The sequence below is a fragment of the Podarcis cretensis genome (assembly GCF_951804945.1).
Source record: "Podarcis cretensis genome assembly, chromosome: 2".
NCBI lineage: Eukaryota > Metazoa > Chordata > Lepidosauria > Squamata > Lacertidae > Podarcis > Podarcis cretensis.
In genome coordinates this window covers 109,139,465-109,348,730 of record NC_137171.1, presented here as the reverse complement: position 1 = coordinate 109,348,730, position 209,266 = coordinate 109,139,465, and the positions used below count along the sequence as shown (strand labels likewise).

Below are 209,266 nucleotides of genomic sequence, written 5' to 3'. Positions count from 1 at the left end.
GGCCACGATTGGACCTCATGGTCAGGGGTCCCTTTACCTTTACCTATGTTATTGTGAGCAGCTAACGAAGGAGAGAAAAGAAACACCAGGAATGGGGGGGGGGGGGGAGCCAACATTTGAATTTGTTTTAAATTTGAATTAATTTGCTGTTAATTTGTTGTTTTTATAAAAATCAACAAAAATTAACTGACAAATTTTAAAAAAGGAAAAGCTCGTTCATACATTCTTCTTTTGAAGATATAAAGCTAGGCTTGCTGTCCTAACACTTAACGTTAAATTCAATCAAGCTTACTTCTGGGTAGACATGTTAGTAACTAGCTGCTATTTTAGAGAGAAAAAGATCCTGGACTTCTGCAAACAGTAGTCTTGTATTCCCTTGGCATCACATAATTTCTTCTCCTGCACAAGGTGAATGGCAGAAGGAAAACATCTGTAATTGCCTAATAAATGTGAATGTTCGCAAAACAAAGGTATAAACACAGCATTTGAGCTATAATCCCATGTACATTTACCTGGGAGTAGGGATAGAGGAGGAATTAGATTTTGTTTGCATTTTAAACTACCTAATGCAGACTTTCTGAAACAATATGTGAACCAAAGCACACCTATCTGTCAAAATTTACGTTTTTGAATTTTGCAGTGCACCCCCCCCAAACACCTGAATCACATCTCAAATGGCATATTTTAAAGGAAATTGCCTTGAAATGCATATTGGTTTAAATAGTATAGAAAAAGCATTATATTAGGGGAAATTGTTTGCATAAATGCGTGTATTAGTCAAAACCAGTGCTTTTTTCTGGGGGTACGCATACCCGTAAACATTTTGTGAATTTAAGTTTGGCCTCATTGAGGGACAGTATTTCAATAGGAGTAGGAAAATGAGAGTACCCCTAAACCTTTTTTGGGGGGTGCAAAAATCTGGATAAATTTGTGCTAAAATGCTGATGAATTTTCAGGAGGAGGTATTGTAACAGATTGCTACATAAATGTGGAGAACTGAATTTAAAACTGGGAAAACGAGAAACTTTGAGATCCAAAAGCAACAGATTTGCCCTTTCCTACCTGGGAGTAAGCTCCATTGAACCTAGTGGGGCCCACCTCTGAGTAAACATGTCTAGGACTTCACTGTCATCACTACCCAACTCATTCTTGCTTCCAGGTTCTCAAAACGCTGATGCATGAATGAAAGGGTTTACATCAAGTAAATAAGATTCTGATATGCATTGGAATGTCCCAATAATTGTCAATGAATTGAAATAATACACCGAATGTTGCATTTGTAACATCACAAAAGGTTTATTATCCCAATAATGTTGACAGAATAAATGCAAGTTGAAAATAATTCCAAGGAAGGTTTAGGGAGGAAACGCATTTAGAGGAAACAGAAGTAAAACACTTGTCTAAGTCAGGGGTCAGCAAACTTTTTCAGCAGGGGGCTGGTCCACTGACCGTCAGACCTTGTGGGGGGGCCGGACTATATTTTGAAGAGGAAAAAAATGAACAAATTCCTATGTCCCACAAATAACCCAGAGATGCATTTTAAATAAAAGGACATGTTCTACTCATGTAAAAAGACGCTGATTCCCGGACTGTCCGCAGGTTGGATTTAGAAGGCGATTGGGACAGATCCGGCCCCCGGGCCTTAGTTTGCCTACCCGTGGTCTAAGTGATCTTTTTTGCTGCTGTGTTCTGGAGTGTTGGATCAAATATTTACCCGTATCACTGTGAATCCTGAGTATTGCACTGAGATGACCCAGTATCACCACAGCTCCACAAAAAGTGGTCTCTGATCTTTGCATCGGTGTAACTTCAAAACGATCTACAGCCCTGCTCTGGTAAGATGGTCAAACTCTTCTATTCATTGCTTTGCTGTGAGGGGCACTTTAAGCTGGTTTAAAAAGTGAAACTCTGCCTGCATCACCCAAGGGAAGACTGTCCCAAGACTTTAATTAATGTGGATTACACACAAGCAAAATGTACTTGAATAATTTTTCATTATTAGGTGCTTGGCAACTTAGTGCTTCTCTGCTTTTGCATATGGATATCACTTGCTGTGGGTGGCGCTGTGGTCTAAACCACTGAGCCTCTTGGGCTTGCCGGTCAGAAGGTCGGCGGTTTGAATCCCCGCGATGAGGCGAGCTCCATTTGCTCTGTCCTAGCTCCTGCCAACCTAGCAGTTCAAAAGCATGCCAGTGCAAGTAGAAAAACAGCTACCACTGCAAGGAAAGGTAAACGGTGTTTCTGTGCGCTCTGGTTTCCGTCACGGTGTTCCAATGCACCAAAAGTGGTTTAGTGCTGCTGGCCACGTGACCTGGAAAGCTGCCTGTGGACAAACGCCGGCTTCCTCAGCCTGAAAGCTGAGATGAAAACTCGAAACCCGTAGTCGCCTTTGACTGGACTTAATCGTCCAGGGGTCCTTTAAGGTAAACGTAAAGGACCCCTGACCATTAGGTCCAGTCATGACCGACTCTGGGGTTGCGGCGCTCATCTTGCTTTATTGGCCAAGGGAGCCGGCATACAGCTTCCGGGTCATGTGGCCAGCATGACTAAGCCACTTCTGGTGAACCAGAACAGCGCGCGGAAACGCCGTTTACCTTCCAGCCGGAGCGGTACCTATTTATCTACTTGCACTTTGACGTGCTTTCGAACTGCTAGGTTGGCAGGAGCAGGGACTGAGCAACAGGAGCTCACCCCGTTGTGGGGATTCAAACTGCCTACCTTCTGATCAGCAAGTCCTAGGCTCTGTGGTTTAACCCACAGCGCCACCTGCGTCCCTCAGGGGTCCTTTACCTTTTACCTAAAGGACACAGGATGCAGGCCTAAGAGACAAAATTGTGTAAAGGTATAGTATACTTCCAGGCATATTAAGATGTTGGAGGCTGAGCTTTCCCTGGAACTGATGGTAGGAAAAAATCTAAAGTCTATTTGCTACTAAATTCCAATGGAGACCCCACGATTTCAGGGATCTCCATCACAGAATTCAGTTTTCGTCAATAACAACTTTGTATTGATTCTATCACTTCTGTATCCAGGGCATTGCTATTACTAAGAGAAACGTTTCTGAGGTCTTAATTACAAATATCTCTCGCTAGGCAGAAATGGATAAATAATACTCAGGATACTTTACGTCCAATTAGTAAGACTTACACATCTGTGAAAGAACATGGCCCAAACTCAAGTCAGTAAACAAATCTAATTGCATCACTTGTTGAGTTTGTTCCGACTTTAATTCTCTGCGGTGTGAACTTAAGTAATTCTCCAAGGCTGTAAGTTGAAAAAGTAAATAAAAAGTTAACCCTTAATTGCTGAACCTTTCAATAATGATATATCCATGATATGTTTTAGACATAACGTAGAAATTTGTAATTAAGTGTAGAAGTTTTGGATATACTCAGTCCTCCCTACATTAGAAAATGAGTTTTACGTATGAATACAGGAAACTGTCATAAAGTGAACCCCAAACAAGGAGCTTTCCCCTCACACTTGCCCATTTCTATATTATTATAATAATTTAATATTTGTACCCTGCCCATCTGACTGAGTTGCCCCAGCCACTCTGGGTGGCATTTCTGAACTTCTGTCATTAACATATGCACTTACTTTTCTTTCTCACCCACCTAGAATCACAGAATTGTAGAGTTGGAAAGTACCCCTAGGATCATTGAGTCCAACCCCTGCAATGCAGAAGTCACAGTTAAGAATTCCTGGCAGATGGCCATCCAACCTCTGCTTAAAAACCTCCAGTGAAGGAGGCTCCACTACCTTCTAATGTAGTCCATTCCACTGTTAAACAGCTCTTACTGTCAGAAAGTTCTCCTTTCTTGTAATTCAAATCCATTGGTTTGGGTCCTGCCCTCTGGAGCAGCAGAAAACAAGCTTGCTCCATCTTCCATGTGACAGATACCACCTCTCAATCTCTCTGCTCCAGGCTAAACATACCCAACTCCCTCAACCATTCATCATAAGGCTTAGTTTCCAGACCCTTTGATCATCTTGGTCGGACTCCTCTGAACACTTTCCACATTGTTGAAATCCTTCTTAAACTGTGGTGGTCAGAAAAGGACACAGGACTCCAGGTGTGGTCTGACCAAGGCAGAATAGAGTGGGACTTTTACTTTCCTCAATCTGGACACTATACTTCTTTTTTCCCAGACATCTTTATTGAAAAGTACATAATTATATGTGCACTAAACGTGGTGAGTTGTAAATAAAAGAGAGAGAAAGAAAAAAAGAAACAGCACCCATGTAGAAGGGAAAGTAAAGAGGGGGAGAACCCCAAAACTGTATACAGTGGTACCTCGGGTTAAGTACTTAATTCGTTCCGGAGGTCCGTACTTAACCTGAAACTGTTCTTAACCTGAAGCACCACTTTAGCTAATGGGCCTCCTGCTGCTGCCGCGCCGCCGGAGCCCAATTTCTGTTCTCATCCTGAAGCAAAGTTCTTAACCTGAAGCACTATTTCTGGGTTAGCGGAGTCTGTAACCTGAAGTGTATGTAACCCGAGGTAGCACTGTACTTTACAAAGTTGTTATTGTATTTCACCAGATCTTAACCTATTAATGTATTTGTAAGAATGGATTCCAAATATCATTGAATTTGTCCATGGCAAGTCTGCATTTATATGCAAGTTGCTCATATGTTGCGAGTTTGTATAAGTCTTCAATCCAATCGAAGAAGGGAGCCACATTTTTGTTTTTTCGAAATCATCAGTATGTCTTTGTGCCATAGTAAGGGCATGGAGAGTCCACTCGTATTTCCTTTTCGAAGGTTCCATGTGCTGGGCATATGTCAAAAGGATATTTTGCTCTGTAAATGTAAGGTTGTTCTGTACAGTTCTATTGATAGTTTCGGTTACCTTCTGCCAAAAATCTTTCAATATAGGACAATGAAAAAACGTGTTTTAGAGAAGCATTATCCCTATTGTATCTTCAACAGTTAGATACCTTAGACAGCCCTTTTTTAAACAAACATAATGGGGTCCAGTATATTCTAAATATTATTTTTTGTTGTATGAGCCTCAATTTAAGGTCCAGAGATGCCCCTGTTACAGTATTTAAAACAGTTTCCCACTGTGTGGTTGAAATTCAGATCAACCCCAGAGTCATCCGCGACTGGACTTAATGGTCAGGGGTCCCGTTACCTTTATGCAAATATGAAATTGGTATTGTTTAAACGGTTAAACCAACAAGTTATTTCCTATTAAAATCAACTCCAATTTGGACGAGCGCGGGTGGCACTGTGGGTTAAACCACAGAGCCTAGGACTTGCCAATCAGCCTAGGACTTGCCGATCAGAAAACACAGAGTTACTTAGAGGCTTATCTTTACTGGCTTGTGGTAAGAATGCCCAAAAACAGGGCAGATTGCTGTTAGGCTATGGTTTATCGGGACACCTCAGCAAGCTTGGGCAGGGCATATCTCATGCATGCCTAAGGGGTAGTTAGAGGGTGGCTTTATCGCTTGAGTAGATGTGTGAAAACACCCCGCATTATTTGAGTAAAAGTAATTAGGAGTGATAAGGGACGCACTGTGGTCTAAACCACAGAGCCTAGGACTTGCCGATCAGAAGGTCGGTGGTTCGAATCCCCGTGACGGGGTGAGCTCCCATTGCTCGGTCCCTGCTCCTGCCCACCTAGCAGTTTGAAAGGATTTCAAAGTGCAAGAGGATAAATAGGTACCGCTCCAGCAGGAAGGTAAACGGCATTTCTGTACGCTGCTCTGGTTCGCCAGAAGCGGCTTAGTCATGCCGGCCACATGACCCGGAAGCTTTACGCCGGCTCCCTCGGCCAATAAAGCGAGATGAGCACCGCAACCCCAGAGTCGGCCACAACTGGACCTAAAGGTCAGGGGTCCCTTTACCTTTACCTTTATAGTATATACAGTGATACTGCCAAAAACATCTGTATATTGCATTAACATTGGAACAGTACTGTGAGGTTTTGCAATAAACAGAAGAATATCATCTGGAAACATTACCAATTTGTAGTCAAGTGAGTTATGAATTACCCCAAAGATTTCCTTATGCTGTCTAATAGTGTGGGGTCTCAGAAACGTTTCTTTATTCTGTTTGTATATGGCATAACTAACGCCATCTTGCTTCTGTACCAATTGCTTGCTGAATTAATCCTGTGTGCTTTAAAAAGAATGCTGGTAAAGGAATTTAGTGTGAAGTCTTAGACCTCCTTTGAAGTTTCTCTATGTTTTTGTATCAACCATAGTACACACCAGGGGTTTCAAACAGATATTAAAAAGCTGAAAGTGGGCATTATACTTACGATGATGGAACCTAGAATTACAATAGCATTTTTTGCTCCTGTACCACACTGTTTACTTGTGTTAAGCGGAGACCCATAGATCCTTTTCAGATGTCCCCCATCCTATATTTGTGCATCTGATTATTCCTGCCTAAGTGCAGAACCATACATTTGTCGCTGGTGAAATTCATTTTGTTAGTTTTGGTCCAGTTCTCTAGCCTGTTAAAGTCATCTTGAATTCTATTTTCTGCCACATTAGCTACACCTCACCACCAGGTGATATGGAGAGGAATGGACAGAAATTAGGATTCAGCTAGGGAGAGCATAAGTGTCACTGTCAGCATGGCCGAGTGGTCTAAGGCGTCAGACTCAAGGTTGATTCCTTCCCATCGCTTGGGTGTTATGTACTGAGTTTCCATTCCTCGCACTATGAGCTGAATAAAGAGCATGAAATCCACACTCGACTCCGAGTATATTTCAACAAAATGGCTCAAAATTTAAATAAACATAGAAAGGTAGGATATTTCTCATTACAAGTCTTCACACAACCTTGCTAGTGAGGTTAATTGCTTACAATAAACTTTCAGATATCGTATAAATTTACTCCAGTCCTTTTGGAATACTTGATCATGCTGATTTCAGATTTTTCCAGTCAGCTTCGTCAGTTCTGCAAAGTCCATCATCTTCATCTGCCACTCTTCTTTCATTGGTACTTCTTGTTTCCATTTTTGGGCTAAAAGAATTCTTGTCGCAGTTGTTGCATACATGAACAGTACTTTATCTCCCGTTGGTGTCTCTTCACCAACTATCCCCAATAGAAAGGCTTCTGGTTTTTTAACAAAAGTATTTTTAAACATTTTCTTTAACTCATTATATACCATTTCCCAGAAAGCCTTTACCTCTTTAAAAGTCCACCACATGTAAAAGATACCTCCCTTCACAATTTTCTTTCCTCGCTGCCATCCACCAACAGGGCATGGCAGCAGTTCTAAGATTCTCCAAGCTTGCGGGATCTGTTGCTCTTTTTATTACTTATCAGTGATCCACCAGCTGGAGCCAGGTGTGCAAGAAAGAAGCTTATAGTTGAATATTTTTGAGCCCAGGTATTTGTTCTGAGTGCCAGAATTGAAGCAAGCTCCCAATCCTTTTATGCAAAATCCACACACACACCCTCCTTTCTTTATGTCAGCAGTATAGTGGGAGCCAGGACTCTGGGAGAACCACGTTGTTGTTGTTATAATCCTTGCCAATCTACTAAAATTACCCAGAGATCTGTCATGAGATCCTGATTTACCTTTTGTCCATCCCATTTAGTAGATGTAGCTGTGACTCAGGTTCAGCTCCTGAATATGCCTATTTCTTTCTCTCTCTTTTTTAAGGCATAAAGAGAGGAGGTGAGTGTGAGGAATCTCAGTGTCTGTTACATATGTGACAGTGATGGCTGTAGCTCTGCTCAAAAGCAACTCCACCCTTCCGAAATTATTCCGGGGGTCTCTGGTCACCCTGGACACCTCCAGACTGTCAGTGTTTTATGAGAGGGATTCAAGTAAAAACAGACATTTGCAGGGAAACCAAAATGCGTTAACAAAGCTATTGTACTACCAGCTTTACTCCTTTACCCTCCTCCTCCCAACTTTACCCTCCTCCTTTCTTTATGTCAGCAGTATTATGGCCTCCGGGAGAACCACGTTATTGTTGTTCTTGTTCTAATCCTTGCCAATCTACTAAAATTACCCAGAGATCTGTCATGAGATCACACAGTACCCATCCCATCTAGCACATGTAGCTGTGACTCAAGTTCAGCTCCTGAATATGCCTGTTTCTTTTTTTTTAAAGGCATAAAGAGAGGAGGTGTGAGGAATCTCAGTGTATGATACATATGTGAGAGTGATGGCTGTAGCTCTGCTCAAAAGCAACTCCACCCTTCAGAAATTATTCCGAGGGGCTCTGGACACCCTGGATGCCTCCAGACTGTCAGTGTTTTATGAGAGGGATTCAAGTAAAAACAGAATAATTTTGGCCTTATGTGCTTAAAATGGGTTAAAGTGTCAATCACATCTCCTACTTGGGCAATTATCTTTCCACAAGGGCCAACATTTGATGCCGAAACCCAGCATCGCCTGAGCGCTACAAGTGCAGCTTTCTCCCAATTGAAGTGCAGAGTGTTTGAGGACTGGGACATTTGCAGGGAAACCAAAATGCGTTAACAAAGCTATTGTACTACCAACTTTACTGTATACTTGTGAAACACAGACCACTTATAAATGCCATCTCCAACTCCTCAAAATATTCCATCAGTGGTGTCTCCCAAAATTTTTACACATCACTTGGGAAGACGGGAACTAATGGCAGTGTACTGGAAGAAGCAAAGATCACCAGTGTCAAAGCAATGATTCTTCAACATCAACTTCACTGGACTGGTCATGTTGTGCAGATGCCTGATTATCATCTTCCAAAGCAACTGCTCTATTCCAAACTTAAAATTGGAAGGCATAATGCTGGTAGTCAACAAAAGAGATTTAAAGACTTTCTCAAGGGAAATCTAAAAAAAAAATGTAGTATAAACACTGACAACTGGGAAACACTGGCTTTTGAGAGCTCCATTTGGAGGACAGCCTTTACCAAAGATGTCATGGACTTTGAAGATGCTCAGACTCAGGACGCAAGGGAGAAATGTGCTAAGAGGAAGACATGCTTGGCAAACCCTCACCGTGATCAGCTCCCACCTGGAAACCTATGTCCCCACTGTGGAAGGACATGTGGATCCAGAACTGGCCTCCAGAGTCACTTACGGACTCACAGTTAAGACGGTGTTCATGTAAGACAATCTTATTCGGCTACGAGTGAACGCCAAATAGAAGATTGTTAGGTTTTGTGGTTGTGTTTGGTTCGCGTTTCAAAGCTCCCTGTCCAAGTGTTCTTTGTCTTGCTCCGGAGCTTTCTCCATGAAAACTCACTCTTTAAAGCACAGTTGGAGCAAACAGCAATCTGCAGAAAACCTGTTTAATCTGAAAGGTAGGTATGGATAAGCCCTTTGTCTCCATGTTGCCCATGTTGGACCCATCAGGGCAGAGGAGGAGGACAAAAGGAGAATGAGTTAATTCTTAGTATCATTGCCTCTGGCTCCCCCTACTGTTGGCCTCCCAGTTTTCTCCCTACCAACCCCTATGGCATCAGTCATCACGGGGGAGACAGGGGGTGTTACCTTCAAGAATTGCTTGTGGGGCTTCCTAGAGACATAAGTGCAAACCATAGATCCAGTTATCGAGAGAATTCCAGTTCTTTGATAACTGCTTGATGCATAATTAGAGTGGGAGGAGGAAGAGAAAGTAGGGGAGGAGCCTGCCAAATGCTTAAATCATTCTTCACTCACTTTCCTGTTCTGTTCGCGTATGAGTGTTTATTTGAAAAAGTATTTGGAGCGCCTCACTTAGCAAAAAAAATGGCCCCAACAAGTTTTGCCATTCAGGTTCCCAAGGCAAAAGGTATGAGCATCTTCTGTAAGTATAATCCTGGGTAAGATCACATTGCTGAGGTAAATGTCTGATTTTAATCTTATTAATGACATTTCTGATGCCAGATTTCACTATGCTCAACTTTCAGAATTTGATGCTATTTAGAAAATACATGGGAGGTTTTCTTATTATTATTATTAGAGGAGCAGGGAGCACAGAATAACAAGCGACAGAGAAAATACTGTTTGATATTATACATTTCCAACGAGAGAAACATATGTTAGATAAAAATGTCTTTTTATCTAACAGATGACTGATCAACTATATGGTGGATTTGACTAATTCAGTATTTGTTCACCAGCATACCTAGTTGTTGATGTTACTGGATTTAGAGAAGGGGAGATGTAAAAATCTTCTGCAAGTTGCTATTAAACAAAAATGCTTTACATTTATTATTATTGTTGTTCTAATTTGTAAAAGTACATAAAGGAGACTGGGTACTGTACAAAAGCCCAGCCCATAAGCAAACAGTTTAAAAAAACAAAACCTCTCTGCATATTTTTTTTTAAAAAAATATTTTATTAGTTGAATACAGTTTTCCCCTATCCCCCCCCCAAAAAAAAACCAGCCCCAACTATGTCCAGGTAATTACATTAGTAATATAATCAAATAAAAAAATATTTCTACAGTTGCTGTTTAAAAAATATCATTCCACATGCTCCCATGGTTCAAACGCATGTTCTTTCTTGGATGCATATGTAATAAAGGAGGACCATATTATGTAAAAGATATGTAGTTTCTCATGTTGTTTTCTTTCACATACCCTTTCTGTTAACTTTTCCATCAAAATTAATTCCCAGACATAAGCATACCAAACTTCATATAGGTTCACGTTTAATGTCCTCCAGTATCTAGCAACAGCAAGACGTGCTGCAGTTATAAGATGCACAATTAAGTCTTTGTTTCTAAGATTTTGTGCTTCATCTGCAAATATAGAAAGCAATGCTATTTTGGGATCTAAATTGATTGAGATGTAATTTGTTCCATTTCCTGAAATATTTTTAACCAAAATTTTTTCATCAATGGTCATTTCCACCACATGTGTATAAATGTTCCTTCATTTCCACAATTTCGCCAACATTGTGGAGAAATATTTTTGTCTATTTTGCTTAGCAATGTGGGGTGCAAGTACCTTCTGTGGGTTAGCTTTAAGGTGTTTTCTCTTATTTGGGCAGAAATAGCCCGAAAGGGGGCTTTTTGCCACATTCCTTCCCACAAACCATCATCAATCCCTTCTCCAAGTCTCATTCCCATCTAGTCTTCAACATACAGGGCTTTGAGGTTGAGAAATTTACAATCTCTTTATAAATTAAAGCAATTAGACCTTTAACTCTAGGGTCTGCGGTATAAAGTTTTCAAATGCAGTTAGTGACTTCGTCCCTTGATTGCAGATTTCTGTGCTACTTATAAAATGGATGACTTGATGGATTACCATCCAATTGTGGGAAAAGTTTTGAACCATTTCTTGTAGTATTAATCCAGACAAAGGGGTGTTTTCTTTGTAAAAGTCTTTAAGCCAAAACAGGCCCACATATTCCCCATTTTTCAAAGGAGAATGTTCTGTCTCTTTTATAGAAAGTAGGGTGAAATGCCAATGGTATTACAGGAGAAGGCTGAGAGACCAACTGTGGGAACCATTTCTTCCAAACTTTTAAATTACCGTATTTTTCACACTATAGGACGCACTTTTTCCCTTCTAAAAAGTAAGGGAAAATGTGTGTGTGTCTTATGGAGCGAATGCAGGCTGTGCGGCTAAGCACAGTGCTCCATCTCACTGTTCTAGCTTGGGAGTGGCTGCACAAAGCCTCCGCAGGGCAGGGGGGTGAAGGCACCCCGCTGCCCTGCAGAGGCTTCAAAGGCTGTCCCCGAAGCCAGAACAGCAAGAGGCTATCCCAGAAGCCAGATCCCTCTTGCTGTTCTGGCTTCTGGGGTTCAGAATTTTTTTCTTCTTGTTTCCTCCCCCTCAGACTAGGTGCGTCTTATCATCCGGTGCATCCTATAGAGCGAAAAATACGGTAGATAATAAAAAGGGGTTTTCTATCTCCATAATTTTTTTTATTGATTTTCCCAAATGGGACCCCTCTTATTGAATTCTGTTCATTCGGGTTTTCCATATTTATTTCTTGAGATCCTTGAATTACCAGAAAAAAGCTACGTAGATGGGCTGCTGAATAGTACCACATGATATTAGGTACTGCCATGCCACCTCCTTTGGCTGGTTTATATAATGCTTTATATGGTAACATTGGCCTTTTATTCTGGTGTATAAATTTTAGAAGCATGTTCTGCCAATTTTGTGGTTTTTTTTGTCTTCTGTGGGAATTGGTAAGACTCTAAAGAGATAGAGGAGGCACGGCAGCACCATCATTTTTATAGTGGCAAATCGGCCCAACCATGACAGCGAACCCTTGCTCCAAGTTTTCAATTTTTGTCTAATCTCTCGGATGATTGAACCAAAATTAAGCTTCTCCAAAGTTTGAAGGTTCCTCCTAAATATTTAAAATATTTCTGACAAAGTTTTATTCCAGTGGAGCGCTGAAGTTGTAGTTCTACTTCAGGTGGCATATGAATGTATAGCAGGTCTGATTTGCTATAGTTAACACAAAAACAAGAGACCTTTCTGTAAGCATCAAGAATTTTCATTACTTTTTTTTTTTTTATAAATATTTATTAAGATTTTTTAAAATACAAAATGCAAAAATAATAAACAATATAACATGAATCATAACACATTTTCCAGAACTTCTTTGGACTCCCTCACGTCTCCCACTCCCACTTACATCGTTATAAATTTTTCCCAGCAATTTATCATCTTGATTATAATCTTAGATTTTGTTCAATTAATTTGATCTATTCTCCACAAATTTTATATTTCCCTCAATCTCACTTATCGTCAATTTCAAATCTAATTAAATGGTAGGCAATTATTTATGATCTAGCATCCTTCTTAGCCTTCAACCAAATTACAATACTTTTGTAGATAAATCTTGAATTTCTTCCAGTCTTCTTCAACCCTCTCTTCTCCCAGGTCTCGGATTCTGCCAGTCATCTCGGCCAGTTGCATATAGTCCATCAGTTGCATCTGCCACTCTTCCAGTGTGGGTAGATCTTGAGTTTTCCAGCTCTTGGCGATAAGTATCCTTGCTGCCGTTGTTGCATACATAAAAAATGTTCGGTCCTTCTTTAACACCTTCTGGCCGACAATGCCCAGAAGGAAGGCCTCTGGTTTCTTAGTAAAGGTATACTTAAATACCTTTTTCAACTCATTATATATCATTTCCCAAAAGGCCTTCACTCTAGGGCAAGTCCACCAGAGGTGAAAGAATGTTCCTTCATGTTCTTTACATTTCCAACATTTATTATCAGACAAATGGTATATTTTGGCAAGTTTAACTGGGGTCATGTACCATCTATATATCATTTTCATTACATTTTCCTTCAGAGCATTACATGCAGTGAAGTTCAGCCCAGTGGTCCACAACCTTTCCCAGTCCTCAAACATGATATTATGCCCAATATCCTGAGCCCACTTTATCATAACCGATTTAACCATTTCGTCTTGTGTATTCCATTTCAGCAGCAAGTTATACATTCTTGATAATACCTTAGTCTTAGGCTCTAACAGTTCTGTTTCCAACTTCGATTTCTCCACCTGGAACCCTAGCTTTTTGTCATTTTTAAAAACTTCTTTAATCTGAGCGTAGTGTAACCAGTCTCGCACTTTATCCTTCATTTTCTCCAAACTCTGCAATTTCCAATTGTCTCCATCTTTTTCTAATATTTCCCAATATTTTGGCCATTTGGCCTCCATATTGGGTCTTTTTCGGGCCTTAGCTTCCAGAGGTGAAAGCCACCTCGGAGTTTTGTTTTCCAGTAAGTCTTTGTATTTTGTCCAGACATTAAAAACTGCTTTCCTGACAATATGGTTCTTGAAGACCTTATTGATCTTAACCTTATCGTACCATAGATATGCATGCCAACCAAAAGCATTGTTAAACCCTTCCAGATCCAATACGTCAGTGTCTTCGAGAAGTAGCCAGTCTTTTAGCCAGCAAAAGGCTGCGGCTTCATAATACAACTTTAAGTCCGGCAGGGCAAAGCCCCCTCTTTCTTTCGCATCAGTTAGTATCTTAAACTTAATTCTGGGCTTTTTGCCCTGCCAGACAAATCTAGATATATCTCTCTGCCACTTCCGGAAACACTCTGTCTTGTCCACAATCTGCAATGTTTGAAACAAAAACAACATCTTTGGCAATACATTCATCTTAACAGCAGCAATTCGGCCTAACAGAGAAAGCTTCAATTTTGTCCAACTATCCAAATCTCTCTTAATTTCAGACCAACATTTTTCGTAATTATCCTTAAATAGACTCAGATTTTTTGCTGTTATGTTTACCCCTAGGTACTTTACTTTTTTAACCACAGTTAGTTCCGTTTCTCTCTGAAACTGTTCCGACTCTACATCTGTCAGATTTTTCCCCAACACCTTAGTTTTCTGTTTATTTAGTTTAAATCCTGCCACCCGACCAAAATCTTGGATCAGTTGTAATACTCTTTTTGTACTAGATTCTGGCTCCTGCAGGGTCAAAACTAGGTCATCTGCAAAAGCTTTAAGTTTATATTGTTTCGCTCCGACCTGAATCCCTTCCACCAACCGGTCCCCTCTAATCATATTCAAGAGCACCTCCAGAACTGATATAAATAACAAAGGGGAAATCGGGCAGCCTTGTCGTGTTCCTTTTTCAATTTTAAACTCTTCAGTAACCACATTATTTACTATCAATTTAGCCTTTTGTTCTGAATATATTGCATCAATCCCATTCTCAAAACCCCTACCCACTCCCATTTCTTTTAAATTTCCCTTCATAAATTTCCAAGAGATATTATCAAAGGCCTTCTCCGCATCTATAAAGATTAACACTGCTTTTGTATTTATATCAGTTTGCAACAGTTCCAAAATGTCAATAATGTTCCTTGTATTAGCGAACATGTGTCTACCTGGGAGAAAGCCTGCCTGGTCTTTATGAATTACTTCATTTAAAACTTTTTTAAATCTACTTGCCAAAACATCTGCAAAAATTTTGTAATCCACATTTAAAAGGGAGATGGGACGGTAGTTCTTAAGTTGCGTCTTTTCAGCTTCCGATTTTGGTATCAATGTGATGAAAGCTTCCTTCCACGATTCCGGCGCCCTCCTCCCCTCCATAATTTCATTGCTGACCTCCATCAGTGGTTGAATCAAATGGTCTTTTAATATCTTATAATACTTGGAGGTCAGCCCGTCTGGCCCTGGAGATTTGCCCGGTTTCATGTTTTGAATGGCTTGTTCAATTTCTTGACATGTTATTTTACTGTTCAGGAGAGATCTATTTTCTTGTGACAGCCTTTTAAGTCCATTTTTTCCCAAAAATTGTTTTATCTCGTCCTCATTCTGCGGCCCTTGAGTATATAATTTTTTGAAGTATTTCTGGAAACACTTTCTAATCTCCGTGGGGTTCTGAATGTTTCTTCCTTCAATTTCCAAATTTGTAACTGTATTCAATTTTTGTCTCTTCTTCAACTGCCAAGCTAGCAGTTTCCCACATTTGTTTGCCGATTCAAAAGTTTTTTGTTTCATTAATTTAATCTTCCACTCTATTTCCTGATTTATCAGTTTAGAATACTGTGCTTGATAGAGTTTGATTTCTCTCAAGATCGGCAGAGACTTCGGGTTTGATCTTAACTTCTTCTCCAATTCTTTTATTTTCTCCAAAATCTTATTTTTTCTGTCATTTTGTATCCTCTTCCTTGCCGCATTCTGTTGTATCAAGAACCCCCTCATCACAGCTTTACTTGCATCCCAAATAATTCTTTTTTCCACCGCAGTGTTCATATTTATCTCAAAGTAATCCTTCAATGCTTTCTGGGCCTTCTTAGTAATCTCCTGATCTCTAAACAGATTGTCATTCATCTTCCATCTAAAGGAACCAGTTGGTAATAGTATCATATCCATTTTCAGTGCATTATGGTCGGAGCAGGTTTTTGGGCAGATTTCCACCTTTCTGACCTTCGGTGCCAGACCTCTAGTTATCCATATTTGGTCGATTCTTGTCCAAGTCAGCTGAGCTTCAGAGAAGAATGTTCCTTCTTTTCCCAAGGGGTTCTTCGTTCTCCAAATGTCAATCCAGTCCATATTGTCAGTCAGTTCAAAAAAGGTCTTTGGTAGTCTGCCATCTTTAGTGACATTCTGGCTTTGTGACTTATCCATGTTAGTTGATACGATCCCGTTCATGTCTCCCATCATGATGATGTTGTCATGATCCAGATATTCCAGCATGGTCTCATGCAACTTCTTGAAAAATTCCGACTTCCCTTCATTTGGTGCATAAATTCCTAATATCAGAATCTTTTCTCCTTGATGTTGTATTTCAATTGCCAAAATTCTTCCATATTCATCTTTAAATAAGAATTTAGGTGACAGGCTCTCTTTTGCATATATCACCACGCCTCTCTTCTTTACTTTGTCTGAAGATATAAATTCCTGACCAAGTCTTTTATTTATTAGTACTTTCCGGTGGAGCCTAGTCACATGTGTTTCTTGTAAGCAAATAATGTCCAATTGTTCCTTTTTCAATATATGAAAAATTTTCCTTCTTTTTTCCGGAATGTTACAGCCATTTATATTCCAGCTCAAAAGTTGCAGAGACATCCTGGATAAGTCTGGTTATTTTTCTAGGGGTAGTACCTTGTTCGCTAGGTCTTCAGAATCCGAGGGTGCAGGCACCTCTGGTACTACAGGCCCCGAGGGTAGTTCCAGTCCTTTTTGAAGGTCCTCTCCGTGTGCAGTCAGAAATTTGTCTCTATCTTCCAGTGATCTGATTTTAATCTTCTTCCCTCTAAAAGTAAAGGATAATCCTTGAGGAAAATCCCACCTGAAGATAATCGTGTTGCTCCTTAACAATCTTGTTAGTTCCAAATAATCAGATCTAAGGTCCAACAGTTGTTTAGGAATATCCTTAAAAATTTCGATTCTTCTGTCCAAAATGTCCAGTGACTTTCCGTAATGTAAACCCAAAATCTTGTCCCTTTCCTCCTTTGATCTCAGTATTATTAAACAATCTCTGGGCTTCTCTCTCTTTATAAGTCTTCCAAGTCTGAAGGCTGATGTAATTTTAAAGTCTTTTTCCTCTAGGTTCCAAAACTTGGAAAATTCTTTAGTCAAGAACTCAGCTAAGTTGCCTTCTTCCACCTCTGGTATCGACCTTATCCTTAAATTAGTCTGTCTATTCTGTAGTTCTATCATAGAAAGATAGGTCTGATGTTCACCTACTTGTTTGCTGAGTGGTCTTACCTCTTTCTCTAAATTTCCCAATCTTTGGCTGGTATCTTCAGCCAATTTCCGATTTTCACCTGCAGTCTCCTTCAGTTCTCCAATTGCTTGCACATTTTGTGCAACTTGTCCAGTTAGTCTATTTAAACATTCAGTATTTTGTTCAATTTTAGCTGTTTGCTGATCAGCTTTTTTATCCAAAGATTCCACTTTTTTATCCAAAGATTCCAGTTTTTCAAGAATTTTCTCTAAAGTAGAACTGATTTCTCCTGAGGCCATCTCTTCCAATTGAAATTCCTCAGTTTCTGCCCGTGGCAGAGAAGCAGCTTCTTTCTCAGAAGTCAGAGTAGGCAAAGTAAGCACAGTAGGCACAGATGATCTGCGTGCCTGGGAGACTGCGGTTAAAGTTGTTTGTCTGGTTCTCAGTCCCTTTCTTCTTGCGCCACTCATTCCAGAGTTATCTAAAATTCAAGGTCAAGCTGAGTTGTTCCCATGAGAAAAGCAACGGCCCAGATGGTAATAGTCAAACAGGAGGCCGGGAAAGGGAAAGTAAAACAATGTCACTGCTATTAATCCCAAATCCTCTAGGGGGAACTTAAAATGTCTTTAGGAAAGAAGACAATTTCAATAAAAATATTGTAATCCCATTTAATGTCCGAGAGCCTTCAATAAGATAATTTTTAGCAGAGTTAGTGTTTAAAAAGTCACAGTGTTTCAGACAGTGCTTGCTGGTGTTCCAAAAGATGCTTCAAAGTAACCAGTTCAAACTCCCTCAGATTGTTTCAAAGTTTAAGTTCAAAAGTATCCAGCCCTGCAAACTGGCTACTCAATTACTCAGGCAGTTCCAGCACCTGGGATTCTTGCTTTAATTATAATCCAAAACAGAAGAAAGGTATCAAAGTCCACATAAAAATCATATAATCAATTACTTAAAGTCCTTATTCAGCTTAAAAAATAATTTCCACGGATGTCCAGATCAGTTAGATTAAAAGTTCACTCTTTGCCTCCACTCCTCCGGCTCTTTGCTTAATGATTCAATGACAGCGGAAGACGGACTTCCTATTTTTCGTCACTCCGCTTTCAGCCAAATTAAATACTTAAAGTCCCGTAACTTTTTTAAAGTCCGTTTACTCACGGGTTGTTGTTTTCCGAATCTATAGTTTAGGAAGAAAGGACAGCGCTCACCGGCAGCAGCAACGCGGCTTCACTCCGCCGATTGCGGAACGATCCTCAGCGCCGCAACCCCCTCCGCGATCCGGAGCCCCTTACGGGGTTCCTTCAACGTTTTGGGGGCTGCTCCTGGCGCCCGCCGGACCCCAAGACCACAGGCTTCTGCTGCCTGTGGTTTTCCAAAGGGGGTCCCCGCTTCGCCGCAGCGGGAGACCCTTTTTCGGCGGAGCTTCCCTTCCCCGACTAGGAAAGGGCAGCCATTGCCGTTCGCGCCGCCTCCGGAAGTCCAAGAATTTTCATTACTGTGGGGAAACTTGTTTCAGCGCGAGACAGCATCAAGGCTACAACATCTGCGAACATGTTCACCATATGACTCTGCCTATTAATTTGTATTCCAGACACCTCAGGGTCTCCCCTAAGTGCTAGAGCCAAGGGTTCCATGGCCAGGGCAAAAAGCAGGGGCGACAAAGGGCAGCCCTGCTTCACGCCACGGCCCATTGATATAGGCTCTGAGTGTATACCATTTATCAAATTATTTGTGGTGCAATCCTGATAATAAGGTAGTCAGTAGTGCAGTGAATGGGGTTCCCATGCCAAAACCTCACAAGGTTTCAAAAAGAAAATTCCATTCAAGACAGTCAAATGCCTTCATTGCATCCAATGTAAGGATGGCTGTTGGTGTTGGTTGGTTTGATCCCCAGTGCATTGAGGATCCTCCTAAATGGGGTAGTTATTGACCTTTGCCTAATAAAACCTGTCTGATCCGAATGTATATAATTTGGTAGAATCGTCGCTAACCTGTGTGTAATAATGTTTGTAAGTAATTTTCAATCAACATTTATTAATGAAATAGGCCGATAGGACTCAACCGACTCCAAGTCTTTATTTGGTTTTGGTAGCACTACGATGTGTGCATTTTTCCAAGTTCCAGGTACCAGGTATCCTTTATATCTGTAAATAATTTCAGCAAGAATGTGGCCACAAGTTCAGAAAAGGTTTTATAAAAATAGCCAGTAAACCCGTCTGGTCCAGGTGCCTTAAATGGTTTTGTCTTTTTTATACTAGCTAATATTTCCTCAAGTGAGAAGGGATGATTTAAGTAAGCTGCATGCTCTTCTGTTAATTTTGGAATGTTAACTGTGGCCAGAAATTCCTGAATGGCATTTAGCGATGGTATAAGGTCTTATAGAATGTATGAAAGGCTTGGTTAATTTTAAGTTTATCACGTGTTATTTCGCCTTTGCCTGTTTTTATTGAGTGGGTTGTTCTGTTTAATTTACGTTTCTTTAGTTGTTTTGCCAAGATTGTTGAGTTTTTATTATTAAATTCATATTATTGTTGATTTAAATATTGAAGAGATGTTATTATTTTTGGTATTTCTAACATGTCTATTTCTTCCCTTTTTCAAATTAATTTGTGATACACTCTGTTACTACATGTTATGTTTTTATTCTAATTCCTTTATTTCTTTTTCTAATTGGAGATGAATATTTTATTTCCTTTTTTTTATTCTACTCTTCTCACTGATTAGTGTTCCTCTAATTATTGCTTTGAAGGTATCTCAAATTAAAGCTGGGTTATATAATCCTGTATCATTGATCTTAAAAAATTGTGGTATCTCTTTTAAAACAAAACCTCAAAAGTATTTCCAGTGCAAGATTTTAAAATAATATTCTGCCAAGTTGAATTTCAGAAAGCAAAAGGTGTGGGAGGACAGGGAGGGGGAGCTTGAACTGGTTGTGGAAAGCTCTATTTTGACTCTTAAGTGTTACCTGTGGGATTTTGCTCTTTTGCAAACTCCCACTCATTTCAGTGGAACCGATGCAGAAAAGCCTTGCACCCAACTAATAGTGCATGTCTACAATGTGAATAGGTGTGTGTCAATCTGAACTTTTGCTATGGTTTACTACTGTACTACTGTAAGAATAAGAATAATAAATTTTTATTTATACCCTGCCCTTCCCAGTTCAGAAAACCAGGCTCAGAGTGGCTAACAACAAATTTAAAACTTAATTGATGCAACAAAAAACAGCATAAAATACAGTATAAAACGTGAATAACAATAAATTCAGAATTCAAAAATCAATTTAGGGGGGAAATCCATCCAATAAACATTAGATGATCACCAGGGCTAGCTGGCTAAATTAGTCCCATTTGGGACAGCGAGGAGACCAGGGGAGAATTAGCTGTGGGATCCCAGAGCGGTTAATCTTCATAAAAAGGGGAAGGGGGAGGGAAGGAAGGAATGGGAATAAAAGATCAGGCTAAGTTCAAATTGAAAGCCAGGCGGAATAGCTCTGTCTTACAGGCCCTGCGAAGGAAAGTTAAATCCTGCAGGGCCCTGGTCTCATGGGACAGAGCATTCCACCAGGTCGGAGCCATCACTGAGAAGGCCCTGGCCCTGGTGGAGGATAATCTGACTTCCTTAGGGCCCGGGACTTCTAAACTATGATTATTCATGGACCTTAAGGACCTCTGCGGGGCGTATCAGAAGAGGCGGTCCCATAAATACGAGGGTCCTTGCATGAGTAAAAAGATTGGCATAACTTAATGTGACACGAGATCTTATCTCAAATATGTCCTAATACATTGAATAAAGATCTGCACATGTCATCCAGTTACCGGTAAAAGCTAATTGACACCTGCTGCACAGACAAAATGGTAAGATAACTTTAAGAGACAAAGCAGACAAGGAGAATCAGTTTAGTCTTTGCTCACTACGCTAATATTCTTTCAACTTCTACTTAAGCAGACTAAGCAAAATGGGAAATAGGCAGGGAATTCCGTAAAGGAACAACACAACAATAGAGCTGTTGGAATTACAGGAACTGCTCATCTCAAAATTCCTTCTCCATTAGAATGCATTGGCTAAAATTAGTATAGAAACCCTAGGTTAGCTAGCTCTCTCTAAGCTCCAACAAGGAACTTACTCAGCACTCTCAAGGAACCAACACATGCCTCTCCTTAAGGACACGTATTCCCTTCCCCCTCCATCACTTGCCTTGTCATAAGTTTAGGTTCTGTGGCAAAATTGTCACACTCACTTTCTGTAGGTATTTGAGAATAGTACTGTAGTGAATTACTTCACTCTTTAGACCAATGTGTGTATATACTGTAGGATTTGCTGCCTGCTTAAATTGTAATTTTGCTGTCCAAAGCAACGTTTATATATTCTTTCCCGTTCTTTTCACACAATAAACCGGGTGTGCCAACTCTAGAGGGCTGAGGTGTCATCAGCCCCATCAATATTCCTTAGCAGGGGACTCAGCCCCCCCCCCCCCCAATATTGAAGACAGCATCAAAGGCAGGCTCCTTCTGAGCGTGAGAGAGGAAGAGATGTGGCCATTGAAGCTGTGCCACACTGAGCAAGGCCTCCTCTCAACAATGTGCCTCCTCCCAACGACACGCGCATGACATCACAGACGTGTGTGAGCAACATCATGCATGTACCATGCCACTGGGCCACCCAGTCTTTGCCCGAGGTGGCGCCTCTGCATTAAGTCAAGCTTTGCTTATTTCTTTTGCGTAAGAACTTCTTATAGGCGTAAGGTTATGGGTAAAACACATATTCATAGCAGACACACTCCTAACTCTAGCAGAAGATCCCAAACCTCTCAGTGGTGTGTGTATGAATACACGTGAGTGCTGGACACTCGCCCGGTTCACGTTGTGTCAGGGTATACTAACCATGTTGAAGCTCACAAGGGCAAAAACTCAAATCCATGGGTCAGGATTACACCGGGTGTGTGCTAGTGTTCTACCAAGCTGTACATTCCACACCAGCTTTTCCCAACCTGGCACCCTCCCAATGTTTTACACTACAACTCCCCTCAACCCAGGCCAGTACAGTGGTACCTTGGGTTACATACGCTTCAGGTTACAGACTCCGCTAACCCAGAAATAGTGCTTCAGGTTAAGAACTTTGCTTCAGGATGAGAACAGAAATTGTGCTCCAGCGGCGCGGCAGCAGCAGCAGGAGGCCCCATTAGCTAAAGTGGTGCTTCAGGTTAAGAACAGTTTCAGGTTAAGAATGGACCTCCAGAATAAATTAAGTACTTAACCCGAGGTACCACTGTACAGTCAATGGTCAGGGATGATGGGAGTTGTAAGCCAGCCACATTTGGAGACCATCAGATTGGGGAAAACGGATCTACTGTGGCAAGTTGCATACCAGTAGTGTAGATTTTATTTTGTTTAATTATTTGTTGGTTTTTGGCTTCGTAGGCCCACCTGACCTTGCCCACTTGGCACTACTTCCCAGTGGTGTAGTGTGGGCAGTAGCCCTGGGTGCAAAATTGTTAGGGGCGCAAAATTTCAACACCCAGTGCTGCCACCATACGGCTGCATACTTCCATTGCTGGGCTCCATTGAAAATGGCTTCTGCCTGCAAACCAGGAAGTGACCTCACCACCAGACAACAGAACAACTCTTATCTCTGCAGCTGCAATCTCTTGGGTAACATGGACGCCGTTAGGCAATTGAATGTGCATGCATACTCCGTCTGTTTACCTCCCACCTGAAGTATATGTAGGTTCAAGCAAGTCCAACAGACGGGGGCAAAACAACTGCATATGCGCATTTCTGAAGGCCTGGGCCACCCTCAACATGATCGGCTGTCTAAACCTCCAAGCTATGAATTGTAACTCGGAGCTTAAGAGCCAATGCCAGTAGCCCAAAATCTGATAACGCTACGTGATTGGATATCAGGTATCAAATCAGAACACAGGAGCTCAGAATCCTTAGTCCAACTTCCGGGTTAGCGCGATCGGTTAATGGCGGATTCCCTCCGAGCTCCAGAGGGAATCGGCTCTGCTGAAGACGGGTCCTACCGCGCTGGCGACGCGGGGACCCTTAGAAACCGCAGGCGCGGAAGCCTGCGGACTTGGTGACTCGGTGGGCACCTTAAGCGCCCTCCCCGACCCACGAAGAGCCTTTTTAAAGGCTACGGAGAGGGTACAGAGAGTGGCGTGGTGCTGGGAGTAGACTGCTACTTCAGTGGAGCGAAGCCGCGAGCCATGGCCGGAGAGCGCTGACTTTTTCCCCAAAATTTGGACTGGAAAACAAACAACCCGTGAGTAGAATGGAATTTGGACTTTAAAATTTCTACCTTTGAATTCGGCACGATCAGGGGATGTGCTAAAGGGAAGTCCGCACCCCCCCTACCTACAAATGATCTAAAGCAAGAATCGGAGAACTAAGGTGGAGAGGTTACTGTCTTTTTGGTGTTAGATAAAGGATTTTTCCATGAAGTTGACAGAAGAAGTCTTTGCGCTGGAGAGAAAGGGAGGAATTTTGGAACTTTTTGTGTAACCCCCCCGAACCCGGGAGCGTCCTGTGCCTGTGCCGGAGGAAAAAGAATAAGGAGTTTGACAGCTGTCAAAGGAGCTGTCAAACGGGCAGTTAAAGTTAAGAACTTTGCTATTTAATAACTCTCTGAGCTAAAGGTGATACATTTGAATTGAGGTGGTTGGAAACAAAGTAGTGATAAATAACAAAGTAACGGATTGTTGGAAAAGGACTATTAAGCAATTGGAATCCCCCTAGGGGGAACTAGAGACACTACAATGGCTGCAGAGGGAAAATTACTGGCAGAGATAGAAAAAATGTTTTTTCTCGTGGGAATCTTGCAAGAGCAGAGTACGGCTATGAACAAAGAACTTATGACCTTGAATTCTAAAACAAACAACTCTGCTGAATGCATAAAGGATTCGACTGATAAAAAATCTGCAGCTGAACCAGAAGAGATTTTTTTGGAATTGACGGAGAGGAAAGAAGGAGAGGAGATAGTGGCGGAAAATACCAACCAGAAGCCTACATTGTCAGAAAATAAAGAAGAAGACCCTTGGATTACAAATCTGCGAAAGATGAGAAAGATGAAGAAGGAAGTCCCTGGAGTACCTGGAATATTGGAATTTAAAAGAATAAAGAAACATGATCGGGACTTCCTTTTTGAGTATGGGAGAGCAGATGACCTTTTGCAGCAATTGCTTTTAAATATTTTGGATGGAAGAAAATTTGATGTGACTGTGAAAGAACTCCTTCGAGACCTGAGGACCAGTAAAAAGGATTACCAACAAAATTGGCAGAGAGAGACTGACAGAGAATTGAAGGCCTCGGATGTGAGGAATCCGGGCTAGGAACTGTTTTTGTGGACATCTGCTTGGGAAGGGATGGAAACCGGGGTAGGGAGGGAGGGGAGAATAGAATTTCAAAATTTTATGATTTTTGTATTTGGCCATTGTGACCTATAAATAATATAATAAAGGGAGAAATTCGTGGAAGGGAAGTTAGGTCGACCTTAGAAAAAGGATTTAATGTTTATAAGAGAATTGGGTAAGTTAAATGTGGACAAGTAAAAAGAGCTAAGTTTTAAAAATAATAATAATAATATGTTTAAGATGTTAGACAAGAACTTGCTGAACTAATTATTGGAATTGGGATGTACGAAGAGGGGGTGGGGGGAAGTCAGGGAAAGAGGGTAAAGAAAGTAAGGGTATGAAATTGTATATGTGTTGTCTTTGTCTTTTTGTGTGTGTGTGTCTTTATAAAATGTAAAAACCCAATAAAAATTTTATTAAAAAAAAAAAAAAAACAGAATCCTTAGTCCAGACCTTAATCCAGTTTGCTCAGACAAACACAGACCACTGAATACATGACACTGCCCACCCCTCCACGCAGCTCTGGGCTCTGGCAACCCACAGTACACCACTGCTACTTCCTCCAGATTTTGCCTACGACGAAGTGACACTCTGAAATCCCTCAAGGCATTTCTTTTGCCACCTGCACCCCGTTTGTATATGCTTAGAGTTAAAAGAGCTCAAGGAAGTTTTGACATCTTTCCGCAGGGCCTGCAAGACAGAGCTGTTCCACCAGGCCTTTGGCCAGGGCACAGCCTGACCCCCTCCTTTGGTCACCCTCACAGCACTCTAGCCCAATGGCTGCATAAATTTGATTTGAACTGATTTATAATGAATTGATTTTAGAATACTGTATTATTTTGCTGTTGTTAGCCGCTCTGAGCCCGGCTTTGGCTGGGGAGGGCGGGATATAAATAAAAAAATTATGATTTCTTCTTATTATTATTCCCTCCTCATAATAGCAGATCTTGGGACAATTCAATGAAGCGGAACATTGGAAGTTTCAGGAAAGAGAAATAAAAACACTTCTTTGCATAGAACCTGATTCAGCAGCTAGGCTGGGGTAAAGATAGCTAATAAGTTTCACACCAGGGTGGAAAGTCCAGACAGTTTATTCAGCTATAGCAGGAGGCACAGAATAGGATAACACCCAAAACATTTGCGCAACTCCTCGGATGGGGTCAATACTTATAAGGCCCCAAAACATCATTACATGTGACAAACGCTTGATCATGTTAACTGTTGGCTACATACGCACATGATCATAGAAATACTGAAATGATTGGCTGATTTGCATGTAGTAGTAATTAATAATAATAATACTCCACCCATCTGGGCAGCTTCCAACACATATAAACACCCTGACAGGGGTGGCATGAGATGGGGGGTGAGGATGGCAGTGAGGACGCAATGTTGCAGGACCACTAACAGAACCATTCTGGTGCTTCCATTGTGCAACACCTTATTGCTTAATAGCATCAAGCTCAGTCATGGGTAGCAAAGGGGAAAGTTTTGCAATCACTCTTCAGTTAGAGCTTTAGTTCCTTAAAAAGCAGGTTCTAATAGGGTTTGTGGTCAAACTCATCTTCTGCCTCCCCTCCCTCCAGAACAACGTCTTTAGACAATGACAGGAATCTCCCAACCACAAAGTCTGTTGAAAGGGGACACTTGGAGGATGGATGGTTGTTAATGGATTGAGATTGAATCCTGACAAAACAGAAGTACTGTTTCTGGATGGCAGGGGGGACAGTGTGGAGGACTCCCTGGTCCTGAATGGGGTAACTGTGCCCCTGAAGGATCAGGCACGCAGCCTGGGGGCCATTTTGGACTCACAGTAGTCCATGGAGGCACAGGTCAATTCTGTGTCCAGGGCAGTTGTCTACCAGCTCCCTCTGGTATGCCGGCTGAGACCCTACCTACCTGTGTACTGTCTCACCAGAATGGTACATGCCCTGGTTATCTTCCACGTGGACTACTGCATGGGGCTACGTTTGAAGGCAACTCAGAAACTACAACTAATCCCAAATGTAGCAGCTACACAGGTGACTGGGAGCAGCCACCTGGACCATATAACACTGGTCCTAAAGGATCTACATTGGCTCCCAGTGTTGTCCAAGCACAATTCTGTGCGGACCTTTAAAGCCCTAAATGGCCTCGGCCCAGTATACCTGAGGGAATGTCTCCACCCGCATCACTCAGCCCAGACACTGAGGTCCAGCTCCGAGGGCCTTCTGGTGGTTCCCTCGCTGCGAGAAGTGAGGTTACAGGGAACCAGTCAGAGGGCCTTCCTGGTAGTGGCGCCTGCCTTGTGGAACACTCCCCCATCAGATGTCAAGGTGATGAAGGACTAAACAACTTTGAGAAGACATCTGAAGACAGCCCTGTATGGAGAATTTTTTAACATTTGTGTTTGTTATGTTGTTTTATCTCTTGGAAGCCACCCAGATATTATTTATTATTATTATTATTATCATCATCATCATCATCATCATCATCATCATCATCATCAACACCACCACCACAGTTTGGCTTTTGTTTTAACAAACATCAGGTGTGAGCTAAATAGGTAGTGCTAAATATGTCATGTCATTTAAAGCAGAATCTTAACTGGGGAGAAACAACTAGTTGGGGAAAAGCAATCAGGATTCAAGCACTGCCCCTGTCAGAATTTTGAGGCCACTCCAATTTTGTTTTGAAACCTGCTCCCATGCCATTGCTAAATCTTAGCTGACAGCACCAATTCATTTTTCCTGCTGTAATATATAACTGGTAGGCAGTTTGCAGCTAACGCACCCAAGGTTCAACCACTTGACCGTTGAATGTGTTTCTTCTGCTATGTACACTTCACACTTGGCCATTCTTGGGAGAGGCTTGTAAACAGCTAAGAACATCAGAAGAGCTTGCTGGATCAGGCCAATGCCCCATCTAGCCCAGCCAGTGTGGTGTCTCCGCTCCTCCACATGCAGCTGCTGGGTGACCTTGGGCCAGTCACACTTCTCTGAAGTCTCTCAGCCCCACTCACCTCCCAGAGTGTTTGTTGTGGGGGAGGAAGGGAAAGGATATTGTTAGCCGCTTGGAGACTCCTTCGGGTAGTGACAAAGCGGGATATCAAATCCAAACTCTTCTTCCCCCCAGCAGCCACCCAGGTGCAAGTATCAGAGCACTCTTCCCTCCTGCCATTTCTACAAACTGCTTTCCAAGAGCACTTGTGCCTCTAACCAAAGGGACATGGATTGAGCGTGGGTGGCAGAATGTGGACAAACAGGAACATGCAGACAAATATATTTATTGTATCCATTTGTGTATTTTGCATTCCAGTTCTTTCGGCATTGCTATTCTTTTCCGCCCTGCGAAGCTGCTACACAGATGATTCTAGTTTGCTGAAAAGGTGCTTCCAGGATGCCGAGTATGAGAATTATCTAGACATAGCCAAGTACGGGCTGGGCAAAGCATTGCACCCAAGACATGTGCTGATCGTGGGAGCAGGCATGGCAGGCCTCAGCGCAGCCTACGTTCTCACAGAAGCTGGACACCAGGTAAGGGGTCCTTTAATCCTCACTGGTTCTCTGCTTCCGAGGTTGCCCCCTAGGCAGCTGTGTATTGATTTGTTTGCACAAATTCTGTGCAAAGGTTAAACCACTGTGGCTCTTTGCTGAGTATTCATTTTTTACTTTGCAGGGAGGTTAGGTGTTGCATCAAAGGAAGTGTTATTCCACACTTCACACAGCATTCCCCTTTTCTTCTCACAAAGAGTCTAATCGGGGAGGTGGGGGTTAACGTTTGGTATTTTGGCCGCAGCAGATCTCACAAGGGCAGCCATTTAGCATGGCGCAGACCTCATCTGGTAGTTGGGGAAACTAGGCCAAAATAAGTGGGGAGGCGTAAGGAGCTGTTGTAGTTGTGTGCTGCCAACCACAGCAGAGCTCAGTGGAAGGAGAAGCCAGCCAACCAGTCGAGTCTCAGGGGGGATACTTGCCTGGAGGCAGAGGCTGTATGCAAGGTTCAGGCCAGTCAGGAGTATCTCGGTTCACGTAGTCAAATGATCCAGGGGTCAAGAAAGGAGAAGGTCCAAGGTCACGAGAAGCAGCAAGGTCTGGCCAGGAAGGACAAATGTTGTTTCCAGCAACTGACTGAGGCTGGAAACCCTGCTTAAAAAAGCTGGAGCCATCTGGTTCTCCTCAGGAGCAAGAAGGCTGATCAGCAGCAGGTGGAGTCACTCTGCCTTCTGCTCCTTCAGGCTGCTGCTCAGCAGGTGAAGCCGACTCCTGGCCCATGACAGGAGCAACAGGTGAAATCAGAATCATAGTTGGAAGGGACCCTGTGGGTCTTCAAGTCCAGCCCCCTGCAATGCAAGAATCTCAGCCAAAACTTCCATGACAGAGAGCCATCCCATCTCTGCTTAAAAACCTCCAAGGAAGGTGAATCCACAACCACCAGAGGGTTGAAATTGAACATCAGTCCCTTGTAAATTAGCCCCGAGAAATGGAGAAACCCATGTGGCCATGCTGATTTATCAGCTGGATGCTGGGTAAGTCTCTCAACTGCCCTCAAGAATTGGAAATTGAGGCAGGCTATTGTAGCATGAAGCAGTAGCTGGAGTGATACAGCAGTAGCTGTCCTGTTTGCCTTCAGGTGACAGTTCTTGAAGCCAGCGACCGCGTGGGGGGACGAGTGCAGACGTATCGGAATGAGCAAGAAGGCTGGTATGCAGATCTGGGGCCCATGCGTTTGCCTCAGGTACACAGGTGAGACGGGAGGTTACCACATGCCTTTCACTTCATCTGCTGAGCATGCATAAATCCCGCCTTGCTCATCCGTGATGGCTCTTTCCACGGACATGTGTCCCGGTGCGCTTGGCTGTGTGGGAGACAAAAGAGCTGTTGGCCTGTTGCCACGAGGAAGGAAGTGTATGCGGAGTTGAAGACAATGTATGACTTCTTAGATGTTTGTTTTCTGTGTTTTCTGTGTTTTCTGTGAACGGGACAGAGCTGATGGGAGGAGGAGACGGCAGGACCTCTTCTGGCAACACTCATTATTCCTCCCTTCCCCAGGGTGGCAAACATAGTTCACCTCCCTTTTGCCCCACGATGCACATGTGAAGAAGATTAAGTTGAGAGATAGTGACTATTTGTAAGCGCTGGGCAATGGGAAGCTTCTGGGGCAACCCAGTCAGATGGGTGTGGTACTATAATAATAATAATAATAATAATTACTACTACTACTACTACAACAACAACAACTAGGTGTTTAGGAAGTGCTGTGCACATGGCTTACAAAACCTTTTTTGCTATCTGTCCCACCCCCAGTCTGTTTATATATTCATTATATACAGTGCTTTTTTCTGGGGGGATGCAGGGGGACACATAGCCCTAATCATTTTGTGAATCTAAGTTTGGCCTCACTGAGAGGCAGTATTTCAATACGAGTAGGAAAATGAGAGTACCCCTAAACATTTTTTTATATGTGATCATATATATATATATATATATATATATATATATATATATATGGTGGTGGGTGGGTGATTAATATTCTGCAGCCTTTGAAATGTGCTTGTGTGCTCCTGTTTTGAATAATTATATGTGCTTTTATCTTGTGAACCGCCCTGAGATGAAGAGCGGTACAGTCATTCCTTGGATTTCGAACGCCTTGGCTCCCAAACGATCGAAACCCAGAAGTGAGTGTTCTGGTTTTCGAACGATTTTCGGAAGCCTAACGTCTGGCTTGGCTTCCGATTGGCTGCAGGAGCTTACTGCATCCAATCAGAAGCCGCACTTAGGTTTCCGAACATTTTGGAAGTCAAACAGACATCCAGAATGGATTCCGTTCGACTTCCAAGGTACGGCTGTATATTAACCTAGTAAATAATGATAACATAATAATCATATCTGCGTCTGACCGTGGAAGCACAGCATATCCATCATGGCCAGTAGCAATTGCTAGCCTTGTCCTCCATGTGTTGATCTAACACTCTTTTAAAGGCATCCAAGTGGGTGGGCAAAACTGCCTCTCGGAAGAGCAAATTCCACTCTTTTGACTATGCACTGTCCCCTTCTCATGCCCCAGGATCGTCCGTGAATATGTCAGAAAGTTTGGCCTGAGTCTGACGGAATTCTTTCCAGAGGATGAGAATGCCTGGTATTTGATTGACAACATCAGGAGGCGAGTCGGGGAGGTCAAAAGGAACCCCAGCCTCTTGAATTACACTGTGTATCCCTCGGAAGAAGGCAAAACCGCTGGTCAGCTGTATGCGGAGTCCCTCCGTCAGGTTGGGATGCTTTTTCTGCTTCTTTTAATTGGGAAAACCTTCTGTGTCCTGTTCCAAATATTAACACCGTAAGGTGGAAAGAACCAAAAGCCAGTCTAGCCGACACACCCTCCTAAAATATATTGTAGAGTTGGGAAAGGTAAAACAACCAAGCGACTGGAGCAACTCCTCTATGAGGGAAGGTTACTATATTGGGGGATACATATTTTTACAAAGTGGAGGCATAAGGATATTTAAGATTAAAAGGTAAAGGGACCCCTGCCCATTAGGTCCAGTCGTGGCCGACTCTGGGGTTGCGGCGCTCATCTCGCTTTATTGGCCGAGGGAGCCAGCGTACAGCTTCTGGGTCATGTGGCCAGCATGAATAAGCCGCTTCTGGCGAACCAGAGCAGCGCACGGAAACGCCGTTTACCTTCTCGCTGGAAGGTATTTATCTCCTATTTATCTACTTGCACTTGGACGTGCTTTCGAACTGATAGGTTGGCAGGAGCAGGACCGAGCAATGGGAGCTCACCCCGTCGTGGGGATTCAAACAACTGACCTTCTGATCGTCAAGTCCTAGGATCTGTGGTTTAACCCACAGCGCCACCCGCGTCCCATTTAAGATTATGTGATGCTAAATATTATGCATGGTATACAGAAAGTGGATGGGGTTTTTTCATAGGTAAACTATGAAATGCATTCTGACTTTTTCTTTATGGTCATCCCAGGTTGAAGAAGAGTTGAAGAGGACAAACTGTAGCTACGTGCTAGATAAATATGACACCTTCTCAACCAAGGTAAAAAAGAATGATCTTCCTCTTTTCTTTTCTTTTCTTTTCTTTTCTTTTCTTTTCTTTTCTTTTCTTTTCTTTTCTTTTCGTTCTTTGGGTGTTACCATGGCCTTTGGCTAGCACAATAAAACCCAATAAGTTAACAAAACTAGCTAAAGCAATGCCCCAAACTTGCGAAGTGCAAAGTTTCAGTAAAAAGTTAATTGGCGCACTTCTGTTATATTATTAGAATATTACACAAGCCTATAGTAGTTACCCAGCTTCCTAGGTATCCCACCTAGATATCCTGGGGAGCGGGGGCACATGAAGAAGGGCCTCAGGTGATCATTGCAGGGTCCAGGTTGGTTCATATGGGGAGAGGCAGCCCTTGACCCTTTGCAGTCCTGAGCCATTTAAGGTTTTATAGGTCAGAGCCAGCCCTTTGAACTGGACCCAGAAACTAATGGGCAGACAGTGCAGCCAGGCCAGGATAAAGTACACTATGCTCAAACTGTCTTGCCCTGGTTACAGATAGGTAGCCGTGTTGGTCTGCCATAGTCAAAACAAAAAAAAATCCTTCCAGTAGCACCTTAAAGACCAACTAAGTTAGTTCTTGGTATGAGCTTTCGTGTGCATGCACACTTCTTCAGATACACTGAAACAGAAGTCACCAGACCCTTCTATATAGTGAGAAGGTGGGGAGGGGTATTACTCAGAAGGGTGGTGGGAATGGGTGATTGGCAGATAGCTGTGATGAGCCTGTTGACGACTCTTAACGACTGCAATAGGTCTTACAGGAAAAAGCAAGGGGTGAGAAGGTGAAAAATGGCTTTGTCATGTATAATGAGATAAGAATCCAAGGTCTTTGTTCAGACCAGGTCTCTCCATGGTTTTAAGTTTGGTGATAAGTTGCAATTCAGCAGCTTCTCTTTCCAGTCTATTTCTGAAATTCCTTTGTAGTAAAACAGCTACTTTGAGATCTTGTATAGAATGTCCTGGGAGATTGAAGTGTTCTCCTACTGGTTTCTCTGTCTTGTGATTCCTGATGTCCGATTTATGTCCGTTTATTCTTTGGCGTAAGGTCTGGCCTGTTTGTCCAATATAGAGAGCTGAAGGGCACTGTTGGCATTTGATGGCATACACAATGTTAGATGATGAGCAATTAAATAGTCCCGAGATGGTATGTGTGATGTTGTTGGGGCCAGTAATGGTGTTGTCACCCAATCTTAAACAACTCCTAACCCACAATAATACTACAACCGGACCCAACACGGACACTGGCACCAGAGCCTGCAATAAACCCAGATGCCAACTTTGCTGCCACATACACCCAGACAACAACATTAATGGCCCCAACAACATCACACATACCATCTCGGGACTATTTAATTGCTCATCGTCTAACATTGTGTATGCCATCAAATGCCAACAGTGTCCTTCAGCTCTCTATATTGGACAAACAGGCCAAACCTTACGCCAAAGAATAAACGGACATAAATCGGACATCAGGAATCACAAGACAGAGAAACCAGTAGGAGAACACTTCAATCTCCCAGGACATTCTATACAAGATCTCAAAGTAGCTGTTTTACTACAAAGGAATTTCAGAAATAGACTGGAAAGAGAAGCTGCTGAATTGCAACTTATCACCAAACTTAAAACCATGGAGAGACCTGGTCTGAACAAAGACCTTGGATTCTTATCTCATTATACATGACAAAGCCATTTTTCACCTTCTCACCCCTTGCTTTTTCCTGTAAGACCTATTGCAGTCGTTAAGAGTCGTCAACAGGCTCATCACAGCTATCTGCCAATCACCCAATCCCACCACCCTTCTGAGTAATACCCCTCCCCACCTTCTCACTATATAGAAGGGTCTGGTGACTTCTGTTTCAGTGTATCTGAAGAAGTGTGCATGCACACGAAAGCTCATACCAAGAACTAACTTAGTTGGTCTTTAAGGCGCTACTGGAAGGAATTTTTTTTGTTTTGTCTTGCCCTGGTGAGCAACCTGGCTGTCAAGTTCTGCACCAGCAAAATTTTCTAAACTGTCTTCAGAGGCAGCTCCATGAACAACTTGTTGCAGTAATCTAACCTCGAGGTTACCAGAGTATAGATAGCAGAAGTTAGTCTATCCCTGTCCTGGATGGAGGCCAGTGTTGCCCGTGGCACACTGGCTGAAAACCACTGTGCTAAAGAATAGGTTTCCCCCGGGGAAAGAAGCAGACCTCTCAGAACTGTGCCTAGAAATTTCAGGACAAACAGAAGGGTGGTTCAGCCCTAAGGCAGGCATAGGCAAACTCGCCCCTCCAGATGTTTTGAGACTACAATTCCCATCATTCCTGAACACTGGTCCTGTTAGCTAGGGATGATGTGAGTTGTAGTCCCAAAACATCTGGAGGGGCGAGTTTGCCTATGGCTGCCCTAAGGCTATGTTTACTTACCTGGGACTGAAAGTAAGCCTCATTGAACTCAGTGAGATAGATATATAGAGGACTGCACTGCTACTTTTTGCAGGATCCAATTCCTTGCTTGCCAGAAGAGTCAAATCCCAAAGCCTGAGAACCTCAGGATGTCTCGTGTACTAGATTCCAAATTCAGTTGTGGCTTGGTGGTGTGTTTGCTTAAGTGTCTTTGTTGAGTGCCGTCCTTAAAGGTGGTTATTCCCCCCTCCCCTTCCCATAATAGGAATATTTAACTGAAATAGCAAATCTGAGTCATGGAGCTGTCGAAATGATTGGGGACTTGCTCAGTGAAGATGCTGGCTATTTCGAGTCATTCATTGAAAGTATGAGAGGTGAAATGATCTTCTCTTCTGGAAGGAGGTAAGCGGAAATACACATTGCAAGGAAATAGGGAGGATTCATTCTTGCTGAAAGGGACATGGGTGGTGCTGTGGGTTAAACCACAGAGACTAGGACTTGCCGATCAGAAGGTCGGCAGTTCGAATCCCCGCGACGGGGTGAGCTCCGGTTGCTCGCTCCCTGCTCCTGCCAACCTAGCAGTTTGAAAGCATGCAGTGCAAGTAGATAAATAGGTACCACTCTGGCGGGAAGGTAAACGGCGTTTCCGTGCGCTGCTCTGGTTCGCCAGAAGCGGCTTAGTCATGTTAGCCACATGACCCGGAAGCTGTACGCCGGCTCCCTCAGCCAATAAAGCAAGATGAGCGCTGCAACCCCAGAGTCAGTCACGACTGGACCTAATGGTCAGGGGTCCCTTTACCCTTTACCTATTCTTGCTGAAGTAAATACAGTGGTACCTCGGGTTAAGTACTTAATTCGTTCTGGAGGTCTGTTCCTAACCTGAAACTGTTCTTAACCTGAAGCACCACTTTAGCTAATGGGGCCTCCTGCTGCCACTGCACCGCCGGAGCATGATTTCTGTTCTCATCCTGAAGCAAAGTTCTTAACCTGAAGCACTATTTCTGGGTTAGTGGAGTCTGTAACCTGAAGCGTATGTAACCCGAGGTACCACTGTAATCTGCTCTTCTTCAGACTAGGTAGCCTTTTGGTTCATTTCTAAAACTAGGACTGTAGGAACGTCTCGGGACCTCAATACCTTAGGAATGCCTCTCCCCATACGAACTGACCCCAGACCCTGAGCTTGTAATCTGAGACCTTTCTCTATGTCCCCCGTCCCCCCAAGAGGTTCGGAGGATGGCAACACAAGAACAGGCTTTTCTGTGGTGGCTCCCCGTCTGAGGAATGCTCTCCTGGTGCCATTATCATGGGTGTAGCTAAAGGGGGCAGCACCCCCACATAAATAAAAATCTATAAAAATGTATAGCAAGCTGAGGTTCTGCCTCCCCAACAAAAGGCCTCGCCAACAAAAGCCCTGCCCCACCCCCAACAAAACTCCTGGCTACGCCCGTGGCCATTATTACATATCTTTAGGCACCAAGCAAAAACATTCCTCTTTATTCAGGCCTTCAGCCATTAAATTGATGACCTGTTAAAGGGGTGGGCAGACTGTTATTATGATTATTTTATCATGCAGTCCCGTATTATGCTCTGCATTTTATTATTTTGTTCTTAATGTTGTACACCACCCTGGGATCTTTGAATAATGGTTGGTATATAAATCAAATGGATGATGATAGATAGATGATAGATAGATAGATAGATAGATAGATAGATAGATAGATAGATAGATGGATGATAGATAAAATATGTTCCCTCTCCCTACAACAAAATCAACATAAAGATGTAAGAGTCCAGCTGGCTCTTGCGAAAGTTCCATCTAGACCAGATGCCTATGGGAAGCCTGCAAGCCGGACCTAAGCTCAATAGCCACTCTCCCCATTTGAGATACCCAGCATGCATAGAATCATAGATTGCAGAGTTGGAAGGGACCCTGAGGAACATCTAGTCCAATCCCCTGCAATCCAGGAATATGCAGCCATCCCTTAAGGGGATTGAACCTGCAACCTTAGAATTATCAGCACCTCACACTAACCAGCTGAGCTATCCCCTTGGATAATATGCAGTGGTACCTTGGTTCTCAAACGCCTTAGTACTCAAACAACTTGGAACCGAAGCACTGCAAACCTGGAAGTAAGTGTTCCCGTTTGCGAACTTTTTTCAGAAACCAAATGTGCTCCGTTTTGAATGTTACGCTTCTGTTTTGAGTGCCATGCTGAGGTCTGTATGTTTTTACTATTTATTTTGCGTTTTTTCTGGTTCTTTTTTTGTTTTTGTGACTGTGTGGAACCCAGTTCAATGCTGATTCATTAATTGATTGTGTAACGGCAGTACATTGATTATTGTTTCATTTTATGGATCAGTGGTCTCATGGATCATGTCGAATTGCTCTTTTAGGGGTTGTTTTTAAAAGTCTGGAATGGATTAATCCATTTTTCATTACTTTCTCTGGCAAAGTGTGCCCTGGTTTTGGAACGTTTTGGTTTTGGAACGGACTTCCAGAATGGATTAAGTCTGAGAACTAAGGTACCATTGTTTCCACAATTAATAAAAGCCATTGAATACCTTCCATAAACTTATCTAATCCTCTTTCAAAGTCATCTGACTTGGTGGCCATCTCCACATTAACTCTGTGCTGTGTTCAGAAATGCTTTCTTTTGTTTGTGTTGAACTGAGCAATAACTGAGCAATGCACAACAGCAGTTCCCAGTGCAGCTGAAGAGGGCTCTTCCATCTCCTATCCCAGGCTTCCTCAAACTCGGCCCTCCAGAAGTTTTGAGACTATAATTCCCATCATCCCTGACCATTGGGTCCTGCTAGCTAGGGATCATGGGAGTTGTAGGCCTAAAACACCCGGAGGGCCGAGTTTGAGGAAGCTTGTCCTATCCATTCATCTGCATTCGGTTTTGTTTTGTTTTGTTTTGTTTTTTGCAGGTTTGATCAAATCATAGGAGGCTTTGATCAGCTGCCAACAGCCATTTACAGAAGCATTTCAGAAAGGGTGCATTTCGGTACTAGGGTGGTCAGAATGGAGCAGGCAGGCGAGAGCGTCACCGCGGTTTATCAAACCGCCAACAAAGCACTGTTCAGCGTGACGGCCGATTACGCCGTGGTCACCTCCACTGCCAAGGCCACGAGGCGCATCCATTTTGAGCCGCCCCTGTCGCGTAACAAAAGCCATGCCTTGCGGTCCATCCACTACAGGAGCGCCACCAAAGTCTTCCTCGTTTGCACCGAGAAGTTCTGGGAAGCTGACGGGATCCGCGGTGGGAAGTCCACAACTGATCGCCCGGCCCGATTCATCTACTACGTCAGTCAAAACTTTTCCGGCGACGTTGGGGTTGTCTTGGCTAGCTACGTCTACAGTGACGACTCCAGTTTCTTCCATGCCCTCAGCCATGATGACATCATTAGCATCATCCTGGATGACCTTTCCGCCATCCACCGGCTGCCCAAGGATTACATCCAGGCTGCGTGCCAGTCATGCGTAATAAAGAGGTGGAGCTTGGATAAATATTCCATGGCTGGCTTTGCTGCCTTCACCCCCTACCAGTTTGTCGATTACAGCGAACCTCTCAAGGCGCCAGAAGGCAGGATCCATTTTGCTGGGGAACACACTACCCAAGTCCACGGCTGGCTGGACTCTGCAATCATGTCAGGGTTGAGGGCAGCAAGAAAAATCAACCTCGCATTTGAGAAGCAGCATTTTTTGAATCGGGACAAGTCAAAATATTGCTATGAGTTTGGGGAGAAGGAAGTAGGCTGTATGCGAGATCCTTCTAACCGCTGGATCCAGGAAGTTGATGGATTATGCAGAACTGACTAATCTGACAAACAAGCTACAGGACAAGGATAACTGTGACTTTAAAGATGAATGGGAACCCTTTACAAAGTATTTGAAGACACAACAAAGCAAACTGGGCTCCTTGGCTGGTTTTGAATAAACATTCACAAACTTTTCTATTGATAATAATCAGCTAAATAGTTTGAGGATCTATATAACCTTGTAACATGCAGAAAACAGCATTTCTAGAGAAATCAAAGACTGGAACTGAGGGAAGTTGAGGGGTGGGGGTGGGTGGGTTCTGTGGGGGGAGGGAGGGGAGGAGGAAAAATGGGGGGGGGAATAAGGATGATATGTTTCTGGATAATATTTTTTGTTTTAATTTTGAATAAAAAGTTATATATATATATATATATATATATATATATATATATATGCATGCCAGGGTAATGGGCCATTAAGAGAACGAAGGAAAAGGAGGCTCTGAGCAAGACAGAAAATGTGTAGAACAATAACCACCACCAAAGCCAGAGTTTTTCAACTAATGTGACCTAGGAGTACGCTGGAGAGAGTCTGAGCAAGGCTTGAAAGCAAGGTTTGATTTCTGTTTGAATCCAAGGCTACGGCTATGAAAGAAACAAGACCCTCTTAGGTGTCAGTGTTGTGAGCCCCTCTGTAGTACGTATAGATCTGCAAATAAACCATAGATTATGAAGACATCACTGTCTCTGCTGTGCCTCATTCCAAAAGGAAACACAAACCCTGGGTAAGCACCTCAAACTCCTGTCATCTCTGGGTTCTTGGGGTGGTGTGCAACAAAATCTAACAGCATTTCTAGATGGCAGACAAAATGCAAAAGAAAATTAAAAATCATGACCCAGTGCCAGTAGTACCATGTTGTTGTTTTTCCATTCTGTACCCTTATCTTTTCCTTCTTTTCCCGGTTATACTGTGGAGGGGAAACCCGATGGACAGCAAGGCTGGAATTTATAATACAGGGATGCAGAGTGGGGAAATTTACATTGCTCCACATAGAAGGAACTGAAATGGGAAGAATATAGAAATTTGAAAAGATTTCTTCATTTATTTTGCCAGCACCATCTTCACTCATTTTTCTTGTGTAGTTACAGTACAATTGGAAGTAATTAATCTTTCAATAAAATAAAAAATAAAAAGCTTTTTTTTCAGACCATAAGCAATTAATGTTATTTCTGGGATATTTCCCCCCATTTCATTTTTATGTTATTTCCTTATTTTTGAAGGAAGATATTTTGATGTCTTAAAAAAAAATCTGGAAAAAAAAGTGAGAGATTTCCAGGGGTCTGGGTAAAAGGTGGATCTACATGGATCCTCATGGATCCTCCACTTTTTTATAAATAACTCCAATAAATGCAGTGTCAAATCACACCTGGAAGGCACGCCTACAAACTGGACTATAAAAAATGTGGATCCAACACTTTGCTGCACTGCAGCACCACTAAAACATGGATCCGAGGCACGGATCCTCATGAATTCATATGATTTTTATATTGAAGCAAAATAAAAACACCATGATACTGTAGACCACATCTTAGTCTGTAGGCAGAACCAAAAAAATCACGCATCCACTGTTTTGTGGTGCCGCAATGGCGTAAAAACATGGTTAAAAACATGGATCCTCATGGATCCTCATGATTTTTGCACTAGATCAGCCCAAACTCACGGTCAAATTACACATCGTGTCCAGGGGCACAGCATCCACCACAAAAATCACGGATCCACTCCTGCCTGGCCATACTGTGGCCCAAAAACGTGGTTCCTAAGCACGGATCCTCATGGATCCTCATGATTTTTGCACTAGATCAGCCCAAAGTCACAATCAGATCAAACGTCATGGCCAGGAGCACAGCATGCAACACAAAAATCATGGATCCACGGCTTCCTGGTGACACCATGGCCCAAAAACGTGTTTTTGAAGCATGGATCCTCATGGATCCTCATGATTTTTGCACTAGATCAGCCCAAAAGTCAACATCAGATCAAACATCATGGCCATGGGCACAGCATGCACCACAAAAATCACAGATTCATGGCTTCCTGGCAACACCGTGGCCCAAAAACGTGGTTTTGAAGAACGGATCCTCATGGATCCGCACACTTTTTGCATTGGGCCACCCCTAAATCACCGTCAAATCACACATCATAGCCAGGGGCACAGCTTCCACCACAAAAAAAACTCGGATCCACGCCTGCCTGGCCATACCGTGGCCAAAAAACGTGGTTTTGAAGCACGGATCCTCATGGATCCTCACGCTTTTTGCATTGGGCCACCCCAAACTCACTGTCAAATCACACATCATGTCCAGTGGCACAGCCTGCACCACAAAAAGCTCGGATCCACGGCTTCCTGGTCATACCGTGGCCCAAAAACGTGGTTTTGAAGCACGGATCCTCATGGATCCTCATGCTTTTTGCACTAGATCAGCCCAAAGTCACCGTCAAATCACACATCATGCCCAGGGGCACAGCTTGCAACACAAAAAATTAGGATCCACGGCTCCCTGGCCATACCGTGGTCCAAAAACGTGGTTTCGAAGCACGGATCCTCATGCTTTTTGCATTGGGCCACCCCTAAATCACCATCAAATCATACATCATAGCCAGGGGCACAGCCTGTAACACAAAAAACTAGGATCCACGGCTTCCTGGCTACTCCATGGCCCAAAAATGTGGTTTCGAAGCTCAGATCTCATGGATCCTCATGGTTTTTGCACTGGGCCACCCCTAAATCGCTGTCAAATCACACGTCAAAGCCAGGGGCACAGCCTGCACCACAAAAATCATGAGTTGCACTACAAAAATCACAAAAATGCCCTTACCTGCACTGCTAATGTCACCACTGGAACATTATTATTAGAGCCGATAGCAGAATATATGACTATATATTGTACCAAGATATGGTTCATCTTCAAGAAGAGATCAAATACATGTCAAAGTATTAAAGAGGAGAAAAAAATATGAAACTGCTTACATACTGTCAACTAATATCCAGATTCAAGAAACACTGTATGGCAAACATTTAAATTGGTGAGAAGACAGAATTTGAGTCCATCATAACAGAGTTCTACCTTCTGGGTAAAATTTATAAACTATTACTCAAATATGACACCGAGCCCGAACAAGCAAAACCTTGTATGACAAAATGGATGCAAAAATTTTAAGAGCGGTTCACAGTGGAACAATGAGAACAATTATGAATAAAGGAATAAAATTTACTGCAAGTTAAGCCCTAAAAGAAAATTGGTACAGTATAACCTCGGGTTGCAGACATAACCCGTAACTGAGGCACATCCGCAACCCACAGCGTTCACATCCTTAAGCGCTACGTCTGCACAGGCGCCAGCGCAATTTGGCACTTCTGCGCATGGGCGAGCGGCGAAACCCAGAAGTCACCCGTTCCGGTACTTCCAGGTTTCCCGCGGTCCGCAACCCAAAAACACGTAACCTGAAGCGGCTGTAACATGAGGTATGACTGTACAAAAATGTTCTTTCAATGGTATATAACTTTGAAAAATATACAGAAGATGAATAATGCAATGAATGGACATTGCTGGAAATGTGATAGACCTTAAGGAATCTTCTTCCATTTATGGTGGACCTGTGAAAAGACCAAAAAGTTTGGGAGGAAAGTTCATTTCGAAATGAAAAAATGTAAAAAAAACACCCTAAATTTGCATTGGACCCCAAAACTATGCTATTGGGAATGACTCCTTCAGCTACTGTATTGTGAAATCATCAGTGGAACTATTTAGTTATATGACCACAGCAGTCAGAGTGGTGTTGGCCAACATATGGAAATCTGACATATGTCCTGAAATAGATGCATGGAAAGAGAAACTATCAGAATATGCAGTAATGGCAAAACTCGCCAATTTAGTAAATAATTGACTCATCTTTATAATTTGTATACAACTTAACAGAACTGTAACAAAATGAACATCTGTATGGATTTGTATAATAGACCTTAGTTACAAAAATATTTCCCATTTAAAAATAGAAGCTTTGTGTGTATATGATAAAGAAAAAAATATATAGTAGAAGAAATCTTGTCTGTCTGATCTAGAAATGAAATCATATTTTAAAATAATTCTTGCTTTAGATTTTTATAATCATATATGGTATTTCTCCAATAGCAAACTACCTAGAATTGGAAATAATATTTAGTACACTAACCTTTGTTTAGCTCTTGATAAATGTCAGCTTGCTGAGTTATTTTGTACCATTGTGATTCAATGTTATATTTGCACTCAACAAGGGAAACCCACATGACCTGAAGGTGTTGCTGTGAAGGTGTTGCAATGCTGGGTCAAGACCACTGCCATCCATGACTTGATCGTGGATGGAGGATTTGACCTGGCATGTGTAACAGAGACTTGGTTGGATGAAGCAGATGGTCCTGTCCTAGCTGCTGCTTGTCCACCAGGTTTCTCTTACACACAGCAACCCAGGTCATGTGGGTGGGGAGGGGTTGCAGTGATTTTTAGAAAGTCACTAGCTTGCATCAGGTGTCCTACTGGGAAGACCTAGTTCTCTGAGTGCATGTTCTGGAAGTTGGGCAATAGGGGCAGTACAGGATTCCTTTTGGTGTACTGACCTCCCCACTGCACCAAGGATTCCCTGCCCAAGCTGCTTCAGGTCATGGCAGATGTTCTCCTTAAGATACCTACTTTGGTTGTCCTTGAAGAGATTTCACCCCTCCCATATCCAAGAATCTGCTGATGTTCTCTGCTGATTCTCCAGAGAGGAGGGGGCGGTTTCTGCTCTCTACTTATTCCGCTCCAGCCTCACATCAAAGAGAGAGAGAGAGAGAGAGAGAGACTGAGTGTTAGAGAGAGATTGTGTGTATAGATAAGGTTGCTGCTAAGAGCAGCTGCAGACACTCAGTGCAGTTCAGCATTTTTGTTTAGACCTCATTTAGCTCTGTACATAGTTGTGTATTATAGTTGTAGATAGAATAAAAGAAGATATTCTACAGAGCTGATCTCCGAGTCGTTTATGCTCTGCTATACTCTGCTGTCTTCTTGTGGGAGTGAATCCGGTGCTCACAACTCTAAGCTGTGAGTCCACAGCACTTTGACCTGTTCCTGTGTAGAAGGTGGTCTCTGGAAGTGCTACCCCAGCTCGCCTAGCCCAGTTGGGGCTGAAGTGGATGAGTCCAGTCTGTGGCACAGGCTCAAGGGCAATGCTGACACATACCCCCCCCCCAAAAAAAAGCACTGGATGGACACATCAGCTGATGTTTAGGTCTGAAGAGACAATAGGAATGAAACAATTTCCTGGGGTATATTCCTGGTTTCCTGAAATGCACTGGGTTAGCATGTTCAAGAGCAATGATAACATACAGATAGCTAATGTATCAAAATCCAGAAAATACTTTCTCCATCATGGACCCCATTTTCAATACAGGAGAGATCATACTAACCTTCTTAGGCAGCTGTATTTGTTATTGAGATCATCTATATTAATTGTTCTGAGCCATAGAAAGTGCTATATAAAACCTAGCTGTTGTCTAATAAAATATAATTCTAGAACAATATTTTGGGAGACAGTTATTGAAATGTATTTTACAATCTCCAGGGTTGGGTTGGCAAATTCTATTTTTTGTGGAAATGGGGGGCAGGGTTTGGATTTTTATTTATTTTTCATATATGTATGAAATAAAATAGCGAGTCTTAATCTGTTTTGAGCCTATTGTTTTCAAATGTCTTACATTTTTGCTAAGTTTTCCTAAGGATATTATTATTATTATTATTATTATTATTATTATTATTATTATTATTATTTAAATGATATTTATTAAAGTTTTACAAATAGGAAAAAGTTACAGAATAAAAAAAGGAGAAAATAAAAATAAAAAAGATGCAAAAATACATAGGAAAAATACAAAATACAAGAAAAATAAAAAACAATTAAAAACAGATCAATCTTTTCATATCTTATATTTCATTTACTTATTTCCCTGACCTCCTCACACCTCCCTTTTTTGTATTCCAGTTCACGTGGTTAATTCAGCAAATCCTTTCCCTCTTTGTTTTTATCTTAATTCTATGTCTTAACATGTTATAGCTTTATATTTTCATCTGATTATCAATCCATTTTTACATATTCTTTTTAACCTTATTGCTAAAGCCACTTCATTTCATTTCATTTCATTTTAACATTCATTAATTTTGCAATGTTTCTGCAAATAGTCTTTAAATTTCTTCCAATCTTCTTCCACCAACTCTTCTCTCTGGTCTCGGATTCTGCCAGTCATTTCCGCCATTCCATATAGTCTATCACTTTCATCTGCCATTCTTCCAAGGTGGGTAGATCTTGTGTCTTCCAATACTTTGCGATGAGTATTCTTGCTGCTGTTGTGGCGTACATGAAGAAAGTTCTATCCTTCTTTAACACCAATTGGCTGACCATGCCCAGGAGAAAGGCCTCTGGTTTCTTTAAGAAGGTATATTTAAATACCTTTTTCATTTCATTATAGATCATCTCCCAGAAAGCCTTAATCCTTGGGCACGTCCACCAAAGGTGAAAGAATGTACCTTCATTTTCTTTACATTTCCAACACTTATTATCGGGCAAATGATATATTTTTGCAAGCTTGCCTGGTGTCATGTACCACCTGTATATCATTTTCATAATATTCTCTCTTAAGGCATTACATGCCGTGAATTTCATACCTGTGGTCCACAACTGTTCCCAGTCAGCAAACATTATATTATGTCCAACATCTTGTGCCCATTTGATCATAGCAGATTTAACCGTTTCATCCTGAGTATTCCATTTCAACAGCAAGTTATACATTATTGATAATATCTTAGTTTTGGGATCTAACAGTTCTGTTTCCAATTTTGATTTTTCCACCTGGAAGCCAATTTTTTTGTCCAAATTATAAGCCTCCCTTATTTGATAATAATGAAGCCAATCTCGCACTTTATCTTTTCTCAAAACTCTGCAATTTCAGTTTGTCACCCTCCTGTTCCAAAATCTCCCAATATTTTGGCCATTTGGCCTCCATATTGAGCTTTTTCTGAGCCTTCGCTTCCATCGGTGATTTTTTTTTTCCACACAATGAGTCAAAGACTTTCTTAGGTTTCAAGGAATGTGATACATTGTGACATAAACAGCTACATAGCTCAACCCTGTATCCAGAAATCATAAATGGAAAGCTCAGCAAAGCTTTGAAGCCAAATCAGGGCAATTGGTAGCCAACCAACTTGTAATGGGCTCCACAGGAGGGACAGCGCTGGGGATTTCCCTTGTGCAGCCAGAACCAGATCACAGTGCTGTTGTCCTCTTCACAGATGCAGCCCACAAGCCTCTTGTCTGTAATTGAAGGGACTATGTTGGGGTCTTCCTTTGTTCCAGCATATCGTTTGGGTGGTAGCATGTTGTAAGGATCCAGCCGCTTCTCATGAGGTGGCCAAAGTACTGGAGCCTCAGCTTCACAATCTGTCCTTCCAGTGAGCACTCAGGGCTGATTTCCTTCAGAATGGAGAGGTTTGATCTTCTTGCAGTCCATGGGACTCTCAAGAGTCTCCTCCAGCACCAGAATTCAAAAGCATCCATTCTTCGGTGATCAGCCTTCTTTATGGTCCAGCTCTCACTTCCATACATCACTACTGGGAAAACCATAGCTTTAACTATACGGAACTTTGTTGGCAAGGTGATGTCTCTGCTTTTTAAGATGCTGTCTAGGTTTGTCATTGCTTTTCTCCCAAGAAGTAAGGTAAAGGTAAAGGTACCCCTGCCCGTACGGGCCAGTCTTGACAGACTCTGGGGTTGTGCGCCCATCTCACTTAAGAGGCCAGGGGCCAGCGCTGTCCAGAGACACTTCTGGGTCACGTGGCCAGCGTGACATCGCTGCTCTGGCGAGCCAGAGCCGCACACGGAAACGCCGTTTACCTTCCCGCTGGTAAGCGGTCCCTATTTATCTACTTGCACTTAGGGGTGCTTTCGAACTGCTAGGTTGGCAGGCGCTGGGACCGAGCAGTGGGAGCGCACCCCGCCGCAGGGATTCGAACCGCCGACCTTTCGATCGGCAAGCCCTAGGCGCTGAGGCTTTAACCCACAGCGCCACCTGCGTCCCATAGAAGTAGGCGTCTTTTAATTTCTTTTAATTTTAATTTTAATTTCAAGAAGTAGGCGTCTTTTAATTTCGTGTCACCATCAGCAGTGATCATGGAGCCCAAGAAAGTAAAATCTCTCACTGCCTCAGTCACAGAAATGACAACTACAGAGGGACCTCGAGTTACAAACGCCTCAGGTTACAAACGCTTCAGGTTACAGACTCCTCTGAGTAGGGCTGCAGTCTCATATGTCAGGAGTGCTCTGATGGTGTTTCCTGCTTGGCAGGGGGTGATTCTATGATTCCTTACACACCAAGATTTTCGAACGCCACCCTGACCGCGGGATGCTCCCCATGAGGCTTCTTCCGCGATTGGCTGAACGCGGGACCAATCGGAAGCTTCCTTTACACTCCAGGGGAGCTACCTGGGTTCGCTCCTTTGCTGGGGCAAGTCCTACGGCGCCTGCGCATTTCGTTCTCGTGGGGCTGATTTCGAGAAGCAAGTGACCACTTGCAAGATGCATCTGCAGGCAGCGCTGGGCTAGACCTGAAGGCTCTGGAGATCCTCTGATCGTGGGATCGCGCTGATTTTTAGCAGTATTATCGTGGGCACGTGTCTGCTTAGAAGATCTGCTAAGCCCCTCGGGTGCAGTAGGACTTGGCTCCCGCCTAGGTCTGCCAGGATTGCAGCCTAAGCTCTGTCGGGGAATCAAAATTAGGAAAATTAGCTGGTGAGCACCATTTCCCCGAGGAGGGTGGAAAAAAAACTTTCTCTCTCCACCCAACCCTATGTAAAAAAAAATAAAGTTCCGGGTTCTTTGCATCCGTCCACAAAGGAGGCATCCCGCAGTGCAGGCGTAAAATTAGATGCTTGCCGAACTTGCACGAGAAGCGCCGACGCTTCGTTATCTTTATTCGAAAGAGTTTTTAAAAACTGCTCAGGGTTTCTGCAGAAGACAATTTCTCTAGGTAGAAGGGAAACTTCAATGGAGAACCATCTGCAGAGCTGTGCGCGCGCGCGATGCTTGCGGTTTTTGACATGCAGATGAATTTATTTGAGAAGGAGGCACGCTATGCACAGAACTGAAGACTTCCTTGTATTACGAACTACAGAAGGAAATAGTAGTGATAATGGCTAGCTTTCTGACAAATCTACCACGGCTTCCCTGGTGGTCTAGTGGTTAGGATTCGGCGCTCTCACCGCCGCGGCCCGGGTTCGATTCCCGGTCAGGGAACATTTCTTTTGAAAAGATTTGCCTTCAAATTCAACTGGATAAACCTTTCGCAAGGTGTGCAATATGCTTGGAAACAGGTTACTTTTCCTTTCAAAAGCTTTGCGTTGGAATGCTCCATTGTAAGTCGTTTAATGAAATAATCCATATTAAATGTGGGGGCGGGGGGAATATATGCAGAAACTTCCTGTGTGATTTGACATAATTTTGATATTAGTTCAGTGCTGGAAATCTGTCTCACTTTTTTTCCAGATTTTTTTTTAAAAAAATATCTTCCTTCAAAAGTAAGGAAATAACATAAAAACGAAATGGGGAGGGGAGATATCCCAGAAATAACATTAATTGCTTATGGTCTGCAAAAAAAGCTTTTTATTTTTTTATTTATTGAAAGATTAATTACTTCCCAATGTACTGTAACTACACAAGAAGAAATGAGTGAAGATGGTGCTGGCAAAATAAATGAACAAATCTTTTCAAAATTCCATATTCCTCCCATTTCAGTTCCTTCTATGTGGAGAAATGTAAATTTCCCCACTCTGCATCCCTGTACTGTATTATAAATTCCAGCCTTGCTGTCCATCAGGTTTCCCCTTCACAGTATAATCGGGAAAGGAAGGAAAAGATATAGGGTACAGAATGGAAAAACAACAACATGGTACTACTGGCATTGGGTCATGATTTTTAATTTTCTTTTGCATTTTTGTCTGCCATCTAGAAATGCTGTTAGATTTTGTTGCACACCACCCCAAGAACCCAGAGATGACAGGAGTTTGAGGTGCTTACCCAGGGTTTGTGTTTCCTTTTGGAATGAGGCACAGCAGAGACGGTGGTGTCTTCATAATCTATGGTTTATTTGCAGATCTATACTACAGAGGGGCTCACAACATTGACACCCTAAGAGGGTCTTGTTTCTTTCATAGCCGTAGCCTTGGATTCAAACAGAAATCAAACCTTGCTTTCAAGCGTTACTTCAGCTTACTTCTAGGTCACATCACTTGAAAAACTCTGGCTTTGGTTGTTGTTGTTCATCTACACATTTTCTGTCTTGCTCAGAGCCCCCCTTGTTCTCCTAATGACCCATTACCCTGGCTTATATTTTAACACTTCCTGGATCCAGCAGTTAGAAGGATCTCGCACACAGCCTACTTCCTTCTCCCCAAACTCATAGCAATATTTTGACTTGTCCCGATTCAAAACTCCTGTATGTCAAGATACAGTGGTACCTCGGGTTAAGTACTGAATTCGTTCTGGAGGTCCGTTCTTAACCTGAAACTGTTCTTAACCTGAAGCACCACTTTAGCTAATGGGGCCTCCTGCTGCCGCCGCACCGCCAGAGCCCGATTTCTGTTCTTATCCTAAAGCAAAGTTCTTAACCTGAAGCACTATTTCTGGGTTAGTGGAGTGCGTAACCTGAAGCGCATGTAACCTGAAGCGCATGTAACCTGAAGCGTATGTAACCCGAGGTACCACTGTATTCCTTCAAATGATCTTTTCTCCTTTTGCAGAGTGCTTCTTTAAAGTTCCTCTTTGTTATTCGGCTTTATCATAGGCAATCGCTTCCCAGGTGCGAGGTTGATTTCTCTTGCTGCCCTCAACCCTGACATGATTGCGGAGTCCAGCCAGCCATGGAGTTTGGTAGTGTGTTCCCCAGCAAAATGGATCCTGCCTTCTGGCTCCTCGAGAGGTTCGCTGTAATCAACAAACTGGTAGGGGGTAAAGGTAGCAAAGCCAGCCATGGAATATTTATCCAAGCTCCATCTCTTTATTACGGATGACTGGCACACAGACTGGATGTACCCCTTGGGCAGCTGGTGGATCGCAGACAGGTCACCCAGGGTGATGCTAATGATGTCATCATGGCTGAGGGCCTGAAAGAAACGGGAGTCGTCACTGTGGACGTAGCAAGCCAAGACAACCCCAATGCTGCTGGAAAAGTTTTGAGTGATGTAGTAGACGAATCGGGCCGGGCGATCAGTTGTGGACTTCCCGCCGTGGATCCCATCAGCTTCCCAGAACTTCTCGGCACAAGCGAGGAAGACTTTAGTGACGCTTCTGTAGTGGATGGACCGCAAGGCGTGGCTTTTGTTACGCGACAGGGGCGGCTCAAAATGGATGCGCCTCGTGGCCTTCGCAGTGGAGGTGACCACGGCGTAATCGGCCGTCACGCTGAACAGTGCTTTGTTGGCGGTTTGATAAACCGCGGTGACGCTCTCGCCTGCCTGCTCCATTCTGACCACCCTGGTTCCGAAATGCACCCTTTCTGAAATGCTTCTGTAAATGGCTATTGGCAGCTGATCAAAGCCACCTGTGATTTGATCAAACCTGCAAAAAAAACCACACAAACAAATGCAGATGAATGGATAGAAGATGGAAGAGCCTACTGTCGTGTGTTGCTCAGTTGCTGCTCAGTTCAGCACACACAAAAGGAAGCATTTCTGAACCCAGAACGTAGTTAACACTCTGGAATTCGCGCCGACAAGGTGTGGAGATGGCCACCAACTCAGATGACTTTGAAAGAGGATTAGACAAGTTCACGGAATATAATCAACGGCTTTTGGTTATTGTGGATATATTATCCAAGGGGATAGCTCACTTGGTTAGTGTGTGGTGCTGATAATTCTAAGGTTACAGGTTTGATCCCCGCATGGGACAGCGGCATGTTTCTGCATTGCAGGGGATTGGACTAGATGTTCCTCAGGGTCCCTTCCAACTCTGCAATCTATGATTCTATGCATGCTGGGTATCACAAGTGGGGAGAGTGGCTATTGAGCTTAGGTCCGGCTTGCAGGCTTCCCATAGGCATCTGGTCTAGATGGAACTTTTGCAAGAGCCAGCTGGACTCTTACATCTTTATGTTGACTTTGTTGTAGGGAGAGGGAGCATATGTTATTTGTTTATTTATCTATCATCAATTTGATTTACAGTGGTACCTCGGGATACATACGCTTCAGGTTACAGACTCCATTAACCCAGAAATAGTACCTCGGGTTAAGAACTTTGCTTCAGGATGAGAACAGAAATCGTGCTCTGGCAGCACAACGGCAGTAGGAGGCCCCATTAGCTAAAGTGGTGCTTCAGGTTAAGAACAGTTTCAGGTTAAGAACGGACCTCTGGAACGAATTAAGTACTTAACCCGAGGTACCACTGTATATACCAACCATTATTCAAAGATCCCGGGGCGGTGTACAACATTAAGAACAACATTTACAACATTAAGAACAAAATAATAAAATGCAGAGCATAATACTGGACTGCATAATAAAATAATCATAATAACAGTCCACCCACCCCTTTAACAAATCATCGATTATTTAATGGGTAAAGGCCTGAATAAAGAGGAATGTTTTTGCTTGGTGCCTAAAGATATGTAATAATGGCCACAGGCATAGCCAGGATTTTTGTTGGGGGTGGGGCAGGGCTTTTGTTGGCATGGGGAGGCAGAACCCCAGCTTGCTATCCATTTTTATAGATTTTTATTTATTGGTGGGTTGCTGCCCCCCCCCCCTTAGCTACACCCATGATAATGGCACCAGGCAAGTCTCTCTGGGGAGAGCATTCCACAGACAGGGAGCCACCATTGAAAAGGCCTGTTCTTGTGTTGCCATCCTCCAAACCTCTTGGGGGGACGGGGGACATAGAGAAAGGTGTCGGATTACAAGCTCAGGGTCCGGAGTCAGTTCGTATGGGGAGAGGCATTCCTAAGGTATTGTGGTCCCAAGATGTTCCTACAGTCCTAGTTTTGGAAATGAACCAAAATGCAGTCTCATATGAAGAAGAGCAGATTATTTACTTCAGCAAGAATAAATCCTCCCTATTTCCTTGCAATGCATATTTCCACTTACCTCTTTCTAGAAGAGAAGACCATTTCACCTCTCATACTTTCAATGAACGACTGGTAATAGCCAGCATCTTCGTTGAGCAAGTCCCCAATCATTTCGACAGCTCCACGACTCAGCTTTGCTACTTTGATTAAATATTGCTGTTATGGGAGGGGTGGGGAATAACCATCTTTAAGGATAGCACTCAACAAAGATGCTTAAGCAAACACACCACCAAGCAACAACTGAATTTGGAATCTAGTACACGAGACATCCTGAGGTTCTCAGGCTTCAGGATTTGCTTATTCTGGAAAGCAAGGAATTGGATTCTGCAAAAAGTTACAGTGCAGTCCTCTATATGTCTATCTCACTGAGTTCGGTGAGGCTTGCTCTCAGTCCCAGGTGAGTAAACATATCTGCATAGTCTTAGGTCAGGCATAGGCAAACTCGCCCCTCCAGATGTTTTGGGACTACAACTCCCATCATCCCTAGCTAACAGGCCCAGTGGTCAGGGATGATGGGAATTGTAGTCTCAAAACATCTGGAGGGGTGAGTTTGCCTATGCCTGCCTTAGGGCTCTTCCACCCTTCTGTTTGGGCTCATCTACCCTTCTGCTTCTCCTTTACATATGCAGGTGAGGCAGTGGATATGCTGGACTGTTGTCTTGCCTCTGTCATGGAACTGGATGAGAGCCAATACACTGAAGCTCAGTCCAGATAGGACTAAGGCACTAGTAGTGGGTGATTCCCTGGACTGGATGGATGGGAGGGAGATGGCCTGCTGTTGATGGGATTATACTTTGGAAGGAGCAGGTATGTAGCTTGGGAGTTCTTCTGGATCCTTTGCTGTCGCTTGAGGCCAGTGCTGGATTTACGTATAAGCTAAACAAGCTATAGCTTATGGCCCCACTCTCTTGGGGGCCCCCAAAAAAATTAAAGGTTAGATTCACTTTAAGTTAGAGCTTAATAATTATTTCACTATTAATATACCGTACTTCTTCTTAATTGTATTTCACTATTAATATACTTCTCAATTGTATTTCAGTTCAACACTTACTTTGATAAAATACATATTTTGTTAAGTGCAAATGGCTTTAGATACCTATTAGGTCCATAAATTACCACATAGTATATATTCAACACAAATTTGTTGTTGACAAAGGGCAGCTGGACACAGTGGCGTAGCGTGGGGGGTGCAGGAGGGGCCGGCCGCACCGGGCGCAACATCTGGGAGTTAGGGGGCGCAAATCCACGGGTTAGGGGGCGCAAATTACTTGCCTTGCTGTAGCACCCTGCTTGTGGTTAACACTTAGCTGGAATGAAATATTCAACGCAGCAATAGAGAAATTAAAATAATAATTTATTTGTCAGACAAATAAATATGAGGCACAGTGGTATATGGTTACCAAGCTCTGGCCTGGCCTCCTGCCATTCTGGCCAGCACTTATATTTCCTTAATCCAGCCCCCTTGCTCCTCCTGTGGCTGCCTCTGTCCAATCAGCCTGGTTGAAATTCCTATTGGCTGTTTGCTAGAACCAATCACAAAAGATACACCCATTTCCTTTTGCCCTTTTATGGGAAATAAAAGCTATATTTATAATTGGCAAACAAGTAGCCATTAACCTCTACAAGGCACCTTAATTACCAAATCACCTTTGCCCCCTTAATTCTAAAATAGAGCAGATGGCTAAAACAGATGGTGGCTAATTCTATTTTAAACAGGTATCAAAGATCTTTTGTACGCATCATCAATGAAAGATCTCCTTCATTGGAGGTTCCTTTAAACAAAAACCTGACAACCATCTGTCTAGAGTGCTCTGATGGTGCTTTCCTGCTTGGCAAGGGGGGGCTAGGCTGGTGGCTGATGGCCCCTGTGATCTCTTCCAACTATATGAAATAAGAATCTAGCATAAGGATTTAACATTTCTTAGCTTCTAATTCCTTTGCATAATTACATTTAAGCCAATATATTTTTAATACATAATATATATAATTTTTTTATAAGCAAAGACGTTTTCAAAGTAAGAAAAAACTTAAAAACGCTTTCTTTCCCTATTTCCATTAGCTCTTGCCCTTAGGAAAATGTGGCTCAAGTCTCTAATGGGAGGCACAATAATTCTTACTATTTACCAACTTAATTGTAGCTTAATTGTACTCTGCAACATGCAAGGTCAGTGACCTCGCTCAGCCTTTTATGACCGCAATAAACCAGAGGGCCTCTCTGGCCAAGAGGATGAACATCTGCCAAAAACATTTGTGAATTTGAACTCATTTTTAAGATACAACCTTGATCAAAAAATATAAGCTTGATAAAAATGCAGGCTTATGATTAGATGCCTCATTGCCTCGGGTGCTGACAACCCATGCTACGCCACTGGCTGGACATATAAAGGGCCCCATTACCTTCAGTAGCTTAGGGCCTCATCAAACGTAAATCCGGCCCTGCTTGAGACTCCATCATTTCTGGCTGGTGGCCCGCTGCTCCCCTAATCAGGACAGGGTTAGACTAACTTCTGCTATCTATACTCTGGTAACCTCAAGGTTAGATTACTGCAACAAGTTGTTCATGGGGCTGCCTCTGAAGACCGTTTGGAAAATTTTGCTGGTGCAAAATTTGACAGCCAGGTTGCCCACCAGGGCGAGACAGTTTGAGCATAGTGTACTTTATCCTGGCCTGACTGCACTGACTGCACATTAGTTTCTGGGTCCAGTTCAAAGTGCTGGCTCTGACCTATAAAACCTTAAGTGGCTCAGGACTGCAAAGGGTCAAGGGCTGCCTCTCCCCATATGAACCAACCTGGACCCTGCAATGATCACCTGAGGCCCTTCTTCATGTGCCCCCACTCCCCAGGATATCTAGGTGGGATACCTAGGAAGCTGGGTAACTACTATAGGCTTGTGTAATATTCTAATAATATAACAGAAGTGCGCCAATTAAGTTTTTACTGAAACTTTGCACTTCGCAAGTTTGGGGCATTGCTTTAGCTACTTTTGTTAACTTATTGGGTTTTATTGCGCCATGGTAACATCCAAAGAACGAAAAGAAAAGAAAAGAAAAGAAAAGAAAAGAAAAGAAAAGAAAAGAAAAGAAAAGAAAAGAAAAGAGGGAGATCATTCTTTTTTACCTTGGTTGAGAAGGTGTCATATTTACCCAGCACGTAGCTACAGTTTGTCCTCTTCACCTCTTCTTCAACCTGGTATGTCCATAAAGAAAAAGTCAGAATGCATTTCATAGTTTACCTACATTGGCTCCCAGTACGTTTCCGAGCACAATTCTAAGTGTTGGTGCTGACCTTTAAAGCCCTAAACGGCCTCGGTCCAGTATACCTGAAGGAGCATCTCCACCCCCATCGTTCAGCCCAGACACTGAGGTCCAGCACCGAGGGCCTTCACTTCGAGAAGCCAAGTTACAGGGAACCAGACAGAGGGCCTTCTCAGTAGTGGCACCCACCCTGTGGAACGCTCTCCCACCAGATGTCAAGGAAATCAACAACTATCTGACTTTTAGAAGACATCTGAAGGCAGCCCCTTTCAGGGAAGTTTTTAATAGCTGATGTTTTATCATGTTTTTCATATTCTGTTGGGAGCCGCCCAGAGTGGCTGGGGAGGCCCGACCAGATGGGCAGGGTATAAGTAATAGATGATGATGATGATGATTACTACAATGTGATATGCTGCCTGAGGAGGTGCTTTCTTTTGTCTGTCCCAAATCCTCTAAGCTTCAGCTTAACTGGATGTCCCCAACTTCTGGTGTTATGAAAAAGGGAGAAAAAACCCCACCCACTTTCTGTATACCATGCATAATATTTAGCATCACATAATCTTAAATATTCTCATGCTTCCACTTAGTAAAAATAAATAAATCCCCCAATATAGTAACCTTCCCTCATAGAGGATCTACAATTTATTTTAGGAGAGTGTGTCGGCTAGACTTGCTTTTGGTTCTTTCCACCTCTACGGTCTTAATATTTGGAACAGGACACAGAAGGTTTCCCAATTAAAAGAAGCACCAAAAGTATCCCAACCCGACGGAGGGACTCCTCATACAGCTGACCAGCGGTTTTGCCTTCTTCCGAGGGATCCACAGTGTAATTCAAGAGGCTGGGGTTCCTCTTGACCTCCCCGACTCGCTTCCTGATGTTGTCAATCAAATACCAGGCATTCTCATCCTCTGGAAAGAATTCCGTCAGACTCAGGCCAAACTTTCTGACATATTCACGGACGATCCTGGGGCATGAGAAGGGGACAGTGCATAGTCAGAAGAGTGGAATTTGCTCTTCCAAGAGGCAGCGTTGCCCACCAACTTGGAGGCCTTTTAGATCAACACATGGAGGACAAGGCTAGCAATTGCTACTGGCTATGATGGATCGCCGAAGAATTGATGCTTTTGAATTCTGATGCTGGAGGAGACTCTTGAGAGTCCCATGGACTGCGAGAAGATCAAACCGATCCATTCTGAAGGAAATCAGCCCTGAGTGCTCACTGGAAGGACAGATCGTGAAGCTGAGGCTCCAATACTTTGGCCACCTCATGAGAAGAGAAGACTCCCTGGAAAAGACCCTGATGTTGGGAAAGATGGAGGGCACAAGGAGAAGGGGACGACAGAGGACGAGATGGTTGGACAGTGTTCTCGAAGCTACCAGCATGAGTTTGACCAAACTGCAGGAGGCAGGAGTGCCTGGCATGCTCTGGTCCAGGGGGTCACGAAGAGTCGGACACGACTAAACAACAACATGATGGATATGCCGTGCTTCCACGGTCAGACGCAGCGATGATTATTATGTTGTTGTTATTTACTAGGTTAATATACAGTCGTACCTTGGAAGTCAAACAGAATCTATTCCGGAAGTCCGTTTGACTTCAAAACGTTCAGAAACCAAAGTGCGGCTTCTGATTGGCTGCAAGAAGCTCCTACAGCCAATCGGAAGCCGAGCCAGACGTTAGGCTTCCGAAAATTGTTCGAAAACCGGAACACTCACTTCCAGGTTTCAATCTTTTGGGAGCCAATTTGTTTTGACTGTACCGCTCTTCATCTCAGGGCAGTTCACAAGATAAAAGCACATATAATTAGTCAAAACAGGAGCACACAAGCACATTTCAAAGGCTGCAGAATATTAATCATCCACCTGCCACCATATATATATTTCTGGGTTAGCGGAGTCTGTAACCTGAAGCATCTGTAACCTGAAGCATATGTAACCCAAGGTACCACTGTATAATGAATATATAAACAGACTGGGGTTGGGGAGAGATTGCAAAAAAGGTTTGGTAAGCCCTGTGCAGAGCACTTCCTAAACACCTAGTTGTAGTAGTAGTAGTAGTAGTAATTATTATTATTATTACTATTATTAATATTATTATTATAGTACCACACCTATCTGACTGGGTTGCCCCAGCCACTCTGGGCAGCTTCCTATTGCCCAGCGTTTACAAATAGTCACTATCTCTCAACTTTATCTTCTTCACAGGTGCATCGTGGGATAAAAGGGAGGTGAGCTATGTTTGCCACCCTGGGGAAGGGAGGAATAATGAGTGTTGCCAGAAGAGGTCCTGCCTCCTCCTCCTCCCATCAGCTCTGTCCCGTTCACATAAAACAAACTGGGCCACATCCAAGAAGTCATACATTGTCTTCAACTCCACATACACTTCCTTCCTTGTGGCAACAGGCCAACAGCTCTTTTGTCTCCCACACAGCCAAGCGCACCAGGACACATGTCCGTGGAAAAAGCCATCACGGATGAGCAAGGCATGCTCAGCAGATGAAGTGAAAGGCGTGTGGTAACCTCCCGTCTCACCTGTGTACCTGAGGCAAACGCATGGGCCCCAGATCTGCATACCAGCCTTCTTGCTCATTTCGATACGTCTCCACTCGTCCCCCCACGCGGCCGCTGGCTTCAAGAACTGTCACCTGAAGGCAAACAGGACAGCTACTGCTGTATCAATCCAGCTACTGCTTCATGCTACACTAGGTAAAGGTAAAGGGACCCCTGACCATTGAGTCTAGTCATAGCTGACTCTGGGGTTACGACGCTCATCTCGCTTTATTGGCCGAGGGAGCCAGCGTACAGCTTCCGGGTCATGTGGCCGGCATGACTAAGCTGCTTCTTGCGAACCAGAGCAGCACATGGAAATGCCATTTACCTTCCTGCCGGAGCAGTACCTTTTTATCTACTTGCACTTTGACGTGCTTTTGAACTGCTAGGTTGGCAGGAGCAGGGACCGAGCAACGGGAGCTCACCCTGTCACGGGGATTCGAACCGCCGACCTTCTGATCGGCAAGTCCTAGGCTCTGTGGTTTAACCCAAAGCGCCACCCACGCTACAATAGCCTGCCTCAATTTCCATGGTCCACATCACAATTCTTGAGGGCAGTTGAGAGACTTACCCAGCATCCTTGTGAGATCTGCTGCGGCCAAAAAGATTCATGGTATTTTTGGGTGGGACTTCATCACATACCACCAAACTCAGATTGCGACGTCAAGTTGCATGATTAAAATTGATTTGGTGCCCTCAAATACCAAACCTTAACCCCCCACCTCCCCAACTGGACTCTGTGTGAGAAGAAAAGGTGAGGTGTGGAATAACACTTCCTTTGATGCAACACCTAACCTCCCCGCAAAGTAAAAAACGAATAAGCAAAGAGCCACAGTGGTTTAACCTCCCTGCAGACTTTGTGCAAACAAATCAATACACAGGTCCCTGGGGGCAACCTCGGAAGCAGAGAACCAGTTGCAACATCTGTGACGACTAAGGGACCCCTTACCTGGTGTCCAGCTTCTGTGAGAGTGTAGGCTGCGCTGAGGCCTGCTATGCCTGCTCCTACGATCAGCACATGTCTTGGGTGTGATGCATTGCCCAGCCCATTCTTGGCTATCTCTAAATAATTCTCATACTCAGCATCTTGGAAGCACTGTTCCAGCGGACTAGGATCTTCTGTGTAGCAGCTTCGCAGGGCAGAAAAGAATAGCAATGCCAAAAGAACTAGAATGCAAAATATACAAATGGATAGAATAAATATATTTGCATGTTCCTGTTTGTCCACATTCTGCCATCCACGCTCAATCCATGTCCCTTTGGTTAGAGGCACAAGTGCTCTTGGAAAGCAGTTTGTAGAAATGGCAGGAGGGAAGAGTGCTCTTATGCTTGCACCTGGGTGGCTGCTGGGGGGAAGAAGAAGGAGAGGAGGAGGAGTTTGGATTTGATATCCCGCTTTATTACTACTCGAAGGAGTCTCCAAGCGGCTAACATTCTCCTTTCCCTTCCTCCCCCACAACAAACACTCTGTGAGGTGAGTGAGGCTGAGAGACTTCAGAGAAGTGTGACTGGCCCAAGGTCACCCAGCAGCTGCATGTGGACGAGCGGGGAAGCAAACCCGGTTCACCAGATTACGAGACTACTGCTGTTAACCACTACACCACACCGGCTGGGCTAGATGGAGCATTGGCTTGATCCAGCAAGCTCTTCTGATGTTCTTAGCTGTTTACAAGCCTCTCCCAAGACTGGCCAAGTGTGAAGTGTATATAGCAGAAGAAACACATTCAACGATCAAGTCTTTGAACCTTGGGCACGTTAGCTGCAAACTGCCTACCAGTTATATATTACAACAGGAGAAATGAATTGGTGCTGTCAGATAAGATTTAGCAATGGCATGGGAGGGGTGTTTAATGACACCATCATTAAAGGTTTCAAAACAAAACTGGGGTGTCCTCAAAATTCTGACGGGGCATTTCTTGAATCCTAAGTATAGTCGTGATAGCTTTTTCCCAACTAGTTGTTTCTCCCCAGTGAAGATTCTGCTTGTAAATGACATGACATATTTACCAATTTAGCTCACACCTGATGTTTGTTAAAACAAAAGCCAAACTGTGGTGGTGGCGATGATGATGATAATATCTGGGTGGCTTCCAACAGATAAAACAACATAACACAACATCGAACATTTAAAAATTCTCCATACAGGGCTGCCTTCAGATGTCTTCTCAAAGTTGTTTAGTTCTTTATCACCTTGACATCTGATGAGAGAGTGTTCCACAGGGCAGGTGCCACTACCTGGAAGGCCCTCTGTCTGGTTCCCTGTAACTTCTCATAGAGAGGGAACTGCCAGAAGGCCCTTGGAGCTGGACCTCAGTATCTGGGCTGAGTGATGCGGGTGGAGACATTCCCTCAGGTATACTGGGCTGAGGCCATTTAGGGATTTAAAGGTCAGCACAGAATTGTGCTTCGACAATACTGGGAGCCAATGTAGATCCTTTAGGACAGGTGTTACATGGTCTAGGTGGCTGCTCCGTCACCTGTGTAGCTGCTACATTTGGGATTAGTTGTAGTTTCTGAGTTACCTTCCAACGTAGCCCCATGTAGAGCGCATTGCAGTAGTCCACGTGGAAGATAACCAGGGCACGTACCATTCTGGTGAGACAATGCACAGGCAGGTAGGGTCTCAGCTAGCGTACCAGATGGAGCTGGTAGACAACCGCCCTGGACACAGAATTGACCTGTGCCTCCATGGACAGCTGTGAGTCCAAAATGGCCCCTAGGCTGTGCAGCTGGTGCTTCAGGGGCACAGTTACCCCATTCAGGACCAGGGAGTCCTCCACACTGTCCCCCCTGCCATCCAGAAACAGTACTTCTGTTTTGTCGGGATTCAACTTCAATCCATTAACAACCATCCATCCTCCAACTGTCCCCTTTCAACAGACTTTGTGGTTGGGAGATTCCTGTCATTGTCTAAAGACGTTGTTCTGGAGGGAGGGGGTCAGAAGCCGAGTTTGACCACAAACCCTGTTAGAACCTGCTTTTTAAGGAACTAAAGTTCTAACTGAAGAGTGATTACAAAACTTTCCCCTTTGCTACCCATGACTGAGCTTGATGCTATTAAGCAATAAGGTGTTGCACAGTGGAAGCACCAGAATGGTTCTGTTAGTGGTCCTGCAACATTGCGTCCTCACTGCCATCCTCACCCCCCATCTCATGCCACCCCTGTCAGGGTGTTTATATGTGTTGGAAGCTGCCCAGAGTGGCTGGGGCAACCCAGCCAGATGGGTGGGGTGGTATTATTATTAATTACTACTACATGCAAATCAGCCAATCATTTCAGTATTTCTATGATCATGTGTGTATGTAAAAAGAAAAAGAAAAAAAGGTCCAGTCGTGGCCGACTCTGGGGCTGCGGCGCTCATCTCGCTTTATTGGCCAAGGGAGCCAACAGAATATTTGGACTATTTGATATGTATTTGTATACAGTGGTACCTCGGGTTAAGTACTTAATTTGTTCTGGAGGTCCGTTCTTAACCTGAAACTGTTCTTAACCTGAAGCACCACTTTAGCTAATGGGGCCTCCTGCTGCTGCCGTGCCGCCAGAGCACTATTTCTGGGTTAGCGGAGTCTGTAACCTGAAGTGTATGTAACCTGAAGCGTATGTAACCTGAGGTACCACTGTAATTTGGAACATTCAATGTGGTTTGATTGGATTGTTAAAATGGGAAACTTAATAAAAATGATTTTTTTAAAAAAAGTGAATTCCACAGTTTAACTATGTTCTATGCAAAGAAGTGTTTTTATTTCTCTTTCCTGAAACTTCCAATATTCAGCTTCATTGGATTGTCCCAAGTTCTGCTGTTATGAGAGAGGGAGGAAAAACTTCCTCAAGCTCTTTTAACTCTAAGCATATACAAACGGGGTGCAGGTGGCAAAAGAAATGCCTTGAGGGATTTCAGAATGTCACTTGGTCATGGGCAAAATCTGTGGGAAGTAGCAGTGGTGTACCATGGGTTGCCAGAGCCCAGAGCTGCGTGTGGGGGGGGGGGTTGTGTCACGTATTCAGTGGTCTGTGTTTGTCTGAGCAAACTGGATTAAGGTCTGGACTAAGGATTCTGAGCTCCTGTGTTCTGATTCAATATCTGATATCCAATCACGTAGCATTATCAGAGTTTAGGCTACTGGCATTGGCTCTTAAGCTCCGGGTTACGATTCACAGCTTCGGGGTTTAGACAGCCGATCATGTTGAGGGTGGCCCAGGCCTTCAGAAATGCACATATGCAGTTATCTGTTGTTCTTGATGATTCAATAAAGCCTTTAAGCTGAATCACTGCCTTGAGTCTTGCTTGAACCCACATATACTTCAGGTGGGAGGTAAACAGGTGGAATATGCATGCACATTCAATTGCCTAACGGCATCCATGTCACCCAAGAGATTGCAGCTGCAGAGATAAGAGTTGTTCTGTTGTCTGGTGGCGAGGTCACTTCCTGGTTTGCATGGAGAAGCCATTTTCAATGGAGCCCAGCAATGGAAGTATGCAGCCGTATGGAGGCAGCACCGGGTGTTGAAATTTTGCACCCCTAACAATTTTGTGCCCAGGGCTACTGCCCACACTACATCACTGGGAAGTATGTAGTGCCAAGTGGGCAAGGTCAGGTGGGGCTACGAAGCCAAAAACCAACAAATAATTAAACAAAATAAAATCTACACTACTGATATGCAACTAGCCACACACAGTAGATCCGTTTTCCCCAAACTGATGGTCTCCAAATGTGGCTGGCTTACAACTCCCATCATCCCTGACCATTGACTGTACAGTGGTACCTCGGTTTAAGTACTTAATTTGTTCTGGAGGTCCATTCTTAACCTGAAACTGTTCTTAACCTGAAACACCACTTTAGCTAATGGGGCCTCCTGCTGCTGCTGCCGCGCCGCTGGAGCACAATTTCTGTTCTCATCCTGAAGCAAAGTTCTTAACCTGAAGCACTATTTCTGGGTTAGCGGAGTCTGTAACCTGAAGCGTATGTAACCCAAGGTACCACTGTACTGGCCTGGGTTGAGGGGAGTTGTAGTGTAAAACACTGGGAGGGTGCCAGGTTGGGAAAAGCTGGTGTGGAATGTACAGCTTGGTAGAACACTAGCACACACACCCAGTGTAATCCTGACGCATGGATTTGAGTTTTTGCCCTTGTGAGCTTCAACATGGTTAGTATACCCTGACACAACGTGAACCGGGCGAGTGTCCAGCACTCACGTGTATTCATGCACACACCACTGAGATGTTTGGGATCTTCTGCTAGAGTTAGGAGTGTGTCTGCTATGAATATGTGTTTTACCCATAACCTTACGCCTATAAGAAGTTCTTACGCAAAAGAAATAAGCAAAGCTTGACTTAATGCAGAGGCGCCACCTCGGGCAAAGACTGGGTGGCCCAGCGGCGTGGTACATGCATGATGTTGCTCACACACGCCTGTGATGTCATGCGCGTGTCGTTGGGAGGAGGCACATTGTTGAGAGGAGGCCTTGCCCAGTGTGGCACAGCTTCAATGGCCACATCTCTTCCTCTCTCACGCTCAGAAGGAGCCTGCCTTTGATGCTGTCTTCAATATTGGGGGGGGGCTGAGTCCCCTGCTAAGGAATATTGATGGGACTGATGACACCTCAGCCCTCTAGAGTTGGCACACCCGGTTTATTGTGTGAAAAGAAAGGGACAGAATATATACCGTAAATGCTGCTTGGGACAGCAAAATTACAATTTAAGCAGGCAGCAAATCCTACAGTATATACACACATTGGTCTAAAGAGTGAAGTAATCCATTACCATTCTCAAATTCCTACAGAAAGTGAATGTGACAATTTTGCCACAGAACCCAAACTTATGACAAGGCAAGCGATGGAAGGGGAAGGGAATACGTGTCATTAAGGAGAGGCTGAGTAAGTTCCTTGTTGGAGCTTGGAGAGAGCTAAGTAACATAGGGTTTCTGCACTAATTTTAGCCAATGCATTCTAATGGAGAAGGGACTTTGAGATGAGCAGTTCCTGTAATTCCAACAGCATAGCTGTCAACTTTCAGATTTGAAAATAAGGGATCAGCAACCTCAGCTGTTCCGGGGACAGTCTACGGGATATCTAACAATCCGGGATAGCAGCGGGAAGCAGCGGAAACGGCGCTGGAATAAGGGAATTCCCCGCAAAAAAGGGGAAGGTTCACAGCTATGTCCAACAGTTCTATTGTTGTGTTGTTCTTTTCTGGAATTCCCTGCCTATTTCCCATTTTGCTTAGTCTGCTTAAGTAAAAGTTGAAAGAATATTAGCCTAGTGAGCAAAGACTAAACTGGTTCTCCTTGTCTGCATTGTTTTTTAAAGTTATCTTACCATTTTGTCTGTGCAGCAGGTGTCGATTAGCTTTTACTGACATGTGTGAATCTGTATTCAATGTATTAGGACACATTTGAGATGAGATCTCGTGCCACATTAAGTTTTACTCATGCAAGGATCTTTTACTCATACAAGGACTACAGTAGTACAGTAGTAAACCATAGCAAAAGTTCAGATTAACACACACCTATTCACACTGCAGACATGCACTATTAATTGGGTGCGAGGCTTTTCTGCATCGGTTCCACTGAAATGAGTGGAAGTTTGCAAAAGAGCAAAATCCCACAGGTAACATTTAAGAGTCAAAATAGAGCTTTCTGCAACAAATTCAAGCTCCCCCTCCCTGTCCTCCCACACCTTTTGCTTTCTGAAATTCAACTTAGAGGAATATTATTATAAAATCTTGCGCTGGAAATACTTTTGGGGTTTTGTTTTTTTTAGACTGTTTGCTTGTGGGCTGGGCTTTTGCACAGTACTGTACCAAGTCTCCTTTATATACTTTTACAAATTAGAATAATAATAAATTTAAAGCATTTTTGTTTAATGGCAACTTGCAAAAGATTTTTACATCTCCCCTTCTCTAAATCCAATAACATCAACAACTAGGTATGCTGGCGAACAAATACTGAATTAGTCAAATCCACCAAATAGTTGATCAGTCATCTGTTAGATAAAAAGACATTTTTTATCTAACATGTGTTTCTTTTGTTGGAAATGTATAAAATCAAACAGTATTTTCTCTGTTGCTTGTTATTCTGTGCTCTCCGCTCCTCTAATTATAATAATAAGAAGAAAATCTCCCACATATTTTCTAAATAGCAACAGTTTCTGAAAGTTGAGCATAGTGAAATCTGGCATCAGAAATGTCATTAATAAGATTAAAATCAGACATTTACCTCAGCGATGTGATCTTACCCAGGATTATACTTACAGAAGATGCTCATACCTTTTGCCTTGGGAACTTGAATGGCAAAACTTGTTGGGGCCATCTCTTTTGCTAAGTGAGGCGCTCCAAATACTGTACTTTTTCAAATAAACACTCATACACGAACAGAACAGGAAAGTGAGTGAAGAATGATTTAAGCATTTGGCAGGCTCCTTCCCTACTTTCTCTTCCTCCTCCCACTCTAATTATGCATCAAGCAATTATCAAAGAACTGGAATTCTCTTGATATCTGGTTCTGTGGTTTGCACTTATGTCTCTAGGAAGCTCCACAAGCAAAACATGTCTCCCCAGTGATGACTGATGCCATAGGGGTTGGTCGGGAGAAAACTGGGAGGCCAACAGTAGGGGGAGCCAGAAGCAATGGCACACAAAATCAACTCGTTCTCCTTTTGTCCTCCTCCTCTACCCTGGTGGGTCCAACATGGGCAACATGGAGACTAAGGGCTTATCCATACCAGATTAAACGGGTTTTCTGCAGACTGCCGTTTTGCTCCGACTATGCTTTAAAGAGTGGGTTTTTGTGGAGAAAGCTCCAGAGCAAGACAAAGAACACTTGGACAAGGAGCTTTGAAACGCGAACCAAATACAACCACAAAACCTAACAATCTTCTTCTTCGGCGATCACTCATAGCCGATTGCCTTCCATGAGCACGGTCTTAACAGTGAGTGACTGTGGAGGCCAATTCTGGATCCACATATCCTTCCACAGTGGGGACATTGGTTTCCGGGTGTGAGTTGATCACGGTGTGGATTTGCCAAGCGTGCCTTCCTCTTAGCACATTTCTCCCTTTCGTCCTGAGTCTGAGCATCTTCAAAGTCCATGACACCTTTGGTAAAGGCTGTCCTCCAACTGGAGCTCTCGCAAGCCAGTGTTTCCCAGTTGTCGGTGTTTATACTACATTTTTTTTAGATTTCCCTTGAGAGAGTCTTTAAATCTCTTTTGTAGAGTAGTTGCTTTGGAATATGATAATCAGGCATCTGCACAACATGGCCAGTCCAACGAAGTTGATGTTGAAGAATCATTGCTTCAACACTGGAGATCTTTGCTTCTCCCAGTACACTGGTATTAGTTCGCCTGTCTTCCCAAGTGATGTGTAAATTTTTTGGGAGACACCATTGATAGAATCTTTCAAGGAGTTGGAGATGGCATTTATAAGTGGTCTGTGTTTCACAAGTATACAGTAAAGTTGGTAGTACAATAGCTTTGTTAACAAGTATTTTGGTTTCCCTGCAAATGTCCCAGTCCTCAAACACTCTGCACTTCAATTGGGAGAAAGCTGCACTCGTAGCGCTCAGGTGATGCTGGGTTTCGGCATCAAATGTTGGCCCTTGTGGAAAGATAATTGCCCAGGTAGGAGATGTGATTGACACTTCAACCCATTTTAAGCACATAAGGCCAAAATTATTCTGTTTTTACTTGAATCCCTCTCATAAAACACTGACAGTCTGGAGGCATCCAGGGTGTCCAGAGCACCTCGGAATAATTTCTGAAGGGTGGAGTTGCTTTTGAGCAGAGCTACAGCCATCACTCTCACATATGTATCATACACTGAGATTCCTCACACTCACCTCCTCTCTTTATGCCTTTAAAGAAAAATGAAACAGGCATATTCAGGAGCTGAACTTGAGTCACAGCTACGTCTGCTAGATGGGATGGGTACTGTGTGATCTCATGACAGATCTCTGGGTAATTTTAGTAGATTGGCAAGGATTAGGACATCAACAACAATAAAGTGGTTCTCCCGGAGGCCTGGCTCCCATAATACTGCTGACATAAAGAAAGGAGGAGGGTGGATTTTGCATAGAAGGATTGGGAGCACGCTTCAAAAATATTCAAACTACATATAAGCTTCTTTCTCATGCACCTGGCTCCAGCTGGTGGATCACTGATAAGTAATAAAAAGAACAACAGATCCCGCAAGCTTGGAGAATCTTAGAACTGCTGCCATGCCCTGTTGGTGGATGGCAGCGAAGAAAGAAAATTGTGAAGGGAAGTATCTTTTACAACTTGTGGTGGACTTTTAAAGCGGTAAAGGCTTTCTGGGAAATGGTATATATGTTGATATTTTCACCCCTCCCATTGCCAGAATCTCCTGATCTGATGTTTTGAGAAAGGAGGGGGCAGAAACTGCTCTTCTATTTTTCTGCCCTTGACTGACTGCCTGACTCTGTATGTGTGGAGAGGCTTATCTATGTAGTGACTAGAGGGCTGAGTGGGAGAGGTAACACTCATGCAAGCCAGTACAGTGGTACCTCGGGTTACATACGCTTCAGGTTACATACGCTTCAGGTTACATACGCTTCAGGTTACAGACTCCGCTAACCCAGAACCAGTGCTTCAGGTTAAGAACTTTGCTTCAGGATAAGAACAGAAACCGTGCTCCGGCGGCGCGGCAGCAGCAGGAGGCCCCCATTAGCTAAAGTGGTGCTTCAGGTTAAGAACAGTTTCAGGTTAAGAACGGACCTCCGGAACGAATTCAGTACTTAACCCGAGGTACCACTGTACCGGAAGACCCGGAAGTGTCTGCGGACAGCGCTGGCTCCCAGCCTATAGAGTGAGATGAGCGCACAACCCTAGAGTCTGGCAAGACTGGCCCGTACGGGCAGGGGTACCTTTACCTTTTACCACTGTACAATCATACCTCGGGTTAAATGTAAATCACGGCTATAGGGCCTTACAGCTGCCACATTTGGGCCAGTCCGACCATATGTCTCTGTTCCTGGTACCAGCATATATCCCACTCAGGAAACGGGCTCCCACAATATCAAGGACTGTTAAAATCTGGCCTGAAGGCGCTATCCACCAGCTGCAGGACTGTTTTGAGAGAACCAATTGGGATATTTTCGATCGTTCAGACCTGGAGGAGCACACGGCGGCAGTTCTGTGCTATATCAATCACTGCACAGACACTGTCACAGTAAATAAATCCATCCGGTTTTATCCCAATCAGAAACCCTGGATGAATAGAGAGGTCCAGTGCCTGTTGCGGGAAAGGAATAGGGCTTTCAGGTCGGGCGAGGTGCAGCTTTACAGTGTGGCAAGAGCAAACTTGAAGAGGGGTATTCGACGGGCAAAACTGGTCTATAGGCAGAGGATTGAGGATAATTTAAGGAGTAACAACACAAGACAGATGTGGCAGGGGATTCAGCATATTACCAACTACAAACCTAACCTTGGTGCTGTCGATGGTGACCCTTTGCTGGCGGAGGAGCTTAACTTTTTCTTTGCTCGCTTCGAGAAGGAGCCACCTGAGACGCCGGTATTACAGCCACCAGCCCATAGGGGCCCCTCATTCACTGTAGAGGAGCATGAGGTGAGACAGGTATTGAGGATGGTGAATCCGAGGAAGGCTGCTGGACCTGATGGCATCACGGGAAAGGTGTTGAAGGGCTGTGCGGATCAGCTGGCGAAGGTCTTTACTAAGATCTTCAACAAGTCCTTACACCAGTCTATTGTCCCACCCTGCCTGAAGTCGTCAACTATTGTTCCTCTGCCTAAAAAATCTACAATCAGTAGTTTGAACGACTACAGACCAGTTGCACTGACTCCAATCATCATGAAGTGTTTTGAGAAACTGGTGCGCCGTCATATAATTTCCTGTCTTCCATCAACTTTTGACAACTACCAGTTTGCATACAGGGCAAATAGATCCACGGAAGACGCTATCACTATCACTCTCCATGCTGCTCTGTCCCATCTGGAGCAGCCGGGGAGTTATGTGAGGCTGCTGTTTGTGGATTTTAGCTCTGCTTTTAACACTATCCTCCCCCATAGACTGGTGTCCAAGCTAGAGGCGATTGGACTCTCCAACTCCACCTGTCTCTGGGTTTTGGATTTTTTGTCAGAACGTTCTCAGAGGGTTAGAGTGGGGTCACATATGTCCACAGCCCTTAGCCTTAACACCGGCTCACCACAGGGTTGTGTGTTGAGTCCCCTGCTCTATACTCTCTATACGTATGATTGTACAGCCATCTATCCCAGCAACAAAATCATCAAGTTTGCTGATGACACTACGGTGGTGGGGCTCATTTCAGGAGGGGATGAGTCCGCCTATCGGGACGAGGTGGAGCGGCTTTGTGTTTGGTGTGGAGAGAACAATCTGGCTCTTAATACGGCTAAGACCAAGGAATTGGTGGTGGATTACAGGAAAAAAAAGGCGGACATTCAGCCCTTGTATATCAAAGGGGAACGGGTGGAGAGGGTGGCGGAATTCAGGTTTTTGGGAGTGACTATCGATCAGGGCATGACTTGGAGCGCAAATACCACTGCTCTGGTGAAGAAGGCCCAGCAGAGAATTTATTTCCTCAGACTTTTAAAGAAGAACAATCTGAGTGAGAGACTGCTGGTGTCCTTCTACCGAGGCTCCATAGAGAGCATTCTCACATACTGTATTTGTGCCTGGTTCTCCAGTTGTACAGCTAGGAAGAGGAAGGTGCTCCAGAAGGTCATAACCACAGCCCAAAGGATTATTGGTCATCCTCTCCCATCTTTGGAAGAACTGTACGGTTCCCGTTGTCTTAGGAAAGCAAACAACATTCTGCAGGATGCATCTCACCCGGGATACAGTCTGTTTGCACTACTGCCTTCTGGCAGGAGATATAGAAACATCAAGTCAAGGACAAATAGACTGAAAAATAGTTTTTATCCAAGAGCTGTGGCCTTTTTAAATGCTGTAACTCGATAGTGTGACCTGGGAGTTTGATGGGTGTGGGTGTGGGTGTGGCTGGAATGTGGTTTGTTTGGTTGTTGTTGTTGTTTTGCTTTTGTTGTTTTTAAGGGATGGCATCCAATTTCGTTGCACTTGTGCAATGTTGCACTTGTGTAATGACAATAAAGAATCTATCTATCTATCTAAATGTGCTTCAGGTTGAGCATTTTCAGGTTACGCTCCGCGGCGACCCAGAAGTAATAGAGCACGTTACTTCTGGGTTTCGCCGCTCACACATGCGCAGACACTCAAAATGATGGGACATGCATGCGCGGAAGTGGCGAATCGCAACTCACGCATGCAGACACGGGTTGCGTTCGCTTCAAGATGCGAACAGGGCTCCGGAATGGATTCCATTCGCATCCAGAGGTACCACTGTAGTTCTTTAGTTTGTAGTAGCTATTAGAAATAAAAGGAATCATTCTTCACAGCTAGCTTCCGCGTGATTTATACTCTGCATGAGTCTGGTGCTCAGTTGTGAGTCCAGTGCACTGGGACCTGTTTTCCAGGATTGGAAGGTCTCTGAAAGTGCTCCAGTCGCCTAGCTGGGTCAGGGCAGAACCAGTTATTGAGCCCAGTCGCTGCACATTGGTTGAAAGGCGTACTAACAATATACTGTAATGAGTTAAAGAAAATGTTTAAAAATAATTTTGTTAAAAAGCCAGAAGCCTTTCTATTGGTGATAGTTGGTGAAGAGACACCAACAGGAGATAAAGTACTGTTTATGTATGCAACAACTGCAGCAAGAATTCTTTTAGGCCAAAAATGGAAACAAGAAGTACCAACGAAGAGTGGCAGATGAAGATGATGGACTTTGCAGAACTGGCGAAGCTGACAGGAAAAATCTGAAACCAGCATGATCAAGCATTCCAAAAGGACTGGAGTAAATTTATACAATATTTGAAATATTATTGTAAGCAATTAACCTCACTAGCAGGGTTGTCTGAAGACTTGTAATGAGAGATATTCTACCTTTCTATATTTTTTTTAGATTTTGAGCCATTTTGTAATAAGTGTAATTAGAACTGGAAAACGTATAAAATGCAGTGATATAAGGGTAAGAAAACTGTGATGGAGACTTTTCTGCAAGCTCAGAAAGGTACAAGAAAACTCATTTCTTAACATCGATCGTCTGTCTGTCTGTCTTTTTGCAAAGCAAGGCAGTTCTTTGCTGCAGGCAACACCCAGGAAAAAGCTTGCATGGCTTTTCCCCGGGGACCTCTGTGTCCGCTTAAAAAAAATGCAACGCATGGACGCGATCGGACCCGCTTCCGCGGGCGAAAGAAAGCGCTGCCGATCTGCCGGCAGTCCCCTCTCTCCCCACCCCACCCCCCACCCCACCTTTGCCCCTAAGCCGCCTCGCCAAAGCGCGAGCCAGCAGGTGACACGAGGACGGAAATGACTCGCAGGCTCGCGCGTGTGAACTCGGAAGTAGTCTGCTCAGTGGGATCGCTATTAAGATCCTGCGCGGAAAAGGACAGGGATCAATGTTTCAGGCTTCACAGAGGATTTTTCCACCATTACGGAGAGAGAGAGGGAAGAGGGGGAACAAAAAAAAAAATATTTTTTTTTTAAAAAAAGGATGTGTCAGAAGTGGGATTTGAACCCACGCCTCCTATTGGAGACCAGAACACCCAGAGCCTGGGAAGGATTATGAGCCTTGAGTCTGGCGCCTTAGACCACTCGGCCATCCTGACACTGACGCTTGTGCTCTCCCTAGCTGAACCCTAATTAGCAGTATGCTAATTCACGGGTCTACGTGCCTCCATCCGCATTTCCTTTGCGTTTTATGCCAATCTTTTGCAGAGGCAGAGAAGCCTCAGCAGCCTTCCTTCTGTCAAAGCGGCGAGGCGCTCGCACACACGCATCGACCTCGCTGTGCCTCGGGGTTGCGCTGCAGCAGCGCCCTGTTCCCCAGATTCAATGCAGAGCTCCGAGAGGAGGGAGATATTCTAAAATCGTTTATTCTTTTAAAGGCAATCTGCTCTTGAAGATACTCCGTGCGAGCTGTTGAGTTGCCGCATGATGCTTGATCAGGTTGGGAAGACCTGCATTTGCAGATTTTAAGTTTCATATTGAGCTGTGCATGTCTACTCGGAAGTAAGTATCATTGAGTTCAATGGCACTCACTCCCCGGGAAAGTTCGCACGGGATTTCACTGTCAGTTCTGTTAGAGTTCTGTCAAGTGCAGGGGGAAAAAATTCCATTTGCAGAGGCATTTGCTGGGAGGAACAAGGAAACAATGGAAGAGTTCCTTTGAAAATAAACTGGAGAAGTACTCTTTTGATTTCTCTGCCCCCCCAACCCCAAATCTATCTTGATTGTCCTGCCTGAGGAAAAGCTTGCACATGGCCCTGTGAATACTTGTTGGTTCCTGTGCCAGAATTATTATTGTGGATCAACACGGTTGGCTGTAATATTTCTTAATATTATGGTTTAGCTTTTGAATGTCCAGAGTCCAGATCAGGGGTCAGCAACCTTTTTCAGCCGTGGGCCGGTCCACTGTCCCTCAGTCCTTGGGGGGGGGGCGGACTATATTTTTTTGGGGGGGGATGAACGAATTCCTATGCCCCACAAATAACCCGGAGATGCATTTTAAATAAAAGGACACATTCTACTCATGTAAAAACACGCTGATTCCTGGACTGTCCGCGGGCCGGATTGAGAAGGCGATTGGGCCAGATCCAGCCCCCGGGCCTTAAGTTGCCTACCCCTGGTCCAGATGTTCATGATGATTTGCACTAATGACGCTGTTGTGGATGATCATACGTGACCCCACTTTCAATTGTTCCTGCAAAAGTTTTCAGGTGCTTACATTTCTTAAGTTCCAATCAGTGCCTATTCTAACTTTGCATGCACTGCAAAAGTTCCCTCCAGACCTGGCATTTTATTGTGGGTGTATCCTGCAACATGTTTTTGTCCCAGTAACGGTACATTAGTGGTGCATGATTTATTCTGCTTTACTTGTTGGGTGATGCTTCTGCAATGCTGCCACACTATTGCTGTCCGGGGGGGTGGGGGGGGCTAGAGCTCAACAAAAGTAGAATCAAAATAAGCTAGAGTGTTTGTAGTAAAAAAAAAGTTACAGAATTTCACCAGGAAGCTACAGGACATGCACTGGCTGACCTGAGACATTTTGGAACCTGAGGTGAATCACAAAATGGCACACGCACCCTGCCAGGGAAGAAGGGGTGCGTGAAGATCTCCATCAGGAACAAGGAGGGGAAAAATAAAGATTTACATTGGGAACACTGGTGGGAGGACACCAGCAGCACTTCCTATTTGCTAAGAGGCCGCTGTAAGGTAAAGGTAAAGGACCCCTGGATGGGTAAGTCCAGTCAAAGGCGACTATGGGGTTGCTGCGCTCATCTCACTTTTCAGGTCTGCAGATAGCCACGTACCTGTCATATGACATGGTAGCCAGGGTGAGGCATTCTGATCCCCCCACAGCCAGTGTGACAAAAATCTGGACGATGCATCCGTAGAGTGAAATGGTGTACCTCTGCGTTACGAAATTCACGGTCATTTTGGGAATGATGGGGAGAACCTGGCAGAGGTCCATGACAGACAACTGGCTGAGGAAGAAGTACATTGGGGTCTGGAGACCAGAGTCCGTCCTGATCAGGAAAAGCAGGAGGCTGTTTCCAATCAGGGCAATGACAAACATGAAGAGAACCAGACCGAGGAAAACTGTGGGTGATTTTTGATGCAGAAGCCCAACGAGAACAAACTCAGTCCATGATGTTGTGTTCTCCTCTCCCATTGCTTTTCCTTTTGCCTGGATTTTATCTAAGACACAAGGAGAGAAGTTGTGGAAGTTTTGCAGTCCTGTGCCATATTACAGATCATCACCATTTTAGCAGTGGAGAAGCAAAACAAAACAAAACCCAGCATTTTAAAACTATTAATGCCCCATGCAACGTGGTGCAAGAGTTCGCACATCATGTCAGCAGAAGGGATCCACTGGTGGATATCGGCTTCCCTGTATCTGATCTGCCATAATGGGGAGGGTGCAGAATAATATGGAGTTGGGAGCAGGAATATGCACTAAAAGCTTGACTGCAGACTTGGCACAGATAGTGAGCTGTTAGCTCTGAAATACAGTACATAATCCCATGCAATACAGTATATCACCAAAAGGCACAACCCACCATTATTTCTTGCTGCTTATTTGCAGCCTCATGTAATGGTGGAAGCGGTTCAGTCATATAAAGACTGAAAATAGTTTTCAACAACCTGTAGTTACAAGTCACAGATCTCTCTCCCCCCTCCCCCAAAAAGCTAGTGCCTCCTTCTTCTAAGGTTGGTATTTGACAGTGTTTGGAATATTTCTGTGATATCCAAACTGACCTATTTTGAATATTAAGTTTCAAAATTCAATACAGTGGTACTTCGGTTGTTGAACGTCTCCGTTGACGAACATTTTGGAACTCAAGCGCCGTAAACCTGGAAGTAAATGCTTCCGTTTTTGAACACGCCTCAGAAGTCAAACGGCTTCTGCTGAGGTACCCCTGTATTTTTCTCAATTTTCTCAGTAAATTTGCATATTGCCCTATGCGCCTCGGTTTTCTAACATTTCGGAAGTCAAACGGTCTTCCAGAATGGATTACGTTCAAAAACCGAGGTGCCACTGTATATTGGTTTTATTTTCAATATTGTGAGTTGCATTGTTTTATGTCTTAAATTTAGAATTCAGTTTAATTTCTGTAAACCTTACCTTCCCCACATTTTTACAATATCACTTGGATATTTTTTTTAATAAGTCATCTGATTGTTATTAAGTATCACACAGTGGATACATTTGTTAATCAGCATTTTATATAACTAAACTTGTAGCCATCACCCGAACCAAAGCTCAGTTCTGGAGAATAGAAGACACAATTACACTTGAAAACCACTAAAATTCTGATTTATTGGAAGAAGTGAATAAACCTAATAAAATCCTGCTTTACTGGAATTGTGGTTTTCTTTCGTGTCTTCTCCATTTGGTGTCCGATGAGATGTCTAAAGTGGTAAATGACAGGATTTCTTGGACTTATGAAGGCAGCAATATATTTTTTTAAGTCTCTTGGGTATTATATGGATCTTCTCAGGGCAACCTTTGCTCCTCTCTTTTCTTGCCGCCGCTGGAGAAGAAGAGGGATGCTTCTCTAAGTTGTGGTGATGGCGGTGGGCTGTTCAGCCATGTGCTTGGTCAACTCCTTCTCCATGGCCTCCTTCAAGGCAGTTTGGACATTGTTGCAGCTGACAAGGGCCTGGGCCTGCTCCGCTTTCTGCCTCAAGGCCTCTACTTGGGTCGCCACATGACTGTATAAGTTTGCCAGCAAGGTCTTCATCAGATTCCTGGCCTTAGCCTCCATGCGCACCTTGGGCATCTGTCGCAGAATTTTGCCGGCAAAGAGCTTTGAGGAACAGATCTTTCGCGGCTGTCCACTACTCCTTGACTTGGCGGCTGAGGTCCTCTTGGCTTGGCGCTTCAAATGAAGCTGCTTCTTCTTATATTTTCGAGCCTGGAGCTTCTTCCAATTCCGTCTCGCTTGTTGGTTCTTCTTGTTGACATTCTTTCTCTTTGGAACCCTGGCTTTCTTTTTGCCTTGCTGTTTGGCTGCCATTGTTCTGTTCTCCTTAAGCTCCGGCCTTCAAATGTCACCATATTTTTGTCAGCATGGGCATTTATAGGCAGTAGCATGGCAATGAAGGTGCCCTTGGCTTCACTGTAGCTGAGGAACCATTGTTACCCTGAACGGGACTATGACCTACCCTTACTATGACCTAGTTGTGAGTTTTGACAGTGGCTTCTGGCAGATATTAACTGCACCTCACACTTCTAATTATACCACAGAAATCAGTTTTCAACTAAAAAAAAATCAGCCACGTTTCATCATCCCATGCATGTTTTGTGGGAATAAACATACAGTGGTACCTCGGGTTAAGTACTTAATTGATTCCGGAGGCCTGTTCTTAACCTGAAACTGTTCTTAACCTGAAGCACCACTTTAGCTAATGGGGCCTCCTGCTGCCGCTGGATTTCTGTTCTCCTCCTGAAGCAAAGTTTTTAACCCGAGGTACTATTTCTGGGTTAGCGGAGTCTGTAACCTGAACTGAAGCATCTGTAACCTGAAGCATATGTAACCCAAGGTACCACTGTATATGCCATTAGCCCTAAAACTGATTTATCATCACAAGCTGAGTTTCTGCACCAAAACGGTGTGTGTGTAATCTGAGTATCTAAAGACTACGGTCCTGGGATAGACCTTATGCTCCCTACTTTGCCACTGTTGGTGGTAATAATAATAATAATAATAATAATAATAATAATAATAATAATAATAATTTATTATTTGTACCCCGCCCATCTGGCTGGGTCTCCCCAGCCACTCTGGGCGGCTTCCATAAAAACCAAAAATACACTAAAATATCACAGATTAAAAACTTCCCTGAACAGGGCTGCCTTAAGATGTCTTCTGAATGTCAGGTAGTTATTTATTGCTTTGACATCTGCTGGAAGGGCATTCCACAGGGCGGGCGCCACTACCGAGAAGGCCCTCTGCCTGGTTCCCTGTAGCTTTGCTTCTCGCAGTGAAGGAACCGCCAGAAGGCCCTCGGCGCTGGACCTCAGCGTCCAGGCAGAACGATGGGGGTGGAGACGCTCCTTCAGGTATACTGGGCCGAGGCCGTTTAGGGCTTTAAAGGTCAACACCAGCACTTTGAATTGTGCTCGGAAACGTACTGGGAGCCAATGTAGGTCTTTCAAGACCGGTGTTATGTGGTCTCGGCGGCCGCCGAGACAGAACAGGCTCTGGACGGAACCAACTTTCCCAATAGCCCCTATTGCAGTGCCTTTAAAATATTATTTGTGTGCATCAATTTGCAAGTGCTTCCTGGTTGCTGGTTGCTAAAGGCCAACTTCACCAACTCTCTCCAGGTAGCCCCAGGTTGGCAAAGTTTGCTGGGTCCAAATCTTCTTAAAGCTGCAGCAGAACCAACTGAAAAGTGGGCAGGAAAGCAACTCTTGTTTTCAAAGGAGCTCAAACTGAACTACCACCAACATGCTGGAAGGAAAGTGTTATGTATTGAAGTTCTCACACTGGCCACCAGGAGTATCGTGTACATAGTTTTCACTCAGGTCCACGTCAGTTACTTTAGGCGGGAAACCCTGGGTTGTTGTTGCTACAGTGTTGACAGCCTATAAAAGCGACCTGCCGAGCTGTTTGCTGTTCAGTTCTGTTCCAGCTTACAAATAAAAAGCTGCTTTGGAGAAATCGCTGCGTCGTCTGCTATGTCTACCCACTATTTAACAGAAAGCTCTTTTGGACAGATCTTCTAGAAATGCCACCCCTTCTTCCATATTCCGTTCCTTTAAAAAAAAAAAAAAGCAAACCAACTATATTATTTCCATTTGTCAAAGTCAGAGCAGCCCTAAGCCATGAGAAACATTTCCAAGAACCAGCATTAGTTCTGAAAAGGTAAAGCATCATGGATTTTGGTTGCTCTGGATTTTATCTTGCAGTCACCCACACTGGCAGCTGATAAAGGCACTTAAGTATGATAAATGTGATTTTTATGTCTAGTTTTCAGTGGAATTAAGCTACACAGGTTTTTAATGACAGAGCTCATTCTGGAACAGGTGCGTAGTCTCAAGACACTTTCAAGACACTTCTACACAGGACTGATTATCTTAAAAGTTGCAAATTCATCAGGGCTTTGGGCTGTGCTTTCCAGTCAAACAAGATGAGCAGGAGCGTTTTAATAATTTGTGTGGGAAAATGAACTCAAGAGTATTCAGTCGGGTCCTTGTGCTGATTGCTTCTAAAACTGTGTGTTTATATTCCAGCATCATCTAGGTTGTAACAGGGGTCTTCTCAGATCTGCAGGTGGACACTGACTGGAACAAAGGCCCAAATGACATCATAAAGATTTGATTATTACACATTCTTCAAAATTCCAAAGATGAGCTTGAGTGACGCAAAGCAGTTAGGAAGTTAAATCTTACCTCCTGAATGTGGCCAGCTTTATAACCATTTTAAAAAACCTTCATTTTGGGGTATATTCTCTGAATAGCCACTTTGCCAATTTTTTTGTTTTGTATAGCACCTCCTACATGACTAGCAGCAATCTGAAAGGCCAGCGGCAGCTAATAGTGGGTGGCATTTAACTAAGTTTTACTCTGACCCACTGCAATTAATGAATCTTAGTCATGGTTCAAGTGGGTCTACTCTGAGTAAAAATTAGTTGAATGCTACCCATTGGCTTTCTCTGAATTCTCCTTAACGTTTTGTGAGGGGATACGGTTGTTAAAGTTTTCACACATCAGATCTGCATAATTTTCAAGGCATTTCTTGAACTTCCATTTATTCCTGCTTCGTATGACGACCCTGACACCTTTGTACATTTCAGTATTTTGTATAACTAGGTTTGCAGTCAGTAACCAGCAAGACACAATGTCCCAGATTAAAAACCACACACACACACTTTAGTGAATAAGGCTGCTAAAAATCCTGATTTATTGGACGAACATTATATGGTGTTTCTTTTCTTTCAGAAACCAGCTCACAAACAATTCTCTCATATATTTTGATTTATGTTCTTCCTCAATGAACTCTGCTGATGGCGATGGAAAAATCTCTTGGGCATGTGTAGTCTGTAGTCCAAATTTAGCTTCCTTGGTCTTTCACGACATCCCCATAAATGGAACAATTGTTACAAGCAATGAAGATTGTTGAGGTGAAGCTGGTATCTTAGATTACAGGATTTCTTAAGACAACATTCAGGCAGCAAAGTCTTTTAAAGGTTTCTCAAGTTTTAAGGATCTTTTTTCAGGGCAGTTTTTGGTCCTCTCCCTTCTTGGCCCTGTTGGAGAAGGGGAGGGGTGTTTCTCTAAGCACATTCGTTCCTGAGGGGCTCGGACGTGTGGTTCACCAACTCCCTTACTACAGCCTCCTTCAAGGCCGTTTGGACATCAGTGCAGCTGATGGTAGCAGACGGGCTCTTCTGGCTCAAGCGGTCTATTTCCGTCGCCACATGGTTGTACACATCTGTTAGCAGGTTTTTAACCATGCCCTTGGCTTTGACCTCAATGTATGCCTTTAGCACCTCTCGCACCATCTTGGAGGTAAACAGCTTAGGGGAACAGATTCTCACCACCTTACTGCTCACAGTATTTCTGGCAAGTGGCTCCTTGACCCCATGCTCAAGGCAGGATGGGAACTTTCTCTGTTTACGGTCCTGGAGTTTGTTTTTCCTGATGTGCTGATATTTCTTCTGGAGCTTTTTTCTCTTCAAAACCCCAGCCTTCCTTTTCGATTGTTGTTTTGCAGCCATTTTTCTGTTCTGTTGACTTCTGTCCTGAAGCTTCGAGCCCCTGCCTTCAAATGCCACCACACCTTTGCCAACGTGGTCAGTTATAGACAACAGTATGCAAATGAAGGAGCTACATGGAGGGTGCTGATTGGCTCTCTCTGCCTGCACAGTAGCCAGGTAACCATTGTTATGCTGAATATGACTATGACCTACTACTGAATATGACTATGACCTGCTGCTATCCAGTTATGAGGTCGGACTCTGCCACTGTTTGTTGACTTTCTGAAGAGCACGATGGCATCTGGCCCTTCAGGTGTTGCTGTTGCAATCAATCCTGGCTAATTTTGAGAAAATAAATATGTGTACTTTCCATCTACCTTAAACCAGGCTTGTTGTTGTTGTTGTTTAGTCGTTTAGTCATGTCCGACTCTTCGTGACCCCATGGACCAGAGAACGCCAGGCACTCCTGTCTTCCACTGCCTCCCGCAGTTTGGTCAGACTCATGCTGGTAGCTTCAAAGACACTATTCAACCATCTAAACCAGGCTACCATGCCCAAAATGTGATTTCTTCTCTACATCAAAACAGGCTTTGAAACCAGGCTTTCTCCCTGTTGAGAATATTTCATAAATTCCTAGCTGATTCTGTCAGCTAGGAATTCCTACCAGTCCAGACTACTGTGCCTCTAACCACTGCTTTAATTTTGGCAGAGGATCACCTTTATCCCATGAAAAGTTTTCCCTGCCAACTACTATCAGAAGAGTGCCTGTAGGCTCATGAACAAGATTCTGGTTGAAAAGTGGGCAGCCCTTATTATTAATCTGAGACATTGGAGCACTTGTAACATAAAGTTTTGAGATGTGGGATCCCATGTGAAATTTGTAAAGTCCCCTGGAAACAGTCGTACAGAAATTCAACAATAAATAGTGCAACAATAATAAAGTTTTTTTTTAAAAAAAAAATAGCAGTAGCAGTAATTTAGACTGCCCTTCACCCCACAGGGCAGTGTACAAATGACAAAAAAACCTAAATACAGTGGTACCTCAATTTTCGAACATAATCCGTTCCGGAAGACCGAGTTCCAAAACGTTCCAAAACCGAGACTCAGCAGCTAACAGCCAGGTCTCTAGATCTTGCACTCAGCAGAAGATGTGTAGCATGTTCGACTTCTGAGGCTTGTTCGAAAACAAAAGCATTTACTTCCGGGTTTTTGGCATTTGAAAACCAAAACATTCAACTTCTGAGACGTTTGAAAACCAAGGTACCACTATATAAACATTAAAATTAAACATTCAAACAGTTTAGCAGCAGCAGCACAGCACAGAAATAAGCACGCCAGACTTCACACTCTTCCCCAGATGCCTGTGGGAAAAGATAATCTGTCACTGAAAGGCCTGGATCTGGGAGGCGGTGGGGACACACGTACACTGGGCAGCAGGATAGGAGGGCAACAAACAAAAAAACTGAGGAAGTGCTATGAAGACTTCTAGTGGATGTGGAGCAAGAGAGCTCAGTATGGCAGGGTTCTGCAGCCACCATGGCTCCACCACTAGGCTATGGAGCTGAGTTTGGTCTGGTTCAATGGCAGCTGCAGAAAACAAGCCAGTGGTTGCTCACCCGTTGCATTCAGCACCTGTGCAGGCACACCTTGGTACAATTAACTGATGCATTAATTCATTCCAGATTTTCAGAATACAGTGGTACCTCGGGTTACAGACGCTTCAGGTTACAGACACTTCAGGTTACAGACTCTGCTAACCCAGAAATATTACCTCGGGTTAAGAATTTTGTTTCAGGGTGAGAACAGAAATCGCGCGGCGGCAGCAGGAGGCCCCATTAGCTAAAGTGTTACCTCAGGTTAAGAACGGTTTCAGGTTAAGAACGGACCTCTGGAACGAATTAAGTACTTAACCCGAGGTACCACTGTATATACCAACCATTATTCAAAGATCCCGGGGCTTGCAAAAATCTATCACTTGCCTGATAATAAATGTTGGAAATGTAAAGAAACTGAAGGTACATTCTTTCACCTTTGGTGGACGTGCCCAAGGATTAAGGCTTTCTGGGAAATGATCTATAATGAAATGAAAAAGGTATTTAAATATACCTTCTTGAAGAAACCAGAGGCCTTTCTCCTGGGCATGGTTGGCCAATTGGTGTTAAAGAAGGACAGAACTTTTTTTATGTATGCTACAACAGCAGCAAGAATACTGATTGCAAAATATTGGAAGACACAAGATTTACCCACTCTGGAAGAATGGCGGATGAAGATGATTGATTATATGGGACTGGCAGAAATGACCGGCAGAATCCGAGACCAGGGAAAAGAGTCGGCGGAAGAAGATTGGAAGAAGTTTAAATCTATTTGCAGAAATATTGTAAAATTAATGAATGTTAGAATGATGTTGGAAAGAAAGTAAATGTTTTCCAGCTGTAATGCTAAGAGATATGGAAAATAAGTTTTCAAAATAAGTAAAAGAACCATTGGTGAGGATTTGCTGAACAAATAATCTGAATTGGAATATAAGAAAGGGAGGTGTGAGGAGGTCAGGAAAATAAGTTAAAAGAAAATAAGTGAATGGAAATTGTACGTGTTTTTAAATTGTTTTTATTTCTGTATTTTTATATTTTTGTTGTTTCTTTTTTCTGTATCATTTTTGAAAACTTTAATAAATATCTTATATATATATAAAAAAAGAACGGTTTCAGGTTAAGAACGGACCTCCGGAACGAATTAAGTTTTTAACCAGAGGTACCACTGTATGTGCAAAAGTGTTGGCATGGTGCTATAGATCCTCTTGCAAACCAGTCATACTTCTAACGCCAAGACCTTAATGATGTTTCTTCAAAAGTTAAGTCCCACTCAATTTGAAAGGCGCCTCCTTCTCCCTTAAACAACATAGAATCATAGAGTTGGAAGAGACCACAAGGGCCATTGAGTCCAACCCCCTGCCAAGCAGGAAACACCATCAGAGCACTCCTGACATATGGTTGTCAAGCCTCTGCTTAAAGACCTCCAAAGAAGGAGACTCCACCACACTCCTTGGCAGCAAATTCCACTGTTGAACAGCTCTTACTGTCAGGAAGTTCTTCCTAATGTTTAGGTGGAATCTTCTTTCTTGTAGTTTGGAGCCATTGCTCCGTGTCCGCTTCTCTGGAGCAGCAGAAAACAACCTTTCTCCCTCCTCTATGTGACATCCTTTTATATATTTGAACATGGCTATCATATCACCCCTTAACCTCCTCTTCTCCAGGCTAAACATGCCCAGCTCCCTTAGCCGTTCCTCATAAGGCATGTACTGCTCTCAAGCCAGGTGTCGCCCATCTTGTATTTGTGCCTCTCATTTTTTTTGCCCAAGTGCAATACTTTACATTTCTCCCTGTTAAAATTCATCTTGTTTGTTTTGGCCCAGTTCTCTAATCTGTCAAGGTCGTTTTGAAGTGTGATCCTGTCCTCTGGGGTGTTAGTCACCCCTCCCAGTTTGGTGTCATCTGCAAATTTGATCAGGATGCCCTTGAGTCCATCATCCAAGTCGTTGATAAAGATGTTGAATAAGACCGGGCCCAAGACAGAACCCTGTGGCACCCCACTAGTCACTCTTCTCCAGGATGAAGAGGAACCATTGATGAGCACCCTTTGGGTTCGGTCAGTCAGCCAGTTACAAATCCACTGAGTGGTAGCATAGTCAAGACCGCATTTTACCAGCTTCTTTACAAGAATATCATGGGGCACCTTGTCAAATGCCTTGCTGAAATCAAGGTAGGCTACATCCACTGTGTTCCCTTCATCTACCAGGCTTGTAATTCTGTCAAAAAACGAGATCAGGTTAGTCTGACATAACTTATTTTTCAGAAATCCATGCTGACTATTGGTGATCACAGTATTCCTTTCTAGGTGCTCACAGACTGTTTGCTTAATGATCTGCTCCAGAATCTTCCCTGGTATTGATGTCAGACTGACTGGGCGGTAATTATTTGGGTCCTCTCTTTTCCCCTTTTTGAAAATAGGGACAACATTTGCCCTCCTCCAGTCTGCCGAGACTTCGCCTGTTCTCCAGGAATTCTCAAAGATGACTGCCAGTGGTTCTGAGATCACATCTGCCAGTTCTTTTAATACTCTTGGATGCAGTTCATCTGGCCCTGGAGACTTGAATACATCTAAACTAGCCAAGTATTCTTGTACTATCTCCTTAGTTATTCTGGGCTGTGTTTCCTCTGCTGAATCATTTGCTCCAAATTCTTCAGGTCGGGCATTGTTTTCTTTATCGGAGAAGACTGAGGCAAAGAAGGCATTGAGGAGTTCAGCCCTTTCTGTGTCCCCTGTTTGCATTTCACCATCTTCTCCTCTGAGTGACCCCACTGTTTCTTTGTTCTTCCTTTTGCTACGAACATACCCATAAAAGCCTTTTTTGTTGCTTTTAACCTCTCTAGCAAGCCTGAGTTCATTCTGTGCTTTAGCTTTTCTGACTTTGTGTCTACACGTGCTGGCTATTTGTTTGAATTCCTCTTTGGTGGTTTCCCCCCTTTTCCATTTTTTGTACACATCCTTTTTTAATCTTAACTCAGTTAAAAGTTCTTTAGCTAGCCACCCTGGCTTCTTTAGGCACCTTCCATGTTTCCGTCTCATTGGTATTGCCTGAAGTTGTACTTTTACTATCTCCCTCTTAACAAACTCCCAGCCATCATGAACTCCCTTTCCTTTTAGTATTACTGTCCATGGGATCTCACCCAGCACTTCCCTAAGTTTTATGAAGTCGGCTTTCTTAAAGTCAAGAAATTGAGTCCTAGTAAGGCTGCTCCTTTCCGCTGTATAGTAAACTTCAGAAGAGCATGATCACTCGCGCCTAATGATCCTTCCACTTCTACCCCACTAACTAGGTCGTCAACATTGGTTAGGACCAGATCTAAAATGGCTGTTCCTCTTGTTGCTTCTCCCACTTTCTGGACAATGAAGTTGTCTGCAAGGCCAGTGAGGAATCTGTTTGACCTTATGCTCTTGGCTGAGTTTGACATCCAGCAAATATCCGGGTAACTGAAGTCCCCCATTACTACTATCTCCCTTCCTTTTGCATGCTTGGCCATCTGTTCCAGGAAGGCATCATCTATGTCCTCCTTTTGGCTTGGGGATCTATAGTAAACTCCCACAATGAGGTCACTGTTATTCTTCTCTCCCTTAATTTTGACCCAAATGCTCTCACTTTGGCTTTGAGGTTCTAAATCTTGCATCTCTTCACAGGTATACAGATCCCTGACATATAACGCCACTCCTCCTCCTTTCTTGTCTGGTCTGTTTCTCTGAAATAGATTGTATCCCTCCATTATTACATTCCAATCGTGGGACTTATCCCACCAGGTTTCAGTGATGCCTATTATGTCATATTTAGTTTGCTGTACCAAGAGCTCAAGCTCAGCTTGTTTATTTCCCATGCTTTGCGCATTAGTGTACAGACATTGAAGTCCATTAATCATTCCCCCGTGTCTCTTATTTAAGGATTTTTTCCTCCCACATGCCTTGGATTAAATAAATAAAAACATTCCTTCCAGTAGCACCTCAGAGAGCAACTAAGTTTGTTATTGGTATGAGCTTTCGTGTGCATGCACACTTCTTCAGATATTGCAACTGTTGGATATTCTCTGTGTGTGTGAGAGAGAGAGAGAAGAATCATTTGTTCCAGAAACAGAGAAGAGCAGAGACGTTTCAAGAAGCAGCAGAAGGCTGAGACTGTTTTATCTATGCAAGGATGTTTTCTGTGGGAACTGTTCTTTGGACATGTGCAGTGTGACAGGAAGTACTGATAACAGTGGTTCTTTGTAACTTGTTGTGAGTCTCTTGCTTGCGTCTTGTGGTGTGAGAAGCTGAACGAGTGTCTTGGACTCTTGTTAGACTCTAAGCATGCTTTGACCATGGCAGTGGTGAATGTCTGTATAAATTTGCTACCAATATGCTTTTATGCCTGTCAAGTAAACCTCTACACTTGATTGAATCTTTATGGCATCCATGAGTGTTTATTGCCTACTGCGTGTATCTTCAACCCCGAAGACACTTCCAAGGAAGAAGCTGTGTTGAGATGTAACTCTGCTGAGTATAGATACTGGCACACAGTATCTTCTAAGTAGTGTTACTAGCTTCCCTGCAAAATAGAAAAAAATCACCTTAAAATGGGTCTAAGTTAAAAACGAGAGGAAAAAAGTGGTTCTAAGTCATTATTGGGTTGCGGGTGGCGCTGTGGTCTAAACCACAGAGCATAGGACTTGCAGATCAGAAGGTCGGCGGTTCAAATCCTTGTGATAGGGTGAGCTCCTGTTGCTCGGTCCCAGCTCCTGCCCACCTAGCAGTTCGAAAGCACGTCAAAGTGCAAGTAGATAAATAGGTACCGCTCCAACGGGAAGGTAAATGGCATTTCTGTGCGCTGCTCTGGTATGCTAGAAGCAGCTTAGTCATGCTGGCCACATGACCCAGAAGCTGTACACCGGCTCCCTCGGCCAATAAAGCGAGATGAGTGCTGAAACCCCAGAGTTGGCCACGACTGGACCTAGTGCTCAGGGGTCCCTTTACCTTAAGTCATTATTGCACAAGCTATTCCTGATATGTACAAGTCCCTTTTTGCCTTTAAAAAAGATGGAGTCCAATGTTTATTTTTAGAACTCATTCTTTTGAAAGCTATTCAGGATCACCCTCTGGAGGATAGTAGGAGCCGCACTCAGAAGTTGTTATCTATAGCACAGCCATTCTTTGAGCACAAACCCATGTTCTATGCCAAGTCACTATAAATGCACTTGGGTTAGCAAACTGTCTGACATAAGGTGAATGTTTGTTGTTGCTGCTGCTGCTGCATTTCATTGAATTTATATCCCAACCTTCAGGATTCAACGCTTCAGGCTTTTGGAGGGATGACTGCTTTCAACCTCTTTTTCAGTTCATTGTGAACCATTTTCCAAAAGCCTTCTGCATTTTTACAAGTCCACCACATATGAAAATATGCCCCTTTGGATTATTTCATTTCTGACATTTACTTGGTGGCTTTTAAAACAAATAATAGTAAGTGATAAGAGAATATCCAGCACTAAAATATGGCAAAAAAAATTCAAGTTCTAACAGGTGCTTCCCCACAACACAGTACCTTAAATTGTAAATATTCAGTAATTTTTTTACTTATTAAACTGCAACAACGCACAGCTGCTCGAAGCAAAGAAAAAGTATATTAAGATTGTTTCATTTCTGTAAATTTTACCTCACCCCCCTTTTTTTCAATATCACTTGGATTATTATTTTTTAATCTTTCATCTGATTGCTGTTTAGTATGACACAGTCGATATTTTCCTAATCAGCATTTTATATAACTAGATTTCTACTCATCACCCAAACCCAAGCTCAGTTCCAGAGAAGCAGAAGAAGACACAATTAGACTGGAATAAAGCTGCAAAAATCCTGATTTATTGGAAGAAGTGAAATAAGCTGCTAAAATCCTGCTTTACTGGAATTGTGGTTCTTTTCTTTTTGAAAGCCACTCCTTTCACGGTTTTCCCCCATAATAGCAGTCCTCTCCATCCGGTGTCCGATGATGTCTAAAGTGGTAAACGACAGGATTTCTTGGACTTATGAAGGCAGCAATATATTTTTAAAGTCTCTTGGGTATTATATGGATCTTCTTAGGCCAACCTTTGGTCCTGTCCCTTCTTGCCACCTCTGGAGAAGGGGAGGGATGGTTCTCTAAGTGCACTCGGTGGGGATGGCAGTGGGCTGTTCAGCCGTGTGCTTGGCCAACTCCCTTTCCATGGCCTCCTTCAAGGCGGCTTGGACTTCGTCCCCGCTGATGGGGCTCTGCTCCTCTTGCTGGCTCATGGCCTGCACCTGGGTCGCCACATGGTTGTACAAGTCCGCCAGCAAGGTCTTCATCAGATTCTTGGCCTTGGCCTCCATGCGCACCTTGGGCAACTGGCGCAAAATTTTGGAGGCAAAGAGCTTTGAGGAACAGATCTTTCGCGGCTGCCCACTGCTCCCTGACTTCGTGCCTGAGGTCTTCTTGACTTGACGCTTCAAGTGAGGCTGCTGCTTCTTTTGTTTTCGAGCCTGGAGCCTCTTCTGATTCTTCTGATTCCTTCTAGGTTGTGGGTGCTTCTTGCGCACGTTGTTCTTCTTCTTTGAAACCCTGGCTTTCTTTTTGACTTGCTGTTTAGCTGCCATTGTTTCTTTGTTTCCTCCTTAAGCTCCTGCCTTCAATTTTTTTGTCAGCATGGGCATTTATAGACAATGGCATGCAAATGAAGGTGTTATGTGGAGAGTGCTGATTGGGCACCTCTGGCTTCAGTGTAGCCAAGGAACCATTGTTACCCTGAATGTGACTATGACCTATTCCTTGCTATCACACATCTAGGCAGAGCTTTTTATCATCATTTTTTTCACCTCTCAGCGGGTGGGCGCCATGCCTTCCTCTCACTGTACTGCTCCTTCTGCCACTGCCAGTTGCCAAAGCGGGAAAGTTTACTGTCTACACCAGGCACCCCCGAACTCGGCCCTCCAGATGTTTTGGGACTACAATTCCCATCATCCCTGACCACTGGTCCTGTTAGCTAGGGATGATGGGAGTTGTGGTCCCAAAGCCACTCCCGACCTAAGGAGGGGGGGTTGCGGGCTCACGCACCGCGGGACTCAGGGATTCCCCATGCCAATTATTCATTATCAACAGCGCCAGCCAATCGGCTGGTGGCAAGGGCAGGGTTAACAAAGGGCATTTAAGGTTGGGGCAGCTGCGGTTTTCCCACCCCCCCGCCCTCGGAGTTGGCATTCGGACTTTGCTATGGGCTTTGGCTGGTCGCCGCAAGGGGCCTGGTAGGAGTTTTTCCATTTGGCTAATTGGCTGTATTTTAAAAGCCACTTGGTTTTTTTGCCAGCCTCGTAGCAAAACGTCACAACTCCCCAGTTTTGGCGGTAGGCATTGGCAGGGTTATTGTTATGCAAATGAAGTGGGGGGGAGGAGCACCATCACCTTCCCCAAATCTTGAAGGGTAGTTCGTTAAAGGACTCCAGGGGGCGTCGCCTCGTCCGAAACCTATGGAGGCTAGGGCCTAAAGCGCGCTCCTGAGCGGTAACACCTCGGGGAGCGCCTAGGGATGTGCATCTCGGGGGCTCCCCCTGCTGGTGCTTAACCCTTCCCGGTTAGACCAGATAGTCTGTTAGGGCCAATGCCTAAAGCCAATACTGCTCTTACCTGTAATCAATAAAGTTGTGACCATTTACGCCCATTAACCTAAATTCTGGTGTCCGGTGTCTTTATTTAATCAATCTGTGGGAGGGGGCGGGAATTGCCACGCAAAACATCTGGAGGGCCGAGTTTGGGGGTGCCTGTTCTACGCAAGGATCCTCAACCTTTTTCTTGGGAACCACACTTTCAGAATAAAAACTTGCGCCACTGAATTTTTTTATCGAATAGAAATACAGTCATACCTCAGGTTGAAGTAGCTTCGGGTTGAGCATTTTCGGGTTACGCTCCGTGGCAACCCGGAAGTAACGGAGTGCGTTACTTCTGGGTTTCACCACTCGTGCATACGCAGAAGCTGTGAATCGCGACCTGCGCATGTGCAGATGCACAGATGCAGGTTGCATTCACTTCAGGATACGAACGGGGCTCCGGAATGGATCCCGTTCGCATCCAGAGGTACCACTGTACATGGGGGAACGAAAACAAACAACTTCTAGCAATGCTCTACCTCTCTTTCAAATCAGAGCCAGTGAAGGCAGTGAAGGTCCTGTGTGAGTGTCTGGAGGCAGTTGGAGGATGGATGGCGGCTAACAGATTGAGGTTGAATCCTGACAAGACAAAAGAACTGTTTTGGGGGGACAGGAGGCGGGCGGGTATGGAGGACTCCCTGGTCCTGAATGAGGTAACTGTGCCCCTGAAGGACCAGGTATGCAGCTTGAAAGTCATTTTGGACTCGCCGCTGTCCATGGAGGCGCAGATCAATTATGTGTCCAGGGCAGGTGTCTACCAGCTCCATCTGGTACACAGGCTGAGACCCTATCTACCCACAGACTGCCTCGCCAGAGTGGTGCATGCTCTAGCTATCTCCCGCTTGGACTACTGCAATGCGCTCTGCATGGGGCTACCTTTGAAGGGGACCAGGACACTACAACTAATTCAGAATGCGGCAGCTAGACTAGTGACTGGGGGGGGGGGCGCCGAGACCACATAACACTGGTCTTGGAAGACCTACATAGGCTCCCAGTTCGTTTCCGAGCACAATTTGAAGTGTTGGTGCTGACCTTTAAAGCCCTAAACAGCCTCAGTCCAGTATAATATCTGAAGGAGCGTGTCCACCCTCATCGTTCTACCCGGACACTGAGGTCCAGCGCCGAGGGCGGTTCCCTCACTGCGAGAAGCCAAGTTACAGGGAACCAGGCAGACAGCCTTCTCGGTAGTTGCACCCACCCTGTGGAACGCCCTCCCATCAGATGTCAAAGAGAAAAACAACTACCAGACTTTTAGAAGACATCTGAAGGCAGCCCTGTTTAGGGAAGCTTTTAATGTTTGATGCATTACTGTATTTTAATATTTTGTTGGAAGCCGCCCAGAGTGGCTGTGGAAGCCCAGCCAGATGGATGGGGTATAAATAAATTATTATTATTATTATTATTATTATTATTATTAGGAACACTACTTTATAATAGCCACGGGAAATCCAGAAAGTATAAAGCAATGCAACTGCATTGTTTCCAAACTATACATGAATCCTTCCCAAAATATAATTACAAGCAAGCCTCTTACATATGTATGCAAACTCAATGAAAGATGTGAGCTTGCTTTTGCCGGGTACCGTAATCTCATTTGTAAATCTAATCTGAGACAAACTATCATTTCCTCATCAACACAAAGAAGCCTTTCTCTTTTCTGATCTTTCGAATTTGTCAGAGTTGAAAATCCCTCTATCACCAGACAAAGGAATTTCCATAATATGTCACTCAGCATCACCATCAAACAAATTGTTCATGGTCAAGCCACTGGTGGGCTTAATCAATATTTCAGCTATTGTATGTGGGGAGTTTTCTGTTGAGCAATCAATTCAGCCACTTGGCAAGATATAAACTGCATCTTTTCTGAGAATTTTACTTGTGTGGGGTTGTTGTTTTTTTAAAAAGTATGATCCTTGTCATTTCTGCTGCTCCAAAAGCCTTTCAAAATATTGAACATTCTTGTTTGCCAAATTTCCATGTTTTGACAACAGATGTATTTTCTTCCCATCGGGGCCCCATTGGAATTGGAAAGCATCTCACTACACATCAAACACAGAGGTTGAGAGACATTTCAATCTCCAGTCCATGTGAAACCAAGATTCAGAGCTATCCACACATTGTCGACAAACTTTCTTTTGCTTGGGCCTGCTGTTGTTGTTGTTGTTTAGTCGTTTAGTCATGTCCGACTCTTTGTGGCACCATGGACCAGAGCACACCAGGCACTCCTGTCTTCCACGGCCTCCCGCAGCTTGGTCAAACTCATGCTGGTAGCTTTGAGAACACTGTCCAACCATCTCGTTCTTTGTCGTCCCCTTCTCCTTGTGCCCTCCATCTTTCCCAACATCAGGGTCTTTTCCAGGAAGTCTTCTCTTCTCATGAGGTGGCCAAAGTATTGGAGCCTCAGCTTCAGGATCTGTCCTTCCAGTGAGCACTCAGGGCTGATTTTCTTCAGAATGGAGAGGTTTGATCTTCTTGCAGTCCATGGGACTCTCAAGAGTCTCCTCCAGCACCAGAATTCAAAAGCATCACTTTTCGGTGATCAGCCTTCTTTATGGTCCAGCTCTTGCTTCCATATATCACTACTGGGAAAACCATAGCTTTAACTATACGGACCTTTGTTGGCATTGGGCCTGCTACTGGTGTCAAATTAAATGGGTCTTTTCTACTCTACTCCACTGAAATGTTTGAATGTTTCTTTAATTGTCCTTGAATCTTCCCACCACATTTGCCACACCCTTTGAGAACCATTGTTCTACACCAGGGGTCCTCAAACCTTTTAAACAGGGGGCCAGTTCACCAACACAGGCATTGAAATGTTGTGGATTTTCAAAGTTATGGTGAAAAATTGAGTATCATGCGTGTGCAATATTTTCTTTCAACACTGGTTCAGAATATATTTCAGGAATCTGTCCATAGGGGAAAAAATACAGATTTCAGAACAGAGATGGGGAACATGTGCGCTTCCTGACGTTGTTGAACCTCCTTTCTTCCTCATCATGCAGGCTGTTTTCAATTATTTTATGCACAAATCACCTTGAGACAGTTCTTAGAAATGTTCTCCTCTCTTGCCCATCCTTGACTCCAATTAATATTATTGTTTGTTTGCTTTTGAATTCTGGTGCTGGAGGAGACTCTTGAGAGTCCCATGGACTGCAAGAAGATCAAACCTATCCATTCTGAAGGAAATCAGCCCTGAATGCTCACTAGAAGGACAGATCCTGAAGCTGAGGCTCCAATACTTTGGCCACCTCATGAGAAGAGAAGACTCCCTGGAAAAGACCCTGATTTTGGGAAAGATGGAGGGCACAAGGAGAAGGGGACGACAGAAGACAAGATAGCTGGATAGTGTTCTTGAAGCTACCAGCATGAGTTTGGCCAAACTGCGGGAGGCAGTGGAAGACAGGAGTGCCTGGTATGCTCTGGTCCATGGGGTCACAAAGAGTCGGACACGACTAAACAACAACAACATGTCAATGAATCCACCTAGTCCTGTAGCTTTGCAGATTATCAAAGATATGAGATTTGCACGTTTTATCTGGTCAGGTACTCCATGTGACCTCGTCATTGAGGTGCAGCTGAGGTGCACATCCCCTGCCCCCGCCCCCCACCGTAAAGCACGATTTTCTCCATCAGTTCACCCCATGTCTGCCAATGGAACTTCCATGTCAAGCTGCAGTGTAGCTGTTGTGCAGTTTTTTCATTCCTCCTTTTGGGAACGAAGCAGAACAACAAACCCACACGCCTGCTCTTTCTCTCGATGTCCAGCAGCACGTGGTTCCAAAGATGGCATATGCTAGGCTGCCACCTGGTGCCAAGTTAGAGTATAAATCTTTATGAAAACACACGAAGGAATCGGCAAGCAATAATAATACAGTGGTACCTCGGGTTACAGACACTTCAGGTTACAGACGCTTCAGGTTGCGGACTCCGCTAACCCAGAAATAGTACCTCTGGTTAAGAACTTTGCTTCAGGATGAGAACAGAAATCGTGCAGCGGTGGCACAGTGGCAGTGGGAGGCCCCATTAGCTAAAGTGGTACCTCAGGTTAAGAAAAGTTTCAGGTTAAGAACGGACCTCCAGAACGAATTAAGTCCTTAACCCAAGGTACCACTGTGCAGCGGACCCGCCGGATATGAACTAATTTGTTCTGGGGGTCCTTACATACCCCAAAAAGTCTGCAACATGAGGCGCCATTTCTGCGCACACGGCAAAACCCATAAGTATACACTTCCGGGTTTGCTGCGTTTGCAACCCAAATGTTACACTACCCGAAGGTAACGTAACTCAAGGGTCCACTGTAATAATAATAATAATAATAATAATAATAATAATAATAATAAATTATTTCCTTGACATCTGATGGGAAGGCGTTCCACGGGGTAGGTGCCACTACCGAGAAGGCCCTCTGCCTGATTCCCTGTAACTTCTCGCAGTGAGGGAACCGCCAGAAGGACCTCAGAGCTGGACCTCAGTGTCCCGGCCGAACGATGGGGGTGGAGACGCTCCTTCATGCAATCGAATGGAATGATTAAGTGCAAGAATCAGCATGAACACCTCCCTTGTTCCCTTATAATGGCAAGGGCGCCCACCTGAGAGGTTCCGGAACTGAGTTCCAGTGAGTTTCAGCTGAGGGGAAAGTCCTGGTCATCAGTATGCTGATGACACCCAGTTTTATTTCTGTCAGAGCTGCCTCCAGGTCCCAGCTCACAGAGGACCAACGCTAGGCTGTAGTTATGTACAAAAGTCTTTATTGAGATTCAGTCTCCATTTCAAAGCCGCAGCGTGCTGCTTTACGTCCCGACCTTAGACCGGCGAAGTCCTGTCTGAGTCTCCTCCCCCTCCACACCAGTTTAAGACTCTCGCTTTGCTCCACCTCTTCCTAAACTCCTTTCTCCTCTGGGCCCTCCTGCCCGCTAGGGTCTCATCCTTCCTGGACTCCTCTGACGCTGACCCTGACGATTCTTGCCCCTCCTTCCGGCGGGCTTTAGGACCTGGTTCCCTATCCGGGCTACCTTCTGTGCCGCTCGCCTGTACCTTTGAACTTGGCGCGCGCGCCCAGCCTGCAACTTTCCTCTTAACCGTTAACTCGCTCTCCGATGGAGGCGTGGTCCACCCTGACTCATCTTCTCTCGCTGGTGGTGCATATGTGGGCTCTGACACCTGGGACTCCTCCCCCCCACTACGCTCTGGTGGGGAAGCTGGTCCTGATTTGCAACTGCTGCTCTGGGAGTCCCCGCTGGCCCCTTGCTTCTGGGGTGTCCCCCTTGGGTCGCCCCTTGCCCTGCCCATCGGCGCCCCCTTCTGTGAATCTTCCGATTCGCTGGAGAGGCTCATGGAATCTATCGGGCTGCTGTCATATTCTCCTACGCTGCCCTCGGATTGCTCCCCCTCGCTTTCCATCTCCTCTCCTCCCTGCGCTCCCGCTGAGTCCCTGACAATTTCCTTATCTTTCATTTTTTGCAGGTGAGGTGGTAGAAAGGGCCGGCGAGCTCTCTTGGCTCACCTGGAGCATCTGTCAGCCGGCTTTGGAGAGCGGGCTCAAAATCCTAGGCACCTAGAAAACTACGCTATGCAAGGCAAGCACTTTAGGGTGGGCGTGCAAAGGAGGAAGCTTTTTTTAAAAAAAATCAGTTTTTATTAGTTTTCATACATATATCATACATTATTCAACTTAACCAAACATTCGTTTTGTAAATTCCCTTCTCCCCCTTGGCTTCCCTCCATTTCCGTTTCTGGTTTGCTTCTGGTTTGTTTCTGGTTTCACTTATGGCTTTCTGCTGCTTATATATAGTAGTATACAGTGGACGCTCTGGTTGCGAACATGATCCGTGCGGGATGCACGTTCGCAACCCGCAGTGCCGCATCTGCGCACGCGCGAGTTGAGATTCGGCACATTTGCACATGTGCAAAGCGTGATTTAGTGCTTCTGCGCATGCTCAAGCGCCAAAACCCAAAAGTAACCCGTTCTGGTACTTCCGAGTTTCGGCGCATCTGTAACCTGAAAAAACGCAACTTGAAGCGTCTGTAACCCGAGGTATGACTGTATTATCACATTGTTATCTTTCTTGTTCTCTCTAATTACCTTCTAATTGAACTTTAATTAACCTTTTTATTTTTCATGGTTGATGACTTCAGAAGTAGCAGGGGAAAGGAGTCCTGTTGAATGTCGAAACCAGACAAGGAACATGTTATGTATTGAAGTTCTCACCCTGGCCAAAAGGAGTGTCATGTATGTAGTTTTCACTCAGGTCCACGTCAGTTACTTTAGGCGGGAAACCCTGGGTTGCTGTTGCTACAATGTTGACAGCCGGCTGCCTATAAAAGCAGGCCGGCTGAGCTGTTTGCTGTTCAGTTCTGTTCCAGCTTACAAATAAAGAGCTGCTTTGGAGAAATCGTTGTGTCGTCTGCTATGTCCATCCACTATTTAACAGAACACTTTGGCCTCAATTGGATGGTCCCAGTTTTTACAGGGCAGGTGACAACCCTGGGCGAACCACAAAATGGTGTTCTCCCCGGACCCTGCTGCCAGGGAGGAAGGGGTGGGTCAAGATCTACATCAGGAACCCGGGGAAAATAAAGATCTACATTGGGTCTCCTGTCTTTGTGTAACCTGCTTGTCTCATGGCTGGACCAGCCCTGGCCACAGAAGTCGTCTCAGAATATTCTGAGGCGGTTGGGGTAACAGCCTCCAGCCTCTAAGATGTGCCTCTTTGCTGCTGCCGCTGCTGCTATTTCCAGACAGTGTTTTTACACACACAGCAAAATTGGAAGCCATTTTGGCTTAGCCTTATAACATGGCTACTACAACACCTACTCCTATGAGACTGCAGAATGCAGGGAACTATAGTCTGTTAAGGCGCTGAGAGTTGTGAGGAGACCCCTTGGCAGAGCTACAATCCACAGCAGACTTCAGTTCCCAGGATTATTTGGGGAAAGAGCAAGGTGCTTTAAAAGTTTGCCCTGTCAATCATAAGTCAAAGAGGACACTAGGATAACCTGGTAGCAATAGTGCCCTGAGGGATAGGTGATCTGCATGGTAGGAGAAATTAAAGAAATAATCAGCATGTTTATATTTTCTTAATTAATATTGAAATGTTTTGATGATGATGATGATGATGATGATTATATTGTGTAATCTTTTCTGGGGAGTCGCCCAGAGCGTCTGGGGAAACCCAGCCAGATGAGCGGGGTAATAATAATAATAATAATAATAATAATAATAATAATAATTTATTATTTATACCCCGCCCATCTGGCTGGGTTTCCCCAGCCACTCTGGGCGGCTTCCATAGAAACCAAAAATACACTAAAATATCACACATTAAAAACTTCCCTGAACAGGGCTGCCTTAAGATGTCTTCTGAATAATAATAAATAACCATAATAAATGGTTGTTGTTGTTGTTCTTGTTAAATTTATACCCTTCCTCCCAAAGATGCTCAGGGAGGCAAACACAAAATGTTATAACAATACAATTAAAAATAAGTGACATGAAACTTTTACAAACATTTTAGAAGGATTTAAAACATCTAAAAACAACCACGTGCCTTCACAGCTAATAATGTCAAACCCAAGCTCAGTTCCATAGAGGAGGAGGAGGAGGAGGAGGAGGAGGAGAAGAAGAAGAAGAAGAAGAAGAAGAAGAAGAAGAAGAAGAAGAAGAAGAAGAAGAAGAAGAAGAAGAAGAAGAAACAAATACACTTGAATAAAGCTGCTAAAATTCTGATTTATTGGAAGAACTGAAAAAAGCTGCTAAAATCCTGCTTTACTGGAATTGTGGTTCTTTTCTTTTTGAAAACCACCTCTTTCATGTCTTTTCCATACAAATTCACTTCATCCGGTGTCGGATAAGATGTCTAAAGTGGTAAACGACAGGATTTCTTGGACTTATGAAGGCAGCAGTATATTTTTAAAGTCTCTTGGGTATTATATGGATCTTCTTAGGGCAACCTTTGGTCCTGTCCCTTCTTGCCACCTCTGGAGAAGGGGAGGGATGGTTCTCTAAGTGCACTCGGTGGGGATGGCAGTGGGCTGTTCGGCCGTGTGCTTGGCCAACTCCCTTTCCATGGCCTCCTTCAAGGCGGCTTGGACTTCGTCCCCGCTGATGGGGGCATGCTCCTCTTTCTGGCTCAAGGCCTCTACTTGGGTTGCCACGTGATTGTATAAGTCCGCCAACAAGGTCTTTATCAAATCTCTGGCCTTGGCCTCCATGCGCACCTTGGGCAACTGGCGCAAAATTTTGGAAGCAAAGAGCTTTGAGGAACAGATCTCTCGCGGCTGCCCACTGCTCCTGGACTTAGCGGCTGAGGTCCTCTTGGCTTGACGCTTCAAATGAGGCTGCTTCTTCTTATATTTTCGAGCCTGGAGCTTCTTCCAATTCCGTCTCGCTTGTTGGTGCTTCTTGTTGACATTCTTTCTCTTTGGAACTCTGGCTTTCTTTTTGCCTTGCTGTTTGGCTGCCATTGTTCTGTTCTCCTTAAGCTCCAGCCTTCAAATGTCGCCATAGTTTTGTCAGCATGGGCATATATAGACAATATAGCATGACAATGATAGCGTCTTTAGCTTCACTGTAGCCAAGGAACCATTGTTACCCTGAACGGGACTATGACCTACCCTTACTATGATCTAGTTGTGAGTTTTGACAGTGGCTTCTGGCAGATATTAACTCATAGCTGTCAACTTTTCCCTTTTCTTGCGAGGAATCCTATCCGGAATAAGGGAATTACCCTTTAAGAAAGGGAAACGTTGACAGCTATGTATTAACTGCACCTTGCCCTTTTAGTTTTACAACAGAAATCATAATTTCAACTAAGAAAAAAAATCAGCCAGGCTTCATCATCCCTAGGCATGTTGGATTGGATTGATCTTTATTACGGCCATTGGCCCGTTACACGACAGTTTCCCATACCAACATATTATACTTAAACCTCCAAATTTAAAATCGCTAAAACTTACAAAAGACAGACAGGAACCGAAGCAAAACAAAAACAAAGACCACCATCATACATTACAATAAATTTGTAACCTATACATCGCCCTCTGCTCATAAATTAATCAAGGATATCAATGGTGATATCACCTAAAACATAGGTCATGGTTTAAAACAATGGTGATATCACCTAAAACATAGATCATGGTTTAAAACAATGGTGATATCACCTAAAACATAGATCATGGTTTAAAGGGATTATCCGAGCCACACAGGAGACCGTTTCTCTTCTTTAGGGATAGGACGCTGATAAAGAATCTGGCAACCATGAGTGATCTTAGGGGGTCATCATCAATGTGTAGATATCTCAGTTTGGCTTCAATCGTATCATTGGCAATTCCCTTAAGATATTGAGCAAGAAACTTGCTCCTGGCCAGTAAGTGAAAAGCACAGTCAAAAATTATGTGATGCAACGATTCCGGTGCCCCACAATTACAATCACATAAGAGCGATATCTGTCCATTGGAGAATCTATTTCTCAGCACGTTCGATGGAAAGGTGTTGAATCTTGCCTTTACAAAGGCATATCTATGAGCTGAGGAAGTTAAGGAATTCAAATAGTTTGGGAGCCTTAAGAGGGGTAATAAACCAAGATTTAGAGGTGAGCAGGTACCATTGCCCAAGACCATTTTCTGCTGCAAGTCCATCTCCTCTAGTTTACAGGTTACTGTTCTTTTAGCTGGGACTATGTCCTGCTCTAGTAATTTGGATGGGGAGATTCCCATTGCCGTAATTTTCAGCTGTAAATTTTTTACCCATGGGCTCTGGAAATCATCTCTCCACATACATTGTATCAAGTACAAATTTGGGAGATTGTGCCATAGAGATAACCAGTGACAAAGTATGTGCTTCCACAGAGCATTTTCCAGGGATACAATATTAAGTTCCATGCGTAACGCTGTATTACTTACACAGTTGGGCAGTTTCAATATCCCTCTTAAAAACTGATTTTGAATGACCTCCAGGTGAGATAGGTTGACAAAAGTCCCCCAAATTGAGATGGCATAAGCAATTGTCGGGATCACCTTGGCCTTGAAGACTTTCAACGCCGATGGGATAGCATCCCTAGGCATGTTTTGTGGGAATAAACATACAGTAGTACCTTGGTTGTCGAACGGAATCCCTTCCAGAAGTCCGTTTGACTTCAGAAAATGTTCAACAACCGAGGCGCTGCTTCCGATTGGCTGCAGGAGTTTCCTGCAGCCATTCGGAAGCTGCGTTGGACGTTCAGCTTCCAAAGAACGTTTTCAAACCGGAACACTCACTTCCGGGTTTGCGGCGTTCAGGAACCAAAACGTTTGAGTCGCAAGGCATTCAAGAACCAAGGTGTACGACTGTAGAGGCCACTCGCCCCAAAGCTGATTTATCATCACAACCTGAGTTTCTGCACCGAAACAGTGTAAATCTGAGTACAGTCATACCTCATGTTACGTCCGCTTCAAGTTACGTTCTTTCAGGTTATGTCCCGCGGCGACTCGGAAGAACCGGAAAGGGTTACTTCCAGGTTTCGCCACTCACACATGCGCAGACACGCAACATGATGTCATGCGCATGCACAGAAGTGGCAAATCGCAACCCGCACGTGCGCAGGCGCGCCACTGTGGGTTGCGTTCTTTTCATGGTGCGAACGGGCCTTCAGAATGGATCCCGTTCGCAACCAGAGGTAATAATAATAATAATAATGATAATAATAATAATTTATTATTTGTACCCCGCCCATCTGGCTGGGTTTCCGCAGCCACTCTGGGCAGCTTCCACAAAGACCAAAAATACACTAAGATGTCACACATTAAAAACCTCCCTGAACAGGGCTGCCTTCAGATGTCTTCTGAATGTCTGGTAGTTGTTTATCTCTTTGACATCTGATGGGAGGGCGTTCCACAGGGCGGGCGCCACTACCGAGAAGGCCCTCTGCCTGGTTCCCTGTAGCTTTGCTTCTCGCAATGAGGGAACCACCAGAAGGCCCTCGGCACTGGACCTCAGCGTCCGGGCAGAACGATGGGGGTGGAGATGCTCCTTCAGGTATACTGGGCCGAGGCCACTTAGGGCGTTAAAGGTCAACACCAACACTTTGAATTGTGCTCGGAAACGTACTGGGAGCCAATGTAGGTCTTTCAAGACCGGTGTTATATGGTCTTGGCGGCCGCCTCCAGTCACCAGTCTAGCTGCTGCAATCTGGATTAGTTGTAGTTTCCAGGTCATCTTCCAAGGTAGCCCCACGTAGAGCGCATTGCAGTAGTCCAAGCAGGAGATTACTAGTCTAGGTACCACTGTATCTAAAGACTACGGTCCTGGGATAGTCCTTCTGGTCCCGACTTTGCCACTGTTGGTGGTATAATAGAGAAGGCAGATCTCTGGACAGAAGCCAACTTCAATGGTGACATTCTCCTCTCTTGCCCCTCCTCGACTCCATCTAGTATTATTGTTTGTAAATGAATCCACCTGGTCCTGTAGCTTTGCAGGTGATAAAAGAGAAGAGATGTGTGTATTGTTTTAGCTGGTCAATTACTCCATATGTGTTGTCGCAGGAGCACCTGGTTTCAAAGATGCCAGGCTGCCACCTGGTGCCAAGTTAGAGTATAAAGCACGAAGGAACGGGCGAGCAATGCAATAAAGGTCCTAATCAGTGCAATACTTTAGGTAACATCAACCCATTTAAAACAAGAGTCCAGCGTTGAAGAAAGCTGCAGTAGTTCAGGGCTGTTTTATTGTTTCGGACAAGGAGTTGTTTTTCTGCAACGATGGGGCGTACAGCCGCTCGAAGCAAAAGAGCGGGTTCCTAAGTGTTCTCAAAATATTTTATTTTGAGTAAATGCTGGTGTTTTGACTAATTGAAACTGTTTGCAAAACACATTCCCTGACCGGGAATCGAACCCGGGCCGCGGCGGTGAGAGCGCCGAATCCTAACCACTAGACCACCAGGGAAGCAGCTGGCAAAGCTCTTCACTAGCTAGTATACAGTCTAGTAAATCAGGATATAGTTTTCCAAGTCTAGGTATGTTTTATCAACATATGGAATCTGGGAAATCTTTAAAAAAATAAGCTCTCTGCACGTTGTGTTACAAACCAGCAGATTGAAGGTTCTTTTTATAGTGCGGCAAGAAGAAAAACTACTATGAGTTGTCTTTCGTTTAAAAGCCAAAATTTCTGGAAAGTTGATGCTTTGCAGTCCTGAGGTTTAAGATTTCTATAGTTCTATAGATATAGAAGCCGTCCTTCCCTTTTCCCCGTTTTTTATTCTCTACTCCACAAAATGCACTCCAAGTAGCAAAAGGAACTTGAAAGCAAAAGCAGGACATGAAAGCCACCTTTGAACATAAACAAGAGAAAATTGTTTTTTTTCTCTCTCTCTCTTCTGGAATTTATTTTTAAGCTCTTTGGCTTTATGTATGCTTTAATGGGAAATAAATGAATAAAATAATTTTTTAAAATTAAAAAAAGGATGTGTCAGAAGTGGGATTTGAACCCACGCCTCCATTCGGAGACCAGAACACCCAGAGCCTGGGAAGGATACGAGCCTTGAGTCTGGCGCCTTAGACCACTCGGCCATCCTGACACTGACGGAAACATGCCGCGAACAAAGCACCCTAATGCTTGGCAGGCTGCTGCTTCTTAAGACAATGCATTCGTTTCATTTGAAAGGGAAGAGGGATAGGTAATGCACAGGAATCGCCCTCCAACTGGGGAGAAAGAGGGGGAAACAACGCGGCGAAGCGCCCCGGATGCTCTCACTCGCACTTAACAGAGTCTGAGCGCTAAATCCCGGGCAGCGTCGAATCGTTCTATGCCCACCGAAAACCACAAAATTAAAACACCGCAGATCCGGCAGCTGATTTTCTGATCCGAATTGCCATTAAAAAAATATTCTAGGTTTATTTTCCTTCCGGCAGAGTCACCTCCCTCGCCGATCTTTCCTGGAGCACCCAGATCCATGCACTTGTTTGCAATGCAACGGCGACTGTGCTCGTTGCAACGGAAGGCGCTTGTTGCGGTGCAATCGCGCCTCTTTAAATGCAAAATCTAAGTGTCAAAGGAAAACCGGGAGTCGGGGGGAAAATGGATCGGCGGCCAAAATCAGTGGCCTCCTTCGAGCGTTTTACTATTATTTTGAGTTTTTACTCTCTTTTTCTTTCCACCAGCCTCCACCAGCTTCACACGATATGGCAGCACCAACAGCGTTTACAATATATACATAGATATCTATGTATACATAAAATACTATGATACATATAGATATATTATATATTTACACAGTACAGTATACTGTACATACTGAACTGTCATGAAATTCTACTCAATATTGATCCAGAACAGAACTCCAATGTATAGTTAGCAGAGTAAAAACTTTAAAAAAAACGTTGCAGGATTCCCAAAAATAGACCAGAGGCAATTAATATTTCATCCAGCAGAGCTTTACTGCTACTGAAGGCAAATGAGCATAATGGTCACAAAATCCAATACATTCAGGATTGGCACTGCCCGTAAGAAATCCAGTTGCAGCAGACTTAACTTAAACTTACAATAACTTAGAAGTCTAAAACCTTAACACTATGTACACATACTATGTACAGAACACCACACCAGAAGGGAGATAGAAAAAGAAACTGAAACCCAGGCTCCTTCTGGCCTTCCTTTTATAGTCAGCATGACCTTGGCAGAAGAGATAACAGAACCAGTTTAAGAGAGCTGTACTCAGCTTCTCTGAAGGAATAACCCAACCCTCCCACATTGAGGGTGCCCGGCATCACGTCGTCATATGCATGACGTCATGCGCTGGGTGGGGGGTGCCAGGCGGGACGTTGTAGAGCAGCCAAAATGGGATTTTACATTATGAGCTTTATAACCCGTTTTCCTGTAACGTTTTTAAATATCTCTAGATCCAGCCTTGGTCTCATTTCCTCATCAGCCCCAGACAACATGGCTCAATGTTCAGGGATAATGGGAGCTGTGATCCAACACCTGGAGGGCCACATCTGTTTGTCCATCCCTGCTTTAGATAAAGATGGTTGCCCCTTAAATGTCTTCTGCAGTAACCCTAATATCTGGCTTTATTGGAGGGAAAGGAAACCACATCCACGCTAAAGATCCTGGTAGAATCCCATTTTATTATATTCCTAAGAATAAGATGTTTCTTCTCCCAAAGGTTTTCCGGAGATGCAAGGATTCTTCTGCAGCTCAGATCCCTTCTTAGTTGATTCAGGATGGAGAGTAGTTGATCCCTGTACTCGCATGAGATGTTTCCTTTAAAGTGAATAATTTCTTGGTCTCTTTAGAGTAGCATCAGGACTTTTCATTAGGTGGGTGGTTCTCTTGTTTCTTGCTTTGTAGGTTTCCTCCGTAGATCTCACTTGCGCCAGCCAAAGGAGACTGGGACAAATGTCCTATCGGCGCCGCGCCACTTTGCGGACAGTTTTCACCAGCTCCATGACTTGTTTCTTACGCAGCACGCGTTTGAGTGCTTTGTGTAGTTCTCTGGAGCCGATGGTGGAGGTCCGCTGGGCTCTCTTGCTGCTCTTAGCGTGGTTAGACACAGTGTTGTAGAACCTCCTTATGAAGGAGATCATCTTCCCTTTGGCCTTGGTCGATATGGGCACCCTGTCGCGGTGCAGCTGACTCAACACTTTAGAGATAAACTCATCGCAGGGATGCCTGACATCTTGCTTTACAGGTGCCATCACCTGGTCTACCACCTTCTGCCGCCCCTGCTTCCCTTGGCTCAGATTTGGCTTTCTCTGCTTTGGCAGGAGCTTCCCATGTGCGGCTTTCCGAGTCGTCTGTTTCGTTCTCTTGGGAAGGCGGGTCCTCCTCCTTGTTGTTCTGCAAGCAGCAGCCATTGTCCTAATCGTCTCCTTTGGTTCTAGCTTCCACCTGACGATGCTACCATTGCTCTGAGCTTGGCTGACATACACTGGCTGGTGCTCAACTGAGGGGCCTGCTCTTATCCTATTGGGTGGACAATGTGCTGCCCAGGCATCCAATCAGACTCTGGCACGTCATAATGTACATCTCTGATCCTCATCTCTCCTGTATGCCAACAGGGGAGATTGTGACTCCCCATTTGCTCACTGCTCAGTGGGTAGGGTTGAAACCAAATTTAAGCAGGAGTTGTTTGGCTCCTAGCATCTCCACTGGGCTGGCTGGCATGGCTGCAATGCTGCACCAGTCATTTGGGCTGTGAGGCAGCAGGGCACCAAAAGAGATGCCACTTTGGCTGCTGGGTGAATCACCTGGTTGGATGGGTAGAACAGTATGAGAAGATCCACATCTTGTCATGTGGCAGTGCCCCACAGATCTCCTGGCAAGCACAGCATCAAAAGAGGCATGTCTTTTGATGCTGCATGAGCCAGGTGATTCCTGGCACCCGGCCAGCTGCTCCATACCTGCTTCCACTGAAGGAAGCCCAGGCCAGCAAGCACACATACCATCTCCCCACTTCTTCCCTGGTGGGAATGGGAGCACCATTTTGTGGTTCACCTCAGGTGCCAAAATGTTTTGGGCCCTGCCTACAAAAGAACCTCTGCTTTCATTTCAGATTAACCAGATTGCTATGAGACCGGACTTATCTTTGCAGAAGCCATGCTGCTTCTAATTCAGCAAAGCTTTTTCTTCTAAATGCTGGGTTATTTTATCCTTAACAATACTTTCGACCAGTTTTCCTCTGAGAGATTTTAAATAGCCTGTAATTTCCAGGATCCCCAGCCCAAATTCCCTTTTTTGAAGTTGGCGTTACATTGCCTACTTCCCAGATAAAGATGGTTACACCTTAAATGTCTTCTGCGGTAACCCTAAACCCCTTGCTTTATTGGAAGGAAAGGAAACCACATCCACGCTAAAGATCCTGGTAGAATCCCATTTTATTATATTCCTAAGAATAAGATGTTTCTTCTCCCAAAGGTTTTCCGGAGATGCAGGGATTCTTCTGCAGCTCAGAACCCTTCTTAGTTTAGTCAGGATGGTGATCAACACAGTGATCCTGTGAGATGATGTTTTCTTTAAAGTGAAGTATTTCTCGGTATCTTTAGGGTAGCATCAGGACTTTTCATCAGGTGGGTTTTTGTCTTGCTTTGTAAGGCTGGCGCATTCGTCTCTTCTCCCCCCCGTGGATCTCACTTGCGCCAGCCAAAGGAGACTGGGACGAACGTTGTCCTATCGGCGCCGTGTCACTTTGCGGACGGATTTCACCAACTCCGCAGCTTGATTCTTGCGCAGCACACCTTTCAGTGCTTTGTGTAGTTCCCGCGAGCCGATGGTGGAGGTCCTCTGGGCTTTCTTGCTGCTCTTGGCGTGGTTAGTCATATTGTTATAGAACCTCCTTATGAAGGTGATCATCTTCCCTTTGGCCCTGGTCGATATGGGCACCCTGTCGCGGTGCAGCTGACTCAGAACTTTAGAGATGAACTCATCGCAGGGATGCTTCACGTCCTGTTTTACAGGTGCCGTTACCTGGTCTACCACCTTCCGCCCCTGCTTCCCTTGGCTCAGATTTGGCTTTCTCTGCTTTGGCAGGAGCTTCTTATGTGCGGCTTTCCGAATCGTCTGTTTCGTTCTCTTGGGAAGGCGGGTCCTCCTCCTTGTTGTTCTGTAAGCAGCAGCCATTGTTCTAATTGTCTCCTTTGGTTCTAGTTTCCACCTCAGGATGCTACCATTGCTCTGAGCTTGGCTGTCATACGCTGGCTGGTGCTCAACTGAGGGGCCTACTCTTATCCTATTGAGTAGACAATGTGCTGCCTGGGCATCCAATCAGACTCTGGCATGTCACAATGTGCATCTCTGATCCTCATCTCTCCTGTCTGCCAGCAGGGGAGATTGTGACTCCCCATGTGCTCACTGCTCAGTGGGTAGGATTGAAACCAAATTTAAGCAGGTGTTGCTGGTCCCCTAACATCTCCATCTGCTGCACCAGTCAGTTGAGCTGTGGGGCAGCAGGGCACCACAAAACACCCCTCTGTGGCTGCTGCACTGCTGTACAAATCACCCGGTTGGTGGGGTAGTGTGGCACCAGAAAACACGTGTCTTTAGGTCACGTTGATCTATTAGAAAGTAATAAAAATCCAGTGGCGCACAGATGCTCCGTTCCTACAGTGACTGAACTGGTTGTGCCCCCCTAGATCTGCCTTTGCTGTAGAGATTGATATGGAAGAGACCCGTTTTGTTGCAGCTGGGGCACATGAAGGCGTCCGGTTGTGCTGCTACAGATGCACATGGCATTTCTCTCTGCACTTCTCCCAGCGGTCATTCTTCCCCTGGCCACTGCTGTGCCTACACAACCTGACTGCTTGTCTGCAGGCACTGCGGTCATGTGCAAGGGATTCCCACACAGCCGGGTTGAAGCTGTCAGCCTTTATGTCACATTGGCAGACATTTTTTTGTAACACGCGTTTAAGCCACAATAAATTACCTTTCTTGGAAATTTGGGAGTTCACAAATTATGTCTATTATTTGTTTCATGAATGGGTGTCACTTTCCAGAAGGCATCCTGAAACAATCTACTATTTGAAAAATAGAGAATTTTGTGTGTTTGTGTACACCATTAAAAAACCAACAATTACAACACATACATAAAATCGATTCAAATCCAATGCCAACGGCAGGGACCGGACTTGGAAGATAAAAACAAAGATTGTGAAGTTAAAACCAGCATCATTTGCCAGGTGGGAAAAGACACTCGGTTGCCCACATTCAACGTCACTCTACCTAAAGCCAAGCGACTAATTGCCGAGTGAACTACAACTCCCATGAACCACCGGGGAGCCAGCGGCGAGGCCACGTGACCAGGCGCGCGAGGGCAAGGGGGCTTCTCGGCCCCGCCCCCTCCCGTCCTCCTCCTCAGCTGCCATATTTCGCCGCTCTTCCTCTCGTGTGTCAGCGAAGAGTGAGGGGCGGAGGAGGAGCATTCGCCGCTCTTAAAGGGGCCACGGTGCCTGGCGGTGGGCCCCCTTCCCCGTCCCCTGTATCCATAGGGAGTCCTCAACTGAACAGCGCTGCCCGCACCAACGCGGGGAGATGGAGTGGACGGCGGCGAGAGAGCTGGCGCTCCGGAGCGAAGCCTGAGCGAGACGGTTGGTGGAGGAAGGAGGGGCGCGCGGGTAACGGAGGGAAAGCGGCGCTCCTCTCCCCCTCCCCCGGCCGCTGCGCGCTGGCCTCTGATTGGCCGCGGCCCGAGAGGGGCTTGGCAGCCGTTGGCTTGAGGGAGAGGGAGGGGCGGGACTGTGGATTCGAGGGGGAGGAGCGGCAGCGTTGGCGGAGCACGAGAATGGCACGAGTTGGGGGGCGCTGGGCAGGTTCCCCCATTCACACACACACACACACACCCGGTCAATGCATCTCTGCGCTGTGCGGTCCAAAAGGACAGACACGTTGTAACACCCAGGAGACTAGAGGGGGAGGACTCTGCAGGGGGCTCGACTAGATGACTCGGGGGGTCCCTTCCAATCTATCACCCTTCGATTCTGATCTTCATTATTCCAAGGGGGAGATAGTCAGTTTCTTTCATCAAGAAAAGTACTCTTCTTTTTTCCTGTAACATTAAACCTCAAAATAATCCATTTGTGCTTTTGCTGTTTTTTGCTTCCTTTTTCTGTTCTGTTCTGTTCTTCTTCTTTTTCCTTAAGACAAGAAAAGGCCATTCATTTCTGTACAGTAAGGATGGGCAGACATCAGGATTTACTTCATTTATTTTTTTTGTACTGGGATCCCAATGGTGCAAAATACTGATCCACAAGGCAGAGCTGTAGCTACCGGTTGGGGGTGGGTGGTCTAGCCAGGTTTTTTGCCCCTGGTGAAGCCTCCAGAGGGGTGACATTGAGGTTCCCAGCCTGTGTGTGTACACAAATATGCATTCCAAACTGGGTCTTTGCCCTGGGTGAAATCAGGCCTAGTTTCACACCTGCCACAAGGACCTGGCACCCAAATGGTGCAAAATATTGGACTGGACGAGGAGCCAGTTGCAAAACGACAGTCCAGAGGAAGAGCCAAGTTACCCGTTGCTCACACACCAAGCCTTAGACTGGGTTGACAAGTATAAAAGTACAAATCTCTTTCTGAGTTGTGGCAGTTCAGAGATTCCGAAGAAACCACCACCATCGTGCAGTTGCCATTGTTAAACAGGTGGAGGAAGTCTTGCAAGTCTTTCACAAAGCACCAAGAGGTCGCCCAGTAGATTCTGACCCACCTGCTCCTTCATAAGATAGAGAAGTGGCATAGTCAAATTCCAGTATGACAGGTAGTGCATCATTCCAGTACTAATAGGGAGAGGGGGGATGTCAGGGAGTTTAGGATGCAATATCTAGTAGCAGACATGTGCATGGCAAAAGGCATGGATAGGCAAACTAAGTTCCGGGGGCCGGATCCAGCCTAGTCGCCTTCTAAATCCAGCCTGTGGACGGTCTGGGAATCAGCATGAGTAGAATGTGTCCTTTTAAAATGCATCTCTGGGTTATTTGTGGGGCATAGGAATTTGTTCATTTTTATTTTTTTCAAAATATAGTCCAGCCCCCGACAAGGTCTGAGGGACAGTGGACCGGCCCCCTTCTGAAAAAGTTTGCTAACCCCTGGTAAAAGGGGCATGGTTTCCTGGGAGTGTACACAAGGGAGCTTGAGTCATATGTAACCTCTGAAAGGTAGAGTTGTGGCACTTTAGAGACTGTCAGTGCAAGGACATGTCTCTGCATCCTGATGAAATCTGAAAGCAGCTTACCCAAAACACCTTTACATTAAAATCACAACGTTGTTATTATTATTATTATTATTATTATTATTATTATTATTATTATTATTTCAAATTTTTATGGGAATTTTATTTACAGCATAACATAAACACCCCACCCCATCCTCCAATGCACAAATCTAAAATCACATTATGAAAGTGTCCAAAAGAGAATGTGGCTTCAGGAACATGCAAGGATATTTCCTGCCTTCTCCCCCAACTGAAAAACCCTTTGGTGTTCCCTTTGGCGACCCCTTTGCAGGCAGCAGTGCCTTCTGAGGAAGACCCTTAGGCGAGGGAGTGGGGTGGACCAGCAGGGTTTGCTCAGCCATTGATGGAGGAAACGTGTGTCCCTCTTGCTTGCGTGGCTCAGTTGGGAGTTCCTCGTGGATCACAACTCCCATTGCCTTTTTCCAGCGAGGCGACTTGGGAGATGATGGACCACGGGCGCCAGGGCCGCCAGCGGGCCTCCGAAACGATTCGCAAGCAGAAGCGCAAGGAGCTGGACGCGCGGCGAAGCAAGTGCCGCATTCGGATCGGCAGCCACCTGGAGCAGTGGTGTCAGCTGAAGGAGCAGCTGGGCTTCTCTTTGCACTCCCAGCTGGCCAAGTACCTGCTGGACAGGTGAGGAAGTTGCTTCAGGGAGAACTGGACTTCCACCCGCCTATTCCTTGGCCTGTTTTGCCTGTGTGTCAAGTGCTAGATTAGCATGCGCTGAAGTAACTGGATATGTGCAGGTGAGAAGTGGCAAGTCTGACAAACAGCCAGGCAGGTTCGTGGGAGATGGAGATGGTTGGTTTTAAGCAAACTGCTGTGTCTCGCTTTTCGCTTGTCTCCCCCACCCTCCCTTGCAATACACAGATAATATGGACCTCCTGTATTTTTCGCTCTATAAGATGCACCAGACCATAAGACGCACCTAGTTTTTGGAGGAGGAAAACAAGAAAAAAATATTCTGAATCCCAGAAGCCAGAACAGCAAGAGGGATCACTGCACAGCAAAAGCAGTGATCCCTCTTTCTGTTCTGGCTTCTGTGATAGCTGTGCAGCCTGCATTCACTCCATAAGACACACACACATTTCCCCTTACTTTTTAGGAGGGAAAAAGAGAGTCTTATAGAGCAAAAAATACGGTAATTTTCCTGTATGTTACAGGGATTACCAAGGCCTTTGATATACAAAAATACTTACCTGTGAAGGGATCCAGACACAATGTTCTGTTCCAGTGGTCTTGCCGGTAGCTATCAGAGTTTGATAGCGCATTAATACAGCGCATGCAACCTCACATAGGGAAGTCAATTTACATATCTGACGTCACATTTAAATTTGGTCTGATATAAAATCCCTGAAGCAGCGATGGTGGCCCAATGACCCTTGGGATGTTGTCAAGAGTCCAGCTCCCATTATTCCTGAACACTGGCCATGTTGACTTATGGGACTCCCAGCAACATCTGGAAGGCCATAGGTTCCTCAGCCCTGCTCTAGCAAATGCTCCTCTTCTTATTTCATCAGTAATACTGAGGAAAGCAGTTGCTGCGAATCAAGTGCAGACCCCTGTATTTTGCCTGCTCACCTTCCTGCCTCTTCTCTTTCTCGTTCAGGTACAGTTCACAAGGCTCAGTTCCAAAAACAGGTAAGAATCCTAGCAGGTTCTCTGTAGAAAAGGCATTTTATTAGTATCAACTAAAGTGATCTCACAGTAGTCTGGCAGATAAGTACAATGTGTTTGGGTGGGGGTTTTAACCGCATAGCCTGTTTGCCCACTTCGACAAATGTTTCACATGGTAATGGGGGGGGGCAGCGGGCTTACCTGAGTCACTGGAGATCGTAGCAGGACAGGCTTTCTCGAAAGCTCCACCAATCTGCGCAAACGTTTACAGTATCCCCGTTAAAAGGGGAAGGAGTCTGATTCCAGCCAGCAAAAGACTCACACTGTAATTTGTCGTGGATATGCAATAGACGCGTATTTCTTTAAAACGTGTGTCAACAGGCTCTTTTAAAAAAAAAGAAAGAGCAAGTTTTAGTTTGGGGGGCCTGTGATACTTCTCTGAAACTAGAGCAAGCCTCAACTTTGGGAGTAGCGGCCCTAAAGTTCCCAACAGATGGTGAAAATCAATTCTATTACTACTGGTTTGGGCCAAGATGGCAGATTTTTTTCTCTTTCTACAGATGTAAAAACTTTTTACAGCCATTTACTATTGTGGTTAATTAATGGTCACTGTGTTATTTTGCCTACCTCTAAGGTTTAATGTACTTGCTTCAGGGCATTTCATGTCCATCCAATCTCAATTGTTTACATTCTTACCCTCTATACCACAAGTATATGTAATACAGGTAACTCAACTGATTATTCCCATCATATATAAAACCCCGCCGTATTTTTTGCTCCATAAGACGCACCTGAGCATAAGATGCACCTAGTTTTTAGAGGGGGGTGCAAGAAAAAAATATATTATTTAAAGAGAGCGCTGAGCAGAGCCTGTATGCACGAGCAGCAAGGAGCATGTGTGTGGCGCTTGCAGGCTTCTCCCTCCTCGGGAGCCACACACACGCTCCACGCGGCTCTTTAAAGGGAGCGCAACTCTTGCGGGCTTTTCAGGGAGGTGGAGGAAGGGACTGAGGGGCTGCCCTCTGGGGTAGCTGCGCGAAGCGTCCTCAGGGCAGCGGGATGAAGGCGCCCTGTGCCCTGACTAGGCTTTGCTCAGTTAAGCCAGAAGCCAGAACAGCAAGAGGGAGCGCTGTGCAGCGATCCCTCTTGCCCTTCTGGCTTAGCTGCGCAGCCTCCATTCGCTCCATAAGACGCACACAAATTTCCCCTTACTTTTTAGGAGGGAAAAAGTGTGTCTTACAGAGCGAAAAATACGGTAACCCATTGGAGAAGGTGGCTAGAGCTTTTTCTGGAGGTGCAGATCAGCCCCGTAATAATTGTTAATAACAATAATTTATTATTTATACCCCACCCATCTGGCTGGGTTTCCCCAACCACTCTGGGCGGCTTCCAACAGAATATTAAATATTATATATTTATTTAAATAATAAATATTAAAATACAGTAATAAAAATGTAGTATAGCATGTAAGATCACTGCAGCGCCATGTCAACCTTTGAGTTCATTAAACAGTTACGTAGATCAGGTTAGTTTCACACAAAATCTGTAAATTAGCAGAGGACTTACTTCTGTTTCCCTTTCGACATGACCTTTGGGTGCTGGATGTGGCTGAACAAAAGACATAACTTGGATTATGAAGTTTGCGTATATTGTTTCAGTTGACCTTTTTTTTTGCAGGATGAGGGAGGAACGAGTAAGCGACCTAGCAGCATCCAATAGGCATGCTTTACTTTTTTTAAGCTCAGCTGTGGTGCACTTCTATCCCTGAAACACCCCAATGTCAAGCATTCTCACCACAGAAGTAAAACCTTGCACTTAGGACTATAATGTAGGGAGGTGGAATCCTTGCATGCATGTGTGTGTAGGGGAGAGTTATAGGTAAAGGTAAAGGGACCCCTGACCATTAGGTCCAGTCGTGGCTGACTGGGGTTCCAGCGCTCATCTCACTTTATTGGCCGAGGGAGCCGGCGTACAGCTTCCGGGTCATGTGGCCAGCATGACTACGCCGCTTCTGGTGAACCAGAGCAGCTCACAGAAACACCGTTTACCTTCCCGCCAGAGTGGTACCTATTTATCTACTTGCACTTTGACGTGCTTTTGAACTGCTAGGTGGGCAGGAGCAGGGACCGAGCCATGGGAGCTCACCCCATCGCGGGGATTCGAACCGCCAACCTTCTGATCGGCAGGTCCTAGGCTCTGTGGTTTAACTCACAGCGCCACCCGCGTACCACGGGGGAGAGTTATACATGGGGATATTGGGTCCCTTGTAGGAAGCCTGTGTCATGCGGGTTTCCCCTTTCTTCTTCCCAGGACAGGATAGCTCCAAAGTTGTTTCCGAGCCTCTTCCTCCTGACGCTCTGCAGCACCTCGTCGTCCTTTCTCACAATCACAGCCAGGAATGTGGCTTCATCCCTAACGTGAAGCCCTCGTTGCTGGAGCCGAAAGAAGTCCCAAGCAGCATGGTTTGGGAGTGCCTGGCCGGTCATACCTTCTCTTGGAGCCCCCTCACCTCGCAGACGTGCCCCCCGTCCCCCTGCAAGGTAGCCTCCAGGTGTCCAGAGGAGAAAGCCGTGCGTTCCAAGCCCAGCCCCCCGCCCTCCCGCATCATCCGGCGCCGGCGTTCCCTCCGCAGGGCGGCAGCGGCCCATGCCTTTTCCTTAGCGCTCGCTTCAAACTCACCAAGCCCAGTGGACGAGGCAGAACCATCTTCCAAAGAGGATGGGGAGGGCGGTGCGGACGGAGAGAGATCGGGGTGCCTCTCTCCTGGCAGCGGAACGGTCCTTGGCGAGGAGGCGGGATTGCTGAGCGACCAGAACCCCGATGAGACAGGTGAGGGGGGTTGGCTGCTTGTAGGATGCTGGAGGGAAGTCCTTGAACTTGAGAGCCAGTGTAGTGTAGTGGTTAAGAGTGGTGGACTCATAATCTGGTGAACCGGGTTCGCTTCCCCGCTCCTCCACATGCAGCTGCTGGGTGACCTTGGGCTAGTCCAGGGGTCAGCATACTTTTTCACCAGGGGGCCGGTCCACTGACCCTCAGACCTTGTGGGGGGCTGGACTATATTTGGGGGGGGGGGAAATGAATGAATTCCTGTGCCCCACAAATAAGCCAGAGATGCATTTGAAATAAAAGCACACATTCTACTCATGTAAAAACACGCTGATTCCCGGACCGTCCGTGGGCCGGATTTAGAAGGCGATTGGGCCGGATCCGGCCCTTGGGCCTTAGTTTGCCTACCCATGGGCTAGTCTCACTTCTCTGAAGTCTCTCAGCCTCACTCACCTCACAGAGTGTTTGTTGCAGGGGAGGAAGGGAAAGGAGATTGTTAGCCGTTTTGAGACTCCTGAAGGGGAGTGAAAGGCGGGATATCAAATCCAAACTCTTCCTCTTCTTGGATGGTTAGGGACCGAAGAGGCCCCGCTTGGGTTAGGGGCTATAGGAAGGCGTTAAGTTGGAGTGTGAGATGCAGTTGTCAAGTGCACCTGAAAGTAAAAGCAGCCTGGAAAGGGCTGGCCCAGTAAGTGAAATACCGTACTTTTCCATGTATAACACGCCCCCGTGTATAAGACGCCCCCTATTTTGGGGGACTCCAATTTAAGAAAATGACCCAGAGTTGTGGAGCTTTTTTGAGGAGGGGATTGACAGAGATTGACAATCGCTCACGTCTGCAACAAGCATCTGCCGGAAACAGCAAGCAAACTTGCCACGGCAGCAGCCAGTCTACAACAGCCATTGACCCAGCAACCAATCACGCACCCATTTAACACAGCAGGAGCCAATACAAAGAACCCCTTGCCGCAGCCACCAATCACACACAAAATCGCCAATGGCAATCTGCAGCTCGTGACTGCAACCAATCACCCGTCACCCCTACCCACTACCTGTGTAGAAGAAGCCCCCAGTTTTTAACCCTTATTTTAGAGTAAAAAAAAAGCTCGTCTTATACACACAAAAGTACGGTGATAAATTCAGCTTGCTTAATAAGCAAGCACCATCACGTTACAAATTGTGGAATATGGTCTGCAAAGCATGCCTTTCAAATCCTTATGGTTACCGAGAAATTGAAGAAATCTCCTCCAATACTGTCAAATAATCAGAAACCACAGAGAATCTGTATGAATTTCTAGCTCATTTTTTTTTGTTCTTCCTTCTCTATGTATTTAGATTATCATCCTGCAGGTAGGATTCTGTCGTTGATAACTTTGTTATATGCCCCTTGGGGGCTATTTGAGGAGGGGGGCATGCTTAAGGAATTATTATCTTTACCAAGCCTGCCACAGGTTTTTAAAGCAAAGCAAAGGGAAATGTAGCATCTCATTTTATTCAAAAGACACGTACCAGAAAGGATCTATTAATTAGCAATGTAGGTTTTGATAACATGTCTATGTAATTTCTGTATATTCTTTTCTAAATGGTAATTGCTTGAATTAATTGTAATTGAGTGGGAATAACAAAGGCGATGATGGTTAGAAAACATCTTGTACCTTATTGACACAAAAAAGCAAATTGCTGGTATTAAAGAGGGGGGTTTCTTTATGGGGAAAACATCTGCCTATGTAATAGCAGAAAGACTCCTCTATTCACAAAGAACATACGGAATCCATTCTGGAAGTCCGTTCAACTTCCAAAACATTCTGAAACCGAGGTGTGGCTTCCGATTGGCTGCAGGAAGCCATGTTGGACATTCGGGTTCCAAAGAACGTTTGCAAACCAGAGCAGTCACTTCCGGATTTGCGGAGTTCAGGAGCCAAAGCATTCAAGTCGCAAGGCATTCGTCAACCAAGGTACGACTGTAATTTCGAACTGTTCCTGGTTTAGACTGTGGTTTCAGTGGGGTCTTTTATATCCTCTTCATTGTTCCTCGCCGACTGGAACCCCCTAATTTCCCAGGTTACAAAGCAAGCAGTTCTGCTGATTTCGCTGCACAAGGACAGATCCACTGCCCCAAACCCTAGACAGCTAGAGGACCTAGATGGGCCATTGGCCGGGCTGAGTATCAGGCAGCTTCCTGTGTTCCTATGTATGCACATTCTGTGGCTGTCTCACCCAGTTCTGACTGTGAATGTTTCCTCTTGCAGCGACTCCCTCCGAAGAGATTCCAGCTGCCACAGAAGTCCCAGAACCTGAAAGGTCAGTTTCCATGCTGCCTGGCTGCCTAGATACAAGAGGCAGTTTACAACTTTAAAATAATAAAGCAAACAAATGGTGCAAAACACAGACCAGCAGAGTTTCTGCAGGCTGGCCGATGGACTTCTCAGGAGCACATGGCATCAGCTCCCTGGCCTGGCTTCTTCACTTCTGCCTTCTCTCAGGGCACCCTTGAGTGAGAATGTCAACGTGGATCTCCACTCGCCCCTTTTCTGGCGGGACAGGCAACTTTCCTCAGATGACTGAGCTCAGGAAGAATTGAGCTTTCCTGTTTCACAGCAGAGGCTGGCTACAAGGGTCAGCTAAATAGTGATTGTGGCGTTCACAAAATTGCTATGCTCCCCAGTCACCCATTGGTGATATGTATACCTGGTGTGTTGATGAACCATATATCTGTTGATACATTTTTTAAAAGCATTTTTTGTCATTTGTTGTTGTTTGCATAGGGTCTGTTGGTTTCTGCTCTAGGTAATGGAGTTTTAAAAGGTAAAGGTAAAGGGACCCTTGACCATTAGGTCCAGTCGGGGCCGACTCTGGGGTTGCGGCGCTCATCTCGCTTTATTGGCCGAGGGAGCCGGCGTACAGCTTCCGGGTCATGTGGCCAGCATGACTAAGCCGCTTCTGGCAAACCAGAACAGCGCATGGAAACGCCGTTTACCTTCCCGTCGGAGCGGTACCTATTTATCTACTTGCACTCTGATGTGCTTTCGAACTGCTAGGTTGGCAGGAGCAGGGACCGAGCAACGGGAGCTCACCCCGTTGCGGGGATTCGAACTGCCGACCTTCTGACTTGTCTCCAAGGCACTTTGAAGTTGCCCACCTCCACAGCAACCTTGATAACACATTCATGGAAAAAGACTGTGCAGGCATCTGTCAGTAAGCTTAGCAGTTACGGGAAACTCTCCTGCCTTTGATGTCAGGAAGGGCTGAGCTGTATGAACCGATGCCCCTTTTTATGTAGAAGGATCTTTGCATCCTGTACCCTCTCACAGTTTTTATTTTAATTATTTTGTATTCTGTGCAGCACTTTGCCTCTGTCAGAGGAGACGCCAGAGTCTGTGCCTGACCAACTAGAGCAGGAAGACGACGAAAGAGAGGAAGACAATCTGGTATATACAGATGACCTGCAAGATGAGAATTATCAGCCTTCCCTGGACAGGTAAATGGGTTTTGCGGGGCATTACCACCAGTTAAGGACTGTGCAAGCATTTCTAGTTTAACATTGCTGTTCTCATTATTATTATGACTTTTCTATCCCATCTTTCCTCCAAGGAGCTCAAAGCAGCTTCCCTGGTCCTCCCCACTCTCCATTTTAAAACTCATAACAACCATGTGAGGTACATTAAGCTGAGAGTCTGTGAAGTGCCCAGTTGAGCTGGGATTTGAACTCTGGTCTGCCAGGTCCTAGTCTAGCACTGTGAAACTGCACAGCTGATAAGCTCTTGTGGGGTGCCACCCATCCTTTAGAGTCCGGTAGCATTGCAGTGGTGTTGCATCCTGTCAAGTTAGTTTGGTTCCTGGGTGGCCAGAGCAGCTGTTCAGGGCTCAAGTACCGTAATTTTTTGCTCTATAGGATGCACTTTTTCCCCTCCAAAAATTAAGGGGACATGTGTGTGCGTCCTATGGAGCGAATGCAGGCTCCTTGGCTTCAGCGATAGCCTCCAAAGCGCAGAGGGAGCGCTCCCGCTGTGATCCGGAGGCTTCGTGTTGCTTTCGCTGAAGCCTGGAGAGCGAGATGGTTCGGTGCGGGAACTCCCGCTGCGCTCCAGAGGCTTCAGGTGAACGCACCTTGAACTCGCAGAACACACCTTGTTTTAGAGGGGGAGAACAAGAAAAAAAATTCTCCCCCTCTCTACGCAACGCCCCTTCAGCGAAGCGGCAGGAGACATGGAAGGGGCTCCGTTTCTCCTGCCACTTTGCTGAAGGGGTGCTGAGCAGAGAGGGGGAGGTTTTTTTTCTTGTTCTCTGCCTCTAAACCAAGGTGCGTCCTATGGTCAGGTGCATCCTATAGAGCGAAAAATACGGTACTTAGCAGACAAGCTTTTGCCCCTACAGGGCTGGATTTAGGTTTGATGAGGCCCTAAGCTACTGAAGGTAATGGGGCCCTTTATATGTCCAGGGGTCCTTTGTAAAATTGTCGCTGTTTTTGTGTGTTGAATATATGCTATAGGGTAATTTATGGAGCTAATAGGTATATAAAGCCATTTGTACATGTTGCCATACAACCAGTCCATGCAGAATGTAGGCACCCTATATATAGAAATGAGCAAACCAGTGATATTTTAGGGAGCAGGCTAGCAGGCGGGGCCCATGACTTACATCCTAGGAGCCTACACAACAACACAAAACCCTGTTGCTGTATGTAGGTTTTATTTTATTTTATATTTTGGAAATGTACATCTAGGTGTTTTTTTTCTTTTAATTTTTTTGGGGCCCCCAAGAGAGTGGGACCCTAAGAAGAAGAAGAGTTTGGATTTGATATCCCGCTTTATCACTACCCTAAGGAGTCTCAAAGCGGCAAACATTCTCCTTTCCCTTCCTCCCCCACAACAAACACTCTGTGAGGTGAGTGAGGCTGAGAGACTTCAGAGAAGTGTGACTGGCCCAAGATCACTCAGCAGCTGAATATGGAGGAGCGGGGAAGTGAACCCGGTTCACCAGATTACGAGTCCACCACTCTTAACCACTACACCACATTGGCTATCGCTTGTTTAGCTTATACGTAAATCTGGATGCGGGTGGCTCTGTGGGTTAAACCACAGAGCCTAGGACTTGCCGATCAGAAGGTTGGCGGTTCGAATCCCCACAACGGGGTGAGCTCCCGTTGTTTGGTCCCAGCTCCTGCCCACCTAGCAGTTCAAAAGCACAAAGTGCAAGTAGATAAATAGGTACCGCTCCAGCAGGAAGGTAAATGGCGTTTCCGTGTGCTGCTCTGGTTCGCCAGAAGCGGCTTAGTCATGCTGGCCACATGACCCGGAATGTACGCCGGCTCCCTCAGCCTATAGAGCGAGATGAGCGCCGCAACCCCAGAGTCGGTCACGACTGGACCTAATGGTCAGGGGTCCCTTTACCCTTTACCTTTACCTAAATCCGGCACTGTGCCTCTTCCATTTCCCCACCACTTTTAAAGACAGCTGCTTCCTTCATCTTTGCCACAGCGGCAGCCTGAACACCCTTCTGTGGAAGGGTCCCTTTTGTTCTTACAGGGAAGACCCTTTTGTTGCTACGCTTACCAAGCTTCTTTCTTCCTGTACAGTTGCAAGAAGCGGGCACAGCCTGGTGATGAGGATGTGGCTCAGATTGGTCCAAAGAGAATCAGGTGGGTGCTGGTCCGTTGGCTTTTTGAGCCCAAAGGGCATGCCTTTAACCTCCCCAGAAGTGGGCCATAGCGTAGGGACCATGGAAGAAGGCCTCTAATTCATGGTTAGCTTAAGGCGGTCATGCTAGACGAATGGACTGATCTATTGAATCCCTATTATTTGCCCATGGTCAAATATTCCATGAATCTAGTGATGCTTGAAGAATTGGCCAGCTGTCAACTTAGCACAAGCACCTTTTAACTACTGCCTTTCATTTTTCAATTAGTGTCAGGGAACCTTCCAGAGTAGAAAGAGAGGCAGGAGCTCTAGAAGGGAGGAAGGAGAATTCCATTGCACCTATTAATCTCACCCACAGTTCTCCTTAAAAAAATCAGCTGCTTAAATATATTTATGCTGTTCTGAGAAAGTTGACGCTTTAAAAATACTTGGCCAAGTACAGTGGTACCTCGGGTTAAGGACTTAATTCATTCTGGAGGTCCATTCTTAACCTGAAACTGTTCTTAACCTGAAGCACCACTTTAGCTAATGGGGCCTCCCGCTGCCGCCATGCCACCGCTGCACAATTTCTGTTCTCATCCTGAAGCAAAGTTCTTAATCCGAGGTACTATTTCTGGGTTAGCGGAGTCTGTAACCTGAAGTGTATGTAATCTGAAACGTCTGTAACCCAAAGTACCACTGTATTTGACATCTGACCATATTGTTTTTGAGTAATCCAATGCTCGACGCTTGGCATAAGCATAGGAAGCTGCATTGTGCCGAATCAGACCATTTGTCCATCTAGCTCATTATTGTCTACACTGACTGGCAGCAGCTCTTCTGGGTTTAAGAACAGGGAACCTGGAGATGCCAGGGATTGAACCTGAGTTTCCTCTTCCTTCCTCTGCCCTTCTTTGCAGGAAGGCAGCCAAGCGAGAAATCCTCCTCTGCGACTATGATGGCTGTGGGAAGATCTTCTCCAACCGCCAATATTTGAATGTAAGTGATGGATCAGTGGCAGGAAGCACTTCCCCACGCACAAGGGCAGAGAGGGGACATGGAGCACTGGGAAATGGTCGAATCCTGAGGAAACGTGAATTGGTCAGCCAGGACTATTTGACTACCACGGGAGGTGATAAGGTCTCCTTTTCAGGAGGCAGTTAAACAAAAAACAAGAGATACATCTGCAGATTCCTGCACAGAGCAAGGTTTTGTATTAGATTACCTCCATGTTCCTTTGCAGCTCTAAAATTCTGTCATTTTAGGAAATCCGGTTTGGTGGGGAACATATCGTATGACCACTCGCATAGCAGCAGCAGAAAAGGCCGCCATATTGATAGCTGATCAGACAGGTTTAGCGCAGCCTACTGGCCCACCAGTTGAGGACCAAAAGTTTAAAAATATATAAAGGACCCTTGGACAGTTAAGTCCCGTCAAAGGTGACTATGGGGTTCAAGTGCTCATCTCGCTTTCAGGCCAAGGGAGCCAGTGTTTGTCCACAGACAGCTTTCTGGGTCATGTGTCCAGCAGGACTAAACCGCTTCTGGTGCAACGGAACACCATGACAGAAACCAGAGCGCACAGAAATGCCATTTACCTTCCTGCCACAGTGGTACCTATTTATCTACTTGCACTGGGGTGCTTTCAAACTGCTAGGTTGGCAGGAGCAGGGACAAAGCAATGGGAGCTCACCCCCATTGGGTGGATTCAAACCACCAACCTTCTGATCAGCAAGCCCAAGAGGCTCAGTGGTTGCTCAGTGGTTTAGACCACAGCGCCACCCTTTAGTTGAGGCCCACACAAACTCTTATGTTCTGAACCACAAACCCAAAGGAGAGCCTGAGCAAGTGGTTTGAGGCAGGGAGGCCAAAGGAGGATGTCAAAAATACCAGAATGACCAGTCTTAGCGTTTTATTAAAGAAAGGTATCAACTTACAACACAGTGTGCAGAACCTCACTGCCTTTACAGTCTTGGGACAGACGCCACCACAGTGAGAGATTGCCAGGGCTTGTCTGCAGAGTGCTAATACGTTAAACGTATGTTGGCTTGGCCAGAACCTCCCATCGATCCACCTGACCCATGAGGGCATATAGGCGGCAACCGTCCGAGGCTTACAGATAGCTCCCCTCTCTAGGCTGAGAGTCTAGCATCCCAGGGCCCGCAGATAAGCATAGCATCAAAGCAAGCGGGGTACCATATCTCAAAACAAGTGAATATCAACATCTAGGTCTCATTCTTGCACCAAATAATTGTAGGGTTATCTTGACGGTCAAGATGGCATTTGCAGAATTTCTGGAACATCTGACTTTTGCTTCAACACACTCTGTCCCTAGTTAAAAGGTAAAGGGACCCCTGACCACTGGGTCCAGTCGTGGCCGACTCTGGGGTTGCGGCGCTCATCTCGCTTTATTGGCCAAGGGAGCCAGCGTACAGCTTCCGGGTCATGTGGCCAGCATGACTAAGCCACTTCTGGCAAACCAGAGCAGTGCACGGAAACGCCGTTTACCTTCCCGCCATAGCGGTACCTATTTATCTACTTGCACTTTGACGTGCTTTCAAACTGCTAGGTTGGCAGGAGCAGGGACCGAGCAGCGGGAGCTCACCCCGTCGTGGGGATTCGAACTGCCGACCTTCTGATCGTCAAGCCCTAGGCTCTGTGCTTTAACCCACAGCGCCACCCACGTCCCCGGTCCCTAGTTAACTGCAGAAAATTTCCATGGGAGCCCCACCCCTTCAAGGATTTCATGCCCCAGCAATATGGGCAGAAAGAACTGTGGAGCATCATTCATTGGGCATGGTCCTTCATGCCCTCCTTGTAGGGACCTTAGATGCTGGAGGTGGTGGGCATGCAAAGCTCCCTGGGGCAGCACGCCTACCACAGCAGAGTCCCACCTTGCCTCATCAAAGCCATGTAAAGAGGCAGCGGACGGGCACATTTCTGAGACTGCAGTTTGTCACGCAATTATGTGATGCATTTTATCTGTTCAGGAAGATTGCTTTGCTCTGTTTTTGTAAAGCAGTTTTGTTGCAGAAGGCAGAGTTTTTGTTCCACTTTGATCTCTTTTTCTGCCCCTTCAGCACCACAAGAAATACCAGCACGTTCACCAAAAAACGTTCACCTGCTCTGACCCCAGCTGCGGCAAGTCCTTCAACTTCAAGAAGCACCTTAAGGAGCACGAGAAACTGCACAGCGGTGAGGATTCTTGTAGGATCCCACCTGGTTAGGATCCCTACTAGCCCAGCTCTTGAAGTGCTTTTAACTTGCCTTCGGCGAACCCTTTCCTGCCCCCTTATTCCATCCGGGAGATGATGTGGAGAGCAGCTAGCCATAGATTGGTCCTGAACGGGTTCAAGTTCCTGCTCCCAGAAGGGAGCAAATTATGTAGAAGCACATACTATGGTGTCTAGAGGTATATATTTGGGCAGGCCCCACAGCTATTATTTGAGGTTAGTTTTCATTTCAGGGTATTGAGTTAGTCTTCAGACTTATCAAGAGGATTTAAGATTGGCAGCGTGAGACTCACAGAAACATGGCAACATGGCATGCAAGATCAGAAAACATTGCCCACTGCGCAATTATTCACTCCAAAGAAAGATAGTGTGAAATTATAGATAGATATAGATATAAATAAGATAGTTTATCCTTCCAGATTTGAACTGTAAGTCCTTTGATAACCATAGAGGTTTGCAAAATCCGCTTTTGTTGTCTTGCTAGATACAGATGTATCTTGAAAGATACTTGAAACATTTTCAGAGGTTTGTTCTCCATTGAACTGCTTTGATTTGGGATTTGGTGTGTGAGAGAGAGCAATTTTGTTATTTGGATCCTAACTCTCCTTCCATTAACCTAACTCTCCTTCCATTAACGGAATTGTTTTCACGTTCATAAAACAATGCTATCCTGCCTTTGTGTTCCTCCTGTGCTCCCCCCCCCCAAAAAAAACCCCAAAATCTGTTCTTGGGGTTTGGGGGACCCTTGGGATTGATGTGGGATATGGTGCCCAACAGATGAAGGGGAAAGTTGGCAGAAATCATCTTCTCCATTACATGAATTGGCGGGGGGGTGGGACTTAGGATGATTGCCAATATGTGTAACAAGGTTTTCTATGTATACACTGTAGTAGTTAAAAGATTAATATTTGGAAAACTATTAGACACTCACTACAATATAAGCTTGTTACCTTGGGCCCAAAATAGCCAGTGACCTACTTTTTTCTTCCCTGCAGATAAAAGGGACTACATCTGTGAGTTCTGCGCCCGCTCCTTCCGAACTAGCAGCAATTTGATCATCCACCGGCGAATCCACACTGGAGAAAAACCCTTACAGTAAGGACTGTTGTATTGTACTACTGATAATAAGAACAATTAATAATGCTTTTTCTTCTTTGGCGATCACTCATAGCCAAGTAAGATTGTCTTCCATAAACACGGTTTTAACGATGAGTCCGTAAGTGGCTGTGGAGGCCAATTCTGGATCCACACGTCCTTCCACAGTGGGGACATTGGTTTCCGGGCGGGAGTTGATCACGGTGTGGATTTGCCAAGCGTGCCTTCCTCTTAGCACATTTCTCCCTTGCGTCCTGAGTTCAAGTGTCTTCAAAGCCCATGACACCTTTGGTAGGCTGTTCTCCAACTGGAGCGCTCGCAGGCCAGTGTTTCCCAGTTGTCGGTGTTTATACTACATTTTTTTAGATTTGCCTTGAGACAATCTTTAAACTTCTTTTGTTGGCCACCAGCATTACACTTTCCATTTTTAAGTTCAGAATAGAGTAGTTGCTTTGGAAGACGATAAATTCACCAGCTGCTCCCAGGGTAGGCTGCAGCAAATTAAAATTCAATATTTAAAACAGTTAAAACAAGACATAGGAATATGGTGGGTCCTAAAAACACATATCCCCTAGCACAGTGTTCCCCAACCTTGGGTCTCCAGCTGTTTTCGGACTGCATTTCCCATCATCCCTGACCACTGGTCTTGTTAGTAAGGGATGATGGGAGTTGTAGTCCAAAAATGTTATGGAGAGATGGCTGGAGACCCAAGGTTGGGGAACACTGCCCTAGCATATGGGGATGGAGCTGTCCAGTCACGAGTTCCCTGAACCCCCTCATGTGGATGAGCATCACCACCCCTTTTCTTGTATATTTGATGCAGGTGTGAGATCTGTGGGTTCACCTGCCGCCAGAAGGCCTCCCTCAACTGGCACATGAAGAAGCACGACGCGGACTCCTTCTACCAGTTCTCCTGCGACCTCTGCGGCAAGAAGTTTGAGAAGAAAGACAACGTCACCGCACACAAGAGCAAGAGTCACCCCGAGGTGGCTGCCGGGCCTCCGCAGGCTGTACAGGAACCCCCAGCTCTGAGCCACCCGCTTGCTCTGGAGCCGTTGGAAAACCCCGTCCAGAGCCAGCCCGGCAACCCACCAAGGAGGGCGGAGGAGTCCGCCCTTATCATCGCAGTCACTATCGAGTAATTGGGCCGGGCCAATCGAGAAGCAAAATGGCGGAGAGGATTCCTGGCAAATCCTGTCGGCGACAGAAATGGACTCCGGCGTTTGGTTCGCAGTCGCAGAAGGATGCAAGATGGAGACCCCAGAAAAGGGTCTGGAAAGCCCCGACCCCAGGAAGCAATGTCTTGCCAGCTGCATCCCTTCAGCGCAGCTGCTTTTGGACTCGGTATCTGCAACACAAATGGCCCAGGGCTCAGCGTTGCCTAGTGGCAGGATGATGATGAGTACAGTATCAGGAAGGCCTTGAAAGTCTTAAGTTTGTGGTGATTCAATCCCAGACCCCAACTATGGGAGGGACTAAGGAGGCCCAGGCAGCTGGTAGAGGAGGCGTAAACATACCTCTTCAACTCTCACCTCACATGGATAACAGCTCTGGATTTAGCTCGTATGGATTAATGACAATGGAAGACGTGCCGTGCCCTGTTGTTGTTCTTAAACCCTTTTCCTTTGGGAAGCTTAAAAGATGCCGCTGTCTCACATGGCTACGGGATCAAGCCAAGGACCTGGAATATGCAAGGCGTAGCCTCCACTACAGAACGGTGATCGGAACTGGAGATACACTCTGGAACCTGTATATGCAAATCTTTGCTTATTTTACATGTTTTGCTGGCCTTGGAGGCGGACTGACATGTTATGGAGAGATGGCAAAGACTTGGGCACTTCACTCCCAACCCCTGGCCACTGGAAATTGTTTACCTTGGCTTTGGAGATTCACCAGGCATTTTCCACATACTCAACCCTTAAAGGGGGCACGGCGGGGGGAGAGAAGCACATTTCTAGTTCTTACGGCTGCATAAAGAGAGGTTTTGGGGTGGGGATCGGGGGGTTTTGAATTCTCAGGAAACTAAATTCTGCATCTAGTCCAACACCCTGCATTTTTTCCTGTGCTTGCACATTGTTATTTAATACATTTCCCGTTCCTGCCTAGATTGCACAGATTTTACGTTGTTATGTGGGCCATTGAGAAACTTAGCTTTCACTCCCTGGCTTCCCACAGCCAGTTAGACTTTTCAGCCATCCAGCTTGAGCCTGCAGTTTTGTACCTTATCATCTCAGTAGGTAGAGCACAAGGCTCAGCATCGTGGGGTAGAGTCTCAAGTTGGGCAAAAGATTCCTGCCTTGCAGGGGGTTGGACTAGATGACCCTTGGGGTCCCTTCCAACGCTACATTTCTATGATTCTATCTGGAGCTGCCTTCCAGTAATGTAGGCAATAGTCAAGGAAAATAAGGAGTTGGCACAAGGCACTCTGCAGATCAAGACTCTTCATTCCTGGTGTACCTAGTTTCTGGTGTACCTGCTTCTTTTGGATATTCCCACCCTGCCGTCTGAGATGAAAGCCAGCAGCAGCAACAAACTGCATACTCCAAACTTTATTATGTGAGCAGGTTCTGATGAGCCATTTCACGAGGCAATGACCCTAAGGCAACTTTGCTCCCACTCTTTTGAAATTTTTGAATTTTTTAAAAGCCTTATAAGGCTCTGAGCATGCCTCATCTGGAGACAAGTAATTCTTCTCCCTGTGAAGCAGCTGTGATAGGGATCTTTTAGCTATACCTGGCACTGTGGGTTAAAGCACAGAGTCTAGGGCTTGCCGATCAGAAGGTTGGCGGTTCGAATCCCCGTGACGGGGTGAGCTCCCGCTGCTCTGTCCCTGCTCCTGCCAACCTAGCAGTTCGAAAGCACGTCAAAGTGCAAGTAGATAAATAGGTACCGCTCCGGCGGGAAGGTAAAACGGCATTCCCGTGCGCTGCTCTGGTTCGCCAGAAGTGGCTTAGTCATGCTGGCCACATGACCTGGAAGCTGTACGCCGGCTCCCTCGGCCAATAAAGCGAGATGAGAGCCGCAACCCCAGAGTCAGCCACGACTGGACCTAACGGTCAGGGGTCCCTTTACCTTTTAGTACATGAAGATGCCAGAATTACCTGTCTTTGCTCAAAGGAGGCTATTGCATCTCCGCACTCAAGTTAGTTCTTTGGGCATCAATTCAGAAAAAAACAAGTATGTCTCAGCTCTCCTATTTTTGGGGAACACTAGTCCAGCCTGCAGAATCTGCAAAGCACATGATCTTTGGGCTTTTCCTCGTCACAGCTTATTGGAGTGTTCTGCAAAGGAGCACAGTAATCCCCATGTTGATGGGGAATGGAGGACTGAAAGAAAATGCCAAGCGCATCTCTGCCGAAGCGAACACAGAGTTTAATCCAAGAGTTTGTCTTCCCTACAGACTTAACCGTTTTAACAGTCGTGCACAGAGTGAACTCTGGAAACTTGTGCAAGTGTCACCCACCCTGGAATGGCATTTGCAATGAAGCGTAAGACATTTTTAAATAACTGAGGGACACGGTCTCCTACAAAGGATTCTCAGCTACCCCACCAATAATATCTCCTTGCACCATCCAATGTCTAAATCCTGGATTAGAATTAGTCCTACTTATGACACTAAAACCTCAGTTTCATGTCCCATATAAATTGCGCAAATGCTTTTATTTTGAAATTTTTATTCTGTTTCTGCTCATCAAGGGAAGCAGAAAGGAACTATATAGAAATGGAAATCCTTTCCTCTGACAGCGGCTCTTTGAGACACAGCAACAGCCCTGAAGTTCAGCCCAGTGTATTTTTCTCACAATGGACAGACACGGTTGTGAAGCCCACTTCACACCGGTGACTTGAGGGCATCCTGCCGTTCTTTGCGGCAACTGGTATTCTCAAGCATGGCACCTCCAGCCCTAGAGGCGAGCATATAACCATCATGACTAGTAGCCCTTGACAGATTCCGTGAGTTTGTCTGTATGAGACTTTTCCAGATATTGCACAGAAACTAGGTATTTCATCCACGAGAAATAGTAAAATTGCATTACCTTTTGATATAAAGTTGAGGTTCTTACCAAGTTGGGTTTCTGTAGTTTTTCAACACTCGTTTAGAATTGCAACATATGAAACAGTCCTGATTCTTATTTCCCCTGAATTCCTCACACTGGGTTTAGATTATTTCTCAACAGTGAGTGTCATTGGGTGGTCCTGAGCCAGTCACTTCCTCCTGAGTTAAAGTGGGGTAACTCCCATATAGGCTTCTTCAAAATCCCTGGATGAAGAATGCAATCAGTAAGTGAATTTGTTTAAAATTTGAAGTCCAGACTCTTGTATTGACCAAATTGAAATCAAACATCAACATCAGCCCTTGACAACAACAACAACAACAACAACAATTATTATTATTATTATTATTATTATTATTATTATTATTATTACTACTACTACTACTACTAATACTATTATACCCCCACCCATCTGGCTGGGTTTCCCCAGCCACTCTGCGCAGCTTCCAGCACATAAAAACATAAGATGTCAAACATTAAAAACTTCCCAATACATGACTGCCTTCAAATGACTTCAGTTAAGCGACGAGGCTTGAGAATCCTTGCTATTAACGCCTCTTAATTAAGAGTGTGATATATTGTCATCCCAGTCATCATAATCCCACAGTTTGAAAAGACAAAATTAGTCATGACTAATACTGAGTTTCAAGTGAATTTTAAGCATGATTGACATGGATCTAAAGAAGGTGAAAGTACCTAGTCCAGGGTTTGGCAAGACTTACCTTGCCTGGGCCGGTTCACTGCCGTGGAGCCCCCTCTGTGGGCTGGATTGCGTCTGCGCAGACACAATTTCTGGCGCCGCGAAGTTAGTCCCCACACCATGCTGCGCCGTTTTAGCACAGTGCACGGGGACTCGCCGAGCAGGCGGCTCGGTTCAGGGGCGACTCGTGGGCCGGTAAAATGACCTCCGTGGGCCACTTGTGGCCCATGGGCCTTAGGTTGCTGACCCCTGATCCAGTCCTTAGAGTTGCAGAGATAACACCTTCAGCCCAGTCTCAGCTTAGACAGCACTAGAGAAGTTCACAGAGGATATGTCTTTAGCTATTAGCCATGAGAGCTAAATAGAACTTCATGTTCAGAGGCAATATACTACCACTACATGCTGGGCACAAAGAAGGAGGAAGGGTGTTGTATTCATCTTTGGTTTGTGGGCTTTCTAGAGCAGGGGTCCCCAAACTAAGGCCCGTGGGCCGGATAACGCCCAAGGGACTCGTTTATCTGTCCCGCGGCGACCCCCGCTGCCGCCACCTGCTCTTACCGGCGCTGCGCTGCATGGCTGCCCACTTCCGGCTTGGAGGAGCACCGGAAATAGTTTGTGTGCACCCGCAAACATTGTGCGCTTGCACAAGCGTTATTTCCAGTACACATCCAGGTCAGAGGAGACCCGTGCACATGCACACAAGCTATTTCCAGTGCTCCTCCAACCCGGAAGTGCGCCGGAAATAGCGTGTGCGCACGCGTATGGGCACACTCTCCTCCGCTCAATCGGCGCTGGAGACGCCGGCTCAAGGCATGGTAAATTTGCTGACCCCTGTTCCAGAGGAAACAAGATTGCACTCGAGGCTAATCCTGTGATCAACAGAAAGCTTAAGAGCTAGTGATGATTGCTTTTACTGAGGAAGCTGCGGCACAGCCTGAAAGCAAAAGGCATTGGGGAGAAGTGTCATTTCTGTAGCAAAAGAGTGTGAGAGGCAGTTGTGGACTCTCTTCATTGGAGCTTTTTAAGAGAGGTTAGATGGCCATTTGTCATGCATGCGTTAGTTGAGATTCCTACACTGCAGGAGGTTGGACTAGATGACCCTAAGGGTCCCTTCCAACTCTGATTCTGCGAAGCTGCATTCCAAAGCTCATCTTCATCACATTAATGAAATGTCTTAACCTACAGCAGTTCTCTGAAGTTTATCGAAGAAGAGTTTCATTCTAAAACAGACATGAGTTGAAAGTTTTAAACTTTTCTCCTTCAAAAACAAAACCGGTTTTATTTTTGGGTAACATTCTATAGTGCCATATAACTAGGTGCTGGTTTGATCTCCTTTCTGTGGCCGGTATGTTGCAAAATGTTTAAATCTTGTGAGAAGGTTGTAAAATGTATTTGGTTTTTTCCTGCCCATGAGAATTGTATAAAAGAAAAAGGGGAAAGGGAAATAATTTTGACAGATATTTGCTAAATAAACTAATGTTGACTCTGTTCTTTTGCATTTCTTTTTTTTGGGGGGTGTACTTTTTAATGACTTGATGTATAATATTTTGTTGGAAGCCGCCCAAACCCAGCCAGATGGGCGGGGTATATTTATACATACATACATACATACATACATACATGACAGGACGCGGGTGGCACTGTGGTCTAAACCACCAAGCCTCTTGGGCTTGCTGATCAGGTCGGCGGTTCAAATCCCCAAGACGGGGTGAGCTCCCATTGCTTAGTCCCTGCTCCTGCCAACCTAGCAGTTCAAAAGCACGTCAAAGTGCAAGTAAATAGGTACCACTCTGGCAGGAATGTAAATGGCGCTTCCATGCACTGCTCTGGTTCGCCAGAAGCGGCTTAATCATGCTGGCCACATGACCCGGAAGCTGTCTGCGGACAAATGCCGGCTCCCTCGGCCTATAGAGCGAGATGAGCACCGCAACCCAGAGTCATCTGCAACTGGACCTAATGGTCAGGGGTACCATTTTTACATACATACATACATACATACCCCGCCCATCTGGCTGGGTTTCCCCAGCCACTCTGGGCGGCTTCCAACAAAATTATTATTATTATTATTATTATTATTATTATTATTAGAAGCGAGTTCTCGATCCTCAGTGGGAAGCGCACAGAGGGCACACATGACCACTAGTGGATCTAGCCCAGATAATTTTGTTGTGAGCGATCACTCCAGCTGAAATCCGCACGTTTGAGGGCTGCCATCCTATAGCCGCCTTTCTCCACTAGGGGCCTCCGAGACGAAAGCAGCTTTCTCTTTGCAAAGCTTTTCCTTCCTGCGCGGTCGAAGCCTTATGTGCCGATCCGACGCTGTCTCCTCCTCCACCTGCTGACGAGCGAAAGCGGGGCGGGGCTTAATCAGCATCCCCGTCCAACCTGAACGCCGCTTTCCTTCTCGTCGCGCGCTCCACCCTCTCCGACCGGAGTGAGAACTTGTCAGCCCGATGGCTCCGGGCTCCTCCTGCCTCCGAGCAACCCGCGCCCCAAGAGCTGCTGCGACTTAACAATTAACGCCGGATACAGGGAAAAGGGGAGGAAAAAGGGCTGGGACATCGGAGCGAGGAAACCTCACATATATCCCTTCCTTGCGCGGCTTTTCCGATCGCGTTGAAGCGGAGGCGGAGGGACGCGCGCGCGCGCGCCACCCGCAGACCCTGAGCCGGACCAGAAGGAGAACCTTGTCGTTTCCCGGCAGCTCTTCGGCCGATCTCCGGCGTCCCTTGGCTTTGTTTCAGGGATTTTCGTTTTCCTCCCTTACTGGTTGTTGTTGTTGTTTGTCCCCCCCCCCTCCACTCTTCCGAAACCATCCATCTCTTTCATTTGATTTATTGATTTTCCTCCTCCTCCTCCCCCCATGAAAATGCCTCTGAAATACGTCAAGAGTCGGAAAGGCAGGGATCAGCTGCTTCACGAAGGGTACCTGTATCGGAAGGAGCGGGAGAGCAAAAGCAAGATAGTCTGGAAATGCGCCAACTACCACAAGTCCCATTGCCCGGGAAGGGCCCACACGCGCCACGGCAAGCTGGTCCACTCCTTGCCACACGATCACCCTCCTCCTGCCAAGACAGCCGGCACGGATGCCGAGATGCGTGGCACGAAGGAAAGGCCCTCCTCTAGCCAAGAGCCCGTCCGCAAAGGGTCCGTGCCGGGCTGCCAGGCGTTGCCAGGGGTGCCTGCTTCCCGCAAGCCACGCACCCAGAATGATCCAAAGCTCACCATCCAGCTCTTGAGAGCACGTCTGAACGCAGCCCGCCAAGTCGTGTCGGACTTGCAGCAGGGATCTTCTTCTGTCGCTGAGACAGTTCCTGTAGATCCATCTTCGCCAGCATCTCTGGACTTGCCTGAGCGCTCAAGTGCATTTGAGAACGCGAGATCCACCCCTGCTCTGGGCAATGGCACAAATGCATCCCGTTTGTTCGCAACCCGGTCCGGTCGGGAAGCTGCCCGCCAGAGGTTCCGCTTGGGCCCTGTCCCGCCTGCAGAAGCCCCCCAGGAGATTCTGTCCTGGCTGAGCGAGGCAGCTGAGCAATGGCTGCGTCCTCAGCAGCACAGCAAGGACCAGATTGTGGACATGGTCGTCCTGGAACAGTTCCTGAATGTGCTTCCGGGGAACTTGCAGGCATGTGTGAGAGCCAGGGAGCCAGGCAGCAGCAAGGAAGCACTTCAGCTGGTCGAGAGCTATTGGAGGGAAGAGGAGCCAGCTAACGCTGTTCAGGTGCTGGCGCTGGGTTGTGTTTTGTTTTCTTTCTTTTATTGATATGTTTACATGTGTTGCCCACTTTTCCTTCAAGGAGCTTGAGGTGGCCTAGGTCAGTGTTCCCCAACCTTGGGCTCCAGCTGTTTTTGGACTACAATTCCCATCATCCTTGTCCACTGGTCTTGCTAGCGAGGGATGATGGGAGTTGTAGTCCAAAAACAGCTGGAGGCCCAAGGTTGGGGAACACTGGCCTAGGTGGTTCTCCACCTCCCAGTGTTATCCTCACAATGACCCCGTGGAGTAGGTTGGGCTGAGAGTGAGTGACTACCCCAAGGTCACACAGTGAGCTCTGTGACTGGGTGGGGATTTGAACCCCTGGACTCCCGGCTCTTAGTCCAACGCTCTAACCACTACGCCACTCTGGGTGGAGCTCACTTAAGAATGGAATGCTGTTGTGCATCCGATTCTAATGCAGACCCAGGAAAAACTGGTACTGGTTGATGTTGCCCTTTGTGCTTCTGATGTTGCAGACCTGCTGTAGCTTAGGGGGGAAATGCAGCCCTCTAGTCCTCTCTTAACTGGCCCTCTGTGCTTTCCCAGACCACAACCCTCACCAGCCCTGCTCCATGTCCCTCAAGTGCTTTTGCCTGGCTGGAATTTGTCCTCGAACTATGATGGCGTTTGACTGTGCTGGGGCTACAGCCATGTCTGTTGCCCCACCCACCCTTGCCTCGCCATTGGCATGTGGCCCCTGGGTGATTGTCTGTGAAGGGATGTGGCCCTTTAGGTTCCCCACCTCTGTGCTATGGAGACCAAGTGAGTTCCGTCTCCCTGGCCAGAAACTGACGTCTGGTGTTAATCCTTTTCGGACGGCTAGAGAATATCTGCTGCAATGCATTCAGCAAAAGGTCAGGGTGGTGGGTCACAGGGTTTGTTGGGGCCTGCACTGTGGGAAAAGGTTTACTTGGAGCCTGCTGGGAAAGGATTCTGGTAACCTGGATATGACACACATATCATTTATAACCAGTGTTTTTGTTTTGTTTTCGCTGGCTTTTCTTCTTTTAAAAGGCGGGCAGGTGTGGAGGACTCTCTGGTCCTGAATGGGGTAACTGTGCCCCTGAAGGACCAGGTGCACAGCCTGGGAGTCATTCTGGACTCACAGCTGTCCATGGAGGCGCAGGACAATTCTGTGTCCAGGGCAGCTGTCTACCAGCTCCATCTGGTATGCATGCTGAGACTCTACCTGCCCACAGACTGTCTCGCCAGAGTGGTGCATGCTCTGGTTATCTCCCGCTTGGACTACTGCAATGCACTCTACGTGGGGCTACCTTTGAAGGTGGCCCAGAAACCACAACTAATCCAGAATGCGGCAGCTAGACTGGTGACTGGGAGCGGCCGCCAAGACCATATAACACTGGTCTTGAAAGACCTACACTGGCTCCCAGTACGTTTCTGAGCACAATTCAAAGTGTTGATGCTGACCTTTAAAGCCCTAAACGGCCTCAGTCCAGTATACCTGAAGGAGCGTCTCCACCTCCATTGTTCTGCCCAGACACTGAGGTCCAGCGCCGAGGGCCTTCTGGCGGTTCCCTCACTGCGAGAAGCCAAATTACAGGGAACCAGGCAGAGGGCCTTCTTGGTAGTGGCACCCGTCCTGTGGAATGCCCTGCCACCAGATGTCAAAGAGAAAACTACCAAACTTTTAGAAGACATCTGAAGCCAGCCCTGTTTAGGGAAGCTTTTAATGTTTAATAGGTTATTGTATTTTAGTGTTTTGTTGGAAGCTGCCCAGAATAATAATATATTATTATTATTATTATTAAAGGCTGTGTGAGGTGCAATTGAAGCTATTCCTGGCTTGCAGATGCCATGATGGAAAAGCTTTCTTCGTGCTTGTCACGCAGCTTTAAACTGCAGGAGAGCATTGCTGGAAGCAAAATGTTTCCTGCTCTCTCTCTCTCTCTCTCTCTCTCTCTCTCTCTCTCTCTCGTTGATACAAGGCGCAGATGGCACATTATTGCTCATAATCTGGTTGAGTAACCAGTCTGATTTGGTCTCTTCTCTGATTATATCTCATTTGTGCCTGTGACAGAGTGTGCCTATTTAATCGCATTGGTGTTAGGTGAGGTTAATCCTGTGTTCCCATGACCAAATAAATGGGAAGCTTCCTGCTGATCTTCCCTTCCCTTCCCTTTCTTTTCTTTTCTTTTTTAAATATTATTTTTATTCAATTTTTCCAATACAAAATTTATACAATTCATACATCTTTTTTTATATCCGTTCTCCTTTTGACTTGGGGGTTGGACTCGATGGCCCTTGTGGTCTCTTCCAATTCTATGATTCTATGACTTCCCTCAACTTGACTGATACTCCTTCCCTTCTTAATTTCTTACACATTTCTAAGACCTTACTTCCATTATTTTTATAGATTAAGTCTTATTTTGCTCACATTCTAACATTTCTTCTTACAGAGCTTCATTAAAGCTTACAAGCGTTATTTGATTATCACTTAATTTATGCATATACTCTGTAAACTTTTCCCAATCTTCTATAAATCTCTGATCTCGTCGATTTCGGATCCTTCCCGTCAATCTATCAAGTTCTGCGTAGTCCGTCATCTTCATTCTCCATTCGTCTAGTGTGGGTAGCTCCTCTTGCTTCCATTTCTGTGCCATCAATATTCTTGCTGCAGTCACTGCATATAAAAATAACTTCCTTTCTTTCTTATTTATCTCGCTCCCTGTAATACCAAGTAAGAAGGCTTCTGGTTTCTTAACAAAAGTGTATTTAAACATTTTCTTCAATTCATTATATATCATTTCCCAAAAGCTTCTTACTTTCTTACATTCCCCCTTCACTTTCATTCTGTACAGTTAAGTGGGAAATGCCAAGATGCTGAGTGCTGTGATATGGAGTAGCATAGAATGGGATAACCAGAAATGGCCTGGGGCTAGACTGAGCAAAAAGGGGTTTGCACAAAAGCATGCTCTGAATGCTATGCTATCAGAGCCAGGGGGAGAAATTGGGTAACCATAGTACTTTTTTAACAAATGATTTTTAATAATAATAATAATAATAATAATAATAATAATAATAATAATAAAAAACCTGGTGTGTGGTGTCTAAATGCAAGTTATTGGACTTAAGAAATTGCCAGGCCTCTGGTCCATCTCCTCTAGTATAGTCATCTCTGACTGGCCCTGAATCTCAAATGTCTTGGATACCAAGACTGGAAAAAAGGCCCTCACCCAAGATCCTTCAGCTGGAGATAGAATCATAGAATCGTAGAGTTGGAAGGGACTATGAGGATCATCTTGTCCAACCCTCTGCAATGCAGGAATATGCAGCTGTCCCATACAGGGATCGAACCTGCAACCTTGGCGTTATCATCAGCACCATGCTCTAACCAGCTGAGCTATGTGTGTGCAATGTATGTGCACTGCCACTTTTGTGCATTCAGATTCTCTGGTCTGCCTCTAAGCTATGTCCCTTTCTCCCAAAACCTTCTAAGGCTTTGCCCAACACAGTCAGCAGAAGTCTGAATACTGTGATGTTAATGGAATATCCCTCTTGTTTGTTTCAGGGCCTGGTAACCTTTGAAGATGTATCTGTGCATTTCACGGAGGAAGAATGGGCTCTGCTGGGCCACAAAGAGAAAACCCTTTACTGGAATGTCATGCAGGAGAATTACGATAACGTGGCCTGGATGAGTAAGTGTTCCTAGAGAATCCAGGTGCAGTTACCAACTCTTTCCACTTTTACATCACTGCAGCATACAGTTTAGGCATGCATCAGTTATACCCAGATTTCTCTTGAAATAATCATCCCCTTGTACATCTTTTATTAACTATTTTATGTGGTCATCTAGCTTCCCATTTTTAGATGCCCTTTGAATACTTTCTTTCATCAACAGTCTTTTTAAGTTGAACTCATGACATTTTCTGCTTCTGTACTTTCCTTGCATTTACTGTTATTTTAACATTTGCTGTACACTGCTTAGATGGCTTCTATACAAGTTAGCAGTATAAGCATATTTTTACAAATAAATAAACCGAACTCACCAAGCCTTCTGCTGATCCAGATAGGCATAGGATTGCACCATGAGCTGAATATTCAGTTTTGTGACTTCTCTTAATTGCAGTAGAGAGGAACTGGTGCGGCCAATGTATTCTTAATGAATTTTTAGGACACGGTGTGATTGCTTTTCCGTGCTTCAGCAGGTGACGGGACCGATAGCAAAAGCAGAGAAGAGGATCCTTGGCTGGAAGTGCGCGAATCGGTGGCAATGGGAAAATCCAAGGAGGCTATTTTGCAGAGTCCTGAACAAGACTTGCTAAGGCAGAGCTGTCTGGAGAGGCAGCAAAAAACCAACTCAGGAAGAGAAAGAGAAAAGGATGTTCTCTGTTGGAAGAGTTTGCAAAAACTAGACAGTGACATGGTTCACCTAGAGATGGAGACATGTGCCGATTGTGAGGATAGGGGCGAATCCTTATCAGCATTTATCAATACTCAGGAAAGTCCCAGCAAGCAAAGTTCTGAGCCTATGACTCAATCTGGGGAGTCACATGAATTATCTGAGAAGAAAATCCTCGAGAATTTTCTTCAGGAAAACTTAATCAAAGAGGACCAAAGCAGTTTGCTGGAGCAACAGGCAAGCCAAGAGAGATCTACTCTTCTTAGAAACAGCTTGAGGGACCCACTTCGTCTCGACTCTAGGCCACGTACTGATTCTGCAGAACTGGAGGAATCACTAAGACTTGGCAGCAATCAGAAAATTCACAGCAGGGAAGATCCTGACTATGTGGCACTGGAAATGTCTGTGGACAAGATTTCTCAGATTTCTGCCAAGCAAGACCTGCAGTCCAAGCCTATGCAGCTTTGCTCAAACCTGATTCTCCCTGAAGTGATCGAGACGGCAGACTTACAGCACAAACTTGCACATGTTTACTCAGAAGTAAGCACCACTGAGGCCACTGGGGCTCACTCCCAGGGAAGTGGGTGTAGGATTTCAGATTCAATCAGCGAGGACCAGAACGTTCTGGAGAGCCATTGCGCCAGCATCTCAGGAAATGATGACGGACAGGAGAAATGCCTTCTCTATGGAAATGGTCTGGGAGATCTGTCCAAAGACATGCTTCAGCTAGATGCTGAACCAGGACCAGAGAACCAGAATAGCCGCACTGGTTGTGGGGGTCAAGATCAGTGCTCAAAGCACATTGTTAGCCAGGAAATGGCTCAGAGGGAAGACCTATATAAAAGTCACAAGTCCAATAGGCGGTTCACCCAAAATTCAGTTCCTGCTGGCCAGGCTAGCTGTTCCGATTCAGGTAAGAAGCCCAAAGACCTCTTGGCTTTAATGAAACACAGGCGGCTTTACAAAAGAGGAAAGTATTTTAATGGGGAAAACATGCATGCCAAGTCTGTTCTTGGAGTGCCTCAAAGAATCCAGCCAGCCAGAAAACTTCAGAAACGTTTGGACTGGAAAGACAAGGGCCTCTACAAACTTAGCCAATGCAGACTTCTTGAACCAGGAAGAAGACCAAGGCAACCCCTCAAAGACCATCTCCAGACTCGCGAAGCATTGCATCAGACTACAGCGACAATCAGAACGGCCTCAGGGACTGGACCTTCGCCTCCAAACCCCAAAAGACTGAAACCCGAGCCAATATCTCCCTCCCCTCCCCCTCTCTACAAAATGGCGGCTGAGCCAACGCTGGCCCAGTTCATGGCTCTGCTAGAGCAAGTTGCTGCCGACGCTGTGGAGATAAAGTCTGCAGTCTCCCGCTTGCACAACTCAGTCACTGCCATCCACAGCGCCCTCGGGAGTCTCTCTGGGTGTTCGGACGAGGCTGAGCTCAGGATTTCCGACTTGGAGGACACCTCCCGAAATACAAAGGCCCAGCTTGTGAAGCAGTGTAACGATATTAAAGCTATCGAGGCCAAAATGATTGGGAAAGCCATCCAGACCAATGTCATGGCAGGGTTGTGGTCGTCGCTGAGGGCTCAGAGAGAGGCAGCCTCCCTTCATCAGCCCCCTAACTAATGTGTAAGGATGTTCTGAAGACTTGGCTCAGAGAGAGAGCAAGCACCAATCATTCCAAAACTAGGCTTGGATGCGATTGGTCCAGACAACCTGTTCAACGCCCACGAATCTACCACTCCTTTCTGCTGCCTTAGAAAAATCTTTGCAAGCTTTTGACCCTCCGCTTCTTTCAATAAGCCTTTGGTGACCACAGTAAAAAAATAAAATAAAATGGTTCTTGTGCCCCTGCTGGTGTTGATTCAAGTCATCTTGGCCTACCTAGGAACAGAGGGCAGGAGAGTAGTCTGGGAGCAAAGGGGATGAGGGCAGCCAGTTTTGCTTGCTACATTCAGGTACCAGAGGTAAAAAGTAGGTTTGCCATATCATAATTTGACATATTTTGCATTCAGTTACCCCTTGTGTACAAAATACAGTGGTGCCTCGCAAGACGAAATTAATCCGTTCCGCGAGTCTCTTCGTCTAGCGGTTTTTTCGTCTTGCGAAGCAAGCCCATTGACGGATTAGCGCTATTAGCGGCTTTTAGCGGATAAGCAGATAAGCGGCTTAGCGGCTTAGAAAAGGGGGGGGGAGGAAAAAAAACCCGCAGGAACTTGCAAGACATTTTCGTCTTGCGAAGCAAGCCCATAGGAAATTCGTTTTGCGAAGCACCTCCAAAACGGAAAACCCTTTCGTCTAGCGGGTTTTCCGTCTTGCGAGGCATTCGTCTTGCGGGGCACCACTGTATATAAGATGTACGCACACATTTAAATCTAACCTTAGAAAGGTGATGGGACAGATCAAACTTACATGATTGGCAGGTGGGCAGCGTTTGCTAGAAGGGGCCCTGTAAGCTATCAAGGGGTGCCAATGTAAATAAAATATTGGGGGGGGGCAGGTAAGCCCCACCTTGCATAATCAATCACAAGATGCAGCATGCACACCATTCGAATGGCAATGCCCATCAATGGGGAGAGCACTGTCTTCCTCAAATATTTTATTTTGGGGGCTGATGGGACCTTGATCCCTAGGAATCGGTTCCCAAGAGGACATCTGGAGGTAAGCAATGCAAATATTGGGAATTAATCACTAACTTAAAGGTAAAGTGACCCCTGACCATTAGGTCCAGTCTCAGATGACTCTGGGGTTGTGGCACTCATCTCACTTTATTGGCCAAGGGAGCCGGCGTACAGCTTCCGGGTCATGTGGCCAGCATGACTAAGCCGCTTCTGGCGAACCAGAGCAGCGCACAGAAATGCCGTTTACCTTCCCGCCGGAGCAGTACCTATTTATCTACTTGCACTTTGATGTGCTTTCGAACTGCTAGGTTGGCAGGAGCAGGGACTGAGCAACAGGAGCTCACCCCGTTGCGGGGATTCAAACTGCCAACCTTCTGATCGGCAAGTCCTAGGCTCTGTGGTTTAACCCACAGCGTCACCCACATCCCTAATCACTAACTTATTGCATGTTAATTCCCACCTTTCCGCTGTGGAACCCCAAAGGCTGTAACTGAGGGTTCCCTGGTAGTTTTTTATCCAGGAACTGACTGAACCAGCTTTCCCCCAAAAGAGGGAGGTCCTCTCCCTCACTTTTATCGCCATGTTGAAAAGCACAGCCTGAAAGTGTCGCCTGTCTCCCAGCGCTCCTTACAGTTAGAAGCTTCTGCCTGGAAGACAGGGGTCACCCTACGACTGGGCACCTATAGGCTGGTGAGGCAGATGAGAGATATTGTTGACTTCCCTGGGATAAAGAGGGTGAACAAACAGCACTATAAATGCAACAGTCAGAGTGAGCGAGCTCCTGACAGCAAGATATGTCCCAGCAGAGGCCGTCCATGTAGTATTGCCAACTTTCCCATCAGCCACTAAAACTGCGCCTCTTAACAACAGCTTGATGTGCAGATATTTATTCATCTCTAAAGCACCTATAATGTTTAGGCACAGTTTGAGGAGAAGAATAACAAGAAGGGGAGGAGGAGAGGGAGCGGCCTACAGACTTGAGTCACGTTCACACCATACATTTGTAGCACTATGATACCACTTGGAACAGCCATTGTTTTCCGCAAAGCATTCTGGGAGCAGGGGTGGACCCATGGTAATCTTTGGTAATATGGCACCAAAATTTGGCATCCCTAAATTATGGAGCTTCTCAATTTTGCGCCCCATCAGCTTGGCACCCTGTGCCAGGGAGAACCACCCTAAACCCAGCGTTGCTGTGAGCTGCAGTTTGCTAAAGGTGCTGGAAGTTGTCGGGAGAGAGAACCCCTCATTCCCCTCACAGAGCTAAATTTCTCAGAGTGGCTTAATGCTCATTGCCTCTTCTGAGAGAACTACCAGAAATCTTGGGGGGGGGGGAGGCACAATTGTTTAAAATGGCATCATAGTGCTTTAAAACAGGCTTCCTCAACCTCGGCCCCCCAGGTGTTTTTGGCCTACAACTCCCATGATCCCTAGCTAGCAGGACCAGTGGTCAGGGATGATGGGAATTGTAGTCCCAAAGCATCTGGAGGGCCAAGTTTGGCCATGCCTGCCTTAAAGCTTTTCTTTTGGGGGGGGGGAGGTGCTGGCACTGCGTTCCCTTGAGCACCCCCAGGAAAACAACAACACTGCCTTAAAGTCCAATTAGAAAGCTTGTGGTGTATATTCATTAGAGGATCCTGCCTGGCGACCTGAGGAGACCTGGATTCAAATGCCTAATTATACCTGGCAGCAAGTACCTAGAGATTTCTGTCTGCATTCCCAAAAAGTACAGTTCCGTAGCACTCCTGGAACATCTAAGCTGAGATCCATCAACATGGGCGGTTGAGCAGGCACAGCTTCCCTTTTGTATTTTGCAAGCTGATTGCAGCATTGGGGCTTGATGAGGAACAGGTGACCCTCCCCTGTTCCAAGCTTACTCCAGCTGAGGAATCACACACTTCCCAGAGTTAACAAGCCCCACCTGGCTAGCTAGGGAGCTGGGCTGTGGGTCCATGCCTGCCTCAGCCTTCTAGAGCACCCACCCACTGCTCCCCTTGGAGCCGGCCAAGTTCGTGGAGACAGGGGCCCCTTTGTCTCTGGTTACGGGTCCTGCTTCTCTGGTTCCTGGGCACTAACTCTCAGCCCATCCTCTGCCGCCCTGTGAGTACATTCCAGCCACCCCACCCACCTCTCCTCCACCTTGCCCTGGTGTGTGCCAATTGTGGCTACACCCCTTCCTCCTCTCTCTCGTCCTGCCAATTCATGAACACTTGTCCACTGTGAAGCTTGCTTTGGGTGGCTTGGGGCAACCCCCCCCCCCCATTCTCAACCTAACCAACCTCACAAGGTTGTTGCGGGGATAAAATAGAGGAAGGGAAAGCAGGTGTGCAGCCTCAAACTCCTTGGAGGGAAAGTGGGATAGAAATGCGACAGCTAGACTGGTGACTGGGAGCGGCCGCCGAGACCACATAACACCGGTCTTGAAAGACCTACATTGGCTCCCAGTACATTTCCGAGCACAATTCAAAGTGTTGGTGCTGATCTTTAAAGCCCTAAACAGCCTCAGCCAGGTATACCTGAAGGAGCGTTTCCACCCCCATCGTTCTGCCCGGACACTGAGGTCCAGCGCTGAGGGCCTTCTGGCGGTTCCCTCGCTGCGAGAAGCCAAGTTACAGGGAACCAGGCAGAGGGTCTTCTCGGTAGTGGCACCCGCCCTGTGGAATGCCCTCCCATTAGATGTCAAAGAGAACTACGACTAGACTTTTAGACTAGACTAGACATCTGAAGGCAGCCCTGTTTTAGGGAAGCTTTTAATGTTTGATGGATTACTGTATTTTAATATTTTGTTGGAAGCTGCCTAGAGTGGCTGGGGAAACCCAGCCAGATGGGTGGGGTATTTACTACTGCTACTACTACTACTACTATTATTATTATTATTATTATTATTATTATTATTAACTGGCATGATGCAAATTGAATAAAGGGGATGGGGAGGGAAGAGGCCCTCCAGCCCTCAGTGTCACCATGAAGCCTTCCCCAACCTGGGCCATCCAGATGTTTTGGACTACAACTCCCATCAGGGGCACTGGGAGTTGTAGTTCAAAACATCTGGCTGGCTCCAAGTTGGGGAAAGATTGTCATAGTTAATGTTCCAGCTTCTTTCCTCCGGTCAGGAGAAGCTGCAGATTGATTCAGGGGCTGGGTTTATCTCTGCTATGGAAAGCTTCCCCTGCTGATTTTTCTTTTTCAGCTCAAGCTACTGTTAAAGGCACAAAAGGAGCCCAGGCTCCCACCATCTCCACAGTCAGATGACTAACCTACTTCCTTAACAGAAGAGGTGATCCCAGTCAGGTAGGGGGTCATTTAAGTTTCTCCCCACCAGAGGGCAGTGCATGGGGGTTGTGTTACCAGGCTAGAATGAAAGGAGTTTTATTTAAGAGGCCGAACCTCTAGTTGATTATTCCTTCCTTACACCTGGATGCTAGTTTCATGGGATTGTGTGAGAAGGTGGAAGACTTTCCCAGAGCCTCCTGCAGTAGAGAGATCAGCAGGTGAACACCCTGCTCAGGATTCCTCTGAACTTCTTGCTCCAGGTAAGACTCAATAGAACAAATATAGATAAAAGATTTTGTACCATGGGGCGGGGGGGGGGGGGGAGGGGACGGGACAACAACAACAAACACCTGCTGTTTCTTTCCATTTGCTCCAGATCCTTTATATGATGAGAAATTAATTTGCTCGCCCTGTTTCCAAAGCTTATGCTTGTTTATGCAGATCGGAAATAATGCCCTCAGGGCTAGAGGAAAGCTGTAAACCTGTGCCCCTCTATTTAGGAAATTTATATACCACTTAATCAAAGAGCTCCCCGAGCACTATACAAATCAAATGGTTGGGAGCCAGCACTGCTAAAATCCATAGACTAATTTAAAACCAAGTGGGCATAATAAAGCCATTGTCATTTAAAGCAAAAAATCAAATCAAATAAACTTTAGAAATTTTTGAAAATGCAGAATCCATAGCATCGTTACCCGCCAACTCTTTTCCTCCCCTCTCCTTGCTAATCGTAAACTATTAGGCTGAAGCAGAGTTCTGGAGAACCTGAAAACTTGACCATTATTTTGTGACATTTTGGCTGGCCTAAATACTGATTTTGAAGTAGGTGCTGCAAGATTCTTTGTCTCTCTTAATGCAAAGTAAAACGCTGTGATCCTTTACATCTCCTGCCACAACAGGGTAGTCATGGCAGTTATCTGCCTCCCAGACTTTGCCTCCCCTCCTTAGAGGCAATCCCCTTAAGGCAATAAGAAGCAAAGAGAAGTAAGTGGCCTTTCATACAATGCATTATAAAGTGAGTATCTTTGATTGTCATGCAAATTGTGCAGCACAGGAGTTCAGCCATTTGCCTTTGGAAAGCTATGTATCTGTTGACATCTCCTTTTCTTAAGAGAACAGTGTCCTTCAGGTGAAGGGCTGAGGTCAAGACAGGAATAAAAAACAGACTTTTACACACACTCATTTTTTAAAATGTATTTATTAAGGTCATTTATATACCATTTCATCCTTCAAAGAATGGAAGATGGAAATATGTGTAGCAGTTAGTGTTTCTGGGGAACTGAGGTAAATTTAGGATTGTGTCATACACTGGGATTTCAAGAGGACTTCAAGACTCTGTAATTTCTATTTCACAGGCTAGGACTTTCCTTGGGACAACGATGGCTCTAGCTGGGCCTCTGAGCAGCCAGATTTTCCTTCCAGCCTCTCTATTCCCTGGAAAGTTTCCTCGGTCATGTCCCCCATCTAAGATGGCGGACCAAGCTGGCACTCCTGCGGAGACCAAGGCGTTGTGTCTGGCCAGCCAGGAATCTCATCGGCAGATGTTCCGCCAGACCATTGTCCCGCATGGAGAAACTCCTATGGGGACGATGTCCCGCCTGAGCGATGCTGCTCATCGATGGCTGCGCCCTCAAGAACGCACCAAGGAACAGATTGTGGATATGATCGTCCTGGAACAATTCTTGTCTCTGCTTCCAGAGGAGATGCAAGTTTGCCTGAGAGCTAGAGGGCCGGGGAGCAGCAGTAGCAGCAAAGAGATTGCTCGCATGGTGGAGGCTGCCCTGCAACAGCAAGAACCAGCTGAAGTCGTCGTCGAGGTGACGAATGCTGAAGGATTTGTGCAATGACTAATTCTGGTTACTCAAAATCTATAATACTGTCTACCCGTATTGGGCTAAGCCAGATGACCCACGGAGAGCCTCAAGGTCCAGAAATAACAACACCCTATTGGTCCCAGGCCCTAAGGAAGTTAGATTGGCTTCAACCAGAGCCAGGGCCTTTTCAACTCTGGCTCCGGCCTGGTGGAACGCTCTGCCTCATGAGACCAGGGCCCTGCAGGATCTGATTTCTTTCCGCAGGGCCTGTAAGACAGAGTTGTTCCGCCTGGCCTTTGGCTTGGAGCCAATTTGATTCCCTCCCTCCCTCTCTTTCTTTTTTCTGCAATGAGGCTACATTTTAATATTTTAATGTTCCATTATTTTAATGTTGTATTTTATTGTTGTTTTTAAGTTGTAATCATTCATCTTGTTTTTATTATTGCTTGTAAGCCGCTCTGAGCCCGGCCTTGGCTGGGGAGGGCGGGGTATAAATAAAAAATTATTATTATTATTATTATTATTATTATTATTATTATTAGTGACGAACCTTTGATCCTCCAGATGTTGATGAACTGCAACTCCCATCAGCCCCAACAACCATGACCAATAGCCACGGATGATGGAGGTTGTAGTTCTGGAGCGTGGATTTTTCGTTGGGGGGGGCAGAACCAATGTGATTGGTCAGTTATTTCTATTGTTTTACTTGATCTAGGGTGGGCAGTTCCCCCCCCCTTGGCTACACCCATAATCTGGAGCAGCATTTCCCAAACTTGGGTCTCCGGCTGTTTTTGGACTGCCACTCCCATCATCCCTAGCTAGCAAGACCAGTGGTCAGGGATGATGGGAACTGAAGTCCAAAAAAACAGCCGGACACCCAAGTTTGGGAAACACTGTTATGGAGGGTCAAAGATTGTCCACACCTTGGCTAGACAATGTGGGTCAGAAATTTTGCTCTGGTTAAAGCTGGTGGAAAATGAAAATATTTTTTCCTTCTGGCCGCTATAAGCCTCACATAAACTCTCTGCAAAGCCACAAGCTCCAGAAATGTGTTCCAATTACAGTGACAAAAACCAATCTCTGGTTTTCAGGAATCTGAACTTTTATTCTACTGTGACTGTACAGCAAACAAATCTTTAGGTGTGAACATTTTTCAGCTGCCAGTGAACTTTGAGGAGCCATCGGCATCCCTTTCTGAAAGTGAGCAGACTTCAGTGAACCCCAGGCAAAAGACCCTTTACTGGAAAGTCATGGAGGAGAGTGATGAGAGCGGGTCATCATCAATGGGTAAGAACTCTTGCCTTCCCTTTGTGGCTGGATGCAAACAACTCAGCCAGTGAAGGAGGACTTGTTGATGCATGCTTTTTAGCAAAGTTGAGATGTGGATTACATATCATGCATGAAACAATTCTTCTTTCTCTCTTATACACATACTCATCAGCTGAGTAACCGCTCGCTTTGTCATGTCCCTTAATTGCTAACCGCTATGCAACTTGGATTAGGGACGCGGGTGGCACTGTTGGTTAAACCACAGAGCCTAGGACTTGCCAATCAGAAGGTCGGCGGTTCGAATCCCTGCGACGGGTGAGCCCCCGTTGCTGGGTCCCTGCTCCTGCCAACCTAGCAGTTCGAAAGCACGTCAAAGTGCAAGTAGATAAATAGGTACCGCTCCGGCAGGAAGGTAAAACGGCATTTCTGTGCGCTGCTCTGGTTCGCCAGAAGCGGCTTAGTCATGCTGGCAACATGACCCGGAAGCTGCACGCCGGCTCCGTCAGCCAATAAAGCGAGATGAGCGCCGCAACCCCAGAGTCGGCCACGAATGGACCTAATGGTCAGGGGTCCCTTTGCCTTTACCTTTATGCAACCTGGATTGGGGTCTCCTGAGCCAAAAGGTAGAATTCAGTTGTCCGTACAGATCACCATTGCTTTTTCAGTGCTTCAGCTGTCAGACAGCAACACATCACAAACAAAAGCTGCCAGTCTTAAGAAGTCTGAAACAGGGATCCTAGCATCCATACAGGTGAGCAAACCTTGGGGAAAAGAGGGAAGGGATTTGGGAGAGGAGATAAATGAGGAGTGCAAGGGGTGCTTGTCACTCACTCACTTTCTTTTTGACCTTAACAGCCTGAATCCACACATCCAGTCTCAACTTGCACTGTTACCAGTCCAGGTAAATTATTTTAGTTACTTACCTAGTTATTGAATTTATAATTCTCCCTTCTGCCCCAGAGAGTCCAGGGCAGCAAACAGATCCTCAATTGAAAAACAAAGCAATGACATTTTGCAAACAAAGTGAGTGGTAAACTTTACAGGTTTCTGTTAACGGATTTGAATATTGCATCTTTATATTGTTGGAACCCACCCTGGGATCTTACAGTGAAGGGTCAGGAAAATAATAAGAATAAAACATGTGGGTGGCGCTGTGGGTTAAATCACAGAGCCTAGGACTTGCCGATCAGAAGGTTGGCGGTTCGAATCCCTGCGACGGGGTGAGCTCCCGTTGCTCGGTCCCTGCTCCTGCCAACCTAGCAGTTTGAAAGCACGTCAGAGTGCAAGTAGATCAATAGGTACTGCTCCAGCGGGAAGGTAAACGGTGTTTCCGTGCGCTGCTCTGGTTTGCCAGAAGTGGCTTAAACATGCTGGCCACATGACCCAGAAGCTGTATGCTGGCTCCCTCGCCAATAAAGCGAGATGAGCGCCACAACCCCAGAGTCATCTGCGATGGACCTAATGGTCAGGGGTCCCTTTACCTTTACCTTAACTTGATATTGTTGGAACCCACCCTGGGGATCTTACAGTGAAGGGTCAGGAAAATAATAAAAATAAAAGATACCACCTATGGCACTGATGCAGAAGAAATATTGGGCTGTCCTGGCTGCTTCACAAAGGATCAACAGAGGGAGCTAGGAGGGCTCTGAATCCTTGGGAGCTGGTCCATTAGGGTGGAGGAGGCACTGCCCCACCAATTACAGCCTGCCCTCCATCACACACACACACCGCCATGTGTTTGCCTTCGGACTTAGAAGGGCAGCAGTGCCGGCCAGCTTCCCCTGCCTAAGTCTGAGTTTCCCTTGTAGAACTTAGCATGGAGAAGAATTGGGAGACCCCACTGGAATGAGTTGGCTCCGCCTCTCCTTGGCTCCGCCTACTGATCCGCCTCCCTGCCTTCCAACCCACCAGCTACCTCTGGCTCAGCAGTATTCCCCCTGTGTTATGTAGGGCCATCTCTTAGTTTTAGAGACTCAGAGGCACCATATTCTGCTCCTTTGTCGCTGACGCATGTTGTCTTCAATGCACTGCAGCGGTTGGGCACACTTGCTGGGCAGGGGGGCTGAGGTTCAGTCCCCGGAATTTGCAGCTTTAAGGGAAGAGGAAAGGATTCTGCTGGAGGACTTGGAGAGCCACAATGCTCACAGGGCAAAGTCTTGCATCCTCTTTCCCTGCAGTGACCAAACAGATGCCCATAAGAAAAGAGGCACGCAGGACCTGATTGCAACAGCAATCTCCCCATTTGTGATTCCCAGCAACTGGCCCTCAGAAGGTATATTTCCTCCAACAGTGGAGGCAGAACCTAGCCATTGTTATCATCAATAGCGCTGTCCTCCATGAATTTGGCTAATCCTCTGAAATATACTCGGAGTCAAGAGTGGATTTCATGCTCTTTATTCAGCTCATAGTGGTGAGGAGGAATGGAAGTTCCCCCAGAATGTCTGCTTTATATACATTATTTACACAATGGGCCCCACATGATTGGCTAATTCCAGGATTCTCCTGTAGGCCAATCAGGCTGCAGATTCACTTCCACCTGAAGCTGGATTGGGTGGCTCCTGTGGACCAATCAGACTGCTGCATTCTGGATCCTATTGTTCTAGGACCAATCAGACTGCTGCATTCTGGACCCTATTGTTCTAGGACCAATCAGACTGTTGCATTCTGAATCCTATTGTTCTAGGACCAATCAGACTGCTGCCTTTTGGATCCTATTCAACTCAGAACATAACATCCTCTTTTAAAGCTGTCCAGTTTGGTGGCCTTCACTACCTCTTGGGGAGAGCAGATTCCATAGTCTGAACTGTACGTTGTGTGAATAAGTACTTTTTTTTGGTCTGTCCTGAATCTCCCAACTTTCACCTTTGTTTGGGTCATAGAATTATAGAATGGGAAGGGACCCTGATGATCATCTAAGCCAATTGCCTGTGATGCAAGAATGTCCAATGGTAGAATGCTATTTTGTTGTTGTTGTTGTTGTTATTCCAGATATCATTACGGTGGAAATAAATTCAGAAAGCAAGTTTTGGCAGGATAATCCTAAAGACGAAGGGAATGAGATTCCTTCCTGGCCTATGAAGGAAGATGAGGATAATGTGAGCTGGTACTGGCCACAACAAAGCGATCAGCAAGGAAGGCATCCATGGAAGGAAGAGGAAAACGCATTTCATTTTGGAAGCAATTTGGAAGAAAACCACGATCCACAGATCCACTTACAAACCGACCAAGAAGTGGTTGACTACACTTCTACTTGGCCTGGGGAAACATACCCAAGCACATCAGGGTACGAGAAAAGTGACCTCAGAGGAAAATCGTCCTATACGTGGCCTGAATGTGAAAAATGGCCCCCCTTCAGCTCTGACTTTGTAGGCCACTCAGAGATCTTCACTGAACTGAATCCCTCTGAAAACACCTTAAGCAATAGTTCAGTCCTCTTTAAACATGTTGCCTCTACCGCAAGAGAAAGATGCTTCGCTTGCAAGGAGTGTGGGGGGAGTTTCGCTTGCAAATCAACCCTTGATCGGCATCGGATGAGTCACACAGCCAACAGGCCCCACAAATGCCATGAGTGCGGCAAGAGCTTCCAAGCCCGATCAACTCTTGTGCGTCACCAGAGGATCCACACAGGGGAGAAGCCTTACCAGTGCCCCCATTGCGGCAAGAGCTTCAGAGTGAAATCATCCCTGACCCAACACCAGAGACTTCACACTGGAGAGAAGCCATTCCAGTGTCCTGATTGCGGGAAAAGATTTAATCAGCGCATGAAACTCGTCTATCATTATAGAACCCACACAGGCGAGCGACCCTATCAGTGCTTCGACTGCGGCAAAGGCTTCATTAGACATTCAGGTCTTGTTCAACATAATGAGAGAGTCCACTCTTAGGGCAATGGCTAAAATGTCCTCTGTGTGGAAGAGCTTTCAAGTCTACGTTCTTTTTGCATTTCATGCCTTTTGGCAGATGTGTCTTTTTGCATTTTGTAAATTACTATGTGGTTTGGAAAAGCTTTGATTTGAATGCATCTGCCCGCTTCTTTTTTATGGATCTTTTGTGTGTGTTACAAACCATGTAGGTATTGCATAATAAAAATAATAACAACAATAACAACAATAATTTTATTATGTGTACCCCGCCCATCTGGCTGGGTTGCCCCAGCCACTCTGGTTAGCTTACAACACATATGAAAACATCAAACGTTAAAAACTTCCCTATACAGAGCTGCCTTCAGATGTCTTCCAAAAGTTGTGTAGTTCTTTATCTCCTTGACATCAGGTGGGAGGGTGTTCCACAGGGCAGGCGCCACTACCAAGAAGGCCCTCTGCCTGGTTCCCTGTAACCTCGCTTCTCGCAGTGAGGGAACTGCCAGAAGGCCCTCGGCGCTAGACCTCATTGCAGTGGCGTAGCGTGGGTTGTCAGCACCCGGGGCAAGGCAAGTAATTTGCACCCCCTAACCCGTGGATTTGCGCCCCCTAACCCTAACCCCCAGATGTTGCGCCCGGTGCGGCCGGCCCCCCTTGCACCCCCACACTACGCCACTGCCTCAATGTCCGAGCTGGGGGTGGAGACGCTCCTTCAGGTATAAAGGGCGGAAGCGATTTAGGGCTTTTAAAGTCAGCACAGTATTTGGGAGACCACTTTTAACTCTCTCTTTTTGGAGGGGAATGATCTGGCTGGCGCAAGGAGAGCAGGCGAGGAAGAGGCGTCGCAGGCACGACCACCAGAGGGCTCTGGCTACAGCTGAGGGAGGGGATCTCGCTCCCTGCCTTTCCCAAGCTCTCTATTCTTTCCCACCCAGGATATCAGGGGGCTGAGCTTCCTAGGTCACCCCAGCTGCGGCGGGTTCCCCCCTAGCAACCAGGCAGCCGCGGCTGCTGCTCCCGGCGAAGCGCGGCGTTCGGCCGGGTGGCCGACTGGAGGGAGAACTGCCGCTGGCCGGGCTCAGCCTCGTGGCGCAGCAGCCGCGGGCGCCGCTCGCAGCCCTTAACCCTTCAGCAGCCGGAGACTCCAGGTAACCCAGAAGAGATCGGGAAAACGGAGCAGATGTGTTCAAGGGAAAGACGAAGAGAAAAGAGTCTCTCTCTTTTTTTGAGCCTCCATTTTAAAGCCTCCCTTTCCAACCGAGGCGCGGTGGTGGTGCTGGTTTTTACGCAGCAAACACAAGGCAGAGGGGGATTTCCCCTCGCGATCAATCTATGCATCTGATCAATAGGGGGGGCAGGGAAGGGGGGCACTTGAAAAACAGCAGACATGATTGCGTTTTCGGGAGGGAACCCTCTTTTCCACAGCTCCCCCCCCCCACCCGACGATGCGTTTGTGGGGCGAAAAACCCACTTGCAAGAAGCACCGCTTTCTTTGGATGCTTGCTCTGGCGTGTGCTGCAAAACGACACAGCGCGTTTTGTTGGGGTGTGCGATTCAGAAACCAAACCCAGCACCACCAGAAAATGGGTGGGGGGAGCTTAGGGGAAACCCTGCAGTTATATCCTTCAGCGTTTTTAAATTTGAACATAGCCCTCAAAGCATAGCCCAAAACACATCCCTATTTGACAGCAGCGTTTCCGCTAGGGATTACATCTGTTTTATTTCAGCACAGGGGGGTTTTGTGTTGTTCTTTTGGCAGCCACGTGAGAAGGTTGCTCCTTCCTCCCCCGGCCGGACCTACTAACAACTTCACAGGTGTGTGAGGGGAGGAAGATTAAAAAAAAAAAAAAGTGTCACAAGAAGGCGAGACAGAGAAGATCCTATTTATTTGATATTATGTTTGGCTGCCGGGCAGTTAAACGAATCCCTGAGTCCTGACAGGGGAAGAAAATTGGAAAGGTAATAAGGGATGGTGACAGAAGCAGGTGAGCTTGTACCTGTTTGTGTCATGGAACTGAAGGGGTTCCATCCCCCCATAAGAAAAGAATGAGGATGTATGAGCATGAAGTATATCTATTTATTGCTGCTTAACCCAATTCAAGGTGTTCTAATTGGTGTATAAAGCCCTCAATAGCTTATTAGGAGCAGTTGACTTCTGAGCTCACCTGACCCCCAAATATGCCCACTTAGCTGCTTCCATCTGTGGAACGGGCACTGCCACAGGTGCCACAGAAATATTCACCCTGCATTTATAATAATTAGATATTTTAGTGTGGTAGCACCTATACTTTGGAACTCTCTGCTGGTTTGATATCAAGCAAGTACTTCCATTGTGCTCTTTTCGGCGCCTGCTAAGGACTTTTTTTCCTCAGGCAAGGCTACCCAGATTGGTGAGATTTTTATATGTGTTTTTAGCTTACAGGCAGATTTTAATTCTTTAAGAAATGTTTTCAGTAGTTGTTTTTACCAAAAATTGTATCGTTTTATTCTGTTTTTTTGGGGGGGTTGTTTTTACAGTGAAGCAATGTATAAATTTTATGAAATAAGACAAATACATATATACACCCACCCATTCAAAGGTATTGCTCACCCTCTCGCAGCAAAGGCACCTGAGACAGTTTGCAATAAAATCCAGTCTAAAATGTGTATTGTGAAATCAAGTCATCATTTGCTTACTGTTGCCCATAACCTCCAGTTCAGTGCCGGATTTACGTATAAACTAAACAAGCTATAGCTTAGGGCCCCACTCTCTTGGGGCCCCCCCAAAAAAATTAAAGGAAAAACAACAACTGGATGTACATTTCCAAAATATAAGAGAAAAAGCAAATGAAATAAAATCTACATACAGCAACAACATTTTGTGTTATGTAAGCTCCTATTTGTTATGTGCAAATGGCTTTAGGTCCATCAATTACCATATAGCATATAAGGTAAAGGTAAAGGGACCCCTGACCATTAGGTCCAGTCGTGACCGACTCTGGGGTTGCGGCGCTTATCTCGCTTTATTGGCCGAGGGAACCGGCGTACAGCTTCCGGGTCATGTGGCCAGCATGATTAAGCCGCTTCTGGCGAACCAGAGCAGCGCACGGAAATGCCTTTTTACCTTCCCGCCGGAGTGGTACCTATTTATCTACTTGCACTTTGATGTGCTTTCGAACTGCTAAGTGGGCAGGAGCAGGGACCGAGCAACGGGAGCTCACCCCGTCGCGGGGATTCGAACCGCCAACCTTCTGATCGGCAAGTCCTAGGCTCAGTGGTTTAACCCACAGCGCCACCCGCGTCCCTCATATAGCATATATTCAACACAAAAAACAGTAACAATTTGTTGTTGACAAAGGACAGCTGGGCATATAAAGGGCCCCATTACCTTCAGTAGCTTAGGGCCTCATAAAACCTAAATCCGGCCCTGCTCCAGTTCTTCCTTTGCCTGGAGTTTGGCCAATGGGACCTGCTGCTTGTTCTTCCAGAGGCTGCGATCTGTCTGAGCTGCGGCTGCTGGTGGCAATGGAGCAGTATGTGCTGCTGGATCCCCGGCAGAAGGCCTTGTACCACGACGTCATGCAGGAGAGCTACGAGACGCTGATGGCACTTGGTAGGACGATGTTGGCTGCCTCCTCCTCTCCTCCGCCCACAAACTTTTACAGGGGGAAGCCAGTGACGTGAAGCAGAAAACCTCCAAAATGTGTGTTTTTTCCTTCTGCGGGAAGTCTTCTGTTTCATAAGTTCAATCGTGAAAACTAATTACAAATGCAGTATTAGGCAATCGTCAAACTGCTCAGCTTTGTTTACTAAATACAAATAAAATGTGTATGCTAATCAAGATCACTCTCTAGGGCTTTGGAACGTTTTCCGATGCAAGCTGAAAATGGTTCTGATGGAAATTAGCCTTATGCAGATTAGGGTTATTTGCATAGGAAAATTCCCCAGGTTATTTTCAAATTCACATTTCCCCCCAAAAACCCAGATTACAGGGGTGGGGTGGGGGTTCAGGGGGTTGGCACACATCTTCACAGAGTCTGTTGCTAAGGGAGTGGTGCCCTCTCTGCATGCCATCTGGGGAGATGAACTCCATTTTGTATATGGCAATGTTCATATTTATTTCGGGGTGGCGGCAGGAGTGAGAAGAGATGTGCCAAAACGTTTATGATTTTGTTGCTTGGTGTAATTGCTGCTGTCAGCTTAAAAGTAAGAAGTGCTAAATTGGTACAGCAGTGATTTCTGTTTGTGTGCCAGCTTTCAAGTTACACAGACTCATTCACTGCAGAATTTCCAGTTCTTTGCAACCGTGAGAGCCCGGGCTTTTTTTAAAAGAAAAGGAAAAGAGATGAGACTTTCAGGAATTCTGAGCTTGCATAGTGAACACACAAATATGGCATGAGAATAAACAGGTTCAAAGCTCAGTTCCCTGACCATTGAGTAAACAGAGAGGGTTTCCACAGTTCAGATCGATATTCTGCTTTCAGTATCGACACTGAGCTCACAATCTTTATATATAAAAAATAATTCTTGGTCTCCTTGCTCCTCACCCAAACATTCTTAGTTTCAGAAGCCAAATATTGGGGCGGGTGGTGGGTTTGTTGCTGCTGTTAAAACATGGGGAGTCAACAACGCTTACTGATCTGTTTCAAATCACCCGTAGATTTAGCGGGAGGTCCTGCCCACATTGGCCTAAAAATGGTTGAGATATGGGTGGCGGTGGTTGATTTATAAGCTGAACTAAAGCTGTATTCCCTCCTCTCCCCCACCCCTCAATCTTTTCAACCATCTTTTTAACTGAGAAGAATTTCCGCTGTCTAAGCCTGACTTGCTATCCCGATTGGAACAAGGAGATGAGGCGACAACCTTTGACCTGCAGGACCCAGGAGTCATCCTTCCAGGTGAGTCATGGGCTGTCCATGGAGGCGCAGGTTAATTCTGTGTCCAGGGCGGCTGTCTACCAGCTCCATCTGGTACGCAGGCTGAGACCCTACCTGCCCGCAGACTGTCTCACGAGAGAGGTGCATGCTCTAGTTATCTCCCGCTTGGAGAGATGCGCTCTATGTGGGGCTACCTTTGAAGGTGACCCGGAAACTCCAATTAATCCAGAATTTGGCAGCTAGACTGGTGACTGGGAGTGGCCGCCGGGACTACATAACAGCAGTCCTGAGAGATCTGCATTGGCTCCCAGTACGTTTCCGAGCACAATTCAAAGTGTTGGTGCTGACCTTTAAAGCCCTAAACGGCCTCAGTCCTGTACACCTGAAGGAGCGTCTCCACCCCCATCGTTCAGCCCGGACACTGAGATCCAGCGCTGAGGGCCTTCTGGCAGTTCCCTCCCTGCGAGAAGTGAGGTTACAGGGAACCAGACAGATGGCCTTCTCGGTAGTGGTGCTGTGGAACGCCCTCCCTTCAGATGTGAAGGAAATAAGTAGCTATCTTAGCTTTAACAGACATCTGAAGGCAGCCCTGTTTAAGGAAGTTTTTAATATTTAATGCTGTATTGTTTTTAACACTTGATTGGAAGCCGCCCAGAGTGCCTGGGGAAACTCAGCAGCTGGCTGAGAGAGGGGTGCACAGGCAGTCAAGGGGTGGGGGCTCACAGCACAAAGGGAGAAGTGATATTAGAAGTTGAACATAGTTCCTGAGTACACTTAGTTCCAGCTCCAAGCGCCTTCTGGCGGTTCTCTCACTGTGAGAAGTGAGGTTACAGGGAACCAGGCAGAGGGCCTTCTCGGTGGTGGCGCCTGCCCTGTGGAACACCTCATCAAACCTATATTCAGGCCTATTTGTGTAACTCTGACTCCTCCTTTTTCCTCTTCCTGTCTCTCCAGCCATTGGTGGCAACATGGAGGAAGAGAATCTTCCTGCACAGAAGGACCCCAAAGAGGTGGAGCCGGCAGCAGAAGACTCCGAGAGTCCCAGGGATGTTGATCTGAGCAGTAACATCCTGGCTGAGAGCCCCCTGCCCCCCGCTCCGCCTTCATCCCCGCCCCCTCCTCCTGCCGCCCTCCACAACCCCAAAAACTGCCTCCAGTGTGGCAAAACCTTCAGCCACAAGTCCGCCTTGGTGAAACACCAGAAGATCCACACGGGAGAGAAGCCCTACGGGTGCGAGGAGTGCGGGAAAGGCTTCATCCAGCGCTCCGACCTGATGATCCACCAGAGAACCCACACGGGGGAGCGGCCATACCACTGCCCCGATTGTGGGAAGAGCTTCAGCGTCAGCTCCACACTGCTGACCCACCAGCGGACCCACGCGCCGGGGGGAGAGAAGCCCAACCGCTGCCCCGAGTGCGGGAAGTGCTTCAGCAAGCCGGCGGCCCTGGAGCGGCACCGCAAGAGCCACGCCGGAGAGAAGCCCCACGAGTGCGCCGACTGCGGGAAGAGCTTCGCCTGGAGCTCCCACCTGGAGCGGCACCGGCGGATCCACACCGGCGAGAAGCCCTACAAGTGTCCCGAGTGCGGACGGGCGTTTGCCTGGAGCTCACACCTGGATCGCCACAGGCGAACGCACGCCGGGGCGGCTCTGCCGGAGGAGGCGCCGCCCTCAAAATGTGCGGATTGCGGCAAGCGGGTCAACCACATCACTCAGCCTCAGCGCTTCAAGCACAAAGCTACTCAGACGCCTCTGGAGCACGAGGATGCAGAGGTAGCGGAGGAACAGGAGGCTGAGGCCGAGGTGCGGCCCTATCCGTGCACAGTCTGCGGGAAACGCTTCAGCCAGAGCTCCAACCTGCTCAAACACCAGCGTGTCCACACAGGGGAAAAGCCCTACCAATGCCCGGAATGTGGGCGGCGGTTTAGCTGGTGTTCCGCCCTCCTCAAGCACCAACGTGCCCACAGCAGCAGCAGGCCGCACTCCTGCCCAGAGTGCGCCCGCAGCTTCCGGGACCCTGCCTCTCTGGCCAAACACCAGCTCAGCCACGCCGGTGGGAAGCCTCACCAGTGTCCGGACTGCGACAAAAGCTTCGGGTGGAGCTCGCACTTAGAGCGGCACCGGCGTATCCACACTGGGGAGAAGCCCTACGAGTGCGGGGACTGCGGCCGGGGGTTCACGGTGGGCTCCCACTTGGAGAGGCACCGGCGCATCCACACCGGGGCTCGGCCCCATGGCTGCGAGGAGTGCGGCAAGACGTTTGCCGTCGGTGCCACACTGGCCACCCACCGGCGCCTCCACGACACCAAGGCCAAGCCTCACCGGTGCCCCGAATGCGGGAAAGGGTTCAGCAGCGCAGCGGTGCTTGAACGTCACCGCCGGTTGCACCGTGGAGAGAAGCCCTACCAGTGCGATGTCTGCGGCAAGGGCTTTGCTTGGAGCTCGCACTTCGACCGCCACCAGCTCTCGCACACCGGAGAGAAGCCCTTTCCGTGCGCCTACTGCGGGAAGTGCTTCGGCCGTAGCTCCCACCGCAACCGGCACCAGCGTGCTCACGCGGTCTCCAAAGACCAATGCCCGCCGCAGAGCAACCAAGATGATGCATCGCTGGAAACGGCCGTGCCCGAATGGTGGGAAGGGGACAGAGAAAGGAGGGTCCTGCTGGAGCAGCAGGAAGTCTGGTCGTCTCCACTAGATCCCATTGGCCCTTTCCCGTGGGTGGCCAAATCTGCTGGTGATGCATGGAGGACCATAGGGGGAAACGGTTTGGGGCAAGAGGCCGAGAGTTTGACAGCCCCTGCCAGAAGCTGGACTCAGCCAGTTGCTCACATGCCCACTACTAACCCCCCTTGATCGATGCTGTGCAAATCTCATTCCCATTTTGCTTCCCCTTCTGCTGTTCACACACAGAAACACTTAAACACTCCCCCCTTACCCAGTAAACCAACTGTAGCTGGTCCGTATCTGCCTTGCCTCCCCACACCTCCATGGGCCAAATGTGATGGGTGAGCAGAGCCCACATCACGTGATGCGGTGCTTTGAAGGCCCAGCACTCAGTTGATTGTTGGCACGTCAAAGCACCACACAGAGCTCTTTGCAAGGGACCCTGTACTGTGCTTTGAGGTACTGCCAACCAACTGATCTTTGCTGCTTCAGAAGCCGTTTATGGCCCTACCCAGCTGTCTTTTTATGTGCCTGCATGTGATGTCATATATGACACCTGGTGATTGGCAGGTGGGCGTGGCTTGGATAAAGTTCCTTACTCCTAGTTAAAGAGCTGAAGTTGGGCTGAGGAGCCAAAGTTGCGTGACACAGGGAAGGAAGTGGGACCCACTGAATTGTTCGTATTGCAAGTTCAGGTTCTGGTTGCCAAGGGGGTCTCATTGGACTCAGCTGTGTCACAGTGTGGCAGAGGCTGGAAACATGTCATGTCCAACTTTCAGAACGACCCTCTCCCTCCACAGATTAAACCACTGGCACCCTAGAATGAAGAAGATCCAAGAGGACACAAGCAAAGAAAAAATAGGAGTACAGTGGTACCTTGGTTCTCAAACTTAATGCATTCTGGAAATCCGTTCCAAAACTAAAGCTTTCCAAAACCAAGGCGCACTTTCCCATAGAAATGCAAAATTAATTAATCCATTCCAGACTTTTAACAACAACCCCTAAAACAGCAGTTTAACATGAATTTTACTCTCTAACGAGACCATTGATCCATAAAATGAAAGCAATAATCAATGTACTGTATTATAAAATAAATAAGTGTTGCAGATGATAAAAAATGAAATTTTTTTAAATTCCTTACCTGCACTGATGATAGCCATTGTTTGGATGGGGGGCTTTTATCCATTTCCGCAGCAATAATCAGTAAGCTGAACTGGGTTCCACATAGTCACAAAAAAAAATTAACCGAAAAAGCCTCAAAAACAAAAAAGCAAAACAAATAGCTAAAACAAAAGTGCCAAACTTAATTCATTCCGGAAGTCCGTATGACTTCCGAAATGTTTGAAAACCAAGGTGCAGCTTCTGATTCGTGCAGGCGCCCTGGAAACAATAGCCAACAGCCGCATTGGGCGTTTGGCTTCCAAAAAATGTTCAAAAACCGGAACACTTACTTCAGGGTTTTCGGTGTTTGGGAACCAAGAGGTTTGAGTACCAAGGCGTTTGAGAACCAAGGTACCACTGTATTGCTAACTGGGTTGTACCACTGAGGGAGGGACCCATCAAAGGGACATGTGCTCCTTACCTTTCCATACCTTGAAAGCACTATGATATCACTTTAAACAGTCACGGCTTCCCCCAAAGTTTGATTCGGTTTTGAAATACAGTGGTACCTCGGGTTAAGAACAATTCGTTCTGGAGGTCCATTCTTAACCTGAAACTGTACACACACACACACACACACACACACACACACATATATATACATACATACATATCAGTTCCAACATACAGCATATCTTCTCGTCTTATACAATATTTTAGACTTCCGTCAACACCTCTGATGATTTTCCGTTCTTTATCACTTATTCTGCCTTTCTTAATTTCTATATTGCATTTAGTTATCCTTAACTAATAATTCTCTTCATAGTCTTTCTTGCAGTATTTCAAATAATCCACTTTACAAAACTTCTTGCAATCCTACTAGTGTAATCTGTTCATCACAATTACTTTTCAAATAGTTCATATATTTACTCCAGTAACCTGAAACTGTTCTTAACCTGAGGTACCATTTTAGCTAATGGGGCCTCCCGCTGCCGCTGAGCAATTTCTGTTCTCATCCTGAAGCAAAGTTCTTAACCCGAGGTACTATTTCTGGGTTAGCGGAGTCTGTAACCTGAAGCGTCTGTAATCCGAGGTCCCACTATATGTGGAATGATGCCTGCAAATGGATATACACACAAAGGTTTTGCGTGAGTGGTTAAAAGAAATTACCCAGAGCAGTGTGTCTGCACGTTGCATGCTGAGAAGCACTATTATTTTTTTAAGAGCATTTTTGTTTTGTTGTTGTTCAGCCCTAGTGGTGTCGGAGAAGTACGTAATTTGGAAATCTGAGAACAGGGAGTAGGTGAAAGCATGGGGTGGAGCCCCAGGTGTTCCAACGATGCTGTGTGTATATTCAGCACCGCTGCAAAAGGTTTGGTTTAGGTGTAGAAATCCCGCCTCATAAATTCAGCTTTCATTTAAAAGCAAGCCAACGTTCTAGTCCTCATGCTGTGCGGCGATGAGACAGAAGTGGGCATCTTTGCAAGCGACAAGTTTTCCAGGGGTCGGAGGGTGAAGCTGGAGTGTTGTACAACCCCCGTTCCATTGCTGCTGCCCACAAAAAGCAGAAACTGAATATTGTGTAGAACAGGAAGAAGCTTGTGACCCTCCAAATGGTGTTCCATCTCCCATCACTCCTGACCATTGACTGTGATGACTGGCGCCAGTTCAAAACCAGCAATTCAAAATCAGTTCCATGTCAAAGAGAAAAATAACTACCAAACTTTTAGAAGACATCTGAAGGCAGCCCTGTTTAGGGAAGCTTTTAATGTTTGATAGATTCTTGTATTTTAGTGTTTTGTTGGAAGCCACCCAGAGTGGCTGGGGAAACCCAGCCAGATGGGCGGGGTATAAATAATTATGATGATGATGATGATGATGATGATGATGATGATGATGATGATGTACCACATCACACAAAAGGAGTCCTGAAGCAACGTACAGGAATAACAACACACAATATATAAAAAATAAGTTGATGGGAGTTGGGAGTTCAACAACAGCTGGAGAAGCACAGGTCCCCTATTCCGGATTTTAATTGGAAGCAGCAAGTTAAAGGAATGATTAGCTGAGAGAAAAGATAAACATTAACTTTGTTTTTAGATCTCTCACACAAAGCAGGCATCAACTAGGAAGAGGTTTGCTGTCACTCAGGAGGAAAGTGCCTCTGCTGCCTGTTCTTGTCACCTGCAGTTTCAACATTGATTTGTGTTTTTAAAAGTTTTTTTAAAACAACAACAACCACCACCTGCTGATTTATTATCAGGACACCGTTTTTTTTGGGGGGGGGGATTAGAGAGCCAGTGTGGTGTAATGGTTAGTGTCGGACTTGGACCTGAGAGACCAGGGTTCAGATCCCCACTCAGGCATGAAGCTCACTGACCTTGGGCCAGTCACTGTCTCTCAGCCTACCTTACAGGATCATTGTGAAGCTAAAATGGGGGAGAGAGAGAACCTTGTGTTTCTTGGGAGAGGTGGGATAAACCTGTAATAAAATAATGTGAATTGTCCAGCAAATGTGCAGTGTAATTTTAAGCGTGTCTTCTCAAAAGTATACCTCATTTACGTCAATGGGAACTTAAGGTAAAAGGACCCCTGACCATTAGGTCCAGTTGTGACCGACTCTGGGGTTGCAGCGCTCATCTCGCTTTATTGACCGAGGGAGCCGGCATACAGCTTCCGGGTCATGTGGCCAGCATGACTGAGCCGCTTCTGGTGAACCAGAGCAGCACACGAAATTGCCGTTTACCTTCCCGCCAGAGCGGTACCTATTTATCTACTTGCACCTTGACGTGCTTTCGAACTGCTAGGTTGGCAGGAGCAGGGACCGAGCAGCAGGAGCTCACCCCGTCGCGGGGATTCGAACCGCCAACCTTCTGATCGGCAAGCCCTAGGCCCTGTGGTTTAACCCACAGCACCACCCGCATCCCAATGGGAACTTACTCGCAGGTAAATGTGCATTGGATTGCAACCCAAATCAGATAATGCAATGGCCCTAATGTGCATACTTTACACAGGTCACAGAATCTAACTGTTCTTGGCAAGAGTTTGTATGATCTTCATGCAAAACTTTAAATACATCTCACTTTAATATTTATTATTTTTTGTAAGCACAGCCTGGGCTATAACTTTCCGCCAGCTGCCACTCCCTTCCTGTTTTCTCTGTTCCATGTCCTTCCAGCCATCTTTTTCGATTCTTCCCCTTACGAACAATTGTTTTAAATCTGAACCTTGAAAGCAGAATAAACGTGTTTGTATGCCAACGTTGCTTGATTTTGACTGCGGAATTTTTGGTAGTTGAAACAGAACAGCCTTTTTAAAGATTCAATCTACACAGGTCTGCTACCGTCTGACCCTTACGCCCATGCAAGTCCATGAAATGCAACTCACCCATGCTTTCTTAAGGTCTAGTGAGTGATGCATAACACCCATTCAGACAGTTCCTGCCCTGGCATTAGAGGCCCCATCTGATTTTATAGACCTCTTTACTGCCCCCCGTCAGCTGCCTTTTGCAAAAGCAGATGATGAGCATCCCTTCGTGCTTATTGCAAGGGGAGACCTGTTCCCCTCCAGATCTAGCTATCCTACAACCATCTTGACCACCAATCCTGCTGGCTGGGGTTGATAGGAGTTGGAAGTTCAACATCTGGAGGACCACATTCCCCATCCCTCCATTAACCCCTTAGGAGTGGGCAGACTCTGAGCTTCTTGATTTACTTTGATATGTAGACCTTTGGGTTACGGGACAGAGCCAGGCAGGAAAGGGGAAGAGTTACTATGAGTGAACAGAATGCCTCTGAGCACATTCTCCTACAGAGAAGACCGACTTGCTTTCTTCGCTTCAGCAGCCTGATATAGGTGGAGACCCTGTCATTTTGCTGCTAAGCAATTGGAACTGCCATCTGATCAACCACAGATCAGCCTCTGTAAAACAAGAAAATCTTTAATAATTTTTTTTTAAAAAAAAGATCAGCCAGCAGATCTGTGTTTTCGACCCACTCCTCTGCCAAGCTTTAAAAAGCCACAAGCACAAACACTTTACACCAGCGTCCCCAAATTTGCCCCCCTCCCTTCGTTAAAAATTGCCAAGGGTCTTAACAGGCCACTCAAGTATTTTGCCTGCTGTACCAGTCGCAATGTGCTGTGCCAAACACTGCATGGTTTTCAGCTGTATTTTTAATTGCTTCTTTCAGGAGTGCCAACTTGAATAAAATACTGGGGGGGGGCAGGTAAGCCCCGCTTCGCATAACTGATCACATGACCGAATGTACACACCGTTTAAATTGCAATGCCCATCAACTTTGGAGGGTCCGGCCCCCTCAAATATTTTACTGGGGGGATGGGACAAGCGGACCTTGGCCCCTAGGAGTTGGCTTTCTCATCTGTTGTACCCCGTTGAATTCAGACTGCACAATGCAAGAGATAAAATAGGCAATTAAATGTGTATTTAATGCGGCGGATGTGTTCTGCAGCTGTTCTTCAACCAGATATGCGAAGGACCACCAGAATGAAGCTGGCAGAGCAGTTCGGGAGCAACTGCTTAAGGTCAACACTCTTCAACAAAGGACTCATCTTCTGCCCAAACTTGCCTTTTCAGATGCACTCAGTTTCTTACCATTTATTGGTACAGCTGTTGTGCTTCCCTTACCCTGGAGGGAATGAGAATGGCCGTCTCTCTCCCCCCGCCCCCCGCCCCAACTGTATATAACCTATTATAGTAACCCGCCCCGGCACCTTATGGTATACATTTTATAACATAGGTAAAAAAAGGTAAAGGATCCCTGGACGGTTAAGTCCAGTCAAAGGCGACTATGGGGTTGCAGCACTCATCTCACTTTCAGGCCAAGGTAGCCGGCATTTGTCCACAGACAGCTTTCTGGGTCAAGTGGCCAGCAGGACTAAACCGCTTCTGGTGCAATGGGACACAGTGATGGAAGCCAGAGTGCATGGAAACACCGTTTACCTTCCTGCTGCAACAGTACCTATTTATCTACTTGCACTGGTGTGCTTTCGAACTGCTAGGTTGGCAGGAGCTGTGACCGAGCAACGGGAGCTCATCCTGTTGCAGAGTTTCAAACCGCCAACCTTCCAAACGGCAAGTGGTTTAGACCACAGCACCACCCGTTGTGCTTACTAGTGGATCCCGGGCCTAACACTTGCACCAACGCCCTGAGCTCAGCGAAAGGAAGAGCGCCAACGCCGCCTTCTGTAAATCAACAGGCCTGTAACAAAACACCAGACACGCCAGACTTGCGTGAGCTACGTTTTCAATCTTTATTACTCCTAACCAACAACAAAGAAGTCAGAGCTTAGAAACTCCCCCTTTTAATAAGTCAGTCGAGGGGACAGGACCCTAAAACATAAAAGATACGCTTCCTTTGGATGAGAACAAAAAGGGGAGGGGAGAAAAATAAACAGAAGTACATTGAGGCAAACAGACTCCCCTTGCCCCCCGCCCCAAATGCAATAAAGTAAATAAAGCTTGGAAGAAGGGGCAGAACAAGGGGGGGGGAGTACACGCCATAAGACAAGGGAGAGGTTAAGCCAGAGGCAGACGCAGAGGGAAATCCAGAGTCCAGGCCTCATCCGTCCACCCATTTGCATGGTTAAGAGGGCGTTGTGGCGCCAAGCCTTTGGGGTGTGTTGTTGTTGTTGCAGCGCGAAGGCCTTCCGTGACAAGCAAGGCTTTCTGTTCCTTCGCAGGCCTCTCCGTCACAACAGGGCCAAGGAAGAACGGGGTGCAGGAAACAGGGCTCTTTTTCCACCAGTCCTCCCGAGCGAGATTCCGAGGTAGGTGACAGGAGAGATTGCCACAGAATTGTAGAGCCAGAAAGGACCCCTGAGGGTCATCTAGCTCAACCCGCTGCAGCGCAGGAAGCTCAAGCAAAGTACCCATGACAGATGGCCAAAATCTATTGTCGCCCCTCCCTGGAGCAAAGATGCGTTGTTCTCAGTCAGTAAGTAATAACAGCTCGCCTGTCCTCGCCACAGCGGAGAGGCAAGGCCTTTTCGCTCTCAGTTCTCCCCAACTTCTGTCTAGGGCCTCATCTGCACTACATATGTTTAAGGTCGTATCACACCACTTTAAACAGTCATGGCCTCCCACAAAAAGAATCCTACAAACAGTAGTTTGTTAAGGGCACTGGAAATTGTTAGGAAAGCCCTCTCTTCTCAGAGAGCTACAATTCCCAGAGTTCCCTGGGAAGAGGGTTAGATTGCTAAACCCCTCTAGGGAATTGTAGTTCTGGGAGGGGAATAGGAGAGTCTTCCTCAAAACTCTCAGCACCCTTAAACTACCAACCTCAAGGACTCTCTGAGGGGAAGCCACGACTGTTTAAAGCAGTGCTTTAATTATTATTTTTCCTTTGCATGGCTTTCTTTATAATTGAAATGTTTTCAGGAAAATATGAACACACACACAAAAAATGGCTGCTTTTAAGGTGCAGGTGGAGCCATGATGTCTTACGGCAGTAAATTCTGAGGCGTTAACCTTGCATGGCAAGGTAACATTTTCCTTTTCTCCCATTGACAGCTCCACATTCCTCTCCTGCCTCCTTTCCAGATTATAAATTCTGCTTCTTTAGTTTCTCATGCATCCATCACACCACCCAAAGGCTCAACTTCTTTATCACTGCGTGCGTGTGTGTGTGTGTGTGTTCATCAATCCTACTGCCAAGCCAGGATAGGAAAACTTGTTGGGCTTTCTGGAGCCAAGATCCACCCTACTAGAAATCTGGATTTTATGATTTAAGACAGGCTGATGCCTACAGCCAGCTACCCCCTGCCCCTTCCAAAAAATAAAAATAAAGAGACCATGAGCCTTTGAACCCCTATTCTGAATCTTATCCATCAACAATACACTACCCCAGCATGCTTCCAGGCCCAGCCCTCTTTGAGTGTCTTACTGTTTTCTTCCCCTCAGTAAGTTGCACACTTATGTTGTATATGAGAAAGGTGCACACTTATCTGAGAAAGGTGGGCTTTTTCACCAACACCTTGGCGAACAGATTTTGCACACGTGCTTCACATCTGTGGCCAAACTATAAAGAACCCCAAGAGACAAGAGCTCAAAGAAGAGGGCCATCTAGCTGTATAGCGGCTCATAAGCACAGCTCCCAGTTTCTAATGGGGTCTCCATCCTCTCTGTTTTTCCTTCAGTCCTCAGGAAACGAAAACCCTCCAGGGATTCCTGGGTCTGGAGGGTGCCTTCTTCCTCCACGGCAGCTTCCGAAAGCAGAAACTGAGCAGGGGAGAATCCGAGATCCAAGCAAAACCAATTTGAGCTTCTCTAGCTAAATGCTGCAATCTGACCCTCAGACATTTAGGTTCCAATGCACCGGCTACTGAGGTGGGAGCGCTGCTCAAGGCATAGTTCATGCTCCCTCTACCTGCCACCCCCCAAAAAATGTTTAGATTATTTGTGTTGAGTAAGTCAATAAAGCTTTTCCTCCACATTCAAGAGGCTTACCAAAGTTTCATGGCCCTCCCTGCTACCCAGGTGGATTCCCTAGCATCTAGTGAAGTCTGAGTCCTTCTCAGTTAGGCATATAAGGTCTGGAGGTCAGTCCTCAGCATGTTAAAGCTTTGTTATCCAGAGTTCAAAGTTACCCATGGGGGAGGCAACTATAAGAGAGGATTAGACAAATTCATGGAAGATAAGGCTAGCAGCAGCTACTAGCCATGAGAGCAATGTTCCCCCCTCAACTGCCGGAGGCAAACAAAAACACAAAAAACCCTCTAAGTTGCTGGGAATCACAAGTGATTGCTGCACCCGGGTCTTGCTTGCTGGCTGGCTTTCGATAGGCATCTGAATGGCCTGATCCATCAGCGCTCTTCTAACAGGGCTGGAGGGGTGGGGAGAAGGGAGTCGGGCACAATACAGGGCGAGGAAGAGTCAAGTAAAGCTTTTCGTTTCCCAAAAAATGGGTTATATTTATACGTACACAGTGTCAAAACAAAAAAGGTGAGCGAGACACCCATACGGACTCTAAATCAGGATCAAAACTCCCCAGTGGACATGGTTACTAGGTTTTCACCTCAATAGGCCTTCTTTTCCAAGAACCTCTTTTCCCCCCGCCCCGCTATCGAGGTGTATGTGTGTCTACAATCTCTTCGCTTATATGCTGCGGTCGCGTGTTTCTTTTCCATTGCTATCTTTCCCCCCACCCCAACCCAACCCCCGAAATAATTCCTCAACCACGTGCAGATCCGCCGGGGTCACCGCGAGAGCTGCACCGTCGCTTCCCCCGTTAAGCAGAGTGTACAAAAAGGATTCCTCTTCCACGTGTGGATTCTAGACTCGTTTGGTAACGTGAGGGAGAGGGCGCGCGTCTCCCGTCTCCCCCCCCCACCTTCCCCGCTTCTCTCGCGCCCCTTCTTCCATATTTTATTTTTTATTTTTTAGGGGCTCTCCTTCGCGTGGCTCCGCTGGTGCTTCAGCAGGTTGGCGCGGCGCGTGAAACCCTTCCCACAGTTGGAGCAGCGGTAGGGCTTGGTCCCGAAGTGGGTCCGCTGGTGGATGATGACCTCCAGGGTGGTGCCGAAGCTCCTCCCGCACTCGCTGCACTTGTAGGGCCTCTTGCCCAGGTGGCTGCGCTGGTGCTTGAAGAGCTGCGAGGTCTGGCTGAAGTGCTCGGGGCAGTCGGGGCACTTGTAGGGCTTCTCGCCCGTGTGGATGCGCTGGTGCCTCTCCAGGTGGGAGCTCCAGGCGAAGCTCTTCCCGCAGTACTGGCACTTGTGGTTCTTCTCCATGGCATGGCCCCGCTGGTGCGCCAGGAAGGCCGAGCTGTCGCCAAAGCGTTTGTCGCAGTCGCCACACTTGTAGGGCCGCGCATGCGAATGCGTCTTGTTGTGCTGGAGCAGGTGCACCTTCTGGGCGAACTTCTCCCCGCAAGTGGGGCAGGGGAAGGGCCGCTCGCCCGTGTGGACGCGGCGGTGGCGCTCCAGGTGGGAGGCCCACACGAAGCCCTTGCCGCACTCCTCGCACAGGTGCGTGCGCTCGCGGTGGTGGCCCCTCTGGTGGCGCATCAGCGTCTGGCGGCTGCGGTACACCTTGCCGCAGTCCTCGCAGCCCAGGTGGGTCTTCTTGTGCTCCTCCAGCTCCGAGATGAGCGCGTAGCTGCGCCAGCAGGCCGGGCAGTTGTAGGGCCGCTCTCCCATGTGGTTGCGCCGGTGCTTGGCCAGGTGGGCACTCTGGCTGTAGGTCTCCCCGCACTCGGGGCACTTGAAGGGCCGCTCGCCCGTGTGGACCCGCCGGTGCCGCTCCAGGTGGGAGGCCCAGATGAAGCACTTGCCACAGTCGGCGCACTTGTGGGGCTTCTCGGCCGTGTGGCCCTTGCGGTGGTTCTCCAGGGCCGAGCTCTGCGCAAAGCGCTTCCCGCACTCGGGGCACTTGAAGGGCTTCTCGATCAGCTGCGAGCAGCGGTGCTGCAGCAGGTGGAAGTTCTGGCTGTAGGCCTCGCCGCAGTTGAGGCACTTGAAGGGCTTCTCGCCCGTGTGCATCCGCCGGTGGCGCTCCAGGTGGGAGCTCCAGATGAAGCTCTTGCCGCAGTCCGAACACTGGAAGGGCTTCTCCCGCGCTGCGTTGGCCTCGCTCCGCTGGCGGCCCCGGGGCGGCGCATGCAGGCTCCTCGTGCAGTCCGAGCAGCGGCTTTCCAGGCTCTTCTTCAGCGCATGCCCTCGTTGAGTCGCTTTGTCCTTCTTCACCACCGGGATGATTTTGGGGGGAGGTGGCGGCGGCGGTGGTGGCGGTTGCTTGGGCGGTGCGCGGCGCATCACGGGCTTGACTCGCCTGGGGGTGCTTTGAGACGTGCCTGGCCGCAGCTCCTCGGGCCCTTCGTCCTCCTCCTCTTCATCGTCCTCCTCCTCTTCCTCCTCCTCTTCATTGTTGTTACTGTTCAGCAGCTTGTCTGCAGCTGGAAAACAAGGCAACCACCTTAGGAAGGCCAAAATGTGTGAATTTATATAATAGTAACATCTGATTGCAGATGAAATGTAGCAACACCCCCCTGCGTAGAATCGTAGAACTGTACAGTTGGATAGTGGAAGAATAAGAAATCAAGATAACTTTTTTATATATAAAAGAACGGAAATGGTTTATTGAATATTTACAGATAATTTGTAAACAGATAAGATGATTGGCAGGATTATTGTAATAACCTGCTGTTTTATAATAAGAGTATGTTTTTAAAGTAGATGAATAAATTGTGGGAATCTTGAGGTTTACATCCCACATAAATGAGTAAATTAAGTAAGTTTGGATAGGTAGGCAGAAGATATTAAAAATAAATTTAAGGAACTGCAGAAAGAGGGAGAAGGAAGTCAAGCTCTAAAATGTTAATATGATTGTAAAATTAGTGAAAAGTATAAACTTGAAAAGCATAATTGTTATTTTTTAAAAAGAACTGTACAGTTGGAAGGGATCCCGAGGGTCATCTATTCCAGCCCCCTGAAATGCAGGAATCTTTTATCCAATGTGAGCCTTGAACCCTGAGATTTAGAGAATAAACTATCCAGAATTTGCCACAAAGGAATGCAGTACAAGCATGAACATAGCAACTGTAAAATCAGCCAAGTCACACCTTAGTTGTAAAGCATCAATCAACTCTAACCCATTAGCAGTTTACATGGGCAATTAGTTCCCTTTATTGCTACCCAATTTTACAGGTAAACACATGAAATTCTGACTGCTACAATTTTAAAAAACAGGCGGGGGGGGGAGGAGATGTCTTTAGCCTTTGCATTATCTTACCTTTCACATCCTTGGATCCCCAGATGTTTTTGAAGGACAACTCCCATCATCCCTGACCAATGGCCATGCTGGCTGGGAATGATGGGAGCTGTAGTCCAACAATGTCCAGGGACCCAAAGTTTAGAAAGGCTGCATTAATAGCATCTTGACTTTTTTTGTAAGCCGCTTGGGGGGGGAGTAGAGGTTGTTAGGGGTCGTGGACTAGGACTTGGGAGAACAGGGTTCAAATCGCCATTCAACCATGAAGCTCACTGGCATAACCTTTGGCCAATCTCTCTCTCCCTCCCTAACCTACCTCGCAGGGTTGTTGTGAGGAGAAAATGAGAAGAAAGAGAACAACATAGTCCACTTCCGAGCTCCTTGGAGGAGACAGTGATATATACATGTAATAAATAAAAACAGGATACAAACTCAAGCTTAACACTAAAAAGTCAGGGTGACTGGGGGGAGGGAGTGTAAAAAAGAGTTACTTCCACTTTAATTACTTTTTCTCCCAAGTGTCTATTTTAAAAAGCTGCAGGCAAAGTATTTTTTTATTTTTGTGCAGCATTACAGGCAACTTTAATAACAACAGGAAGAAAGGGATGGGCATATGTGATAAGAAAACAGAAAAGGTGGTTAAGTCCAGAGCTCTCCAACATATGAAGTGCTATAGTTGTGCCATATAATACTAATTTTATTTATCTCATTTCAGGTCTGATGGTAAAAAAAAAAACCACCTGAGAGCGGTTTGCAAAATGTATGCAGAACGTCTTACCCAGTTCCGCTGCATTAAAAAAAGAAACGTCACCATCAACCATCACTATCAGTTGTGGGGGAACCGTTGGCCCGCCAGAGGTTGCTCAACTACAACTCCCATCAGTCCCAGCAAACCTGGCTCAGGCCAGGCATGGTGGGAGTTGTGATTGAGCAAGATCTGGAGGGCCAAAGGCACCCCACAGCTGAACTGCATCAAGGAACAGACGCAAAAACTCCACACACAAAATGTCTGGGATGCAAAGACTGGCATACAGGAGTTCTGGAACTCTGGACAAAAATAAGGGCAGGGGACTCAGAAGAGACAGGCATCTTGCAGCACAGGAAAAACAAAAACAAATGGGACCGAGGAGGCTCAGGGTGACCAAGAAAGGAGCTTTAGGGTATAGGAAGAAATGGGGTGAAAGAGATAATAATAATAATAATTAATAATAATTTATTATTTATACCCCGCCCATCTGGCTGGTCTTCCCCAGCCACTCTGGGCGGCTTCCAACCAAATATTAAACTACAGTAACACATCAAACATTAAAAGCTTCCCTAAACAGGGCTGCCTTCAGATGTCTTCTAAAAGTTTGGTAGTTGTTGTTCTCTTTGACATCTGGTGGGCAGGCGTTCCACAGGGCGGGCGCCACTACCGAGAAGGCCTTCTGAGATAGCCCAAAAGTCCCTGGGAGGGTAATTAAAGCCACAATCACTCCATATATTTAAAGCACTATGATACAGCTTTAAACAGGTGTGGCTCCCCCCACCCCAATGATTCCAGGAACTGTAGTTTGCTAAGGGTGCCAAGAGTTGTTGGGGGGGGGCACTATTCTCTTCACAGAACGTTAATTCCCAGAGTTCCCTGGGAGGATGGGTTGGCTGCTAAACCACTCTGGGAATTAGAGCACTAGGAGGGGAATAGGGGTCTCTTTTAACAGCTCCCAGCACCCTTCGCAAACTACAGCTCCCAGAAGATGCAGTGCAAAAGTGGCCCAAGATGGTATCTATCCCCCAGGGACTAAAAGAAAAGGAAGCATCGGGTTGGTCCATGTTAGAACAAAATGCTGGACAAGGTGGGATCCAGCAGAGTTCCTTTTAGCTTCTTATGAAGATGAAACATGCGAGGTTGTAGGAAATTGGGACTCTGGCAGCGTGGGGAAAGGGGCAAGAGTGAGGAGGGTGGGCGTAGGAAATAGGAGACGACGGCAAAACAGGAACCTGCTAAAGAACGCACCTGGCAAAAACAATACCCAATTCCAAAAAATAAATACTCACCAGGAAGAACAGGGAAGAAGAAAACCGGAATCTCAGCCCCTGTGTTCCTTGCTTCCATTGAAGCAGCCTGCCTCTCTCCTCTCAGGGAGGCAGCTGAGGGAGGGGAGAAGGGCAATTTATTGGCTGGAAAGGGCACTCACTCTTTGTGGGTGGGGTCTTTAAAGAGCATCTCCTGGGGCATATTTAAGCCAAGGTGCTTAAAGGACTCTTTAAGACAAACCCAGGTTTCTTTCTCTTAGCCCTGCAGGACCCTCTGACCCCATGCCCCCAAGGTAAAGGAAATGCAAACTGTCTCCAAATCTCTGTGGATAACAGCAGGGATGTAGGTGATCCACAGGCAGAAAATGGGGGAAAGAGCTGGGAAACAAAGGCATTAAATGGCCAGTTTCTTATTAGAAAAGAAAGCTTGATGGATCATCAAGTGGCAAGAATGGTAACAGGAGCTGAAGGAAGAACCTGTGCTTGATTTCTCAGCACTGTTGTGGAACCAGCAGACAAATTGGTTCCAGGTGCTATGGAAGCCTGGATGGCCAGAGAAAGCTGCTTCCTTAAAGGGTTGCAGAAAGTATAGGGTACTTTTCCTCCCAAGTTTACATGCCCAGTGAAGAGGTTCTGTGTTATGCCAAGTGAGTAAAAAGTGCTTTGTTTAATGCTGAACAGAAAGAGAGGCCTCTTCAATTTTTATTGGGTTATAACCATTTAGATCAGTCTTTCTCAACCTTGCATTCCTGAATGTTGCTGGACCACAACTCCCATCATTGCTAGCTAACACGGCCAGTGGTCAGGGATTATGGGAGTTGTAGTTCAAAAAACATCTGGGGACCCGAGCTTGAGAAAGACTGGCTTAGATAGTGGAGTTAAGTTTTTAATGTTTGATGTTTGATAACGCTTTTATATGTGTTGGAAGCCGCCCAGAATGGCTGGGGCAACCCAGCCAGATGGGTAGGGTGCTAATAATGCTAACAATAATTTATATTTATAATTTGTATTGTATTGTATTGTATTGTATTGTATTGTATTGTATTATTATTACAGTGGTACCTCGGGTTAAGAACTTTGCTTCAGGATGAGAACAGAAATCGTGCAGCAGTGGCGCAGTGGCAGCGGGAGGCCCCATTAGCTAAAGTGGTGCTTTAGGTTATGAACAGTTTCAGGTTAAGAACGGACCTCCGGAACGAATTAAGTACTTAACCCGAGGTACCACTGTATATTATATTATATTCTGGAAACCTGTTTCCTAAACCTATGGATGATACAGAATGTGTAGCCAGGTTTTCCAAGTTTAATGAGCAGGCCTTTTCATACCTAGGATTCTGTCTTCTCAAACGTTAGAACTGGAGCACCGTACATTTCACACAAGACAAGATGCATCTTTAAAAAGTCCTACGGATCTCACAGCAGCTTCTTGCTCTGCCTGCAGCTGCAATTGGTCCTTACAAAAAGTGACCCCCCACAAAAGCGGAACTTGCTTCTGCACAAGCAGGCCCAGAAGGGGGATAAAAGCCGAGGCGCTGAGTGACTCAGCACCCTACCCCTATCCATACTTCCACACCATCCATGGGGCATCTTCCATGAGTGTTGTATGGGATTGCAAACCTGACACGGGTTGTCTTGGGTGTTCTGGAACCGATGTATTAAACGTAAATCTGCCCTTATTCCCTTATGGGGGACACAAGAGCCCTAATAAAGTCCTTTGCAGGTTCTCCATCGGTGGAGGTAACCTGCCAGACAGGAGGTAAACAAAGCACTCAGATTTCTGTTGTAGGCCGCCCTTTCTGTGATGTAGGTATGATGTATCTGGAGGGTAGTCTTGGACTCCAAGGCGGGCAATTTAAAATGTCTATATAAGGGCGGGCACACCTTTGTTCGGCGTCCTCCTCCTTCTGCGTGTGAAGGGGGCACCCTGTTGCAACAGTTCAGTAAAGATCAGGCTTACTAGCTGCTTTGCTCCTTAATATTCTCTGGTTTGCCTCTGTTATTTTCTCCGACCGATGGAGAACCTGCAAAGGACTCTACAAGGGCTCTTGTGTCCCCCATAAGTGAATAAGGGCGGATTTACGTTTGTTACACAGGTGAGGTAAGGAAGCCAGCCTCGGGGGGCGGGGAGCCAAAGTCCACCCTTCTGTGCTTCCACATTACCAAGAAAGGTATCCTTCCCTTGTGTTGACACTGTCCTGGCAGGCACTGGCTCAGCTCCTGAGTCCTGACAAGTTAGGCTTATAGAACTGTACAGCTGGAAGGGATCCCCCCCAAGAGTCATCTATTCCAAACCCCTGCAATGCAGGAATCTCAGCTAAGGCTCCTGGAACAACTTCTTGCTGGCACTGAAACCCAGAAGATACTGCTGTTAGAAGCCGAGTCCTTCAGTTTGGAACGTAACCAGAGACTTTATGGAGGTCATTTTTCACTCAGGAGTCCCATGGACTGCAAGAAGATCAAACCTCTCCATTCTGAAGAAAATCAGCCCTGAGTGAGAGCTGGAAGGACAGATCGTGAAGCTGAGGCTCCAATACTTTGGCCACCTCATGAGAAGAGAAGACTCCCTGGAAAAGACCCTGATGTTGGGAAAGATGGAGGGCACAAGGAGAAGGGGACGACAGAGGAGGACGAGATGGTTGGACAGTGTTCTGGAAGATACCGGCATGAGTTTGACCAAACTGCGGGAGGCAGTGGAAGACAGGAGTGCCTGGCGTGCTCTGGTCCATGGGGTCACGAAGAGTCGGACACGACTAAACGACAACAAAATTAATTCTGGGAATTAAGCGAAAGAACTGCATGAGGGGGAGAATTGCCCCCCCCCCAGCACAGAGTAGCTTTTCCGCTGCCTCGCATGCTACCCGTGGCAGCAATACTTAGAACATGTGGGGGGTGGGGATGGTTTGGAAGCACCACGGCAGAGACAGAAGTTTTCTGGGCTCCCATCCGCTCTAGCATGACCTGTGGTCAGGGATGACGGAAACATCTGGGGAGTCAGAACAGGCTCCCCATCCCTAGGCTGGGGGGGCGGGTTCTGAGCTCCCTGTTCAAATCGGGCAGAGCAGCCTGGGGAGAGGTTTGACTGAAGCCCTCGTACGCCTCACGTCCAGCACGTTGTGTCAAAGCAAGCGAGAGTTGTTGTGCAGGGACTAAGCACACACGCCTGGGCTTATGCGGCCTGTTTGACAGGTTTTGGACCTGCCTATTTGGAATGTTATTCCCTAGGGAGGAATGTTGCACGTACAGTGGTACCTCGGGTTAAGAATTTAATTCGTTCTGGAGGTCTGTTCTTAATCTGAAACTGTTCTTAACCTGAAGCACCACTTTAGCTAATGGGGCCTCCCACTGCTGCCGCGCCGCCGGAGCCCGATTTCTGTTCTCATCCTGAAGCAAAGTTCTTAACCCGAGGTACTATTTCTGGGTTAGCAGAATCTGTAACCTGAAGCGTCTGTAACCCGAGGTACCACCGTAATGCAAAACCAAGAGCTTCCCTAGGCAAGACGAGAGGAGCTCCTGTCAAATGGTGAGCTGGGTGCCCAGAAAACTGGTGTCGGAACCTCACTATCTGAAATTTTGTGCTTGTACCCCATTTGCTCCTTGAGGTGGGAAGGCTGTGTGTCTTTTTCCCAGCCAAGTTCTTCATTTGCTCCCTGGGAATTTAAAACGTGTGCAACTGTGACTATAAACTGTAACCTGGTAGATTTCTGCTTAATAATAATAATAATAATAATTACACCCCACCCATCTGGCTGGGTTTCCCCAGCCACTCTGGGCAGCTGACAGCACATATGAGATTTTGCCTCTGCTATGAGTCCAATTGCCAAATCTCTCAGGCCATTCTCATCTAAGAATAAGGAGTCTGAGAGCCTCTTGTGGCTTTTTTTCTCCCTTTCTGGGAGATTCCCACTGCTTCCCCCCTCACCTTTTTTTCAGAACAAAGAACACCACTTCCGTGAAAATGTTATCAGTGATAGCTGCTATTCAGGGGAGGCAAAGAGAGGTCTTCTTTATAGCGTGCACACACAAAAAAGAGGAGAAAAACCAAGTGTGAACAGAAGAGGGGAACCGACACAAAGCGGAAGGGAAATGGGATTCTTACCAAGAGACATCAGCGTCTCGTAGCTCTCCTGCATGACATCTCGATACAGTGCCCTCTGTCGCGGGTCCAGGTACACCCATGGCTCCATGGCAGAAAGAGTTCTCAGGAATCCAGCAGCACCTACCAACAACAAATGAAACCCATTCAACAGCTGCCTCTTTATTGGAATGTACTACTTAGGGGTAGGGATGCGGGTGGTGCTGTGGGTTAAACCACAGAGCCTAGGACTTGCCGATCAGAAGGTCGGCAGTTCGAATCCCCGCAACAGGGTGAGCTCCCATTGCTCGGTCCCTGCTCCTGCCAACCTGGCAGTTTGAAAGCACACCAGTGCAAGTAGATAAATAGGTACCGCTCTGGCGGGAAGGTAAACGGCCTTTCCGTGCGCTGCTCTGGTTCGCCAGAAGCAGCTCAGTCATGCTGGCCACATGACCCGGAAGCTGTATGCTGGCTCCCTCGGCCAATAAAGTGAGATGAGCGCCACAACCCCAGAGTCGGTCACAACTGGACCTAATGGTCACGGGTCCCTTAACCTTTACCGTTACTACTTAGGGGTGGCATAGCTGCGACCCTCTGGAGACCATTGAACAGCATCTCCCATCATCTCAGACTGTTAGCTGTGCTGGCTGGGGGCTGGTGGGACTTGGGAGTCCAAAGGCATCCATTCAGAGGACCACAAGTCTCCCCCACATCGGGCCCCTGCTATGCCTTAGAGAACATTAGGAGTAGAAGCAACAGGTTTCTTTCCTCATAAAATCACCAGCCAACAGCAGGTTAATGGACAAGAGGAGACAGCCTGGTTAAAGGCCTTTCCACCGGATTCAGTACACAGTGTCGCAACCTCTGCAGGTGTGCTGGGTTTTAAATATACTCCCTGCCTTCTTTCACAGGCATGATAAGCAGTGTTATATGCGTACATAGCACTGTTATTCTGAGAGGCCCAGGAAAGGACCAAATTAAGGTGTTTTTACAACAAATGGAAAAGTTGGAATTTGGCAAATGGCGACTCCAGCACACCTTAATTGCAAGGTCTGGAAGTAGGACTTTTTCAAAAATAAACACACATACACATCTGCCATTGATGCTTTCATTGAGATTCCTGGATTGCAGGGGTTTGGACTGGATGACTCTCAGGGTCCCTTTCAACTCTACAATTCTGTGATTCTATGAACTGTATAAATATGCTCTACAAACTCACCCATAGCCAGAATTCCAAGAGTGGAAGCCAAAAAAACCCCAGTCTCTAACAGAGCATAGATCCGTGGGATCTCTCCCACACCCCGCAACCTCCACACAAGTGGGATCCAACTGAGTCCTACTCAGAGTAGACCCATTGGAATTTATGAATGCAAGTTGATGGGTCTACTCAGAGTAGACCGATTGGAATTAATGAATGCAAGTTGATGGTTCAGTGGGTCTACTCTGAGTAGGGCTAGCATGGGCTACAACCCAGTTTATTTATTAAACTTTCTTATAGCAGTTTCCAACCTCAATGAGGTTTGCATAAAGCAGCAAAAACTAAACTGGAAAACACATACTTTTAGCAAAAATCAAAGCCTCAAGGCTTCAAAGGAGCAGAGCAAACCATTGAAAAGCCATGCTGAAGAAGGCTGTTTTCACCACCTGCCTATACAGCGCTGAGGGATGTGGCTCTAGCTGCCTTTCCTTCTGAAAGGCAATTTCACAGCTGAGGGTGCCGCTGCAGAAAAGGCCCCGTCTCACGTTGCAATCTATTGGGGCTTTGATTTTTTCAAACTTCCCTAAACGTCCAAAGGGAAGGACATCTCCAGCAGGAATGGCACTTGACATGCCACCAGCCACTGTACCCAACTAATGCCAGGAAGATACACCTTGACAGATTCTGATTTAACGTTCAAATTGAAAAAAAAAAAAAAGGTTTTGCAATTGTTTCTTCACACCGAACACCTCCAAATCAAATCAGGATTAAATGGTTTTCTAAGGACGGTGGGGGCATGGGTGCTGTGTTCGAAACTGTGGACAAACGTCGGCTCCCTCGGCCTGAAGCGAAATAGTTGTGGGGGGGGCACCAGCAGAGGGAGAAGGGGATACAGTGGTACCTCGGGTTAAGTACTTAATTCGTTCTGGAGGTCTGTTCTTAACCTGAAACTTCTTAATCTGAAGCACCATGTTAGCTAATGGGGCCTCCTGCTGCCGTCATGCCGCTGGAGCACAATTTCTGTTCTCATCCTGAAGCAAAGTTCTTAACCTGAGGTAATATTTCTGGGTTAGCGGTGTCTGTAACCTGAAGCGTATGTAACCTGAGGTACCACTGTAGTTTCATTCTCCAGGGTGAGAGAGTCCTGTTCCTATGGATCTTGCCCAATAACCCCAGACAGGAGACAGGAGGGAGGTGGGTGATGTATATACCAGGTTGGAAAGCTTTCCCCCTCCAGACTTTTGTTGTTAAATATGAGGTTGATGTGCATTTCGCCTGGTGCTTAGCTGGCTGCAGTGGGTGAGAAAAGAGGCTGCTGGCCCCCTAAGCTGAGAGCCTGTTTTTAGCACCTCCTCCTTTCTCTCACCCTCAAAGGAAGCATTTGGGGTGGTTCGCTGGACGTTCTTTCCATTGGCAGTCCCGACACACATCCCAATGTGACCAACTTGGATTTGCGTTTTGTGCTTCCACAAGTGCATCTTTCTCTCATATTAGGAGATGCTGTTTTGTTTAATTTTTTAAATTATAACGGCTTGTTTTCTTGGGAGGCTTTTGGAACTCAGCTCCACCGTGGGAAAAGCAGCGTACAAAACATTAAATGATTTATTTATTCATTTATTTATTTATTTAAGAAAGAAAAACCCTTAAGTAGCCGAATGCTGCATTGGCCTGGCAACTCAGGACGGTGCAATTGCAACATAGCAGCGCCATTTGTGAGTCTGATAAGGGGCAGGAAAGGGGGTGGAAACACCAAGCTGCCCCACTTAATACCCAGAGAAAAATTCTACATTTAAAATGCCGCCCACTGCCCATGCCCCATTGTTGAAGCGCTTGCAAAGCTCCAACCCTTTTGCAGGCATCCATCTCATTGGACTGTTCCCGGTTTCCATGGCGGCCAGATTCAATACAGAACAGGCTTCACTGCTCTTTAAGGATGTTTACACTACTGAGCTTATACTAATTCAACAGCCATCCCCCCCCCCCCCACCCCGCACAAGAAACCCTGGAGATTGTGGTTCTACAGGGAGTGGAAAAGGTCTCAGAAAATCCTGTCCAATTCCACAAAGGTGGGGCCACCAAGTTTCTTTCCAAAAACAGTGTCTGGCTAAACCTTTAATCTGCTCATATTCTCTGCACTGTGGCTTTTGCATAGGAATTTCTGCAGCTCTCTTCAAGTAATAAAAGCCGTTCCAAGTCTTGCTTATTTCGCCTTCCAACTCCAGAGGTAATGTGAATTTTTAAATTTCATTTTTAAAGCACATTGGGGCCTTCAGAGTCACAAACTCTGGACCTTCTCCCGTTCAAGGTCTGTACAGTTTGCCATTCTCCATCCCCTCAGCACCCACCACCCAAAAAACCTGCCATATATTGGAATCTTCTAGCTGCATGACAGGACCCTGTTGTTTTGCAGACCTGGAAGCGGATGGTTTGATCCTCTCAATCAGGCATGGACCAACTCTGGCCCTCCAGATGTTTTGGAACTACAATTCCCATCATCCCCAGTTAACGGGACCAGTGGCCAGGGATGATGGGAATTGTAGTTTCAAAACATCTGGCAGGGCGGAGTTTGCCTATGCCTGCTCTTAATACAGGGGTGTTTGGGAATCTGTGGTGCGTCAGGTGATGGGGACTACAATTCCCATCATCCCTGGACCCTTGGCCACGCTGAAAGGGGCTGCTGGGAGTCCCAACGATAGATATAGAAGACCACAGGTTCCCTATTGCCAGTCTAGAAGATTCCCTTCCGCTGCTTACGCAGGCTGTGATTGGCTACGTCCCAAACCAATCAGGGAGCTTCCCAGCTGAGCAGAGATTTGAACCCACACCTCCCACACCCAAGCTTAGCATTCAGAGCAGCAGGCCAGTCACAGCAACTGCAGAGCGTGTGATTTAGGCTTGAACCCCAGCTTGGAACCCAAAGTATGAGCTCACTCTCCTCGGCTAGGGTTGGTATGAAGAGGTGGAAGGGGAAAAGAGACCATAAACTCCACCCTCAGCCCCTTGGAAGAAACGAGGAATATTTATCATCAACAGCACCTCGCTGATGAATATCGCTGATGGATTCTAACTCCCTGTGGGTATAATAACTCTCCCGGCAGATCTGAAAGCTGACCTCTTGCTGATTTTAATTTGATATATACAAAAGGGTGGAATATCAAAAGGCAGAGAAAAAAATAAGAACAGATAAAGGGTTGGAGAGCCACACACAAACTATTACCCAATCCGGAGCATGTTTATTTGCACAGCGGCAATACTTATTTGGATTGCTAATTTCTTGTGCAATCTGCTATTGGTTAGTCAGGTAAACAGTCTATACAAACAGGGTGTGTGAGACCAGTTGCAGTTTAGCTCTCCCAAAATTAGGACGGAATGCTTTTTTTTTAACTAAAAAAAAAACACAAATAAAAAAAGGGGGTGGGAAACCTGCCAGAAACTGTGATGCTTCATGTTAAAGAGATTCCACCCTGCCTCCAAACTGGCTCCCTTCTGGAGTTTTGAACTACAACTCCCAGTTGGCTGGAGCTGATGAGAGATGTTGTCTAAGACCAGTTGGAGGGCACCAGGTTGGCAAATGATGCCTTATGCAGTTCACCTTCAGAAGGTCCAGCTCGAGATATTTAGGGCAACTCAAGGCATAAAGTCCAAACGGTGCTATGTCCTACACTGCAAGGGTTCAGAAGCAGATTAAAAACGGAGAAATCTGTGCACGCCGAAGCCGTAATTATAATACTATTGTTCAAGGTGCTGCAAGTTCTTTGTTCATAATTTGTTTGCTTTAGCGAGGCATGAGCTTTTGTATACCAGAAACCACTACATTGGAGGCATCATTTGATAAAACAGGCTCTCCTCCTGGAAAGCTTAGGGCATAATGTAGCACAACGTTTTTGTGGATTTTGACACAACATAATAGACTGTTGAGCAGGGGTAGCTAACTGGTCGTGCACCATATGTTGCTGAACTACAACTCCCATCAACCCTGGCCTAGGTTGGCTAGGGCAGATAGGAGCTGGAAGCCCAAAAACATCCAGGGGGTTAGTGCCCTTGCTCATCTAAACCTGGCTCTCCAACTGTTGGACTACAACTCCCATCATCCGTAGATAGCAGGACCAGTGGTTAGGGATGATGGGAATTATAGTCCAACAACAACTGGAGACCCAAGTTTGGGAAATCCTGGACTACAATAACTGGAAATATGCCTCCATATTTTACCCAGTGCTAAGACCATTTCTGTTCTTCCAATTCATATTCTAATAAGTCTTTTTCCAATATTGGATTAAAAATTTTTTTTTTGCATGTTTTCATACTTTGCCAATTTCTTGCGTTAACACTTTAGCATGGGGCAAACTTGGCTACTTCTGAACATAGAATAATAAGAATTTTATTGTTGGAACTGAGCTATCCTGCAGCATCTCAGGGATCACTCTCAGCAACTTTTAAAAACACATACAAATGCAAATATATTGCAATAAGCATAAATACAGCAGTATGTGATACTGGTTAATTTCTGAGATTTCAAATTGCTGTGCTCATACCGTAAGGGCCCCTGAGAACTTAACGCCCAAGGCCATGTAAGAAATCGCTTCTTCAAAAATCTTGTAAGAATTACTAATAATTCCTGGAAGCAGTAGCAGTGCGAAGACTAGATACCAAGCAAGAAAACTTAACATGACAAAGGTGGGCGTAACTTCTGGTACAAAAGCGGGCAGGGACGCTGTTTTATCCCCCCCCCGCCCCCATATTAAAGTAACCCACAAGAAAGGGCTAGGAGTCTCTGCGTGCGGATGAACAGAACGCGCTCGGCTACCACGAAAAAGAAAAAAGAAAACCCGGATGGCTTGCAAATTAAAACTTTTGTGCGTGCTGCAACACGCTTACGAGGCTACCCAGAAAACTAAATCCGGGCCTTAACCCCCGAAATCTATAGGGACAGATGGGAAACTGCTTGCTCCGATTCCACTGCAGGAGGACGCAGGAGCCCAATTCGATTTGGCCATTGATCTTCTAGGGAGGTGGAAAAAATAATCAAGTCTCCTTTTCTCTCCCTCCCCCCGGCGGCCAATTTAGCGCTCGCCCTTGTTCCCAGTCCCACCCACCCCCTGCAGCAAAATGGGCCGAGGCTTAATCGCTTCCCCCTCCTCCCCTTTAAAGGGCTCCCCACCCCTCAACCGGCAGAAGGGCTTTGCTTCGCCATCCCTTCCTTCCCTCCCACCCACCCCCACCGTGAAACAAAAAAAAAGAGCGGGGGGGGAGGAGGGATCAGGGCCAATTAGTCGGCAATCCCTCCAGGCCTCGATCCCGCGCGCAGCCCCTCCCTCACCTCTCCGCGGGGATCCTCGCCTTTGGTCACCTGCAGCGCGGATCCGGCAAGTTTGCAGATCGGCCGGGGGGGGGGGTCGTCCCTGCTGCGTGTTGTGGGGTGGGGGGGAGTAAAGGAGGAGGAGGAGAAGCAGCAGCAGCAGCAGCCGCCGCTTCAGCTTAATCCGGATGTGCAGCGGCGGCTGACTCAGGAAACTCCGCCTCTCTCGGTGCGGGGCTGCCGAGCGGCGGCGGCGACAGAGAAGGGCGCAGCTCGGGCGGCTGGCAGCGGGAAGGGGAGCCCTCTACTGGGCGAGGACCCCCAGATCGGGATCGCGAGTGGCTCTTGCAGCAAGGGGGTTGGGTTGGGGTGCGTGGGTGAAAAATGGGGTGGATGAAGAAGAGCTCGCTCTCTTTAATAAATAAATCGATCGATCCTATCTGGAATATATCTATATTTATGTCTTCTGGACTGGTTGCTGCTCTCATCGGAGTTTCCTTCGCGGTGACCTTAAAATGTTTCTTCTCGACCTGCCCGTGCGAGTTTTCCCGCGAAGGAAAAATGTGTCTTCCCCCCTCCCCCCCCCCGCGGAGAGTGGAAAAAGAATCTCCGTCGGCGTTCTAGATCGTTGGGCGCGTTCTAGATCGTTGGGCGCGTTCTAGAAGACGAGCGGTTTCGGTGCGTTCTGAGGAATCCTTACCGCTGGATGGAAATCGGAGAACTGCAAAGTTGGAAAGGGACCACGAGGGTCCAAAACCCCCATGCAGTGCAGGAATCTTTCGCCCAGGGGTGCCAACTGGAATAAATTATTGGGGCCCAGGTAGGCCCCCATCACAAGACATGGCACGCAAACAGCATTTGAACGGCAATGCCTATCAACTGGGGAGGGGGGCGACCCCCTCAAATATTTTACTGGGGGGAACCAAAAGGACCTCGGCCTCTAGGAGTTGGCTCCTGTGTTTTCCTCCAACGTGGGAACCCAAGACCCTTAGATTAAGAGTCTCATGCTCTACCGACTGAGCTATCCTTGGCCCCTGAATGATCTTCCACCCACTGGAGAAGGGACTTAATTTGAAAGGGGTGAGGAAGTGGTTACCCTTCCCGATTTTATAATTTTGTCACCTCTCCGTTTCTGTTGTAGTAAGGATGTTGCCCTGGGTTACATAAAGCGACTGACTGATTTGATCAATTGCAAGCAGGACCTGAATGCGATTCCTCTTCCCTCCTGTGGCTTCTGGCTCCAGCTGTGGAAGCAGATCATAGGGACATCATGGCTGGCAGCCACTGATATGTCTTCTCCATAAATCTCTCCAAGCCTTTTGCAAAACTTGGTGGCCACCACTGCCTTCTGCAGGAACCAGTTCCAAGGTTTTAACTATGCGCTGTGTGAAGAAGTGCTTTTTTTAACAAAAAAAAACCTGCCCTGATAAAGATGAAGAGCAACTTCCAAAAAAGTGGAATGAACAATACACAGCCTTAGTCTAGCCCAGGGATGGGGAAACTTTTTCAGCCTGCGGGGGAGCTCTGAGGCCGAAAGCTACCCACCCTCCTGGTAGGCAGCCTCTGATTCAGAAAGACAGATGTGTCATACATACCTAAGCGTGTGGTTTTTCTGTTACACAATTGGTTGAGGAGCCAGTAATGTTTCCTACCTACATTCCAATGTATTACTTAGACAGGCCACCACCAAGATCAACGATCCGAACATGTCTGATGTTTGGCGGTGAGTGTTCCAAGCACCACAGCTCATGGCTCTGTAAAGCCAGCGATATTGTTCGACTTGGGCATAGGAGATCTGGTTTCAACAGCTTTCTCAGCCATAAGGTTCCATACATTTAGGGATACAGTCGTACCTCGGGTTACAGACGCTTCAGGTTACAGACTCCACTAACCCAGAAATAGTACCTCGGGTTAAGAACTTTGCTTCAGGATGAGAACAGAAATCATGTGCTGGCAGCAGGAGGCCGCATTAGCTAAAGTGGTACCTCAGGTTAAGAACAATTTCAGGTTAAGAACGGACCTCCAGAACAAATTAAGTTCTTAACCCAAGGTACTATTTTTAAGAATTAGAGAGCTGGAGCTCTTCTTGGAAGCAACAGAGCACACCGTCTCCACCAAGGAGGAGACAGGGGACACCCCTGAGAAGGAGGCTAGTTCACCAACACAGGAGCCAGATATATGGAGAAACGTGACTCAAAGAAGTAGGAGGCCCAGGGTTCGCTCTGATTGTTTAGAAATACACAATCACTTTGAGGTCCTCTCCCCTAGAATGGAAGACGAAGAGCAGACTCCATTTGAGGATCTCTCCCTCGTTACAGTCGATCAGGTATATGAAGACGAGCAGCAAAGTCAGTCCTCAGGGAATGTGCAGGCGACCTTGGAACGGACAGCTCGCGGAAGAACCCCGACCAAACTTAAGAGGAGGCGTGTAGTGGTGATAGGGGATTCCCTACTGAGGGGAACAGAAGCAGTGATCTGTGGGCCTGACAAGATGTCTCGGGAAGTGTGCTGTCTCCCCGGGGCTAAGATCCAAGATGTAACTGAACGACTGCAAGGAATCATAAAACCCACTGACAAATACCCCTTCCTCTTGGTTCATGTGGGAACCAATGACACTGCAAGCAATAGCCTCCAGAAGATCAAAAGAGACTATGAGGCTCTGGGCAGGAAATTGAAGCAATTAAATGCACAAATTGTCATCTCATCTGTCCTCCCAGTTGAACGACGTGGCCCAGGGAGAGAGAGAAAAATAGTGGAAGTGAACAGCTGGCTTCGCAAATGGTGTAAACAGGAACGGTTTGGATTCTTAGATCACGGACTGCAGTTTCTTGAAGATGGACTTCTTGCAAGCGATGGGCTGCACCTCACAACGGTTGGGAGGAATGTTTTTGCCAAAAATCTCAGAAACCTCATCAGGAGGGCTTTAAACTGACTAATGTGGGGGAGGAAGACAGTGCTCCTGAAGGTAGGAGTCTATCAATTGATGAACATGATCATCCAAATGTCATAGACCAAATGGAGCAAACAGCATGCAGACCTAGTGGTGGGAGGAAAAAATCCTTAAATAAGAGACACGGGGGAATGATTAATGGACTTCAATGTCTGTACACTAATGCGCAAAGCATGGGTAATAAACAAGATGAGCTTGAGCTCTTGGTACAGCAAACTAAATATGACATAATAGGCATCACTGAAACCTGGTGGGATAAGTCCCACGACTGGAATGTAATAATGGAGGGTTACAATCTATTTCAGAGAAACAGACCAGACAAGAAAGGAGGAGGAGTGGCGTTATATGTCAGGGATGTGTATACCTGTGAAGAGATCCAAGATTTAGAACCTCAAAGCCAAAGTGAGAGCATTTGGGTCAAAATTAAGGGAGAGATGAATAACAGGGACCTCATTGTGGGAGTTTACTATAGATCCCCAAGCCAAACGGAGGACATAGATGATGCCTTCCTGGAACAGATGGCCAAGCATGCAAAAGGAAGGGAGATAGTAGTAATGGGGGACTTCAATTACCCGGATATTTGCTGGATGTCAAACTCAGCCAAGAGCATAAGGTCAAACAGATTCCTCACTGGCCTTGCAGACAACTTCATTGTCCAGAAAGTGGGAGAAGCAACAAGAGGAACAGCCATTTTAGATCTGGTCCTAACCAATGTTGACGACCTGGTTAGTGGGGTAGAAGTGGAAGGATCATTAGGCGCGAGTGATCATGCTCTTCTGAAGTTTACTATACAGCGGAAAGGAGCAGCCAAGCATACTAGGACTCAATTTCTTGACTTTAAGAAAGCTGACTTCATAAAACTTAGGGAAGTGCTGGGTGAGATCCCATGGACAGTACTACTAAAAGGAAAGGGAGTTCATGATGGCTGGGAGTTTGTTAAGAGGGAGATAGTAAAAGCACAACTTCAGGCAATACCAATGAGACGGAAACATGGAAGGTGCCTAAAGAAGCCAGGGTGGCTATCTAAAGAACTTTTAACTGAGTTAAGATTAAAAAAGGATGTGTACAAAAAATGGAAAATGGGGGAAACCACCAAAGAGGAATTCAAACAAATAGCCAGCTCGTGTAGACACAAAGTCAGAAAAGCTAAAGCACAGAATGAACTCAGGCTTGCTAGAGAGGTTAAAAGCAACAAAAAAGGCTTTTATGGGTATGTTCGTAGCAAAAGGAAGAACAAAGAAACAGTGGGGTCCCTCAGAGGAGAAGATGGTGAAATGCAAACAGGGGACACAGAAAGGGCTGAACTCCTCAATGCCTTCTTTGCCTCAGTCTTCTCCGATAAAGAAAACAATGCCCGACCTGAAGAATTTGGAGCAAATGATTCAGCAGAGGAAACACAGCCCAGAATAACTAAGGAGATAGTACAAGAATACTTGGCTAGTTTAGATGCATTCAAGTCTCCAGGGCCAGATGAACTGCATCCAAGAGTATTAAAAGAACTGGCAGATGTGATCTCAGAACCACTGGCAGTCATCTTTGAGAATTCCTGGAGAAGAGGCGAAGTCCCGGCAGACTGGAGGAGGGCAAATGTTGTCCCTATTTTCAAAAAGGGGAAAAGAGAGGACCCAAATAATTACCGCCCAGTCAGTCTGACATCAATACCAGGGAAGATTCTGGAGCAGATCATTAAGCATACAGTTTGTGAGCACCTAGAAAGGAATACTGTGATCACCAATAGTCAGCATGGATTTCTGAAAAATAAGTCGTGTCAGACTAACCTGATCTCGTTTTTTGACAGAATTACAAGCCTGGTAGATGAAGGGAACACAGTGGATGTAGCCTACCTTGATTTCAGCAAGGCATTTGACAAGGTGCCCCATGATATTCTTGTAAAGAAGCTGGTAAAATGCGGTCTTGACTATGCTACCACTCAGTGGATTTGTAACTGGCTGACTGACCGAACCCAAAGGGTGCTCATCAATGGTTCCTCTTCATCCTGGAGAAGAGTGACTAGTGGGGTGCCACAGGGTTCTGTCTTGGCCCCGGTCTTATTCAACATCTTTATCAACGACTTGGATGATGGACTCAAGGGCATCCTGATCAAATTTGCAGATGACACCAAACTGGGAGGGGTGGCTAACACCCCAGAGGACAGGATCACACTTCAAAACGACCTTGACAGATTAGAGAACTGGGCCAAAACAAACAAGATGAATTTTAATAGGGAGAAATGTAAAGTATTGCACTTGGGCAAAAAAAATGAGAGGCACAAATACAAGATGGGTGACACCTGGCTTGAGAGCAGTACATGTGAAAAGGATCTAGGAGTCTTGGTTGACCACAAACTTGACATGAGCCAACAGTGTGACGCGGCAGCTAAAAAAGCCAATGCAATTCTGGGCTGCATCAATAGGAGTATTGCATCTAGATCAAGGGAAGTAATAGTGCCACTGTATTCTGCTCTGGTCAGACCTCACCTGGAGTACTGTGTCCAGTTCTGGGCACCACAGTTCAAGAAGGACACTGACAAACTGGAACGTGTCCAAAGGAGGGCAACCAAAATGGTCAAAGGCCTGGAAACGATGCCTTATGAAGAACGGCTAAGGGAGCTGGGCATGTTTAGCCTGGAGAAGAGGAGGTTAAGGGGTGATATGATAGCCATGTTCAAATATATAAAAGGATGTCACATAGAGGAGGGAGAAAGGTTGTTTTCTGCTGCTCCAGAGAAGCGGACACGGAGCAATGGTTCCAAACTACAAGAAAAAAGATTCCACCTAAACATTAGGAAGAACTTCCTGACAGTAAGAGCTGTTCTACAGTGGAATTTGCTGCCAAGGTGTGTGGTGGAGTCTCCTTCTTTGGAGGTCTTTAAGCAGAGGCTTGACAACCATATGTCAGGAGTGCTCTGATGGTGTTTCCTGCTTGGCAGGGGGTTGGACTCGATGGCCCTTGTGGTCTCTTCCAACTCTATGATTCTATGATTCTAAGTATGAATGCTTTGTTTAGCTTGCTAATGCGGATATAAAATACTATATTTAGGGAGGTAGCCGTGTTGGTCTACCATAGTTGAAACAAAATTAAAAAATTCCTTCCAGTAGCACCTTAGAGACCAACTAAGTTTGTTATTGGTATGAGTTTTCGTGTGCATGCACACTTCTTCAGATACCGAGTGTGCATGCACACGAAAGCTCATATCAATAACAAACTTAGTTGGTCTCTAAAGTGCTACTGGAAGGAATATACAGTATTTAGGGAATGTGCTTGCTTTTCTTGTGCTTTAAGTATTGATAACTTTTTAAAACTGCTCCTATGAGCGGCTTCTGAGCATAATTTGCTAAATATTCACTGGGCAATTTGCAGAATGGCCACAGGTTCCCCATCTGTGATGTAACCACATCAGGATTCATAGAAGTCAAGGTGATTTTAAGCAGAGGTTGGATAGCCACCTGTCATGGATACTTTAGCTGAGATTCCTGCATTGGGGGGGTTGGACTAGATGACCCGTGGATCCCTTCCAGCTCTAAGATTCTATAATTTTAGTGCCTTGGAATAGGAGCAACAAACTGATTATTCAAATACTGTCCCCAGTCTTGCTCCACCCTGAAGGCACACAAAAGAAATTTGTATCAAGTTCTGGGGAGAAATTTGCCCATTAGTCTTACTCATAAGGGCAGAGGAAGGAATATTTTCAAGATTTTTAAAAAAAGAGGCTTTTCACACTTTAATGTTACAGTCCTGTTTTTTAATTGTGTTTCTCGGTGGTTCTCAACAGCAAAACTCTTCACTTGAAACAAAACTTTAGACGAACGCTTACAATAAAACATTTTAAAGAGATTAAAGGATGGTGATTATTGGGAAAGGCAGCGGGAGGAGCAACTTTAGGAAAATAAGAAGCTGCCTTCGACTCTCCCAGTCCCATTTACAGATGCCCAGGCTCTGTGTAATTTGAGGAACATTGCAACAACGGTGTGATTTGGGGTTGCTGGCTTGCTTCCTTCGGAAGCCCCCCTGTGTTCTGACAAGGGGTGATCAGACCTCACTCAAGGACTACATTCCCACGTTACGGCCCTTTACAAAGTTTCCGAGCACAATTCAAAGTGCTGGTGTTGACCTTTAAAGCCCTAAACGGCTCTGGCCCAGTATACCCGAAGGAGCGTCTCCACCCCCATCGTTCTGCCCGGACGCTGAGGTCCAGCGCCGAGGGCCTTCTGGAGGTTCCCTCATTGCGAGGAGCAAAGCTACAGGGAACCAGGCAGAGGGCCTTCTCGGTAGTGGCGCCCGCCCTGTGGAACGCCCTCCCATCAGATGTTAAAGCGATAAACAACTACCTGACATTCAGAAGACATCTTAAAGCAGCCCTGTTCAGGGAAGTTTTTACGGTAATGTGTGATATTTTAGTGTATTTTTGGTTTCTATGGAAGCTGCCCAGAGTGGCTGGGGAAACTAAGCCAGATGGGCGGGGTAATAATAATAATAATAATAATAATAATAATAATAATAATAAAATTTATTATTATTATTATTATTATTATTATTATTATTATTATTTACCCTTGCATTGCCTGCTGCTGTAGCGACCTTACTCTACAAGCCTTAGATGCATTTTTGGGGAATCTCTGTGGCGCTTTCCCTCTCCCACGCGACTCAGTTCGCAACCCTGCCTTCTTTCCCCACGCGCGTGCAGTTACGTGTATAGAAAACGGGTGGCGCCACCCTCCCGCATAGTAATTTGACATCTGTTTTATATATATAACATGCCGGGGGGCGCTGCTGTGCCTTGCAGCTCCCCCAGACCCCGCGCAGAGGTTGCTGTTTTGTTTTGATCCCCCTTGCTGCCTGCCTACTTTTTCCCTCTGTCCTCGCTGCAGCGACTGTTGTAGCGGGGTTTGATTTTCTGCCGGCACAGGAAGGGGCTGGAAGTAGCTGGGGAGGAAGGAGGGCGGCGAGGGGTCGCATGGCGCGCTGCGATCGGAGATCGACTTTTTCTTTGACTTTATGATTGGCCAGGGAAAACCCCCTTCGCCTGGGGCGCCCAGTTGCTGATCGGCGCCTGCAGAGGGGGAGAAACCTTTCGGGTCTCCGCCCACTCCTGCGCGCCCGACCGAAGTGGAGACTGTGTGCCCACCTACTCCCTGGACTCAGCCCCCCAAGAGGGGAACCCCGAAGGTATCCAGCGATTAACTCCGGAACAGCCGGACACTCTAGGTAACTGTGGCGTGGGGCAGGTAGGGGTCCACGTCCCCTTTTCCTCCTGCTACGTTGCTGGGGAATGTCAGATCAGCTGACAATGGGTAATGATCTGAGAGCCATACGAGAGAGTTGTTTTGTTTTGTTTTCTGCACACTTGCGTAGTCCTTTCCAACGTGTTACTCAAAAGGGACGGAAGGCGGCCTATGTAAAGGCGACCCTGCTTTATGCTCGCGACAACCTTGCGAGGTAGGCGAGGCTGGGATTGTGTGACCAGTCTGTGTTCACCCCACATTTCCCCCAGTGAGACCCAATGCCTTTGGCCAAGGCACAGTCTGACCCCCTCCTTTGGTGATCCTCGTAGAACTCTGGCCCAGTGGTTGCTATTAATTTGATTTTTAATTGATTTTAGAATATTGATTTTAGAATGCTGTGTTACTTTTATTGTTGTTAGCTGCTCTGAGCCCGGGTTCGGCTGGGGAGGGTGGGAAATAAATAAAAAATTATTATTATTATTATTATTATTATTCAATCTGCAATTTCTTAACCCTAAAAATCAGCTTAATGCAGATTTGTATTTGAAGATTACACACTCCAGCCGGGCAAAAACTCTCAAGGAGGTTACAAAGCAGAGCCTGCCAGAAGGGGGCGGGTATGGCCTCCAGAGAGTCTTGGGGGGTCAGAATTCCCCACTGCACCCCAAAATCTAAGGTTCCCCATCTCTGAAACAGGCCTTTATAAAACACTCAGGTATCTTGCTGGAAAGGAGCTTGGGAAGTTGCCTAAATATTTGTCCATCTAGCAGCTGGCGCAGTGATGCCTACTCTGTCTGGCAGCAGGTCTCCGGCAGAGGCCTCTACCCCTGCCCCCAATCACCTCCTTCCTGGTCCTTTTCAAACTGGAAATGCCAGGGACTTGAACCGGGGAACATCCCTTCTTAAAATGAACCCTTTTGCTGATTTTCTGTTTTTTTTCATCACAGCCTGCCACGTATCCGTCTGCCATCTTCTGCCCCAACCCAGTGCATTCTGCTGAAAGAAGGAATGGCTACAGAAGAACCAGCTCAGGTAGGGGGGAGATCTTCACATGGTTTATTTTAGTAGTGGCAATTTCAAGAAGGTTTCTAAGCCATCGTGCCTGTGAACAAGAAAGGTGTGCATCTCAAGAGTTGGGATTTGAGTACCATGAAAGGGAACAGATCAGTCCTCTGGAGCACAATCTAGTTGGGCTGGTTTGAATGCAGTAGTAGTTTCGTGTGCTTCTCATTCATTCAGAAAATATGTAGACTGGGGGTAGGAAGCGTTTGGCCCTTTAAATCCCATTAGCCCCAACCGGCATGGTCAGAGTTGATGAGAGTCCAACAACGTATTGAGGACCAGAGTTTCCCCACTTCTGAAGTATAGGGTTGTGGTCTTAGACATGTTGCCATATGCAGATGATACCCAGCTCTACATCTCTTTTAAATCAGAACCAGTGAAGGTCCTGTGTGAGTGTCTGGAGGCGGTTGGAGGATGGATGGCAGCTAACAGATTGAGGTTGAATCCTGACAAGACAGAAGTACTGTTTTGGGGGGACAGGGTTTGGGCAGGTATGGAGGACTCCCTGGTCCTGAATCAGCTAACTGTGACCCTGAAGGACCAGGTGCACAGCCTGGGAGTCATTCTGGACTCACAGCTGTCCATGGAGGCACAGGTCAATTCTGTGTCCAGGGCAGCTGTTTATCAGCTCCATCTGGTTAGCCGGCTGAGACCCTACCTGCCCACAGACTGTCTTGCCAGAGTGGTGCACGCTCTGGTTATCTCCCGCTTGGACTACTGCAATGCACTCTACGTGGGGCTACCTTTGAAGGTGACCCGGAAACTACAACTAATCCAGAATGAAGCAGCTAGACTGGTGACTGGGAGTGGCCGCCGAGACCATATAACACCGGTCCTGAAAGACCTACATTGACACCCAGTACATTTCCGAGCACAATTCAAAGTGTTGGTGTTGACCTTTAAAGCCCTAAACCAGGCATCCTCAAACGCGGCCCTCCAGCTGTTTTGAGACTACAACTCCATCATCCCTAGCTAACAGGACCAGTGGTCAGGGATGATGGGAATTGTAGTCCCAAAACAACTGGAGGGCCGAGTTTGCGGAAGCCTGCCCTAAACGGCCTCATCCCCAGTATACCTGAATAAGCGTCTCCATCCCCATCATTCAGCCTGGAGACTGAGGTCCAGCTCCGAGGACCTTCTGGCATTTCACTCACTGTGAAATGTGAGGTTACAGGGAACCAGGCAGAGGGCCTTCTCGGTGGTGGCACCTGCCCTGTGGAATGCCCTCCCATCAGATGTCAAGGAAATAAACAACTATCTGACTTTTAGAAGACATCTGAAGGCAGCCCTGTGTTGGGAAGTTTTTAATGTTTGATGTTTTAGTCTGTTCTTAATCTGTTGGAAGCCACCCAGAGTGGCTGGGGAAACCCAGCCGGATGGGTGGGGTATAAATAAATTATTATTATTATTATTATTATTATTATTATTATTATATATTACTATCATCTTTTCACGGCACAGGAATTTAGGATTTTGTTAGTGTGGAACACACAGAGCCCTGGGCCCAGGAAGCCTATGCCCTGCAGCGATTGTTGTTAATACAGCAGGCAGTGAGCTTAGGAGCCTAGTTGTTTTAGGAGCTGGGCACACCTGAGGAGGAAGACGAAGAAGGGGAGAAAACAGTGCACCTGTCTCACCCTGGTCAAGCATCGCCCACGAATGATACTGCAGTAGGGGAAGAAGAGGACTGTGCAGCATCCCCAGGTAAAAAGCCCCAGTTATTTCTGTCTTTCTGTGAGCCACTGCATCACCCTTGGCTTCGCTGCACTAGGACCGCCCTCAAACTTTTTGGTTCTGGGTTTCTACTGGCCATGAGGGTCCTCTGAAGTAGCTCAAGTGCTCAGGACAGATTGCCTGCCCTTTGTCCCATGTGGCAGTCAGATGCAAATCTAAGGGACACCAAAGATTGGACATCAATTCTTGGAGATAAAGAAATGCACACTAGGTGATATCATTTTCAGTTGCTATTTTTAAACTACCGGGGTTTGGCTTTGTTGTCGGGTTTTTTTTAATGAGCCAGACCTTTGTTGTGTGTCAGCCTTTTGAAACATGCACGCAATGACTGGAGAAAGAGAAAGTTTTACTTTAGGACAGGCGTTCTCAAACTGTGGTCCGCAGGCTACCAGAGATCTGTGAGTTTCACTCTGGTGGTCTGCGACGTGTCTGTGGTTTCGTGGTTGAAGATGGGAGGTGGACATCCGCTCACTCTGGCTGGGGCTGATGGGAACTGGAGTTTACTCATAACCAGAGGACTACGGGTTCTCCATCCCTGGGCAAACAGGAAGGATTTAACAGGAGCTCTGGCAGAGAAAAGGTGTCAGGTATATATTATTCCTGTGCACAAATCGTTGCATCCAACTGAATAACTGTTGCGTGTGGAACGACTTCTCTGAACAACTTTCTTCTCTCTCTTCTACCCACGTGCTCCCAAATCTTCTATGGGAGTTCCCCCAACCCTCCCACAGCAGATTTGGGAATGGTCCACGGGTGTTTGGAGTTGAGATGCACTTGAGGAAGTTGTTCCGCACATGCAAGGACTCAGCTGAATTCACGTGCAGCCTCTCAGAAAAGAATTCTGGTGTTTACCTGACAGGAGATTCTGTCTATCAAAAACAGGATCTCCAAGCTCTGCTGGGGGTGCCCAACCAGAAGGAGGAGAAACGGCCTGGGGGCTTTATCTCCAGTATTCAGAGGAAGCCAAGAGCCCAAGCGATAGCGATGGTTCAGATGGAAACCACAGCTGGGAATCTCAGGCAGTCCTTGTGTGCTCTCCTTGCCTAGTTCCATCTTGCCCTGGTCAGGAGCTGACAGAGCAAGCAGTGGGTTCTTGGAGGTTTTGGGGCTTTGTTTTTTTTTTTTTAATTTTGCAAGATTTATATGCCGTTCGAATAGAATAGTATAAAATATTCATTTTTTAAAAGATAAGACAGACTTAAATAAGAGCACACATAATAAAACTACCCAAATAGGAATAAAAATCAAGTGATTCTGTGAAAACTACATGTTTGGGTGGGCTTGCCAAAACAAGAGAGTTATAGCAGGCATCTGTGCAAGATGCTGTTGGACTACAACTCCCATCATTCCTGATGATTAGACATGCACGCTGGGGCTGACGGGAGTTGTAGAGTCCAGCAAAATCTGGAGGGGCATGGGTTTGTCATGTCTCACTTGTAGAATCAGGCCTTTGGCGTCCATGCCATTCCGGCTGCTGTGGTAATGGGAGCCATTTTGTGCTTTACAATATGATATGATAATCTTTATTGTCATTGTCCCATACAGAACAACAAAATTGAAAATCTACATCAGATATTCAGAAACCAACAAGCCTGCTATCCCAGCCTGGTTAGCCCCCTAAAAACTCTGATACCCCATAATTGAATACAATATACTCCCATAGAGACTACCTTACACTGCATTTAAAACCAAAATCGCATTTGAATAGAAACTGTTTCTCAGGTGGCTAGTCCTAGTCTTTATAACCCTGTACCTTCTTCCAGAAGGCAAAAGCTGAAAGAGTTCATTTCCGGGGTGCGAACTATCCTGCACTATCTCTGCAGCTTTCTTATGGCACCTGGAAGCATAGATTTGATCCAAGGTAGGGAGAGTGCACCCAATTATTCTCTCCGCAGTCTTTACAACCCTGGACAACATTGTTTTTTCCCTGACCGTGCAGCTCCCAAACCACACACACAGACCATAAGTTAATACACTCTCAACAGTACAATGGTAAAATGCCATCAACAGGTCCTTTGAGAGATTATTTTTTCCGGAGGATTCTCCGGAATCTGTGAATGACACATTCATGTGGGTTTCTTTTCAGAGAGTGAAAACAAGGAAGAGTTCCCAGAGACTGTGAGGTCTCACATGGCCTGTGGAAGAAGGCGGTCCTCAGACGCTAAGAAGTGGGAATCCCACGAGAAGCGAGATGAAAACTTTCTCAGAGAGAGCTGGGCTTGCCCTCCTCCCTATACGGAGGTTCTTGGGGGCCCTCAGGACTGTGCGACCCACCAGGGGCTCAGCAACCATCACAAGGAGCGTGGGAAGATCCTTAAGGCCCGGCCCCCCAACCTCATTACCCGCCAGAGACTTCATGGGAGCATGAAGCTCCACCGCTGTGCCGACTGCGGGAGAGGCTTTGGCCTCCTCTCGAACCTCATCCGCCACCAGAGGACCCACATTGGGGGGAAGCCCTACAAATGTCCTGACTGCGGGAAAGAATTTGGCCACAGATCGGCCCTCATCACTCACCGGCGCATCCACACCGGGGAGAAGCCGTATGTGTGCAACGAATGCGGGAAAAGCTTCAACGTGGTGTCGAACCTTCTGCGCCACCAGAGGAGTCACACGGGAGAGAAGCCGTACCAGTGCCCCGACTGTGGGCGCTGCTGCAGCCAGAGGTCTCACCTGGTCACTCACCTGCGCCTCCACACCGGGGAGAGGCCTTACCTGTGCCTGGAGTGTGGGAAAAGCTTCAACGTCAGCTCCGACCTTATCAAACACCGGAGAATCCACACGGGCGAGAAGCCTTACGAGTGCCGCTACTGCGGGAAGCGCTTCAGCGGCAGTTCAAACCTTATCACACACCAGAGGCTCCACACGGGCGAGAAGCCCTACGTCTGCCCAGAGTGCGGCAAAAGCTTTCCCATCAGCTCCAAGCTCATCGCTCACCAGAGAATCCACACCGTGGAGAAACCCTATGATGGCACCGACTGGGGGAAAAGTTTTCCCGAAAGGCCTCGCCTGGCCAGGCGCCAGCAGAGCCCATACCGCCGAGAGAAACGCTTCAAGTGTAGCGACTGTGGGAAGAGTTTCACCACCAGCTCCTACCTTATCACTCACCAGCGCACCCACACGGGGGAGACCCCTTACATCTGCGGGGACTGTGGGAAAAGCTTCACTGTCATCTCCAACCTTGCCAGACACCAGAGAATCCACACGGGAGAGAAGCCCTACCAGTGCCCGGACTGCGGGAGGAGCTACAGCCAACGGGCCCACTTGACGACGCACCTTAGAGTCCACACAGGAGAGAAGCCTTACATCTGCGCCGACTGTGGGAAGAGCTTCAACGTCAACTCGTCCCTCACAAAACACCGGAGAATCCACACAGGCGAAAAGCCCTACATGTGCCCTGACTGTGGGAAAACGTTCAGCCAGAGCTCCAACGTCATCACGCATCGAAAGCTCCACCATGGAGAGAGCCTCAGTGGCCCCACAAGGATCCTTCAGATCAAATAGAACTTCCCATCTCTACCTAGTGACTGGTGCCTCTCTGTGTGGGATGTGAAACACAGAGCAGTCAAATACAACATTCCTAGAGTGGACATAAGGAGGGGGTGTCTGGACCAGCCAGGAGGAACTTCCTGTTTCCACCTGGGCTGGGACAAACTTCCTCTACATGTGACCAAAGGTGGGCGTGACCACACCTTTGCAGGTAACAAAATAGCACAGGGGAGGCAGCCATCTCTCTCTCTGACTCCATTCGTCGAAGAAGCAACTGTTGAATGGTCTCTTTAAATTTGAAGGTTCATTATTGTTCAACAAGATGTGTATTTCTTTAAAGGCCAGAGCAAATAACGTGACCTAGTTTTAAAGCCAGGGCGATAATTAATTTGTTGTTAGTGACCAGCAAGTAGGAATAAGAAAACTGCCAAAGAAATGTGGGATAGTCTTGCAGCAGTACATATTAGAAGCAGCTGTACCAGATGAAGTTGCAGCCTGGTGGCGGCACACTTGAGACATCTAGAGGCGATATGCGGTGAATTGATTCGAAGGGACATGGAGATACCTGATATTCAGTATGTATTTACCATTCTTTGTTCCCTTAATGAGGACTTTGATGGTGTAGCTAGCCAGATATCTGCTGTTCCACCAGCACAATTAACTGTGGAAGGGGTAACTGCAAGATTAATGGGCTGTTCTTCCAGCCAAGAGAGGACAAAGGAACTATCTCCTTATGGGATAGATTCCAGGTCTATATATTTTGTAACTTAAGTCCGCCTTCTGGGATCCATCTGTAAACAGAATGTGAGTAAACTATTTTATACTTTTACACAAGACTGTGTCGTGTCTAATCTTTTTAAGAGGGAATAAAGGGGAAATTACCAGGAAACTTATTTTAGAGGCTTATACAAGCCTGGCAAACGTTATCCGCTGTACAGTACAAGTTTAAAAAGGGAATGTTGTTGTTGTTTAGTCGTGTCCGACTCTTCGTGACCCTATGGATCAGAGCACGCCAGGCACTCTTGTCTTCCACTGCCTCCCGCAGTTTGGTCAAACTCATGCTGGTAGCTTCGAGAACACTGTCCAACCATCTCGTCCTCTCTCATCCCCTTCTCCTTGTGCTTTCCCAACATCAGGGTCTTTTCCAGGGAGTCTTCTCTTCTCATGAGGTGGCCAAAGTATTGGAGCCTCAGCTTCACGATCTGTCTTTCCAGTGAGCACTCAGGGCTGATTTCCTTCAGAATGGAGAGGTTTGATCTTCTTGCAGTCCATGGGACTCTCAAGAGTCTCCTCCAGCACCATAATTCAAAAGCATCAATTCTTCGGCGATCAGCCTTCTTTATGGTCCAGCTCTCACTTCCATACATCACTACTGGGAAAACCAGAGCTTTAACTATACGGGCCTTTGTTGGCAAGGTGATGTCTTTGCTTTTTAAGATGCTGTCTAGGTTTGCCATCGCTTTTCTCCCAAAAAGAAAAGGGGAAAAGGGAATGTTACTCTGCTAAATTATAGAACTTGTTAACACAAGTTGGGAAGGATATAATTAAACAACATATCCTCTCCTGCCTCCCTGAACATTCCCACAGTCTGGGGGTCTGGCTGCCTTTGAGCCAGTGCCCAGTCGCTTGTTCCTCACTGAGTTTGAGATACGGTTAGGTGCTCAGGTGGAGTAAATAAACACCTGCAAACTTGCATTTTATCGCCAACCAGAACCTCCAGCTGAACAGAGTCCTTTTGTGTGGGATCTGCCTCAGCCAGCCTGGTTTGATCAGTATATATCAAGGAATCATGACAGGCTGGATCCTTGGATCCCTTGGTGACTTCAAGAAAGGCTTTCCTCCCAAATCATTTTGTCTTTCTAATCAGAAGAGAATCCACTATTGAGAATGACCTCTCTCTGCTCTGGTGACATGTGGGGGAAATGTTCAAACATTTGGAAGAAATTTAAGGACTATCTTAGGAAATATTGCAAAATTAATGAATGTTAGAATGACGTGGGTTCAGAAGTTAAGTGGTTTTCAGCGGTATTGATTAAGAAAAAGAAAAGAAAGGTGAAAATTAATTTGAGAATAAGGGAGAGGATTTGTTGAACTGATAATTCAGAAATTGGAATACAGAAAGGGGAGGTATGAGGAGGTCGGGGAAGTAAGGTATATTAAAATAAGGGTCTGAAATTATACTTGTTTGTTGTTTGTTGTTTGTTTTATTGTTTTTTGTGTAATATTTGAAAATGTAATAAATATCTTTTTTAAAAAAAGAAAGAAATGTTCAAACATCATACATGATCCTGGCGACTCTCTTACGCATTCCCACAAAGGAGAAGTTATATTTAAGGCTTCTGACAGAAAGTGCTGTTGCACCTTTGACCGTCCCCAGTTGTCATTTCAGGGAATTAGGATGCACAGCTGACCCTGAACATCTGGTAGGGCTCTTTGGATCTGAAGCATAGCTTTGCAGCCCTTAGCTGATCTGGTAACTGGAAGAGAGAACGACTTCAGTAAAAATGGCTTCCTTGATTTTATGCCTCCAACCTGTTTGCTAGAATTAGAGAGGACAAAGATCTCAGAAAACATTTTTGGGTGGGGGAGTAAATGGAGAAAGTCTTGACTTTGGTGCCTGTCGTATGACAATAAAAGGATGCTTTTGTTAGTTATTCTGTACTTTCTTAACTAGCACTGATGGTTGCTGAACTACTATTGTCACCGGGTTGCTCAACGTGGAGTAGCCATTTTGCAGTTTATACAGCCACTGAGTTAGCAGGGTGATCGCAATAATCCATGCAATAATAAATACACAGTGTGAAGGGTGGGCAGCCTAAACAGAGCAGTTCTTAGGCTTCCCAAGGAATGAGAATTTACTGTTAAATCACTGAGAATTGTAGCTCTGTGAGGGCGTCTCAAGGTAACTCTCAGCACCCTTAACAAACTACAGTTCCCAGGATTCTCTGGGGGAAGCCATGACTGTTCAAAATGGTATGACATTGCAGATGGGGTCTAAGTTCAGCTACCCAGCACATGCCACAAATACCTGCTTATAGCCCTCCAAATGTCATCCGATTCCAACTTCCTTCAGTCCCAGCTGGTCAGGGATGATCACAGTTGGAGTCCAGCAGGGTGGATTTGGTTTAAATCACAATTTAAATCACTAGTCAGTAAGACTTGATTTAAATCACTAGTTAGTAAGACTTGATTTAAATCATTTTTTTTTTTTTTACAGAAAGACTCATTCTTTCTGGTATAATCTTAATATTTACAACCAGAGGAAGGTTTCATTTTTGGAATAATAAATTTTCAGAGTATTTTTTACAGTTAAAAATTACTGATTTGGTTATACTATTAGAAATACATAGATAATTATGAAATTATTGTGAGGTTTAATAAGTTAACTGTTTATATTTGGACAACTTTTCTGCTGTACTTTATTGGAAGGAAAATATAATTGGTTCCTTAATAACAATTTAAACTAGTTATTTAACTAAAACAATAACATTATAGCATATGTATCCATGTTTGTTAACTGATGTGGTTAAACTTTGTTGTTGTTGTTTTAAAAAACTTAGACTGAGTTTTAGCACACATGAAAAACTTAAAACAAATCCTTACTTCCCGAGGAATAGCCTTTGGACTGTAATGTAACTTAAATAGAAAACTAACTTTTGAAAGATTTTTCCTCCAAAAGCATTTTATTTTAAAAATCTTATTTAAATTTTAAAAAATCTGATTTTTAAATATATATTTTTTAAAATCATTGATTTTTTCCCTACCCTGGAGTCCAGAAATTCCCTGGTTTCGGGAAATGCATCTGCCATTCACAGTTTAATGGTTTACTCTGGAGATTGCTGCGTAAGACGAATGTGGCTGCTGCATCAAATCTCTGAAGCAGCTCTTCAACGTTGCAACTGATTTTTGCCAGAGCAACAGTTTCCAAACAGCAAGGATCTTTCAAATACATGAACAAATTTACACCAAGGAACTCCAAACATACCGTATCTGGTATGTTGTCCTACGCTAAAGAAAGTCCAGATCTGCCAGGGGTACCAACTTGAATAAAATATGGGGGGGGGGGCAGGTAAGCACCGCCCTGCATAATTGATTACATGATGCAGCACACCCCCCCCATTTGAATGGCAATGTCCATCAACTGGGGAGGGGCGGATGGTACCCTCAAATATTCCATGGGATACTGAAGGGACCTTAGCCCCTAGGAGTTGTCTCCTATGAGTTTTGCCCTCTATGCTTAGTCAATAAGCTTTATGTAAATGTGCTTATCTTTCATAAACATCTATGGTATGAATCTTTAATTGAAATCTACAGTGGTACCTCGGGTTACATCTGCTTCAGGTTACAGACTCCGCTAATCCAGAAATAGTACCTCGGGTTAAGAACTTTGCTTCAGGATGAGAACAGAAATCGTGCTCCGGTGGCGCGGCAGCAGCGGGAGCCCCGTTACCTAAAGTGGTGCTTCAGGTTAAGAACAATTTCAGGTTAAGAATGGACCTCTGGAACGAATTAAGTACTTAACCTGAGGTACCACTGTACTGATTTGAGTGGCAGGGGATATTTATGGTGGTGTGATGGTTAAGAGTATCAGACAAGGACCAGGGAGATAAAGGTTAAAATCCCCACCTTCCCGCATAAGTCACGAAGCGACCCTGAGCTGCTCACCATCTCTCAGCCTAATCTACCTTGCAAGGCTGTTGTGAGAATAAAATGGGGGGGGGGCATGTACCACCCTGAAGTCTCTGGTCACGACTGTCCTTTTTCATCCTGTGATTTTTGGAATGGCTGATGAAGATTTCTACAGCCGGATGCAACTATTGTTTTGCTGCTGGATCCTACCCTTTCTCCAAAGATCCTAGAAGCTGGAAGTTGGCCAGAGCAGGGATTCCTTTCCAGTTGTCAAAGCCCTGTGAAAGACCCTTTGCCTCTCCCAGAATAAATTATGGAAGTAGATGCAAATTGATTATGCATAGCATATAAGGGACTGCAGGATTCACAGAATCTAAATGGGGTATACAGTATATTACAACGCGCACTGCCAAAGATGGCAGTAACACAACAATATCAAGACCTGATTTGCCTACCACTCCCCCCCCCCTTCGTAAGAGGGTCTGGCCATCCATTCCTCCTCATAAGGAAGCTGTGCCTGGAGGAAGAACTGTGAGGGGAGAGACTCCATCAGGCAAGGCCTCCTTCCACCTGCCTTGCCCCCCCCCCCCCCGCTTCTCAATGTGTAAAGGTAAAGGTAAAGGGACCCCTGACCATTAGGTCCAGTTGTGACCGACTCTGGGGTTGCGGCGCTCATCTCGCTTTATTGGCCGAAGGAGCCGGTGTACAGCTTCCGGGTCATGTGGCCAGCATGACTAAGCCGCTTCTGGCAAACCAGAGCAGCGCACGGAGCGTTTACCTTCCCGCCAGAGCGGTACCTATTTATCTACTTGCACTTTGACGTGCTTTCATACTGCTAGGTTGGCAGGAGCAGGGACCGAACAACGGGAGCTCACCCCGTCACAGGGATTCGAACCGCTGACCTTCTGATCGGCAAGTCCTACGCTCTGTGGTTTAACCCACAGCGCCACCTGCGTCCCTTTCAATGTGTATTGTATTGTTTTATGTACTGTGGCTTGCCGTTGTTTTATTGATTACAGTATAGTTTATATATTGTTGTAACTGTTGAGTGGATTTCTGTTTTATATATTGATATTATTTTTTTATACTATTCTAATGATTGTTGAATGTTACTTTTTCGATGGAGGTTGCCTATTTTAAAGTTATGTTTTATTATCACATTTTTGTATTGCATTAGATTGTTATAAGATATACATTTTTTGTTTCTTCAGCTCGTAAACCGCCTTGAGTATTGTAAGATAGAAAGGCAGTATACAAATTAAAAATGATGATGATGAATGACATGGATATCAGAAGGTCTGAGGCAGACAAAATTTATTGCTTTTCACACAGGTTATGGGCATCAATACCACAAGATAATGTGCTTTGAATAAAAGTATACTTTGTACACTACAGCCATATAAAAGCTACAAGAACCCAAAACAACAGATCCATTTTGTTTGTTTTTTAATTTGTACTGCGACTCCAGGACATGCTATGTTCTGTGATTTTTGGTGCTGGCCAGAGCCAGAGGTGAGGTGCATTTAGAGTGAACCGTTTGCAAACATGAGGATTTAATAAAATCCGCGCAGATCCAATCGTCATCCTCACAGAATCGCAGAGTTGGAATGGGTCGAAGGGTCATCTAGTCCAACCCCCTGCAATGCAGAAATCTCAGCAAAAGCATCCATAATATAATCAGCATTTTCCTTCTATGCAATGCAATGACGCGGTTCCGGGGATGGACGCTCAAAAGCAAGGCAGGGGCCACTCCTAAGCGAGTCTCTCTCTGGCCTGGAGGCTGCAGCATCTCATCTCAGGGCGTCCCAACTCGGCTGCCTGCAAAATTGAGACACGATCCCTGTCTTCTCGATCCTGCAAAGGATCTATGGGTTAAAACCACCAGCGATCAGATTCCTAGAAGGCTCCAGGAAAAAGGAAAAAATTAAGGAGGAAGGCAATAGCTAAGGCCCCCTTCCTGTCCTTTTTCCTTCCCGTTCCCCAACCCTCTCTTCCGGCTAGAAATTTCCTTTTTTGGGGGGGGGGGGAGATAACATACAAATAAACAATAAATAGAACCGCTGCGGATTGCAAAGGGTGCAAAACGGTGTATTTTTAGGGGTCTGTCGGCTCATGCAAGAAGGGGAAGCCCTGGAGGCAAAGAAAAAGGAGGAGACCAGAGACTGCAAAAGGGTCGGTGGAAGGTTTCCCAAAGCCCCACTCCAGATCAGAGCCTGTGTTGCTGATCCCCCACATCGTCCCTTGTCCGGATCCCCTCTCCAGATCCGGGCCAGAACAAGGTAATAAACAGAGGGGAGGAAATTAATCTCAGGTGCATATCCCTCATTCAGGTTAGCTGATCCATAGCGCCCTGTCATTCAAAGAAGGCGCCTGGACCACCCCGGCTAGCGGTTTCTACACTGGGCTAGTTAGCAGCTCTCTCTGGTCATAACCATCACCCGCTGCCTAAGGTGTTTCAAGCTGGAGATACCAGGATCTGAGTCTTGGGATCTTTCCTGTGTAAAGTGCGTTCTCTGCCACACAGAGGAGCTACAGGCTCCTCCACAAGCAGGATGTAGAAATGCAGGGTTTTGAGCCAATTTAGTCTGTAAAGGAGCTGTCCTGATCCGAATCAGCCCAGGGACCCGATGCTGCAAAACCTCTGAGTGCCAGCAGCGTTTGGAGGCTCCCAGCCCTGGTGCTTTTAATGAAAGGTTGACTCTGGGTCTTTAGATGCACAATCTGTGGGTTTTAGCGCTTAGCAAAGGCTTCTCTGTTATTGACTGGAAGTTCAAAACCGCTGGCAGTGCTATATTTATCTGGGTCCAGTTAAGCTCAAAATGCGGCGGCGTTAGGAACAAAGTGAGAGTGTCTATAATATAGCCAAATGTCATTGACATCTGGGTTCAAGGTAGTGTGTTCCTGTTACAAGTCCTAAAAGGAAGAATGTTGTTTTATTTGTTTGTTTATTTGTCTGTTTATTGAGGAAGACATATCCGATGCTGAAAACCCAAACCCTGAATTAGAATGGAAGTGTAGACCTGAGAGCAGGGATGGGGAATCTGCAGCCATCCAGGTATTGTAGGGACTACAACTTCTGTCATCCCTGACCATTGGTCATGCTGGCTGAGGCCGAAGGGAGTTGGAATCCAACCGCATTTGGAGGGCCACAGATTTCCCCATCCTTGATTTAAATCGGGGTTTCCCAAACGTGGGTCTCAGGTTGGATTTGGACTACAGTTCCCATCATCCCTGACCACTGGTCCTGCTAGGATGATGGGAGTTGTAGTCCAAAAGCAGCTGGCAACCGAAGTTTGGCAAACCCTGTTTTAGAGAAACCCTGGAATGAAATAGGCTTTTCATGCTCAGGGCAGATGATGCCCTGTTGGAGCACTTGGATGCTGAACTCTTGAGTTTCCCTTGTCTGCATCTTGCACTCATACCATACGTACCTTGTTTTCTTCTCTCTGCTTATCTCATTCCTCTCATGCCACCATCTGCCCATCACACCAGTTGTTTCCCCAATGCAATACCTTTGGTTCCTTTTTCCTTGATTCTATTTAGCCAATATCCCCATTTGCCATGCTCTCTATTATCGTTTCTCATCAGATAATCGTATTGAAACTGGAGGTTGCCTAATATATTACCTAGTCCAGCCTCCTGCTCCGAGTGTCCTGCCGTTGATGCTTTTCCAAACTTATCCTCAAAACCTCCAAGGAAGAAGATATTGAAGAGCTGTTGCCAGACAGTGTAGACAGGAACGGCTAACTTGTGGTCCTCCAGACCTTATTGGACTCCAACTCCCATCAGCCCCAGCAAGCAAGGCCAGTGTTCAAGGGGGGTTCGAGTTGAAGCCTGACAACCCTTGGAGTGCCACAAGTCAGCCATTTTTGTGTAGACAATACTGAGCTAGATAGTCCATTAGTCTGACTAATTATAGGGCAGCTTCCTATATTCCTACATTATGGCCTTCTTGAGATGACTAAAACTATCCACAGTACTTTTATATGTAAGTGCTGTCAGGTTACCTCGCCTTCCCTAGTACAGTGGTGCCTCGGGTTACATACGCTTCAGGTTACATACGCTTCAGGTTACAGTCTCCACTAACAGAGAAATAGTGCTTCAGGTTAAGAACTTTGCTTCAGGATGAGAACAGAAATCGTGCTCCGGCGGCGCAACAGCAGCAGGAGGCCCCATTAGCTAAAGTGGTCTTCAGGTTAAGAACAGTTTCAGGTTAAGTACGGACCTCCGGAACGAATTAAGTACTTAACCCGAGGTACCACTGTACTCGGCTTGCCATTTTGGCAGCGGCTTTGCTGACATCTTGGGAGTAGAGTTCACATTTCTCTCCAGATCCTGGTTGGCGGCCATTTTGGCCTGTTGTGCACCATGTGCAGTTATTGAAAAGCACGTTTTGTTTGCAGCTCCAGGAGTGCGGAGGGGAAACCCGATGGAAGAGCAGGACCCAGCAGGACCCCAAACAGAGGAGACATTAGAAGGAGGAGGAGGACATTTTCCTGTTTATCGGGTTTATGGGAGCACTGAGGAGGTCCAAATTGAGGAAGGTCCACAAGATGCTAAGGGGATACCGGATGAGACCGCACCACTAGGTACTAAAAGGACTCCAGGTCAGGAGGCTGCGCAGGAGGCTCAGCAGGTACCTGATGAAGCAGGTCTGCAACAGGCCAGCCAGACAACTGACAAAAAACTCCAGCGGCCCCAGGACACCCAACATCAGGATTTCCAGAAGACAGCCAAGTCCCGGAGGAAGCTGCTGGTGCCTACCCGATGGGACCACACCAAATCCTTTCAGACTTCCTTCAGGAGAATAGCCGATGCCATCCAGTGGCCTCAAGAAGAATGGAAGACCCAGAATCTGCTAGACCTCAGTGGGGAAGCCACTCAAGTCTATAAGACCCTGGGCTCCATTGGGCAAGTGGCAGACGAGGACGCCACCAGTTTGGAGTTACGGCGCCGGCGGTTCAGGCAGTTCTGCTACCTGGAAGCCGAGGGACCCCGAGAAGTTTGCAGCCGGCTCCAAGACCTTTGCTTCCGATGGCTGCAGCCCCAGAAACGCACGAAGGAGCAGATCCTGGAGCTGCTGGTCTTGGAGCAGTTCCTGGCCATATTGCCGCAGGAAATGCAGATCTGGGTGAGGAAGCGCGGACCGGAGACCTGTGCTCAGGCGGTGACCCTAGCAGAGATTTTCTCTTGGAAGCTGCAAGACCACGAGAGGTGGGATCAGCAGGTGAGAGTTCTGGAGGGGAGGCTACACCCTGTGGCCCTCTAGATATTGCTGGACTCCAACTCCCATCAGCCCCAGCTGGCATAGCCAAAGGTCAGGGGTGAAGGGATCTGTAGTCTATTAACAACATCAGGAGTGCTGTAGGTTCCTCCATGTGTGGTGTAGTGGTTAAGAGTGGTAGACTCGTAATCTGGGGAACCGGGTTCGCTTCCCTGCTCCTCCACATGCAGCTGCTGGGTGACCTTGGGCCAGTCACACTTCTCTCAAGTCTCTCAGCCCCACTCACCTCACAGAGTGTTTGTTGTGGGGGAGGAAGGGAAAGGAGAATATTAGCTGCTTTGAGACTCCTTTGGGTTGTGATAAAGCGGGATATCAAATCCAAACTACTCTTCTTCTTCTTCTTCTTCTTCTTCTTCTTCTTCTTCTTCTTCTTCTTCATGGAATTGACTGCAGCTGTAGAAGGGCAGACAGCATGGCAGGGTTCAATTTATGAGTGGCCACTTGAGGGTTATGTTTCTCTCCTCTCCCGGACAACTAAATAGGTTGGGGTAGGAATCCAGTCTATTTCCTGATCGCAGCGAGGCGGTCAGCCGGACCAGGCAGGTGAGGGTTGGGGAAGGTAACAGAAATTGATTTTGGAGCTGGGGCATTTGCCTCTCCAAACCCGCTGCTATGACCTGATGTTCCTCCTTTTGATTCAGGTGCCGGGGCCCTTTGAAAAAGTGGCTGTTAATTTCTCTAAGGTAGACCCCTTGAAGATGCAGCTGTATGTGGTGGCCATGCAGGATGATGAAAGGATAACCAGCTTGTTGGGTAAGGGGTTTTTTGTGTGGCGTGCCTGGATCATGTTACAAAGCTCAGGGTGGCGGGAGAGTGGGAAGGTAAGGCAGAACTCACTGGGGCTGGAAGGCTACGCTTAGTTTCCCCATCCCAATCTAGTCCAATTTTGTCTAGCCTAGTGGCAGGGGCTCACCCTTGGCCCCCCAGCTCCGCTCCCACAGATCATTTTCATCTGGCATCGTTGGGGATCAAACTTGGGGCCTTCTGCTTGCCTCCTAGGTGGGTCATAAGGAAAGGGTTAAATGAGTGTAATGTGATTGGCCAGAGAGAAACTGATAGGAGGAGTTAGAGTTAGAGTCAGAGTTGTGTGGAAGTTAGTTGAGAGTGGGGAGTTGGAGAAGGAAGAGGGAGGATATAAGTCTGTGGGTTGGTGGAGTTGTGTTGTGAGAGAGTGAGAGGAATTGTTCGGTGGAGTCAGGTAGATAGTTGGGATAATCAGTTTGAAGTTGTTAGGAACGTATAGGACAGTTAAGGAACTAAGATTAAGAAACTGACAAGAAAAGTTAACTGAAACCATAATCTTGTTCATGCTATAAAATAAACTTGATTATTTGTTAATGTTAACAACTGTCTGGATTCCGTGTGTACCCGTGAGGAGAAACAGGTTGGTGGCAGCGAAGAAAGCAATCACAGTGGTGGCACAGGGAACCATAGACCGTCAAACGTCCGGGGGCCCTGTGTGATCGCCACAGCCTCCCCAGAAATTCACTCTGTGGTTGTCTCTTTATTCCAGCAGGCAATGGCCAAGCGAGCGAAAGTGAGGAAGAGAATCTCCGGTTGGAAAGACCGGGGCAAGTGGAGTACCGCAGGATGTCCCTGGAAAGGGCTAAAGGGGGCGTCTTCCTATTTCCTGAGGTGGGAGAGGTGCCTGAAAACCAGCTGGTCACTGGAAGGAAAGTCTTCCAGTTTCTAGAGACTGAAGAGACATCAGGAAGCCAGCAGGCCCCAGAGAAACGCCAGGGAAGGCTCCTGGAACAGGCAGCGAAAAAGGCCTTTCATTCTGAAGGGGCGAAAAGTTTAAACGAGAGCACTTTACACGAGGGGCTTGAGGCAAGTCCTCAAAAAAAGACAGTCGTAGGGAAAAGCTGCAGCCAGAGTACCGACCCTCATAAAAACTTGAATGTCCAGGCCGGGAAAAAGTCATACAGATGCTCGTATTGTGGGAAAATCTTCAACCACGCCTCCGCTCATTTGGTCCACGAGAGGATCCACACAGGAGAGAAACCATATAACTGCCTGGAGTGTGGGCAGAGTTTCAGTCGGAGATCGCACCTTACTAGACACCAGAGAATCCACACAGGCGAGAAGCCCCACACATGCTCAGAATGCGGGAAGCACTTCAGCCGGAGATCCCACCTTATTGAACACCAGAGAACCCACACGGGAGAGAAGCCGTTTGCCTGCTCCATCTGTGGGAAAAGCTTCAACTACCGTTCCCTCCTGAAAGAGCATGCCAGGATCCACACAGGAGAAAAGCCATACAAATGTTCAGACTGTGGGAAAAGCTTCAATCGGAGGGAAAGCTTTATAATACACGAGAGGACACACACAGGGGAGAAGCCGTACGAGTGCCTAGACTGTGGGAAAAGATTCAGTCAGCGATCGAACATTACTGCTCATGAGAAAACCCATATGGGAGAGGGGAAATGCAAGTGCTTAGAGTGTGGGAAGAGCTTCTGTAATTCGACCAGTCTCCTTAAACATCAGAGAATCCACACAGAAGAAAAAGCATAATAAATATGCAAGCACTGGCAGTAGAAAAACCTCTGGTTAGTGACCCACATTTTCTTAAAGAGTAAAAGCCAGGTCATTTCTGCAGGAAAATAACTTCAAGGTATTAGCGTACACAATTGTACCACTTCAGAAGGTTGGCAGTTTGAATCCCCGCAACGGGGTGAGCTCCCATTGCTCGTTCCCTGCTCCTGCCAACCTAGCAGTTTGAAAGCACATCAAAGTGCAAGTAGATAAATAGGTAGGGCTCCGGTGGGAAGGTAAACGGCGTTTCCGTGCGCTGCTCTGGTTTGCCAGAAGTGGCTTAGTCATGCTGGCCACATGACCCGGAAGCTGTACGCCGGCTCCCTTGGCCAGTAAAGCGAGATGAGCACCGCAACCCCAGAGTCAGCCACGACTGGACCTAATGGTCAGGGGTCCCTTTACCTTTACCTATGGCCTTACACAATTGTACCACTTCAGATGAAGGGAGGAAAATTTGTGTGACTGAGTGCACAACTTAAAAAAAAATAAAAAAAAAAAATCTTACTTGTGGGCAGCTATTATTGTAGGAAGAAAGGCTTTGCCCTGTCCTCTTACCTTATGTGCTAAACAATTAATGTGCAAGGTTTTGTTTTTTTCAATGTGCAGGGCAATCCAGACATGTGATTTCCCCCACATTCATTCTGAAATAGCACACCCACAAGAGGTCTGCATCATGGGCATTCTACCGGTACATAGAAAACTTACAAAGGAGGGAAGTTCTATAAAGTCTTGACTCTGAAGGCTCAGATGTTTCAGTCTGAGCTCAAACCATGTTTTATAAGGCCAGGGGATGGGAGTAGAACTTAGATTCCAATTGTCAGTGTGAGGCACTCAAACTTAGTACAGTGGTACCTCAGGTTACATACGCTTCAGGTTACAGACTCCGCTAAACCAGAAATAGTACCTCAGGTTAAGAACTTTGCTTCAGGATGAGAACAGAAATCATGCTCCGGCAGCGCGGCAACAGCAGGAGGCCCCATTAGCTAAAGTGGTGCTTCAGGTTAAGCACAGTTTCAGGTTAAGTACAGACCTCCGGAACGAATTAAGTACTTAACCTGAGGTACCACTGTACTTTTTTGTAAGCCCCAAAGTTTAAGACTCTCCAAACACCTTGACCCAGTTCAGATCATGCATCCTAGGTGTGACTTACTGTCAGCTGTGGAAGTCAAAGATCTGTAGGCATAAGCTATTCTATATCCTACAGTGCAAGAGCCCAAGCTGTGTTTGCTGAGCTCAGCTACTGGATCCCACCTCCAACGGAATCAAACCCTCTTATGGCAGCTCTCAGCATACTGGCAACCAGAGAATCTGCCACAGTCCCTGAATATACCTGTATCTGGAACCACCTTTGTGTTTTTATCTTTCTAACTACAGTGGTACCTCAGGTTACATACGCTTCAGGTTACAGACTCCGCTAACCCAGAAATAGTACCTTGGGTTAAGAACTTTCCTTCAGGATGAGAACAGAAATCATGCTCCAGCGGCATGGCAGCAGTGGGAGGCCCCATTAGCTAAAGTGGTACCTCAGGTTAAGAACAGTTTCAGGTTAAGAACGGACCTCCGGAATGAATTAAGTACGTAACCAGAGGTACCACTGTATGCACTTAAAATCAGCACAAACATATACAGCTATCTGGAAATTCTGTTTGGCATATACATATCCACTCCACCTAAAGTTGTGTTTTGCAGATATTTGCTCTTATTGCAAAGAGTCATTTTTCAGTATCCAAACACCTTGGGTTTAAGGGTAGTGGATCTTCGAGTTGCAGTTCAGGAGGAAGTTCATAATTGAGAAGGCAGTGTTTTGCGTGTGTGAAATCACATGAATCCTCTCCATTTCTTTTTTAAGCCCAACATTCACAGTTCCTTCCCCCGTTCCTCACCTGATCTTACCTTTTATGCCCTTTGTCAGGGCAACTGCTGTTACTTAAAAAAGGGGGGGTGATGTTCCAATTAAGGGTACTCAACACAGAGCCTTGCAGACATTTTTTACTTCAACTCCCATAACCCCTTATTATTGGCTATGTTAGCTGGGAATGGGAGCTATAATCCAAAACATCTGGAGGGCCTCATGTTGGCTACAATGATTCAAAGAGAAACCACACAGCCACTCCACCCGAAAAGACATACCATGTTTTACAGAATGGTCTGGTGCATTACTGTCACACCTAGGTCTCTGCTTTCTGAAACCTTTACTCTTCCATAAGCCCCCAACAGGTACTTGAGCATCGGTCAAGAGACACACAGAGATGATGTCATTGTAACTGGAGACATTTAAGATGATGCAACCTTCATCTTACGCAAGTGATGGATGGCAATGGACAATATAGATGGAGAAGGGTGGAGATTTCTGCTACAAACATGAGGTTTTGTCCCTCTTCTCACTTTCTTCCCCAACCTCTTCTTACAGTCTGATACGCTCTGGCAAAATGCTTTGTGCTAATAAAATATCTTTGTACGGAGCTGAATTAATTGAGGGAGCATTTGTTTTCTGGGACATCCAACACTGGAACATGTGAGACTTCCATTCCCTTCTGTCCTCTGGAGAGACCAGATTCCCAAAGGACAAACTGCATATTGAATGAAGCCCAGTTTATTGCTATGCATCTCAGATCCTTCCAACGCTGCTGGCATAGTTCTGTAGCAACACAAAAGGCAGCCTCACACTCAGAAGCTCAAGATAAAATGAATTAGGAAGTAGTGAATACTACTAGTACTACTAATTTATTAGCTTTATATACAGTGGAACCTTTGTTCTCAAACGCCTTGGTACATTTCGGCTCCCAAATGCTGAAAACCCGGAAGTAAGTGTTCCGGTTTTCAAACGTTTTTCGGAATCCGAACGTCCGATGTGGCTGCCAGCTATTGTTTCCGGGGCGCCTGCACCAATCCGAAGTCGTGCCTTGGTTTTCGAACATTTCGGAAGTCAAACGGACTTCCAGAATGGATTACGTTCAAGAACCAAGGTACCACTGTACCACATTTATCTTCCAAGGATCTCAAGGTGATATACATGGTTCTTCTCATTTCATCCTCACAACAGCCTTGTGAGGTAGGGTTAGGCTAAGACAGGCTTCCTCAACCTCAGCCCTCCAGATGTTTTGAGACTACAATTCCCATCATCCCTGAACACTGGTCCTGCTAGCTAGGGATCATGGGAGTTGTAGGCTGAGGTTGAGCTGAGGCAGCCTGGGCTAAGAGATGGTTACTGACCCAAGGTTACCCTTCATGGCTGAGTGGGGATTCAAACTATTATGCCACACTGGCTAGCAGAACAGCCCCAAGGCCTATCTAGGCCAGCATCCAGCATCACTGGCTCCAACCAGATGCCTGTGGGAAGCCCGAAAGCAGGATTTCAGCACAGCAGCCTTCTTTTGCTCGTGATATCCAGGAAGTGGTATTCTGAGGCAAATTGCCTCCTAGACTGGAGGGACTGGCTTCCCATTAGCATCTGGTTGGCCCCAGTGAAAACAGGCTGCTGGACTAGATGCGCCATTGACCATTGGTCTATTTCAGCAGGCTCTTCATTAGGGCTGGTCGATATCTGTTTTCAACATGATATTCCAATATATCATGAG

The 209,266-nt window shown here is 46.1% G+C and overlaps 11 protein-coding genes and 1 long non-coding RNA gene across 21 annotated transcripts; 7 read left to right on the top strand and 5 right to left on the bottom strand.

The window, feature by feature from the left end:
* Window positions 1-9,527: 9,527 nt before the first annotated feature.
* Window positions 9,528-37,879, top strand: LOC307208527 (L-amino-acid oxidase-like). Of its 2 annotated transcripts, none has more exons than XM_079963187.1 (7): window positions 9,528-9,753; window positions 27,703-27,920; window positions 29,017-29,129; window positions 30,451-30,652; window positions 31,363-31,431; window positions 34,093-34,229; window positions 36,759-37,879. In XM_079963187.1, the coding sequence occupies exons 1-7, from the start codon at window positions 9,603-9,605 to the stop codon at window positions 37,648-37,650; spliced, it is 1,782 nt and encodes a 593-aa protein (XP_079819313.1). In that variant the 5' UTR covers window positions 9,528-9,602; the 3' UTR covers window positions 37,651-37,879. The 2 variants fall into 2 exon arrangements, with proteins under 2 accessions (XP_079819313.1, XP_079819314.1); XM_079963188.1 differs by lacking the exon at window positions 9,528-9,753 and adding an exon at window positions 22,465-22,954.
* A 9,892-nt stretch (window positions 37,880-47,771) lies between these two features.
* LOC307208576 (L-amino-acid oxidase-like) lies at window positions 47,772-64,086 on the bottom strand. Its single transcript, XM_079963320.1, is given in 8 exon segments — window positions 47,772-49,263; window positions 50,784-50,920; window positions 53,884-53,952; window positions 54,784-54,985; window positions 56,554-56,666; window positions 57,521-57,738; window positions 63,822-63,912; window positions 63,915-64,086. Coding segments are annotated over 8 exon segments (1,701 nt in total). The 5' UTR covers window positions 63,978-64,086; the 3' UTR covers window positions 47,772-48,455.
* Window positions 64,087-77,026: 12,940 nt separating this feature from the next.
* Window positions 77,027-77,945, bottom strand: LOC307209123 (uncharacterized protein). Its single transcript, XM_079964220.1, has one exon. It carries the CDS (start codon window positions 77,864-77,866, stop codon window positions 77,423-77,425), a length of 444 nt encoding a protein of 147 aa, XP_079820346.1. The 5' UTR covers window positions 77,867-77,945; the 3' UTR covers window positions 77,027-77,422.
* Window positions 77,946-85,257: 7,312 nt separating this feature from the next.
* Window positions 85,258-86,086, bottom strand: LOC307209071 (late histone H2B.2.2-like). Its single transcript, XM_079964168.1, has one exon. It carries the CDS (start codon window positions 86,027-86,029, stop codon window positions 85,556-85,558), a length of 474 nt encoding a protein of 157 aa, XP_079820294.1. The 5' UTR covers window positions 86,030-86,086; the 3' UTR covers window positions 85,258-85,555.
* An 18,802-nt stretch (window positions 86,087-104,888) lies between these two features.
* On the top strand, window positions 104,889-125,207 carry ZNF692 (zinc finger protein 692). 2 transcript variants are annotated; one of them, XM_079963405.1, is made up of 11 exons: window positions 104,889-105,121; window positions 107,185-107,391; window positions 108,368-108,399; window positions 110,686-111,204; window positions 113,451-113,502; window positions 114,545-114,679; window positions 116,777-116,839; window positions 117,737-117,815; window positions 119,896-120,010; window positions 121,044-121,143; window positions 121,967-125,207. In XM_079963405.1, exons 2-11 carry the CDS (start codon window positions 107,201-107,203, stop codon window positions 122,283-122,285), a joined length of 1,605 nt encoding a protein of 534 aa, XP_079819531.1. In that variant the 5' UTR covers window positions 104,889-105,121; window positions 107,185-107,200; the 3' UTR covers window positions 122,286-125,207. The 2 variants fall into 2 exon arrangements, with proteins under 2 accessions (XP_079819531.1, XP_079819532.1); XM_079963406.1 differs by lacking the exon at window positions 104,889-105,121 and adding an exon at window positions 105,674-106,037 and having other exon boundaries at window positions 107,189-107,391.
* Window positions 125,208-128,202: 2,995 nt separating this feature from the next.
* On the top strand, window positions 128,203-135,871 carry LOC307206322 (uncharacterized protein). 2 transcript variants are annotated; one of them, XM_079959498.1, is made up of 3 exons: window positions 128,203-129,619; window positions 133,185-133,311; window positions 133,819-135,871. In XM_079959498.1, exons 1-3 carry the CDS (start codon window positions 128,759-128,761, stop codon window positions 135,642-135,644), a joined length of 2,814 nt encoding a protein of 937 aa, XP_079815624.1. In that variant the 5' UTR covers window positions 128,203-128,758; the 3' UTR covers window positions 135,645-135,871. The 2 variants fall into 2 exon arrangements, with proteins under 2 accessions (XP_079815624.1, XP_079815625.1); XM_079959499.1 differs by having other exon boundaries at window positions 128,204-129,619; window positions 133,822-135,871.
* Window positions 135,872-139,808: 3,937 nt separating this feature from the next.
* On the top strand, window positions 139,809-147,292 carry LOC307208603 (uncharacterized protein). Of its 2 annotated transcripts, none has more exons than XM_079963384.1 (6): window positions 139,809-140,172; window positions 141,268-141,729; window positions 142,884-143,013; window positions 143,661-143,746; window positions 143,851-143,896; window positions 145,984-147,291. In XM_079963384.1, exons 2-6 carry the CDS (start codon window positions 141,292-141,294, stop codon window positions 146,877-146,879), a joined length of 1,596 nt encoding a protein of 531 aa, XP_079819510.1. In that variant the 5' UTR covers window positions 139,809-140,172; window positions 141,268-141,291; the 3' UTR covers window positions 146,880-147,291. The 2 variants fall into 2 exon arrangements, with proteins under 2 accessions (XP_079819510.1, XP_079819509.1); XM_079963383.1 differs by lacking the exon at window positions 139,809-140,172 and adding an exon at window positions 140,650-140,927 and having other exon boundaries at window positions 145,984-147,292.
* A 3,060-nt stretch (window positions 147,293-150,352) lies between these two features.
* On the top strand, window positions 150,353-156,136 carry LOC307208073 (uncharacterized protein). The gene is made up of 3 exons (XM_079962441.1): window positions 150,353-150,447; window positions 151,637-151,732; window positions 152,666-156,136. The coding sequence occupies exons 1-3, from the start codon at window positions 150,360-150,362 to the stop codon at window positions 154,561-154,563; spliced, it is 2,082 nt and encodes a 693-aa protein (XP_079818567.1). The 5' UTR covers window positions 150,353-150,359; the 3' UTR covers window positions 154,564-156,136.
* Window positions 156,137-157,767: 1,631 nt separating this feature from the next.
* LOC307209220 lies at window positions 157,768-158,745 on the bottom strand. The gene is made up of 2 exons (XR_013835438.1): window positions 158,394-158,745; window positions 157,768-158,032 (listed from the first exon to the last, which is right to left on the bottom strand). It is a non-coding gene; the product is annotated as an uncharacterized lncRNA (long non-coding RNA).
* A 1,980-nt stretch (window positions 158,746-160,725) lies between these two features.
* Window positions 160,726-179,343, bottom strand: LOC307208619 (uncharacterized protein). Of its 2 annotated transcripts, none has more exons than XM_079963415.1 (3): window positions 178,838-179,343; window positions 172,317-172,436; window positions 160,726-165,389 (listed from the first exon to the last, which is right to left on the bottom strand). In XM_079963415.1, the coding sequence occupies exons 2-3, from the start codon at window positions 172,402-172,404 to the stop codon at window positions 163,876-163,878; spliced, it is 1,602 nt and encodes a 533-aa protein (XP_079819541.1). In that variant the 5' UTR covers window positions 172,405-172,436; window positions 178,838-179,343; the 3' UTR covers window positions 160,726-163,875. The 2 variants fall into 2 exon arrangements, with proteins under 2 accessions (XP_079819541.1, XP_079819540.1); XM_079963414.1 differs by having other exon boundaries at window positions 178,808-179,342.
* A 7,606-nt stretch (window positions 179,344-186,949) lies between these two features.
* Window positions 186,950-195,252, top strand: LOC307208459 (uncharacterized protein). 4 transcript variants are annotated; one of them, XM_079963041.1, is made up of 5 exons: window positions 186,950-187,172; window positions 187,906-187,990; window positions 189,598-189,724; window positions 190,637-190,816; window positions 191,841-195,252. In XM_079963041.1, exons 1-5 carry the CDS (start codon window positions 187,006-187,008, stop codon window positions 193,253-193,255), a joined length of 1,974 nt encoding a protein of 657 aa, XP_079819167.1. In that variant the 5' UTR covers window positions 186,950-187,005; the 3' UTR covers window positions 193,256-195,252. The 4 variants fall into 4 exon arrangements, with proteins under 4 accessions (XP_079819167.1, XP_079819168.1, XP_079819170.1 ...); XM_079963042.1 differs by lacking the exon at window positions 190,637-190,816 and having other exon boundaries at window positions 186,952-187,172; XM_079963044.1 differs by lacking the exons at window positions 186,950-187,172; window positions 187,906-187,990; window positions 190,637-190,816 and having other exon boundaries at window positions 189,606-189,965; window positions 191,841-195,250.
* A 3,722-nt stretch (window positions 195,253-198,974) lies between these two features.
* On the top strand, window positions 198,975-205,696 carry LOC307208488 (uncharacterized protein). 2 transcript variants are annotated; one of them, XM_079963111.1, is made up of 4 exons: window positions 198,975-200,148; window positions 202,273-203,096; window positions 203,795-203,906; window positions 204,670-205,696. In XM_079963111.1, exons 2-4 carry the CDS (start codon window positions 202,299-202,301, stop codon window positions 205,665-205,667), a joined length of 1,908 nt encoding a protein of 635 aa, XP_079819237.1. In that variant the 5' UTR covers window positions 198,975-200,148; window positions 202,273-202,298; the 3' UTR covers window positions 205,668-205,696. The 2 variants fall into 2 exon arrangements, with proteins under 2 accessions (XP_079819237.1, XP_079819236.1); XM_079963110.1 differs by having other exon boundaries at window positions 198,978-200,148; window positions 204,667-205,696.
* Window positions 205,697-209,266: the final 3,570 nt, after the last annotated feature.

Coding starts and splice junctions, on each gene's coding strand:
- LOC307209123 (XM_079964220.1), bottom strand. CDS start 77,866: ATGGCTGCAAAACAACAATCGAAAAGGAAGGCTGGGGTTTTGAAGAGA.
- LOC307206322 (XM_079959498.1), top strand. CDS start 128,759: ATGAAAATGCCTCTGAAATACGTCAAGAGTCGGAAAGGCAGGGATCAG. Junction 129,620..133,184: donor AGCCAGCTAACGCTGTTCAG/GTGCTGGCGCTG, acceptor TGTTTGTTTCAG/GGCCTGGTAACCTTTGAAGA. Junction 133,312..133,818: donor CGATAACGTGGCCTGGATGA/GTAAGTGTTCCT, acceptor TCCGTGCTTCAG/CAGGTGACGGGACCGATAGC.
- LOC307209071 (XM_079964168.1), bottom strand. CDS start 86,029: ATGGCAGCTAAACAGCAAGTCAAAAAGAAAGCCAGGGTTTCAAAGAAG.
- LOC307208603 (XM_079963383.1), top strand. Junction 141,730..142,883: donor CAGCTGAAGTCGTCGTCGAG/GTGACGAATGCT, acceptor AACATTTTTCAG/CTGCCAGTGAACTTTGAGGA. Junction 143,014..143,660: donor GAGCGGGTCATCATCAATGG/GTAAGAACTCTT, acceptor TTGCTTTTTCAG/TGCTTCAGCTGTCAGACAGC.
- ZNF692 (XM_079963405.1), top strand. CDS start 107,201: ATGATGGACCACGGGCGCCAGGGCCGCCAGCGGGCCTCCGAAACGATT. Junction 114,680..116,776: donor TATCAGCCTTCCCTGGACAG/GTAAATGGGTTT, acceptor CTTCCTGTACAG/TTGCAAGAAGCGGGCACAGC. Junction 117,816..119,895: donor CCAACCGCCAATATTTGAAT/GTAAGTGATGGA, acceptor CTGCCCCTTCAG/CACCACAAGAAATACCAGCA.
- LOC307208459 (XM_079963041.1), top strand. CDS start 187,006: ATGTCAGATCAGCTGACAATGGGTAATGATCTGAGAGCCATACGAGAG. Junction 187,991..189,597: donor CTACAGAAGAACCAGCTCAG/GTAGGGGGGAGA, acceptor TAGTTGTTTTAG/GAGCTGGGCACACCTGAGGA. Junction 189,725..190,636: donor GGACTGTGCAGCATCCCCAG/GTAAAAAGCCCC, acceptor TATCAAAAACAG/GATCTCCAAGCTCTGCTGGG.
- LOC307208527 (XM_079963187.1), top strand. CDS start 9,603: ATGCTTAAATCATTCTTCACTCACTTTCCTGTTCTGTTCGCGTATGAG. Junction 27,921..29,016: donor TCACAGAAGCTGGACACCAG/GTAAGGGGTCCT, acceptor GTTTGCCTTCAG/GTGACAGTTCTTGAAGCCAG. Junction 34,230..36,758: donor ATCTTCTCTTCTGGAAGGAG/GTAAGCGGAAAT, acceptor TGTTTTTTGCAG/GTTTGATCAAATCATAGGAG.
- LOC307208488 (XM_079963110.1), top strand. CDS start 202,299: ATGGAAGAGCAGGACCCAGCAGGACCCCAAACAGAGGAGACATTAGAA. Junction 203,097..203,794: donor ACGAGAGGTGGGATCAGCAG/GTGAGAGTTCTG, acceptor CTTTTGATTCAG/GTGCCGGGGCCCTTTGAAAA. Junction 203,907..204,666: donor AAGGATAACCAGCTTGTTGG/GTAAGGGGTTTT, acceptor TCTTTATTCCAG/CAGGCAATGGCCAAGCGAGC.
- LOC307208073 (XM_079962441.1), top strand. CDS start 150,360: ATGGAGCAGTATGTGCTGCTGGATCCCCGGCAGAAGGCCTTGTACCAC. Junction 150,448..151,636: donor CGAGACGCTGATGGCACTTG/GTAGGACGATGT, acceptor TTAACTGAGAAG/AATTTCCGCTGTCTAAGCCT. Junction 151,733..152,665: donor CCCAGGAGTCATCCTTCCAG/GTGAGTCATGGG, acceptor CTGTCTCTCCAG/CCATTGGTGGCAACATGGAG.
- LOC307208619 (XM_079963415.1), bottom strand. CDS start 172,404: ATGGAGCCATGGGTGTACCTGGACCCGCGACAGAGGGCACTGTATCGA. Junction 165,390..172,316: donor CGAGACGCTGATGTCTCTTG/GTAAGAATCCCA, acceptor CTTGTTTTCCAG/CTGCAGACAAGCTGCTGAAC.